Source organism: Brienomyrus brachyistius, chromosome 19, assembly GCF_023856365.1.
Source record: "Brienomyrus brachyistius isolate T26 chromosome 19, BBRACH_0.4, whole genome shotgun sequence".
NCBI lineage: Eukaryota > Metazoa > Chordata > Actinopteri > Osteoglossiformes > Mormyridae > Brienomyrus > Brienomyrus brachyistius.
The window spans coordinates 16,476,489-16,745,451 of record NC_064551.1 but is presented as its reverse complement, the minus strand read 5'-3'; the positions used below and the strand labels follow the sequence as shown (position 1 = coordinate 16,745,451).

Genomic DNA, 268,963 nt, shown 5'->3' with positions numbered 1-268,963 from the left:
TCACCTGCCAGCACTGTCCCGTTAAGCGGAGATTAGCTCACCAGCTGGATCAGGTATCTCTGATTTTTCACTCCATACTTGTCTAAGCATTTGAGCAAAACTAAATCAGCCACAAAAAGTGATAAAAACAATTGACTCAAATTACATCGCACACTTTTTAATTAGTACGTTTTGTCCTGAAAGAGTTTTAAAACCCCATACGGAAAAAAAATCATACTACAGTGTTGCAAGATAAAATATTTTCTTACCATCAATGGGAAAACATAAGCAGACTGGTTTGTTTTCTACTTAAACATTGGATCTTAAATCACAATGGAATCCAACATCTGACACAGAAACACACAGCCTACAACAGTTTATGTCCATTTCATCTTTCAAATGTTTAAATGATGAAACCAAATTTAAAAAATGGATGCTTTCCAACACTTGAATGAGATATACAGGCTGTTTGAAAAAACACTGGCAATAAAATAAATGTGTTATTTCTGAAATAGCTTACAGTACTTTGAAACACACACAAAGGCAGCAGATGAGACCACTTGCCGTCACACTAAAAAGTTTTTTGTTTTTAACAGATATTAATATTTAAAAATAAAAGTGTAAAACTCCTAAAATTATAATCAACCTAAAGTCTGACATTATTCTCACTTTATATTTATAAAGTTGTCTTGAGCCATTAATGGCACCTTTATCATAATATTATAATGTGCTATTTTTCCCGATAAAAATAGGAAATACTGCTTTATGTGCCATTTCAGCATGAACACTGCTTTATGTAACATTTCAGCATGAACACTGTTTTATGTGCCATTTCAGCATGAACACTGCTTTATGTGCCATTTTAGCATGAACACTGCTTTATGTAACATTTCAGCATTAACACTGCTTTATGTGCCATTTCAGCATGAACACTGCTTTATGTGCCATTTCAGCATGAACACTGTTTTATGTGCCATTTCAGCATGAACACTGCTTTATGTGCCATTTCAGCATGAACACTGCTTTATGTAACATTTCAGCATTAACACTGCTTTATGTGCCATTTCAGCATGAACACTGCTTTATGTGCCATTTCAGCATGAACACTGCTTTATGTGCCATTTCAGCATGAACACTGCTTTATGTGCCATTTCAGCATGAACACTGCTTTATGTGCCATTTCAGCATGAACACTGCTTTATGTGCCATTTCAGCATGAACACTGCTTTATGTAACTTTTCAGTATGAACACTGCAGTATGTAACATTAAAGCATGAACACTTGTGGTTTTGTAATATTTCAGTATGAAGATTTTTGAGCCCTTCCAAACTCCTGAAAGCGTCTTTATAATGCTATTATTTACTCCATTCTCCTGCCTTCTCTTAATACTCGTCCTGTGTGTGAGGCTTGTGAGCACTAAGAGGTCCCTACCTCGTGTCTTTTTCCATGTGCACGACTATGTTAAAGTTGACTTCGCAACTGTTATCTCAGGCTGTCAGGTAAACATCCCCTCTTCTCGGAGCGCAGATGGGGGATGAGCTTCCGTGTGTATTTAGACTTCTCCGCAAAGAGAAGACGAAACACAGACCAAGGTGTCAGCCACCGTTCCTCCTCCGTGACCCGTGATACAGACTCACTTCCCCTTTCCTACGATCAGAAACTTCGGAAACTTCGATCAGCTCTCCCCGGTTATGCTCAGCAGCAGTGTGCTTGAGTGGGAGGCCGGCGAGGTGTGGGCGTCCCCCGTCAGAGGGAACAGGGGCCCCAAAGTGGCATCTTGAGTGGAATCCCCAGAAACAGCAAAGTCACCCCTGGCTCTACCCACCTAAGCAAAAAAAATGTGTAGTTAGAAAACGCATGTCTGGAGGGAGGCCTTGCTCTAAATGTAGCCCAAGGGTTTTTGGAAAATTTACCATATTTCATTTAAAAAGCCCACACTAGCAGCAGAAATTACACAACAAAGACTTTTTTTAAGAAGCCTTGTCCCTATTTTATGTTCTAATTACAAGTAATAAAGTTTTGTTTTTTTTTTTTTTTTTTCGCTCGGTTGAGCTCCCCTGTCCTGTTTGTGCGCATATTGTATAAGCAACTATGCATAATAAATTAGCGTCTAGAGTAAGAGAGTGGAAGAAATTGAATAATTAATAGGATGTAGCTGGCATGTCGATGCATAAAGGTGAACTGAAAGGGATCTGGAAAACGGCGGAACAAAACGCCAGCACCATGTTAATTAAAGTGGAAGTGAAACCTGTGCAAAATCAGGAAGGCCGCGTTCCCTGGTCCTCCGAGCCCATGGCGTCGCTAAGACGCTTGAGGAGGCTGGCTGAGACGCCATATTCATGGAGAAGCAAGGCCCTGTCTCTTCATCGGTTCAGTATGGCAATTTGTAGTTAATTTCCCCTAAGACACCATCAGACAGATGGGGGGGGGGTATCCACCGCTGGGCACCATGAGGATCACGTCTCCCATCTCCCCCCTTGACCAGGCCTGCATGCTGGTTACCAGTGGCTACAACACCTCCAATGACCAGCTGGAATCCGTGGGCGGAGGGAGGGGGGGCAGGTATTTTCCTAGCCTATTTGATCCCAGGCAGACAGGGACAGAAACAAGTCAACAGTTTTATTTGTCTCCTGCACACAAAGTATAAGCAATTAAATGCAGCAAGTATATGTATGCTTTATGCTGGCTTATTCTAATGTGTAAATGTAATGTATGTGACCTGTATGGAAAAAAATTTAAATAAAGAACCCAGAATGTTGACTAATTCCTTTTTAGCTGCATTAACTAACCATACTCAGTTATTTAATATAAAGCAGTATTTAGCAATAAAATGTAACGTGCTGTTGACAGGACAGACACGCAAAATGCTGGGCTGGCGCCCATGTGCTGGATTCCGTTCGGATTCATTTCGGATCCTTAATTCGGACAGTGTCTGTGGAGTTGCGCAACCAGTGTTCCAGCAGCCAACTCAACAAACACGTACAGCTTACATGTGGGAATACTTATTCTAAAGACTTATTGCACGACCACCTGTCAATATACTGCCAATTGCGCAATATGGATATTTATAATTATTGTTTAATGTCTTGTGTCGTTATACTTAAGTCTCCCGTCATCGCAATATTTCATTTATGCACCACGTGTTGTGCTGAGTTTAACTGTGTACGTGACAAATAAAACTTCGACTTGATGTCTTTTTCTCGCTCTTTTAAACCCAATCCGGTACCTAAATACAGATGCCGTCCATAGTCTGTGTAAGGGGAGGATATGTCAGTGGCACGGACACAATTAGCCACATAATCGCAGTGATAAAGTGACGGGGAATGAAGAAGTCGCAGGACATCGCTGGCATATCCTCATTAGGCTCCTGTTTACACTGATCGTACGGAGGGAAAGCAATTAGGGGCTGGCAGCACATCCTCGGACGAAAATACACTCCTTACCGATAATATCTGCAGCAAATCCAGCAGGGCTCCATTAGTCCGCCCCGCACGGTGTCGATCCCGGCTTCTTTAGCGGCAGGGATTTTCTGGAGAGCCGTGCGCGATCTTCCCTGCAAATTAGCCAGTGCTGTCGGGAAAGCTCGCCCCCCACGGTCCGGCGATAAGACTATTAATAAGCTTATTGTTACGGTAAGCAAAGCAAACACGCGTCGAGGACATGAGAACTTTCAGCCCTTGAGAATTATAACCCCCTCACATGCACCGCTATCAGAATTAAAGAATGATTCAGCAAAACTACATATATAACAAAAAGTCCAAAAACAGGCGACTTTACGATGGGAAAATGAAGCATGTTCATGTACATCAGCAAATCTGATTTTTTATAAATTTATTATCTTTAATTGACTGACATGTACTGCATGTCATTGAAGGGTCCAGGTAATCGTTTTAGTTTTGTATATAAATTTTGGTAAATGTTCATTTGCAGTAAAGAACCCCAGTTTGACCTTTTTTGTTAAGTTATTTCCAACGAGGTCCATTTCTGCCTTGTCAGAGTGAGGTCAAAGGTCACCGTTAAAATCTCTATTAGCTGCCCTTGTTGAGGTGTGAGCGAGAATGGCAATTAGGCCCTCGGTTAAGTGTAAAGAACATCACTGCGTTGTAAACATTTGCGGAATCCAGTATATTATGCGGATGGACGTGGAAATGCAGCTTCTTCTTAAATAGCTTTTGATGGCACACTCATTTGCACGCCAAAAATGTCCACATGCTTATCTGGAAAACAAAGCAGATATTTGTTCCGTCTAAGGAGCGTCCTTAACGTTACTTGCTCCTCACCGTTCGGTTCAGTGCCGTTCACGTTTACTTATCGGCACGGCCAGATGCGAGAGGCTCTTCTCCCCCAGCTGGCAGGGATCAGAGGTCAGCTTTGCCCCCAGATATCGCTATTTCTTTGATCATCGGGGGAAAACTGGCTACCGCTTATATAAGGAGCCGTGGAAACCCAGCGGTTTCTCATAAAAGGAAAACGCCCCTAGAAATTGCTTACTGAAGAGACTCGTAAAACCCAGGAAAGCCGTCTTTACGCCGCTTAAAAATGTTTGTAGCGATTGTGAGCAAGTCAGCGACAATGTAGAACAGCACGTTAACTGTGAAGAATGTGGACTTGAAAATGGAGGATACATATTTTGGTGAGTAATTCATGTCGCTCCCCCTCCCCTGTCAATGAAATAAATAAAGGCAAATATATCCTCTAAGTCTGCCAGGCTCAAACTGTAAATGTCTGACTGACTGACAGACAGACAGACAGACTTGACCATGGAGGAAACTACAGGTTCACAGCTGCACGACACACTCATTTAAACAGTAATAAATGGTACCAATAAATAAGACGCGTCTAGATCTATTCAGACAGTTGGTCATCCCCGTTTTACGAATCGCTCTGAGAGCCGGCAGTGAGCTCGTCCTACTCCAGGAGCCTCTCCCCCACCCTCCCACGTTCTGCCCCATACACTCCATTTACCCTCAGCAGCATCTTCGCCTGACTCATGGTGACACTGCTGAGCTCAGAGGATTGTTAAAAATGCTACCGCAGTTAGCGCTGTCTGCTGTTATTCGGTCATTAAAGATTATAAAAATCAAATCAGATCAAAGATTTATCTTATGCACAGTTTCAGTCAGTATAGTGTGTAGTGTGATGCTTGGTTGCCTAACTCTTTGGTAACAGGTGGGATAAGTCTAATGAGGCAAAACATTAAATGACATTAATCATAAATAACCATAAATAGCGCGTACTTGGCAGTAAAGAAAAAAAAACTCTAATTGGTGCTTTGGAGAATGCGGGTATTGATCCCACTACCTCTTGCATGCAAAATAATCGCTGCAGCATTTGAGCTGTCTGGTTGAAAATGCTAATCACTGCTAAATTAACCTGAATGAATGTTTCATATATGAATGAATATTTAATACAAATCAAATGTTTCTTTTTTTTGCTATACACTTTAACGGGTGATATAAAACGCGGCGAATCGTTGGCGCATTGAGCGCGAAATGACGCGGTGAAATGCAAGCATGAATACGGTCACCTGTGAAATTCCCGCAGACAATCCATCAAGCTCTGTGCAAACAGGTACGGTTCTGAAAGGTAATTATTAATGAGCCATGGCAGGAAATGGAGCCCTCTTCAAATTGATTAAAGCTGAATTATTCAGCCTGGGAGATGATTCTGGTCAAATGTTTTCTTTGCCTATTTGATTACGTTGGATTCATTCATTAAATCCTGCGTGCACGCTGACAGGCTCAGCTCTTTCATCCAGGCCTTCGAATGGCTTTTTAAACTCGGAGACCTGGGTTCTGTGTGATTCGATTTGACTAAAATGGATTTTGGACGGGCATCATTTTCCCATCAAGGTCAATGCGTACATTAGCAAGAGAGAGAGAGAGAAAAGCGCTGATCTGAAGCCGCAACCTTCAGGAAGCTTTGATTTCTCGGGCTGGAGGAGCAGACGCTATTCAGTAGATCTAAATTTACCCTCAGCGTCCAGCTCTATAAGGCTTATAGCCCAGAGAAAACATTCATACCACTTAGATGTCTTTAAATGTTGTGCCCTGTGCAGCATTACTGAATATGATTGCATTCTCCCGGACTGTATGGCAGTTCGGTGGGTAGCATTGTAGCCTCACACCTTTGAGGTTTGCATCCTTCCTTTTCTGTGTGTCTGTAGGACATACTTTCCCCATAGAACTTCAGTTTCCACCCAAAAACATGCGTTTAGGTGATCTGGAGTCTCTGGTTTGGAGACCAGATTGGGGTAAGTGAAAATGGAATTATTATCATTAAAAGTTGCCCATCATGTGTAATTATGTATTATTATTGTTACTGATTGCAAATTATAATTTTTTATTACTGTAGCCCAAATTTAAAGTGGTATAATTATTGATCCGAGGTGCGGAGGACACATTAACATGCAGGGAGATGGTGGGTATGTACAAATAAGCGGGGGGGGGGGGGGGTATTTCAATATTTAAGGGTGGCGGGGGGGTTCCTCCCTTACGGATTACTCCGTTATGGACGATTCCCTTATTTTCTGGCAGCAAGCAGCTGTCGGTTCTGCCGGTGAAACTCATTTCGATTTTGGACACAAAAACTCTGAGATCTAGCAGAACGTGGGAGGAGTCTGTAGTCTGGCAACTTTACCAGCGCATTCTGCCCTGTGACGGGCCCCCCTCCCACTACCGACAGCAGATTATCCCTACAGATGTCCGCAGCTCGTCTCTCATCTACTAGATCCTACACATTTGCCCCCTTCTGCTTCGTGCTTGGCATTGCCTCTCGCGAATTATGTCCGTCACCCCAAGACGATTCCCTGCCCAGAAGATTTCTGGGATGCTTGTTAATCATGGCCAAATAGCTCACTTCTCTCCTGTTTCCCGTGAAAGAACAAGCCACTTATTTCCTTTGATTACTACAGACAATGACTGGACAGCTTGCTTTGGTCGATTATAATGCATTAAACAATTATCGTGATTGAAGGGAGCCGCTTCAGTTTGATCAGAAATTCGGCAACATGACAGCTGACCATTTACAGAACCGATGGCCTGAGTCTTAAATGAGAAGGATGCAATAAATTGCTGCTTTGGTCATAGCGCAGGGCTTGGATTTATTTCTGTTTTGTTTAAATGGATGAATTTCACTCTTCTTTAACCAAGAGGGAAACAATCAAGATGGCGCCATATGAGTGTGAAACAGCTCCTAGCTCTCATTCTAGCTTCATTGTGTATTTAGTATATAATGATAATGAAGATTCTATTCTATCGATGGAGCCTCTATGTCAAACCATGTGCTTAACTGTTGCAGTGATCAATTTGGTTAATTGCCACTGATCCTTTGAGAGAGAGAGAGCGATATACAGTTAGATAGATAGATACTTTATTAATCCCTTAGTTAATTGATTGTGTTGAAATCTTTTCCCCCCCAAGTACATATACATTGTTTTGTCTATCTGAAATATCTGAGTTCATTTTCATAAAATTTATTTTTATTTTCATATTCTGTTATGCCAGGACAGATCATTGTGTTGCTCTGCAGTTTGCAAGAATGTTAATTTACATTTGATGTAAATATATTTTATCATTTGCTACCTGTTACTAAAGATCGGCAATAACCTGATTATTTATGAAAGGCAATGCACTCACATTAATATAAAAAAAAAACATCCCTGCACGGGTGCCTTAAATCAGCAGTGCAGCTTGTCTTTCTTGATGGATTTATGGTTAACAAAAATACACAGGCATTAGTAATGTGATAAACGTGTATAAACTGTGCACATTTAGAGTAAAAAATAGCATATACGTCTTTCCATTGTTTGTCCATTATTGTGTTTAAATAGTGTTATACCAAATAAAACATCTTGTACGGATTTATTGATAAGCCACTTTGACAGAATGACATCCATTCTGATACATCAGCAGTCAGCCTCGAATAGTTTTACTCTGCATCAGAAGCCTTGGGGTTAACAGCATTGCTCTCTCCTATCCCTCAAATCATATGATATGAGCAGAATTTCAGGACTGCCTGCTAAAGCATCACCCACGAGTGACTTCAGTCATGCGTGCAGAAACAGCCCCTAATTTTAGGCAGTACGAGTTGAGCTCACAGCTGTGCAGATGTTCCAGGACTGACCGCCTAATGAGGATGACTCACACCGAACGAGACCCTCTGGACGGCAGAACTAAACAGTGATTCACGGCTCTGGAGCCCAGTGTGCAGTCGGCGGAGGCTGAGGGCAAGCCTTTAAGATCAGGGTGGTGTTTTACTCAGAGTTATTATCCATATTACTATTCCCAGATATACTTATTTCTGGGTGAATTGGCATCCATAATGTCATTACAAAAGACTGCCTGTCCTCAAGAGATGGACACGCATGAGATCAACGGAAGTGATATATGACCACACGTCCCGTCGGCTCCCTGCTCCTCACTTTGTTGATCTTGCCATTAAGCAAAGAGGAGGGCTTCCCAAGAACTGTGAGCGAGATATTACACTAACAAAGGCATGGTCAGACGAAGACATGCGACGAAGACATGCGACGAGCTGCGTGGGAATACAGGAGTGAAAGAACACAGCACCTGATTTTCTCATAATTGATAATGGAGCAGTTTTGTTATAGAATAGTTCACTCTAAGCCCTAGGTGAGAGTAATAAAAAACAAAACAGGAAACACTAAGAGAATATGATCTGCAATATTAAGAGGTGGTGATGGGTACTGCAGGCGGAAATGTGCCCCCTGCTGACACACACACTGTCTGCCCGTTCTGCTGGTTCTCCTTGGTTTACATGAGTGTAACGTAACGTGATGTGGTATGAATGGGGCATGTCACTGGCTCTCCCACCTTAATAATCACTTCTCAGTGCTGACCCCAGAAGCTTGGAAGATTTGATTTATATTGCTCTGGATGTAATTTAGTCACTAACCAGATGCTGTGTTGCATTTTAAAGCTCGCTGCTCTTTGTGAAGGCCAAAGAGCACAGAATATAAAATTACCAGAACAATGTATTGCCATTCTTCCTCCCTTACTGTACAATCCCTGCTCCACCCCTGTTTCCTGGGAATGATTCCAGATTCACCATGGCCCTGCACTGGAGCAACAGTTAAAAAAGATGGATGGATGGATGGACGGATGGCTGGACTGACAGTTTTTAGTAGGGATGAGGGAAACGCGTGTGAAGGTGTTCCAGAACTTAAAACTTAAAGAACAATGTTTATCTTATAAGGAATGTTCAATTGCTGTTCGGTCTCGTAATATCTGGCCCTAATTTGAATGATAAGATATCGGACGATGTCAGTGCAGATAATGCTCAGGTATGTGTCGGTTTGAAAAACACTAACACAAGATGACCACTTGACATGACTTTAAAGCCTAACTGCAGGTCACACGGAGAAGTAGTCGTGATAATCTGAGGGCAAGGCAACTTGCAGGTGCCGCGGTTGGAAGACAGAGGGCGCCACCCAATGCTGGTGCCAGGTTGGGAAAAGTTTTCATGAATGATCACAAACCGATACACCTGACGATTTTATGACCGGCCTGTGAAGAAACCTCCCGGTGACCACTCATGACTCGGACTTTATCAGCATATTATCTGTTTACAATGTGCAGGAGAACTATATCAGGAAGTGACCTTGAGTTTCTATGCTTGCTGTGTATTTAAACAGGAACTCACCTTGCAGCCGTCTCTTTACGCTGCTGATCGGTGACACTGGTTGAGTGCTCTCTCCAGTTAGGTAACCTGTTTCGTTTATCGCCCTTTTCGGAAGTGGGGGAAATTTGCCGGGAGTTTCCAATACGTGGAAAATCTCTATTATCTTCTTCATCTGCATGTTTATGTCACTCAGGGAGAACCGGTTCTCGTTAACCTTGCATATGTGAGGCAAACATTTCAAGGAGTCCAGAGTGTATTTGAAAATCAATGCACATCCAGGTATCAATGGGGATATGTATGTGTGTGTATGTGTCAATGACACTGTTGTTTAGTTGCAAAAGCAGAGAGGTCATGTTTTAAATAAAGAATCTCTGGGATGGCGATTGAGTTTATATCTCAGAGCCAAACCCGAATCGGAGTATTTGGACTAGAGGAAGGAAGTTTTAACTAACTATACTGCTCCCAGAGTTGGGTAATTAAGGTCCAGACTGTGTAAGTACAGAATAAGATTTTGTTTCAACCGACCAGTTGAGCATAAAGAGTCACAGAGTACTCAACTGGTCTGGACTTTTACTCTCTGGACTTGAATTACCCAACTCTGACTGCTCCTCATGACCCTCTGTTATCACCACTCACGCCGCACATTTGCGTAAGAGATGCTGAATCAGCATGTTCTGCTAACCTGCTTGCTAACTATAATTTCTGACTCCACCCATTAGCTATTTATTTATCTTTTGAACATCCAATGACTTTTTCATTGGGGCCCTAGAAACGACAAACCCGCCCCTGGTGATCATCCATGGGTTTGAAAGCCATACACCAGTCATCCTGTCTGCATGTTATCATTCCATTTGAATAGGCACCTTCACTGCGTTTCATCTGCTGGAGACAAACTGTCTATAAGTGGCAGAGACCTTCTCCAGATCCAGATCCTCCAGACACTGAGCTCTGTCTTAAGTCAAGGATGTAGGCTTTTTCTTTATGACAGGGTGCTCAAGTGTCCCGGAGAAGAGAAAGGAAAGGTTAGCGTGGTATCCGGAGTAACGATTTCCACCTCCACCTTCTGTCGCTCAATGGAGTCCTTCCCAGAAGTCTTCCTGTGCGCGACGTGTGGATGGTTGTGTCGGGAAAGCCCCCCCGCCCAACCCCGGTGATTTATGTGCGAATGCAGGTCTTCCAGAGGCCTTCGCTGCAGAGGTGTAGCTTCCTCAAAGCCACAGGCACTTGGAGAGAGCATATTTCAGCTGTTTCTGGCTCATTCGTGTGCGGCGATTTCAATCACACCCTCCAGCCAAAAGCGACTATGTCAGCTTTGAGTTTGCAATTTACCAAAATACCACTGAGCTCCACACTTTACCCATGATTGTCTCCTCATATAAATATTTTGGATTGAAAAGACCTCAATGGCATGAAAGTCAATGTTAGAGGTCAAATGAAGGTCGTAAGATGTTATTTCTCATAGCTGTAAACTATAGATTAGCACTTGATAGATAATCATTTAGACTGCAGTATAGATTAGCTAATCATGTTAGTTAAGAATACATTTAATTACAAAGACTTTTTTTTTTAAATGGCAGAAATTATTTATAATAATGTATAAAAAATTATACATGGAGACTGGGAGAGCTCAGGATATGCAAACAGATGGATGGAAGGAGAGATGGATGATACATGCACTGTGACAAACTATGAACAATGGGTTCAGTAGTTTTCCAGCAAATATTTTGTCTAGCAAACATGTTCCCGTAAAATAAACTTGGCAAATAAGCACAGGGTCATATGCATAATGTTACTCGAAGTAGCAAAAAATTACGATTGTGTCTAGATTTTCCTGTTTAGTCTGTTATTTATCAAAGGTTTTTAAGGGAGCATAATATACTGTCATGTGAAAAAGAAAGTACACCCTCGTTCGGTTCTATGGTTTTACGTATCAGGACATAAAAAAATCATCTGGTCCTTACCAGGTTCTAGTATTGCTTAAGTCTAACATCAGGTGTAGTACAACACATAGCAGATTCCACCATGTCATTGTTTAACAAACATTAAATAAAAATGGAGAAGCCATGTGCAAAAAATACTAAATACAGCTCATAATTCCATAGCTCGTAGAACCACCTGTAGCAGCAATAACGTGACGTAATCGTTGTCTCTATAAGTTTATCAGTCTCTCACATCATTGTGAGGGAATTTTGGCCCACTCTTCTTTATAACGTTGCTTCTGTTCATTGAAGTTGGCAGGCATTCGTTTAGGCACAGCTCTCTTAAGGTCATTTCAATCGGGTAGAGGTCTACACTTTGGGCCATTGTAACCTCGATTCTTTTCTTTTTCAGTCATTCTGTTGTATACTTGCTGGTGTCTTGGGGCCTGTCCAGTTTGAGATGTAACTCTTTATCAAGGTGGTCGCACTTGCTGATGATCAATTAATCAGGTGCATTTGATTAGCTACACCTGGCTGCTGCTTGCCCTCTTAATTCCTGTGGAAGCATAGGGGAGTACTTAATTTTGCACACACTTCTTGTGTGTTTTGGCTTAGCTTTGTTAAATTAATAATGACGCAATGTAATATGTCATGCGTTGTTGTTCATCTGAGGTCACCCAATTTTAAGGTCTGCTAAGGACCAGATCATTTTTGTCCTGATACATAAAACCTTGTAATTGAAAGAGGGTGTACTTTCTTTTTCACATGACTGTAAGGAAAATGCATTCATGCCACATTAAAAATTTTACTGGTGTGTGTAGCTCAACAAGGCTCCGGAACCCACACGAACCTGAATAGGACAAGCTGTTACCGGAGATGGATGGATGGATGTAGCCCAACATTCACCTCCGGTATTTTTGTCTGCTCTTATAATGGATAATGGACCTTCATAGTGCACAATAGTTATCAGCTCTTGCTCTCCTCTTCGGTTCACAATCCCTTGCCGTGTTTCAGGTGCGTGGTGTGATTCACTAACCGGCTCACAGAACATCCAATAGTTCTTGAAAGCATGGTTGTCAATAGGAGCAGAGGTGTCTGTTCCCAGAGCTACACAGCTGTGATGAAGACATATGAACGTCTAGCATACTGACCCGAAACCAGCTGTGGCAGCCTGGAGTCAGCGTTCCGGCCGCCTGCAGCTGACAGTCATGTTAAGCTATTGTTTACATCACTCTATTAACTGAGTCTGCCGGCATCTGTTTAAAAATAAACAGTAGCAATAAAAATATCAATATCACAAATAACCAATGTTTATTTATGTACATGGGGTCTGTTATGTCTGTAAAAATGAATTCATGTGGCATCTCTTTCCCTGATACACAGAGCTGGAGTAATTCAAAATGCATTCAGACATATCATTGTTCTTTAAGTTGTTGCACATATATAGTAGGAATTAAGGTAAAATGCACTCAGTGGTATATCAGATGCTTCTCAGTATGGGTTATATTCACAAATTTAATTTGATCAAAGCCGCTTGCATTAAAGGGTTGGCGACCAGAATGCGTTTAACGGCAGGTGACAGGGATTTAAGTACCTTTTATGGTCTCATAAAAATTTGGCTAAAAATCGTTTCCTTGGCAACGACGGAGTGACTTTTATATGTTGTCACAAAACAACCAATCATTAATGAGTGATGTGCCTGTTTTTTTTTTTTTTTATTATTGTTCATTTACGTGACTTTTTTCATCCAAAGCAACACTACCTGTGCATACAAGTAGAGTCAGTGGACCTAATACTACATGTGCAGCATATCTGCAAGCCCAGTGAAGCTGTGTACTGGCTTCCTTCCAAACATCGAAACTTTATATGTCCTCAGGGCGTTTGGAAATCTGCAGAAACGCGAACGTCTGCATACTGCCTGTGTTCAGGTAGCAGCAACTGAGTCGGGGAGATGTGGGTTTTTCAGTCATTTTCCAGAAGGGCAGGAGAATGGAAGGCAGAGGCTAACATGATGATATCTGGCCTGGGGGGGCGAGGTGGAAACGAGACATCCTCATGTTGCCCACTGCATTGACTTTAGGACGCTGATGAAGTTCCCGTAGAAGGAAGACGGCTCCGTTGTATGTGCAAGGCTTCATGGAAATACCAAGGTGAATTATGCAAGCCTGACATTAGTAATGATGCAGAAAGTGAAAGATGGCGGCATTCTGCATGAGAGGCAGCGGCCTGATGTAGCAGATGCTGAGCACAGCCTGATCAGCTCATGCTACAATCAATATACCTCTTTACTCAACCCATAACCCATATTACTCAACCCATACCCCTCACTACTCAACCCACAGGCTACATTAATCAACACAGCTGTCGTCTTTTTTTCCCATAATTAGTGAAGTACGTTCATTTTGAGTTTGACTGTACTCGACATTGCAAAGGTGCCTCTTGTCAGTTTGTTTCAGGAACACACCATGTTTGCGATGTAAATATATTAAAATGTATGTAAACTACATGCAAAATAGTGTCTGGGCCCCCTGCAGCCACCTGTTACTGCTCAGCGTCAGTGCGCGTGAGATGCTGAGGGACAGCCAGCGTCCTTTAAGGGCAAATTGCACATTTTTAAGGCGTCTAGTCTTCGTTGTGGACCAGTGAGCACTTCCAAACACTTTCCCGGCTCCCAAGTGGTTCAGCCTGGGGAAGGAGTCCACGCGAAGGGCAGGGGAGAATCGATCAAGAGACGGGCTGGGAGCCACCTCCGTTGGCTGGATGATCTCCACAAATGCCCTTCACTGGGACATGCCTGTCATTGGGAGACTCCAGGCGGACATGATGAAAGCATCATGACTTTGCCAGTCATGTGGAGATGAATAAAGTGGCAGAGCTACAAGCCTGGTTTAAGGAATGGCCTGTTTGAGGTATATAGCATTAACAGCTGAATGTCTAATAGTTCTTTCAGAGCTACTTATGAGTTTCCTCTTCTCAGCAGATGCTTCTCTCCAAAAGAACAGACATTTTTCAGAAGGCTGGGTCAGAGCAACTGGGGGTTAAGAGCCTTGCTCAGGGGCACAACAGTGAAATTACTCTGTCAGTTCTGCGGTTTGAACCAGTGACCTTCCAATCACAGACACAGCATCCAAACCCACTCAACCACATTCACCAATTTCTGATCCCTGATTATGAGTATAATTAAGAAGGAAAGAGGCTTTTGTGTAGAATACCGAATGTGAACAAGCAAGAAATGAGCTTTCTTGACATGTGGAAATTGTTGCAGTTAAAAGGAATTTCGCCGAATAGCTTCAGACAACATTAGAATGCACTTAAAGTATCGATGTGTATCAAGCACTTCATGGAACAGCACTTCCCGAAGCTCTCCTCGGGTTTCTCAGATGATCCGATATGTTTTTCTTCTCATTAAGAAGCTTGATAAAGTTCATCTTTAGTCCCATATTTAGCTGTATTTAGTCTCCTAAAGGTGAGATATGACAATTAGCGGCTGTGGGTATTCAAGGAAACATGTTGGAAGCACATTAACTAATGAAGCTGAGGATTGCTGCAGAGTGAAGGTTAACGGCCTGGATTACATTTGTAGGCTCTCAGGAGCCCCGTTTCACAGCAGGGGGTGTGATATTAGTGTGTAGCATGCGGTGCTGTTTCCTGGGCAGGGTCTCACTGAATTAGCTTTAATTTAAGGGAAAAACGCATGACAGGGGTAGAGAAAATGGATACATTCATTAATTCTGCCATGGGATTTGGTGCAAAATGTCAGTAGTGCCTAACACATCTACATGCATATGAGGACTGACTCATGAGAGTGGCGCTGAGAGGAATGGCGGAGTGGGCGGGGGCATTTTCCCCTCCTGAAGTTGAGATGGTGTTAAATTACACGCATGTCATGGGACCCGGTGTAAGCGGCGGTGATTCTCACTACAATATATAAGCATGAAATTCGCATCCTTGGGAATCCCTGAGGCTGACTGTAACAAAGACGTGGAGAGTTTCTGTTCGGCGGCAGCGATTGTCTACGGAAAGGGCCGCCTCACGCAAACCAGAAGGACCGTCACATGAAAACCGTGACTGTTTCCTGAAGATCAGCTTCACTGTCTTCTGAAGGCTCGAAGAAGAAAGTGCTGGTATCTGAAGCTGAGAAAAGCAAATAGAAGGAAAAGTAGCCATAGTAACCATGAGTGCAGGTTATCACTAATCACGGCGCTACATGCTAAACTCATGTACTAAACATATGTGTCTTAATTGCGTCAAATGTTATACATGGTGAGTGCAGGCTAGGCTATCAGCATCCACGGCTACATGCTAAACATACAAGCTAATCGCTAAGATATATGTCTTAATAGCGTTCAATGTTGTGCAAGGTCAGTGCAGGCTAGGCTATCAGCATTCATGGCGCTACATGCTAAACACACATGCTAATCACTAACATATGCGTCTTAATAGTGTCCAACGGCGCTACAAGCTAAATACACATTCTAACTGCTAATATACGTAGTAGCTGGAGACCAGAGCAGACACCACACAGTGGACTAATGCGCCGAGTTTTAGGAAAGGTGAGGTTGAGCCCCCTGTGTCTCCGAGCAACAGCAGAGAACATTTTCTCCCAGAACAGCAGATGGCTGCAGAGTTCGTGAAGGTCACACCAGAGGGAGGCATATTGTATTATTTGAAAATAACAGCTCAGGTACTGTGGCGTTTTTTTCAAAACATAACGACGAGGCTAATTTAAGAGTGGACAGAAAAAGCATGTCCATGAAGTGGATTATCAACCCCAAAGTTAGATACAAAGGAAGCTCTTCACAGATCCTGCTTGACATCTTGACGTATCACTTCCTGTTCCTAAGACGACAGCTGATATTGAGCTGGGTATATCAATTTAAAACAAAAAGTAAAGAAACTACGGTAACTGTCAAAATATGCCTTGGCTCCATCATGGGAGGTGTGTCAAGCTCGGCAAGGAGACGTAGTGGAATCAGACACTGTAAATGTCATTAAAAGCGGGTTGGGTTTGGTTAGTCAAGCTCGGCATGAAGACGTGGTGGAATCAGACACTGTAAATGTCATTAAAAGCGGGTTGGGTTTGATTAGTCTGTGTGACACCGTGTCATGTTGAGGTTGCGATGAGGTTTAAGAGGGTAAGTGGGTACAAGTGGCTTTATTAGGTGTGAGGAAGAAGCAGAGGTAACCCCAGAATAATAACACCATGTTAGAATCAGAACCAGAATCAGCTGAGCCTGGACTGCTCTCCACAGGGTGGTGTTGTATCAGCAGGACATAAGGACATTTAATTTATGCTGACAGCAATGGGGGAAATGTTGTGGTTTTTTCCTTCCCCGCCAAACGAGAAGTCAGAAGCCGCTTGTGTAGATCCAAATTCAGTCTTTATTGCAACAATGAAGTTACAACCAAGGCCGGACACTTAAAGTGTGTCCAGTACTGTTTTACACCAATTTTTATATAAGTACTTATCATTTACCAATATCTCGTCACTTCAGCGTCATCATTCCTTCAGCCATTCACAATCATTGCTTTTTCCCTTAATCCGTACCCCTAGGTGATAAGTTTGTCCATCATTTCTTTTACCGTTTGGTCCCTCGGCCGAACATAATGGTGGCGCGACCATCTCCACTTGGTTTTTTAAAAATGCTCATCCGTGAACTTCTGGTGAACTCAGGTGAATCCTTCCCTTCAGCAGCAAACCTTGGCAGCTTCAGCCCGTTGCACGCTGTCTAACTAGAGGGTTCATAATATATTTGCCCTTCAATGTAGTGATAAGGTGGATATTCATACAATCAGGGCTAACATAAAGTAGCTAACAGAAACTCTGAGGCCAACATAAGGTGTAGATACATACTAGGTTGATTACATTATGTTGATTATATTATGTTTATTACATTGTAATGATTACGTCATGGGTATTTGGCATGCTTTTTAATAATACCATAATGACTATATTCTACGTTGTATAGTGCTAAATAATATTCCATAGAAACACTGATCTAAAATTGAAGAGGGGCAGGGAGAAAATAAACCGCACACCATATAGCAAGGTGGGGATGTTATTATTCCTGGGCGGCAGAGGTGTAATCAAACAAAGGGAGATGTCACTGTCAGTAAGGCGAACAAAATGGGGACGCCGGCCCTTTAAGTCGAGAAAGTAACACTAAGTAAGGAAATGCAGAAACAGAACATACTGCCCAGGACGGCAGCACGCTTCTTCCATTTACTCCAGTGCCTCTTCCCCCGCCCTCTCAGCTGACCCTGATTACACCCTAAAAAGTGATTGGTGCAATTAGGGCCAGCTGGCTCTCATTACCTGAGACATTTGTCATGGAGACACAAGAGATCATCTAACCCCACCCGTTACCACTGTCCTGCCCCCCTCAGGCCCGCACTTGACGACTGGGAGTCGGCCGGACATGTTGGGAATGTGTTATTATGGTCTGTGAGCACTGATGACAAATATCCCTGCGCATACAATGTCTGTGTTTATCAGCAATCACAATGATATAGCTAGTGATCTTTAGGCATTATGATCTTCAAAGACCTAAAGCTGCTAGGCTAATGTCAGTAATAACTTAGGCTAATGTCAATAAGAAACAAAGATATGGTATATAAAATATGTGATGTGTAGATGTGTGCGCAGCCTCCAGGTGTAGTGCAGTCAGAATATTGGGCCGATTCATCGCCAGATAAACAGTTCCTCTTGGCATCAGGTTGCCATATAAATATCGCCTGAGATGGGGGGTGGGGGTTGGGGGGGGGCGCTGATAAACACATGTGAGTATTTCCCAGCATCTCCACATTCTGGTAATGAGCCTTGCTGGGGGCTGAGAACAGAGAGCAGGATCGTGGTCATGGGGGTGGTGTGGGAGGGGCAGATGACATTCGACATGCCAGCCACATCAGAGTGGGGGGGGGGTCGTTGGCAACCTTCCTGCCTCACTTTCACAGATCTCCCATGCAATGTGGGGCAGGAGGATCCGTCTCGGGGAACAGGCCTACCTCGCGACCGGCCCTCCGGTGCTGCCCCTGCTCCGCTTGCAGGGAACCTTCTGGAACAAACCCTGCGGCGATTAGCCAACGGGAAGCACAGCATCCTCAGACAGGAAAGAGGCTCGGGGGTGCGGTGCGGCTGAAGCATCACTGACGCGCCGCAGGTACGCCGCCTTTATCCCACAGCATGAAGTGACTTTCCAAAGCATCTTCAGATACCGAGACGAATGATATCTTTCTTGTAATTGATACACCGGGGATGTCACACCCCACCCAAGCTCTGGTATGAGATAAAATCCCAGCATGCCTGCGTTCGTACCGTTTATTATCTTTGCTGAGCGCTGTTTCTCCACAACCCAGGAACATTTCTTTCTTATTTCAAAGATGCAAGCACTCAACAAATGTTTTGGAGACCACAGAGGAATTTCCCATGCTGAATCCCTAATAACCAGCCCATCCATCTTCCAGCTGCTTATCGCAGTGGCCTGTCCTTGTCCCTCGTTGAACTGAAGTATGAATTTGGGTTATAATTATCCCTGCCTATTATTTCCGGCGTCAAATAAGTGCGGGTTGATCCATGTTCTCTTAAACCATACAGACATCAGTACCCCATCTGGGCTACCGCCGTAGCTGAAATGCTTACACTCATATTTCTTCCAATAAACCTGACTAATGCCCACACAGCACAATTTTATCAGTATTGATCTCCACGGTGCCGATTTGTGTAACCCTTCCAGAAAACTTCAGCAGAAAACGGGAAATTTCAGCCGCCATAGCTATCCACATATTCCTGCTGCAGCCCATAATACTCACCTCAGATACTAGTTCTTCCTGAGAAAAAAAAAACAACTATCATGTTTACTTGTGTATTTGTTTTTCTTCTTGTTCTTCCAAAGAAAGACATTTGAAAATTACAGCATCTCATTTACCACAGAGACAGACTTATCTGGACCCTAGATTGACACTCCCACATGGTTTTAAAAAGGTAAATTAGATTAAAAAAACTCACTGATGTTCCAGTAACCATAGTAACAAAGAGAGATCAGTCAAAGCACATGGTCTGTGTTTATTTATCTGCTTCAAGACTATTTAAAATTACTGATCACAAGAGTAAAACACATGACTTCATGTAAAATGGTAATGCTACTTTAATACAACCCAAGATGTAAAGGATGATTATTGTTCTGTACCTGCATATGTGTCCTAATTATAGAAAATGTCAAAGATCCATTTGCACAGACACCTGGTTCCATAAAAGGCTCGTAGGTCCCAAAGGCGATCGATATGCTGCTCTGTTTTCAGAGGAAGTGCTCCAGGGTGATATCAGCGGAAACCTCCAGCTGGTTCGCTACTGAGCCCTGCTCTTTTTCCTATCGTCTGCGTGAGGAATTAGCTGGTGCCCCCCCCCCCCGCGCCCTTGGCCGCCGGCCCAGCATCTGGCACCGCACCCCGTCTCTTTCCTGGTCAGGGGGCCTGGAATCCGTCCGGTCAGAACCTATCTGCAGATTACTGCCACGTTAATTCTTCCGTGCCGTCCACACTGCCTCTGGTACTCGGCCGGCACCAAATGACAAGCCTATGTCATTTAGGCTAAGGAGCATTGAGGAGATAAATACAGGTCAACAGGCAGTAATGTTTCTCTGCGCTTCTCACATGACTTTCATCAGATGTAATTGCCCTGTTCACTTCTGCTACATAATCATTAGCATATTGCTAACGGTTCTGTCAAAACATTACTTCTTTATACCATCATATGGTCATAAGAGTGTGATTATTAAACACTTTGTTCTCGACTGCCTGCTGGGTCTGTCCTGCAGAGGACCATCGGTTCTACAATTTGAACGTGCTGTGATGGAGCTTCCTTTCAGCTTTGGGTTATCTTTGCATCCAGAGCCGACCACGTGCCTAGCTAAGCACCCAAGGCGAGTGTAAGGGGAATTAGGGAATAGTGTGTGTGCTGCAGTTAAACTGCAAGGCCGGAAACTGTGTGTGTGGGGGGGGGGGGGGGGGCATGGAAACAGCAGACTAGGTCTGCACTATCACACAACCACATTCAGGCACAACTGTGCTGCTGTTTTTAACAAGATTTCATTGTTGTCAAATGAAGCTCTAAACGGCTCCTTCCATGTGACTGCAGAATCTGTGCCAGAGGTTTCTGAGCCAAATAACATAATACCATGGACACCTCATGTATGTTTATCCCAATTAGTGTATTTTTCTGTAAGATATGATGGTTACATATTTGGTAGCAAATAAAATATGACAAACAGAATTGCATTGCTTAAGTAATCACAATTTAGATTATCTCCAATGAAAAGATTAACAAATAACTAAATAACACCAACAAGATTTATCCCATACCATGGTGAATGACACTAGCTAAATTATTCATTTTGTATAAGTTTGTAATTTTTTTAAGGTATTGTTGACGAATTTAGCACAGTGAACTGATATTGCGATAAACCTTTAGACTTTTTGTATTTTAAAAAGTTTTTATGCTATATATGTATACAGGGTGGTTTTAAAGGGGAATTTACAGAATTCAGAAGTTAATCTCTTAAATTCTCATCCTGTCTTGAAGTCATGAGGGACATTCCTTGCAATCTTCTTTTGAAATACAATAGCGAGAGGCTGAGAAGTCTCTTTCAAGTTTCCCCAGACAGTCAGGCAGAGGAAGCGTGGTTCCCATGACATCGATGTTGGCGTGGGAACGCCATTCAGCCCACCGATGGGTCTTCCTTTACCTGAAGGCATACTGTGTTCTCATTTTTTCTCCAGATACACCTGTTGCGGGGTTTTCAGTCCTGTGAAAGAAAAGGATTAATATTATTTAGCAGACCCATCTATCCAAAGCAGCCATTGTGAAAGATGGGTCAGCCAGCGAGTGAGGTTATAGGGTTAGCTCAAGAGAGATATCGCTATACTGACCACGGCATTTGGAACGGCGACCATCAGATCGCAGGCAAACCCCGCAGAGCCGCACCCAGAGTCACGCCCTGAGATACAGCAGATATCTTATCCTGACAGGTGGTGGGAATCTGCTGTGAAAATTATACAAGGAAAAATGGGTAACACGTTACTTAAAGCTCATCATAATGTATTATAATCAGGGACTTACATAACTGGTACGCAAATGTGCAGTCACCTCTAAAATGATACGTGCGGCAATCGATTCATGTAACAGCGCAAATACCTGCGTATTTTATATATGGCAAGACATGACAAGAAATTACCGCGCATTTGAACCTCTATAACGCAAATGAAGCACGAATTAGCATATAAAGGTTAAAATGCACGATAATTTCTTGTCATATCGTCGCAAATGCGCATAAAATACGTACGTATTTGCGCTGTTACATTAATCGATTTCCGCACGTGTCATTTTAGAGGTGACTGCACACTTGCGTACCAGTTATGTCAATCCCTGATTATAAATACCGTCATAAAGCACTATAATGCATTCATTAAGTATTATAAACAGGGCTATAACTATTCACGAAAAGCCATAACACATGATAACCATGCTTATTATGCATTATGAATGATCTATTGCATTACAATTTTAAATATTTGGACAATGCTCTTAAAGTTGAAAACAAGCCAGCAACAGATATTTGCATGTGACCTCCTCCCATGTGAACATTTCATGTCGTAAAACTGGGTGTTTTCATGGCTGGTTACTGGATGCCTATTGCTGGAAAACAGAACATGTTACTGTATAAAACCAAATGACTGATCTGTCATGACTCGATGCCTGCAGGGCACTTAGCACTATGTCCATTTCAGGATACTTGTTACTGGATGACTCCTACTAAATGACTATTACCAGGTGACTATTCCTGGATGACTGGTATAAACAGATCTCTTTTTAGGAGTTAATAAGAAGGCGTTTCCAGATTAGACTCAAGTTTGCCCTGAACTGTTTTTCTCTTCACCTCCCAGGTGCCGCTGCTCGGTGTCAGTTGGGGATTCTGGTATTACACAACGCTCATGTCAAGCCTTGTCACATGAGCTCAATGGAGCAAATCACAAAGGTTTGGGCGGATCACCTCCTGCACCGTATCTCTCTGCCAATCACGTTACGCAATCGCTTGAGCAATATGCTGTCATCTAATGATGGGACAAACAAATCGTTAGATGGTACGGCTGGTTAGATCGGCTTTTTAATTGTCAATCACTGCCTAATTTAACCCAGTGGGAACCGACAGAGTAGATCATTTGTTGAATTGTTGGCATATTCAGTTGGTGACTGGCAATGTGATAATCACAAACTCTTTGGGTATGAACCTTGACTTTTCCCCACTGCACTAGTAGCAGAAATAGAATGTTCTAGGTTAGCGGCCCCAGACAGTGGCAGCAGTGGGGGTCTGGTGATCCAGTGTTGCTTAGCTTTCCATACATTCAGAACTGGGAATCTGCACAACAGTGAATTAACGTTGTAGAATTCCTGGCGTTCTCCAGCAAATACCTCAAATCCAAGCATTGGGATCAAAGTTATTCAAGCCGCAAAAGGTGGGGTTGATTTATTCACATTTTTTAATGAAATTCTTACAAAAAAATATAATGAAAGCTCTTCGAACCCCAAATCTTCTGCAGGCGATTAAGTTACCGAGCATTAAAATCTTTTCTTAAATTGGATTGCATGACTGCCTTTGTTTTTCAGTCACTTCGGCTGCTTAAAACACACATCTATAATTCAAAGGCTGCAGTCATGTGAAAATGAAACTCATGGCAAAGAAATCTAAAATTAAAAATGTTTTTTATTCCCCTCTGGGAAGCCTTGGTGCATGCTATAATTATGAATTTAAGTGTATATTTATGGTCAAAAAGTTGTGCTTTATAAACAGTTCTTGTGGCAGTGAGGGATCCTTGTCCTCCGACGTTTCTGTGTGAAGGACAGATCTTTGTCACGGTCCCTTTGTATTAATGACCTTTGCTTTTTGGATGTGGCTGTTCTTCATTGTGGATTGGTAAACGATCAATACATCAATCCACCCATCTGTCCATCCATCTTCTAAAACCACTGATCCAGGTCAGGGTACTGGCAAGCCGGGAGCCTAATTGATGTTTACTAAATAAAGTTATTCAATATGAAAAAGTATACCCTTGCATTATCTGCTGTTGTGATGTTTTAGTGGGTGGCACACTTTCCTTATACCACCAGTATTGTGGGTCCAGTCGCTGCCCTTGCTTTGTGTGTGATGTTTGTCTCTCTGTCTGATTCCTCCACTTCTATGGGGATGCAGGACCACGCAAAGACATGGGCTGAGCACCTGAAAAATTCTGTCGATTGGGTGTCTCTCTTCTCCAAGAATCTGGGTCCCGGAAAGTCTTCCCCTTTCTCGTGTGTACGTGTGTGTAGGTGTGTGTGGGTGTGTGTAGGTGTGTGTAGGTGTGTGTAGGTGTGTGTAGGTGTGTGTGGTCCAGGCATGCCTTACCTTGGGGGGGGCCCAAAGGTTTCCCCATATGGGAAAACTATATTTTATAAAAATCCGTGACTGCAATGGAAAAACTGAAAGTGCAAAAACTCTTGTATTTTGCCTGGTTACTTATGGTTATGGGTAGGGCTGGGTGGGGGTTAGGGTTGTCATAGTTAGCGTTAGCATTTTTCCCATAGAAAGGAATGAGCGGTCCCCATAAAGATATGATTACACGACTGTGTGTGTGTGTGTGCCTGTGTGTGTGTGTGTGTGTGTGTGTGCGCGTGTGTGCGCCCTGTGAGGCATGGGCATCATGTGCAGCCTGGGGTTTGCTTGTGGCTCATTGAGACAGTATGCTGCATAACCTGTATAGTTACTGTTTCAAGATTAAATTAATAGTGAGAATTGTACTCAGGGCTGTTTACTGGCTTAATAATTCTGAATGAATTTAGCAGAACTCCTGGTTCTCCATAGTTACATTAGCCCAGTTCTTATACAAACCATGGGCATCTATTTTGTTATGGGGCTTGAACCTCCAGGTTCTATGGGGTTTCTCAATCGGTTCGAATGTCAAGTGTGAATTCTTACAGTATCGACAGCTTGATGAACAGATCGCTAACACTGTAAAATGAATATCGCTTCATAAATATTCCATGATGATACATTATTACCAGTTAAATTATGGCTGAGAACCAGCGGCATTCTTAATTACACATACATAATGAAGTCAACCGCACTGTTAACTGGCAAATGTGTGCTTGTTGTCATTTATTGGAAAAAGGCTTGAGGCTTTTAGGGTTAAGGATGGCGTAATTAGGAATAATAAAGCAATGTAAGTTTGCTCTTCATCGGCTGCGACACCATTAAACAGCATCCCGTTTGTTATGAGTCAGAGGGCCACTGCACCAATGGGAGTACGGCAGACATGATGGGACAAACAGAGCAAAACCTGCAGCAGGCCCTTCACATTCAGTCCCACTTCGCCTAAATGGAGTGCATCTTGTTGGACTACTCAGTCCAATAAACAATTTGGGGTTTTTAGTGATGAGTCTATACTGTCTATCCAGCCTCTCTGGGTGAGTAGATGAAACAGAGACACATTACAGAGATGCCATATCAGAGAGTGTGGATGTTTTGGGTAATATTGGTGGAAGCCTCTGTAGCTCTTTGTATGTTATGACTCGGTCTATAAATATCACGCCTCAAGCAGCCAAGAAAAGGCACCGCGGGCGGGCTAATGAAGTGAGTATTTTTATTTTCTGTCAAGACCTGAGCTCCAGGACACATGGGAGGAATTTAAAGTGAATCGACATGGAGGTGTTTATGAAGCATAACAGGAAAACTGGAGTCACGACACTCAGATGACAGTAGGAGTCTTCGGTACAGGGGAGCAGCGCGATCAAACGGGGACAGAGCTGAACGTGCCTTCGATTCCACCACGGTCAGATGTCACAGAGAATTCTGTCATGGTATTCGAAGCGACGGCCATAGACTCGCATTTCCCTCGTACAGAACACCTACCAGCAACAGTGTGATGGGAGTCAGATGTGCTCACAACAGGAAACGAGGCCCCAGGCACCTATAATATTCAAACAAGTGTCACGGACGGGAATCTTCAGTGGAAAGATGGTGGGCTGATTCACGTCACCCTACAAGGCTTCTGCACAGCCTCGAAAGGCGGGTCGCTCTGCTCTGCGTGAGTCGTGGGACTGAACCCAAGCCTTCCGCTGGAATTGTATCGATAACCGCTAATTTTAAGTTATTTTTTTCCCACAGTGCTAAGCTGTATGGGGTCATGATTAATAACATGCCAGTTTTTCCGGTGTCTTAAATTGCATCATTACCAAAGAGAAACACCTCTTATTTTTCTTGTGAAAAAAGAAAAAAAATCTACAGTATGTTCTATTGGAAGCAGGGGCAGGTTGCCATGGCAGCACTGCTGTAAAATAGAGAGTGCTGCTTTTCTTTAGGTGGGACCGTGTGAAAGGGGACTGTGACCACATGCGACGCGGTTTCCCTCCTCGCCTCCCACAAAATGTGGGTCGCGGGAGACGTGTAGTGTCTCCGCCGCATCCCCTGAAATCGGACGCATTGGTGCTGCCCTGTAGATGTCTGTGGAAACAGGCGAAATGCAGGAAATGGAAAACAACATGAAACACAATGGGGAAAACAGGAATTAGCGAATCAGCCCAGCACTGGTAATCAGTGTCATTTGTTTAAATTTACATTCAGGGGTGGGTTCGTTATTTTCGCGGCTCCACTCAAAAACACATTTTAAAAAAATGAAATAAATACCTAGCAAGCGTATAAGAAGGCTGTAACTCGCTAGCTGGTTAGCAGAACAGGTTGCTTCAGCGTCTCCTAAATAAGAAACGTGTTTATTTAATACTTACTGTAGTGACTATTTGTGGCCAACAGGGGGCCGAACCTCCAGCGGCGAGCCGTCCAGCAAAACGTCCCTGTGTCCATCCATCCACGGCAGGGATCACATCCTTTCCATCACCCAACGGATGGTGGTAGACACTGACCCACGGCGCGTGAGGAGCATCACCTCGGCACTCGGTTGATGCAGCTCCCATGACGTGGAGGGGGGGGGGGGGGGGGGGGCAGGATGGCTAATCCATTAGCAAACCTTCATATCGATTTTCCCATAACTGGACCTGGCACACGAAGACCGGATTATCATATTCCCATAAAACCCTGAATACCATGAGAGTATTAAGGGTTGATCCATTGATTCCCAGTCAAGGCAAAACCAGCACAGTTCCAAGTGGATCAGCGGCTGAACCACCAGGCAAACTGTCCTCTCCGGCACTCTGAGGTGACCTTACGTTTCTGTCAGATGAGGTCTTATGTTCCCCCAGTGCCAGCATCTGACCTGTCTTGCTGTTTCTCCCTTGTCATTCTGGTTTTGTAGGTTGGCTGGCCCAGCAGACAGCTCCGCACGGCCATTTTCCGACATAAGCTGTCCTGCTGGCCCAGCTTCCCCATATCTGGAGGAATGTTCTTCACCTGATTGTGCTCCATGAAGGTCATTTTGCGGGCATCTGTAATTTCACCTTGATGTATTCTCCAGGTGAGATCCTTAGAGTCTGCGGGACTTAAATTATACATTACTACACATTTCCTGCTACTTTGAATGATCAGTAATTACACACATGTACTTAAATAGTTTATCGTCCAAGTTATGTGAACCCTACACCAAGGCGAATGCCATATAAGTGCAAGATCACATGGCCAACGACGCTCATTCTGCTTCTGATATGATGCAATGAAAAACTGCGTGTAAAACATGACGACATACAGCTACGCTTTAGCGTATTAATGGAAGGTGAGCACGGGATATCAATTATGGCCCTTTTCATTAGAATTTCGGTAAACAGCTGGATACCATTCAGTCAGTGCAACAAACTAAAATGTAGGTGTTTTGTGTCAAATCAGAAAGCTACTCGAGTCTATAAACACAGAAGAACACAATAAGTACTAGCGATATACTCAACAGCTGTAATCCGAAATTCCTCCGGGCCGAAGGCTGTGTCTATTAGTGTCCATTAAAAGATGCCTTCGTAACGACGGTTCCTCGTATCATCTATCCAACCCCACGATAAACAGAAGGACCCGTTTGTTAAGCTGCTTGCACGACGTGTGATATATGATGGTCGGGTGTGTCATTTCACAATGTCAGACTCGGGGGCACTGTCTGTTTACACGCTCACATCCACTCTCTGAGTTGTTTTCCTCTCACACTGTCGCAGTGGTGTTTTGCAAAGGCATTTCAAACTCCAATTCCAATATCATTTCCAAAGTATTTCCGTGATTCAGACATTATCGCTATGATCAAATTGCCCATTTCACAGTCTCTGCGCATGTTTGTATCATTAGCAAGCGTACATTGATGGATTATTGTTTTAACTGAAATATTGCTAACAGCCTTCCAGTAAGAATGCTGTATTGGTCGTGACTGTAGACCAGCAAATTACAGCCCGCAGCCCAGCTCCGGCCGAGAAAAATATCCACCCCTCTGAAAGGGTTTTACCTTTTTAGTTTTCATTTTAAAAATGCAAGACATCATCTTATGAAAGTTATCTGATGTATGGAACTATTTATTCATATTATCTATTTTAAAATAAGTCGTTGTTAAAATGGTGAATGTTCAAGCAAATCGTATTTACAACATGCAGCTGTAATTTCGCGCATCTGTAAAACTGTAATTGTTGTAACCTGGACTATACGGCGTTTATTATAGTTGTGTTTAAAAGAAAATGAAAGGGAAAATGGCACTCAAATGACCAACAGTGACTTCTTCCTTGCACCTATCATTTATTAAATATGTCTGGGAGTTAAATCTTTCACATGGCAGTTAATTCTAACCATGCATAACAAACAGAGGAAAGATTGCTTTTGTCCTCAAAAGCCTGGAGCTGAAAACCACACTTACAAACGTTTATTTGCACAGTTCTTCAGTTTCTGACTCTTTCTTCTAATGGGTGATGACTCACAAGCAGACTGCGGTCGGACAGGAATCTGACTAAGCGCCGGATTCCCCTGCTCGGCGACCGGGTCTGACCTCCGCGTCGCTGCTGCCCTGCTCCGCACTTACCTGCACCCTGGAAAATACATTAACCCACGCAATTATATATTCATTACTTAATATTCTTTGCCTTGATATCTGTCCACAACGCATTTATTTCCGTTCAGAAAATATCCGACGGATGCAAGTGAAAAAGAGGTGCAACCAGATATTAATACAACTTTAACATGAATCACCCTACAGCTCTCTGCCACACTCCAGACATCTTTATAACGCTGACGATACAGATTCTAGTTTTATTTGTTTGTTTGGAAAGAAACAGAAAGAGGCTTATTCGACATCTGTGGGGCTCGTCGTCGGGCTTTTAAACTTTATTTTACATTCCTCCGGTCTCTGCGCATTTTTATAATTGCTGGGCGACTCCTACAGAGACCGCGCTTGGAAAATCCGCAGTAGCCGTGATTTTCGCGTACTGTCTATCTGTTTTGGTAGGTTTAACCAAATGAGAGACGACCAAGTGACGGGAAGCGGGATAAATCCCACCGGGATCATGCCCACGAAACCCACGGCAGGCTTGCGAGTCTCATCCCTGCCGCCCGCCCGCTTCAGTGTGCTGAGCAGAGCAGGACAATTGCTCTCCGTCTACGCGCTGTGTCACTGCTGATGAATGGCGGATTCAGTACAGACTGACTCAGCTTTAATTATCAATAAACACGTTTACATCAGGATTACGATCAGAGTTATTATCGCAGTATATATTCGTGCACGAGAAATTTGGCATCCTATGTCAGTGCAGTTGCAAAAAAAAAAAAAAAAACAACACTAAACTAACGTCCGATAACGATTCTAGATACAATGATAGACAATAGAATCGTCCAGTAAATTGGGTGATAAAGATAGCACGTTGCAAAGGACCAAAACTAGACAAGACAGTAGAGAATGCATAGTAACATGGTCTCAAAAAATGTATATATAAATAAACAAAATTTACACCGGTAGAATTAGCGTGGGTCCTATGGATGTCTGAACCATGTTAATGAGCTTGCCTGGTTAAGAAACCTTTCTGCTGACGTGAGGTACTGGTCTCTTGATGGGCTGCATTTTTTTTTTTGATGAAAGGGAGTCTTTGGGGGGGGGGGGGGATCAGCCATTATCATATCAGAATTGCCAACTCTCACGCTCATGCAAGAAATCTTATGGCAAATCTATATTATCGCATTATAACAACGAAAGTGAGCTACATCCAAAGTGTTGGGGGAAGTTTGCAAACCCTACGGACTATTTACGAGGAAATAAAAATCTCACATACGTGTGGAAGCATGTGCAGACTTGTGGGATTGAATATCTCACACCAGCCAGCTGACCAGAGCTGCCAGTTCTGCTATGGGCTCTTCATGGTGTGAAACTGAAGCAGCTTCTGCAGGGGAGGTAGATCATGTGCACCACGGCGAAGCGAAATCCAAACAGCATAATAAAAAAGGATTTTTGCTAATTAAAATCCAAGGAAGACACTATTAGTTTTCTGTATTATGATACCTGACTCATAATTATAATTGATATCCTTTGATATTTAATGATCATATATAAAATTAAAATATAAACTTAAAACATTTATTTCCAGAGGATCCGTTTTGAATTCACAAAGGATGTCAAGTGTACTGCGGTATAGTGATATCAGCAGTGTTAATTTTTACACAGGATAATGGTGACTCAGTAAATTCAATACCAACACTTCACTGATTAATGACTATTTGAAGTACATTATCGTTTTTTAAATATGTGTCACGCTGTGTTCCGTTCTACAGGAAAGACACCAGAACATAAATGCACGCAATCCGATTTTCCGCTGACTTTAAAGGAAATACTTTTCCCAACTGTTTCCCTTAAATGACTCACTGTTGAATAACATCAATTCAGATACTTGGGAGCAAGTAATGTGTAACTAAAGGGAATTAATGTGTCAGAAATCCATCTATCTGTCCATCCAGACCTCTTCTGCTGCTAAGAATCAAGTTTACGCGTCAGCAATGTCAGTTAAAATCACGACATACACTGAGACCAAAAACGCGAAGTCTGCTGTCTTTTATTCAGCAAATCTGCAGGCAAATGTTTTATTTTATGTTTGTATTTATAAATAAAAACATAATAATTGGCCTGTTAAGTCTGTGTTCATGGTTCTGTGATATTTGAACAGCAGAGAAAGTTGCATTGTAATATATTATCATTGATTGCTTTCAAAATAAGCATTTAAAATATAAATGTATTCTTGTTTTCCCCGCTTTCGTATTGTTCTTCTATATATAAATAAAAGACATTCTTGAATTTATATGTTATCAAGACTGACAGGTTATGATTAAACAAATCTTGCTACCTTGATTGACAACGACAGGTAAAACTGAATTAACGAAAATCAAAGGTTACTTGCTGTATGACATTTCAAAGTGGCATTTTGCATTTGTAGTAATTTTATAAGCCTTTTTACGAATTTTTAAAACTAAAACGCGTGTAGAGCGACATACAGGTGTCGTTCAGGGCGTTAACTAACTGCTGAACTTGACTTAGCAAATAACAAGGCGTGTCCGTGTATTTTTACCGTCACGTTCAGTAAGTTGATGGAATACATCACTCATACCATTATTTTTACTCAGAGGTGACGTCGGGGAACTTCCCAATGAGTCATGCAATAATGCCCCCGAATATGTTTCAGGGAAAACGTGGGTAAAACAAGCTCCCAGGTATGTAATGTGTTTCACAGGAAATGCAGTGTGTGCATAGCATGCAGAAGTGTACATCCGCTTCACGCGATCCAAATTAATTCTTCAGAAGATAGTTCCTGATACTCCAGACACATATGGCAATATATTACACAGTAAAAAATTCTTTTCATGCACATCATTTTTACATCTTGGCTAATGTCATGTAAATGTAGTGAAAGTGCATTTGTATTTGCAGATTTGACCTTACATTGACTGTGACTCAGTGTTCAACACTGTTGTCCTGCACCTCCAGGGGTTGGCAGTCTGAATTCCAGCCCTGTTCTGTGTGCTTGTACGTTCCCGTGCAGATTTCCTCCAGGGATGTTTAACAATATGTCTGCTTGGCTGTTGTGTTCTTGCATACCTGTTTGACATCATCTTCTATTCCCAAAGTACAGTTCTAATACTCAAGAACAAGAGGAAGGTAAATATCCCCGGATGTCGTCCTTGCCTCACCCCAGATATCAAGGAGGCATCCTTGTTAGAGAACAATCCCATGATTCATCGGGTCCCAAGTTTATTCATGGGAGGCAAGTCTGCAAGTACGTTCTTTGCGTTCTTGCTATTGAGAAATACCCCTGGTGTTGGTGGCGGAATAAAGCTGACAACTGGGCCCAAGTTTTTAGGGGGAGGTGCCAGAAATGTTGACCTGGGGGGGGGGGCAACAGTAAAGGTTGCCGACAGGGTGGGGGGAGGCAGGGTGACAGTAGCGCAGGGGAAACTCGTTGGATGGGCAGCCATTCCTCTGGCAAACAGGCTAACCTTCCTAGCATCTTTGGGTAATCATTTTTTTGTGGGGGGGGGGGGGGGGGGGGGAGGGCTACGCTTCCCCAGTTTCCCCAGTGGCACCGACACTGGCTACTCCAGTCCTAAGACAGACACTTAGGTCTCTCCAAATTGCTCAATGGTTTTTGACTTGCCCCGAGTTAGACACGCCCTCTTGCTTTGTATGCGTGTATGATGCATGTACAAGCTAAGTGGTTAGAAGGTGGATCGGTAATAGCCTTGTATAATCAGAAACTGTGCGTACTGTATAAACAGGTTGACCGGGGCTGACTGGCTCTGCAGTTGGTTCATGGTTAGTGGAACAGCCTGAACTGGCAGCGTGCAATGTTAAGATCCCACTCCTGTTAAGACACAAAAGACACAAAAATGTGTTGCATTTTTAACTGGCACGGTGTCCACGTGTTTTGAGGGACGCTTGCTGTGACAACAGGCTGGACATTTAGTTCCAGCACAAGCCCTTTGCCAGGAAACTCGATGAGGAGAAATATAAACAAAGCCCAGTTTGCTGAAGAACAGCTTGCGGGCTGTTCTGTGTCACTGTCCTAACCCGACACGTCCTTTTGAATGTGACTGGCCGAGAAGCATCACAAACCACACGGAAGCTGCTTTCCAAAGGGCCTCCTTTCAAATGCACTTTTAATTGCTTGTAGGATTCACTTTTATTGCTTTGGGGGGCGGTAGGGTCAATGTGTTGTTTGCAACTTCCTCGAAAATAGACTCCCCAGAACAATGTACTTGTATTTTTAACCAACCATTATATGATAGTCAAGGCTGAATGAAATGAGAATGGACTACAGCTTCTGTGTTTTAGGGGCGTTTTGTTAAACAATCAAGCCAACAAATATGAAAGATAGCAGTTCATTTCAAGCACAGGTAATCAATCTACAGCACATATCAGCTGACATTATCTAGAGCAGGAATATCCTGGGTCCCACCTATGTTAAGGACATGTTCTCAAAGCATGTCGTTAATAAGTCACAGACATGTGGCTTGTGTCAATAATAATAATAGAAAATGTGCTTGTAGACACCCCTAAACAGAGGAGCCAACTGCAATAACACAAAAAGGTGTCTGCAGAAGAGTACATATTAACCACTAGTTTGTTTTAGAAGAGGAACTTTGATCCTATTATTCTCCCAACACGTCCAGCCTTTCAGGGAAAGAAGAGCGTGGAAAGATGAGTGTTTATTATATTTATAATGGATTATAAATACGTACTTTAGGCGACAAAGAAACACTAGGAATCGCTAACCACAGAACATAGTTAAGTGGATGCAGTTTTACTGCGGAAAACACAATAACTCAATAATCATCAACGGTATTTATTGTGCGCGATGAATGAAATAACACTTGCCAGGGTATATTTATTTATGGAAAGATATAAACAGCAATTTCATAACAACAGCTAAATAATGCATTTGTAAAAAAAAATCAAGTTTAGTGATTAATACAAGATTTGAAGGATTTTAATTCATGTATACAGAGGGGATGAGGTGTGAAGACTGGCGAAGTAAATCTGAGTGACAGCTGCAAATACATATAATTCAAGGCCAAAGGGGTGAAATCGGTATAAATCATTTATTTATACAAACATAGAGCCTCGTCAGAAATGCACCTGGTGTCACATTCGTTCTGGGAAATGATGTGCAGGTCTATGCAAGTCTGTCTTTGGCCGAGGCTGAAAGATCAGAGACAAGCCGAGAAATTACTCTTAAGCCAGGAATGGGGAGAAAGATGCTGAAGTACATGGTTACACCATGTTCCTTTGGCGGTCTAATATCCTGCCTGATTCCTCATGTAGAAAACTGAGTTCTTCCTAAAATTGATCCATTCTAGAATTTACCTGCCTGTGGGCTCTTAATTAATAAACTTTGTGTAAAATAATACTGACATTTTTATTAGGAAAAGCAGCAGGATACTAGAGTAACCATATTAATAAACAAATGTATTAAGAATGGCACAGTGACCTCTGACCTTCAGGATCAAGGGTCATAATCATGCCTGTGCTTTGGTGTGCACAGTGTGTATGGTCTCTCCATGTCATCCTGGTGCCTCCCACAATTCAGGGAGATGCACTGAAGTTGGTATCTCTCAAATGCATGTAGTGTCTGTAACTGTCCTATGATTACTTGGTATCGCATGCAGGACGTACACCTACCTTGTGCCCTGAAGCAGGCTTCAGACTCCCCTCTACTACATAAAATGATGAAATGATCACATTTGCAGTTAACACAGGCCCACTCGTTTCCCAATAAGAAAAAAACGTTACGATTATTTAACTTGCGTATTTTCATGTGGCTTATGCCGAAGCACATTAAAGTGAGTGATTTTCTAAGAATTTAATTCTTTAGCCTACATTTTTACACAAACCTAAGTATTTCCTCAGTACACCCCTTACATCCTTACAACTTAAATATGCTTCCTACGGACAGTCTCCGATGTTCTGACGAGTTGAGCTACTTTGTCGAATTATGTAAGTCGCCCTGCTAAGGGTGTCTGCCAAATACTGTAAATGTAAATGTAGGCTACTGTAGTGATATTCGATCGCCCTAACCCTAACCCCTAAAACCTAACCCTAACCCCAAGACGATGGAACTGCACGTGCGCAGAATGGCTCATAGCACGTCTCCATAAGTCCTCCATAAGGTGGATAGAACACCGGCACACACAACTAAACCGTATTAAACTACAATTCCCTGGGAGCAACTCCAATCCCCAAGCAGTAACATATCCTAGGGGATGGCAGTAAAATGTAGTCCGCTACACTCTACCGTACATTAGACGCCTTCAATCTGCGGAAAAAATATATTTGCGCGGGTAACTCATATATCCCCCCAGTTATTTTTCATTGAGCTGTACTTTAGTTAGGTTTTCCTCATGCTCTGCAACCGCTCGGCTCCGCTGACGTGCAAGGGGCGGGTCCGATGCACGCTCGCAGCGCTGCGCGGGGACGCGCTCGCTATAGTCGCTCGGCACCGGAGTGCGCGACGTGCGTGTGCGTGTCTGGCTGATCCGTGAATGGGGCGCTGCTTTTGGCTCTAGGTCTTGGTTTGGCAGTGACACCGCTGGGGGACGATGCCTTGCTGAAAAGGGGGGGACAGGCCCCGGGGAGATAACGGCCATCCCTTTGCACCTAAGCGCAGCTCTGAAACTTTGGACAAAAATAACGTGGATCTAAGGACTTCTTACACGCAATTTACATTCAGCTTTTTTTTTTTTTTTGCTTTTTTTCCCCTCAAGAAGCGAAACGGTGACTTAATATAGCCGCTGACCTCCATGATTGCTTGCCGAGTCTGCTAGCGAGATACATGGATATAAATTGTGGGAGGCGCCTGAGAGCGACCCGAGCACACAATGCAGGACATCTGATGGAAACGGACGTGTAGTTTTCGCCTTATTTGCTTTTGCACGGGAAGCCGCAAAGCCGGCGCCCGTTTCGGACCTGTGCTCGCCTTCCGTGCGCGTTTTGCGGCTCATCTGTAACTTGCGGCTCATCTGTAACTTGCGGCTTCTGTTTATTATTCGGCGTGATCGGAATCAATGAAGGCTGGCACTGGTTCAGCTGGGAAGCTACCTCGCTAGTTTTGTTAACTAATTAGTATCCTTTTTTCTTGTCTTTTGAAATATGTGCCGTTGGGAGACTTTACTGTATCTCTAAAATAGCCCGCTATTGCTTTGTTTCACAGAACTAGATAGCGAAGTACAGGTATACAATTTTGAGAGCTGCATTTTATAAAAAGCCATTTGCTTAGTGAAAATAGACTTTAGGGTTAATAGTTTCCGATACAAAACAGGCGTTCATTTTAGTGTTCAAGTCACTGTTTTGAACAAGAACATTTTTTGTGTTTACCTTAGGCTGCCTCTTTGGGGTTTTGCAGGGAGTATTAAACGAAAAGAAAGTTTTGCAAGGTTTGATGATTGAACAACTACGAGCGAATCTTCATAACGATTTTCCCCCCAGTTGTTATTGACATTTTAAGGTTAACTGGAACCCGGCTTTTACTCGAAGGCCAGTTTCTTTGTGGAGTAAAATATTGAATACCCATGAACATACGGAGGTCAAACCCCATAAATATAACGCGTTATGGGAGAACGAGGCATAAATCTCACGACTTTGACGATTTGTCTTCTCTGAGGGCTACAGAATCGGTGCAAAGTTTCAGCCCCAATTTAGGATCCCCAACTCCTCCAGAGACACCCAGTACTTCTCACTGCATTTCTTCCATTGGAAAATACTTATTGTTGGAGCCGCTCGAGGGGGACCACATTTTTAGAGCTGCCTATATACACAGCGGAGAAGAGCTCATTTGTAAGGTAAGTCGGCAAGTTTTTTTTTTTGTTTCATATGCACCATAGTATCACCTTTACAGTCAAGGTTAATCGATGCACAGGTGCAATTTCTGCTAAACGCCGCAGTGTTTTCGGACGGATAGCGTTCACGTTTTTAAGTTTTTTTGTGGGTGAAGTATGGCCATTTAACTCCGAACGCAGCTCTGCTGGATGTACGCCGCAATCTTATGAATGGAGTTGGCTGTCTCCCCCCCCCCCGAAAGGGACGCTGTATATTACACGTCCGAGGCGGAGGGCAGCTTTCTAGAGCGTAAATCCTGCGGGAAACGGCGGCTGCGCGCGTGCGGATGGCGCCGGCCACGTGTCCCCGCCGCATCTGTAGCCCTCGCGGGGCGTCTTTGTTCTCCGTCACAATGTAACCGAGTGCGACCCCTAAACACTGCGACCCCCCCTCCCTCCAATGAAAAATGCGCTCCCGTACATTACTGCCCAGCTAGGCTCACTTTACCCATGCACACGCGCTTCACAAAGTTATTTGCGGCTTAATTTTTAGGATCAGAATCTTTTTATTTGCCAAGTACACAAAAGTACAAGGAACTTGGTTTGATTCAGCTGGTGATCTGGTATATACAATCAAATCATATATCTAAACATAAAATCAGGACAAAAATAAGTAAAAAAAAAAAGTAAGTAAAATATAGGTAGATAAATGTTTTTGCATGTATTTGTTTTTAATATACATGAACACAATAAAAGTGGAACATCCAAATGTAGGGTACATAAAGCATTTGGGGTATGTGCAAATACTCTAATGAAGTCAATATGAAACCCCTGATTAGATATGAAACCACGTGCTTCTTATGGATCCTTATTTAGTTTTATTCATATTTGGTATCTTGTGCCGCTTACTGGCAAAACCGACTTTCTCCTACATTTTTATTACAAATATAAACGCCGTATCTATGATGCGTTTCTGAATGAGTAAAATCGTTTGTATAACTTCTGTCTGCATTGTTACAAGTCAAGTTCATTGTGTGAACTGTGCACCGGGACGCGGCGGCTTGTTCACGTTCAGCAGGCCTGAGACAGACATCTGGAAGCTGTGCATCAGCAGCAGGAAAAGAGAAAATGTTAACATTACGCATTTACGTGTACAGTTACGATCATTTTTTTTCTTGCGTTTCAAAATATTTCAAAGCATATAAAATGTAACATTCCAGAGTTGCATATATATATATTTTTTTTCTTAATGGTGTGTCTTTCATGTAGCGCTTTAAAAGAAAAGCACGTAAAACGGATAGAGAATACAAACGATATGGGCGATACATGGACTCGCGTCACGAAAGGCGGATCAGCAATACAATTGCAATGGAATCATGCAAATCGTAATTACGGAAACACTAATGTAGATAAAGCAATTATTCAAGCACTCATCGCGTATATTTACGTTAGTTTTGGCAGAGTAATAGCTAATGTATCACTGAAGGAAATAAGATTTCAGTCAAATGTGTGCCGTAATGTATGTGTAGTTTGTAATTAGTTTTGCCAGCAATTTAAATAGTTTAGTCTTTTACAGAATTCAGATGTATTGATGATGGGAGTAATAGGTGACTTTTAAATGAATTATTTTAATTGGATTTCTTGCAATTGATTACGAAGAACTTAGACTTTTAGCGAAGGCCAAATCGTTCAGGACAACGATATTGGAGAGCTTTAAATATAATTAAACTACCAAATGGAACCTCAAATCAAATGTTCTGTTAACTGTAATTACCTGTCAATGGGAAAATAACCGCGTTTTGTATTTGTATAGTTATATTGGTTATGTTTGCTAAATGTTGAGGCTTATAAACGCCGCTGGAGAATAAAAATGTCATCAATCGTTTAACTAAAAAACAAATCACGTTCAGCACCCCGGACAGCTACAGTTTTAATTACTGTAATATTTGTTCTGGCGAACTTAATTACTGTAAAACCATCGTGCGTCAGGTAATTAATTGCCTCTGCCCACCATAGTCACGCAACTGAAGACGTTAATGCAACGCGCTACTGTAGTTTAATAATTTAGAAAGGCCACTTTTTATATAAAAAGAAATTAATCGTGATTATTAAATGTGAGAATAACGTCCTGGACTTCACATGAAACCTTGGGTGGCTCTTATGAGCGTTTATAATGAAGAGTGTTGCGCACCATTTACGTTTTATGCGAATACACCGACTAGGTACACCTACATATTCCAGTCTGCCCAGTGAAATATTGTTGTAGATCGTTTTGCTTATTTTGCAAAGTATGCATATTTTGGGGATGGCCCAGCCTCAAGAAGATCTGCTCCTTGCCTCCAGGTGTTTGATATCACGCGCTATCAGGAGTCGCTGGCGGCCTACTTCTGCCTGTCCGCACACGAGAACATCGACCAGATCGTGGAGATCCTCTTGGGCGAGTCCCGGGCCTATGTGTTCTTCAGGAAGAGTCATGGGGACATGCACTCCTTCGTCCGTACGTGCCGAAGGCTGCAGGAGACCGAGGCTTCCCGACTCTTCTATCAGATAGCCTCAGCCGTTGCCCATTGCCATGACAACGGACTCGTGCTTCGAGACCTGAAGCTGAGGAAATTCATCTTCCCGAGTGAGGACAGGTAATGGACCCCGGATGCGTGCCGTACTGGTGTGCCGGGTGCCGTACTGGTGTGCCGGGTGCCGTACTGGTGTGCCGGGTGCCGTACTGGTGTGCCGTGCTTGTCAATGACGAAATTGAAATAATATAGAAGTGCTACTTTTGGGAGATTTGAGCTGATCCCTTTCATTTAAAGCACTGGTTACTTACTACTGGTCAGAGGAAATTTTACATTTTACTTTTATTTAGCAGAAGCTTTTGTCCAAAGTGGCAAAAAATTGAGGCAAATGGAACATTACAAACATACAGCTGTAAGGGACGCGGCATAAGTGCAGCTAGGCTGAGCTTCCAGTGAAGGCCCAGGTAACAGTGTCAGCAGTACAGGAGCAAGAGCTACACAACATCTTCCAAACAAAGCAGGAAGCTAACAGGAGGAATATTCAGTGAGCAGAGACAGCAGCATTCGGGGAACATGGACTAGTGTAAAGCAGGACATGCTAAATGTCCGGGGCAGTATTGGAGCTATTTGTAATATTCAGAACTTGATATAATTTCTGGAAATTATCGATATATTGATTATTAATTAATTGATCTCTTTTCCAAAGTTTAATTTTCTGAAAGTTGTATCTGGGACAGAACTGACTAAGACATACCTTTAAAAAAATCAATAAATTAAAAAATAAAGCTTTCACATTTAGAATATGATCCCACAGAAAGTGGGTTCCATTTTGTTTTTCTTTCAGTGAGTCACAAAAGTATAAATAATATTTTCCAACCCTTCATTTGGAGAGAAGACGCTCATTATCTACATTTTTCCACACGATTCGTTCTCGCTGCTCTGCAGTGAGACCACCTCACGAGCCTGGTTCCTCACCCACTACATCTCCAGGTTGGCAGCGCGAAGGTGGCTAAAGACCACCAATGGTGTCCGTGATCTTATCCAGCTTTCGGCGTCTCGTGTGAGAAGCAATTTCGGTGTCATTGAGGCTACAGCACAGCGGTTTGCAGTTCGGACATTTGCCCATGGCTCACTGTATGTTCTTGCCTTGCAGGAATCTCATCAAACTGGAGAGCTTGGAGGACGCCTACATCTTGCAGGGAGAGGATGACTCGCTGTCAGATAAGCACGGCTGCCCGGCCTACGTCAGCCCGGAGATCCTCAACACCATGGGCAGCTACTCCGGCAAGGCGGCTGATGTGTGGAGTTTGGGAGTCATGCTCTATACCATCTTGGTGGGCCGCTACCCCTTCCATGATGTGGAGCCCAGCTCGCTCTTCAGCAAGATCCGGCGCGGGCAGTTCAGCATTCCGGAAAACCTCACACCCAAGGCCCGGTGCCTGATTCGGAGCATTCTGCGCAGGGATCCTGCTGAGAGGCTCACGTCCAGGGAAATCCTCGACCACCCTTGGTTCTCCTCCAGCATCCGTTCCACAGTCTTGGGACAAGGCAAGCATGACAAGGAGACGTCTGATCAGGTCGTCCCCGATGTCAGTATGGAGGAGGATTTGGACAAATTCTTTATCTGAGCGGTCAGAAATGGGATCTGCTCTTAAAATGTGCAAAAACACAGGTGTCCCAAACCCGGACATAGACTGGCCTGCGGTCAGGGTCCAGCAGAGTTGGCCAGTCTCTGTACACCCCAGAAGCCCCCTATGTGCGAAATGCCCTCACAGTGTAGCAGATGCTCAGAAGTGGTGCTCTCTGGTTTGGTCGATGCCCCATTAAAGAATCAGTTTCCGGTTGAAGGACACGATTGCAATTCAGTTAGTGCTGGGTACACCCCCCCCAGAATTAATGACCCCCCCCCCCCTCAACTGCTGTAATTTTTGGTTGTTAGGTGATTCCCATCTTTTATACACTTGGACATGGTACAATGTGGATGAGAAAACAACAACTTTTTCTTAATATCCTAGATAATATATTTAACTTTTTATCCCTTTTATTTAATCTCTCTTCCCCCCCCCCCCCCCCAAAAAGACAATTAAGCACCTCTTATTTGTTCGGTTAAGCTAATAGCCAAGCTGTTCCACTCCCCTTATCTGTTCCAGTTTATTTAAAATTCGCTTCCAGGTCAGGTTATTGTGCAGTATTTGTTATGAGGTCCCTATGTGTAAATGTATTCCATGTTCAGTCCGTAGCAAACACAGGAAGCACTCATGCCTAACTCCTAGTTTATTGGCACCAAGCCTCCTCCCCCAATTTTTCCATTTAAGTGCTTTATTTAATAAATTTCAGTGTTTTGTTTTCAGAGAGTCACTTTGTTTAATATATATATATATCTGTTACGTACATGTTGTATGCAATCCGTGGACACAGGGCAGGTCTAACAGCGAGACCTGTCTTACGTTTAGAATAATCAATTTGACTCGCACCAGTGTTTGCATCACCATTGCTTTAAAACGACGTGGAAAGTCATCACAATTTCTAAATCCTTGTAGAAGATGCTACTATGACTCGTTTCCATCACGTAGTTTGCTAAGCCTGAAAAGGCTGTGCATTGCCTGTGTTCTGGATGCATAGAATTGGATATTTCGTGCTATTTAAACTTTACTTGAATATGTGTTTTATAGTTTGTGGCATATGCCCCATGGAAGCTACCGCCAGCTAGAGGCTGAGTGTGTCGGTCAGTTGCTTGTAGGAGTTTTACTTGGGCAAAAATGTTCTGATGGCAATAGGAGAAATGATTGGTCGAGAGAGAACCAATCAGATTGTAGAGAAGGTGGGTCTAAGTAAATAGCGGAGGTGAGACCAACCAGTCAGACGTCATGGCCCCACCTCCTCTACAATCTGATTGGTATCTCTGTGAACCAGTAACGTTTCCTTTTGCCTTCAGAACATTTTTGTGTAAGCAAAACTCCCACAAGCTGCTTGGTCGCTCAGTCTGTCTGTCCATCAGTCTTTTCCACTTCCTGTATTATTTCTGTTTTAAATTGAATTTGTTTTTACTCTTAAGTTGGTGCTGATTTGGTGCTAATGTCTAAGGAGCCTTTCTCCTTTTTCTCCGGGGAGGGCTTCCTGAATTAAGTGCATGATGTGTTCTCATTGCCTCTGCCGTCGATTTTTGTCATGTATCTGGTTCGATGTCTTGTCTAAATTTACTCCATAAATAAACCTTTAACTCCATATTTGGTGAGTCCTTTTCACATCCCCAGAAAAACCTTGCTGAGCCGATTGGTGCAGCCTTTTACCACAAGATCTGCTACTTCATGGATTATCCATTTAGGGTTAATGATTTGTTCAATGTTATATAATATAACTCGCATCTGACACTACTTTCACTGTTCAGATACATTAATGGATTATATAAATATTTAAACCTGTCTGACCTGTTTAAGCTGAAAAATTAGGACACTATTTTTGAGTTGGTGATATTAACTGTTTTAGGTCTTGGTGTATATCTTGTGATGTTTTTGAAAACTGAAATTTTCCCATCTGAAAAAGAAACATGCAATATTTTTTTTTGAGAAATTGACAGTAAAAGTATGGTAGAAAACATCTGAAAATATGGCAGAAAGGAGATGGAGTGGTGGGTCATTGTTTTATTTTCTGGCGGGTGGAGCAATGTTGTCTTTTGATTGCGTTTTCTCAGCTACATGATATAACCACACACACACACACACACACACACACAGCTGTGATGCATCTTGAGGTGCATGAACCGTCTGTGGGATATGTGACTGGTCTGCTGCTCTTAGCCTTATGCATTAACGTCAAAAATAATAAATAAAAGGTGTGCGAAGAGCTACGGGATCCCGTCAGTAGCGCCTGGTGCTCTGCGCTCCCGTCCAGTCAGTGTAACACGTAACTGAGAATGTGTGACTGACGCCTCTCAACTTGTGAACACCTGTTATAAAAACATTGCAAAACCTTAACGGTGTTTATTTTTGCACCTTTAACGTTCATCCCTTTCCACTGATCGAAGTTATGTTGTTTCCTGTGGTTACAGTAGCAAAAAAATAAAAAGATTCTTAGTCTTCCGGGGTTTGCTTCCTGAAATGGGGGTCATGCTAATTATTTGCTTGGCGCCCCCCTTGTCTGTGTTTCTGTTCATTATTATAGTTAATATATTACATATATTATATATGGGACCCATTAATAGCATTAATGGGAGGGTTTGGGATGGAGTGCTATCTTTTAATGTAAACATATAAGTATTTAAATGCTGTTGAATGTTCTGATAATAGATAATTAAGGACATTTTAGTTATTGAGATTAAAGGGTTTGGATTATGCATTCGTTTTTACGTATCTTATCAGGCATCGTATAAATCCGTAGCTTTGCCTGTGACCTTTTGTGCAGTACCGCCCACTTTTTTGAGGCCCCTCCCATATATCCATATTTATGTCTAGGCCAGGCTCCCTAATTGGCCATTTTAGGGTTTGGCTCCAAAAAAAGAAAATTTCGCTTCACATTTAAGGCCCTCGTGGGGATGTAGGCAGGGCATCTTGTTTGTGATTTGAAGGGTTAGGGGGCGTTTATAATTCCAGCGTAATGATGACAAGTTATCAGATATGCCATGACCCGGGGGACGTTGGCCCCCGATGTCTTACCGTCCCGAGGAATACACATGCCTACTGGCCGCTGCAGGGTCGCAGGGGCTCCAGAGCAGTTTGACAACTCCGATGACACATGGAGAGCAAACTGCCAGCTCCACACGCATAGAGCCTTGAAGGTGAGTGAGCGAAACGTGAAAGATGCAGCACTGACCTCAGATCAGCACTTACAGACACCCTCTCAGGCACCCAGGATGTCACTTGGTCTGTTTTGGCGGGAATCCCGCTCTTTTTTTTAAGAGAAGTCTGACACATACAGCCCATGCAGAATGTGTCAGACTCCGTTCAGTAAATACACTCTCCTCTCAGAATGTGCTGATTTAGGTGTTGTTAGAGCTGATAAATATTCAAATATTCACATTTAATTACATAGGAATTTAAAATACGCCACTCTGCAGTATTGGGTAATTTTTCATGGGCTAAGCTGAATAAATTGAAGGTTTATTGATTTGCTGCAGTCTGTTTGACCTCTAAATGTGTACATTTCGACAGACCTGGACCTCCTGACTGGGAACCCCTTGGTGTTCACCTATGCAGTCATGGCCTGCACCTCTGAGGGTCCGCGGCTTCCAAAAAAAAAAGAAAACCGAATAGAACAAAAACAATGTGATGTATTTATTCCTATTAGATGACATCTGCACTAAGCGTTAATTAAAATACACTGCTAGTTTTCTCTCTTTCAGGCGTACCTAGCCACTATCCGGTAAGAGTCACTTTTGCCTCCAGAATTGCTTCAAGAGTTGATGACCTGTGTGTTCAGAGAAAGAATTCTGCTCTCCGCTGTTATACTGCGCTGTTATCTGTGCACTGGAGGCCTTTCTATTAGCTTTACCAGTCTGGCCATTCTTCTCTGACCTCTCTCATAAACAAACTGTTTATCAGCTCCAGAAATGCCACAGATTGAATGTTTTCTGGTTTATACTTTAAAGGGGTGAAAATCTTAAAAGAGGGGCTGTTTCTGGGATGCTGGAATCACCATGTATGGCACCAACAATCGTGCCACTTTCAAAATCGCTTAGATCCACCATCTTAACCGTTCCAGTTCCTGGTTGGACAAACTGATCTCCTTACCTGTCTGCGTGCTGAATGTGTTGAGGTTCAGCTACATCATTCACTGATTGGAGGAACGTTAGCAAGTCAGTGCACCTAATGACTACCACTGAGTGTTTGCAGTTGGTAATAAAAAATCCTATATCAGTTTATTACAGGTTATTAATTGAAAGTTTTATGAGACATTACTGCTTGACACCTAAGTAAATTATAATTGAATAGAATAAATTATGAATTCCAGATGACCTTTGCTGAATGAAACTAACTGAACTATTCTGTTCTGGTTGAAATGGGTACCAGTGGTTAAGACAGGTCACTTTTCTTCCCATCCATCCATCCATCCATTTTCCAAACCGCTTATCCTACTGGGTCATGGGGGGTCCGGAGCCTATTCCGGAAGCCATGGGCACGAGGCAGGGAACAACCCAGGATGGGGGGCCAGCCCATCGCAGGGCACACTCACACACCATTCACTCTCACACGCACACCTACGGGCAATTTAGCAAGTCCAATTAGCCTCAGCATGTTTTTGGACTGTGGGGGGAAACCGGAGTACCCGAAGGAAACCCCACGATGACATGGGGAGAACATGCAAACTCCACACACATATGACCCAGGCGGAGACTCGAACCCGGGTCCCAGAGGTTCTCATTATGAATAATAATGAAGGTAAAAATACCACCTGAAAATTGACCAGCTTTTGCAGTCATGCATGCATGTGCAATGCATGCAATTTTACTCAGATTTGGATGTCGAAATGTTAATCTCGAGGGACTGCAATCAGATTTAAACCATATTCATACATTACAAACCGCAAATCTTGCTGCCGTCTCTGTTTGATTTGGAAGCGACATTATCACTGCCTGGCGAGTGATTAACATAATAAGTTAGCGAAATTGCAGTGTGATGTTTTTCCAACAACTTTACACAGTCCATTTGCAATGTAAATGCATTTTTAGCATAGGATTTTGTAGCAAGCAAAATCCAATCCCTTAAAAAGACTGGAGCCGCTTGCTCAAACATCCTCATCTCACTGATTCCAAGCTTACGAAAATATTCTTTATGAAGGCCTGTAACATGAGACAATAACCTTCCCACATGTCTTGCAACAGGAAGCTGCAGATGAGAGGAGCAGCCGCTCTGGGAGTTATCGCCGACAGTGTGAACCACCTACATGGCTCACGGTAAAGTATTTATGTTCAGTCACCAAATATCTAATTAACATAATCTACCAAACTTTTCCAGAAATGGCCAATTGTTTAACATAGAAGCAGTGGCAGCCCTGTAGGGGGCGCCTTGCATCGCAGGAAGGAGATCCACATGACTTTGCTGACTGAACGAAGTATTTATTATGCCACAAGGATTAATTTTACATTTATTTTAATGAGCAGACATTTTTGCCCAATGCAATGTATAAATAAATGCGAACAGCACCTTACAAACAGATGACTGTCAAGGACACTAATACGCTCAAGTGCTACTAGACTGAGCTGACTGCCCGGGTACTAGCGTTACAGAATTGGAGAAGGGGTCGCAGTGCATCTTCCATACAAAGCAAGAACCTAATAAGACTGCTATTCAAATCAGCAGAAAGCGCAGCATTAAGAGTATTCAGGGAATATGGAGTGGTGAAGGCCAGCGGGGGTGTTCCTGCTACAGATGTTTCTTGAGGCGTTTCTTGCGTTTCTTGCAGGTGGAGAGGGAATCTGAGGGAATTTCAAGCCATGAAATGCTTGCTGTATTTGTCATGTGGCTGAGGTGCCGCTAGAAATGTTTCCAAAGTGCTTAACCACAACTACCCGTTAATGGAAGATGTTTTAAGAAAAGTTAAATTCCAGTTATTTAACTCCGTCTTTCATAATTAACTGGACGCCTTTCATGTACGAATTTTATCTACAACACAGCGATTGAACCAAAAGCTCTTGTTGGTGGTCTGCCGCTTCATAACTATATACGAAAGCAAAATCGATGCTGTTTACGAGATAATGCTGCCACCTACTGGAAGTGAGAGAACAACAAACGTGTGTTTGTGTTGTACAGTGCACCGTATATTCATACATACATATACACGGATACTGGGTTCCTGTGTACATTTTGTTGTAATAATTAACCCATATGAATTTTCACAAAGATATACAGACACATTCATTCAACATAATGCAGTATGAAACTACTCTGACAAACCCAATGCTTTATGTTTTCGTTATTTGTAAATTCAGTTTAATATTATACGTAAAAAAAATACAAAACAGAAATTAATATATTCGACATTAAGCCAAAATATATTTTTGTTAATTATTCTTATCCATTAATCCTGTTGGCGTTTTATAAGCACAACTAAACACACACGTGCAAACTTCATTGTAGACGTAAAACATTCTTCAATGGATAAAAATTACAAAAATAAAATTATGATCATATTTCAGAAAATTTCAGAGAATGATATACAGATAGGCCTACGTGCGTACACAGACACTCACCAAATTGACTCACGATGTCTGTTATATGCCTTGCTGCATGTCCGTTTTGTTAAGGATTCAAAAATTACGTGGTCGGCAAACAGTGTAATCAGGACTTCAAGCTGCCAAAGTAAACTGGTTGGAAGATGTTACAACATCTTTTCATTTTCTTTACTTTTGGCAATACCCAATTATCCTCGTTTAGCCCTGCCGGTTGATTGCTAGAATGAAAATAGTTTGTAGAGTACAATGTCTTTTAATTGCAGATGATGTTGCATTGAAGGATGAAGTGTATATATTAGTAGAACATTAAAAGCAATCCATGTAAATCATGACGAATAATAAGCTTTGTATACAAAACTCTAGTTACATAATGTGTAATTTTATCAGCAATCATTCACCGAGGTCCTTTATTTACACATGGGCGCTGATTTAAGTTGTTTAAGGACATTAATTTCACTTTTAAACAACTAGACTTCACTTACACCTTCCCGTCTTTAGTGACGACTACCGACCGGAAAGTGTCATTGTTTTCTGCCGACTTAGAAACCCCTTCAGAGTATCTTTGCCACAGATATTTCGGGTGGCTGAAATATTCAGCCCTGAATGGTTATGGATCCCGATGCTTAATAAAAAATGGTCACTGCTGTCTAAGTTAGGTCATCTGGCCGAGCACAGCGTGTTAAGGCAATGATTGCCTCCCGGTTAGGATAAGGAGCAGTGGGGACGTTGACAGCTTAATAGCCGTGTGGATGTCAGAGCGGCGCAAGGAAAAGCCGCAGATGCACCGGCGATGGTAAATCACGCCGCCTGGGTTTGCCCGCTGCGGGATGGTGCGTGATGTCCACGGCGCTCCTGCTCACCACCAGCGGACTAGCGACTAATGACCCAGGCAGATATGGGTCAGTATCATTTGTAACCTGGAAAAAGGGACTTTCTTAACATACCGACTACCGCAAACCACCGTCCTACTGTAAACTGGGTGTGATATTAATATTCTTCATGGAAACAAACACATAAACAGCAAATAGAAAAGGCTGTTTAAAAATCACGTCGTCTGTTGTTTTTTTATGCACTAATTTAATCTTTTAGTTATTTCTGCCAAACAAAGAAATGATGACGATGTTGAATTAATTACCTGGGATGGCTGCTGCTGACCCGTCAATCTCGCAGAACCTTTCAGGATGCAAACTGACACCAACAGCAATAGGGTCTGAGCTGCAAAGATGGGGAACAAAGAAAGCGTGTTCACACGATATTAACTTTACAGCTCTTTATGTGTGCACTTTATAGGCCTATAGTAAAAATAATTATTGTATCTCTGTAATGGACATATAGGCACAGACTTTAGAGTGAACTCCCAGCTGCATTAAAAGACGTGTATATATATATATATATATATATATATATATATATATATATATATATATATATATATATATATATATATATATATATATATATATATAAATGCATTTCTAAGGCAACTGCAAGTGGGCTACATAACGTTTTTTTTCTGCTTTGTTATTTGTCCTTTTTTTGCACTTTGTAATTACCTCGCAAGTGGCGTGTTTGTCATCCTCTTCACATATCCCTAAATTCATGTTTATGTCAGAAAAGTTAAACAGCAGCGTATGGCCGCGTTGCGGCGGGGAGGGGGATTTAACCTGAGCCGTGTTTGCGAAAACAAGCGCCATCTGTTCACCGGCGGCGGCGGCCGCATTGCGAGCTCAGCGCCACCGTTTCGGGCTGCCGGCGGCCTGGCGCCGCCTCCCTCCTATACACCTTCAATGTGGCAGCTGACAGTTTGCCGACATTTCTAAAGGTAAAATTAAACAATGAAACAAAAAAACTACCGGCATCCGAGTTATATTCTAACCTATAGTTAGAATCCGTGCCTGCATTTAATGGGGTGTTGGGTTACTGGGTTTTAACAACAGACTTTTAACTGGCATTATGAAAATTAAATAATTTGTACTGTATCTATATTCATTTAGTTGACTGACACGTCAGAGTTTATTCTGCAGATATTTACTATATAAAACAAAACAATGTACAGCACACCGTTTTCTTAGGCCTATGTAGTTGTAAGATAAAAAAAATACTGAAATTTTATAGAAAAAAACCCTCAGGAGCCAAAAGAGATGTCTGATAACTGTTGGCGTTAAATAAAATGTTTTACCTCGCTCGCTCACTGTAGGAATCTTTGAGTCAGTTCTCTAATTAACCTCTCCAGCTCCACCAGCTCTGAGATGGGGTTTCCTGCCACTTATACTAAACCTGGCTATTGTATCACAATTTATCCACAAATGACTCTGATATTAAACGTTAAATCTTGGCTAAAGTTAAATAAAAATGTTTTTTAAAAAAAAAGTGAATTTATAATAATAAATATAATATAATAGTATAATAATTGTGGGAAAGCCCCCGTCAGGCTGAGCCCGAGTCGCTTGCGGCCTTGGGATCCACTCCCAGCGCTGGGCTCTGTGGATTCCCATCATTCTCCATTGTTCCCGCCTGCTGTCTGCCTCACATCTCATTCTTTCTTGCCATCTGTGATTGTGACAGCGGATGTGCTTCTTGGACTTGCTTCTCTTTCCTCTTTAAACGCACCCATCAAGCGTAAAGTGGGTGTTTTTTTTTTTTGTTGTTCTTCCACAGTAGCAGAGCAGGAAATCTTTCATTGTTATTTATCTTTGTCTGTTCACTTACGCATCCATTTTTTTCTCTCTGATACCTGTGTTTTCCTGCCTGTGTGCAAAGCCAAAGATCCCCGTGGGATGAGATACACCGCATCTGTCCCCTCTACATCACCTGTGAGCGCTTTATAATAACTAAAAACAGAAGAAAAACGATGATTTGGTTCATTAGCATATGCTTATCCACATACTTACATAAACTTGCTGGATCTGTTTCTCCTGACAAGAATGTTCCAGAAACCGTTTATGGAAAAGATGCAATCTTTATAGAGCTCTTCTCGTAGGCACGGTATTAGTCTAAACAGGAGCTTACAAGAAAAATCTCTGCTGAATGGAGGTCAGGTGTAAAAGGTAGCGTGTGGGGCTTTGATTAAAGTCTGGCCTGTAATATTTACGTACGTCTTAGGGCCTCCAGGCCTGAGGCAAGAGTGTTGTTAAAGTCTCCAGAATGGACTGGGGGACAATTATACTCTGCAACTGTTACGTGCCTAAACTTCAAATTACACCAACAAACAAGCATATTTAATGGTGCCAATGCAATATTAGATTTTTTTTTGTGGACAAATACACAAAAATATAGGTATGTGTGTGGTGAATATATGAACATATACATGTGTATAATAATGAAAGACCTGATGATGTTTTGGGAAGCTAATTGTCCTTCCAGTCAAACTCTCAGCTTTCCCATAGTCAATTTATCTTCCCACGAGCATCACCGTGCCAACGCCCTTCCAGAAACACAGCTGAAGCCAGCGGTGGTCAGGGGGTGCAGATAAGGATATTTCATCCACTGGGGGTTAAGCTCTTAAGGGGTCCGGGATCAGAGCCCCGCCTGTCTATCGGATCTCACGGAGTGTCGCTGTTGATTTGGTGACCAACTCAAAAATCCAAGATCTTGCATAGATTCTGAGGTTAAGGCTTTCAAAAAATATACTAGGTTAGAACTTTCTAATTAGTTTATATACAATATAAATGTATACTTAATGCAATATTTGGTGTTAAAGCATGTTATTGAGGTGAATTTTATATTATCGTTACATTGCACTAGTTACAGTGTAGGTCACGTGGAATCTACGATTCATGTACCAAGCACGTGAAGCTAAAAGGGGGGCAAGAAACCGAATACTGGGTCGGTCATTCGAATCACTGAGTATTAACATTAATATAATGAATTATTTCAAACTGTTAAGTAATATATATGTTACGGGGATATATCAGCATAGTTAGATTTATTTAATTCAATAGCACTGGTTAGATTTTCCCGTTGATGTTGTTATTCGGATAATAACTATTTAAGCAGATACATGGTAAGAGCTGAAGCAAACCAATGAAAACTAAAATTAAAAATGTGGAGGACATCCACTGATGCTCAGATGAGGAAGCATGGAACATTTCGTTGAGTCTGAATTTCACTTAGTGCAGTCTCCATTGTTACGGTTCCCTGGGGTTTAAAAGGTACAAGGCGAGGCGACCCCCCACCCCCGAAGAAAAAAACATGTAAAATAAATTTTAAAGAAAGAATGTAAGATGCAGTTCATCGGTGAGGCCGAAGGGGGAGCCCTAGGGCCCTGCACAAAGCCGGCCGTGAAAGGGGAGGAGCAGATGGCGAATAAAGTAGCCGCGCGCTGTACCTCGCGAGCCAGTCGCCCGCATTTAAGTATCGAGGCTGTTCGGGCCGCGGGATCAGATCAGGAGCAGCCGCGGCGGGGTCTCCAACTCCGGCATACTCGGTGGACGGTCAGTCGCTGCAATGGAGTAGACAGTGCAGATGGGCGACGGTGCGCGATAGGTAAAGGGACGAGAAGAGACCATACGCTACTTTTTATTTTCCTTCAGTAGAATGAACGAGCGGCGCTTGCTGGGTTAAAGAGACCCTTGCTGACTGAGCTCCACAGCGAAAAGCAACGGCGAACAAGCCCTCTCACGACCAGCGAGGTAAGGGGCAATGCTTAAAACATGTGCGGTGCCGTTTGCATGCAGGAGCGGGCGGAACAGGAGGTGCGCTGTCTCTATTAACGAGGTGCCATGAGGTACGTGTTTCTACGCCCCCTTGTAGAGCATCGTAATACTGTTCTATGGGGCGTGCAAGTCCCTCGTTGTGCGCAAGCGCCCCGACGTGGGAGAAAAACTTCCTGCTTGTCACCGCCTGTCACAGTGACATTGTCACCAGATAACGGGGATAGAGATGTGGCCACGTCCAACGGGTATCACCGGCACCAAAAAAAGAGGTGGCTTGGCCCTCTCATACTCGCTGGGATGTGACTCGGGATGGGCATGAACTGTCGGGTTTTGCGGAACACACTGTGTTTTGGTCGTGACATATAATAAATCCGTGGAAAAGTACGAAAAGCTCCAGAGAAACTGGCTAATTTATGTTTAGCTTTCAGTCGCAAATCTATTTATGAACATTTTGTAAAATAGCTTATATAAATCACTCTTGTTTACAACTAAGGTATTTTTGTAATATAACCAACACGGTGAACCTTTTGGATTTTTACAATTTTGTTTCTTTTCTGAATGTGCTAAGGAGACATCTTAAGCTTAATTTCGCATATTGTATTTTTTTTCAGTTTTGTGTTGTTTTTTTCTTAACCAGTCAGTTCATTTGTGTAATCCTGCTTATTATAACAAAATGCTGGGGCCTTGGGGACTCATAGGTTGCGATTAAAGTTGGGGCTTGATGTACCTGTCACTACTCAGGCTGTTCCAAAGGTCCAAATATTGGTGAAAAACACAGACACGAATAGTGAAAGAACTTGATTTTAATGGTTCTCAGCCAGCTGCGCGTGGAAAGGAAGAGAGAATGATGCTTTAACATCTCCCAGAAAGGACACTGTACTTTGTAAATTGGAATAAAATGCATTTTGAGAAGGTCAGAGAAAGCAGCGTTGAAGATGTTGAACAGTAACATGCGTTCGCCTTGCGTTTATGTCCTGGGCTTGTGCGATGGTCAGTATGTAGAATCAAATAAAATATACTTTCCCTAGGAGACTGACAAAGAATGAAAAAGACTTAAGATGGGACAACACACAGCTCTCATTCATTCTTCTTTCTTAAAGTTACTGCTTTTCTAGCAGCTGGTATGTTTACGTGTGTGAACGCCGAATCCTCAGAGCCAATGCTGAGTGACGATCGTGGAAAAGAGAGGTTAACCGTTGGCTGCTGTGGAACCAAAAGAAATTCTTGTTAGCTATATTTAACGGGGGGTTTCATACAGCTAGAACGTTGGCGTTCCAGTCCAAGCCCGAAGTGCGGCTCCTGTGACACTGTAGCTACAAACTGCTCCGGGTTCTGCGGGTGACGGCAGCGTCACGGCTTCCCGTACAATGTGAGTGTGTCTGATTGTGCTAAAACACACCTGACCATTCGGGATAGAAAGGGCCCCGATGTTTGTTTAAGTTTAAACCGCAGAGACTGCTGGGAGATGAGTCTGAGATTTGCATTTTAACGTCTCTTATTAATAGCTGTTGAGCATGTGGGGCTCTTGGTGTGTTTAAAGGTTTAGGTAAAAGGTGTCTTCTTACATCTTTGATCTCTATAGAAAAATATAGCATTTGACAGCATGTTAAATGGTGAAATGATATAAATGTGTAATAGTTCGCATATTCACACATTTTCTTAGCAATTCTGATCCCAGAACTGTAAATTGCAAATGGCCTCCAAACTAAATAACAACTTGAAAGTCGACATGATACAATATTATACTATATGAACTAATTAGCACTATTGCATAGAGTATCTTCTTTTAAGGGCAGCTATTCCGGTAAACCATGTACAGTTTTCAGTTATATAGTAGGGCCTATATCTTTGGAAAATAAAAGAATAATAAAAATTATTAGCACAAACACAATGTCTTTGTGTCCTTTTGTTTTTCTCATTATACAATGTTTTGAAACTCACCTGTTAGTAAAAAGATCTTACTAGTGAAATAGTAATGAAAAAATGACACTTTACTATTAATTATATTAATATTTAAAAATTAATTTTCATATACTCAAATGTAATCATACACACACCTTCTCCAGATGTTGTGCTTATGTTTCTAAGTTGAAGAGTGTGACACTTTCAACAGTGCATTTTAAACATAATGTTCATAACATGAACTATACTGTGAGTAAAGATGGCCGACTTGAGCTGCACACTGCCTAGTGTTCGTCATTTCGCCAATCCTCGGTAATAATACGCGTGACCAGTGAAGGTGCCCGTTCGTACCGTTCATTATTACGAAGTTAATAATTTGCTTTAGATAAATGTAATTTATTTGTAGCATTTAATTGTAATTTGTTTCGTTGTTTACAAAGGTCAAAAAACAATTTCTCTGAACCACTTTCTATAAACAAAGACAAATCAAGTTCTCCATCTCTCAAGAAAGTCATGAAATATTTATTTGTTTCGATTTGAGTCTTATTTTATATGCACGTGTTTTCCAGCACATCTACGCACTACCATAATGGAGTTTTAAAGGGTTTATATATATGAATGTGTGTGTGTGTGTGTGTTTTGGAAATTGTGCAAAAATCCCAAAGGCCAAAACATAATTAATTACATTATAAACTGGCGTTTCATAGATATCGCATGTCGCCTGTCTTATGAATTTAGTAGTGGACGAAATGTTCCATTTATATTTTACAACTGTATAAAATTAAATTCACGTACTATAAGAAGTGCCCCTTTTTGCAATCGATTTCCGTAAAATGCACAAAAATATTTTTAAGCCCCCTTAGAACATTTTAAATTCAGACTGTATTTACGTGGTTTACAAGAGAAATCGGTAAAATGTGTAAAATTTCTAATTCAGGGAGAGAAAGAATACATCGTAGGTGTCAAGTTCAGGACATTGTGCGTAAAATGTGCGATATGCCCATGTGATGCGTTTCTCTGTAATAGCGTACAATAGGAACGGAAAATCACAATGCTGCGTGCAGTCTACCGACGGGAGAACTGCGTTTCTTTGTTAAACAGAATTAACACTAAAACCTGTCTACTTTTATACCTTGTAATGATCAAATCATTTTTTTTCTGGAAGACTGATTCATAGCCCCTCGATTCTCCATATCCTGCTGTATTTTCTTAATTGATGTTTCTGAGACATAGTCCAGCAGGTGAATCTATTTTGCAAACGCCTTGATTTGGGCTGTATTGCTGACTTTGCCAGATGGTTTGGTTGACACTTTTCCATTCAGATTGTCTGTGAAATCAGGTGGACCATTTCTGCTTTGCTGCGGATTCTCGTCCTGGAATTCCATAATGGGAAACACATGTCTAGCTATGCACAAACACTGGATTGGATCCATAAATAATAGTGGCTGCCATATTCATTCTTAAAAACCCTCCATCCAAAAGTCTTAGAATTATCATGGATTGCGCTGTTACGGGTATTTATCGAGATACTGTCTGTATTGTTTGGAATGATAGTAACATGCAAACACTCCAAACGCACGTCCCCACAAAAGAAAGGCAGAATTCCCTGATTTTCAATTGATGAGTAACAGATATATTATCACACATTGTAACAATGATGGTATGTAAGCCTGCAGGATCTTATTAAATCCAGTCTTTTTTTTTCCAAATCGGAGATGCATTTTGTGCTCTTATTAATTGTTCTTAAATATTAAATCAGATTTAATTTCCAAACTAACTGTGAGGCTTTGCTTCATGTGCCTGTACTGTTACACTAAACACAACAAACACACAGGGCAGGATTCGAGAGCTAGGCAGAGGTTCAGTTAATTATGGAACTATATTTTTACCCCTTATGCTGTGTATCTTAAATACATTTAGGGACTTTTTGAATGTTGGGGCAACCTGAATATACCTTCAGACCAAATGTATTGGCGATAAGCCGCTGGAATCATTGTCCAGAAGTAATTGGGGTCTGTATGTCTTTGTCTGCATCCATGTATGGATAAAACCAAGTGTTTGTCCTAATTACATTTGTACTGAAAGAATTCCGGAAGAATTACAGATCACTGTTTTCTAAGTAGATTTAGAGGCCCCAGCTGGACAGGAAACATCCGGAAGAATATTGCAGGGTTGCTTTAACGTTCTGCTTATGCACTTTGTCCCCGATGGCCCTCGATGGCGCTTTGTTAAAATACAGTTTAATAACGGGGGAGTTCTGCCTATGTCGTCTATAAGGAAGACCGGCTCTGTGACCGAGGATGGTCATATGCTAATCCGGCATTGAACAGGGGAAAATAGGATTTTCTGTGGTTTCACAATCTTAGAAGGACTGTTATCAATTAAATGCTCTGTTGTAAATTAAATCAATTAAAGGCTCGTTATCAGTTAAACATGTGTTTACCACTGGCATGCAATGCATCACACATGCACGTGATTCAGAGGCGGTCTGATGCGGTGGGATGAAGCTTTGCTACATTCAGTGTAACAATTGGGAGAGATGCTACTTTTGGCCATTTTAATATTTATATGAAGGACCAGGTATGGGATGAGCGTTCGGCCCAGATGTGGAATCAAGGTCTCGTCCCTTGGTTTGTGCTGCATGTCCAGAGCTTCCCGATGAACTTTTGTCTGAAGGGTTTTTGGGATGAATCGGCTGCCAAATTGGCTGCTAATTGGCTACAGTAAATTATAGGATGTTGGCGGGAAGCCATAGTCAGTCTGAAATGTTATTTATCGATATCTGTATTGGTTGTAATGGGAAAAAAAATTATTGTTTTGAAATACCCTGCATACAACCCCACGTTTACAGGTATTAGAAGAGGCTCGGATCTTCTCCTGCCTTTATCTGCCTGCATTTGTCTGCCTGCCCTGTGGTCTATGAACAGGGCAGGTTGGGTCTGTGCCTTAACTAATCCGTGTCATTCGAAGAAGAAATGTAGTCAGTGATCCTTCACCAGACAGTCGAAAAAACCAACTGAGGGGACAAACACCGGGTGTGTCTATCAAGTAACAGTCGCCACGCGTGGTGACACATTCCCGACTGTCAGGTCACGCATGGGGATGCTGGCTGTGGCTGGAAGGCAGGTCTCAGTGGTGGGGACGGGTTACGGAGGTGATCTACCCGCATTTGTCCAGAGGCCAGTGGCTCTGCTGTGAAGAGGTTTAATCTCAGGTGGTGTTGTTCTTAATGCCCCCCCCCCCTTTCATTACTGTTCTTTCAAGCCCCTCCCTTATTCTTTTACATGTAATTATGTGCTGGTTTTATTTACTATTTTAAATGACCACTCCATCATTTCTGAAGCTACTGTCTTTTCCATATCAAGACAAAATGTGGGTTAGAGGACTACAAGGCGCATGAAGAAATTATTTAGGTGCGATGTAATAATTTTTCGTGGCTGCGACAAACTCGAAGTGATTATTACTCAGTCTCACGGATAAATGGTTCTCTTTGCAGCTCTGTCCGGTTTTCTGGCTTGAATCAGTTGTCTGTATCTTCCTCCCTGCTGGGCTCCCCGCCGACCTCTCTGTCTAGAAGAGGGCATTTATCATTTTATGATTTTTTTTTTCTCTACATCCTGCCAGGTAGTTGTCATCTGGGAAGCCGCCGTTTTTTAGCCAGGGTGGGCATTAGGCACCACTGTGGTGATTTGGAGGTGTTGCGCCCCGTGTGGTGAGGGCGAGGGAGGGGGGGGGTTTGCTGGCAGTGTCATGATGCACAAAAAATGTACCTTATTTTCTGAAGCACGTTTCTGGATTGGCTGCCGGTAATTAACATGTAAAATCTAGGGCCACCAAGTGCGTGAAAGATGTACCTAACTCACCACCTAATCAACACAAATGTGGGCAATAAAATAATAAAGCGTTAAATAATGTAACGGAATTAAAGGAGTACTGCTGTTTTATTGAAAGGGTTTCATAAAAATGAATTACAGAAAGTGATATTTATTTTAATATGTAATTCCAGTTATGTTTTATAAACTTGGGCAGAGTAATTAAATTAAATATCATATTAATTAACGAAATGAAATTTCGGTGCCAGTTTATCGGAAATTGATCGTATATCTTCTCGATTAAAGCCACAGATAAAGCTCGGTCTGTCACGATGGATGTCGCTAATTAAACCGGTTTTTGGTTTCTTTGCTCATCCTCCGTTACACGATACTCTATGTCCACCTACAATCTGGAGCGTGCACATTGTGTATGTTATCGGCTTTTTTTCAGAAAAATTTCCGATCTGACAATTACGCAGGATTTTTGGCTGGATAATTCGCCGCTGCGAAGGTGCGCACGGATCCTGGCGCAGAACGAGGAGCGGAGTGCAGGGGAGCTGTAGACACTCAGCGCGCATCCACCTTCCATGCTCGCTCCGCAATAAATAAACGTACTCATTTTAAGCATAACTTTAGCAGTGTACCTGTACGATACTGTCCAAATTCACGAGCACTGAAGTCCCAAAAAAAAGCAGTTTTGTCGTGAAACTGTACCAACTTCCCATGGCATATTAGATAGGCTACATACTACACATACCTCTAAAATACACGTATAATCATACATGTACAACAGAAAACAAATGATAATGGCTTTTTAAACTGAGTGATATGTCCTGATAATTTAAAGCTTTTTCCAGAGCGCAGAGGAGCAGGATAGCACAATAACTATACAAGGATACTATTCTTTAAAGCATGCATGCATCTATTCTACTGTGAATACGGTATTTACATTATTGCAATATTGAAGTCCTCGTAGCATTCATAAGACACTCTTACATCAGCAAACCCCAGCCTTGATGTAGAAGGCATTCAACTGTAAAGGTAGCAAAATAAATTATGCATTAAAGGGGAGGTCCATTAAATCTGATATCTTGAAGGGGTTCTGGAAACCTGACACTTTCCTAGCTGGTGAACAGACCATCTTTGTAGTGAGCCGGGTCATTAAAATCTTTTGAATGCCACCCTTTTGGGACGGTAAAGAATATATATATATATATATATTTAATTTTGTGATTCTTCGTGATCAGCTGAATGTTAAACCCAACCTGTCAGTATAGTTCCATAGACTATAATTGCATTGATCGTATGTGAATACCGTTCTTTCTTCTGGAAAGGATCTCCATCTTACATGTGCATTTGCTTGACATGGTCACTGCTGTTTTTGTGATTTGTGTCAATATAAAAATGCTGCCATGTTCAGGTTTTACTGTGTTTCTGTCCGGGTTTGCTTCCCGTCTGCTAAACATGATTTCTTTGACAACACGGACATTTTGGTAGAATGATTGCTCAACCTAACTTAACTTACTGTCAAAGTCATATTCCAATGATACATTAGATATAAAAGCTCAATAAAGATTTTAATTATTTTAAGTTTTAATAAAATATAGGCCAAAAAATATTTCTAAAGCCCATTATCTACAGAGCCCCCGAAGGCACCTGTGCAAAAAAATTAAAATGATGTTACTTTCGCGTACGCACGAGACAGTTTCGCATGCGCACGTGAAAGTAAGATCATTTTATTTTTTGCACCGGTGCCTTCAGGGGCTCCGTAATTATCAATTTTGATATGGGAATATTTATAACAGTGGATAAATAGTTTTAAAATACGGTAAATATGTACAGCATGCGAAGCATAAATTGATCTATTTAAAATTCTTGTCTGTACAAGGTAAGTTATGTTGAACAGATAGTGAAGATGTAGTACTTCAAATACAGCAATAACAGTGTTTGCAAACAAAGGAGCCATTCAAGTACCAAAAACAACGAAAATAGCACAGTATTCTGTAAACAAAAGTAGCCATTCACTAAACATAAGCGAAAACAGGATAGTATTCATAAACCAAAGCTAACCATTCAGGATATTGTATTTATAAATCAAAGATGAAAACAAATAGCTAACCCTTTAAAAACTAGTTACATTGTAGTTGGTAATAGATTACAATTATATTGATAAACTTGTTGAATTTCATGTCGCCAGATTCCAGCCCCGCTACGAGCGTTTCCGTGGCGCTATCAGTCTCACGTTTTTTTAAGGGTAACAGGCAGAGCTTTCGCCTGCCATGTCAGGAATGTGGCTTTGAAGGTGATAGAGGCTGGAGCCAGATCCAGGAGGATTAAAATGATAAACGATTAGCGTGCTCTGGTTTGGATCTATGATATTGCTGTTCTTGGAGAAAAAGTATTATCGGAAAGACCTGACTTGTTTTGAAACAAGATCACATCTGACCCGAAATGATTTAAAAAAATTGCTTTTGAGAGATGGTTGAAGACAGCAGTTCTCAGTGGTGGAGGAATGAGTGAGGCTGGGATGAAGGGGCGAATGTGTCGGTTATCTGGAGAGGGGAAAGGAAAGCAGACCCTGTAAAAATGCCAGATCAGTTAAGTGAGGCGAGCTTGGGTTTCGGGGGCACAGAAAATGTGGCGAGGGCAGAGAGATCACCATCTGATGTCTCCATGTGTTGTGAGGTCAGTCCAGGCTTTGAGGGATGTGGACAAATGGAGAGCTGACAGAGAGATAGCCATGTATGATGTTCTTCGCTTTAGGGGACCAGGTAGGAAATTTCAAAAGTGTCACTATGTCTGGTGATCTGAAACTCAGAGGAGATTGATGGGGGTCCATGTGACTGTATTTCCGATGGGGGAGCTGACCTTCTGAATCTGAGATTGTCACGTATGCTGCGGTAGGAATCTATACCAAATCGGTGCAAAAAAATAAGATGAGCATTATTGTGTTTCTGTGTGTCCTGCAGCGTGGATAGCAGTCAGTTGTCCCATCTAGATAATGCTGGTTCTTATAGCATCGAGGATTAACGGGAAAAGGGAGATTAGAAATGCCAGAGGGGTGAGAATCACATTGGACATGCAGGGCGTGTTGATGTAGCAATTCGAAAGACGACCATAATATGTAAAACGCAAATTCCGTGCATACGGATCATAACAAAAATATCTCTGATCTCAGAGGGGCACAATTCTTTGGAAAACAAAGAAATTCTCAGTTTATGGTGCATACTGTTTATCTTTCGTTTTTCCCGGAGATGTTTTAAATCGCCAGGTGATGGACAAAATGAATTTCATTATTGATGTTTTTAGCTGGAATTCCCAATAAAGAGAATTCTGTAATAATCTCGAGCCACGTAAGTCATCCGTTCTACAAACCCGTACGTAAGTCAAATTTCGTATGTCGGATTTATCTCTCCATAGCCTTCAAGACACCTTACAACAAAAACACGTAATACAAACTGTACTAAAGAACACGTGGTAGAATTAGTGGCCGTGTGGCTGGTACTGCCAGACTGGGGTGAATGGAAATGGTGGCCCCATGAAGGGTTGGTGGCCCCTTCTCAGTGGAGATTCCGGTGGCTATTGATCAATTAGTTTGAATCACTGACGCATGTTATGAATGGTAACCAAATGTTATATATACCCTTTACCTGGCTTGCAAATCAGTCTCGCTCAAAGTGTGCAACTTTTTTTTTATGACTAGGCTACAAACATTTATAACGTATACCTTAAGGATATTTCACAAAGATAAATGGTATATTTGTAACATGTTATCATTAAGAATCAGAGCCTTTGTTGGTTATATCTTGCATGTGTAATTTTGGCTCCATACAAAACCTTTTAAAATATTTCCGTTTTTTTCCGCATAACTTAAGCAATATGACATGATTATTAATTTACTACAGTGTCAACGCAGTGGACCCAAAGACAGACGCAAAAATTAAAACCCAGTTTAGAAAATAATTTTTTTTAATCAAAACCACAAACATTTGACGAGGCACCACTTGATGACAGGGATACATTGTATCTTAAGGCGATTTCACCACTGTGTGAACATCACGTACTTACACAAACCGAGATGGATTTAGCCTTCTATACAGCTAGGGTATACTGTTTGACGTAAATAACGATAAAAAGTACAGTTTAGTAAATACATAAACCATAATGGGAACGTTTATAAAGTGCGGGATACTTGTGCCGCTATAGTAGCTAGTTATAAGTCTGCTTTGATGTTTTCTGAGTGCCTGATTGTGTTAAATGCAAGTAAGAATTCCTATGTGCTGATATACAAAAGGTAAATAAAGGATCTTGAATCTGTATCTTGTATAGAGGTCTGAGAGCAGCAGGCCGTGAGGAGGCCTGATGGGACGGGCAGGATGAGGAGAACGGGGGCATGGAGCTGGAAAGGGGAAAGGGCTTGATACCGGTGCTTTGAGCTGAAAGGACTGCAGAGATTGCGAGGGGAGGGGGACGCAGCGCTGGCCAGGCGGCTGGAGGAGGGCGACTGCGGCTGGCTGGCAGGAACGTGAGCCCGCAAGAGCCAGTTAATTTCCTGACAGGCATTAAAAAGTCTCGTGACGTGGTGGAGCAATAAGAACGGAAAGTGAAAAGCATGCAGAAGTTACAGTCGGCTTTTTTTTCATCAAAATACTAGCGTTCTGCCTTCTACTTTGTCTTTGTAAAATAACAAGTTAAAGTGGTTTTGGATTTCAGGAGAATATCGATTTATGAATTCTGGTTTATTTTAAGGTTGGTATGAAAATTCTCCGGGAAAACAACTCTACTAAGAAGGACCAAAGCTGGATGGGTTATGTACAAGGTGAGGAGGACAAACCCGAAATCTCTCATACGAGCCGACGGTCACATCTCAGGAATCGGGAGGGGGGGGCATCTTTGTAATGGGCACAACACAATTAGCTGATGGTTCTGTAGCCCATTGTACATCACCAATCCATGTGTAACACCTGATTGGCTTGAACAAGCCTAATATTTAATGTCTTACTGCCTTGGTGGGTCTATTCAGATTGACTTGGCAGATAAATTGCTATTGACTTAAAGCCAACAGCAGCGGTGTGAGATTTAGCTGCAACAATACTTTCGGTCGATAGCGAGCAAACGACACATTGTCCAGCTGCATTTTATTGTATGAATAATGGCACAGAAAAGTAGCAGAAACTTTTCAACCAAAATGATGTTTTGTTGTTGTTATTGTAGTAACTGCCGTACAATTATAATAAAGTTTGCTCTGTCCATTCATCTTCTAGCCACTTATTCAGTACAGGACTGCGCTGACAAAGGATAATTGTGAAGCATAACAAACCTTTACTGCTACCCAATCGAAATGCAAATATAATGTATTATTATGGAACGACTGACCGGAAAAAAGTCCTACTTATTTCAATAGTCTGGTTGTTAGGTACTAGAACTGTTAAAATCTAAAACACGTGTCTACATATATTTTTTTTTATTATTATTATTTTTAAGAACTTAAAATTCGTTGTGAGGACAGAATCGACATCCAAATGAAAAGGTCGAAACTAAACCCTTTAAAGTTCATCCTGCAACGTGCAACATGGGCCAGTGAACCTAAAAAGATTCATAATGACTGTTCACGCTTCACATTTTAGCAAAAGATCTGCGGCTGCATAAATGAAGCCTTCTGTGTAACGCGACACCACATAAAAATAAAGATTAATGTCGGACTAGTGACAGGTACTTAGACAGTAATGCTCAGTGCATAACATACCATCTGATACATACATATATAATACAGATCTTAGAAAATATCTGTCTTCCAAAAGCACATCACTTGTAACCTTAATAAATTTCGCTATGCCGAAGTGTCAGGTATCAGACACCACCCCCCCCCCCCCAGTCACAGCTTAAAAAATACACAGGATGCCAGAGGAGTCCTTACTGCAAGTTTTTGCGCGGTGCACAGACGTTTTAAATTCCTCCTTTGTGTCACTCGCCGATCTCCTCACTCTTGTCGAAGTCTCCGGGGTCTCTGACCCTGCCTGTATGTTGAGAAATGACGTGTTAATATACCAAACAGTTCCCAGATGCTTCTCAGGAAACAGTTTTGGCCTGTTAGGAATACAGCTATTTAATAAGGATGAATGCATTGCATTAATCTGCCTGTAGCTGACACAGCGATGACATTCGTTTGAAAGCGGTAGGGAGTCATCGCCTTATTTCAGGCTTTTTGTCATTCGGGTGCTCCTGAGGCCATGGCAGTGGAGAATCCGGGGGGGGGGGGGGGGGGCAACAGTAAAATGGGGGAGGCATTTATAGGCGAAACATGAAGACTGTCACCGACTTCTTTTTACTGAGTGCACAAGATTTTTTTTTTTAAATGACACGACAATTATGGCCGTGATTTACTCTGGAAACTAGTAGAAGCAATCAAGTTACATAGTGTAAAAGTGTTCCGCTATCTATGACTGACATCACTCAGAGCCAATGAAAATGCCCCACCCCCCACTACGGTAAGATGAACGGAAGTGAATGCACAATATCCCAAAGATCCCTAGAAAGCATCTAAGGTGGAAAAAAAGCTATTGGCTCATAACCCTGTTGTATAGCCAAGGTGGAAATGCTTTCCCTGCTTTTTAAACTTGACCTGAATTTACTTAATATTTTGATTTATAGGGCAGAGTGATACAGTACCTGTATGAAGGATCACTATTTTAGCTTTACAACATAGCTTTACTATTTCCAGATGGAAGATATATTGTTAATGTAATATATGCATTTTCAAAAAGCCTATTAACATCGGTATTGTGAATTTACTTTTAATTCAATTAAGGTTTTTGTACATGTACTGCAATAAAACTGTGACAGGAAATTAATACATCAGAGACAAAGCAATAGTTAACAGGGTGGAAAGCTTCACGCTGCACATTTTGCAACTTTCTGCTTTTTGAACTAATATGAATGAAGGTTTTCTCAGCCACCCACCCCCCCTCCTAGGACTGTCCAGTAGGTAGAGGCTGCAGATTTAGCATTAAAATATTAATCAATTCGCGGTGTTCGACAAATACAAGCGACGCGAAGGGATGTTAAATTACAGTCCCGACGCTTCGGTGTTGTTCATGCGTTTCACCTTCACATGAGCGCCTTTGCAGTCCATGAAAAGCAGCCCGTGAAAGTGTCTTACACTTTAAAGTGTTAGGAAAAAAACTGGAAATCGCCTTCGCTGTTGGTTAGATTAATCATTTTATTCTTCCATCGGAGTTCGTCATGTTTCGTTACCGATGGGCTGAAAGGGACGCTGACAAGCGCGGTACTTAGAAGGCTAATCCCGCATCTGTCCGCTGAGTCCGGAGCTCCTTATGAACAGCAGTTCTCATGCGTAATTGTGAAGTTTTGGGAAAACAGCAGATTGCTGACATCGCACGGAAGCCCTCGGCCGTAGAGGTTAAACTCGCCGTTCGGCTGCGGACGCGCGTCTTTCCCCACAGTCCAGGGGTACCGTTATTTCGGTGAATATGTTGCATTGTGTACTTAGAAAATCGCATCCAAATTTAATAAATATTTTACGCTATCACGCATCTTCACACCGTATCCAGGAGTCCCGCGTCCCGCCTTACGATCTCCCCTCTCACGGGCCCTAAAAGCACTAAGCTGATACGAGCTTAAACATATGACAGGTTAAATAAACAACACGAGAAGCAGGATTTTTAATATTTTGAAATAATTGAATAACTTTCCTCACCAATCATAATTAGGCTTCATTATTATAATTTTTTTTTGCTTAAGTCATACATGACAAATCGTCAGTTTATCTTGACGAAGGAACTTGCACTTTAATCTGCACTTTAATTTGACAGGCTTTTATATGTATTTTTTTACTTGTCGGTATTTATTGAAATTGTTTTAGATTGTCAGTATATTGTCAGTTGTATAGTGTGTGTGTGTGTGTGTGAGGATGAAATATATGTGCATTTTATTGCTTACATGTTTGCCTTTAATTGCTCTGGAGACAAATAAAGTATTTTGAACTGAATTAAATGGAACAACATTAGACAGATAATCTTTTTGGCTTTTTGTGTTCATTAACAAATTATAATAATCATTTCTAAATTCGCCTATTTTTAGTAATTGCCATTTGTGTTAGTTTACATCAATAATGTTTTTGACAGGCATTTCAAGGTAATAAAAATTATACTGGAAAGAGAACTGGAATCTTGTGGTGAAATAAATATGATGAGGAGAGAAAAAAATACAGACAGGTTAAAATATGGAATTCAAAAAAGAGACGATGTCATTTGGCCTCAGCCTCTGATGACAAGGTCATGTGACTGAGAAAGAGCCATGGGCCATGGTATAAAGGAGAACAGGATCTGTGATGTCACAGAGCTAACAACCCCCCCCCCCCCACACTGGGCACCACTTGCTTTGTCACTGATTCCTGATTTATTGTCTTTGCAACCTCCATAAAGAACTAACATTGAACTTATTGAATTAATTTATGATTTATTGACAATTTCCATTAGAATAACAATGGCTGTGTTTACATGTTGTTTATTGTTATTATTAGATGTTCATTTATATTTGGTAGTTGTACTGAACATGATATATGATTATCATTTTCTTCCTTTGAAAATTGATGCGATTTCGTCTCATTAAAATGATACAGTTTTAAGATGATTAGTGTATGTGGTGTTCAGTGAATGTGTTTGTTTGTCCTCGAGCTGGCTAGAGGCCTGTTCCGTTCAGGGCAGAGGGAGAGAAATCGGACTGCACACGTTCCTGCTAATGTGCTAATGTGTGACCCTAATACTCGTCATTCATTTACACCAAAATCTCACACTGTGCGACACCGTGCAAATTAGTGGCAGCTGCATGTGGAAAATTCCTATAGAAAATGTCTTAGACATACTTCATTTTTTTTCCTTTATTTGTCAAAAAAAAGGGGTGGCATGGTGGTGCAGTGGTTAGCACTGTTGCCTCACACCTCTGGGACCCGGGTTCGAGTCTCCACCTGGGTCACATGTGTGCGGAGTTTGCATGTTCTCCCCATGTCGTCGTGGGGTTTCCTCCGGGTACTCCGGTTTCCCCCCACAGTCCAAAAACATGCTGAGGCTAATTGGAGTTGCTAAATTGCCCATAGGTGTGCACGTGTGAATGAATGGTGTGTGAGTGTGCCCTGCGATGGGCTGGTCCCCCATCCTGGGTTGTTCCCTGCCTCATGCCCATTGCTTCTGGGATAGGCTCCGGACCCCCCGCGACCCAGTAGGATAAGCGGTTTGGAAAATGGGTGGATGGATGGATGTCAAAAAAAAAAGATACAAAAAATTTACAGTTGCATGATTGACACCGAAAATCCCCTATATTGAGTTTACCAAGAATTCTTTTGTCTTTCAGAACAGCCCAACAGGACGAGAGAGACTCTAGCAAATTGTGATGAGCATCTCTGTCCGGCTGGCATTTTCTACAGTAAGTTATGAACCCACAGCTATGTCCGATGACACTTGTCTGGTATATTTAAATAATTGTCCAAATACGAATGGCAGCAACCTGAAAAATGCTTCAACGTCACAGGCAGAATTACACGGGACTGAGCAAAATGGTCCTTGGATTTTCTTCGATTAGGGGACTTTATTTTTTGTGTAATTGCTGTGACGGCGTCTGTCTGCATGTGCACGACCTCTAAGCGCCCTGCACGCTGTTCCACGCCGTCTGTTCCTGATTCCATTGGAGCAGGATGTTGATTTTCGTCATGGTTAGACAGGGAACGCCATGAAGGTACTTGACTTGCAGATTTCGCGAGGTGTGGCTGAATTCCGCGAGAAATAATTGAAATTACTGTTGGACTCTGATAGAAACTCATTCTCCCTCTCTCTCTCTCCCTGTTTCTCTTCAACGCTTAACCTGACAGCGAGTCACGGACTGGGCTACTTAAGTCCGGTTAATGCTGCAGGCTTTCGAGGAGGACGCCGATTTAATCAGAGGTTAAATTAGCCTAGCTGAGGTAGGGACAGTGACGGCGGCGGCAGCAGCGGCGGTGAGATAAGCCGTCCGGTATGCTGTCTTATTCAGAGCTCCGCGACTCCTGCTCAGTATGTTAATGCCATGCGGTGTTTTCGGCACCAGGCCGCCCAAACACGCAGTAAGAGAGGCGCCAGCTTTCATTATTTATATATCATGCTTCTGATTAGTCTGCATCTGGATGTGCACTGCAGGGCCGTCTGTCCGTATGCCTACACGCCGTCTCCATTTCAGCCGCCGTTCGCTCTTTCATCCAGCCGCTGGCTGACCGTGTTTGGGACCTCGGGGTGGGGGGGGGGGGGCAGGAGTATAGTTTGTTTATGTCATGGCAGCTTGGCTGTCGGGAGAGCAGAGGTGCCCGAGACCTCAAGAGGCTGGAGAATCTTTCCCAAAAATTGCGATAAACTCCTGTTTTTTAAAATATTCCTAATACTTCTTCTTTTTTTTTTTAAATTCAAGGTAGATCTACAGCGATTTGGGTTAAATACATAAAAACTTCACTCAATGGTCTAACAGGAGAGCCCATTCCAGATCTGGGGCCAGTGTCTCTCAGATTATATGTCTAATCTATATGTCCTTAACTATTTTTCCACCTGCTGCCCGGAGAGTTAATTTATAAAGAGAGAAATGGGAAGCATGTGGGGTGGTATGTTTGTATGACAGCTTTCAGCCCATGTGCAGGACAGAGACACCCGGGGGGGGGTGTAGGGGTAGAGACCATGGGTCTCCCAATCGCGGCCTCCCTGTTATTCGCACCCCCCCAGCATCCTGGCAGGTCACAATTAAGACATCCGGGGTGAAGAGGGAAAAGAGAGGCAACCCCCCCTCCCCCCCCCCACCCCCCACACCCCCCCACACCACCTCCACAGGGGGGCCAGCACACAGCAGGGGGGATCACAACATGACATCTCACCCCTGCTATTGAGTTTAATATCTGTGAACCAGCCAAGTCCGCCATGTTGTGTGGCTGCAGCCAGTGGCTCTGGTTAAGTCCCACTAGGGCCCACAGACGCACAGAGAGACACGCAAGGTGGGTTAGTTGTTTCAGGTGCCGCACTGAAAAAGATGCTTGGTAAGCTAAATAAACAGCCGGTGAGTGGAGTCAGAAGGTCATAGCTGTCTAGCTGGTGCATCAGAAATTCCTAAACAGGAATGTATTTATGTGATATTTATTGTAGTGACTGTTTGTGGCCAACAGGGGGCCAAACCTTGGGGCCTCATAAATGTGTGGTTTGAGTGGATGTAAACACTGCCGCTGCAGACATGGCTGCCGGTAATATACTGGGAGAGCACTGCATGGGTTCAACTGTAAAGCAGGATGATCTGGGTGGACACAGAACGGTCCAGAAGATAAGGGGGCTGAGCTGGGATCTCTGAGGAAATGTTGATTAAAAAAAGATCTAAAAAAAAAATGCATTTTTAAAACACCCATCTGTCAGAAATGCTCCCAGAGGGTGTCTGAAGATATATGTCGAATACATTTTTCTTTTTAAATCGCAGCATATTAATTACATTAATAATTACTGTACGAAAGAAAGGTCTGAATTACCAGATTGTGATAAACGGGCCTTTCATTTTTCACTGTCAATCACAAATGTATCTTTTTTTTAAACAGTAATGTGTAATACCAGTGTTAGCAGAGCGAAGGTGGGGGTCCCGAATACCTTGGATTACTGGTGGTTTAATTAGGGATGGAGAAGCATAAAGCAGATGAAACGTACTGCATCCACCCGTCTTCCATACTGCTTACCTGGCACAGGGTTGCGGTGATCCTGGAGAGCGTACCAGCAAGCACAGGGGACATCCAGGGAGAAGGTCCTGGTTGGGATCCCAGTCCTTGACACCAGATCACGTAAACCATATGATTTTGTTCAGAGAACACGGGGGTAACATGGAAACTCAGAGAGGAGGGTGTGGTTGGAAGCTGTGACTCTGGATTGCAGCACTGACTCCCCTCTGACGCCGACTTCAGTCGGTCCGTTTGCACTGCAGGATTGTGGGAAGTTGGCCATCTGCAAGCAGAGAGTGTTTGCCTGGAAAACCTCAGGGCAGGAGAACAAGGCCGGCCTACAAATGCTGCTTTCAAATGCTTTTGCTGCGCAACATCCAGCTCTTTCATTAATAGTTTATCATTCATTACAGGCGTATGTTTGGGAAAAAAGCAACAAAACTAATGTAATTATCTGCGACACTTAAGTGTACATCCAGTGAGAGTTTCACATGTTGAATGTGTGAGTACATAGATAGATAGATAGATAGATAGATAGATAGAGTTCCTGTCAGCCTGTAATCCTATTCATATCATCAGTCTATTCTCTGCATCCCTGATGCTGATGAACGCCTTGTTAGCTTGGTTGATTCTTCAAGCGTAGTATTCTAGATTTCATGGATTTGCCATAACATTTATTTCATGTAATGCTTTCATATAGTGGGCTGTGGCCCACTAGGGGGCCTCAGCGAGGAGCGGGGAGGGCTGCACAATTTATTTAAAAGTAAAAGTGTTGGGGGAAAAAAAAAATTCAGCGCTAAAGCAGAAGGCTGGGCGGAGGCCAATATAGATTTTTTACATTGTAGCGATATTTTTCTCAAAAAGAGATATAGGATGACACATTACCATTAATATCGATGTACTTTAATTGTGCTTTAAAATTAGGGCTTTATTGAAACAATAGTATTTCTTCCTGGTTGTAAACAGCACGACAGCTTCGGCTGTGATGAAACACGGATTCCCCGCTAAAATCAAACTATTCAGTTAAGCGACTTCTCACAGGGAAGAAGATGGAGGGCAAAGGTTAGGAATCATTGTGATTTGGTTCATTCATTTAATTGTTAATTATGTTGTTGTTTACAATATTTATTTTGTTGAAGGCTAATACCTTAACACGAGGGTCTTTTCAGTTATTAAGTGCATGTTTAATGGTTGTCAAGCTTCTGATTTTGGAGACATTTGATTTTGTTTTTTGTTTTGAGAACAGTATCATAGTGGAGTGAAACCTCGTTTGAGTCATGTTTAAAAGAAATTGCATGTTTTGGCTGTGTGACCAAATTAAAATATCTGTATATTAATACATAATGGCAGTTTTTGTCAGCGTTGCAGAATACATGCAAAAGAAATTATATCAAAAGTCGTGGGGGGGGGGGGGGGGGACATTGGGGGTGCTTGGATAAAAAAAGGCTGAGAACCATTGATTTAAAGGACACTTTTATCCAATGGCACTTACATATTTTTGAGGAAGCAGCGAGCAATTTGGGGTTAAGGGTCCTACTTAAGGGCGCAGGAGTAAAAGCACAATGGGATTTAATAACAAAAAAACATCTCGACTGCTTTCGTTGTCCAGCAAAGCCCAAATGTTCCAGAAGCGTCACATCTACGTGATTCTCGTGATTGACGAAAGCGCCTGTAAGCCAGCAGCCGCGCGTGAAATTCGACTGGTCCGCTCATCATATAGGGGAGAGTGTGTCTGCGGATGTACTGAGGTAGGCACATTCCTCGCATGTATGGGATTTCATTCAACCTACATTTTTTTTCCGCTGGCTTTGAAACGAAAATTTAAAGCTATGGAAGCAGGTTCTGTTTTAACCCTTTCCTGTTCACAAGCTCTGTAAGAACTGCCCACTGTGAAGTGTGAATGATAGTAATAATAATAATTTCACACAATTACTAGTCATTAAAAAGACTAAATTCTGAAGGCTAAATACATATTTATCAATCTTTTTGTACTTTTAATGCTGTGAAATTGGATGAAATGGAAAGAAATGCATACAAATCAATTACTGATCAAACTTGTTTTTTGCAGTGTGAATATGTAGTGAAGGAAGATCAATGTAATCCCAATTATTTGTTGGGATTTAATTGTTGCCAGGTAAAAGTCCTAATTATGGATGGTTTTAGGTAGAGCACAGTTGGTATATATAACAGTTTTGGACTGGCCAGCTACCTAGGCTAGAGGAGGACTGCAGACATCGCTAGTATCTCCGACTCTCCTTCGCATTTGTAAGGTTGTTTTTTCCTGTAGTGTTTGGGGCTTGATTAAATATATTAATGTTTGTTATCTAATGTTTGAAAATGTGCAGAGACAGAAATCTAGGTCTGTTTACCGGCTTCAGTATAAAATCAGTCAGACACTTTCATCTTAAAACTCTAGTATACTCATGATTCTACGGTGCCGACAAAGATAAGCGAGAAGCATGGATGTTTCTGGAAATAATGGATCTTTTGGGTGCACCCAACAGCAAGAGTTTGGTGTCTTGGCACACTGTGATGTTATTGGTTACAATACCTGATATATTGTTTTCTGTGAAGCTTTGGGTGGAATTAGCCTTGTAGTAAATACTTTAGGTGTGTTACGATACTTACCATTATCCTGTTCTCTCAATCCTTCCATCTTGTGTTAGGATTTTGAAAAATATCCTTCCCCAAACCATGAATACAATGATTCCGCTTTCATTCACTCACCTATTGATGTCAAAGCTTCCTTTTATAACAGGGGTAAACAAACTAAATTTGCTGTTAAATTATTTCTTTATATTTGCCGGTTGCTCATGAATTTCTTGCAAACATGAATGATCATCAGTATTTTGAATTTCAGGTCCAGAAGCTACAAATCCAGACCAAGATTTTGTTTCTACCAACCAGTTGAGTCCTCTGTGACTGTGACTCTTTATGCACAGCTGGTTGGTAGAAACCAGTGTTCATTTTGACAGTTTTTTTTTTTTACTTAGTTTTAGTCTTAGTCCTTTGACGAAAATGCAACTTAGTTTTAATCATATTTTAGTCATCTGATTTTTTTTTTGTTTTAGTCTAGTTTTAGTTGATGAAAATTAGAGGATATTTCGCTGACTGAAGCTAAAGTAGATTGAGTCGAGTAAATTTGCAGTGCATGCAGTCAGTGAAACTAACAGGTTTAGTCATAGTCTAACACATGCATGCAGACACACACTTGCACATGCGCAGGTCAGCCTCTTTCCACTCCTGAAGGAAGCACCCGTAATGCTGTCATTATAGCATGTCATTCGGTTTGAGCTTACAGTCTTTAAGGACATAGACTTAACTGTTGTAATGCAGAACATTGTGATTTTTAAATGGCTTGATATGAACTTTAAATATCATTAAATAAAATGTATATAGCCAAAATTTAGTCTCAAACTAAATAGTTGGGTATTAACATGTATTCATTTGTATTATAACAAAAAATAAATAAAACTCAAGTGTCCTCTCAGAAACGTTGTCAAGTATGAGACTGTCACGTAACAAGGGACGTAGGACACGGGAGCAGGAGAAGGACAAACAAATGGGGTTTCATACATCTGATAGACCAAGACCGAAAGGAACTGGATCACGGCAGGGGTGCCAACTTTGATCAGCTGGCTGGTGTGAGACATGCATTTACATGCATGTAAGAGTTTTATTAGCTTGTAAATATGTTGTTGGGTTTGCAAACTACCCCAATGCTTTTGATGTAGCTAATTTTAGGTTTATAATGGAATAATACAGATTTGCCGTAATATTTCTTGCGTGAGCGTCAAAACGTGTGAGTCTCATGACCAGGCGCATGCGAGTTGGCTGACCTACTGTAGATCGTGGGGGTATCAAAAGTGGAATAACGGAACCCTACAAATGGGACGGGTCACGAGCAGGATCGACATTAATGCCAGGACTGGGGAGCACTTAACCTTGCTATCGTGTTCCGGTCGGCACTGACTCGTTTGTAAGTTAACAATGCATAAAAGCACCACATAAATTTGTGTACTGAATCAAGACTTTTTGACTTTGTCAGGAACCTTTATTTAAACAAAATTTTAAAAAAATCACTAAATTATAAATGCTCTGATTAAGATTATAACAGCTCTGGGGTTGGGGTCGGCACCGACCCCTTTGTAAGTTTAAAATGCATAAAAGCACCACATTGATTTGTGTACTACGTCAAGGCTTTTTGACTTTGTCAGGAACCTCTATTTAAACAAAAAAAAAAAAAAAAAAAAAAATACTAGGCAAGGAATGCCCAGACATGCAAGGCAAGATAAGACCAATTCAGTTTATTTATATACTGTAATTCTCTTGAGGTTTATTTTACCATTGTTTTTTTAAAAAAAATAAAACGGGAGGTATGCCGTCAAAAGAAAGGTTCAGAAAGCCACACCAAAAATATTAAAACCAGTCTTTTTATGGATAAGGGAGCCTAACAAGGTAACCAAGAGGTAAGAAACAAACTGGATGATAACATACAGTATGACAATGGATGTATGGGATTTCATTCCACCTACATTTTGCACACACTTTCAAGTCAAATCAAGTAAAGCTTTATTGTCGTCTCGGCCATGTACAATACACTGTGAAACAATGAACAGGTGTACTACATAAACCGGGAAACCCCATTGGGTGCTGTCTGAATCAGCATTGTATTCATAGCATAGCATTCCCCAGAAAGCCCTGTCATTTGGTCTGGCCATCTAAACCATAGTCGTCTCATACACACTGACTTGTACATTAACTAGAATGACTAGAAAGGTGGATCAAGCTCCATTCTCACTATTGGCTGCCCTCTGCTGCCGCAGTTCCAGTTTTGGATTTGGGGGTAGATTTTCATCCGTTTCATGTTTTGATGAAGCGGTAATACGATCCGTCAAAGATCAAATAGGGTAAAGAAAGCACATGACACACAAGGATAAACCTCTAATTGTCTCATTCTCTTTGCTGTCACTAAATGCCATTGCTTCAGTTTTGGCGCAATTTGTCTCAAATTTTGGCGCAATTTGTCTCAAAAAGTGAGGACACCCATATCTCCACACATACAATGTGCAAAGTTTGGAAAAGATAGGTCCGATAATTTTTGAGTTATGCTGGCAAGATCCAATGTCTGAGCTGGCCTCTTTGCGATCACTATGCGGCATTGCTTCAGTTTTGCTGTGATTTCTCTCTAAGTTTGATCAGATCCAGATCTTCAACCTTACATGATAAATGGTTTATTTGCTATTCGCACAAGTACAGGAACCTTGGAGGTCTTGTCCTTGCCAACCTCATCGTGCTATCTGTAGCTTGAGGGTCAGAGGGCAGGGTCAGCCAACCTGTCCCCCAGATGCTAGGGGTTAAGGGTCTTGCGATCATGGGCACAGAGATCCACTGAGCCACTCACCTGCCACTTGCTGTGCACTCCACTATTGTGCAGGTTGAAAGAAATCTGCACAATATTTTTGAGTAATGGCGCTAATGGAAGAAAATATACAAATATCAGCAGTACTACTGAAGAAAATCAGACATCAGACCGTGGATGTGCATATTATTATTACTATTATTATTATTATTATTATTATTTTGTTCGGTAATTTCCCCTAAAGATACGCTGGAAACCAACCAGTCTCTGAACACAAAACAACACGGACAGCTGAAATGATCTGTATATTTCTCTAACAGTTATCTCTTTGTGACAGTTATAACTACTTGTTTTTAGCGGTTGCTGAATTAGGTTCACAGCAGTTTAACAGTTTCCAGTGTTTCACTCAACAATGTAACAACAGCCTAACTGCACTGCACACAGCCTAACTGTGTATGTGACTCAGTTGAACTTAAAGGGTTTGTTGTGGGAGGTGAATAACTGATATCAATGTAGTGAATAAAGTGGGACAACCCCCCCCCCCCACCCCACTTCTTTAAGTAATCTGCTATGGTTTTGCATTCCACTGGAGTCATTTCAGAAAGTTGTCACTAATGTTACCAGGTCACCATGGGATAGATTAGGCTGTAGACTTTACAATTATGCACCCATTCGTACTGACACTATAATGGTAAAATAGAAATAAATACGCGGATGTCAGGTAAGTGTGAAAGGGGTGTAAGACAGCAGGGAGAGAGATGTTATCGCCACCCACTTAACTAAATGTCTGATCTGTTTACCTACCTCATCTGTTTTTCTTTTCCTTGGAAAATACCTAAGTAAACTCATTTTATTAGAGCCTTATAAGAGCGTCTTATACAATGTAATATAGTCTGTTAGTGTCGTTAACCAGCTGAATTCCGTAATGCTTCACTGCTTGAGTTTTGGGGCGATCTGTCTCAAAATTTAATCAGTTCCATTCCGCCCTCCTACAATGCCTCTGCAAAGTTTGAAAAAGATCCATCAAACAGTTATTGAGTTATCGTCTTAACAGGATCAAGTGTCAAATCTGTCCTTTTTTTGCTATCACTATGCGGTGCTTCTTCACTTTTGGGACGATCTGTTGCAAAATTTAATCAGTTTTAGTTCCTTACCTATACAAAGCCTGTGCAAAGCTTGAAAAAGATCCGCCGAAGGTTTCAGTTCTTGGCTCACATATCAAAGTGTCTTGCAGTGGAGGTGAAGATGGCGGCGGACCAATGCTGAAACCATACATGTTCCCTGAAGGCCAGAGAGTATCATTAATGCATGGAAGTACTGCCTATGCTTAAAGGGGCAGTGCAGCATGTGTAAACAGTACACAGATGTAAACAGAATTTTTCAGTCGTTCATGCAACCGGTGGTGCATTCTCTAGATAAAGCACTGTTTTCTGTGCAAATTCTTGCAAAGAGTTGGTATGCTCCTCTTGTACATTAGCTGCCACTGGTGGCCGTGTACATTGCTGAGACCACATGTTAATCGTCTATTACATATACAGAAGATGCAGTCAAATGACATCACTTATTCGAAATTATTGTCGGTGTAAATTACTAATCTGAAAATTATTCAATTATCTTGTTTCGTACCTGCGCGCCGAACAATATAATTAAAATTTACTATGATGTTGCTGCAAAAGAGCAATTATTTTCTGATTATTTTGCATTGTGCAACGTTGCCTCGTAAATATTAAATTAATTACTAGGGACGGACGGTTTTTGGTGGTGCTGATGTGGAGTCTCACGGGTGTTTGCCCACCATTAAAATACGGTGGCTTCCCGCTCTGCTGAAAAGAACAAACACAGCATAGACCAGCATGATTTCCATGCTGGTCTAGGCTGACTAGTGCTGGTCTGTTGCTGGTGTTGCTAGTGCACCAGCATTGCTGTGCTAGTCTACCTGCACATGAAGTTGGTCCACCAGCAATGTTTCATTAATGATGATGGTCCACCAGCACCAACACACAAAATATGCTGGTATAACCAACATGCTTTGTTCTGGTCATGCTGGTAACCAGCTCTGCTGGTCTATGCTGTTTGTTTTTCGACAGGGGTGGTGATACTTAGCAGAGGATTTAAAAGTAAAAAGTCCCTATAATTCTGTATGTGTAAACAGTCACGTCGCCCCATGGATGGCATTAAGCAGAATATATCTTCTGTTAATTTATATGAGCACCCGATTTAAGAAAAAGAAAAATATGATTGTGTCACATTATTTTAAGATGCATGCACCTTTTGTTAGTTTCCATCTAAATAATTTGCACTTCTTACTGACAGAGTGTATCGCCGCAGGCAAGAATGAATGTTCGTTTGTCTTAGATGTTGTGTTGTTGATTCTTGAATACAGGTCAGAAAACAGGGTCTGTGTGCATTTCTGTGACATTATAATGGCTGCAAACTGAATTTCCATGCATGTGCATATCAGCACGTCTTCACACTACGTGTCCCACAGAGACCTTGCTGGGAAATCCCTATAACATGCGATCCCTCTTTTGTTAATCTACCTTGCTATGTTTTTGAGTTTTGTCAGGGAATTACGTGATTCACTGTCGGAATAAAAGGGTGCAGCCCTGCTGCGGTTTTGTTCCCGAAGGTATAAACAACATTAATGTACCTCCAATGGTACAAAAATGTTCCTCAGAGTCCATTTCTGAAGCTTAAAAGGTACATTTACCTACAGCTAAGGTACTATTGGGAGACAACTCCAGTAACAAGTAATTGAACCCTCAAAGGTACAGATTGGTCTTTTTTTCTGACAGCGTGTATTAGAGTGAAGGGGCGAATGTAAACTGCTGTGTGTCTGTGCGTTGTTGGTGTTTTAGGTAATGCCTTTCATGTCACACAGCTAGCGCTTCCGTGCCCCTGGATAGCGCGCTGGTGTTGTCTTTATGCTAGTTCTGTCTAGCAGAGGGGTCAGGGCTGTTTCTACACATGGCAGCTTTGTAAAAGAAGGCCTGGGGCAGTGTTTTTTCGGGAGGTTTTCCAGCCTGTAGGTTTAATAGCACATAAGAGAACTCCATGTACAGCATGCCGATGCAGGAAATCGTACTCCTTAATAACACACTCTCTGGAACATCGGTGCAGCTGTAGAGCAACTGGAAAAACTATTAGGTTGTTTTGCAAGTTGATGTTCTGGCTAAAGCCCCGCAGAAATCTAAGGGATCGTTGCATTTAAGATGGTATTATCTGACGGCATTGCTGTAAATGAGACATTTCCCCGTAAAAGACGTCACTTAGGACTGGCCTGTATAGAAACCTTAGAAGCCTACCATTCACAAATCATAATGTCCTGCTGCCATAGCAGATTTTATTCCCCCCCCCCAAACTATTCTAAATATTAACGCTAAACTACTGGAGATGCTGTTTGTGTCCGGGACACCGGAGAAAGGGCCTTTTAATTTTCCCGTAGCCTTTTATCCCATTTGTTGTTTTGGGCCTTTATATTCAAGACGATTTTCACAAGCAAGTTAACAGATTTTCCTGCTGATGGCCAAGTCACATTCCTCATTTTAAAAGCCACATTGGCCCGATGAAAAATATTTCAGTACCAAACTGGTTTTACACCAGTTATTGTAGGTTTTGTCCCAGTTTCACATTTAAATGTTTTATTCAAAAATCCAAATATATTTTTAATGTTGCCAACATTCCGATAAAAAGATTTTACTATTCAATTCTCTCTCTCTTTCTCTCTCTCTCTCTCTCTCTCTCTCTCTCTCTCACACACACACACACACACACACACACACACACACACACACACACACACACACACACACACACAGGTTTGTAATTATATCTTTGCGGGGACTCTCCATTAATTTCTAAGGGGAAAACAAACAAAATATGAGACTTTTGTCATTTTTATTTTTTTAATTTCATTCAGAGATCTTTGTGGGGACATGAAAAACGGTCCCCACAAAGTTAAAATAGCAGGTTTTTATCACATTGTGGTCTCCAGAATGTAACATTGTAATATATGTGTGTGTGTGTTTGTATACATATACACATACATATTTTTTTTTCACGTTTTCCATCCTGAAAGTGAAATATCTGTAGTGTCTATTTATTAATGTTATTAAGGTCTGAGTTGAACCAACACATAAATGTTGTGTAAATAATCCTGTGCAACTGCCGTACGATCCCGGGGGGGGGGGGGGATGTGTACTCACCAATATTGAATTTGGCTACATCCTCCCTAAAAAAAACATCTTTACATTTAAATAATTAAATTGTGCAACCTCACTCATATCTCTGTTATGCCATTGACCACGATTGTGTATTTGTACTAAAAGCAGAATGCATAGAGTGTCAGGCTACAGGACAAGGTAGCACATTATGTCCCTTATCTGTCCAGCAAATGAGCTGCTTGACTTGTGACAGGAACGTTAAAGGTTGTGGGCACGATGCTTAACAGCGGCGTAACCCTGCTTCGTAAGCCAGACTGGGTTAAATGGTTGATAAACCAGCGAAAGGTAATGAAGATAGCTGAAGATCGCTGGAAACGCATGATTACAATACAGGAGCCCAGTCTGTAAAAAGGCTTGTGTAAGTTGTACGATTACGTGGATTATCTCTGTACTCGTAGTGCCGCATGAGACTAATTATTGTGTGATTTGGGATTTCCAGTATATTTACAGTGTGGTTTTATAAGATGGTGTTACATATTAAAATGACCTTTTATACACAAACACGCATCTGGTCTATTGTTCCATGGCACAATCGCAGTAAAACTATGAAGGGATTTAAATAAGGATTTAAGGAGACTTTTTCCATCTCTCTTGACGTAAAATACTCGAAATCTAGTTCCAGGCATGACAGTGATGGCGAGAGATGTATAGATAACGGTATTGACTGAAAATGCAATATGGATGCTATGGAGAATTGCTCATATCACCAAGAAAAGATAGAAAATAACACTGTATACTTAGGAGGCTTCCTAATCCAATCAGAACTTAGGAGGCTTCCTAATCCAATCAGAAACAGCCACGTACGATACATTTTGCCATTGTTGGTATTCCTGTCGTGTACCAGTGAACTGGGGCTGTATTAACAGGTCTTGTAATACATGGTGCTCTATACTTAATAATAAAAAGCTTTATTTCAGGTTAAGTCAGGCCGCAAGCTACTACGAACAGAGAATTTTCTTTTAATTAATGACATCATGCCCTTAGTTATGTCGTCTTTTCTAAAAAAACAGTTTGGGGATTGTTGTGAAGATTTGTCAAAACAGAGCACATTTTAGGCTGTGCATCATGGTGTGATTATACTAAATAGATTTAATACAGACTTAATGCTACTATTGTTTTGTTCACACCTATGTCACTTTATCACAATGGAGGAGTGTAAAAATGCATCCTGGTGAGTCAGTGTCGTGCAGGGAGTGAAAATCTTTCCTTTCACTGTTGTCAACTCAATGCCTTGGAGAGATCTTGCCGCGGTACCTTAGAGCGTTCTGGGTACAGTGAGCTAAGCAACAGATTGTTGTTGTTATTATAGGTATAACTGTTGTTGTTTTTAATGTTTTCGAGGTTGAGGTTTCACAGCACATGAAGGCATAGTGACTATATATCTGTACATGAATCCGTATATTTATCTGCCCCTTCTGGAAAAACATTTCAAATGTGGCATTTAGGTGCCTGGTCGATCTTTTCCATAGGATTTGTTCTGTGATGATGTGTAAATGCCTTTCGGGATGAAGCTGTTCTGAAGACCTTAACAGCCTTTAAGCTGTCCCGCAGATCTTGGAGCAAAGACGACCTGGAAGATCACCTTTCGCCCATTCCTTGCATTACTCTCTTACAGAGTGCAAAACAGACGCAAGAAGGCTTCCATTGTACTCCTTACTGGTTGTCAGACTCAGGCCTTTGACGACGATTGCAGGTTCATGTTAGAAAATGTTCTGTATGGCCCTCTGGAGGCTGTGGGGAATTTGTCTTGGGGATTAAATTTAGCACGCAGCTGGTCTTAATACCCAGATAGGGCTCAGCTGGACTGTCTGCAGCAATCAGGACCAAATCCACGGGAAGGCTTGTCATTGTGCATACTGTAAGCACCAGTCTTTGCATTAATACTGTACTGTGAACACAAAGTGTTAGACTCGAAAGGTTTTTAATGTGTTTTAAAATAACGCTTTCAAAATTAATGGTCTGTCGTACCAGCTTCTCAATTTTATTGCGATATTTGTTTAAGGGGTGAGGGGCTCACGGGTTAGGCGACTGATCAATCATCTTGTATACAGAGGATGGGGACTAATAGCTATCGACTGTATCAGTTGGACTGCAGCCTGGCGAGGTCTGATCGCGGCAGATAGATGTGAAGGTAGACTCTCAAACTGGAGCTGTTATTCACGTTTGCTGGGGAGGGGGGGGCAGGGGGGGCGCTGATGTGAGAGCTATTTGTGTCACTTTACCTATTGACCATTTTGATGAAGGATGCCCAGTAATATCGAGCTTGCAGGAAAATCCATGCTCACGCTTAAGCATTGGAAACAAGCCGGCTTCTGTTAATGACACTCATTTGAACTTATGGAATATGAGCACGGACTTTCAAGGAATTGCGGGAATGCTTGTGGGGGGTGTGACTCTGGTATTTTCAGGCACCGCTGAAGGTGTCACATCATGCGCATTTATTTTTAAATAGACGATGCCAGTTCTTTTATACGTTTGACTTAAGGAGCATGCGGGCCCAAGGAAACCCTGTGATACACAGACATGCAAATGGGAAGCAGCGCTTTCAGCCTCACCTTGCAGATCTGGCGAGGTACGATTTCTGGGCTGCCGCCGTGCCTTTCTAACGCTTAGAAATCTAACGATAGCGTCGGCTTTAATTTATGTAATTTTTGGCCTCTTTCCAACACATCTGTAATTACCCAGCCCAGCTCACTTGCATTGTCATACTCAGTCACATCTGTGTTCAGCTGAAGCAGGTGCCAGATACGTTTTAAGGCTCTTTATCAGACTGAAATACAAGCCAAGTAACTTGTATCTTTTTTTTTTTTTTGGCTGTTGAAACAGACTTTTTATCATTATGGGCTGGGGAGGTTTTCCCGGTGAAGTACATGTTTATTTTATAGCCGTTGATTAATTTTAATGTGCTTTTAAAACGCTAATGGCTCTTTATAACTTTACTATTTTGTCAACTAATCGATTTTACCCCTGGGGTCTATATTCTTGCCGGTAGTTGCCTGGGTAGCTGCCAGTTGGTTACATGCTGGCCAACTCACAGAATGTGTCCTTATCAGCAGACGACGGTGAAGGCGACGTATCAAAGACACGGGAAGACATCGTGCCTTACGAAACGTCTTGTTTTAAGTATAGAATAATAGGCTGTACTGCAAAAAGGACACTGATATTCCCGTGGTAAGGTTACGTGTCGCGTAACATTGGAAAAATACTGTTTTCTCCACGGTTAGAAAAAAAAGTACATTTCTTATTATACGACATAAAATGTTTAAACCACAATTTAATACCAATGTGTCCCTGTTTATTTTCTGCTGGAAATACTTTTTAATGCTTTAATGTTAGCTTACTGTGTCTTATAGCAAACTGATTAGAGTATAGCGTGTTGCAGTGGTTCGCACTGTTGCCATGTACCCCTGGAACCTGGGTTTGAGTCTCTGCCATGGCTCCATCTATGTGGAGTTTTCATGTTCTCTTCGTGTCTTCGTGGGGTTTCCTCTGGGTTGCTGCCCCATCCTGGGCTGGTGCCCCATCCTGGGTTGTTCCCTGCCTCCTGCCTGTAGCCTCCAGGACAGGTTCCAGATCCCGTGCAACCCTGAATAGGGTCAGTGGTTACAGAAAATGGATGAATTACAGTATACCACTGTCTAACCCTCCACAGCTGTGTTATGGACCTACCTTAAATATTGGGCATTTATAAATGTTATGGGCCTACCAAAAATATTTAGTATTTGATGGGTGTTTGGTTTAAATTTAAACTCCCGATGAATTGTGAAGTTTTATTTAATGAATGGTTGGTTTGTTTTCTATTAATTAATGCATTCCACTTTTTTTTCTTATGATATTTTTGACATCAAAATTTATAGCTGGCACCAATAAAGTGTGAATGCCTTTCCATATTTATATAACTTATCAAATGTGGGAAAGTGTAAAATATGGATTACTTCGCATGTCAACAGGAAAATGGCAGCTGGCAGAAGTAGCTATTGTACATTTTTGTGCTCACTGCTTCTGTATAATTCAGCTTTTCATGGATTTTTGTTCAATTATAGCGCGCTGAAGTGTACTTCATGGTCAGTGTTGCTCTTCATCCTTGCGCAGATCCACTCTTTATCTCTCTGTTATTTGCTAATCTTTCCTTTTTTATGGACACCGGTAGCGTTTACACCCCCAGGATATTTGAGGAGCCTCCTTTGTCATAAGGTGCATCTGAAATTGCATACTTATTTGCTAGATAGTAGGCGAAATATAGTATGAGACATGAGCAGTGTTTCTCAGTCCTCAGTGTGGGTGAGACAGTGGGTGAATGGTACCCAGACGGTTTTACTACGTTCTGTGAAATTCCAAAGTGAGCGACCCACTGTCCACTGGAGCTGTAATCAGAGTCAAAGAATGCTGCTTGCACGTATATTTCTGTCAAGACGGTGGATGCAGTGCAGTCTCTGTACAAATTTAAGTAGGAAACAAAACCCAGTTACGTAAGGTGACTGAAATATGTCTTGTTTTTGTTTTATTGGTAAACATCCAGGTCAGGTAATATGCAAGATAGCAACTGCAGCGTGTCCAAATGCGTGCATACTGTTCCACTGTCTACGTACAATATAACAGCTAAGTAGCAGACTTCTGAGAAAAATCACGTAAAAAAGTACATGATTTCGGACGCACCTATGGTGTGCAGTAGCCCTGTATTCAGACGACACTGGAGGACGGCTCATGGGAGTTTTACTTACACAAAGGGCAGAAGGGAAAAGAGAACCAATTAGATGACTTAGATCCTCTAGTTGCTTGGATCCACCTCCTCTACAATCCTGATTGGTTATCTCTCTGAACCAGTGATTTTTCATTCTGCCCTCAGAACTTTTTTGTGTAAGTAAAACTCCCATGAGCTGGAAGACAGTTTATAATCCGGAGAGAACTTTCACATACCCGACCAGCCAAACGTATTCCTTTTAACCAGGCTCTCCATACCCAGCTGATTGCTATAGTAGTCATTTTCTTCAGACTTATAGCGCTGCCAAAGCCAATGCTGACTCAGCTCTTTGTGACCGCTTATGGAGTGAAAGGCACATTTGCTGTGAATGTGGCTATAATCCAGTGCTTGACACTTTCTACATTTTCCCCTGAAGCAGCAGACGCCCGAAAGCCATGTGCAAACACTGCGGGCTGGCACTCTCTTGTTTATGCTCTCTTCAGTGGTTATTCCTACGTCGCCCTGACCCTGTGGATACTCCATTGGCTTGCCAATGCATTCAACGCTTTCAACTTTAATTCTGTTCAGTCCAGTCCAGTCCAGTCCAGTATAAATAATAAATTCTGAACCAAGTAATTCGTAAACCTTTTTAAATGCTGCATATTCTCAACGCACAGAGGGAGAGTTGAATATTCAAATAATATCCTTATTAATAGTTTAAAAAGTGTTAGTAGTTTGAAATTATTAATAGTTTAAAAGCTTGGTGCTGCCCTAAAATGAGCATTTTCTATCTATCTGTCTGTCTGTCTGTCTGTCTGTCTGTCTGGAAGTGCTGTATAAATCCTCTTTTGATATTTGTCTTGAAATTAACATTTTCCCAAAATATTTTCATCATTTGTATATAATTACAGATTACAGAAACGCGGCATTGTGCAGTTAACTGGTGGTTCCATAAGTGCTTAGCCTCACCCCCATCAGAGTCCGTAGGACCTGAGTCTGTTCATGAAAGTTTGGTGCTCACATCTGAAATCCTGCTTGTAATCCATAGATGTTTGCTGGCCATTTCCACACAGAGAAGCTGCTGGTATTTCCTGATTCCTGAATGTACAGGCTGCTGTCCTCATTAGATGTGAAACGCAGAGAATTTAGGGGATATGTGTCACATCCAAGATTCAGTTCCAAGCAAAGTTCTTACGACAATTGGTTTTTAGTGAAGCTCTGGGTGCGGCCGTCCTGCAGCCTCTTCCCACGTTACAGCAGGGTGTTTGCATAACTCCGAATGCTGCGAAATGCTTATGTGTCACTAATAATTACATTTCTCTCCATCCATCCATCTGTTTTGTTTCACCAGTTATCCTGTATAGGGTCACAGCAGGAGGTGAAGTTTGTACTACGCATAGATGGGATGCCAGTCCATCACACACACACACACACACACACACACACACACACAATCCAATCTTTGTGGGGACTCTCCATTCATTTCTATGGGCAATAACCCTACCCAGCCCTAACCTTAACCACAAGTAGCCAAACAAAATTCAAGACTTCTGGCATTTGTAGCTTTTAAATTGCAGTCACAGATTTTTATAAACTTGAGTTTCCTTTTGTGGGGAGCAAAAAAAATGTCCCCACTACATCAAAATAATAGGATTTTATCACATTGTGGAGACCAAATGGCCCCACAATGTAATATATCCTTGACTACACACACACACACACACACACACACACACACACACAGTTGTGTAATTTTATCTTTATGGGGACCGCTCATTCATTTCTATGGGAAAAATGCTAACGCTAACTATGACAACCTTAACCCCCACCATAAGTAACTAAACAAAATACAAGAGTTTTTGCATTTTTAGTTTTTTTCATTGCAGTCACAGATTTTTATAAAATAGAGTTTTTCCATATGGAGACCAGAAAACTGTTTAAAATTTTTTTTTTTAAATCATCACGTATTCATTTGGTCCCCACAAGGTATTCACTTACATTTGGTCCCCACAAGGCAAGATATGTGGACCACACACACACACACACACACACACACAAACATTCACACAGTATGGGCAATTTAAATGTTTAATTAAAAAATAATGTATCTCATTCATTTAATCAATTTGTTTAATTGATTACCCTTTGATTAAAACAATATTCTAAACATTGCATTGCTGTAATAGATGACGTTTACATGCGTGCCTGCTTCAGCTTCCGTCTGCTTGATCGTATGGATCCACCCTCTTTAAATGAATAAGTTCTTCACACAGCCAATCTGATCTTTACTCTGCTGCGTCTCGGTTCGAAGGCTCTGACGATCCTTTAAGTCTTCAGCACCGAATCCAAATATCAGAGACTTTATTTGAGGTTACAGTCCGGAAACGAGACCTTTCACGACAGACACGTTATGGAAACATGGCCGTGCTCTCAGATGTTTCATGCATCCGTTCGTATTTTTTAAACGCAGCGCTGCTGCCAGGCTTTCTCCCGTTGGTGACTTTGACAGCGTGTCAGAGGAGGACGGTACAGTCCAGCGCCTTTCCTCTTTGCACCACCGGACCCAAAAATGGGCACCGACTGGTTTTTACCAGCAGTTGCATAGCAACCTAACTCCACTGTCCCATAATAGTTGTCTGTTTAGACAGGATGTTGACAATCTTGCAAAGTTTGTCCACCGTTGCCATCCTTATTATGCTCCCTGTTGCTTCTCAGTGAAAATATATTTACTCCTTTGTACCCGCGGAGACGTATTACCTCTGCGGCGATTCTTTGTAACATGCTAGCATTTTCCGTGACCTTTGCCACGGCAGTGTCACGTCTGCTTCTTTCTGGTACCTGCACTACCTCCAAATTCTTGTTAAATTGCAAGCTGTTGGTACAGACTCAGGATTTTGGTCTTTTATTCCTACTTTCGAGGCCGTACAGTCTGGTGTGTTTGTTTGCGTTCATTTCCTTCAAGGATATGTATTATGTGCAAGTGTCTGTTTCTAAGAGCTTTTTACATTTTTGCACGTAAATCATTTGCTGTACTGGCATCCCATCCAGGGTGTGCCCCAGCCTTGTGCATTATGCTGTCTGGGTCAGGCTCCAGCCCCCCATCTCCCTGATAAGGAGAGGCAGTAGGAAGATGGATGGATAGATCGTTGTATGGAAATCTTTCACAGCCTCCGGCTGTTGTACCTTGTCCTTTTACTTAAGCGCCGCTTTGTCCCTTATCCTGTCTGTCAGTATTTCTTGAGAAATTCTTACAAGCCGGCTTCAGAAAAACCTTATGTTAAGTGTCTTACCAGATGCATACTTCCGTATGTTTATCCATTGTTGTGCGGCGTAGTGCGATGCCATTTCTGATTGGACGTCCTTGTCAGACATCGTGACGGCCAATCGGGGGCTGCGATGCAGAATGGTATGTAACAAACTTAAACGACACCCCATTCACAGAGGTGGCGAAGGACCCGTCCTTTGCCTGCAGATTGATGGAATCACACTCTGCATGCAGACAGCCTCATGGCTGCTTGTTTCTCACGTACCATAGTTTTTACCCTCTGGATTCTTTAAGTGAGACAGCAATATTTACTTTTTGTCTCACATTAATGAGGCTCCCCGGAGACTGGTGAGGTTTTATCGAGCTGTGCTGTATGTTTCCCAGCGTGACAGATACCGCTGAGTTATTTGGCGATGGCACCGGGCCAATTAATGGTATATAGACAGATATCCAACGATCTGTCCCTTGGGCGGAAGAGTCGGGTTTCTGCCAAGGACAGTGTGCCTCCCGTGTGTTTTGACCTTGTAAAGAAGCAGATATCTGAAACTTCTTGAGTGTCTTGTCCTGTCCAGCGTACGCGGGGCACCTGAGCGTCCCGAGACGCCTGCAATCTAATCCAAAGCTGGCGAAACATTAAAAAAACCACATCGCAGCATACGGCGCTGCAATTGGCTCCATGCATTCTTCGCCGATTTGGGGTCTAACTGACCTTCTCTAATCGTCCTTACGTCCATCCTGCTGTAGGCAGGGACAGGTTGTCACCCCCCCCCCCCCCCCCCCCGGATATTTCAAAAACTAAATAAAAATATAGTGAGTAAAGTCAGAAGATGGTAGCTAGCTCGCTGGTTGGCAGAACACGCTGCTTCAGCATCCTAAATGAAGAACACGTTTATTAAATATTTAGTGTAGTGACTGTTTGTGGCCAACAGGGGGCCAAACCTCAGGAGCCCCATACAATGTGCCGCCTCTAACTGGAAGAGGCGTCAGAGAGTCAGCAAATGAAACACGCATTTATATATTTTTGTTGTCCTCCCCCATCCATTAGAAATGATTTCAGCCCAGTGTCATTTCCCACACTTGGCCTTGGGATGTGTTGATGCGACAGAGTGACCAGGGCATCCTGGTGGACAGAGTTAACCCCACGATGGAGAGCTGGCCTGCCAACCCAGCCTCGCCCTGAACTCTGTCCGACCCCCACGACAAGCTAAGAGAAGCACCCATCCATGCACAGACATGATTTTTTAATGAAATAGTCCAGACTTCAGGGACTCTTTTACATCTAAGCTCTTCCCCTGTTTTTTCATACATTTTTTTTTTTTTAGTTACTGTAGGGTGAATTTCTCTACCTAAAACACGCTGATGCCAAAAAGATTTTTTTTCAGGGGACGGGCTGGGGTGGTGACGGGGGCAGGACGTGAAATGTAATTTCACTTCACTGAACTGAAAAATGGGGGTGACACACGGGTGGCTTTGATTTCCTGCTCGCGTAATCTCTCCGCTCACATTGGGGCTCCGCTCACAGGTCTGGGGGGGCGGGGGGGTGGGGGGGGTCCTGCCCGGGTTCTCTGTGTCCGTCCGATCGGCCGTACGCTGAGTCGGTTAAATCCAGCTAATGAAAACACTTTCGACTGGAACTGAACCGAAGTCCTACCGGCATCCGTTGGCCAGACGTTGTTTTCCTCCACCGTACCACTCATGCAAACTCAGGGCCGTTCTGCCCTAGATGTGAATTTATACCCTGGGTGTGTAGGAGGACGGCGAGAAGAGAAAACGATAAGTAAGGGGAATGCGTAAATACAGACGGCTATTTTGGGCTGCTTTCCTCTGGAGTCTGTCGCATTTCAACAAAATTGTCTCCAGGGAAGATTGTTTTCTGGGGGGGGGGGGGGGGGAAATCACCTATTTAAAGCTGCCTCATCCTTGTAATTAAGTAAAATTACATTGTTAAAGGTTACAGACTATTTATATCAGATATGAAAGCACACCTTTGCGTGGTACGAGGTTATGTTTCCGCATTCGGTCCCCGGTGAAATGACTGACCTTTAATGTCATTTGACTTTGGTAGAATGAAAACATGCAACTCCTCTCTCTGTTTCGGTTTTTAGTGCAGTCGTCCCTCAGTATCCACGGGGGACTGGTTCCAGGACCCCCTGCGGATACCAGAATCTGCGGATGTTCAAGTCCCTTAAATAAAATGGCGTGATATTTGCATATAACCTGTGCACATCCTCCTGTATATTATAAATCTTCTCTAGATTACTTTAATACCTAATGCCATGTAAATGCTATGTAAATCTTTGTTATATTGTACTTTTTAAGGAGTAATGACATGAGAAAAAGTCTGTGCATATTCAGTAGAAATGCAACCATTGTAAGACTACATAGTACACGTCAGCAACAATGTAATTTTCTTTCTTTCAACACTTACAGATACACTTACAACACAAGTAGTGAATGAATGAGAGGCAAAACAAACAATGCTCTGATGAAGAGTACTGGAGGATGTGTGAAATGGCAGGAGGCTACAGCGGAGTATGCCTACACATCACTTCATTCTACATTTCATCACTACAGTGGGGTGTGCCTACACATCACTTCATTCTATACTTCATTACTCTAGCAGGGTATGCCTACACATCACTTCATTCTACACTTAATTCATCACTACAGCAGGGTGTGCCTACACATCACTTCATTCTATACTTCATTACTCTAGCAGGGTGTGCCTGCACATCACTTCATTCTACACTTCATTCATTACTATAGCAGAGTATGCCTACACATCACTTCATTCACTCGCATTCAGCATATTGCTAGGCTGTTACTTGTTGGAACTTTAAGAAAATCTTTAAAAATATATTTTCAACCAACCACTGATAGGGAGGACCAGCTGTACAGTGATGTGCTTTAATGAACTTCTCTTACTCCACCCCTGGCCCCACCCCTGAAGATGGAATATTTGGTGTTTGCAGGAATTGCAGTAACACTCATTTCCTGTCATTTCCCGGAGTTCTAAGTCTCACGTGCCAGGTTGAAGTCTTAAAAAAGATGGGAACCACTGACCAGAGCTCTTCTAGATGTGGTGGGGGGTTAAGAATGCTAAGATATTCTGCCACCTCTAGTAGCCCCGTGATGAGTGTGTTTTCTGGAACGTTCCTGAAGGGGCATTAACTGGAGAGAGTACCCACAGAAATGCCCTTCTACTGAAACATCACGTACCTGAGTATCCAGCAATCAGCAGCTTATCAGGTGAATGTTGGGCTCCTCTTACCCCAGAGCTGCGTTACGAAACACGGTACTGAATTTGTCAGGCGCGTCTCGGAGTTACGATTCTGGGGATGGCGGGGGCTTCCTGGCTGGTGTCTGCGATCGAGTGCTAACATCATCAGTGGCAGGCCATCCCTGGCATGCTGTCAGAGAGAGCTGAAATGAAGCAGTAGATCTGGTTCCGGAAGGGGGGGGGGGTATGGGCTGGAAGATTCTAGATTCAAGGGTTTATTGTCATATGCAGAGTAAGCAGTCACACTATACAACGAAATACTTAGCTCAGCATGTCCTTCCGGCCAGGGTAAACACAAATAAAACACAAATACAAGTTATGCCAGGTCATACTGCATCAGACAGGGAGGTTTGTGCAAATAGGCCAGAGGACTGTGGTTCTCCTGCGGCGGCAGGGAGGAGGTGAATAGGTACGTGGAGGTAACCCGGACGAGGAGGCCTAGATATTCTGGGGGGAGAGAAGGTTCTTCTGTGATGTTTAACTGCCAGGGGAAATTGCTTTAGCATGTTGAGGTCACACATGGAGGTGGCAAGGAGGGCCAGGGTCAATCAGGGTGCAGTAGGAGCAGCCGCTCCCTGTTCAGGAAGGTTGTCAGCCCAATACGTTATAAACGCGGTGACTATTAGAAGATGAGGACCTGGGATAAACGGTAACGTTCCTTCACTCTTGGACATCATAGGGACCTCCCAAAGAGTTTTGGCAGTAAAATGCGTTTGTAAAAGATTTTTGTTTGGAAGTTTTAAGTCACATTGTCTGAGTCTGAGTGGGAGACTGAGCGTGTGGCTTCTTGCAGCTCGCAGTTAATTGGCACGTGGGGGTTCAGCCAGGGAGATGTGGGGTGCGGGTTCAGGCAGAAGGCAAGCTTTGCATTTATGTTTCCTGACAGGGAGGGGGTTGAGCTGGGGGGGACAGCGTTACTCTCCTTCTCATAGTGAGTTTCTGGTGAGTGGGAGAAGGAAGCTTGTTCACTGCTTTGGGTGACTGTCAGCATGATGGCTTGGTAACTGCGTCACCCCAAAGACCGACAGACAGACACACGCACCTCCTCCGAAAATATACACAGACACACACACATCTCCCGAAAATATAGACAGACAGACACACAGACACACACACATCTCCCGAAAATATACGCAGACACACACACATCTCCCGAAAATATAGACAGACAGACAGACACACACACACACAACTCCCGAAAATATACACAGACACACACACACATCTCCCGAAAATATAGACAGACAGACACACACACACACACACCTCCCGAAAATATACACAGACACACACACATCTCCCGAAAATATACGCAGACACACACACATCTCCCGAAAATATACGCAGACACACACCTCCCAAAAATATACACAGACAAACACACATCTCCTGAAAATATACACAGACACACACACATCTCCTGAAAATATACAAAGACACACACATAAGAGATGTCTAAATTTATAAAATAAACATACGCATCTCCCAGAAATATACACAGACACCCACGTCTCCCAAAAATATAGGCAGACACACACACACACAACTCCTGAAAATATACACACACATACACACACACACTCACACCTTCCAAAATTTACACAAACACACACACATCTCCAAAAAATATACACAGACACGCACACATCTCCCGAAAGGGACAGTACTTTAAAAGAGGACTTTAAAGAACTGAGCTTTTCATGACAGACATTTCAATTGTGATACTCTTGTCTGGAACATAAACAGTAGTTATATAGTATAGTCAGCATGTTTAAATGTACATCGAACCTAATTTGACAAAATGTAAAGGTCATTGACTGTGGACTCTGTTACACCCACCACTGCCGAAGACCTGGATTGTGCATAGGAGCATCTGCTCAATGAATTAATGTAATAAACATAAACAGGACTTTACATATGGCATTAAATAAGACCATCGCGGCATTAATTAGTGTCAAGCCCTTTTCTTGCTTACTGTACGAGGTATGAAATTGGAGGAAAAACTCCATGATGTTCCAGTGGCCAAAACATCAAAAAGAAAAATGTTTCTTTTTTTGTGTGTGCCGGAGGACAGCTCTCTATGTGCCCTGGTGTACCTCTCTTGGGGGGGGGGGGGGGTACCTCTAGTAGCCCCCACCTCCATGTAATATATGGGAATCTGGGCTACGAAGGGGGTAGCTGGTGCCAAAAGTGCATCGATAACAAATATATTTCTACAGCTATATGCATATTTCCCAGAACAGATATAACAATTTATATGCGGCTGTATAAATGTGTGGACAGAACGATTTTCTCCACACATGGGGGGGGGGGCAGCTCAGCAAACAGAAGGTTGTCAGTTCGGATCCCCTGCTCAGCAGAATGGCCATACTTCTGTTCAGTCTTTCAGCAAAGCCCTTAACAGGGTTGGGGGATAAGATAAATGGCTTTTACTCTGACCCCAAGCATCGCTCTCACTTCTACTGCGTGTTTCTGACAAATAAGGGCAAGAAGACGGGATTTGTGGAAATTAACACGTCCCAATGCACAGACAACAGATAAAGCTTCCTTTCACACTGACTTATTTGAGGAAATACACAGTAGAAGCTGTGTGTAGTATTATAATATTTCACCTTATTCTATGTATAATGTGGAATGTAGGTCTCATAACCCTTATTTTGTTTCTGCCACTACAAAAAAAAAAGAAAGTCTGTTTCGCTTTTGTTTTGACCATGTGGCGCGCTGCCTGACTGCCAGTCTTCCTGCACATCCCATAGATCGTTTCTTCCTCACCTGTGATTTGCCTTATTCATAGCACCAGTGATTCATGGTGGACTGAGGAGTTGGCATCGGGGAAGGGGAGGGGCTGTCATTCAATGCAAAGGGTGTGATTTCTGGGTACTATTTTGAATTAAGGTAAATATATCTAGCGCAGATCAGGCCGGCAGTGTCTTCTGGTGACACCAGACTGTGGAAGCTTCTAAGGCAGAAGAGGTGACAGGCACCTCGTCCTCCTACACTAACCGCTCTTATCCATAAAGAGCTGAGCTCACTCCTTCTGGAAGGGAACTCTTGTCTTGGCTGCTCCTTGCTATGCTGTTACTGCCTTATTTTTATCATACGGACTTTGCTTTCCCTCTGTTTTCTGGGAATGTGGGAAACATTAATTTTGGAACCTCTCTTTTGTGTTTCAGTGGTGGTTAGTTATGCTTTGGGGAATGTCCTGATTTGGAGGGGGGGTGGGATTAAAGCGGAACTTTTACTTTAATGTATCTAACCCCTCTTCTCTCTCTCTTTTTTACACAGTCTTATTTATTTATGTAAAGCAATATCTGTGACTTTCAGTGAATTGTGGACACTGCGTGAGTATAGAATATAGGTTGATTGACTGAATTGTACGAATGGGAGGTGGGTACTGAGAGAGATAAGTTGTGGAAAACCTGCTGAAGTGAAGAAATGATGCTTTTTCATACTACTGCACAAGTACATTGGAATACTCTAGTTTTCCAATATCCCATCTTGCTGTCCATTAAGGGGCCTGGTGTTATCTGACACCCCTGAAGCATTTTTTTGGGGGGGGGGGGGGGGGGGGTTAGGATCTCGCTCAAGGGCCCAAAGACGTGACTATTCTCTTGAGGAGTGGATTTGAACCATCAACCTTCAGATCAGCAGCATAGAGGCCTAACCTGCTGAGTCACACAGCGCCCCCTGGTGTTACACGGTGTGAGATGGCTGCACATTGTCATTTGCAGCCCTATACAACTCACTGGGTAACTATACTCTTTTTTTGTGTCTTGTTTGTTAATATCGCTGTCTTCTTTGTAAGTATAATTTTGCAAGTGGTTTCTGACTTAGGGTCTCTGTTTTGCTGTTAAGATAAAGTCCTTTTTTTAAAGCCCATCTTAAACGGCAGATCGATAAACCGAGTGGTTTGAGACGTGTCCAAAATGAAAAGGCAGCTATGGGGGAGATGTCATTCGTAAAATCAAAGTGTTCTTTAGGCTGTGCACAGAGACACAGTGCTTCCTGGTTCTGGTCCCGTACCTTCTTCAAATCCTCGTTTCGAATGAATCCCTGAATAGTATGTAACACGGCAGGTGTGACATGTAGTTGCACACACGGTGTGCACAGAACACATCAAATGTAACTATGCAGAATTACCATCTTCCGCCTTTATCCTGCAGACTTGTAAAAGAGGAGCCCTTTTGTTCATATTGATGTTATTCGCTCTGAGTCAGAGGACTAATCTCTGATGTGAGGCCCAAGGTATCTGAATGCTAATTGGATTGATTTTATATTCAGGTCATGGCATATTGAAAAGGAGAGTTTCTTTCTTACCACTTGGCTAATTTCACATTTTGTTTATGGACTTTGATCATAGAGATGTCAATTACGCCTAGCTGGGACTGAAAGATGACCACAAAGCAGATCAGGCATGCATGCATTAATTTCTCCATGTTATTATTTATTTTCATATTTACGTTTTCATACTGGGGCGGTTAGTGTCTCAGCGGGCTTAAGCCTCTGAGCCCCTTATCGGCAGGTTGCCAGTTTAAGTCCCGGCTCCATCAGAAGAGTCACACATCCATGGGCCCTTGAGCAAGGCCTTTAACCCCAAGCTCTGCGGGCTCTGCATTGACTGACCCTGCACTGTGACCCCCAAGCTATGGAGAGGAAGGTGGGGTAGGCAGATGGAAGCATTCAAATGTACCCGCACTTATGCAAATGACAAGTGAAGGATTTATCATTTACGAGTTGATTTGACTGAAATCTGTGTCAGTATTTACTGAAGATATATTCTGTAAATACATTCATGTGATTATTTAACATTATAATACACTCATTGTACAGACACAGATAAAATAAAATGAATCGTGATTCCCTCAGTGTTTGGCTACTGAGGGAATTTGAGGTTGGTGAGGTCACGTATGAAGGGTTTGTAAACCCTCATAAAGCCTTTAGCTACCCTGATTTTAACGTGATTCAACTCCAAGTGCCAGCATACAGCTTTTAAACCTCCTCACCCTGGTACCACTGTCAAAATTTAGAGAGTCAGAGGCGTGATTCAACATAAATGGGCAATGCTCCCAAAATCGGCCAAATTTCGCTTAGTGGGTGATAACAGCTCATGACGGAAAACTCGGGAGAGATCCAGATGCCGAGCAAAGCACGTAGTTTTATTAGAACCAGGGCAAACAGAAGCAGAATGGAGAGGCAGAGATGTGGCCGGGCTCATGGAATAGAAGGTCAAATAACCTGGGGAAGTCAGTCGTACACCGGAGATGCTGAATGGGAGTGGATAGTACACAGGGATCCGGGGGAAACGGGAGCGGACAGGAAGACGGCAGGAAGGTTAGGTCAGGGTTACATGGGAGACAAGCAAGAAACACTCGGTACATCACCACATGGAGGAACAATCCCTCGCACTGACCATGCGCTGGGCCAAGCACCAGGTATGGTTAATTCACTGAGGGAGGCGGAGCTCACAAGGGGACCATGACAGCGCAACAGCCCGAAAGTTACAGCTTTCTGTAGCACAAGATTTCAATTAATCAGCGGTGTTAATGGTATCTAAATTCCCCAACACATTTTTTTTTTTTGATAACCATGCTTTGGTTCCATTTCACCTGTGACATCTTACACCTTAAATCACATTTTGTTGTTTGTGCTTTTCTGCGCTGCGTTATAATACTAATGTATATAAGTATTTATGGAATTTTTGAAGGAGTATGGAAATATTGAGCACGAGGACGCAGCAGGACCTAGATCTCCGTTTGGCACAGACGAGGTTCGGTGTGAACGGGACAAACGGCGCAGAAAAGCTTTCGTTTTGGTGCGGAATGGAAAAGAAAAGAGAGCAGAATCAGCACAGCCTTGCTGGGGTCAGAGAAACAGAAATGGTGGTTACTGGGGGGCAGAAAAACAATCACATGACTATAAACTAAAGGTTTTCATCCTTGGGGGGTCCATAGAGAAGTTGTAGGGGGTCCTCAGAGATGAAACAGAAACTGACAGAGTGAAACATCTTCAAGGCCCCTCCCCCCTCCTTAGTCTTTGGTTGCTCATGTGATGATGCACTCGTGGTCGGGGGTCCCTATGCTTCTTTGCTTTCTTCGAGGGGATCCGGCTTTAAATCCATCCCAGCGTTGAGGGCCAGTAATCGGGACACCAACCGTGGGCACCTGCCTTCCCTCTCCGTGACCCTTCCCATGATGTGTAAATAAGCACATTCATCTTCCATTTCTGAAAATGATTTCATCATATTTTACATTGCTACTTTTATCAAATATTGTAAAAGGGGTGCGTGATGCCTTGCTGGTTGGCACAATAGGGTCACACTTCCAGGGTTGTTGGTTCAAATCCCACGTCCTTTCTGTGTGTGTAGTTTGCATGTGCTCCCCGTGTCACATGTGTTTGCCCTGAGTCCTCCTCTGTGAGTGTGTGTATGAATGTGGGCCCTGTGATGGTCTGGCATCCCATCCAGTGTATCCCCTGCCCTGTGCCCTGTGCCCTGTGATGGCCTGGCATCCCGTCCAGTGTGTCCCCTGCCCTGTGCCCTGTGCCCTGTGATGGCCTGGCATCCCGTCCAGTGTATCCCCTGCCCTGTGCCCTGTGCCCTGTGATGGCCTGGCATCCCGTCCAGTGTGTCCCCTGCCCTGTGCCCTGTGCCCTGTGATGGCCTGGCATCCCGTCCAGTGTGTCCCCTGCCCTGTGCCCTTTCGCTGCCTGGGATGGGCTGCTTATGGAGGTGCATGTATGTAAGGGTAAAATTAAAGGTGGTTTAGTCATCGAACAAAGCAGAGAACCCGCACTGCTAAGCTAATTGGAATTAAATGTAGCGTAGCTTCCCCAATCCAGTCTGTAGGTAGTTCCTTTATTTCACTGGATCTGCTCTCCCATGGATTTCCATTAAGTAACAGGAAATATATACAGTTTCATCGTATTTCTGCCAGCTGGACAAAGCAGGTAAGAGCTACAATAAGGTGAAGATGAAGAGGGCTGGGTAGCAGCATTCAACGTTATTAAAAGAAATTTAAAAACTCCTACTGTTCATAAGTAGAGCATTAAGGTTTATTTGGTTGAATGTTTTTATATGACAAACTAGTTTTGATACACACACACATTTATATTAACGTGGGATAGGGAGATTTGTCCAGACATAGAAAAAGAGATAATTAAGATGGTTTTAGTTTTCTTTCTGCTAATATAACAAAATGAACGTAAGAGTGAGACGTACACCCGAATCACTCTTGCGGATGAATGGGGTACTTCAAGGTGAAGCAGAGGGCAGAGTCCTGGTGAACAGGTGTGCATCTCACGTTTCTCCTGTCTGTGCCGAGCCGTCGCACAGCATCATGAAACGTGAGCGAGTGCCAGCTGGAGAGCCGTCCTCCCCTGCGCCGTTCCTGCAAAGATGATGTAAAAAGAAGCATTTCTGTCCTCCGGGGAGTGACACAAAAACATGCGATTTTTTTTTTTTTTTTTTACCTGCGTAATGGTATTTTCTCCATGCCGCGGTGTTGCTCTTTTCAGAGAGGGACAGGTCATTACCGCCGTGATACTCTGAGTGCCCGTAAAGCCAGACTATTTGCTCTTCACCATGTGATTGCGAGGCAGCATCCGGTGGATTTCTGAGTCTCTGCATCGTGCCTCCTGCCGCCCAGGAAGCTTAGCGATGTCTGATGCCTTCCCGCCATCCATGCGACGCAGTTCAAAGCGTAGCAGCCTGTAATTTTCGACATTCGCCACATGTGCCTGTATTATCTTCCCCCACTCCAGTAACACCCCAACCATACAGATTACTCAGCCCAACCATGCTGTTTCTTCTGCTTGACATGCGTAGATTTAGAGTTGCGTAATCTGCATTACGTCCCACAAGCTACTGTTTGAGCTGCTGTGTAGCACGTGATCTTTCTTATATCTGTGGCAGCCTATCGCCAGCCTTATAGTCCTGATTGGCTTCATTAAGATATAAATAGGGTCAGCAAACTGTGGTACTCTCCGTGTGGGTTCTGCATAGGGACACGGGTAAATGTGTATGTCCTGGGTCTTTCCTCAGACCCCTGCGCCATAAACCTTTGAATCTGTCAACAATATTTCAGTACTTGCATCTGTGATAAACTGTGATACACTTTGTAATGTAACACTGTGTCACTTAAGCATAATTTATCAGTCTGCGTGTTACATATAAAAAGAGTGTGCAGTGCTCAGCTAGTGAAGGAAATGCAGAGATATCTGGAGGCCGCCTAGTGTGAGGTGAGAAGGTCCAGGCTTGTGATGGAGAACATTGCAAGCCGTGAGCTTCACTTTGACAGCCTGTGCTGTGAAACACAGCAGCTCGTTGCCGCTCTGTGACATCAGTGATGGTACCTCGCGTCAACGGTCCACCTCCCCAGCCCCCCCCCCCCCCTTCGCCCCTTTACATATCAATGGCATCCCTCCTGCCATCTCTGGGCTAGGGTAATCTCTTTGGCAACCTGCTCCATCTGCGCTGAGCTACATACAAATGCGTTTATTCAACAGAAATGTGACCGTGAATGTGAGCGTGTCAGCTACGTGAGGGGTAGGTCTCTGGATTTTCGCCACCCCCTCCCTCCTTCCAAAGGACGGAAAGAAGGAGGGGGGGGGGGGGTCACTAATAGAGTGACATGTCAGGTTTGCAGATTTCAAGCGATTCCAGCTGTGCCCAGCAGGGTTTCCGTAAGGCGGATTATCCCGTGAATTGGCACGAAGAAGCCATCTGAAAGCGTCGCTGTAAGGTGATCTGGGGAGTGGCAGGCTGTGGGCACTTTCGGCTTTACAGATATTTATCCCGACAGCCTTGTGTTTACACTTCAGCACTAAATTATACACCGTAACCCTGGCAGGGTTTCAGAAAGAGCCATTAAACTACCTTCACTCCACATGCTGCTTTTCATTTTTCTTTAAATTTATTTTGAGAGCGTTGACGTTAATTATAATACTTCATTGTAGTATATTTTCACAAAGGGACCTCAGGTGCCTTTTCTGCTCCGAAAGAATTTAAAGGTCGATCTCATTTATAATACCACGCAGTAAGGCTGTTTCACTTTGTTTACGCAGAAGGTATGTACTTCTTTAGCAACAAATGTGGTTTTCTAAAAAAAATCACAACAAAAAAGCACTTTAGGTCACAGTAACTGTTACAGAAGTAGGGAGTGTTTTTCACTTGCTGATTAATAAGTGTTTAGTCTTCTGTCTTTGCTTGTGCCTGGATCCAGAAGGGAGAAATCAAGTTTACACTGGGATGTTCTTGATTTTTGGGTGGCCACAGTCCCCCAATACGCTTCACTGACCTAAAAGCCGGCAGAGATGTGTGTATTATTCTGAAAAGCAATGGAATGACGATCCACTGACTAGTGAGGAGACTCTTAAGTGCACTTTGTAATCTTTTGGCCTAAAAAGCATTTTTGCATTGTGGGGAAAAAATACCTTTTTTAATTTCTTTTTTTCAGCTCCACATGGTTAAGCTAAAATATATTTTTGTCGTGTGTATAATTGATTCCATTATAGCTTCAACATCGCGTTGTCTTGTGAGAAAATTAATTGCCACACTGTCTAATTATCGCTGAGACAAAAATGCTCCCTTTTTGATTCAATCCTGCTACTTATGGCTTTAATTTTTATATTTTTTGATGTGTTTGTACCCAGTCTGATCAGCGCAGCCCAGGTCCTTACAGGGATCTGCTGGGTAATTACTGTCCATCACAACTGGTTTTGCTGCAAGAATTATTTTTCCTAATTGGCCTTAAAAATAATATTCATACCCATAGTATCACTTTTCGATAGTCTCTGTTAATGCCGCCTGTCTAACCCTACACTGTGCACAATCGAAGATGCATATTTCTTACAGATTTTCTGGGATTTTTTCCATCCTTCCTCCATTTCTGTTGGAACCCCTCAGCAGAGTAATTGCCAGGATATTATCATAATGTTTGTCTGATTATTCTCCTGTTTTATTTGGATCTACACACATTTGGATCACATGCATAATGTACCCAGGAAGCACAGGCCACATAAAAATCAAATATATTCCTGTGTTATACTGTACCATGTTATGTATGTGTCTGTATAATGCTCTTAAATTTTATCATAACTATATATATATATATATATATATATATATTGACATGCATATACAGTAACAGGCAGAATGTCAGGCAGAGATATTTGCCAGAGGGCTTGGAGGAGGCAGTGGAGATAGGTTCAGTAAGATGGTACGGAGGAATGAAAAGCAAAGGCAGCCATCTTGGCGTTAGCAAAAGAAAAGAGAAAATTTGAGAAATGGCTCCAGCAGGGTGTGGGATCAAGGATCAGCGTTTTGGCTGAGGGAACAGCAGAGCCTCATCCTGTATGGATTAAAACGAGGTACATGTCTAACAAAAGAGAGGGATCGTCACCTGGCTTCACACTGCATTCTCTCTTATCCTTCTCCTCTTTCATTTATTCATTTAGCGGATGCCTTTATCCAGAGGTATACGACCGAGAAAAAGCAGGATTAGTGAGTCCCTGGAATAAGTCTGGGCCCAACAGTGAAATCGCTCTGCCCACCATGGGATTTGAACCAACGGCCTTCCGATCACAGACACAGTGACCTAACCTGCTGAGTCGCACACTGTCCCCGTTCTCGCTAACATCTAATCACACACAGGCATTCCTGATGTGTGTGGGAGTAGCACGGGTGGTCGCCATGTAATCTGATTTGAGTCCAGCAGTTCTTTTAATAAGAAAAAGGGCTAATTAATTAAGAGCTCAGCTGGGCTGAAAACACACACTGCGCTGCCAGCACTGAGGTCAGAGTAGCACAGAGGTGATCGATTTAAATAAGTGACCTGGCATTTGGTGACTGCGGGGATCGACGAATCCCTCGCAATGATGATGCGTGACACGGGCGTGACTGCTGTCCCCTGTTCACAGCCCTCAAGCCCCACATTTGCGTGGGAACCACGAGGTTTCTCTCTCCCCCCCCCACTCCTGCTGGCCACAAACAGCCACTACACTGAATATTAATTAAATAGAGCAGCATATGCCACCTTCCTATACAGTGCCCCCCCTCTCCCAGCCACAACAGGTCAAGAAGCATCCCACCGTTGTTGTACTGCAATTCCTATGTGATCTATTTGCAAGTTTACCTCACCATACACTCTTAAATATATACATTCTTTTTCAGGATATTCTGTTTGTGCACCTTAATGTCTGCACTGTATGTACTGTCTTTGCACTTTGTCTTGTTTTACATTAAATGTTTGTTTGCTCTGCACCTTAAATACCTGCTGTATGCATAAGAATCTCCCGCTGGGATCAGTGAAGTTCATCATTTAGTGTTTTTTCACTGCAACAGGTACCAAACTTTCGGTACTTCACAACAATATTTGTGGTAGTACCTGTGTTTGTTATCTACTGGTGTGTAGAATGACATAATGACAACATGAGGCAGGGTGTTTTGTGCTGAATTAAAAAATGGCTGTTATAGTTTATTATAGGACGGGGCAATGTATGATATTATGCAATATTAATATCGACATTTCATGTTATGCACATGCAATTCTCACATCTCAAGCATCGCCATAGACAGTTCTGTTGAGATCCGGGTTTCTCATGCCTCCGTACTGTCTGGATATTATACTGTGGTGCAGAGAATTTTCAAAAACAACATTTAAGTGGTTAAGTTGTGGTAGAACATTTTTACTTTGTTATAGGAAACAAAACTTAGCAAGCTTTGCAATATTAGTGATTGCTTTCACTTTGACGGTGATTATCTGGTATATGTTAAAAAAATTATTTTAAGTTTACCACTGCTGATTTTGAATGAGTTCTGTATGAGTATCCCAGCTCGTTTGGTACTTTGGTACTAGGACTGCACTGGAAATCAATGGAAAAAGTACAGATTTTTTAGTACTGATTACTACTGATTAGTACCTAAAGTTGAGTACTTGGTGCAGTGGAAAAGTGCCTTTTATCCTAACCCATCTCATTGAGACAGTTTGGTGAGACACAGAGGTGTTTCCCTGACACAGAATGCTGTGCTTGCGACCTTCAATGGAAGCAGAAGAGAGAGCCGGGATTAATTTATTTAATTGGATAACATCGACACTTCTTAAAGAAAGACTGATGACTGCAGCATTACTGTTCCCTGTGTTGCTGCTCCAACACATACCTCTGTGTGACATACATTCCACGTCATAACCAAGACTTAACACTTAATTGTGATCTAATTTAGCTAATTAGGCCCATACGGCATACCCATTCTGTTTGATCATGCCACTTAATTAGTCATGAGCATCATCCTAATTGCTCCAGTTTTCTTAGGTAACAGAGTAAAACGCTGGAGAGATCGAAAACGTCACATAGAGGTATGGCACTTATACATAAATTGTAAAATTCCAGTAGATATGAAAGATGAAAGCGTGATCTTCCGTTTAGCTTATAGCATTTTGTGTCAAACAGTGATCAAGCTACCTTTTGTGTGGTAATTTCTGCAATTCCAGCTTTATCTCTCAAACTATCTCAATGTCTTATAGTTCAGTTGCTATTTGTGTTTCGGAAATGAGGAACCTTCAAAATTCCTCACTCACACCTTTCAGAATTCTCAGTGTTACGTAGCAGCATTAGCTACATCAGCCGCTCTTAGCGGTCGTGTTTCTTTCAGCTAGGAGAGCTTGTCTGAATCAGAGCTGGAATCTTTATTTTTGAGGCCAGCCCACATCTACCCACACACATGTATGCATGACCCCTACAGATTCCATTATGGAGTCATGTCTTTCACGTACAGCCTTGATTGGAGTTAAATTAATGCAGGCTGGTGTACCACCAGGCAGGAGCTGAAAAAAAATTTGATTAAATAAAATCTATTGGCCATGCTGGAAGCCGATTGGCTGGGAGAGGCGAGGTGGCCTGCAGCCATGTGGAGCTCATTGTCTGCAGACGGTCAATCACTCTGATGCTGGAGCTGATTCAGCCTTCAGCTAATAAGCTAATACAGCATCCACAAATAAACCAGTAAGAAGGCGGTTAAGTTCTTCACCTATTGTCATGTTTTCTTTGGAAGTTCAGGAACACCCTCGGTGTGTAGCTCATTAGCGTAGGTCTCTCCGTCTGTGTTTGGGTCAAATCCCATGGTCAGCTGAGTGACTTCACGGTTGAGCCCTTGAGCGAGGCTCTGAGCCCTCAATTACTCCAAGGACGAGCTTACACTGCTTCCTTACAAAAAAATGTATATCACTTTCAGAGTAAGGGTCCAATAAACATAAATAAACAAAACATTAAGGGGGGGGGGGCATGTAGGTGCTGGAAAGGCCACAGGCAAAGGGGAATCAGCTGAGAATATGAACCGGTGAATGTTAGCAACACTGTCCAACATAAAAAATCTAGCGTTTTGCAGCTGGAGTCTACGCCACACCAGCTCCTGGAATGTCTCCTGAGGCTGGTTAGGCTCCGCTTCACTGTTCCAATTCTGTCCAGAGCAACACACACGGCATGGCAGCGCCAATTATGGGCTCTCTGCAGCACCGGGGGGCCCCCGTCTGCCATCAGATTCCGATTTTCTGCAGAGACTCCGTTTGAAGACGTTCATAATTGTCATAATTGCGGTGCCAGTCACCAGCCATAAGTTCCAGTTCCCTAACTCTGATGAAAAATCTTTTATGCACTCGGTGGGGTTGGGGGGGGGGGGGGCAGGGAGAGGAGGGGGGGGACTGTGGTGGGGGACAATGGAAAAATTGTTCTGGACACAAATCCTCAAGGTTGGACAGTCATGCATGTATGCTGGTTTGTAAATCTTAAGCATGAGACATATTTATGGATACTTATCTTTTATAATATGACATCCAGTGAATTTGATGCTGTTTTGTCATAATCAAGCAGGTTATTTATTCATGAATGCATACAGTCAGCTTTCACAGTTTTCACGGTGTCTGGCCTGTTTGTATGTGAACCCCTGATAGCCGCATTGCTCTGTTCCTTACAGGCATTTGCGTTTCAGATCCTGGTGTTGGCCTTTTATGAGGTCATCTCTTGTGTGGCAGACTTGGGCGACAAAGGTGACACTTATTAACACCTTCACTCATCACTGAATTCATGGGGGGGGGGGGGGGGTTCACATTCTAACAGAGCAGGTTACACGTCAGTACATGAATGATCACCTTTGCCTGTCAGATTCCTGTGGCATACTGCACAGAACCTGCATAAAACGTTTAATTACAAACACAAAGCTTTGTATCAAGCACAGCAGTGCTTTCAGGCGCTTCTGAAATGATGCCAGTAATCCGTTCCACAAACTCTTATGTGAGCTGGATTTATCTTTCTGTACGACTCAAAGAGACCACTTAGCAAATACTAATAATTAGTAATTACGTACTAAAGAACACATATCAAAAAAACGAAAAGATAAGGTGTTTAATTCACATACCTGTGAACTAAGTATCTCGGATGGTTTTGCGTAAATACGGATTTACTGAAATTAATTTTATGTAATTCATTTTAAAATTGTAAAGCTGTTAAATGCAATTATGAAAAGATTGAAAATCCCAACGGGCAGTCACTTCACATAATGCTGGTTTGGATCTAAACTTTCCAGGTGGATGACAGAGGATAGACCTGTGAGCTCAGAGCTCAGCCTTGTGAAGCGCTCACAGCTTGGTCTGTGTAACAGCAATAGCAGCAGGTCGTCAGCAGCCTCTGTGGCTCCCATGAGCTCTGGCTCCAGTGTTGCCCCGTCAACACGCTCCTAAAGGGCTTTTCACTTTCTCCCTTCTTCCCAGGCCGACTTGAGTTCACTCTGAGGCAGAGCGCACCCCGGCGGAGATGTCCCGACACCACAACCGCTTCGAGCGGGATTACCGCGGTGCTTGGGAACGGCGGGATCGAGGGGTGGCCCTTAACAATGGCCACAACGGCAACTGCAACAGCGGCAGCTGCGCGGGGACAGGCGGCAACAACCGGCCGGGACTGCTGCCCCTGCCCGTCATCCCCTCATTGCTTCCCAGCCCTGCAACGGTCGCCGTGACGACCACCAGCAACGAGCTGGCATGTAAACGCATCGGCTCCAGTTCCAGCACCGCCACCTCCAAGGTAAGCCAGTGGGGGGGGGGCGCGCTCTCACCTCATGGGATTTGCTCAAATCACAGAGCTTGTCCTGTTTTCACTTCCTGTGTTCATCTGTGATTGTTTCAAGTCAAGTCAAGTGGACTTTACTGTCATACAGGTATACAGTGGCTCTTGGGAGTTTCACTCGCACAAAAATGTTCTGAGGGCAGAACAGAAAATGATTGATTCAGCAAGATAAGCAATCACATTGTAGAAGAGGTGGGTGCAAACAACTAGAGGAGATGGGACCAAGACATCTAATTGGCTGGCCCCGCCTCCTGTCGTTGCTTGGACCCACCACTCTACAATCTGATTGGTTATTTCTGTGAATTCTGCCCTCAGAACATAAACTCCCATGAGCGATACAGAGGCACGAGGTAACGTCCACCCAGGATGATAGTGCGACATACAGACAGCAAGTGGTGATGATAGTAATGATAATGACAAAGGGAGGGTTGAATTTGGTCACTGCTCAGAACGTCCAGAAGAGAAAGTCCTGTAGGAATCTGAGCAGTATTTATGTTTTTTCACACCTCATTTTATTTATTAGTTTTCTGGATTTATATCTTATACTTTCAGGGGAAGGTGCAAAGAAAGATACCAGGTTTTCGTTTAATCATATTTTCTGTTTTTTTTTTTTTACTCTGGGCATTTGTTTCCAGTTACACTACAGAGCAAGATGCTTTACTTATTTCTGTGCAAGAATGTGTGTGTGCATAAATGAAGCCTTTATTAATTCATGTCATGTGCACAAACTTCTGTATATGACCATGATATTTTGCTGTTGTTGTCCTGTCCCCGTGAAAGATTAGCAGAGCTGTTTATTTCAGTCATGACGGAGAAATTTGCTTTTTAGCGACACTTGAGGCTAAATGTATTTATATTCATTCTAAATGGATATTAAGGTTGGCATAGGCATTAGTATTTAAAACGTGTCGTTAAGCTCAGTGTTATCATGTTCCTTTCAAATTTAGTTGATAATTGTGCAGGAAAAAATAGTTTTAGTGAAAGCCCCCTCTCCCATACACACACACACACACACACACACACACACACACACACACTCCACAAGGAATAGAGTTGCATTAATCGCTAGCATTCGATATCGCAAGCTATACTTCTCTGTCATCTGCCATGAAAGCCCCAAGTTGCCATCCCCTGCGTGGATTGATGTTATTTTCCGTAGCCTATCGTCATGACTCATCTCCTGCACAGAGCAGACAGGCTGATTATCGATCGGCCCTCGGCTAAAGTCACCCCAGGCAGGGCCCCTGGATCTCAGGGCAGGGGCAGGGGTGCTTAGAGACTCCTCCCTGTCAGAAGTAAACACGTGATTTTACGCATTCAGAAAAATGAGTAAGGTTAGCAATGTTATGTGACAAGCTATGAAGAGTCGAATCTTGTCCTTGCAGGATTTTTAAGCAACATTCAGATGGCGACTATACCATCTGCTACTGCTGCCTGCAGGAATAAACTGAATCAAGCGCAAAGGAAAACACCAGCAAACTGCCGTCCGGTTCAGACTGGCGGGGGGTAATTTCGCCGTCCGTGGCGAGTGACGTGCACAAGCACATGTTTCTAGTGGCTCTGTTAAAAGATAAATGTCCGCCCTCGCTTCTGAAGGTGCTGTTTACACCCTGCTGATTAATAACATTAAAGCCACTTGTATGAGAGTTTTCCCGGGAGCAAATCGCCTTGGAGAATGGGGCGATCAGAATTATTTAGACCAGCAGCAGTTAGAAACCGTCCATTTGCATACATTTGTCACGTAATTTCATGGAAATTGAAAGTTGTTTTTTTTTTTTCTTTTTACCTGTGGCATTTGCAGTGAAATAATAATGCTCCTTGCATTTTTCCTGTGACGTGGTGTGGGACTCCGTGGGTTACAATGCTGTGCGTGTGATTGAAAGGTCACTGGCTCAAATTCTAGGGTTGACTGAGTGATTTCACCGTTGGGCCCTCGAGCAAGGCCTGTAACCTCAAATTGCACCAGCAACTGGCTGACCCAACTTCAGATTGTACATCACCCTAGGTAGAAGAGTGCGCAAAATAAATAAAAATGTAAATGTGTTTGAAGAAACTTGATGAATACGTGCTCCAAGCAATTTCCTAACCACCCTTATCTGGCAAGAGGTGGAGCCATCTCATCTCAGACAGCAACCTGGATAAGATAGCAGTCCATCCTGTACAAAAGCAAACATATTCATTTGGTAATTTGGATCCTGACTGTAGGATACAAGGAGGACATAAAAACTTCACGCAGAGAGCAGACGTGGTTTTTGAACTCCTAAGCCCAGAAGTATAAATCCACAGTGCTGCCCACTGAGCCACCATCCTGTTCATATGTGCAGAATTATTAATATGAAGCCTTATGAAATATGACCCATTTTACATAGTGGTGAAAACAGGAAGTGCTAATCCGGTCTAAGTATTACTTTTACATGAAATCCATTTCTGTAACACGGGTTAATTGTTACTCATAATCCTACATTCACCTAAACATTGAAATTTCCTCCAAGTATGGAATGGCCAGTTAATCCCGCTTCTATTGGTCTAATCTTCCACGGAGGGCAAATGGAAACGTAACGCGTATGTACAATCTCAAATAGTGGGAAGTGAAATCCTGTTCATTGAAAGCAGGTCCGTTCGTTGTCGTGTTCTTTTCACGTCTTGCTGGTCTGCGTTTTCAGTGTGAAATGACGCTAATCCAGGTACCGTTTCCCTCGTTGCGAATGCTATCAGAAGACGGCTTTAAAAAGCAATTAAAACGAGTAGGACCGATGTACGAAATGCTGATAAGGATGTTTCTCATTACTAGTTATTAATGAACTGAAGCAAACCCACTCTACTAACATACTTAATTAAAAAAAAAATCTTAATCGGAACCATTTTAAATAGGCGCCACTCTGGAAAGATAATGATGCTTATTTAGGAGCCGAAAAGTTTCTTGGAAAGAGTCTTGGAAAAAAAAGACAATGAATCTGCCTGGAAATGGGGATGAAAAGGGGCCTCCGTCACAGCGTGGATTCGGTGTGCAGGGCTGCAGCGTTTTGTACACGGTTCAGTGTCTCTCACAGCCAGTTTAATGCGTTGCTATGTGCAGCAACCGAAGCCTCAGTCTCCGCTGGCTGCCTGGCTGTGAGGCGCCGTGCCTTCATTTGCACATCTGGCTTTGGAAACAGCAGCAGCCACTGCGCTACCGTGTTATTTTTTCCCTACCTACACGTTGAAAATAAGTCGTGTTACGTTAGAAGTGTGGATCTCTTTGAACAAACTGCTGTAGATGAACAGGGCTGCTGGCAAATTAATTTTCATGGGGACAGGGTTGACGGTGGGGGGGGGGGGGCTGGATGCTTATTCATTTCCTCATCCCAGCGTTGATCGAGAAACATTTGAATGGAATTAAAGGCTGCGGTTTTATTTCTGTAACGTGTGAATTGTGAGGGGGGGGGGGGGGGGGGTTAAGATGGACAGGGCAGGCGTTGAAATCTCTGGCATGCTACAAAGACACAGGAAGAGGAGCTATTTTAACTTCAATAACTCAAAGAATCCCATGCTTTGTATACGTACTGTAGCTGTTCCTGCGAATACTCCCCCCCCCAACCCTTCACACTGTTCTGTGTTTTGTGCTTCACCTCTGTGTTGTACACTGGTCTCAGGGGGGTGTCATATCTCATGCCACCGTATACCTGTATATGGCCGGTATGACAGTAAAGCCCAGTTCACTTGAGTACCACGTTTACAGTTTATTGCTCAGACAAAGTCTTTTGTTTAAAAAATATAGTTCTAGGTGATAGTTGCTGGCATAGCAGTTTTGCTGTTTTAATTTAAGCGTATAACTTTACAATCGGCTGGCTACTGTAATGTATGCTTACATGCTCTTTTGACCTTATTTATCCAACAATACTGCTTGCTAAGTTACTGAAGCAGTTTACATGAAGTACTTTCCTGAAAGTATGACAGCAGGTTCCCCTGGGACTCATAATGAGTAACCTATGAGTCTGCGTTCCTAACCACTATGCCCCCAGCTGCCTGAAAGTGGCGATGGGAAAAGTTTCCTTTATGGTCAGATAACTTCATTTTTTTCTTAAATTACTTTGTTAAATTGAACACTACAAAGATCTTGTAAACTAGATACCGCATCTATGTGTAGAATCCAGTCAATTTCTAAGCTCGCTAATTGTCGTGCCCCCTACCCTTGGCAGAAGAGTTTTATATGTGGCTCAAACGTAACCACACATTTATGTTTTGAATTCTTGGTTTTATTAGCTTTGAAATGTACAATAAATGCTGCTCCCAAGCTGATTCAATGCAGAGAAGCTGCGTTCTATTCTGCCGGGTGCAGAAGTGCATGAAATGTGTTGCTGCATTAGCAAACCTTGCAGACTAATAGCACTGAACTGTTTCACCTGTTACGGGTTTTTAAAAATAGGGTACTTTAAATCAAATGACAGTCAGAGATCAAACGGTCTGTCCCCAACATGCCAGGGGATATTAATGGATGCTGAAGCCATCTTGCTTGACTCCACGGAACAGTCTGCTGCTTAAGAAATCGCTGGTCTTCCGCACGTACAGCGACACAGAAGAATATGTAATATTTCTGAGTGTTCATGTTGTCTGGCTTAATATCTTACATCGCCGTGCCTCTGGGAATGTTCGTCACTGAGGATATCAGCGTCTGCTCAGTTAATAATATGTATGGTTATCGTTCAGTTATACAAAAATATTCCTGAGTAATGCAAGAATCTGCATCTCACTGGCAGCGCTGTCGGCTTACATCCCCAGTATTGGGGGTTGAATCGCACCTCCGCCGCATGTGGAGTCTGCATGGGTCTCTGCGGAGTGCTCTGCTTTACTCCAAAAATGCAGTCAGGCATATTTAGGTGTCTTAATTGCCCGTGGTGTGTGTTTTCAGAGCCTGTGATGCACTGGCATTCTATCCAAGGTGTCCCCTGCCTGACACCCTCTGCTGCCTGGGAAGGGCTCCATCCAGCTAGAGAAGAAAGGATGGATCATATGAAACGGTTGAGCGGCTAATGGCGACACAACAAAGGAATAGGCGCCATGCATGCAGTACGTAATGCGTTTGATGTCTGATTGTGCTTCAGGCTCGCGCTCATGCGTCTTGCGTGGCTGCAGTCGCTTTTACGTGCCGTGTTCTCGGACAGCTGTCGGGGAGGTCAGGGATCTCGGCGATACCGCGGTGTCACTCTTCAATGCTCGGCTGAATCCGTTTTAGCAGAGAAGGTGACTGTGCCGGAGATCGCAGGGGATCCTTTTCTTGCGGAGTGGAGGTGGAGTTAAGCTGACAACATGACAAGGTGCACAAGGTTCCAGGTGTATTGGGAAAGCGTGTAATGCTATGTGAAATATGTGAACTGAGTATGACATCTCAGAAGAAACTCTTTCATGAGATCCTTGATCTATGTAAATATTGTGATGATGTAAAATGCTGTATTATCATGTACTTCATGTTTGGCACTGGGCCACAAAATATTCTGGTATGTCTGTACATCCTGGCATTAATGTGAGCTCTGATTCTGATCTAAATGCATGTGGGGTTAGGGTTAGTCCAGCTGATGGCATTATGGCCCGTCAACTCCACGGTTTGGTATTTGATTCCTGCCCTCATCTCTGTGGGCACAGAATTTGCATTTCCATGTTTGGGCAGGTTTCCTACGTGCACCAGAACTCCTCCCCCAGTTAAAGAAGAAACTCTTGGGTGAACTGATGTCACTACATCATCCTTAATGGGTGACTGCATGTGTGAGACCTCTGATTGGCTGGTTCCCATCCATTGAATGCTTCCTAAAATCAGCTCCAGTCTCATGGCGACCTTGTACTGGATCAGCAGTTAAGGAAGATGGATGGATGTGTGTTTGTGTAATAAATAGGCCACTGCGGTCATGCCCTGCTCGTCTGATCCTCCCATGTGCCACGCCCCCCTCGCTACCTCGTGTGGAATCCTCGTGTTACCAGTTGTCATATGTCATATGACATCGGTTTATGTAGAGTGGTGTGTTTTCCCAATGAAATCCCATATTCTCCTGATTCCTTGACTCTTGTTAATGCTTCCCCTGTCCCAGGTCCGTGCCCCGGTGTGCATGACAACTGTATTTTGTCTAAATTGTCTGGTTGGGACCAGGACCCTAAAGGGTTAAAAATGGTTTATCGTGCATTAAATGTTCAGACTTTCGTCTGGATGAAAGGATGTAAATAAATACAGTACTGAGCGGTAGTTACAGTTATTACTGCAAACTGTTCCAGAATAATCTTACCCGAGTAAAGCAGATTACCGCTATATGGCCACTGTAATCTAATTCAAGTTGAACTTGGTACAGGTTTAAATAGAAAACCCCTCAAGTCTATCATTTCCTCTGCTGTTCCTCGTATTTACTGCTGAAGGAAGCCACACAAACGAACACGCGTTCTCCAAAGAAACAGTACTTCTAGGCAGGCAGCTCGTAATCTCATATGGAGCTTCTGTTTTTTTTAAACAGTTCACGTCCCTAACAGAGACAGTTGCTTTAAGAAGTTGCCCGTGCTGATTAATACCAGCAGCAAACTTTCGTTTACTTGGCAGACAGTAAAATGAGAGGTTTCACCGTTCGAAATTGGATTTGTCTCTCCGAGGCGACTTACGGTGCATATGATTGCTCTGTTAAGCCGAGGACAGAGACCCCGAGCGCATGGATGTAATCAGGAGGGACGATCAGTTTGCCTTGCAGCAGTGCAGCCTGTGTCTCACTTGATTAATACAGTCCTATTTTCAGAAGAAATACTGATGACCCCGCAGCATAATTTCTAGTGTCCATGGGCTTCCGGAAGGCCTAAATCCCGGAATGGAGCTGTACCTCAGAGAATTAGGACCCTGTGCCAGTGATTAGAAGGTCGTGGGTTCAGATCCCAAGTTTTGCAGAGCAGTTTCACCATTGGGCCCCTGAGCGAGGCCCTTAACACCTAGTTGCTTCAGAGACCGACTGGACTTGCCCTCTAAAAAATGTACATCCCTTTGCATAAAAATGTCCGGTAAATAAGTGAAATACTGAATGCAATCAGTAACCTGAAGTTACCCAGGTCCTGCATAGCAAACATCAATGTTGCCCCCAAAATCTTACAAGGACCCAAAGAATGATGCCTTATAGAAAAACACAGATAGTCCTGTTTTAGCACCTAGACTTTTAATTTTCAACTCAGGTGTCCATTCCTCATAAAATACCGACATGACATTTTCAGCTGATCTTTTGGCATGTTAATGCTGAATCAGCTGTGGGTCGGAACACTCAGCTGTGTGCATTTACACAAAGATTTTTAGCTGCTAAGGGAATTGATTTGAAGAAAGAGTTAGAAAATAATGCTTAGTGAACCAAAGTTGTCTGGACTGCATTTCTGGGCTGTTCTTCTGGGTGAAGTCAGCTGTATCAGAAGAAGAAATGATGCATCCTTGAATTTCCTACAATAATTATATGACAAAGATGGTTTTCTCAGCTTTGAATAATGGTATGTATTTGCTGACAGAGCTATACTTGTATAGTCATATAGCTATAATTCAGAGAAGGTCTGATCCACATGCATTTTTCTCTCCTCAGTTAACATAACAGCCAGAAGGTTCTCCTGATGTGGGCCGAACTCCATTTGCGTTGGCGAATGCAGCGTTTGGCGTTCCGGGCCGAGGTGCTGCTTCCTTTATTTCCGAGGCCCCGGCAATCTTGATTACATTCATCTGCCCTGAGAATTAATTGCCTGAAGATTGTGCCGTGGTTCACCCAGCATCGCCGCTGAGGCCGGGTGATAACCGGTAACGTAGCTGTCAGCCGTAGATACAATCCATGAAGCTCGCCTGGTTTCTTCGTCCAGACAGAGGGGAGGAGGAAAAGCGCATAACCACAGGGCCTTCCTCTGTTTACCGTGTTTATATTTTCCGTAGCGTACATCTCTCTGTAATGTAATGTATATATTCGTGCCTTTAATACCTGATCTCTTCTGTTCTCGTGCTTTTCAAAGGCACTCCGCGAGCTGTGGATGTCAGAGAGCGCATTGTACATTCAGCCCCTGAGCCAGAGAAAATTCGCGGCATATAGCGACTTTCTCTATTGACAGTAAAAGCTTTGTCCTTTGAGGTTCTTTTGTCCTAAATTCAAACGGCCGCTCTGCCTGGCTGAGGTGGGCAACCTTTTCTGGATGCCCGTTTCAGACGTTCGTTCCGTTTCACAGAGAGTTTTTGTCTCGCTCGTTTTCGTGGGCAGATTTTCTCCGACGTGTGTCCCGCGTCGTCTTGCTGACATCGCCGTTCCCTCTTCTGTGCCACAATCCTGTCATTAGTCCTCTTTTTTAAAACTTTTTTTTTTAATTCTGCGACTCTGCATCCAGAGGAAACGTGCTGCGTTTGTTTAGCCTTCTTGTTAAATCTCATGTTTTATTCATCGTAATTCTAATCAAGCCCCTTTGAGCTTGAACCATTCATCCAGCAGGTTACGCTTTACCTTGCGGTGAACTCGGCTGAAATCGGTTTAAACATTTAATTTAAGCTATCCGTTACGTCGGTGCGCTTGTGGCGAGAGCGGCCTTGGTGCTCGGTGTCAGGCGTACATCCGGGGCGTTAGCGGGGACACCTGCCAGATACGGGGGTGTCTAACAGCTTTACTTGCGTTTTTATGACCTTTTTATTGGGGGGGGGGGGGGGGGGGAAGAAACCAATTTTTGTTAAAGATCAGAGGGCGAGGTGACACCTGGCTGGCCGTTTCTGTGGTGAGGGTGGGGGCACGAATGCGGCGCGATCGCCCCCTCGAGCAGAACCACAGCTCCAGCTGTACCTGTCACCCTGCTGTGATGTGCGTTTGGTGTCTGTGTTCCCAGAATTAAGTCCACGTGACTCAAACGTCAACTGTGTCAAGATTTAGACTCAACCTGCATAATAATAAATCACACGTGTATTGACGATAAAATGAAAGGCTCAAAGAGCCAGATCATTGGTTTAATTTGGTGGAAATCGGTCCCATTGTGATGCTGTCCGACTGCGCTTCTGCGCAGCCATGGATGCGCAGTCTCACACGTGTTCATGCCGCATCCCAAACGCACAGCAAGTCACCGTCATTCGCTGCTCGTTAATCATCTCCCATCGACACGAAAGGCCCACGTCCGAGCTGGCAGACGGGTTCCTCACTGACGGCCTTTTTTGCCCTGTCTTCTGCGATTATGGGATGGCCAGCGGTATGAACAATGGCAGCAGATGTGGCCTTCGTTTGCTGAACACGGCCTGCAGTAAACAGATTTGGTTTGCCCAGTGATGCCATTGTGTCTGAACATGCATCAATCCTTCCATCCATGTTTTAACTGCTTAACCTGGTCAGGGTCACCGGGGGCTTGGAGCCTATTTCAGGCAGCACAGGACACAGATCTGAGTACACCCTGGATGGGAGGATGTTGGGATATGTGATGGTTAATCCTCTGCCAATCAGAGACATGTAGTAGGTTATTTTGAAATTGAGATTCGTTCACTGGCATCCAAAGGCTTTGCTGAACTTAATGTTTTTCCAGTTGATGGAGGGCAGAGATGTGGGCACTGGGGAATTTGTTACACTGGGACCATAGCAGGAGGCACCAGCCGTCCTCACGGAAACCTCGACACTCTCCCGCACGGCACGGCGCTCTCCCGGCCCGAGCCCGTGGGTCCCCGTTGTTTAAGGAGCTGTGTTTCTCATAGTTACAGGTGACCTTTATTCGAGTACGGAGGGCAGCTTCACACCTCCTAATGAATCACTTTCACTGGCGTGTCAGCGGGCCAGCGGCACCCGCCGAATTACACCTGAGCGTGTTAAAACCGGCAGCTGTCGCTACTGGCACACGCACGGTCACGCGGTGCCGATCCGCCGACCCGTTCTGCCGTCGCCCTTGTGTGAGAGCGGTACCAGACAGCGGCATAGAGTGCCGTTCCAGCTTTGCAGCGAAACATTAACGCACACAAGAGAAACTCAGTCATTTTTTTACAACATTGTTTTGTTGCTTATCTATCAATACTTCCAAGTTTTCTCATATACATAAAACATACTCTGTGTGTGGTGAGTTTAGTATCCTAAATTAAATAAGGGTAGTGTTAATACTATTAAAATATTTCTGGCAGCACAGTGAATGGATATTTAATGTAATTCTTCTTTATGATCTCGACTGTTGTGTTTCCCCGAGTCTTTTTTGATCATGACTGATAATGATTTATCTGTGGTAAAGATGACACTGGGTTTGCCGATGGATAACGCACATCCTGTTTTCAGGCTGGTCATAAAGTTTCTACCACGATTACCTTCCATCGTCCCCCCGGCCCCCCACACGCAGAAGGGGATACTTCTAAAGGGGGACCCGTATTTCCTGTCCAATGCCATTACAGTCGAAATCAAGAACAAACTCTTTGTCATTAATTTATTTGCAGTATTAGGTGACTAAATGAACTCTTGCATCTCTTCAGAGAACCCCGTCAGTCGCCATTATTATGATGGCTACTTCAATTAATCGCAAGATATTTATGCATGTAATTTTGAAATGATTATTCATTTTGCAGTGTCTAATGAGGCAGCTCGGTTTTCGGCCTTTTTGTGTATGTTTCACGAAGGACGTGTGGCTGCGCTCAGCATCCTCCTCAGCATTTACCTTCATCCATTAGTTGCTGATTAATTGCTGACCCATGAGATGTGGACTTGTTAATAACAGCCCTCCTGTGTAAGATGCATCTTTTAATTTGCAGAATTGAATTGAATTTCTCACGGTGATGTTCTGAAATTAATAAATAGTATGAAAACTGTTAACGCAAGGCGGGTTTGTTGCACGTCTTCAGCAAAAGGAATGAGTAATTACTGCGAGTTTTTGCTTGTGTATGATGCTGTACATTTTGTCTGCTTTATTGGATAGTAGTTAATGTAGTTAAAATGATCTGGGCATCCTTGGGGCAAATACTTCCGGTGCTGTTATAGTCTAAAAACACTCTGTTAGGATTATTGATGTCATTGAATTGCCCGTAGTGGATGTGTGGTGCCATGCGATGGACTGGCGTGTTGTCCAGGTCGTCCCCTATCTGATGCCATGCGATGGACTGGCGTGCTGTCCAGGGCATCCCCTGTCTGGTGCCATGCGATGGACTGGCGTGCTGTCCAGGGGGTCCCCTGTCTGGTGCCATGCGATGCACTGGCGTGCTGTCCAGGTCGTCCCCTGTCTGGTGCCATGCGATGGACTGGCGTGCTGTCCAGGTCGTCCCCTGTCTGGTGCCATGCGATGGACTGGCGTGCTGTCCAGGGCGTCCCCTGTCTCGTGCCATACGATGGACTGGCGTGCTGTCCAGGGCGTCCCCTGTCTCGTGCCATACGATGGACTGGCATGCTGTCCAGGGCATCCCCTGTTCGCTGCCCTGTGCTTCCTTGCTGAAATATGCACCAGGCTCACTGGAGATGGATGAATGCTTATGGAAAATGGATGAATGAACAGATAGTATTTAATGATCTTTATTATTTCTCTTCCACATTGCACTGACTTTAACATTCTTGTCCAACAGGACTATCTGTCTTTTTTATTTCCTGTAGAAGTTCCTGATTGTAGTGGGTCCCTCTGAATAAAGATCTTCTTCATCGATTATGTACCTTGAGCAGGAAAGTACAGTGTACAGGGGCTTTACGGGAGCAGTAGGGCTGCTTCACCCTCATGACAGGAAATCAATCAGCACTGTCCGCAGTTCAAGACTGACAGCTCAATAAGGTTGAATGTTAGCTTGGTAGTTGATAATATTGCATTTGTATCTGTTCAGTTGTATCCCCACGGTTTGTGGGTGGGTGTGAAGCTTACAGATACAAATGAGCTATTCTATCGACATCTTCTCAAGAAGCTTTTCCTCGCGTGTTGAGAGGCGCCATATTCTTCACTTCCATAATAGCAAGATGATTAGCTATCAGCGGAAATCCACCCCAAGCCTGTTTATCTACGCTGAGGGGAAAAGTTTAAAAAGCATTAATGAATTAGGACATTTTTGTAACGACACTGGGTGGCCGCGATCACCCTGAAGGACAGGGGCACGTCTTGCAGATATTTGACCAGCTAGATATATATCAAAATAAAAGAAGAATGATTAATTTCCCAGTGTGGTCTATGGAAAATAATGAATGATGCATGAAAGGCATCGCCTGCCACCTCATCTACAGCAGCATAAAAATGCATTGAATAAATCATTTAATTCACTTACGTTAGCATACTTCTATAGCATACTTCTATAGCATGCTTTCCAGCACTGTTGTGCCACAGCTTAATGGTAACACCAGCATGGAAAGACACCATCATGGGAAGGCAATAAAACAGCCAGAAACATCTGGAAGGTAACAGGAGATAAAAACAAGAACTCCTGTAGTGGGGGGGTCTCTGGGGTCCGAGACCAGGTCTGCAGCCCAAAATCCCCCCAGGCGTCCTACCCTTCTTTGGGTCAGAAATGAGGGTGTTCATTGGCTGGAGGGGAATGGCCAACTTAGCCCCCGGGAGAGCTGGTGACGCTCTGCAGGTGAGCCAATGGCGTCTCCTTGGCTGGGGCGGAGTCAAGGCTCTGCACCTGGCTCAGTTAGCCCATTGGCTGAGCACAGAGGCACCAACCAATGGGAGAGAAGACACAGAAGCAATGTGTCAGTTCTAATAATAAATAGAATCACGTCTAATAAACAATAATAAATAATAAGATTAAAAAAATTAACGAAGAATAGCCTGGATAATTAACTTGCATGTCAGTAAATATGCTTATCTCAAATCGGATTTGAAAGGTCTGAAAAAATGTCTTTTGTTTTGTGCTTTTGTTAAATATTTTTGTTGTTTTTTCACTTGAGTTCAGGCAATTTGGGTTTTGTCATACTAATAGATGTTATTTTTCAAAGGAAGATGTGTGAAAAATGGACGATAGTGGCTTCCAGTGAGATGGCATTTTATTTAATGCACTCTAAGTTGTGTATTTTGTAATGGATTTGAAATTAAACCGAAAAAGGTCTGCGCACTTGCGCATGTATATTTTATCAATAAGATAAATGACAGTTATTTTTTCTTTGATCGTTTGAAGCAATAGCAGTCTTCTTAGAAATATGGCAGTACTTTAACAACACCACACAACGTTATCCTGGGGCCTGCACTGTTAATTATGTTAATTCTAACTAAAAGAAATCTCCACTGCGGTTTCACTGGCATGCAGTTTGCACTGGGCTCCTGTTTGCTATATTCCACTAAAAACAGGTACCGGTTTCTTCTGTACGTTCTCGACAATGGCAGTATGAATGACTAGGACTGGCGAGCTCACAGACAAGGTTTATTTAAACCAGGGGTCTCCAACTCCGGTCCTGGAGAGCTGCTCTCCAGCAGGTTTCCTATCCTACCTGGCCTCTGATGTGCCACACCTGTTCCTGGTATTTACCCAGATCTCAGCTGTCAAAAGTAATCTGTTCACAAACCCTTACTTAAGTCAGATTTACCTTCCTGTATTGTTCTAGACAGCTTAAACTAAAAAACACGTAAGCCAGAAATATGCATTTAATATGTACTAAAGAATGCATATGAAATTAATGAAAAGATGATGCTTAAATTTACTTAAAGGCACATGTGTTGCGTTTGCATTTTTGTAAACATGGGAAATGTATGTCGTATATATTTTGCGTAAGTTCATTTCAGATGTCAGTTTTACGTAAGTCTATGCAATTCAGGGTAAACTGAAGGCAAAGCATTTTTCAACAATGCGGCACAGTTGAGGGAACTCGAAGACGTGTGTTGCTGAGATATATCAGAACAGCTTTAAGAGAGGTAGCTTCTCAGCTTGGGAAATATTACGGTAATGAAAATACCATGGTATTTTCAAATGTGGGCAACAAAATTCAGCAAATCTCAACCTACTACGGTACTATAGTAGTATACTACGGTACTACCCCACCCTACTGCACAGGGATGGTGCTGCAGTCCCCTTTTGTCATGTGACCATGTTCTTTTTTTAAGGGTGGGCACAGCTGATGGTTGTTGTATTATAACATTTCTCAAATGTACAGTCCCAGGAGATGTTGAGTACGGTTAAATTGCAGGGATTTTGGCCAGCGCCACTGCTGTGCTCCTCTTGCTAGACTGAGATCGCCCACGTTTCTGCGGTGTTGTCTGGGCTGCCGATTGCTGTTTTTTTCTTTATCTAAGCTTTTCACCTTTAAAAACAAAACAAAAAAAAAAAACATGAGGACTGTTTTTCCAAGGAGGCACAGTCTGGTCCTTTGAAAAGGCAAAGGAAGAAACAGGAAATAACAAAAAACAGAGACCTGAACAGTTATAACGAACGTGAAGAGGTACTTAGCACGGTGCTCTGGCTAAGACCTTGCTCTTACGTTCTTGCTCTTAAAAATCGGTATGTTCTATTTTCCAGACCAGGCCCTTTTCATTGGGCAGCATTCCAGTCAGCTTTTCTAAACGGTAATTTCACTTTAAATTAAGTGCAATTTATGCCCTGGTGGAGGTTGCCACAGTCTGGAGACCTGGCATGACGGGAGAATCAGCAGCATGTGGATGGTCACACCGAGGCCGGAGTGTTTGCGGGGCAGGGGACCGTGTTTCTGCCAAATCGGGAACTTCGGTTCAGCTTTAGTGCGGAGCCCGAAATTTTATCTGGCTGGCAAAGATAATTCTCATTTTCTGGTGTATGACGTGTTAGTGTTTACTAAACATACTGAACATGGAACGTTTATAACTAGATATCATCATTATTGTGTGGAAAATAATTATGCAGTATTCCAAATGAAACTTTTTACTCTATAGTGAGTTTCGGATGCAAAAATAAGAAGCATTTTATTTCTGCTGCAGCTGCACATTGTGCTGATGGTAAAATCCAGGTATGCGGAATGCTGTGCTGTAAGTTAAATGTGTACACGGAACATCTGAAAGTGTTCGGTCTGTTCATTTATTGAACTCGTGGCTTAGGGAAAAAAAGGGAAAATGTGTTATATTCAACACCGAGAGATAATGCGCTGATATTTCTGCTCATGATGATTATAATCCAAATGCAAAACAAATTCACACCATATTCTGGCTTCATATCAATTTTTAAATTTATTTGGCAGACAACTTGAAAGGTTTTTTTTTTTTGTCAAAATAAATAAATAAATAGATAAATAAATAAATAAAATGAAAAAGCAGATATGCTAGTTCACGAATCAGGTCGAATGGCTTTAGTTATCCTTCCTACTGACCTGAAAGCAGTCAGCCTGTCAGCTTAAGAAGCTTAACGTGTCATGTCGGAGTAAGCGATATAATTGATAGAAAGACTGTAGCTATCTTTCCTCTAAATAAGCCTCACAATGACCTGGGCGGCTGCACAATTATCACTAAAACGAGTTTCCCCTCCTGCTGTTCCTGGGTCTTCCTCATCGGCACCGCGCTGCTTCGGCGTAAAGGATAAACGGAATGAAACGATAAGCTCCGCAGCTAAACGCCGTGGAGAGTTTTTCAAGCGGTAGCATCGACACTTCCCCTTTGCTGGGCTCCACTCTCTCTCGCTGCACACAGCCGCAGACGGGGGTAAGTAATGCTCCTCGGCACGAAGGTGTCACCGTGAAGGTGTCCTCCTGGGGAAGGCTTGAGCTCTATCGACTGCTGGCAAAACCTCATCAACTGCATATTTGTCACCCAGAGTCGCTGCCCTCTTTCCACGCCTCGCTCACCACAAGAAGGCAAAACTGTACAGGAAGTGCCATGCTAGGTGTGAAGCATGCTGCATGTGTTTTGCACATGTGGCTTTGGCGTGCATATGAGCTCATTACAGAAAGTATTGTGGAAAGGGTCCTGTTTAATTTCCTATATGACCACCAGGGCGGTGAGCTTTCCTTTACTGGTCGTGAAAGCAAATTGTCAAATGGGTTGGTTGCCCTCCGCATGAAAGATTAGTGCCACGTCAAAGAACGTTTTCATCCTGGGACTTTCCACTCCTCATTCCGCTTCATGGAAGCTTTTTATTCGATTAGCCTGAGCATTATGGCTGTGAATATCAAATGGATTTCACCCACTGGGATGGCCGCGGCTCACCTCTAGACCTTATAAGATTGTAAGGATGTGTGTGATTTCTCTGCGGGGTCGAGTCCTGGCGGGGAGGGGAGGGGAGGGGAGGGGAGGGGAGGGGAGGGTGGGGGGGACTGTTCCCTGCCTCTCGTTTGGATGGTTATCTGGTGTCAGGAAACAGGATCTCGGGAGTGAGGAACCGCAAAAGTCTAGGTCACACTGGTGCCGGCGTTTTTAGTGAAACGCGGGTCGTGCCGGAGCTATCCGGTGTGGTGAGTCAGAGCAGCCCGATTCACGTTTATATTTCACCTTCTCTCACCGCTGCCGCCTCCACCCTCTCCCCGTTTTGACATTAGATGAGATAATCCTCCACAGAACTACGTTAGTAATGTAAGTTAGTCATGCTGGCTGGTTTATAGAATCGTGCAGATTCTATAACATACATGCTGTTATCCAAAGTGAGAAAGCAGAATCAATTGGGGATCAAGGGCTTTGCCCACCCTTGTATTTGAACTGATGCCCTTCTGATCACTGGTACAGGGCCCTGAACCACGTCCTCTGCAGAACCATGCATGTCAAAAGCAAACCTGACAGAAATGCAGCCCACTTCTCATGTTGTATTGTTATAAAAATTCATATTTTTAAACAAATGAGCAATTAATGGTGTAGTAAAGCCTGATAAAGCAGGACACTTACAAAGGGTCTAGTTAGCCTTTGCATATACCATGCTACTGTATTTAAAGACAATAATTAGTTACTGAAGTCAGTGAAGAAAAGTAATAATTCATGAGAAGGACACTTCAGGTGTAGTCCGCTCTGGCTTAGGTGTTCACATGATTGGAGGATATCTTTGGGTGTAGGTAATTCTGGATTAAGGTCATGGTGTTCAAAGGACTAAGACCTCTTGCAAAAAGCCCAAACAATCTGTATTCTCACCTGCAGTTTTCAAATAAGCCTTTTGATTAGTAAGTATTTTTTTTTTAAAAGATTTTCATTATGTTTCAGCATGTTTAGCACAAAGGTTTAAAACGTTAAAAATGTTCGTCAGGTAACACAGTCTGTCAAACAATTAGACAGTTAACGTCTTGGCTGGGGCTTGTTAAGGAGGCGAAAGGCGGTTATTCTTACTGGTCGGGTCATGAGGAACAGGAATGGCTTCAGAGATTTAGAGAAAATGAGCGATTTCCAGAGCTGGTCGAGATTGTCACCGTACGTCAAAACGGCCTGAACGGCAACTCAAACCGGGGGTATTTTTAGTACGGTAAGTGAAAGGACTGAAGGGATTTCAGCAGCCAAGCCCAGCCTTTTGATTGCAGGCATACTGCTGCAAATCGCCCGAATGCTGAGAAACAAAGCAGCATATCAGGGTGAAGTACAACAACAGCTGCATGATAGTTGCGGGGTGCATCAGGGCTCACAAGCGCGGCGTGCTGGCCGGCTGATGGGTAAGGAGGAAGCGGCCCGGCTTTTCTTCCCGCCGCCTCTGACAGTCTGAGGCAGCGGCGCTGTCTTCTTGAGCTGCAGCCCCAACTTTGCTTTCCCTCCACACGACGGCCGGGGTTGCTATCAAATAGTTATATAAATGGACTGCTGCGGCTATTTTTCTAGACAGGAAACGGATTCCTGAACTCGCTTAACAGCGCTACGGGATGCAATTTGCTGCCAGCTTCGTGGTCGCGCTTATTTGCATGCATCTGTCAGCTTCTTCGCTGGTTTTATTCCCTCTCAGTGGACACTTGGTGTCACTCACCAAGACGCCCTTATGCCATCTACCCTGCTGAACAGCTATTAAGGGATCCAGTGGTGCGTTTAAAAGGCACCCCCCCAGTGCCCCCCCTTCCTAAGCTCACATTCCTATTTACATAAAGAGATGTGTGAAGCTGGTAATATACCCCCAGCCTGCCTTTTAAGTCTTACAATCCCAAGACGGGATCCTAGTGGATAGACATGACAAGGCCGTATTTTTATACTCTCTTGTTTATTTCATCGTGTTATTTGAATCCCAGCACGATTAGATTATGGTTATGGGCTGATGCAGGACACGTTTACTGCACCACGAAAATGTTTTTCCATCCAGCTCGCCCCGTCTGCTCGCAAAACGCATTTTTAATGAGATGTGGTAGCACTTAAATGCAAGAATCAGGGATATCCATCCATCCATCCATCCATCCATCGGTATCCCAATCACCTCCAGTACAGGGGTAGGAGTGTCCCAGATCCTGTTCCAGGAAACACGCTGAACAGGACAGCAAGAAAGCTGTAAATTTGATGAAAGGCTATAATGCAGGTAAATAATAAGATAGAGTGTGTATGAGATGGTCATGTTATTGTTGAGAGTTTGGCATGACGGTGTCCTCAGAATGTATTAAATGCTGCAATAATTGGTCTGAACAGATACGGCTGGATTCGGTGTGGTTTGAAAGCGCTCGGCAGATAACAGCACTCTATATATAGTAACAGAATAGTCCTGTGTTATTCCACTGTACGTTTTTAGCCCCACAAAACCCATTATCATAATTCAGAGAGAGTTAGACTCTGGCTGATGAAGTTGCGATGTCCTGCTTCTGCGGTCAGCAATATTTGATTCCAGGTGCATTGTAGATTTGGGGCATGAATGTAGCTACAGAGGGAGGATTTATCCTCAGCATGACTGCAGTCTTAACCTTTAAAGAAAGAAAGAAAAAAAAGCTTTGGGCAGGTGACCAAGGAGTGTTTTACCGCAGTGACAACAGGAGGGATGTTTAGGGCTTTGTGTGGGAAATGGTCTTAAAATGTATGATGAAATGCAGACATTAAAGAAAAAACAGACTGATATCTCCATGATCTCACTAAAGACATACTGATATCACCACAATCTCCCTGAAAATACACTGATATCTTCATGACCTACCTGAAACACACTGACATCTTCACATTCCCTTAAAAACACACTGATATCTCCATGATCTCCCTGAAAATGCACTGACATCTTCATGAACCACCTAAAACACACTGATATCTCCACAATCTCCTTAAAACACATTGATATCTCCACAATCTCCTTAAAACACATCGATATCTCTACGATCTTCTTAAAAACAAACTGGTATCTCCATAAGCTCCTTAAAACACACTGATATCTTCATGATCTCCCTAAAAACACACTGATATCTCCACGTTCTTCTGATAACCACACCGATATGCAGTCCAAAAACCTGCAGTTAGGAGTCATGGCGATTTGATGTTTCTGAAATGCTTATTGCGTGTTAGTGCATGTTCCCTGTGACAGACCGGTGTCCTGTCCAGGGTCTGCTCCTCCACTCTCCCACCCCCTCCACTAGATAAGCAGCTGGAAGATGGAGAGCTTTCACTTCACCTCTGCTCTGAGCTGCTCGGTATTAAGTTATCATCCGCAGGTAATGCGCTGCATCGGATGTACATGTGACAGTAGCTAACTGCAGACTGATAGGACAGCAGTCCATAAGGCTGGGATCTCTCCAGCTGGGGTTAGGACCAGGTCAGAACAATCCCAAAAATGATGGCTTCAGTTTTACCCTCCATGTTGTCTGTGTACTGACCTTGCAGGCGTAACATCATAGGTGTTAATTATTGTATTTAATGTATCTGCCCTGCTTTCGCGGAGATTCAAATGTGAGGAGTTGGCGTTAACGATAAAAAAAGCCTTTTAAGGACGTTGCTCAAACCAAGCTTATTTCATACTACATGAAATCGGTGTAGTTAACTGTTAACGATGCACGGCAGTATCGATTATGATTTCTCATAAGCGAGCACCACTTTCACGGAGCTGTAATTATTCATCTTACCGCGTGTTACGGTGTAGTGCCATTATTATTCTGCTGGCTGGAGTGCTGCCCCACCCATTCTCCCATCAGCTACTGGGTTCAGGGCCTGACAGCAGCACCAAGCCTTACCGTCTGAGCGGCGGAGGGAACTGAATGCCATTTGAAAAGGGCCCTTTTCTATTTTGAGCTTCTTAATAACAGAGAAATACAGCAGAAATGATACATTTTCTGATTAAATATGGAAGACCTACATTTCTCTTTGCTCGAGGGCCGCGGCTGAATTTCCGCAGATCAGACTGCCAGATCACATTTGCGTATTATGTTTGCAGAAACGTGATTTTCTTAAGCGCCAGGCGACTTCCTCGGTCAAGCGTGCGGGAATGTCGAAATTGGGCCTAAGAAGCCCACAGGTGAGTTCCAGCGGAGCGGGGCGGCGATTTCCGGCAACCGGGTGGCCCGACGGCTGTGATTTTGACCCGCGGCACTTCTGGTGCTTCTCCGTGTCCTCCCTGCAGCGAAAGCCACCGGGAGACCTTGTGCCAGTCTCCAGGGAGACGGCGCGATGAGGCCGAGTCGGGACAGCGGCCCGCGGAGTTAATATGGAAACACCCTTAGCTATTATTCGAACCGAACAGCAGAGCACAGCTCATCATGAGCAGCGCTTGAAGATTTATGATTCGCTGCCGGCTCTCTCTTCATTCTAGACGTGTCATAGGAAAGCCGTCTGCCTCAAAGTAATAATTGGTCACCTGGGAAAAGAGATTCACACGCTGGGGGTAAATGTTAGACCACGAGAAGAAAAATGATCCACTGCACACAAGGCTTCTGCAACGTGACGTCTGGATATTAGCGCTACTGTTTTTTGTTCTTTCCTGATGTCATCACTTAGTCATTAGCCAGGCCTTTCTCTGGCCCACCGCTGGACTCGCTGTGTGACCAGACAAGTGAAATAATGTTTTCAGTAAACAGACATGGAAAAGTACCTCTTACTGGGGGCTCACATTTCATCAGTCAGGCACCTTAAAATATGCGTGTTTATAATTAAGGGAAAAAAAACAGCGAAGAAGTAGTAATTTAGTGGTAGTGGGGGAAAAAGTAATAGATGAGGTGCGAGCGAAGTAAACTGATGCTGCTTAATGAGGCTCGAATCGTAGGGGAAATTTCAAGGCGATAAAATGATGAGATCATTTCTATCTGCAGGATGTGCGTTTGTGGCAGGTGACATCCGATCTTTAGGTGGGTTATCTGGTTACGGGTGACAGGGAGTCGGGCAACTAAGCCTGGTTAAGTCCTCCTTTGTGGGGCCTGGTTTACCTGTGCCAGTTGGACCTGGGCCGTGGATTGTCGCGTCGAAGGAAATGGGAGTAATGGCGTAATGGGAGACGACTGAGAGGGCTGAAGGGCGACGGCATGAGATTCCACGGCTGTCTGCCCGCCATCGGCGGCAAACGCCGGCGCCTCCCATAGGGCGAAGTAGGCGGAGCTCTGTGCTGTGTTCCAAGGCCAGTTTGTACGCTTGCGTTATCTTGCATTATCCTGCATTATTCTGCATTACTCAGCTCGCTGACACCCCCCACACCTCCCCGCAATTAGCCCAGCGTAACGTCTCACAGGAAAGTTTAGTTAGTTTCCTTTTCGGACGTGTTTCTTCTCCAGCGGATCCGATTGTAAATGTTCTCCCGAGTAAATAGGCTGTGCCCACTGATTAGGCTTAATTAGCACAAAAAAGGCAAGTACGTACTGTATGTATTTCATTTTATTTATCTATTTGATTATTAATAATCTTTTTTTCCACCCCAGTTTTGTGTTGGTTGACCTTGGATTCCTCTAAGCTTTTGACTACTTTAATCTTCAGGAGGCGAGTAATTAAAAGCAAAATTGGACAGAATATTAACAAAGGACAATGACGTACAACATCTGGCCAGTGAAGGAATTATTTATAAAGGGAGTAATTAAGAGTGTGTGGGTGTTAATTCTCTCGGATGCATTTTCGCTTCTTTCTAGGTGTCTGGACTGTCACCGGTGGAGAACCACACCCAAGGCCAGATCCTGGCCCCGGGGGTCCGATGGGGGCAGACACCCATCAATCAGTCGACACCATGGGAGACGGACGAGCCCCCGTCGAAGCAGCTGCGGGATAGCGAGGCCAACGGTAACTGCCCCTCCCCCCGCCTTTTATTTAACTGTCTCGCATGCCGCCCATGTTTAGAAAGTCACGCAGATGCTTTTAATTGTAATTATAGGTAGGTAATTACTATAATTAATGTAGTTAATTTGTGTGAATTTAAATCTCAGCCGAGTCGTGAATGATTTGACGGCAGTGCAAATATTTATTATGTGGTCACTTGCAATAATGTGGAGACTGATGAGCTGTTAACAGATGAGCTGTTAACAGATAACGCGGCTGTGGAAGCTCAGTCCTCGGAGAGTGTGAACCTGTATTTTATCTGGATCCTTACGCAGTGTGTCACAGGGCATGTGGTCGTTATGACTGCGGCCACACGGATGGAGGGTGTAATGCAGTATCACAGCCATTTTTTTCCTATATAATCTGGAGGTAAAAATCTGGAGAATCATCTAAAGGTCAAGCAATAACTTTCAAGCTACTTCCCTTGTATGTAATATACAGCCTTGGAATTAGTTGCCCCGAGCGATTACTCCTGCCTGCCACCCCGCTGTGAAGAGCTGTGCTCTTCAGTAAGTAGCAAATGAAGTTGTGGACCGTCGTAGTACTTAAATGAGATGTCAGGTGAGGAAAAGCGGCCAATAAATTATTCCGCGTTAACGCTAATAAAGGCTCCCTTCTCTGGGATAACTGTTTGGGAATTTTAGAGGTGGATGGAGTCAGGGAAGCGTGAGCAGGGTGTGGAGCTCCTGGGAGTCGCCGCTGCTGATGCGCTGCAGTTTCTAAACCGCATCGTTTTATTCGCGTGAAATGAAGCTTTGTTTGTCATTTGTAAGTGCAGGTACATTGGAATATGTCAGCTTTTGCATAGCTGATCTTGCTCTACTAATTAGGAGACACACATAGCTTATAGAGAAGCTTGGGATTCATGCACAGGGTCAGCCTTTCATTTATTTGGGGGGGAGGGGTGTACACTGCCAAGCATGGGATTTGAACCAGCGACCTTCTGGTCACAGGCACAGAGGTTGAGCCACACACCTCCCCCCCTTGTCTCTGTCCCTTGTCTGCCACGTGTGGGATGGGCTTTAAAAGTTATCTGCAAGATATATTTAAATGAACACTCCAGTTTGCAGGTATGGCTGCTCACTTTAAAGGATGCCAAAGTATTTCAATTGGCCCGGGTTTGGTGTGACATTGCATTGAATGCTGCGTTTACAGTCCTGTTCTGACAGTGGGACTTTCATTGTCTGTCCAAACATCACATGTCAGGTATCATAATACCAATTATGTCATGAAGTCCAGAACAGCAAAAAATGTTTATTCTAAGGATAATAATAAATTATGATTAATCCTTTTTATCTTTAAATGTTCTTAATTATTATTTAAATATGTTTTATAGAAGAAAGTATTTTATTTGTAGCTAATCTGAATGTAATATTAAGCGTTTGTTTAAAATTTTAAATACTTAATGTAGAGTGTTAAGTAAGACTCATGACTTCGACCCTCTTTAAATTATAGGAGCAAGAGAACAGTTTTTAATTTAACAAATTCAACAAATCCATAGCCTGAACTTAATTAGTTTTATTTTATTCATTTAGAAATTATTTGCATTTAATTTGCAATCAGGTGCCTAGAGAACAGAAAATGAAATTCTTGCTCTTATTTTATACATTTATTTATGTCATACGGTGTGATTGCTTGTTGCTTATTTTTAACAGCGTTCCCAAATTTTTGCGTTTGTTTTTTGCTGATTCCTTTGTCTGACAACCTGTCCCTTCCATGCCGAAATTGAAAACAACACCTTTAAATACGCAGATTTTTTTACTGACTGTTGCTTGACCCTGAATGCTTTCTGGTGTCCCGAGCAATTTTGTGTTCAACGGGAAGAAGGTGATAGACTCAATATGTCTGTGTATTCATGATGATAATCAGCTGGGCTTGGCTAGCCTCAGCTATGGATACTAATCCCCAGTGGACATGCAAGCTGCTTCTCGGCTGCTATTCATGCTTACCTTTCAAAAGTGAAATAAATCTCAAGCAAGATGAGATCTTTCAACTAAATTCCTCCTACTTCTTTTCCCTCTAGAAACTGTTGTTCATATTCATACCACACAACTCATAGACAGACCCACGGATTTCTGTAGGAGTGAAGTTGCATTTTTAGAAGTAAAGTTTCTTCTTCCATTCTGTCTTATTTTAGAAATTGCTGAAAAGTAGAGCTGTAGTCTCGCAAACTCTCTGTCGGCTGTGTGTGTGTGTGTGTGGCGTACGTGTGTTTTCTCTACATCCTCTCTGGTTTTCTATGCATGCTCAGAGTTCCTGCAGTTTGAAACCTGTGTGCCCGCAATGGATTGGCATCACGTTGACGGTGTCTCCCATCTTGCACACGCACACTGTTATCCTGTGCTGCCTATACATCAAAAATGTAGATGGGAGATGGATGTGTGTAATACATATTTGGTGTGCGGCATGTAACTGTTTTAGGCACAGTGTTAATTTGTCTGGGTATTATTTTGGGAGCGGGGATGGGGGTAGAAGCTATACTGGTATGCATGTAATATTTAAAATGGAAGTAGCCTAACAATAACTTGGATATTATTTTGACAATTTCCAACGAATACCAAGAAGCACAGGAATCACTGGCGACAGTGACCCCCGAAAGATGCAGAGATACCTGGAAGGAAACAATGCAACCGAAATGTGTGATAAGAGAGCGAATCGCGGGCAAGTCGGCTATTCTGACTTCAGGATCTGCAGGATTTAAGTACATTAAAAGCAGATGAGCTGGAATTGTAACGCTCGCTGTCGCCCCTTGTCTGCAGCTCCGCCGTGGGTCCCGCCGGTGCAGAGCGCGAGTAACCCGGCTCTTCTGGCCCACACGTACGGGATGCCCCAGCCTGCTGCCTACAGCCCGGCCGTGACGGTGCAGTCACCCCTCGTAGGAGTGACTCCTGCCCTGCAGGCCGCGGTGCCCCGGCATCACCCGCACATAGCTGCTCACTTCCAACTGGCGGCGCCCTCGTCCCAGCCTCTCGCCGGCATGGTGATGAACATGGCCACCCACCCCCCGTACTCCACCACCGCATCCCCCATGCCTGCCGTCTGTCAGGTGACCCAACCCGTGCACGGCGTCATGGGCAACGGTCACATGTCCCATCCCATGATGCAGGCGCCCCCTCTGTCCTCTGCCGCCCTGCCGGTCGGGGCGCCTCCGCTGGCCAATGGGCAAGTGGTTCCCCAAGCCCCACCCACCATTCCGTCCAATCAGGAGAGTCCCAACGGGCCACAGATGCTGAGGACGGTCGGCATGGGGAAGTACGAGTTCACTGACCCCTGGCACCCGAAAGGTAAGCAAGTCACGTCATTAATTACGACAAACATGATGACAAAAAAAAATTAAAATAAATAAATCAGGCAGCCCTTCAGTAGTGTGTGAGGGAAGGAGATTAAATCAGCCACAGTAAAACCCATGCATGTGCTTTGACAGGTATTAGGTGGTATGTGTTTTTAAATTCCTGTCTGAGGGAGTTCACTATCGCCTCGCCTCGTCTCGTCCTTGCCTTTCATCTCTTCCTAGACCTTTTTACAGAACAAAGTCAATCTGTTCTGGCTTCAGTGCTTGTCGCTCCTGTTTGGTTTTCTTACTTGAGGTGGGAGAGATGCTGTAATGGCCTGGGGACGAACATTATTAATATACAGCATCTTTTACACGTTGGACTGTGTAGATGTGATATATTCTGTCCTTTTGAACTTAAAAAGCCATTAAATGTATTTCAAATTCAGAATTTATACACATATAAAGCATATGCAGATTTTTTTCTCTCTTTTGACCGCATGCATATATAAATGTTCTGTATATGTGTAGGCAGAGGTGAGTTTGTGGTTTTTGTTTTTTTTCCCACTTGTGAAGGACTTTCATCTGAGATTAAAGTGTTTGCTTTTGATATGTGTGTTTGTGCATGCGAGTGTGTGTGTGTGTGTGTGTGTGTGTGTGTGTGTGTGTGTGTGTGTGTGTGTGTGGGTGGTCATGTATATATTACATTGTGGGGACACTGTGATAAAACCTGTTACTTTGACATTGTCTGGACCATCTTTTTAATTCCCACAAGAGGAAACTCAATCTGATAAAAATCTGTGTCTGTTATCAACAAACTCAAAATGGCAAAGGTCCTATTCTGTTTGGTTACGTATGGTAAGGGATAGGGCTGGGTTGGGGTTAAGGGTGTTATTGTTGGAATTAGGCTTTTGCCCATGGAAATTGATGGATATGAATACAAGTGTGTGTTTGCAGCCTTCCCTATACCCATCCATTATCGTAACTGCTTTATCTGCACTGGGGTTGTGGGGGGGCCTGGATCCTATCCTGGGAGCATTGCATGCAGGTGGGAACCAACACACTTTTTGCTGTGAGGCAGCAGTGCTAACCACTGCGTCACCATGCCGCCCCCCTTCCCTACATGTGTGTAAAAAATAAAGTGAGGTACCAGATCAGGTGATACTGTACCCCTCACCCAAAACCCTCCAGCCTGGGAACAGGGAGCGTCCTCGCCGAGCCCCAGAGCTCAAATCACAGGGAGCGTCCTCACCGAGCCCCAGAGCTCAAATCACAGGGAGCGTCCTCACCGAGCCCCAGAGCTCAAATCACAGGGAGCGTCCTCACCGAGCCCCAGAGCTCAAATCACAGGGAGCGTCCTCACCGAGCCCCAGAGCTCAAATCACAGGGAGCGTCCTCACCGAGCCCCAGAGCTCAAATCACAGGGAGCATCATCGCCGAGCCCCAGAGCTCAAATCACAGGGAGCGTCCTCGCCGAGCCCCATAGCTCAAATCACAGGGAGCGTCCTCACCGAGCCCCAGAGCTCAAATCACAGGGAGCGTCCTCACCGAGCCCCAGAGCTCAAATCACAGGGAGCGTCCTCGCCGAGCCCCAGAGCTCAAATCACAGGGAGCGTCCTCGCCGAGCCCCAGAGCTCAAATCACAGGGAGCGTCCTCGCCGAGCCCCAGAGCTCAAATCACAGGGAGCGTCCTCACCGAGCCCCAGAGCTCAAATCACAGGGAGCGTCCTCACCGAGCCCCAGAGCTCAAATCACAGGGCCTGCGCTCACTGAGCCCCAAAGCATAGATCACCGGGTACCTGCTCGCCCCAAACTTTCTAAATGAACGTGCTTGAGAATCATAAAATGAATTTCTCAGAATTATGCATGAAATCTCTGGTAAAGATTCAGTCGCAGCTTTAACTGTCAGCCCAGAAGACCCTCGGGTCTCTTATCACCAACGATGGAATTGATCCTCTTGTGTTGACGACATTAAAAGATTAAAAATACTTTACTGAAGACTTACCTCCTATAAAACAAGCTTCTTTAAATACGTTGTCCTGCACACATTTTGGGTAACTGCAAACCCTGCCATTTTTTTAAAAGGCCTTCTGCCCAGATCAGACCCACATTAATGAGGGTGATCACAGACCCCACCGTCTGCGAGTCTCGTGGCACGGTACAGATACGAAACAGTGGACTGTGGAAGGTCCGAGAGCAGAAAGACAATGCAACTTGGAAGATCACATCATAAAGGGCCCTGAGTAAGGGGGGAGGGGGGTGATGCACACACATTATGTTCTCCTGGGGCATTTTTTTAGTAGCATTGCACAAGGTTCTACTTAGTTTTCTGACACTTTAGTAAAACTGGACTCTCACCCCTGACCACAAGCTGAGCTGTAACCCTTTCCATGACCCTTTTTTCACCCCCTGCCACACACACACACGCACACGCACACACATGCAGACCTATACTCATATGTTTGTGGGGACTCTCCATTCATTTCTATGGGCAAAACCCTAATCCCTAATCCTAATCCCGACAATGACAACCTTAACCCCTACCCAGCCCTGACCTTAGCCATAAGTAACTAAACAAAATACAAGTCTTTTGGCATTTGGTCCCCACAATGTAATGTATACCTGGACCACACACACACACACACACACACACCCTGCTGGGACCAGCTTTTGCGTTTGTTTCTTCCCACAGTTGAGTTGAGCTTGTCCCGCTCCCCCCAACCCAGAATAAACTCCTTCACTGCTTTACCCTGTCCTTCTCGCATAACTGTTTGCTGTCTCCCCCCGGACCCACTCTTGTACCCTCTCAGTTATCCGTGTACCCAGGCATGTAACCAGGTAGGAAAGTTACTAAATTAATTCCAGCCCCCACCCCTCCAGCTGGCAAAATTCACCAAGGGGGACCCCGGTCTCTCCCCCCCTAGGGGGGAAATGTATTGGTAGGATTGCTACACCTCCCATGAAATTTATAGCTGGCTAGGGGGTTGCCCTCCCCCAGCCAGTGAGTAATGTCTCATATAGGTGATGTGTCACCTGACGGGGGCAGACCTCAGTCATGTGACCTGAGTACCAAGCCTGGAGCTGCCCGGGTCCGTGGAGAGGTCACGGAGTGAATTCTGCTGAGCAATCAACCATTTCGCTCTTCTGTAAATGAAGGTAGAGTCACACTGTGAAAACAGCCCTTTGGTCTTCAGTTATTCTGTTTACATGCAGACAGGTTTTTATTCTCTGCCACTTGAATTCGGGAAGGTTTTGGAGCTGATACCCGTCGGAAATGCTGTTAACGGAAGGCGAGCGTCCGGGGGGGCACTGCAGATGAAGGACGTTTCGGTGATTTTTATGGCAGCACAGGGAGTATTAATCAAGGTTGTGAGTGGTGGTGTTGAGTCACATGACCAACCTTGTGACGATAATGAGAGGCGCAGGGGTGGGTCAACTATCGTTAACCTGTGTAAGAAATATATACTGCTACAATTTTGAGTATAAAGGACTAACATCCAGTTTAGCATATAGCTCCTATTAGTTCCACAGAATAGACATCTAAATAATCATATGTCATCCAGTCAGGGGTGGGATTGTTGTTACTGAGGCCTCACTAAAAATGTAACTTCGGGGCCCCTGTCAGATGTTTTAAAAGCTAAATAAATAGCTAGCGAATCCAGTCAAAAGATCGTAGCTAGCTAATGGTATCGGATAATTGCTATCGGAGTATGGATGGATGGTTGGATCATATGACAGGGTAGGATAAGTGATGTGTTTTAGATCAGGATGTATCTAATGAATTTATGCTTAAATTCTATTTAAAGAGTCAACGGAGGCTAAAGACAGATGAGACACTGATGCGGTGTTTCGTTCCGTAAATGTCCAGATTTGAAATGAAGGGATAATTACTTAAGCTGTATGTATGAGGTTGGGATGCCTGTCCATTTGTCACCCTGAGGCTACTGTTTGTTTATGATGATTATGGATTTTGAAGCCTGGCCTCCTCTCTCCAGCCACATCGCCCCTTACCCCAGGAGGGGGGAAGGTCACCCTTTTTGTCCACTGCTCCATTTTGGGGTAGAGGTCACTCAGAGAGCAGTGCAGGCATAGCCAGACGGTTGGGGCCTTTGGAAGGACCCTGACAGGTGCTCAGTGACGTTGCTGCCAGCCTGGATGCCCCGGAAACTTGATCTATTGTGACCATGACGACCACAAGCAGCCAATCGCAGTTTCAGTGTGTAATTATGTTCAGCGGATGCCATATTTAAGACCGCTGAGGAAGGTGACAAGGAGCACAATCTTTTTGTTGATGATTGGCCGTTTAATTGGGTGTATTACTGGACCAGAGCAGAACACGCAAATATATCACAGAGCTGAAAATGAGGGTTATACTTGTTTATGCAAACGAAGGCCCCGGCTCTCTCTGGCGATCGTGGACGGCGTCGGTCGCAGTGAGCGTGAGAGTGTTTGGTTTGGCACCAGAAGCGCGGTGACAGCTTCACTTGTTATCATATTTTAGCGCACAAAAAACTTTTCATCTGTGCCATTATTGTTACTCCCCCCGTTGTTAATATAAACTGGAGAGCTCATTAAGATTGATGGTTAGCGGTCCGCCCCCTGTGTGCCGGAGCCGGCGCACCATCATCAATCACCCGCCGCTCCACGACACGTCCCGTGAAGAGCGCCGATGGCGGCTCAGCCGCAGGGAAAGCCGGCCCTCTGCGCCCGGCCCCACTGCGCCTTCCTGACACCTCGTCTCCAAGCAGTACTGTAAGTCAGCCCTTTAATGACCCATTTTCAGCTCGGAACATGACGTTTAGGAGGCTGACGGCGGAAACCTGAAGAATGGATTTAAGGGGCAGGAGAGACGAAAGATGTAATTAGGCATTCCTGCGCAGCGGCCCGGCTGACGGGGACTCGCGTTCTGGCTGCCTGCCACCCCCTCTGGTGCCCTAAAACTGTGGCGCGCTTATCGATCGGGCAGAACTGCTGGTCAGTGGAGGACTGAAGAGCAGCCCACAGATGGATAACGGGAGAGTTGCCCAGGCGCGGCGTGATAGGAGACAGTTCAGAAACAAGCTCCATTTCCTGGCTGGTTTACTCTTAGCATGTATTGTGGAGGTGGGGCGGCAGGTTGACCTTTGACCCCAGAGGCTTTTTCTTCCTATAAAACCATTTTCGGACTCTTACCCATAATGCTTTTAGACTTTTGTTACCCAATCTACGGTGTCTTAATAAATGCTGTTGTTGTTTCCCAACTGCGTTAAGCGCTTTGGCCTAACACCCATGGGAAAGACGCTATATATAAAAATAAATTGAATTGAATTACTTCCTGCCTACCTTCCTGAAAGCCGTTTTCCAGAATTGCCACCGCTTTTACTGGTCTTAATACTTAAATTAGTATTTGTCCCATTGTTTTAGGACCTTATTTCCCTGAACACCAAAGCCATGTGTGACTGCGTAATGGCTTATGCCCTCTGGGTTTGACAGACTTTCTTACCTGGAACGGGTTCAGTCCAAACTCCATTAAACGAAGGCAGCTCAGAGGCAGCAGCACTCACTGGTGCTGAGGCACAGCAACATCATAAGGGGCCCGTTTGTTTATTTTTTTAATCAATAAAGAACAAGTTATAATGAAATCAAACAATGTAATTACGGCAAAATGGGTAATCTGCCTTTTCTGTCACAGTTCATTTCACTGCTTGCTTACTCAGCTGCTGGAACTTGGTCAGTTATTAAATACTAATTAGCTAATATTAGATTCTGTAACATTTCTCTGGGTCATTTTATCAAGTTGCCACCCAACTGTTTGCATAGCAGAGTAGAGATGGGACACTTCCAGAGAAATTATATATAGGCATGACAGTGAATATCATTTTTAACAAGCTAATAATATCATGGATATATGGCTTCAGTTAAGATACTAGTTGAAACAACTTATAAATTGGGCGAAGAGAATGCATTTTAATGCATAGTCTGTCGCATTTGGAAAGTGTCACGTAAGAGGACATTGTGTAACACACTTAATCACCGCATTGTCAACCTGTTTTTCTTTTGCCGGAAAATTAATTGTCTTCCAATGACATTTATTGAGCTGATTGTTTGTGTCTTTCTGTAATGGTCGACCAACCGAGATAAAAGATAATTTGGCACCGTCAGCTAAGAATGGAGGATGTGTGCGAAGGTGTATGATTCCGGGACGGGATAATAAATTATAATTTATTTTAGAGCCTACTTCTAAAATGACTAAAGCATGAGGCTGTTACATTATTGCCTGCGAGATGAGAAATTGGGGCATTATCATTAGCGGTGCTGACATGTGACCCGACTGGATAAGTTACTAGAGCGTAGATTGCTGACTGAGCTCGGAAGGAAGTAACGCGTGAAACACAGGAGCTCTCCGGCGGCCTGTTGAAGAGCCTCTGTGCTTGTTCTCCTGTCTGCTCCCCCTCGTTGCTCCTCTTTGCTTTAACAGCACCTGAGAGCCTGCCTTCCTGGTGACCTGGCTTCTGAAATTGAGTACAGTCTCCCACATGGATGAATACTCAATACCGATGCTTTATGTTACTGATATTATAAAACGTTGTTTTTAACCAGATAACATAGTTGGGAACAAATTAATGTAGAAGGTATCTGTTCAGAGGGTGACTAGAATTTGTTGCTTTTGCTAATTAATTTGATTAGAAGTTGATAGTTATTAAGCAATGTACCTTGTTAGTACTTTTGGGACAGATTTCTACCAAGTTTTTTTTTCTGATTTACTATTGTGGGAGCACTGTCACAGGTGAAAAGAAGCAGACTGCTGCACATGTCTCTATGAAATCTCACTCGCTGCCCCCTGCAGGCTTGGAGGTCCTTCCTCTGGGAGATTCAGAGACGAGATGTCAGAACAGGAGAGGCAGTAAAATGGTGTCTGGCTTTGGCAAAAAATATCAGTTTGTTGAATATGCTATGGCAAATCCTTGAATAAAAAGCAGCATCCACACTTTACAATTTAATTTATATTGTGATATCACCATAGTAATATATTCAAATATCTCTCTTTAGAATTTCAGATGTGTCAGCTGTTTTAGCAATCAGAAGTCTGGCAAGGGAACGGTTTTAGGCAAGGATCCTTACTAGTGACCACAATCAAAGAAACTTAGCCTGTTCTACAGTTGTTTCATGTTTTGTTTTATTTATTTGTCATCTAACAAAATTCTTCCATGTTTTTCATCGATCAAATTAGCATTGCTCTACTTTGTCACTGTGTTCTTCAAAAACAATTATTACGGAGTAGCATTTTCACGGTCTTTAAATACTGGAATGTCTGCAGCTTGTTCCCTGCAACTTCCAACCTGCATGGCTTTACATAACACTTTTAAAATACAAAATTTCTGTGGCCATTTCAGTCTTTCCACGTGATGCGATTCCCTCCGGTCTCCTCTGAAGCTTGTGTTGTATGGATTGTTTTCCTGAAGTGACGTGTCGTATGTATTCATAATATAAATTAATACTCCAATTTTATTTGTGTAAATTAAAGCAGATGCGGGTTAAAGCAGAATGTCAAGATTTTTTATTTTTTTATTTGATGGAATTAATTGCTAGGAGTCGGATGTCGATGCTTTATATCGCTCATCAGGCATGAAATGGGCAGTAATGTATAATCTATGAAGCCGACTGTAAAAATACCAGATGCTGCTGGGCAGGAAGTCGATAGTTGATGTTTTTCAGCTAATGAGATTCTGAGTAATTAAACCCGAAAAAGCTCATTTTCGTGAGCAGCGGACGATGTGCTGGGAACGGCAGCTGAACACCGGAGAGCTGTGTCCAGCACACTGTGTGGCGTTCCCCAGCCATTTTCTGGTAGCAGCGGGAACAAAGTTACGTAAGAAACTAATGGACGTTCGGAATTGTGATTGCTTGGCACTTTGCATGGATGCCTTGCATGTGGTAGAAAGTCTTGTGAAAAGTTCCAGAGTAGATTTAAATGCTGATACTTTGTCACATGGGCAGTTTGGTTCTGGCTGGACCACCCATACTTAATTTACCTTTTCACTAAACAAGTTTAGATGACAGATTAAGGGATTAAGCGATATTGGTCTCTCCATATTTAGTTATGGAGTGTAATGAGCTTCAGGTTAGTTACATGCACAAACGTACAGAGTGGATGCATGCAGTGAAATGCTTTTTCCACCTGCTTGATGGACTGTGCTCAGTGGTAAACACCTATATATAAGCACCTTTGTATGCATAAGGCAGTGCATATCAGAGAGTTATAAGTTATAAACTGAAGATTGCCCAAACAGCGTGGTGAAAAAATAAATTGCGTAAAATGCGTAACATAAAAAGTGTTCATTTTTCCAGGAAGACCTGGCCTAAATGCAGCAGATAAGCCTGAATATATGAGCCAGGCCTGGCTGTCTGCCCTGGGACATCAAACCAAAGCCTTACCTCCTTGTAGCATCCATGTGTACCGTGTGTCCCGGCGAGCTTTGATAGATGCCGACGGTGGGTATCTGACAGCAGAGCTGACCAAACCTGCCGCGCACAACTGTGGGCTTCTCACGTCAGGGTCTTCAGGGAGTCCCAGTGCTCTCGTGTTTGTGGATGCCGGGGACTGTACATCAGCGGGAGCCCCTTAAAAGATTCCTTTAGACTCCCTCTACAGCTCAGCAAGGATAGATATCTTTCACCCGCCATCTTATATCTAAATTTCAATGAATGCATTTTTTTTCCTTCTGAAATGTTTGCTTTACATGTATGTGTTGCTGCAGTTTTTATTTTTTAAAAGTTGCTACTTCTTCTTCTTATTATTATTATTATTATTATTATTATTATTATTATTGTTATTATGCAAAAAAGATGATGTCATCACTGTCTCATCCCGAAGAGTGGTGGAACATGAGTACGATATGAGTGTGACAGTTCAGCATTAGCACACTCATGGTTAAATTTGCTAGCTAAGTGATACATCCATCTATTCTCTACAGTTGCTTATTTAGTTAGGGTTGGGCTGATCAGCATTGTGTCTTGAGGTACGTGGGGCGCCTAGCCGGAGAACCCCAGGGTGTATACCAATCAGCCCATCGCATGGGCTTCCAGTTTGCACACACAGCGTGTTTCTGCCAAGCTATGGATGCCCACACCGTGTGCTGCTCTTGGGGTAGATGTCACACTCCGTTTTTTGTTCCTATGGAGATAGTGGCTATTGCCATCCACCGTGCTTTGCATGAGCTGTCCAAACGTTATTTATTTATGTGCGATTTATTTTTCCGCTATGGTAACATACAATGATAACACACTTAATATTTCAGTGTCTTGAGGTCTAGCGTGTAAATGAAAATGGGACTATTTCTTCTCTGTGCCCAGAGATACTGCCAGCGAGTTTCCTGAAGCTGCCTTGTACAATTACGACGCATTAGCTACTCTGTCAATCAGCACGGCTGCCTACTCTGCTTACGTTTTCCGATGCATTGTTTTTTTTCCCCTCCTCCGTATGAATATGTTCTTTCACCAGACTGAGATTGAGGCCCAAATTAATTTGTTAAATGATTCCCTTTGTCAGCCAGAGTGCCAGCTGTACCCAGCACCCAACACACGGAATTGTGTATCCACACTTGCTTGCAGGACCCACTAATTGCCTCATCCATAGTCCACCGGTTTGCGTGTCTTCTCGCATTCCGCCAGCGACTTCCTTCACAGGGATGACTGCACTGTTCTCGTATCGGGCATGCAGAATTGCTGCGTTAGATAATTTGCAAAAAATTCACGCGGGTTACTCTTTGGAAACCTTTCCTGTTGTGTGACTCAATTAAAAATGAAATCTTTGAACTTTGTTTGACACCATCCTAAAGTAACTTGGGCCTTGGAAGTCGAAGTTACTGGCTGTCATTTTGAGAGAATTAAAAGTACCTAGAACTCATTCTCTTTGGACTTCTGGGACCATCCATTGTTAGACTTATAACGATGATGACAGCTTAAAAATGGCACTCTGGAGATCAGTAGACTGTAGACTGCAAATAAATCTCTTACTTCCTCTTTTACCCGGTGGGCCTTAAAACCCTGCAAAGTCACCTCCGACCCCTTGGTGATAATTATGGCTTTCCGGCTGTGGGCTTCAGGTTAAACTTGGCTGGGGCTCCTCATGGCTCCTGTAGACGAATCCCGGGTCTGAGTAGCACTGAAACCGCTGAAGCTGCTTCATACACTGATGCTCCAAATAGGCAGACGGACCACAAAATCCAGACCAGGTTTTGTTTCAGCCAAACAGTTGAGTATAAAGAGTCACATAGTACTCAATAGGTTGGTTGAAACAAAAACTTGGTCTGGATTTGTACTTTTTGGAACTGAACTTGCGACTTACAAAGTTCTGCATTACTGTAATCCCACTAATTTTGGTGATAACAAGTAATGTAACTACTTTTCGACAGTAAATAATAATTGTCTTGCATAAAAATAATGGACAAATGCAGCTTATTGCACTAGTAATCTGTGCATGATCTAACTTCACCCAGCCTTGTGACGACACAATGAAGGGGTGAAATTAGGGACAGTGATAGATAAAATTCGAAGGTTGTATTTTCTGTTACTGTCACAGCGGCAACACTAAAATAATATAACTACCCAAACAGTACGTGTGCAGTGCTACGATGCTTTGCTGATGAATTTTAAATCATGGCGGAGACGTCTCTGTGTCTCAGAGACATCGCTACTGAATATCGATCCAACATCGGCCTGATGTCTGTGCAGTGTATTTGAACAGCAACATGATGATAATACTACAGTAGCACTATGTGAAGTTTTATCTTATCGTTCTTTTCCCGATTGGGGTGTATAACCCACAATAAGTATATACTGGTATATACCGTAGGGGACATTTGTTCTGTTTAACCTGCATATAGGTACACTGTTTAAAACCATATACCTTGCAAACAATTTAACTAACTAAAGTACATTTATTATTTTAAATATTGACAATATGACAGAATCAGTAACAATGAGACCAACAGTTTTGCTGATCTGATTTAAGCAAAATTACTGAAAAATTTGTGCTTGCTGAAACCAGCTTATGTAATAATTAAAATATTGTCAATAAGACTAAATGGAACGCAATGCTTTGGTTTACGACTGGAACGTCATTATTGTCCCTGCAACGTATCTGTGCTGTCTGTGTATGTATGCATTAATAAGAGAATTGAAGTAATGCAAAAGTTACTTTCCCTAGTTAACCAATTACATTTGTATGCATTAATTGGTAAAGTAATTGTTTTTAACTAAGTAACTAATAGCTGTAACTCATCACAAATTTTTCGGTAACTAGCACAACACTGAATAGTACTGACATCCTTCTAAATACTCTTTGGTTCTGTTGCCACATATCCAACCCTTTCATAACATTCATAACATAGATTGTGATTTATAAGTTAAGTATATTTTCCACCAGTCATCGGTCCAGAGATGGGCGACCATCGCTGCTCAGTGTCTGGTATGTTAATAGGCCGGCCTGTGCTTAGCCAAGGCGTGCTCAGCATGAGAACCAAGAGTGAGTCCGGTCGGATCTGGCCAAGGGCTGCAGATTACAGTCCCTGCGTCGGTCTCCACAGACGGTGGTCCTGTTTGACAGCTCCCAGACAACTAGTATCTGAACAGCTGCTTCCCACGATCTACCCAGCACCTGCAGACTCGCGTTGTATCTGCACCTCCATCACCCCCCCCCCCCCCCAGCCCCCTGCTAAAACCCCCCTCCCAAGTTCAAAGCAGCAAAGCCCAGAAACTTCTGCCACTGAAGCCTTTCAAAGAAGCCCTTTTTCAGCTCAGTTCAAGAAGGTTTTGGCTCTGATTGGAACCCACACCTTTCTCGTTCAATGTGCTGATGTCTCATCTCAGTTCCAGAGGCGTTTGAAAGGCCAAGCTGAAAGCCACACGCCATTTTCTGGAAAGACAAAGGATGGAGGAACCGCAGGATTCTTCCGCCGTAGGCGGCATTGAGGGATCCTCATCAGACTGAAGGGAGAAAAAAGTGGAACCTTGTTGCAAGGGTGCTGAAAAATTAGAGGTATATGAAGCAGGCTGCTGATAAATACAGGTATCACTAATCACCTGGAACAAACACCTGGGAGAATCAAAATCAGTTGTGCTTGTATTCCAATAGTCTTTTTTTTATAGGTAGGTTATTTACTGTAACTGTTACTCATCTAACGTCCAGAATATTTAATGTCCTATGTTACATCTTACAAACATTATGCAGACAGCACTTAAATCTTACATCGTTCCTTCTAAACTGAAAACAAATACCTGGTTGAAATTTAGTACAGCGAGTGCTTTCTCTCCCTCTCTCGCCTCCGAAACGTCCGAAAAGCAGTGTACCAAATGCTTACATAGCTCAATTTCATTCTTCCCCGCTTGTGTCATCAAGCTGGCAGTTCGGCGTTGTCTGTTCTCTAAGTCGTCCCATCAGCGAGCTCCGCAGACATTATTCAGACACAGCCCTTTCACCGTGTTAGCGTTATGAGATGGCTGAGCGCAGATGGCTTCTACTGTCCTACTTCTCCCTGTGCCGGATTGAAAGGTCTGCCTTCGGATCGTCATGCGTCACTCCCGCTGGAGATGAAATGGCTGGTCCATCTGCACTCCCTGCGGTATTTTCGTGGAGCATTGAAAACAGACATAGTGGATCTCCGCTTCGAATGGCAGGTCTACGGACACACGTTAAGAAGCAGATAGTCGTTTTTTTTGTTTGAGATGTTCCTGCTTGGGCTCTTCGCCTGTTATTCATTCACTTGGATTTGGTTCCATTTACCGTGGCCAAAAACTTAAAAAAACTCTATCCCTTATAATAGAGCTTTGTGCTCTTCGAAGGTCTTTGTGTGAATTTCTTCTGACCTTACACAATTCCTACAAGCGTGCTGTTGAGAACCAGGTTCAGATCGGTGCAGGTATTGTTATCGATTCATTGCGCTTTTGCGCTGCAGAAAAGCATCTGCTTTTCATTCTGTCAGGGTAACACATGGTTTTCAGTTTTCCAAAAGTGTCATTTATGGACTGTCTGCTACCGAATGCTAATGGTCATTGTCTGTATTGCGTAAATTTATTCAGTATTAACAGGTCAGTTTGTCATTCGTGGAAAGTACTTGTTACATGATAATATTTCTGTGCTGTTTAAATGAAAGCACCCCTTTAAGGGCGACTCAATAGTTACACGATTTTCTTGCTGTCCTGCTGCCGTATAATGGTGTATCCCCGATGCTCCTAAATGTGGCTCAGCACCAACAGTCACGATCTAACTTGGGAGCAACTATGAGCCTCGTGACCCCAACGACATTCGGAACCACACATCTCAAACAAATCGTCTTTGAAAAAGGTGGAGATGTTGAGATCATCACTCTGCCACAATCTATGATTACTTTCCTGTCTTCTTCCTCAGAGATTTATTAGCAGAGACTGTAGGCATTTGTTAAAAGGCATCTGTCTTAATTCACGACCTACCACTTTAGAAGGTATTACTAATAAAATGCTAACGATTTATTTCTTGTTCCCCACTTACGTCACTCTTTTCCAATGATTTATTTTTATATATTTTTTTACACACTTGTGAAAATGTGACATTACTGTGCAGTGTCAGCATTAACAGTGAACAGCATAAAAACACAAATGTCCCCATAACAATGGAGTTTTCATGAAAAAACGTAACATGGTGACCTTCCACTGACATCATTTCTTTAGATAATAAAAATGCACAAATCTAAATATGGTAAGTGTTGATAAAAATACAATTGCTTCAGGGTTGTTCCTGACACACACTAAACGTTCAAAATGCAGAAGAAATTGAGATGTATTTTAAGTAACGTGCCTGCATTTTGTATGAGCGTGAAGCTTGAGTTATCCCGTAAGAATTATGAGATCTGCACTGGTATTGTACATGGACCTAAAATATGAACCATAAGCTGGGCTTTCATGTTACTAAAAATGACCACCTCTCGTCTAAAGGCTTGACTTTTAGAAGGAACATTTGCTTCTTGAACTTGACCTGAGGTTAATATTTTATGCTCCTGAAATGTTAGATTGTAGACCTCCATCTCTGTGGTGCAAATTTCACTGGTAAGGCAGCATATCTGTGGAATTAATTCGTGCACCTATTTTTATATTTTTTAGCTAATTTATTTTCTTTTTTGTTACAAAATGAACTAATGGCTGTTATTATTTGGGTCCTTTAAAGAAAAACCTAAAATGTGGATATAACTAAGAAAAGAATTTCTTATGAATGACATTTCACAGAAGATTAGCTGTAATAATACATGCCAAGATTTTATTCTGTTCTGTTTTTTTTTTTACTTGCTTTTTATGCTTAGAATGGTGCATAGAAAAAAAATCTTAATGGCAAAGATAATTCTGTTAAGCAGGCAAAATTTAAAAATATCATCTGAAATGGTGAGATCCCAGTGCAGCGAATATGAGAAATAGAGGAAAATGCTTTGTCATGACGGGTGTTGATGGTGAAAGTCATGCAGCATAAAGCAGAGGGTCTCGGTGTAAAGGCGTGGCAGGCGTAGCGTCGTGAGCAGACCTCCTGTGTGAGAGAGGCTGTCCTGAAGGACGGGAAGGGAGCCTGGTGGGGTCAGATTTGACCCCCAGGAGAACGAGGCTAAGAGATGAGGCTGCTTATCCGATCCTCCTGCCTTTTGTCCTGTCTTCTCCACAGCTGAATTAACACCTCAGCACCAGCAAGCCTTTTTTCTTTTGAACTGGGGCTCTGTATCAACAGCGTTCTGTTGTACCAGGTGACATGACATTTCTGTGACAGCGAACAATAGATCTTCGATCCTTCAAAGAACACAAAATATCATGCAGGGTCTGGTCTAGATCTGACGACGTGGTATAATTATGGTATAATATATTTTTACCCCATTGATTAAAGGTGTGCGTGTCTAATTTTATTTGTCAATCTAAAAACAATATGAGTAATTAAAATGCATGATGAATCAAAGTGTTTCCCAATCAAAATATACACATAACTTCCAGATCAGCCTAATGTTTCCCCAGTGAGTGTTGTCTACACGGGGAGGAAAACCATGTAAAACAAACTGAGATGGTGCTTCTGTTCCGGCGTGTTTTATATCCAGTGATCTGTTTATCTCATTTTGGTTTAACTCACAAAAGAAAGAGTAACTGCAAGTGTTTTTTGCCTTTCTAGCTGGGTGACAGTGGGGTGATTCAGCTGAGGACATTGCATTTGTAAATCAGGAAGTGCGCTGCCTGCGCTCCAGAAGAAGAACGTATCAAACAGCGTGGGGGCAGACTACGCGTTTAGAGGCGTTTATAAAGACACCATCGGGAAAATGGGCAGTTACCAAAGAATAAAATTCTCAGTGACGCACTGCTTACCAGACTTTTCTCTACTATATTTTGCAGCTAAATGGATCTGTATTTCTCTTTCTTTCTTTATTATTATTAATAATAATAATAATAATCATAATTAACGACGATCTTATTTTAGGGCTTAAGGTTACGGCTGAGGTATAGCAGCGTATTCTGCCTCATTCTGGGACTCAAACACATTAATCACACCCGTGTCCTTGTGCACGCTGAGCCCTGATGGTGTAGTGCTTTGTTTACAGATGAGCGTTTGTTCGGCCACGAGAGCATCGAGAGCGATAGAGCAGCAGCTCGATGCGTCTCACTTCTCTTTATACAAGCGGATAAGTGTGCATGATTACGTCAGGTTGGGGAACAGAGAGACTGCAAACAGTTGAGGGCGATACACTGCCTCCTGCTACATGATCAAGAAGAAACGTGGGTTCGTTCAAATAATTACGTGTGTGGGGCTTGTATTGTGCCGAAGGGGGTCTGAATAGCACGTTCAGTACTCTGGAGCGCATGAGTGCTGCTGTCGCCACAACAGCAATAACAAAAATGCCTCCTTTTGCATGAATAAGTGAATCATTTTTCCAAGCCTTGAGTTGACAGTTCCCACCAAACCGTGTGACAAATTCTAAAGCGAGATCCTTTCACAGTCACTGTTAATGCATGAAACGACATCACCTTTGGATTTCACATGGAAATCACGTAGCTGAGGATTTACCAGAAATGTGAGGCTTTTAAATGCAATTGTGTTTGCCTGCTGAACATCTCTGACTCCCTCCTGAAAGATGATGTCCCCAGATTGGCCCGTGTGCCTCAGTAACCAAATAAATGAAAAATCTATCGTGCAAATATATTATGCGGTGTGATTAATATACTGTATGATGCTTTTTAAGGAGAGGACATTGAATGTCACAATTGTAATTTATTTGTAATTGTAATTGAGTCTCTATTTCTTTCGGATTTCATTCATTCATAAAGCAATTCAGGTTACAGATTTTGGTAGCTATTTAAAATTAATTTTTAATCATTTTTGAAAAAAAAAACAAGTATACTTTCTTCACTATAACACTATACTTTCTTATTATTGTTATTGTACATTTTTTCCTTATTTTTTAACACTAGCATTATGCCATTACCATTAAGTTTGTTAAGAAATAATTAACTGGCAGACAGAGAAGCTTTGGTACAGTAAATACAGATAGTTGTAATGACTTTCAGTTCCAGTTAATCATGACTGTACTCACACTGTTAATGACAGTAATACTGGAACATCAAAACCAAAGAATTATATTCAAATTATATTCAAATTATGCTTTGAATATTATGTACTAATATATTAGAACAATGGGTATTTAATTGAGGGTTAATATACAGGTTTATGTAACTTTGTATAAATTATTTTTTTAAATCTAAAATAACTGTTCAAACCATAGAGATACTTGGGAAATGATTTATAACTTGTTTTTGCCAGCAAATAAATTCTAAAAATTTATACAGAAGTACAGTAAATATAAAAGTAAATCCAGAAATTCAATATGTAATATATTTTATTTGTTTCAGTGTGTATTTATTAATTATTAATATTATCTAATATTATTATATTTCTCTTCGGACGTTTCGGTCTCATATCCTAGAGGGCAGACACTGGCTCAATTGATCTATGGAGAAAAAAAAATTTCATACGATCGATCTTGATGTCTGAGGAGAGCAGAAGTCCGCTCATGTGAGCATCTCGTGTCCGAGTGTCTGATGCAAGGCACTGGCCTGTCATTACTCTGAGGAAGACCCTGGATGATAAGGGAAAAAACCACACTTACCTCCATATCACATCATGATTTTCTTGTTTCCTTTGTGTCTTTTGAATTCGCCTCTTTCCCTGGAGCATTTATTTATTTTTGTTACTACTGAAACTTTGACAGTACGTGTAGCTAGTGTGTCGTAAGTTGAAGTAAGCTGAACATTTAAATATGAATTTTTTTCAATTGATTTTTTCTTTTTTCCTCATCAGTGATGTGAAATAAAATCACTTATACAGTGACCCCAATGGTAGCTGTTATTCATTACATCCCTTTTGTTCTGCCCCTGAATCATAAGGTCTTGCCTCTGCAGTGAATATCTTCGTTGAGTGTGAACAGGCCTATAACTCTCTTTCATGATGGCACGGAGAAACACGTTCACCGGACTTGCCTTTCTGTTAAGAGTGGTAAATGCGGCAGCGAGTGTTTACAGATGCACATTAGCAGTTAGCAGACGTTTCAGCCATGTCGCTTTAACGAAATTAATTTAACGTGCTACCATCAGCAATGTCTGCTGAAGGTGCTGGTGTTTCAGTGTGACGTCAGTCCAGAGCTTCACCAGTAAGTCATGAAACGCATTTCTGCAGCACAACGCAGCACTTATAACAGAGGTGCATTTCCTTTTTAAAACATTCCAGTCGACTGCATTTCGCTCGCTAGATTGCAGTCTCACACTCCCTAGTTCTGTATAAACTTACTTCATTTAAGTACAATTTTAATCTAAAAGAAAACTATTTCAAATACTCCAGAATTTCTCATCGACCACATTCTTCATTGTGTGCTTCTTTGATGACATTAATCAATTATCTATATATATTTTTTTATGAATCCAGCGATGTTTTTGACTTTTTTTGTTATATATTATACCTGGGCTTATTATTTAGGTTATATATTTTGAAATTTTGTTTTCATTTTATTTATAAGCCCAAAAGCATGACTTTGTTTTATTTTTGCATGTTTCAAAGATTGATTTAAATGAAGTATGAAGTGCTTTCAAGATGAATTCTTGTTGCCATTTAACTTTACTCAGACTCAAGGCTATGAATGCTTTTTTTCTTGCTTATTTAAACATAAAAATATGATATTTATTCTTCTATTTACTTTTGCTTTTCTGTCTAGAGTCTGAACCACTCTGGTCAGGTTCATAATTCTGTTGTTTATCATCGGGAAATAGACAGTCACACTGGAGAATACAGCTATTGACCGTGTTGAGAGTCTCTTCAATTCAAGGATATTTTTTGTTTTTTTAATTCTACTGTACAAAGTGGATATTTTTCTTTTATTATATGTTTTTTTATGTACAGAATCTTAACACTGGGGGAATATTAGAGGAAGGAATGTAGAGGAAGGTTTTCATAAAGGTAGATGTATGAGTAACACACAAATGATAATAATAGTGGATATACATAAGGCTAAGCCCATAAGCACGTACTGTAGATTTTCTTGTTGGTGAGAGTTTGACTCTGGTGTATGTATCTGTGCAGTATCTGTGGGGTCCTTGTAGGACCCCCCCCTCCCGCAGCCTGGTGAAAAAGTGCCTCGTGCTGTTTCACGGCCTGCCCTAATGACGCGTTGTTCTCAGGAGAGAATTGGCCCATTTATAATACAGAGTAATTATCTTTCTGGGCCTATTCAGGTGTGGCCGTCACTTGTACGGCAGGCTCCATTGTTTGCCAGATTCGTCTCCCGCACTCGCCACGGTACACTTGGAATATCCCGCGTGACCCCGAGGCGACGTCAGAATCGGAGGTGAAAGCCGTGTCATCTGCCGGAGACGTACATTGTGGCCGCACGTTCATAACACATTCAGTTACACCAACCGCCACTGTATGGATAACGGGGAATCCAGCTGCCAAATGAGAGCAGAACAGAGTAATAGATCTGGGTCACAACAACAGACGAGGGGAAGGAAGATGTCCGTTCAGTACCGGAATAAGCCGGAGCCCTGAGCGGGAACACTGCCGTCTGCTAAATTCGGCAGCTCCATAAACACATGCTTTAGCATTCACGTGACGCGATTGGACATCCTTTCTGACGACGTTTGTCAAGTGAATGTCAAAGCATATTCACATGAAGTCTCTTCTCCGCTAGCCGTCAGGCAGTCGTTACTCCAAAGACAATTTCCCAAAAAGATGTTGGTTAAGGACGTAGATATGTATCTACGTTTGATATCGAAATTTCACAGATGGTGGGGGGTGGGGTGGTGGTCCTGGTGGTAAAACTTGTCAATCCCCCGAACCCCCAGCCTTGAATGAATAAATAAGCAGCTAAGAGCCTCATGCTGTAGGCGAACGCAGGCCTGAGTCACCGTTATGATAAATTGAATTTGAAGTTTAATGTAGAGTCACGTAGGAAACAAAGAGACTATTATGACCTGCTCTGTCTTCATCTGCCATGCCTTGGCTGGTCTCCTGTGTATCCTCGATGCTCTTGTATTTTTTGCACTTGACTTTGTCTTTGATTTGAATGCCTTTCTTGTCAGGTTCTTGTCACGTTTTCATAACATGTTTCGTAGCTTTTGCTCTGATCTTCACTCCCGGTTACTGGGCATTCACTGGAAGCTTAGCTTTGCTGCTCTCTTGCCTGTTTAGCTTGTTGACGGCTGAATGCCCATACAGTAATATCTGACATTGGATAAATAAATATAAATGTAAAAAAAAAAAGAATCTGGAGTTAAATCTGGCAGCTTATCATGCTGTAGGGACCCTCCATAAATCAGACTAGCCAACCCGCAACAAGATTCGGAGATGAGCTTATCAATAGACAGTGCTACATACTGCGTTACCGTTTTATGGTTCCTTAGGCATAAACTGTGAGGGAACAATTACTCCAAATACTGATCTTAATTCAGAAAGCTACCTGTCCTTTTCAGTCAACAGCCAGACTCACATTTCATAGAGTTCAGTAAATGTGCATTATTAATAATAGAGAATATTGAATAATCACCATATTATTTAAGCCATAGGTTGCCCCAAAGCCAAATCTATGATATAACTGCTAACCCAGTGATACAGCACTTTAGGGGCAACATTTATTCACTTTATTTCAAGCTCTTCTGAACAAGGCTGGGTTCTGTCTTCGCTTTGCTTGTGATCCGTCGATGAACGGCGATTCGCATGCATCTCCTTACTTTTCTGCTCTGCTACTTTTCAGCTAGGCATGCAGTCTGCTTCCACAAACATTCGTGAGAGAATGGGTCCCTCTCGGGAGCTCCGCGAATTCAAATGTTAGTGGTATAATTACAAAGTGGAAGAAACTGGGAACAACAGCAACTCAGCCATGAAGTGGCGGGCCATGTAGAATCACAGAGCGGGGACAACGCAGAATTCACCAACTGTCTGCAGAGTCAAGAGCTACAGACCTCCAAACTTCATGTGGCCTTCAGATTAGCTCAAGAATAGTGCATAGAGAACTTCATGGAATGGGTTTCCATGGCTGAGCAGCTGCATCCAAGCCTTACATCACTAAGTGCGATGCAAAGTGTCGGATGCAGTGGTGTACAGTAAAGCACACTGCCACTGGACTCTACAGCAGTGGAAAAGTGTCCTCTGGAGTGACGAATCAGGCTTCTCTGTCTGGCAATCTGATGGACGAGTCTGGGTTTGGCAGTTGTCAGGATAACGGTACTTGCCTGACTGCATTGTGCCAAGTGTAAAGTTTGGTGGAGGGGGGATTATGGTGTGGGGGTGATTTTCAGGGGTTGGGCTTGGGCCCTTAGTTCCAGTGAAAGGAACTCTTAATGCTGCAGCATTTAAAACCATTTTGGACGATTTCATGCTCCCAACTTTGTGGGAACAGTTTGGGGATGGCTTCTTCCTGTTCCAGCATGACTGCGCACCAGTGCACAAAACAAGGTCCATAAGGACATGGGTGAGCAAGTCTGTTGTGGAGGAACTTGCAGAGAACCCGGACTTCAACCCAACAGAACACCTTTGGGATGAATTAGAGCAGAGACTGTGAGCCAGGCCTTCTCATCCAACATCAGTGCCTGACCTCACAAATGCTCTCCTGGAAGGTTGGTCAAAAATTCCCATAAACACACTCCTAAACCTTGTGGACAGCCTTCCCAGAAAACTTGAAGCTGTTATAACTGCAAAGGGTGGGCCAACTCCATATTAAAGCCTATGTATTAAGAATGAGATGTCATTAAAGTTCATGTGTGTGTAAAAGCAGGTGTCCCAATGCCTGTTGGAACTCTGTCAGTGTTTGAGGTGAAATCTATGTCTCTGAGATTTAATAGAAATGAACTTTACAAGTGCCTTTATCTTCAGCATACCTAAAAAAAATATATAACCACTAGTTCAAGAAATCTGAATAGTCGTTTAAGCTTAAAACATTTTACAAGGATAGAAGACAAAACCAGCAGAAGAAAACTGAAAATCACACAGTGAATAAAAATATAATTAAATTTTATAGTTCCATTTATGTGGCTTCGTATTTATATATATATATATATATATATACTCTGCTGACAACGTCAACAAATGCCACTGACTTGTAAGTAAAGCACCAAAACGTACAGCAATTGAGCTAAAATAAAGTTAATGAGAATGTATAAAGACTAATAGAAAATAAAAACGCATGGTGATGAGGAGTAAACAACAGAGAACGCAAACCCCCCCCAGCCGAGCTGAGGGCCCATGGCCTGTAATTAAATATGCATCTGACACAGTTGTGGTATTATTATTTGAAAAAGCTCAAAAGTTTGCTCATTTAACAGACACGCAAGAGCATTGACCATTTCCCAACATTGCTGAACACACTGAGATAAATTTACGGTGACAGCTATGATGTTTCACCTACAGTGATAATTCACAGGAGGCTTTGTTAGAAATTATTACACATGACGTTTGGTTGCCGCGTGTTTGGCAGTTTGGGGATTAAGAGCATTGACCTGCATGCTGAAGTTCCAGGAGTGATTTCTCTATTGCATCATCAGGTACCTTATCTGAATTGCTCTGGTGTAATATTTAACTGTATATGAAAGAATTCAGTTCAATTCAAATCATTTTATTTATTCTCAAGAGGCAATTAAAAAGGCACGTGGAGTAGAACAGCAACCTTTCGCACATAATAAATTTAGAATTAGTGGACATGCACACATAAAGGGCATTAATGCTGTGTGTTCTGACAGTTTCAATGAAAAAGTTTAATTGAAAGTTCTAATAGTTGCCGAATCTCCGATGTTGAGGGTTGAAGAGCTGGACACCCCTTGGGCACAAAGGTCGCTCTTCTCTGTGTCCTGCTACCTGGACAGCGACGCCTGCACCTTGAAGGGAGCCACTCTGACACGGGGAACAGGACGCGTGAGGGATCCTGTAATAGAGATTAAGTCTCTTTTGAAACTCACAGGTTCCCAGGTTGAAGAACAGTGCCCTGTTTCACTTGGTTAACCTCTCTTCATTGGACAGCACTTATTCACATATGCTGCACACAGATTTTTGTTTGTCGTTATTGTTTTGAGTAATCTGCTAAGAACATGAGTCTGACTTGTTCATTAGTTACCCTTCACTGGCCCCATAATAGCTGACTAAAATAACAGCAGGAAAAACAGGACTGAAAGCATGGAACAGTTGTTTTTTGATGTTACTCCAAAGGCCCATTACTATTGTGCATGGAGAGAGAGACTGTCAAGAGAGCAGCTTTCCTGTTCATGGGAGCAGTGGCAGGTTACTGGAGTCCCACTCAGTACACTATTTTGGGCCCCCTCTAGTGTAGTGACTGTGTGTGGCCAACAGGGGGGCTCCAAACTCGGGCCCCCTCCCAAATATGTGGTTTGAGTAGTGGTTAACATCACTACTGCATGGGAGTAAGGTTGTGCATGTTATGGAGGCATACATAAGTCTTTGTGTGTGTGTGTTCTGGAGAGAGGGAGGGGGAGTGGGAGAGAGAGAGGGGGGAGAGAGAGAGAGAGGGAGAGAGAGAGAGGGAGAGAGATAGTTCTTTTGTCTCTTTTGTGCTTTGCTTTTCATCCTTCTCCAGAAATAACCTCAGAACAGTATTATACAGGACCCAAAAAAGGGAAATGAGGGCTGTTTTTATCTAGATGTCCTTGAATGCATTGGACCAAAATTCCAAACCCAGGGAAAAAAAAGTTTTTAAGTGGATAAAAGTCATGGAAATTCCAAGATTGGAAGTACGGGAGTTTTGGGGTTTTTTTTTTTTTTGGTTTTGGTCAATGATTTGGATTAAGATGTGAATGTTAACTTCAATTAATCATGTTTTCCTGTCATCTCTTAATTAACAAAATAGGTCAATCACACATGTGTGGACATCAGACACAAAATATGGCCGATAATCCAAATGAGGTTCAGTCTCAATCACCAACATTGATCTGCATGCTTTATGTGCTGCTAATGATGACATGACTTCCCAAATTTACTGATACTAGTTGCAATATATAATTACAATTGCTTACTTTATATTGTTCTAATTGTTGGGTTTGTTGGCTTTGCAGTCTATAATTCCATATTAATGGACATCTGAAACACTGAACTGAATGTGCCTGTGTGCATGTTGTTTAAGGACGTGGGTACGGATACATTTTTCCCATTTCCTCCTGTGTACACGCTGATGTCCACTGTAATCTCTAATGTCTGTGTTACGAATCTTCAAAAGCAGAAATATAGCAATGTCTGTTTCTTTTGTTTCTTTGTTCTACAGAGATGTTGAAGGAATTGAACCAGCAGCGCAGAGCGAAAGAGTTTACAGACCTGAAAATTATTGTTGAAGGCAAAGAGTTTGAAGTCCACCAAAATGTTCTAGCTTCCTGCAGCTTGTATTTCAAGGACCTGGTTAAAAGGTTTGCTTTCCTCCAGCTGTCGATCGGCTCTGTTTTTTTGTAGGGTCCATTTGTGTCGCTTTTCTCCCTCCCCTCTCTTGCAGGTGTGTGAAGACTGAGGTTCCTGTCACAGGGCCAGTAGCCATTCCTTCGACCTTTTGAAATGAATGTATCTCAGTGTGGAAGGTCAACCTGTGTCGCACCTTCTCCTCCCAGTAGAGTGAATGATCAAATATGCATTTTAATGGGCTGGGAAAACGCTTCTGCTGCCGGCTGTGCTTTCGCAAGACGTGGGAACTTTCTGGAAGTTCCACCATAAATTGACACGTCAGGCTAATTGAGGATGGCGTTTCCTCTCCAAAAGTCATCCGGCTGCGGTTTTCCTCTAGACCGTCGGGTTGCGGTACCCAGAGGCCGAGCCGTTGATGTAATTTCAGAGAAAACACGACAGCGAGGCCGTACTGGTGTTTACAGCCTTGTGAAGCACTAGACGTAGTTGCCCTTGTGGGAGTATTATGCATGCACACACACCACTGATGACGGGTCAAAGTCATCAGCATCCAAAGTAACTTTCCGTTGGTGATATCCAGTGCCAAACCTTTATTGTACATTTCTTCTCAGATGGGTTTTTAGTGAGGTCATTCTGAGCCGGGCACCATTTTACCCAGTGCCCCCTAACACTGGAATCCTGAGCACCTCGTTAACAAGCCTTTATTAAACAAGCTTGTGATATGTAATTACACTGGGCTTGATGGTAACTTGTACTGTCAGCAGCTGCATGCTTTGTAATAATATGCTCCTTTTTAAAGTGCCAGGTTCACATTTCTAAACCCTTATTCTTTGTGCTCAGTTTTTAACACTGGTAGATGTTTTCATTTTCTACGCACGGATCTTACCGTGTAGCTCACCTACCATATACAGCTGTAGGCCCCAACACCCCATTGGGATACATCCCCCACATAATTAAGACCTCTTTATATCTCCTTTCTTTTAAAGATAACTAGGACTGAGCTTATTTTTTTGCTGTTTGGATTTATTAAAGTCCAGATCTTACAGTTTGTGTTTCAGGGAAATCTGTATCTTCCAGTTTTTTCAGATTTTGCTTCTGATATTCTGACATTTCTCTCTGGATTCTCTATTTTAATTTTGTTAGCTAAACATTCCAGTCTGAGGACTGAATTTTAAATCTTTTGACGAGGGGACCACTTACATTAGCTGAGTTATTATGTTGCGTAAAAGTTTTATAAAAGGCAGCTGTGGAGAAGCAGGGAGATTTTCAGTAAATTTCCTTCTCAGTTGCTGTTTTGAAACAATCCAAAGATTGGCTGCTGGTCACCCAGCAATCAGTGTGACTGGTGCTGCAGTCAGCAGAGAAGATGAAGCCCATGGCTACTTCACAGCTCCAGCGTTGAAATGACACTTCAGTTTGTACGTTAGAATATTTTATTCAGATTCCATCATACTCTCTAAGGAGCCTAGAGTCAGCTGATTATCCAGCACCTCTGGGGGGGAATATGACTATTGTGGTCATCATGGGATTCAAACCAACAACATTCCAATCCCCAACACAGAGGCCTAACCCACTGTCATGTCAGTTTTGATATGAATTGTAGATGAATGAATTAATGTAGAACCTTCTCACAGGTGCCAAAAACATGACCTGCTCCTCTTTTACTGTGTGGCTTGTGAACCGATAAAATTTCCAGTATTTTTCTGTAAAGTATAATTAGTGTTATACACCTTGAATTTAACATACCGATTTGCCCATTTAATTTTGGTGACGAAGGCGAAGGTGTATTATTTACCAAGTCAGGGTAAATTTCTGGCCTTGGAAATCGCTGTGTGTTTTTATCGGTATGGATTTTACATTCAGGACACTTTCGTCTTTAAGTCCTGGGCTGGATCATCAAGCTTTCCTGGCCAAGTTACCTTAACATGTACGTTTTAATCTTCATAATAAGTGAATGGAAGACTGAGTCCACATTTCACAGCGCCACATCAATCACAGTTTGATAACTTTTAACAATATCGCTGTACTCTCTCCACTGAGAAAGCAAATTAGCTTTTAACAGGACAGCGATCACTTTCTCCACGCTGTTAATTTCTAATTAATTATTTTGCTACAGCAGAACCACATATAAGACACTTCGAAGGAGATTATACATAATTCTGATTTTCTTTATTAAGGTACAAAAGTCTTATTTGGGTCATCTTTGAACATCTTATATTATAAGTAAATTGCAGCATATCTGCAGTTGACTTGTATAGAGAATTTATTCAGTGTAAATTACAGTGGTTCCTCATATCTGTCGCCCAAAACAGATACTTGTGTTACATGTACTTGGAAATATGAATTTGTTGAAATGTCCTGAGGTAATCCTACATTCATTACCAAATGAATTTACTGTGTCCTGAGCACCGCCAACAAGATTAATTGCTAGCTGTTTAAACCACTGTCGGTATCTTTACTGTCTAATTACTTTGTGTGAAACCTGGCAAGCAGCACGAAGACCCAGAATCACCGTTAAAAGCGTGTACACAACCGAAGTCCCCTTAGTTATTGTGTTGTGTTTATAATTACCTAACACATTTTCAGTAGCAGGAAACAGTAATAATGTACAGTATAGATGAGGCCGTATTCACCTGTAAACATATCAGGCGCTGAATTTTTAACAGTTAATTATTCCCAATTCCATGGGTTTGTTCACCAGTTAATGATCCCCTGTAATTTATTCAGTGACAAGTCAGTGACAGTGATTATGGGTCATATAAGGAAGAATCACTGAATGGCGTTAATGCCAAGCATCAGGACAGATACTGTCATGTTCAGCGGATCGACAATTAAATAAGCTTGAAAAAGTAGGGAAAAAAAACATGCCACTTTAAAAAAAAAAAGAGTGAAAATCCCAGTTATTGCAGCATCTTGAGAAGTGCCTTCAACAGCCGGCAGCAGCATTACACTGAAAGGCGGTAATTTGTATGAGTAATGAAATGTCGGCTCGTTCGCAAATATACGGATATGTAACTGTGCCGAAACGGGTCATGTACTTTAAGTGCATCGATACAATTTCAGCGTAATTATATAGAATCATGCTTCTACTGTAATTAAAGTGCATATTGCGAAGCCGTTAGCACAACAGCACTTCAGATCAAATTTTTCCGTTTATTAATGATGAGTAATTCAATCAGCCAGCTAATCAATGTCAGTAGTGGCACTGCGTTCTGCTAGAGCTGTCTTTATTGCCAAAATATATAAATATTAAATATGAATTTCAAAGATGAACAGTAGGCCTATTGGTGGACCATCCCAAGAGATTAAATTGGCAATGCAACTCTTAAACGGCATAATGTAGCTGTCGTACCACGGCACTTCTGAGTAGGCAAGGTTTTCTTAGTTTTTCACGAGAAAATAATGGATACTTAAGGCAGCTTTCTTTGTCTTAGAGCAAGAGAGATGTGTGATATAGATAGGTATAACAAGGTTACGTAAGCATGTATACCCAGATTTTACCTGGCTAAGTGAATCTGGAAGGCAGCATAATTGGATGCTGCTGCTACTGATTGAAGGAAATGGTTTATCTTGATGGCATGCAGTCAGATATTGAAGAAGTCACACATTTTTGGCCAGTCATTATGCGTAAGGCTGACCTTTGTCAGCCTGGCGGTGGACAGGTTAGCTGCACTGGGCCGAGTGATTTCATTTTCTGTGTGTGCACCGATTTAATTTATGGATGTGGTGCTTCTGTGCCGAAGTGGAATGATAAAAATAAGGGGAAACCATCATAAACGCCCTGGCCTTTCATCACAAAAGGCCATTGTTACATTTGAAGAAGGCATCTCTCAGATGTGTGCTGAGTAGGTGTGCATAGTTATAGAGTTCAGTACAATTACCCCGCATCTGCCGTGTAAAAAGAAATTACGGATGCAGGGCGAGATTTGTGCTTAAGTACTCAGACAATCCGGTCAGGTATTAAATAATTACATTTTGCAATGCTTGTCTGGTGCGTGAAAGCCAATGGATTTGCTGTAGCTATTGTTAGACTTTGCAATATCGCCATGCTATTCCCACGATGCCTGGCATCCTAGGTGCGCATCTCTCTCGTGCAGTCCCCCCCCCCCCCCCCCCCCCCCCGCAGCGCACCCAGCGCACAGATGGTGCCGATGCCGCACTAGTTTATCACGGAGGGGGTTCCCACACGCGCCACCTCCCAGTCCGAAGCTCAGAAACGAGTTTACGAGGATCCAGGGTGCCAGGATTTTCATTTACAACTGATGTTAATGTGCAAATTCTGCAGAGGTTTATGTAGAAAGTGCTTTATATATATATATATATATATATATAAATATATACATATATATTATATATATATATATATATAAACAAAGTTAACAGAAATTACTTAAATGGTTGCTTTAAAAATGTACATAAATTTTGAATATAATGTGAAACCACTGATTTCTGTGGATTAAAAAAAAACACATTTTGATAAATGGAGATTTTCTTTCCTTGTTTCAATAGCAACTCTGCAATCAGATGCAGAGCACATGTGCACCTATCTGGAAGGCAGTGAACCATTTCCATAACAAAAGTGATTTGCACATAGCAAGCGGCCCCTGAAAGCTGCCTCAGACTGCGCTAATCTACGTACTGACGGGCATGTACTTCTTTTTCAGTTTCTTACGTTTGCATTTAGATCCCCCTTTTCTCTCGTCCATGTCCTACATTACTTAACGCCGGCTTGCCTCTTTCTGTAGTAGTACCATTCTAGGCATTATACGTTAATGTAATAACGCACCTTGGCTTTGCTTTTCAGGAGTGACGCTCTACTTTCCAGCCAATCCCAGAGGCACCGAGCCACACTCTACCTTTTCCGTTCAGTCCTGTATGACTAATATTTCAGTTCATACACAGGCAATGCTGATTTTTGGCAGCGTGGCCAGATGCTTGTCTAAGTGAAACTCCTGTTCAAAAGACCAGACCCAGGTTCAAAATTATGGACACCCCCTCCCCCCGTCTCCACTTCCTCCCCCACACCCTCCCCCTCCCACCAGAAGGATGGCTGCTGGCTACCTGTGGCAGAACTGACTCTCTCCCCCACCCCCCTCCGCTCTAACCATACTGTCTGTCCGTCCTGTCTGTCCTCTTTAAAATGGTGTCTTTCACGTCTTCATTATGGGTGTGAAACAAAGGCAGGGAAGCACAGGAGACATAGAGACAGATTCAGATAGGCAGAGACAATAGATGGATCATTAAAGAATCAGTAGATGGATAGATGGAGAGAGAGAACAATAATATACAGATGGATGAGTGCATAGTGCATTAAATGTGCATGTACATCCCCGCTGATAAACATTAGAGAACCAGGCTCATTTTAACTCGGAGGAGACGGTGTGTCATTTGGGACATTATTTGCTCTAGGTCCACATTACATAAGGCTGAAAGCCTAGGGGAGTTTTTCAGGCAAAGCTGCATGATTTTGGATGACATCACAGCACGACGGCCCCCCCTTCTCTATGGATAGCAGGGTGGCGTAGTGGTTAAGGATTTCACCTCGGAACCTGAAGGTTGCTGGGTCAAGTCCTAGATGTGGTGCCCTTGAGCATCCAGTGAAATACATAGCTGTATAACAGGAATTACATGACACTTTTGCAGAAGAATCAGCCACTGTGTGATTCTGGCCTTATTTGGCAGGCGATGGAACCATGAATCAGGCATGTGGCCTAAAATACTTTAGGCTGGAGAGGATTCAATCAACCTTAACCATCCATCTAGGAAGCTTGATGGTAGTCTTCTGTTCAGGAAGTGTCCATTACCGTCCATACCGTCACATGTGCATATGTAAAGTCAGTCATGTAAACAGCATCCTCACGTGATATTAACGTGTTTCGTTTCTCACCTGTGCTGCCATGACAGCCGTAGACATCAGTGGATCCCCCCCCCCCACCCCCAAGCATGACCTTAGAGCACGTTCTCTTTCAGATGCCGTCTAGATACATTAGACCTAGCCTGCTTATGCATTTCTTTTTATTATGTTTTAATTGTCTGCCCTCCCCCAACTCCTCCCCAGCCCATTGTGCCCCTAATGATTCCGGCCGGCTCCGCGAAGCCCTCACCTGACTCCGCCCCTCCGCTGTTGCCAGGTCAACGGGAGAGAAGCAGAACGGTGAGAAGCTGGAGCTGTCCATGAGCGGCGTGGCTGCCGACGTGTTGGAGCTGCTGCTGGAGTTCGTCTACACGGGCTCGCTCGTCATCAACGCTGCCAACGCCAAGACCCTCCTGGAGGCCGCCAACAAGTTCCAGTTCAACACCTTCTGCAAAGTCTGTGTTTCCTTCTTGGGTAGGTGTGCCGCATAAGCCCCTCCCCCTTACTTTTTTTTTATATTGAGACGCCGCGTCTGAATTTTTGAAGGTCAGGGAGGCGGGCGGTGTGGAAAAGCAGCCACTTCGTATCGATCGGTATCCGGCAGTCTCCTGTAATAAGCCGTAAACGCTGCAGAGCGGAGCCGCGAGAGAAAATCACGGCGGAGGTCAAAACCTGGGGCCTAGATCCTCTGACAACCTGGTCGCTAGGATTCCGGCGGTACCTTTTGGCCCGATCGCCTGACCATGAAGATGGGTTCTCATTATACCACATCAAGAAAGACACTAAACAATATGCTTGTGAGATATATGTATCTTAGGCCGGGGGGGGGGGGGAATCTTATCGGCAAACGACCGGTGTAGGATTTTGGGATAATCCAAGTTTGAGGACTCAGCCAATCAGTCCTCTAATTAGTAATTTAATTAGGGAGTTGCAGCGAAAACCTACATACACAGGGGCCCTTTCTGGATAAGATTGACCACCTCTGTCTTAAAAAGGAAAGCTAAAAGCTCAGAATAAAAAAACAAACATTAGCATTAGAACATTTCTTCTGTTCTTCAGAAAACTTACTGATGTCTTGTTGGATGGCTAGATGAACACGGCTTCTGCTCCCAAACTCCTCTCCTCATTGGCACCACAGCCATTCCATGTATCCGTTAAATTTCACTCAATCACTCAATTAATTTGTTTAATTAGTTTAAAAAAAAAGTCAACGAGGTATTGATTAGTCATATGAGATGTGCTAGTGGATGAGTCAAAAAATTACATGGGTGTATTGGATGGTTGCTGCAAATACTGGGGTGACTTTAGCAGACGTATTCAAAAGGCTAAGCTAACAAACTTTGACAGGCATAATAGCATAGATTTACATCAGCATAAAGGTCATTTAAACATCATTTTCCTTGGCTGCCTAAGACCTTTACACAGAACTGTGTGTGTTAGGGTTATCATACACGTGTATGTATATATGTATATATACTGTATATAATACACACACCCGCGACCCAGTAGGATAAGCGGTTTGGAAAATGGATGGACGGATAATACACACACACACATACATGCATATATACTGTATACATATATATTGAGATATTATATATATATATATATATATTTCTCTCTCTTTTTTGATAGCATGCCATGTATTTTACAGTGAAGTTAAAGCTTAAGTTTAATAGAAAGTAAGTTTTTAGCGTTTTATACAGATGGACATGTCCAGCTAAGCACCTCGTACAACATCAGCAACCCCACCAGCAGCTCCATGTCCTACCTGCTGTCGTTATTATATGCAAACTGCAGTCTTCAGGTGAGAAATCCCAATTTTCCTTGTTGGATTTGGGCTTTCCTGTCGCCTGCGTGAGGGTCCCCGTTTCCGTCACGAATCGCAAAATTGCACCAGAACTGGGTTGCGGGGCCGGGTGTCTGCATGCGAAATCGCATTTCATGCAGATTAAGGAAGCAGAGACAGAAAGATACAAACATGCCAGGAGGGGTCCGCCTTCGCCTTGTCAAATTTGTGAATGCGGTGGGGGGGGCAGGGGAGGGGATGTGCTTAGGCTTCTCAGTATGATTAATGTTGTGTAGGAAAAACCAAATAATACAGAGTTCTTCCCCATTCGTCTCTGCTCGACTTGTTCAGCCTGGACATGGCTGCAGGCGTGTGGGGTGACTGGAAACGCAGCGCTGGCCCTTTATAATATTGCTGTTTCATTGCTATTTTTAACAATCTCCTTAGTAATGCTAAGTTCCATTATAAAAGTCCTTCGTTATAGTTAACTGTGCTCAACACTTATGGCTTGCTTATGTTTCAGACATTTACATTAAATAGATGTTTTTATCTAAAGCAGCACGCAACTGTAGAAGTGGGGTCTGACAGTTCCTAGAGCATTAGGAGTTAAGGGCTTTGTTCAAGGATGTAGTGGTGAACTTGGGATTTGAACTGACAACCTTCTGATCACATTCACTACATCCTAACCTGCTGAGCTGCACACGTCCCGCCAAACATTATGTTTTTAACTTTGCTCTGTCACCACAGTAATAAGCTGGCAAACCTTATGTGTTTCGTCATGCATATTATTGCTATACATATTACAGAACATGCCACAGAATGCATTGTGCTGCTTTACATACCATGAAATCTAACATGAAGTCACCCAGTAGGCGCCGATTAGAACTTCTCCACTGGGCAGGACTTTCTCGGCCTTTACACATTTACGTTTACATCGATTCATTCAGCAGGTACTCTCGTCTTGTTCATACAGGCAAAGAAGAGGGAACACTGCAGGCGTACGGCTGTCAAAGAGTCGATTGGCCTTAAGTGTAGCTAGGCTGAGCCTCCGGTGAATGCTCAGGTAGAAGTGCAACCAGTATTGCAGCAGGAGCAAAACAACAGGTTACAGAAAACATGGCAAGAGCCTAAGAAGAGAAGCTCTTCAAATCTAAGACAAGTACAAAGATACTAGAGCATTCAAGACACTTGAGAGATCAGCGCAGACAGCAGGACAGTGGTTGGATGACCTAGTTGAGGTGATTCCAGGTGGGTCTTGAGACATTTCTGTAGGTAGAGAAGGGTCTTGACCCTTAGCGGCCCCCTGTCAGTTTCCTGAATTGATTCTTCTCCTCGTTTACCCCTCACGGGATCTGAATGATGACCTTGCTCTGCTCACAGCAGGCAGACATGACCCCCCTCCTCCGACACTCACACACCCGCCTCCCGTGTCCCCCGCAGAGAAGCAGCTGACGGCGGCTAACTGCCTGGGCGTGCTGGCCATGGCCGAGGCGATGTGCTGCACGGAGCTGCACAGCATGGCCAAAGCCTTCGCCCTGCAGAACTTCCCTGAGGTGGCTGCCCAGGAGGAGATCCTCAACATCTCTAAGGAGGACTTCGTCAACTACCTATCCAACGACAGCCTGAACACCAAAGCCGAGGAGGTGGTTTACGAGACCGTCATCAAGTGGATCAAGAAGGACCCCATCTGCAGGGTGCAGGTAAACGGCCCTTTATCAGAATGTTTCAAATTAACCCAAATATATTTACATTTATGTTAAACATAGACCATTAGGGCATAATATAATCCATTTTGAATGAAAAATGCAGCAAAGCTCCTTCAGTTCTAGTGGACTTTCCTCTCATTGTGATTCCGCTACTGTTCTGAGTTCAGGAATTTTGCTCCAGTGGAATCGATATTCAGCGATCGTGGTTTCCCAGCGTTTTGCGTCGTTCGGTCTCTCTCCTCCCCTTGCTTTCTCCTCCGTTGGCGAGGCAGGTAATTAAATGAGCCCTACAGAGAGAAGAGGCTCTCATTAAAAGGTATTGTTTTATGGTATTCAAATCATTTCTACCTTGACTTTTGGCACAATTTTTGATCAAAGTCAAATTAGTCTTTTCCTGAATGAGTGCACATACTAAAACTAAAGATAACTATATTCTTCCTAATTACTTATTGCATAGTCACGGTTGCTCAAGCTTAATAACTAATTTAACTGGAACACGCACTTGTTACACTAATTTTACCTTCTTGGCTGAGTTATGGGATTGCTACACTTGTTCCTGGGTAGATAACATGGTTTGCAGTTTATATAATGTGCAGACACTGCTTTTTAAAGAAAATTCCATGAGCAATTGGGAGTTTGGGGTCCTGCTCAGGGAACCAACAATGAAATCAATATACCAATTTCTGGGATTTGAACCAGCAACCATCTGACCACAGGCATAGCATCCTAACCCCTAAATGTATGCCTCTTTCCACCTGGTTTTGACCTGGATGCTTTACAGGTGTCAGGCAAACATCTTCACCACTAAACTATGGGAACTAAAGTCTTTGTGAGAATTAAGTTGTTGCGCCCATGGCTAAATTACCTCGGCTACCATCAGCTGACCTTGTGACCTCTCCCTGATCCGGAAGTATTTGGTGTAGGAGCTCTGCAATGAAGAGCCTCGACCCAGACTCAGTCCTGTAAAACACCATGTAAGAGTGTATTCAGTGCATGTATGGGTCCAAATCTCAGCTGAGCGGACATGACAGGGAGCATATTATAAGCTCTGCTCCTTTGAAGGTGGGAGATGTCAGCAAGGTGTGACGGTCAGAATCCTGGGTGGCCTGGAGAACAAATTGTGGGAGGGAGATGAGGGAGCCAGTGCACTGAGGTTTACAGCCAGTGGGAGGGGTGGTAGCTTAGCAGGCGGCACCATGACGTTACACTCCAGTAGGTTGTGGGTTCAGTTTTGCATGGAGTTTGCCTCTCCACCCTGTGCTTGTGAACCACAATCCATAGATATGTGGTTCAGATAAATTGGTGTCTCGAAATAACCCTGGATGACTTTCTTTCGGGGGATGGATTCCAGGCTTGGAGCCCGTCTGCGATGGAGGTCAGTATGGAAAATGGATGGAAGGATGATGAGATAAAATTGGTGTAATAACTATTCATTTTGGTGGTGTTTTACGGGTTGAGTTTTGTTTGGGATGATATTATCAATTTGACAATCATCCACCCGATCTTCTGTCCTGTAACTGTTCATTCGGGTCAGGAAACCTTCATATATATATATATATAAACTAATAAACACACACACACACACACACACATATATATATATATATATATATATATATGTGTGTGTGTGCGCTTATGTGTGTGTGTGTATATGTACATTTACTAGTTTATTAGTTCTGCAATATCCAAAAATAAGTTCAATATGCTAAAATATGGTAAAATAAAACTTAATAAAACAAAAAATAATCTGCATACTCTTACTGCACAAATGAGCATAAAGGACGCTTTGATAATTGAATTTTGTGTTGTGGTTGTGAGGTTTATTAATTCCTTTATTGTTCTTCCTTGTTTCAGTGGGTGTATCTCCTTATACATTAATGCTTGGCAATAAAAATGCTTGGTTCAGACCCTAAACACGTTAGAAACTGTATGGCATTTTCTGATATTAAAACCCGCCAAATATTAATGTGCAGACAGTATAGATTTGAATTCTGTTTCACTGTTAAGCCAGTGATCTGGTGATCCGGAAGATACCATCTGATTTACACAGAGAAAACGTGGCATTTAATGGGAGAACTGGATCTAATCTAAACGCAGAGGAAGATGGAGCATCTTCTGTGTGGGTGGAAGATAAACAGGGAGAGTAATGTTACCTCACAACAATAAAAGGAGTTTTTTTTTCCATAGTATATGTACTTAGATTTTTGGGTAATTTTCATTAATGTGTCCATCATGTTTATATGTGGTTCTGCTGTATCAAAATATTTAATTAGAAATTAACAGCGTGGAAAAGGTGATCGCTGTCCTGTTAAAAGCTAATTTGCTTTCTCAGTGGAGAGAGCAGAACGATATTGTTAAAACTTATCAAACTGTGATTGATGTGGCGCTGTGAAATGTGGACTCAGTCTTCCATTCACTTATTATGAAGATTAAAACGTACATGTTAAGGTAACTTGGCCAGGAAAGCTTGATGATCCAGCCCAGGACTTAAAGACGAAAGTGTCCTGAATGTAAAATCCGTACCGATAAAAACACACAGCGATTTCCATGCCCACAAATTTACCCTGACTTGGTAAATAATACACCTTCGCCTTTGTCACCAAAATTAAATGGGCAAATCAGTACATCAAGGTGCGTCACACTTATTATACTTTAAAGACAAATACTAGATATTTCTAATTTCAACTAAAACAATGTCGCTGCTTGATTTTATGCTCCAAGTTAATCAGACAAAAAAGCCTGAATCGCTGAAGACCCTGAGTTAATCTGAATCACAGCACAATAATACAAAATATTTCCATTTTGAAAGGTGATATTGTCAGACCATAGGCCAGGCAAACTGAAAGAGAATCACATCTGTGGAAAGGTTCAGCATTAATTCATTAATATGACAACTCACAGCCTCTTGGAGCAAATTTCTCACGCAGAGGTGAAGTTTGGCTCAGTGGGTTAGGCCTCTGTATCAAGGATCAGAAGATCGTTGGTTTGAAACCCTCAACAACAGAGGTGCTGGATAATCAGCTGACTCTATGCTCCTTAAAGGAGAGTATGATGGAACTTGAATAAAATATTCTAACGTACAAACTGAAGTGTCATTTCAGCGCTGGCGTTGGAGCTGTAAAGTAGCCATGGGCTTCATCTTCTCTGCTGACTGCAGCACCAGTCACACTGATTGCTGGGTGACCAGAATCCTGATATTCAGAGTTACTCAGGGTTTTAAAGACAGAAAGCAATGCTTTAACTCAGGGCTGCACAAAAATAGCAGGACCTGAATCCAGGCCTCTTCTGTTTCACAACAGCAACTGAGAAGGAAATTTACTGAAAATCTCCCTGCTTCTCCACAGCTGCCTTTTATAAAACTTTTACGCAACATAATAACTCGGCTAATGTAAGTGGTCCCCTCGTTAAAAGATTTAAAATTCAGTCCTCAGACTGGAATGTTAAGCTAACAAAATTAATATAGAGAATCCAGAGGGAAAACAAGTGAAACATCAGAAAAATGGAAGTTGCAGAGCTTCGCTGAAACATAAACTGTATGGTTCAGACTTTAATGAGCCATGATGAAAACGTGAGCTTAGTCCCAAGTAGCTGAGGAGGAGGGGATGAGAGCAGATCTGTGCAATAAAAGCAGATAACGTGCATATTAGCAGCATGACAAGTATACAAACAGTTTGACACTGGATATCATCAGTGGAATATACTGAGAAGTTACTTTGGATGCTGATGACTTTGACCCGTCATCAGTGGTGTGTGTGCATACATAACACTCCCACAAGGGCAACTACGTCTAGTGCTTCACAAGGCTGTAAACACTAGTACGGCCTCGCTGTCGTGTTTTCTCTGAAATTACATCAACGGCTCGGCCTCTGGGTACTGCAACCCGACGGTCTAGAGGAAAACCGCAGCCGGATGACTTTTGGAGAGGAAACGCCATCCTCAATTAGCCTGACGTGTCAATTTATGGTGGAACTTCCAGAAAGTTCCCACGTCTTGCGAAAGCACAGCCGGCAGCAGAAGCGTTTTCCCAGCCCATTAAAATGCATATTTGATCATTCACTCTACTGGGAGGAGAAGGTGCGACACAGGTTGACCTTCCACACTGAGATACATTCATTTCAAAAGGTCGAAGGAATGGCTACTGGCCCTGTGACAGGAACCTCAGTCTTCACACACCTGCAAGAGAGGGGAGGGAGAAAAGCGACACAAATGGACCCTACAAAAAAACAGAGCCGATCGACAGCTGGAGGAAAGCAAACCTTTTAACCAGGTCCTTGAAATACAAGCTGCAGGAAGCTAGAACATTTTGGTGGACTTCAAACTCTTTGCCTTCAACAATAACTTTCAGGTCTGCAAACTCTTTCACTCTGCGCTGCTGGTTCAATTCCTTATAGAACAAAGAAACAACTACTATGTTTCTGCTTTTGAAGATTCACATGACACCCGTAAGCAGAATGACTGGGGTGACGATGGCGTCTTACGGTTGAATGACAAATAAGATCCTCATAAAATAACGAGAAATATCAGATGGTGCAGCCAAAAAATATTTTACAGTATGTTTTTTCAAATCAAAACCTCCATAATTTAACCATTTAAGTGTCTACAATGCATCAGATTTTAACTCTCATTTGTTTTTCATATTTATTAGCAGTCATATTAATTGCGCCACGTGCAATCAAGCTCATTTCAAATTAAATAGACAATGGGTTGGACGCCTGAGCAAACAGTTGTGTTTGACCTGCAAACTGTGGAAGTCTAACTATGAGTGAAAATGGTCTTTTTTTTAATCAATATTTGAGTTAGATCTGCTAACTTTTTTAATGGGCGATGAAGGTCACTTGGGGTCTTCTTTATGATGTGAAATCCGATCTACTGTTTTCTAAAATGTCTTTTAAATAAACCCCCCCCTTCTTCCGAATATTCCACTTGACATTTGAGTCAATAGGTTAGGTAAATAGGCAGACAGATGTTTTTCAGTTATTTGTATGGTTTTAAAACCGTAGTATTTTGTAACTTTTTAAATGAGCCTAAAGGTTTCAAACGTACAATTATGCCTATTTTTAATAGCTTAAATACCAGTTTTAAGAGATTTCTTACTCTGCTCATTTATTCAAATGGTTGCACCACTCGACATCAATAGACTTTGAGACGCAAAAATGTAAGTGTATGTTATTTGAATGTATTGAAAATATATTCACATTAATGAGACTTTCATACAGTAATATTAGGCATGGTACATATTTATTAAAGATAAAGATTCTTTTTTTTAATAGTGAAATCGCACACAATATGTGTGCCATATCATTAACCCTTTCTGTCTTGCGAGTGTTAGCAGGTGTTAATTTATAAAAGATACATCTGGTCCTGGTTGCTGATAAATGTAATCGCATTCAATGATGCTCTTTATTCTTTGATTGGGTGATGTTTGTTATCCGGACACTCAAACTGCAAGGTGAGAGTGACATTCTCATTGGTCCAGAGAGAGAAGCATGGTATCTCGTATTTGGAAGGGAAAACAGTGTGAAAAAAACGGGAAAATATGGGATGTTTTTTCAGTGGATTTATAATTCATAGGAATTTTAATGTTTTAAAATATTAGGTATCGTTAGCATTGAAGAGATAGCTGAGTGTTGTTCTGTGTTTTATGCATCTAGATGGAGTGTGCTCCCTCGGAGAAAAATGAACTCTGTTTATAGAACATATTATTCATAGCTAAATAAAACTCACATTACACTATGCTTCCAAATCCTGTGTCTTATCAGCACTGCCATATTATTCAAAACAATAAAATAGGCCATGATAATTGAATGAACGTTTTGTTTATGGTTGTTTAGTTGTCGTGTTTGTCGTCCATTTTTTCAGAGGCTTTTTCTGTTATAATAAACCATGCTGCACAGTGCATGCAAACGTGGTCCTGCTCCAGTTAATTTCGCGGAGGCAGTTTATAACCCCGCTCATGAAAAAAAGATAAGTGTTTCTAAACTCCTCGTGTTCCTTCGTGAAGACAAACTAAATTCTACATGACACGTTTGATTATCGCAGGCTGGTCAAGTATTAACGGCAGACAGCGGCTCTCTGTGCACCGTCGGGCGGACCCTGACGCGCCTAATGTGTCGTGTAAAGCTGTTTATTTTCCGATCTGCTGTACGTGGAAATCACACTCGGGCACTTTGGGAAAGTGGCCGGAGCCAGTCACGGGGCCTATTTGGGCTGCAGGAGGCCTTGCAAGATTAGCTTCAATGAACCAGAAAGGGAGCGACAGAGATTGATGTAGTGACCTTATGTTTATTTAGCTGAATGCCGACTTCATCGGGAGAGTGAACTGAGAGGAAATCAATATGAATCCGACGGAAATGAGCTCTGCTGCCGTTTGATGGCCTTCCCTTGTGTTTTGGCCGGCAAATTGTAGCGGAGCTGGGCATCCCATTCTTACATCTTGTTTTCGTGTGCCTGGGGTTCACGTCAAGCACAGCAGGCTGTATGTAGACTTGGATACGGAGGCTCACGAGCATCAGATGGGTGGTGTCCTCTTGGGGAAGATCATTTGGCTGGTTCGCATGCTTGATAAGAGTAAATCTGATATTTTTTGCAATTATACACGACTTATGTTTAGGGTGAGCGCTAAGATCTGTTGAGGATCACTGAATTGGATCTCCTGGCGAATAAAAGAAAGTAATGAATAATTAAATAACGCAACAATACGACACCTGTATATCTAGAAGTACTGGGCATTGCAGAAGAGCTGCTAGTCAAGTATTCTGACTGAAACACAAAGAAAAGCATGTTTTCTATATGTCTTCGATATGTTTTACCACACACCACGATCACAAGTAACTCCAGGGTGAGCTAGCAGTAAAACAGCAAATAGAACCCTGCTGAGTAACAAAAGATGTGAGCTACATAACGTACAATAATTATGCGAAGCATACAGTTCACTTCCCTTGCTAACTCTCTGACCAAACACAGTCCAAAGGCACAAAGTTTGTACCAGATCTGTACCAAGATTGTATCACGATCAAAACCAAAGTTCACTGAATACGGCTCTTCAAATCTGGCCCTCGATTCCAAATCCAGGCCACGTGTTCAGTAATTAGTTTAATAATTACTGATTCTGATTGGCCACAGAGGCTTCACACCTGGCTCCCAGGTAAAGGAAAGCTGGGAAATCAGCAGGGCTCGGATGTTGAGGACCGTGACTTGAGTTGCCCTATCATACAACAATCTGTGAAAAAAGTAAGAAAATACAGGCAGGTTCCCCCACAACATCTAAAATCCAAAAGCTCTCCTCTTTTCTATATTCCTGATACTATTTTTTATTTAGGAAATGTCCATACTTTTCTTGAGGGAGGGGGGACTCCCCCCTTCCTGAGAAGCACCACATTCATTGCGATACATGCAGTTATGGAAAACAGCTGGATTGATAAAAGTGCTGGTTGTTTTGGTAAATAGCTGGTGTAATTGCAGTTTTGCGTTGTAATAACATAATTGGAACAATAGCTCTAGTGTTAGCAATGACACAACCAGCACGGATGTTTAAAAAACAATGCTTGCTAATTAGCATGGAAGGATTTAACAATTGAACCTAGTGCATTCACATGAGCATGTTATTCCATATTTACGTATAGTAAAGCGTTAATTTACGCAATTTTTCCTGCCTTAACTTGTGCATAAGGTAAAGACATCGAAGTACAGAGTGATCGTCGATCTGCATGAATGTCCACACAGCCATTGGACGCGGCTCCTTCACCATTTGCTGCTCACCGTTGATAAACACATTTTCTGACTGCGAAGCATCTGGAACAGGAGACACGTTAGTGTAATATTGGAATAATGTGTTGCTAGGAGGTCAGGCAGGCACCAGTGTGACACGTAGGCGTCATGGCAACAGAGCGGCTGACCCCCCCCCCCAGCCCCACTGATGCCATGGGGGGAGAAACCTCTTAATGGACACATGCGACCTTCGACCTTTCAGCTTGTCTATGTGACCAGTCAGTCAAATATGATTTATCCCCAGCTACATGCACGCTTGCAGATGTTTATGGCTGATTTATGCTGGTGTAGCTAGCAAGGAGGAGATCCTGCAGCCTTTTGTAATGTTTGTTGTGTTACCAGGTGCTTATGTGTGCATGTTTCTCTCGGTAATTTTAATGCGTAATTGACCTCTGTACTGATTATGGTGATAATGGAGGGGTTTCATGCAACATAGCTTGGCCTCTTTGACTCTTAGCTTGCAGTGGGAAAAATTAAGTTATTTTATTATTTATGATGTAATCTTGGGTGGCAGTGCTTCCCTTTTTAGCCCTAATAAAATAAGAGCGTCACCCCAGGACAGGCAGAATGATGCCGATGGTCGGTACTGTGCTATGATTTCTCTTGACTGCAGTCTGTATGTTGTAGCTAGAGGAACTATATTCAGAGATGACTATTGGACGAGTTCATTTGAATTCATTGGTTCATTAGTTTAACCTGAACTGTCTTATGTCTTCCAGAATGATACACCGTCGATTCAGAACCACCCCGTCATAGTTCTGTGTGGTATTTCTTATATTCCTCTATTTAGATGTATCTCCTGACATTTTATGCTGCTGTTTTTATACTGTGATATGTATGATGTAATGTTATCTAAGGTGATCCAGCATCCCCTGAAGTCACAGTGATAGATTTGGTGAGAATTAAGAGTGAATACCCTGGTTTTTGTCATATGGCAATTTAGACATATATAGGACATGTTATACCAGATATATCTGGTCTTTTAAGGCTAAAAACATGCATTTGGCTTCTGTATATTATGTTGACTACAAGCCTGTACTGGAAAAGTCATTGCAGATGAATGATTGGATGGATGGATGGATGGATGGATGGATGGAAGGGTATTGCATAATGGTTAAGCTAAGGTAACAATATCAAACTAAAGTAACCAAATTCAATCACAAAAGCTGAATTTTCCTATGAAATGTGTGCAGTTGTATGTTTTTATAGTAGCGACTGTTCGCACCCTTTTCTGTTTAATTGGACTTGCACTGCTTACGCTCCTTATTCTGTGCACAGTGTGTGATGAACTGCAAACCCAGGTGTTTAGTGGGAAAGGCACCTCTTTGGGGACCGCTTAGGAAATGTCAGCCTGATCCCCGGAGCAGCCAAAGAGTGCATAAATTACAGCCAGCGAACGTGAGCGGTAAATACGACACAGCGGTCGCATTTACAGCCCCGAGAGCTGACAAACGTGCATCTAGCGGTTATAAAAAGATAAGCATTGCGGTTGCGTCACGCGCGCGTCCTCCTTGACATGCCGTGAGCCGGACGCCTGGCAGACGACGCGGCCCGAGCGAGCCGTGAGTCAGCAGCGGAGCCCATCACCATAGCAACCGTCTCCCTCCAGCGGGGCAGAGCGGCGTTCAGAACTGCTTACCTGTTAAGCGAGCCGTCTCCTAGTTACCACCGTCCCACCCGCCGAAGAGATAAAGGTCTGGCAGCTAGCGTATAATTACCCTGTAATTGAACTCGGAGTTTATTACGTAAGTTTAACAACCGCGCTAAATTGGAGGCGGTACGTTAAAGTCGCCTCACACCTTTTCAGACCGAACTGACAAGTGGCGTTCGGTCGTTTTCGTGAGTCCAAGTCCGGGTCACGTCAATAAGGGATAACGACTTGATTTTATTTATGGGTTTATCTCTTGGGGCCACCTACCAGTGAAGTCAGTGAAGTTTTCATCTCATGTGGCTGACTGTCAAGAGTAAGTGACCTTTGTGAGAGAGACCTGTGAAACGAGTACCCCTAGAGGGCGCCAATCCGAGCTACAGCTTACCTGCCCCCCCCCCCCCCCCCCCCCCCTTCATTTTCTTGTTCTCAGCATGTGTCCGAGTTGTTGGCTGTGGTCCGGTTGCCCTTCATCCACCCCAGCTACCTGCTGAATGTCGTCGACAACGAGGAGCTCATCAAGTCCTCGGAGGCCTGCCGGGACCTGGTCAATGAAGCGAAGCGCTATCACATGCTGCCCCACGCACGGCAGGAGATGCAGACGCCCCGCACCCGGCCCAGGCTGTCCGCAGGTACGCCACGCTGCGTTTGCGCCGCTCCCTCGCCGGCCACCCTCCATAGAAGCGGCCTTGGGCTCCACGCCAAATTGGTCAGGTCATTAAAAGCCACCCTACCAAATTAACGCAGTGCTACTCCTGGTGGCGTTAACCATGCCCTGCCCATGATACCAAATGCAGCTACCGTAGCTTGGAGGAAACTCATGTTCCTATTTGACCCATCAGGGTCCACCGGAATCTTCCATGTTTACTACAAATGTTTATACTGCTGTTGTACCACCTGCACTGTACCTACCTGTACACTTATTATTTATCTGTTTGTTTATTTATTTCTGTTTTTATTCGGGGAGGGGTGTCGTGGAGTTTGTGTCAGGAGTTATTTCTGTAATGCATATGGGCAGTGGAAATGTTCCCTCCAGGAGATGAGTGAAATTTTATTTCACCTTTTATTATCTTGTACTTTTCGCCGTTCTGCAGCGTTAGTCACTCCTGATTACATAGCAGTAGCCGCATTAGACGAGGAACAATTTTGTATTAATGTAGAAATTGGAATGTCTCCTGTTGTGCTAATGTAATTCATGTTAACTGCATTGATTCATTTAGTTTGGGTTTTTTTTTGCACCAAATTCATTTAGATATCTGGAAATATTAAAATCCATTTCCAGTTTGCATGACAGGATGCTTAAAATTCATGTAGAATCACAAACCCTTTTGGCAGAAGTCTTCTGTTTCAATATGACATTACTATGTGTAAAACAATACATGTCTATAATTCAATAATGTCACGCAACAGTTGATGAAAGGCTATAGATGGCTGTGTTGTTTTCATTGTCTATTCGCCCCTGTGCACCTTCTTCTGTGGCCTTCTGAAGATCAGCCGACGTTATCTGCTTAAGCCTGAACCGCTCACCTATCTCTGTCCAGCTGTCAGTCGCGACCCCAAATTCAGCAGATAGTAGCCTGATACACGCAGGTGTATGACAAATACTTAAATAACTTCAATAAAATAAATAAATATATATATAAATAAATAAATATAGTGAGCGGGTGTCATGACAACCTCCCAATAAATAGCTATTGTTGCTGTTTTTGTACATATTTCAGAGGATGGCTAGATACGCCATTATAAATGCAGTATTACAAAAATTATATTTGTAAATGTCTGGAGGTTATTTTTGAGGATTTCTGCCATTCTGTTCGTTCTTCAACATCATCTGACATTTATTAGACAAAACAAGCCTTTTATAAATGGTAAACCGATATCTGAATATAATTTCCTTCTATCTGCCAAGCCTCAGGACTCAATAAAATGTTTAATTATTGACTATAAAATATATTACAAGCACCGGGCGCCATTTCGGAGGATCTGTTGCTCCTGTGGGTGTCAGGAAGGACTTCATGGAACGTATTTACATATTTAGCAGACACTTATATCCAAAGCGACGTACATTTTTGAAAAAGCAGGGTTGGCCCGTCCTTGCAGCAATAGGAGGCTAAGGGCCTAACTGTGAAATCACTCGGCCGACTCTGGGATTTGAACCTGTGACATTCTGATGAGAGTTACACCCTATTTGATTGATTGACTGTTGTTTAGGACACATGCATTATTGTTATATAAAAATGGTTTTGTGTAGTATGTGTAATGCTACACATCTGCCTGTCCTGCCTCCGGTAGTTTTTCTTTTATTACTGTGCAGCTCTGATCTGTAAAGTGTTAAATTTTTATTATGTTTTCTGCGTAGCTGCATAGATCCTTGGAGATGGTCACTCCTGTAGCAGCGACTGTCCCCTCACGCTTTGATGCTGCGCCGCTCCGAACACCGAACACACAAGCTCTAGCCGTTAGGCCATCTGGCCGACTGTCATCTGTGGCCTCGTCTCACACGCACAAGGCCACCGCGGGGGGGGGGGGGGGTGTCGATCCGGGTTGGGGGGGGAGGAATGTCAGCCGTGAGTTTCCCGTGCTCCTCGAAAGTCACTGACGCTTGTTTAAGCTTTAGCCGCTGGCATTCAGAGACTAACCCCAACTTGTGTGGAGGGGTAAACGTGGCCGGCACGCACAGAAGAGAGCCCCCCTGCGCCACCAGATAAGGTCTCTCGAGCGGAAAAATGGATGAGAAGTGGGGCGGGTGGGGGTTACACAGGCCGTGAGAGCCGCGGTACCACTGTGCCAGCTCAGCGCGGGGTTGAGGCATGTGGGGCTGATCCCGCCGGGGGGGTAGGGACTTCACCCCCATCTTAATGGTGCATGGGGGCTGTTAAGAGCAGCTGCAGGAGGGGGGGGGGGTCACTGGCTGTCAGGACCCTCACACATCAGGTGGGGATACCAGAAAACCATGTGACTGTGGCGGATAGTGCACAGGGACACGTCCCTAGCCAGAGGTAAATTATTATTTTATTGTGTCTCCATCTTGTGGAATTAATATATCCATCTGAAGGGAGCCGACATAAAAGAACCTGCAGCCTCCATATACAAAGAGCAAAGGTGGGATTTGAACCCCAAACCCTGTGGTGAGACTATTGTACCCACTGAGATGCTGGGCTGCCCTCTACCATGTATGTTTGGCATGAAATTGGTGGATTATATAACGCCACTAGTCAATGCAAAACTCATGCTTCCATTAGCTGGGCAATTTCCTATTTTATTTGGCTTATTGGCTTTTTGTACGTCAGGCTGGAAATGCTCAGGATTTGTTTATAGTGTAAAATGTATTTTTTGTTTACTTTGATTTACACTGATCCGTTAAAAATTAGCAGCATACTGTGGATTTCATGCCTTTTGCTTCATTCAGCTGCTTCAACTGCTGCCTGGTTTCCTTCTTATTTCGTGTCTCGTAACATTCAGGGATTTCGAGGAAGTTTGCTGAGGAGGCATTGCAGAGACAAAGCATATTTCAAATCCCTGCTTTCTGTAATGGATTAACAACCTGGACCCCCTGTTGTACGCTGAGTGTCTTATCACTTTTACCCACATGAGTCGAGGTTAGCGATGAGAACTGCGCCGCATCTGTGCTTTTTATCATGAAGATAAAACAGGGCTATAAATAGCGAAATGCTAATCACGTTAGCATGACAATTGGTAATCGTTTGGCAGGTATGATGTTTCTGTGTGGTAGCATGTGTGCTCAGATTACCCAGCGTCCCCTGCGAGCGTGTCCACGGCTGTCACCCATCACGCTTACGGCCAGCCCCTAAATGCTAATTCCTTGTCTGGCTGTGGCTGTCATACAGAGTTGCCCCAATGGCTGACGCCCCCTCCCAGCGGGGTATTAGACCTCCTGTTAGGCGTGCAAACCCGGTTTCCCCGATTCTCGTCACGATGCATTAACACGGTTGGAGCTGATCCCCGGGGGGGGGGGATAGTGGTGTTTCTGGCTAAGAGAATGCACGGCATTACGTGTGCACCAGAGAACTATGACTCTGTAAAATAAACACCAGCAATAATACTTCTGTTATTGCCGATAAGAACTTCTGAGTGACAGCTGATACCCTAATGAGTTTCTGACGCGGGACGGTTTCCCGACGACGGCACCACCCAAGACACGGCCGGGGAGCGGCCTTCAGCTGCCTACTGTGCCGGAACATCCTATTTGCTTAGAGAGAAGTGGGCTGTCGGGTGTGTGACCATGCCAGCGGCTGACTGACAGGCGGACCCTTGGCGGAGCTCGGCGATCAGCGGCTGGCCGCCTTGGGGCCGCGATTCCGCTTCTCCGTCTCACTGCACCCGCGGCGGGCGTGGCGGACGCGGGGGCCCACGGACCCAAGGCGGAGCTGGGTGGGAGCCCCAGCGGGGCGATGAGCCGTGAGCACTTGGAGACGGGGTCGTTTCCGCGGCGGCGGTCCGCGGATTGATGCCCCGACCGCTGTCGCCACGGCATTTACCTCCAGAAAGAGCCAGTATATTTCATGTAAATAAAGCTGCCAGTTTTAATGGCCGGGCAGCAGCTGGCCGCTATTTATTTATTACCATGAAAGTGTGTAGTAGCATGTGACTGACCCTTATCCCTGATCCTGAGATGCTCAGTACTGAGTCTCAGTATAGCATAATCCCAACCTCCTATCCAGGGCTTCCTGGGATAGACTCCAGGCTGCCTCCTCCGTGATCCTGACCAGGATATTGTGCTAGAAGATGGTATAGTGTAACCTTCTGTGTGTAGTTCAGTTGAAAGCTATTAAAAGCACCTTTGAATCGGCAAGCAGCCACTGTACCGGCAGTGAATTCAGTTTGTCAGTGACAAAAAGGAGTGTCTGCTCTTCAGCACGTCTGTTTGTGGTGATTTGGCACCAATCGGACAGTGTTGCGAGCGCATTATAGCGGTATAATCTGCTGCTAAATGGATGCTGACTATAGGGGGCCTTTGGAGGTGCTGATCCTCATCATGGCCGCTTCACATTCAGCTGCAAATCACCCCAGTTCATGCTGTCATCTCAGGACCCCCTGAGGGACACGTTCATTCACCTTTTCCAAGTCCACAAAACACTTGTAGACTGGTTGGACAAACTCCCACGAATCCTCTAGTTTCCTTGTGAGGGTGAAGATCTGGTTCGATGTTCCGTGGCCAAAGAATCCGCATTGGTTCTCCTTGAGCTGAGGTTTGACCAAGTACCTCTCTAGTAGCCCTTCCCAGGGAGGCTGAGGAGTGTGATCCCCCTGAAGTTGGAACACATCCTTCAGTCTCCTTTCTTAAAGATTTGGACCACAGCCCCAGTCTGCCAGTCCAAAGGTACTACCACCTCAGTGCAATATTGAACAGGTTTTTCAGCCAAGACAGCCCCACAACATCAATCTCATCCACTGCCGGAGCCTTACCACTGAAGAGTTTTTTGACTTCTGTGACCTCATCCGTCATGATGGGTACGTCCTCCTCCGAGTCTTCCAGCTCTACTTCCTCAAAAGGAGGTGTATCAGTGGGATTCAGGAGCTCCTTCAAATACTCCTTCTTCTGCTTGACTATATCCCCATTTTAGGCTGACAGTTCTCCATCCCTTGCTTCCCCCTCCTGAGTCACCTGACAGTTTGCCAGAATCTTTTCGAGGCCGACCAAAAGTCCTTCCTCATGGCCTCACCGAACTCCTCCCACGCCTGAGTTCTTGATTCAGTAACTGCCAAAGCCAAATCGCGCTTGGCCTGCCAGTACTTGTCAGCTGCTTCAGGAGTCCCACAAGCTAACCAAGCTCAGAAGGCCCTACTTCTTCAGCCTGACAGCTCCCTTTACTGCTGGTGTCCACCACCAAGTTCAGAGATTGCCACCGGTCACAGCTCTGCACAGCCGCTTCGGCAATGGAGTCGTAGAACGTTGTCCATTCAGGCTTAATGTCTCCTGACTCCGTTAGGATGCAGGAGAAGTTCTGCCGAAGGCGTGAGTTAAAGTTCTCCCAGACAGGTCTTCCCAGTCTGGGCCTTGTCATGTTGTTCTCTGTTGTACTCATCATGGGGGTCTATGTGAATAGGCCCCCCAACCTAGGACCAGTTTGCCTTGGGAGTTCCCCCCAACAACATAGGTCCTAGGATCAGACAGAGGCACACAAACTGCTCCACCACGGTCGGGTGCCATTTATGTATATCTAAGTTGAACTAGTAATAATTATTTTGACATGTACTATGAAAATATTCACTGGCTGCATTTTATTGTAGTATCCGTTCCATTAATGTTGTTTTTGTGAGTGTATGAATGGAGGTGCTGGAGGCCGTCTGAAAATTGAAGACTCAGGTATTAATTAACACAAACACTGACTGGCCTTTCTGGTGCTCGCCGGTGTGCAGTTATGTCACAACTTGTCTCTCTCTTTGTCCTCTGGCTGAGGAAAAAACAAAGGAAAAGCTAGCAGCCAGGCAGTATTTATTTTGTTCTATTTCTTGCGTTATTCCTCCTGCGCTTTATTCCAACCACTTGCCCCTAAAGCCCAGGCAGAGGGACGGGAATTCAGGCTGCTGCCGGGGGGGGCTCAGGCTTATTGATTGTGAGCGTTGAGCTGCCGCTTAAGGGAAGATACGCAGCTCCCTTACCGTTGCTCCAAGCCTGAATAACCGTGTGTGTGTGTGTGTGTGTGTGTGTGTGTGTGTATGTTAAATGGCGAGGTTATTTTTATACAAGCCACGGATATAAAGTGTTATAGTGGCTGCCGTCTCCTTTTGCTGTTTTTTGGACGCTGACACGGAAAAGCTGCATCAAACTGGCCTGTGATTGATATTCCAGGCTGATGAAGGTGCCCATATAATGTCTGATTAATGATTGAAGACCTCAGTGGGACAGACGGTAATTAATGAAGATGATTCAGTCCAGGCACACACTCTGCCCAGGGTAAAATCTTGCTTTCTCACTGCGGGTGATTAAATGCTGCATTAACGCTCCGACTCACCGGGTGCGTATTCCGGGAGCCACAGTGCATGTCTCTCCAGCTCTGGATCTCTCTCTCTCCCCCTCCCAGGAGTGGCCGAGGTGATTGTGCTGGTGGGTGGCCGTCAGGCCATTGGGATGAACCAGCGCTCCCTGACAGCCGTCACCTGCTTCAATCCGCAGAGCAACAAGTGGTACCCGCTGGCCAGCCTGCCTTTCTACGACCGCGAGTTCTTCAGCGTCATCTCGGCGGGGGACAACATCTACCTGTCAGGTAAACACTCCTCCACCAGCATGTCCCACCTGGGCATCGGCACCCATTTCCCCAGAGAAGGATATGCTATCAAACAGGAGGAAGTGACTTTAAGGGCCCTATTTTACCAATCTAAAGCGCACGGTCTAAAGTTCAAGAAAATCATAGCCAACCCATTTTACCAAGTTTAACGGCAGAAAAATAGTATATAATTAGTCATGAGTGTGTGGGGGTATCATGGTTTAAAATCTACCACGGATCGTTGACGCCGTGCGCGAATACCAATCCATCACAGGGCACACTCACCCACTACTCACTCACATGCATACCTACGTTTGCTTTCCTCCCTTCAGTTAATTAAGTTACTAGCCGCAGCATCTCAGGATGATCAGCGCTATCTTGCGTGCTGATGGCCTTTCCTGACCTGGCCTCTCACTCGTGCGGGTGATGGCTGTTCAGCGCCTCTTTACCCCTAATTTCAGCTGGCGCGCCTCTCCGAACTGCCCTTTAAACTAATTCCTGTCCATTGTGTTATCAGTTATGGTTCAATTGGCATGAATGGCCTTTAATAATGTTATGTTCACAATGAATTACCAGCTCTTATTTCAAGCTTGTTAGGAGATGCATTATTAGATTATCTGTATTGACACTGTAAGGATCGTTTTTTTGGTTGTCAAAGTCAATAGGGTTGTGATTCATTCTAGCTTTCGAAACATGGCTCTGAATTGTGGTGTCATTTTTCTAAATTCTCTTTAAAGCAGTTGCGCCTGATTTGCCATAAAATTGTGCCATTTTCCCTATGATATAAACGCATTGTTCTAACTTGAAGATCAATTGTGTTCTGAGACTTAGGTTCATAGTAACTGGCAATTGCGTTAATATAGCATTACGCTCATCCTTTAAGCAGAATTATTTTTATATTTGTTATTAGTTCTGTTCTCTGAAAGTGGGTCAGCGCCGGGCCCGTCTGTTGCAGGGAAAGGCCGTCCTGTCTTGTGAGTCTTCATCTCGCGGGGAGGTGGGGGGGGTGGAGTGTAACTGGGCCTCAGAGCCACGCTGCGTGTAAATTGGGGACGTGGGTGTAAATGGAGACTCGGGCAATCGTGAGTATTTGTGTTCGCGCCCTTCCCAGGTGGCGTGGAGTCGGGAGTGTCGGTGGCTGACGTGTGGTGCTACATGTCCCTGCTTGATAATTGGAACCTGGTGTCCCGCATGACGGTCCCCCGCTGTCGGCACAACAGCCTGGTGTATGATGGGAAGCTGTACACCATCGGGGGACTTGGCGTGGCGGGGAACCTCGACAACGTGGAGAGGTAAAGCGCGACACGCTCCCGGGCGTCGGACGTACACAGCAGGCCGCGCCGCCTCCCCCTTGTGTACTTTATTTGCACGAGAACTTGATGGAAAACACGGCGGCCATTACAAACTGAGCTAGCCTCAGAGTTAATAGTAACGCATGATTGGTGGGAGTACAGCCAATCAAAACTTGACACACAGCTATCAGGGCTAATTATTAACTGTTAGGTTCCACCAGGTGAATGTCCCTTACTGATGACCATACAGATGATGTTCCTCCTGAATTTTCTGCCTTCGCTCCAGGTTTTCAGGCTGACATATTCTGAGGCTAATCACAGAATTTCCCTCTCTCACAAATTGTTGCCACAAATGAACACCAATAAATTGATTTTTAAGAGATCAGACACAAGCTCCTTTATCCACATTCTGTGGGTATATATCAGCGTTCGCAGCCGTGGAGTTAACGTCATGTTACATGTCGGACTGTTGTTGCACCGCTCTGAACGAACAGCCTGCGATTAATACAAATGAATCACGCTTGAAATGCAATTGGCATAATCAAGCTGGTACTTCCTAATGTAAATCAATTGGAGAAGGTATTAACACATTGAAGTGTTTTCACTGAAATATGGCATTTAAATGAGGGCTGTCAGGTTCAGTCCCTGATGGACCCTCCCAGCCGCAGGTCTTCATTCTTACCAACTTTATTTGCACCACTAGTGGTTGTTTTATACTCCCCAAAGACGTATGTACAAATCAAAAAAGGGGGGCTGATTTCAGACCATGTCGGGAATAATGGCTGCAGTTATGAAATGTCAAAGAGAAGGAAGATAATTACTTAATTAGTTTCCATTAAGGGGGATCTGCATGGACCAGCCAGAGTGTTTGACACAAAATGTCTTTCAGTGCATTAAATGAAGGCTTTATCCATCAAAAGAGCCCAATCTCGTAAATATGCTTGAAACTGTACTGCATCGCTACCTTGATGGGCTTGACCTGACACCACTGAATATCCATTGTTGTTTAATGATTGTTCTTCAAATGCAAAAGGTGTCTGTGCAGGATATTTGCATCGGAAGCATCATGCTCCTTCGGGCTTCTCCGTTCACACCACCACGCGGTCCACTGCCGGACGCGGCCTGGAAGTTAATCGATGCTGTTTGGTCCAGTGAACGTGATGCTGGGGTGTAAAAGCTCTCTGGGCAGCTTTAAGGGGTCGTTTGTCATGCACCAGATATTTTTATATTCCGCACCATAAATCTGTTTGCCGTATGGAAGTTCAGCTCTGCGTTGCAGTGTTAATGACCTTCTGTTGGCTCCTGTGCTGTATTTACATTTCCTCTGTGTTTATCTCAATACTGCTGGCCTGTTATTCCCCAGTGTGTCATTGTTCCAAAGCTGGGGCTTCTTGATTTGCTTGAGTCTGAGGTTGATTGACGTCACCAAGTAAAATCCATTGTTTACGGAGCCGCAGTCCCTCTCCGAGTCAAGGTTACACCCGGAGCCGGCGGCCCAAACCTTTATCCCCAACTCCTAATTTGTGGAGCGCCATCCATCTTTCTGTGGGTTTCACGCTCCTAACCATGAAATCGTCTACAGGCAGAATTACGTCCTCAATCAGGTCCTTTCTGAAGGCCAGGCGTGTTTGTACTGCATGCTCATTTGAGCCAACATCCCAACAAGGGGTCTGTGTGCCAGACCAACGAACGATCATCCGTTTTCTTATTTCGGGAATTTTGGCAGATTTTTTTGTTTTTTATGTCCATTGTTTTTTCAAGTTGGGTTTTCTTCTTTTCTACACTGTGTTTGTCTCTGACTGCAGAATTAAGCTGGGAATTAGCAGCAACTTTTGAAAGTCAACTGCGGTCGATGTAGAGTTAGCGTTTGTGTTTTTTGTCTCTCATTGTGGGTGCTTCTCTGTTGAAGCTATTTGGTCTTTAATCGGCTTGGATAATTTGGCTTTTTAAAAATTCAGAGATTACGATGGTTTGTGGGGGTCACTCTTCACTCGGGATGGGCCACAGTTATCCGGAATCATCCTCCGAGGCAGCCCGCTTTCCTGCTTCTGTTCTTTGGTCAAGGCTGGGGCCCGTTCCAGTACAGCCAGTGATCCCAACACTGCACCCAGTATCAAACTTACACAGAAAACATTCTGAAAAGAACTTACTTGTAGTGTCTTAATTGTCTGTTGTCATTAAACATGTCAGAATTGTTCGACAAAGGTCTGATAATTAAGTAGTTGCCTCAAATTTAATTGTTAATTTTAAATGATTGTATTTTATATTCATACGTACACTGGTAGAATTCTGTAAAAACATAAATAGCAATGTAATTACCGATGTCAAGACATTTGATTTAATTATTTGCAGTAATTAGATATCATATTTAGTTAGCTGCTAGTTTCTCCTACTTGGTCATTAATTCATCATACTGATTAGCTGCATCTGTGTTATTTTAACTATTTAACAGAAATATCAAATGATCTTCTTTGCATCTTGGTAGCCCTGGCTGACACCAGGAGTAAGTGCTTTCATTTACAAAATAATTGCGCTTCATTTCTTAGCGAAGCACGTTAAATCGCTGCATTCTGTCGTGCAGTTTTGCCTGTCGTGCAGATGCAGGCCAGTGGCAGCTGGATCCATTATGAGGACGATCGCGAGCGCTGGACTGACTCCAGAAACACAGCCCAGTCTTCCTGTTCTTCTCCACATGGGGCCTGGTACTTAAAGACCATGTCAGGCTGTTCCTCATCTGCGAGGCAGCTTGTACTGTAGTGGGTTAGACACGTTATTTGATTTTGGAGAGGGGGCACCCCTGCAAGACCCTTAAGCGAGGCACTTAACCCGGGAATTCTCCGCTAAAACTTCCATCTGTCTGAGTTGAAGTCTCTTTGGACACCAAAAAAACCAAAAAGCACCAGGCAGGCGACTAAGTTTAATTTGGAAAAAGGGTGACCTGTGAGTAAATAGAAGGAGAGTGGATTCAGCAGCTCGCATCAGAACCAGACGTGGCCATTAAGCGGGAGGGGACAAGATTTAATGGAGCAAAATAAGGAAGGCAGCTAAGCGGGAGTGACTCGCACAGGCCGGTTTGCTGGGGTCAGGCTTTCAGCTGTGGGTAATTGTGGAGTTTTGGTGCCAGCAGTAGCGCATAATGCTTAGCGACACCCAGAAGAGCAGGAGAGCAGCTTGGTTAGGCCCAGAAACCTGTGTTTGCTGTTGCTATTTGTCCGATAAGAGTGTTTAGTAGCTGCCACCGGCGGATGAATGGAAAACTCCGGAAATTCAATTATCGTCTTTGACGTGTGCGGAACCGCTCGAGAATGTGTGGTGCATGCTCTAATTAGACAATGGGAATATGAATTTTTTTTATGCCTCTGAGTTTATGGCATTCATTAATTCTCTGTACGTAAGTGCTTGCAAGAGTTATTGCAGTTAAACATCAGTGACGTGTCCAAGACTATGAAGAAAACCGCCTTTTTGTGTACAAGCTTCCTGTCTTGCTAAGACGCTTTGCCTTGTTCCCCCAATGGCATTTACATGACACACCGCAACAGCAGATAAGCTTTGTATGCAGTTTTATAGGTAAATGGTTGTAAATTTATGTAAAGTCCTTTAATTGTTGACATTCTGCACATCTCAACAGAAGCATGAGGTTTATACTGCCAGTGCCCGGGTTAAGGGCATCTCGTACTTACGAACTGCAATGAATCCCCAGTGACCGACATGTATGTATTTATAATATCATTATCATATCATATCGAACATTTGAGTTAAACACAATGATTTGTGATGACAAACACATGGGTTACTTTGTAATGCTCATGAAAACATTGCACAGCTTCAGCAGCTCATTGGCTCAACATACAGTTCAGTACCTTATGTCTTTACTTGTATTACTACTGTGTGATAATTAATATGTACTGTATCATTTTTTTTCCAACTTGCCTAAAAGTTCAACTTAAAGACAGACTTGGGGAATGGATCTCAGTCGTAGCCTGGGGACTGTCTGTACAGCCAGTACATGGAGTGCCGTGATCGATCCTGAGGGATATCGATGTTTCTGTAACGTCGATAGGCTGCACTCACACCTCCAGGGCTGGTGGTGGTCCAGCATGTACTCCAGCTTTCTGCCCAAGCTCCAGAACACCCCCCCCCCCGATGACCTGGTTCGAAGATGGATGTCACTAACATTTATATATATAAAACTACACCACAAAAATGAACCCTAGTGACTTGCGTGCAAATATTTATCATACCGTTAATTTTTATTAGCGACTGATGAGGCACAAGAGGTTCCAGATATGGCAGAGGCCATGTCATCCTACAGCCGGGAACAGGAGCTCGCTCTGAACGCCGCTGCAGTCAGAATAACAACGATGCTGCCGTAATTACAGATTAATGATAAGGGAAACTAATTAACCAAAGGAGGTTTCGGCATGTGAACTGGAGGAATAGCTTGGCTGCCTTTGCCGTCTGCAGTTATTTAGATGAGCCTGTTCGAGTGGATCTTAGGAGTAGCATCGGTGACCGGAATTAAGCGAGATGCAGGAATGGCGAGCATGCAGGGGGGGGATGAGTCTAGATAGATCAGGAAGTGACACCGTGGGTCCCTCTCACAATTCCGGAATGCATTTATCAATCCCAATCCAAATCAGGAATTGGAGCTGGAGCTGGGATGGGAAAAAAAAACTATGGGGAACAGAACTGGAAATGAATTCAAATTTCAGGGAGATTTAAATTCCAACTGCAGTTCTATTTCCTGATTTGGACTGGAATTGATGAATGCATTCTGGAATGACCCCAACCCTGATAAATATGTTATACGTCATTATATATATATGTGTGTGTGTATATATATATATATATATATATATATATATATATATATATATATACTGCCTTGTGCCCACCCATTGCTTCCGAGATAGGCTCTGGCCCCCCGCGACCCAGTAGGATAAGAGGTTTGGAAAATGGATGGATAGATGGATGGATATATATATATATATAAGTATTTTAAATGTTATGTCATTTGTTAAGTTATTACTGCATCCCTTTACTTGATGTATGTGTGTAAACATTCACAGTATCTTTACATGGATGTTGACAAACAGGTTACAGCTCAATCTGAATTTCTAAAATAAAATTAATTGGTTTTGCAGACCCTCTGCAATCACAACGTACCCAGATTACTTTAGGCGGCTCTGCTGAAGAAATCGCCCTGACGGCTCCAAGCAGTGCTGATTTGGATAAGAGCCCCCCCCCACCCCCAGGCTTTGCAGGGGGTGTGCAGGGCTGTAACTAATGTCTGCCCCCCGCCCCTCGCCGCTGACGCCAACACCCTTGGCGCATAAAGGTGTCCTTGACAGTAATCTTGCTCATTGTTTGACAGTAGAAGAAGCTGTCAGGACCCTCAATGCCCCCCGCAAAATTGCACCCGACAACAGCGCCTCCCGCAGACCTTTCAGTGCCTCAACACCTCCTGGGGAGGTTGGTAGGGGGCTCAGAATCTGGGACTGAGGGCTTTCGTCTCTCCTAATTAGCCATGCAGACGAACCGCACGACTCCGTCCTGGGGGAGCCGGTCTGTGGCGATCCTGTAGCTGGGAGACGCCTGCCGCTCCTACGGGGGGGGTATCTGCCCCAAGGCTCCCTCCACCCCGTGGTACTAATCTGACACTCTGTGGGATTAAGCACATTTAAAACCCAGATACCTGCTGCTCTTTCATGACACCACTCACATTTCTTCATTCTATATATATATATTTTTTTTTTCAACAGTCTTTTTTAAAGTCTTGTGTGCAGGATCTTATTCTAATGAGTTTCTTTTTATCGACAAACTGACCTATTGAAATGTCGGCGAATTTTTAAATATCTTCTGCGGTGAGAGTGAATTGTACCTTCTAAAAGTGCCTTTACACTGCAGCTCTCTTGAGATCTGTGCTGTACACCAAGTTTATGATAAATACGTAAAAACAACGAGAAATTGCAGCGCAAAAATGGGGTGATTCACAGTTATCTTCATCCCTCTCCTCAAACGGTTTAAGTTTTCCATTTTTTAATCTACATACCTGTACCTTGCAGAAAAAAATGAGTCACAAAAACAGTATCGGCTGATTTAACTGTCATACCTTGATGACGACAGGAGAAATCATCAATATTCCCTTTAGAAATCGCGTTGGGCAGTCTTAGCTGTTAATAAAGGATTTACTTATTTGCCCGGTACTTTAGACAGAGCTGGTTTTTCCTTCTTAACAAGAAAGTCATGGACTCAAACCTGCTTCCTTGCGGTTTTATATCCCGGGAGGGAGAACGCAGTAATTAGTTTCTGCAGTAAAACACCCAACTGTAGAAAAGCAGTATAAAATGAATGAAATGTATAACTACGAGATAAAAGTAAAAATTACTTTCTTAGCATGTCCTTTTTGATATTATTCTGCATATTACATTTAACCAGCCTACACAGCCAGTTGTGTATTTTGTTCTCTTTGATAATGTTTTAGGTTAGTGTAGGCCATGACATGACCAGTAAAGACAGTTTCCCATTCCTGATATTGTGTACAACTCCTTTTTATTCTAGAGAAGTCAGAACTGATGACTCTTGGCGTCATAATAGAGTTTGAAAGGTTTAAGCAGCTAGATCTTAGAGTGAGGGGAGCAGTGGCAGGATGACAGGCAGATCACGGTCGTCTTGTCGGGTCTGAAACACCACACTGAGGATTTTTAGGCACATAGTCGCTTGTCGTATTTCCCTGTCGGCTCTCAAGCATTGGCAGATGGTCCCGGGTTCAGGTGGTCAGCAGGCTGCACCATTCCTCCTGTGAGCTTTTGTGTGTGTGTGTGTGTGTGTGTGTGTGTGTTTCTGAGAAACCAGGCCACTGTCACACGCAGATCCATGACCAAGTCCCCCTGCGAGAGCATTAATGTCCCATGTCCGTTTGCACTACCGAGCCAGGCGGGGGCCACATCTCCAGTGCATCAGGCTCACCATGGGTGATGTGGTCAGATGGATGTGAGCACCGCCCCACTGGAGGGGCAGATGTGTGACTGGAGTGATTGAGCGAGCTGCAGTGCGCATCAGCGGTCATGAATAACCTGTGCCCCTCCCCACATGTACACACTCCCGAGTTACTCCGTTCCAGTGCACCACAAGACCCATCCTCCATCTTCTGAAATATTCAAGCGATGGGAAAGATGGGACTGAGCAGCTCCTGGCAGAAGGAGGTAACAGGACAGGAAGCTGTGCGTTTTTTTTATTAACCTCACATGTGCAGCTGACTGGCTTCTCAGGAGATGGACATAGCGATGGGGAGACTGGTTCAATCAAAGGTGTTCCTTCTGCCGGAGCGATCCGGAAAGACGTTTGCTCCGCCATCTGCGTTATGCTTTCACAGCCATACTGATGAAACGTAAGCGTGATTTTAAAAAGCTTCGTTTTAATGGACCCAAGCATTCCGGCGCTATCCATCCTTATCCTACTGGGTCGCGGGGGGTCCGGAGCCTATCCCGGAATCAATGGGCACCAGGCAGGGAACAACCCAGGATGGGGGGCCAGCCCATCGCAGGGCACACTCACACACCATTCACTCACACACACCTATGGGGAATTTAGCAACTCCAATTAGCCTCAGCATGTTTTTGGACTGTGGGGGGAAACCGGAGTACCCGGGGGAAACCCCACGATGACATGGGGAGAACATGCAAACTCCACACACGTGACCCAGGCGGAGACTCGAACCCGGGTCCCAGAGGTGTGAGGCAACAGTGCTAACCACTGCACTACCATGCCGCCCCTCATTCGGGTGTTAATTCACAGGAAATTTAACATCCATAAATCCAGCTCAAGAAAAATTCACTGCGACCCTTTTCTGGCGTGTGTGTGTTTGTAATACGGATTCTGCGTTCCTCGATTAATGGCGATATCCTGAACGGCAATCTTCCCTCATCTAACAGGTCATTTGACCAGCTCTCCATAGCGCCTCGCCGATTAAATTCCCTCTGACTGTGGATCCTGAATCTGGGTCAAACAGACCTTAATCGCATACAGGGTTAGACAATCGTTTCAGCCCTGACCTGCAGGCGGGCAGACTGTGCAGGAGATAAGCATGTTTCACTCTGCCCAGGGGTCTGTTTCAGCTTTTCTTGCTGTTTGAATCAGATGATAATGGCATTCATTTGAGAAATGCCTCTGTGGACCCCCCCTGCTGCTGCTGTACAGACCTCCAGCTGGTCATGGAACCCCCACTGCTACTCAACAGACTTCTAGGTGGACGTGGAGCCCCCACCACCCCTACTCTACAACAGCCCCCAGGTTGAATATCTAGGCAATGCAGTTTGAAGACTGAGCACTTGAATAAAAATAATTCATCAGAAGGGTGTCACACGGTCCAGGTGACAGACTGAAGGGTATCACTGGAACGCAGATGGAATGCGGAGCGCAGTGGTGGTGAGAAGGTGAGGTGACTCCTCTCTGGCTCCTGCTGGCCTGATAGCCAGGCATCCCGTCAGTCAGAACCACCTCCTGCGGGACCTCTCCTCATCGCTTCTCTCTCAGATACTCAGGCAGTCCTCTGGTTCCTGGAACTTTGCTCGGGACCAACCGTGGGCAAGCTGTGCTTTTCGGAAGCCCCTGAATCCCATCCAGATCTGCATAGCTCCAAGCAGCTCTAGGGGGCCCCACTGAGCTCATTAACTATGTAAGGGCCATTATAGCAACTGTTCGCGCTTGTTTAAACTTTATAAGTAGACAAGCAGGAATGAATGTGTGAGAATGCGTTGGTACTCCGTACTGGGGCATCCACCTCATTGCCAGGGATCTCCTTTACACTTCTGGCACATTTTGACAGGACTGAATGATCTTCTAGGAACTGCTTCATAAAATCGGTGTTTCTCATTCAGCAACACAGTACAGCTCTCCATCAGCTACATAACCCCTGCAACCATGACCTGGATAAGCAGGTAGAACAGTGGTTCTCAAAGTCGGTCCTCGGGCCCCACTGCCCTGCTTGTTTTCCAGCTATCCATGCCCCACACACAAGTACCAGCTGTCTTTCAGCTTCTGATTGACTGAACACACCTGATCCAGGTAATCAGCAGTGTGTGGGGCAGGGATAGCTGGAAAACAAGCAGGGCAGTGGGTCCCGAGGACCGACTTTGAGAACCACTGAGTTAGAAGGTGGGTGGACGGATGGATGGATGGTGAATACTGGTGTAATAATCCCATACCCAACAGTGATCTTTGTGCAGTGGTAAGAAGTCTTACTGCTTGTGGATAAAAGCTTCTCCGGAAGCATTCAGTTTGGTGTTTGAGGTCACAGAGGCGTCTCCCTGACCTCAGCAGCCTGAACAGTTTGTGTACGGGGTGGGTGGAGTTACAGGTGACCCTGAAGGCTCAGGTTGTGCACCTCGTGGAGTAAATGTCCTGCAGGACTAGTAAGGGGCTCCCGATGGTGCGCTCCACCCTCTGCTGGACCAGCTACTTCTACTACATCTCTCCTGATGTCCTTCACATTTCAGGATCTGCACAGCTACAGTAGAAAGTTTTCAAACTGCTTTTCTGTCTGTTATCAGATTTTTACACTAGACTTGTTACAGAGCACGGTACAGATGTTTTTCAGAAGACAGTGAAAACAGTGGAACAACCGGTATCTAATGCAGGAAAGACACATGAATTATTACCTGCCGCTTTGCCGGGAGCCATCTGTCACTTTTGGCAAAAACGTGTACAGTGCATTCAGACACAAATTTGTGATTCTTAAAGCCAAACGATCGCTTGCCCCTCCCACAGCTGGAGACATACGGTCAAAATGCATCCGCAGTGTCAGCAGTTGAGTTAGGTACATGTCTGGTGGGACTGGGGGGGGGAGGGTAACATACCCCTCCAACAACAATACTCGTGTGACACCTGTTTATCAGTGCAAATAACCCCACAGTGCAGGCCTGAAGCTGCATTAACTGAAGTGGACAGTGATCGCTCACGGCAGTGATTTAGACACGCCAGTGCCGCAGTGCACTGTGACATGCCGGAACTGTGTTCAAAGCAGCCTTTGGGAAATATAGATTCACGGCAGTGTATGTAAGGTAAGACAATGACAAGGAGTAGCTTTTGGCATCAACGAGTAAATCCATTCTACACGATCCATAACTCACATCTAGTTTCTCTCTCACGCTCCAGAGTGACTTGCAGTTTGTACCTCTTTATATAGATGGATGCATCAGTTCAGCTTAAGCACCTTGTTCAAAGGTTTTATCCCTGCGACATGAACCAGCGACATTTGGATCACGGCGCATATCCATTATCCATAGCACTTTATCCCCAATGTGTTAAAGTGGGCATAGCAGAGCATTATGGGTATTCTGTAAACTTGAATTCCACAGACATCCCCAGGTGTTTGGGATGGAGGTATTGCCAAGATGCTCTGTGGTATATTTAAAAGTAAGATACTGATCTCACTCTTTCTAGGGGACAAGCAGCGATTGATTATTAGCGATCGCTTGAGCTTAAATGGTAGCATTTGATTACTTTCATGTCTGTTTTGGGCAAATACAGCCCTTGTACCGCTGTGATCCACTGTCTTCCCAGGTGACCAGGCTTTGGAAGAGCAAAAGGCTACTCAGTTTATTGGCTTAAAGATAAGGAGGATGATTAAGAGTACAGGTTCTTAGCTCCTTTAAATACGGCCTGTCCCAAAAAAGAGGATTTCAGTAGGCACCCTTTATATATACAAAATTTCTCTCTATCTCTGATGGGTCTTTATGTAATGGTGACTTTTCTGTGTTTGACAGGTATGACACCATCACAAACCAGTGGGAGACGGTGTCCCCGCTTCCCAAGCCGGTGCACTCGGCCGCGGCCACCGTGTGTGGAGGGAAGGTCTACGTGTTCGGTGGGGTGAACGAGGCGGGCCGCTCGGCGGGCGTGCTGCAGTCCTACGTACCACAGACCGACAGCTGGAGCTTCATCGAGTCGCCGATGATCGGTAAGGCTGGATGCCTTTATTCCAATACACTTAAACGAAAACATAAAATACCAACTTACTGTGAAACATAGTTTTAATTTTTAAAGTTTCTCTAATGCTAAGTAACTAAACTCACATCATAAAGTCGTTAATAATTAAGAACTAAAAGACGGACACTTATTCGATATCATGATCATTAAACGTGGCCAGTTAGTACAAGTAATGTGAAGCATTTATACGTGAACTTTTGAAATCACAAACATCAAATCCTCGGCATTATATTATGCTGATCTTCGAAACAGACGAAGGTTCTCGGTGGCACTTTAATTTGTTCTGGGTTTCAGTTTACATGCGCTTTCCGCTTGAGTCTCTCCATATTTATTCCGCCGATCGCGCTCCGAGGCGCTGTGGGGGTTTGCGTTCCGCACCGCCGTCATCCGCTCCTCACTGCCATCTGCGGCGGTTTAGGGCTCTAGGCTCACCGGCGCCGGAGCCCAACCCGAACACACGGGCAGACATTAACGTGCCGGCGGTTCCTCGCCCTGACGGACGGGTTGTCTCTGCCGCGCACCCGGGGGGATCCGGACGCCCGCATCGGCGGCGCATCGTGATTGAAAACAATTACACATGCAGTTTATGTAGTGCGCCGATACTGAGCGTGGAGTCAGGCGTGAAACCGATTTCACGCTACTTTCGTCAAACTCGAGTAAATCGTCTAGTGGTTGACAGGCACTCGTGCGCGTGGAGCTCTGTTTAAGGCACGAAGGCAGTCTGGTCCGCTGTGAGCACGCCAGTATAATAATAACAATACAGACAATACAGTCTCCGGGTTAAGAACCTCCGACTTACGGACAACACGTACTTACGACCGGACGGCGATAAAGCCGCTTATATCAAAAATCGCATTATATACAATAATTTGTAATACCGAACGCACCCACTACATACTGACGCTTATGAAAACATTGCGTGGCTTCAGCGTAGTGGTTTGTCGACTCGCGGTACAGTGCAGTATGTAGTTACTTTTATTATTATTGCGTAATAATAATTATTATTATGTACTGCATTATTATTTTTCCGACTTACCTACAAATTCGACTTAAAGACAGATATAGGGGACGGAACCTGTTCGTAACCTTGGGACTGCCTGTAGTAATAATAATAATAATACAAATATTCAGTGTCGGGCCAGTTTCATAACATCCATCCATCCATTTTCCAAACCGCTTATCTTACTGGGTCGTGGGGGGTCCGGAGCCTATCCCGGAAGCAATGGGCATGAGGCAGGGAACAACCCAGGATTGGGGGCACATTCATGCACCATTCACTCACACATGCACACCTATGGGCAATTTAGTAACTCCAATTAGCCTCAGCATGTTTGTAGACTGTGGGGGGGAACCGTAGTACCCGGAGGAAACCCCACGACGACATGGGGAGAATATGCAAACTCCACACACGTGTGACCCAGGCGGAGACTCGAACCCGGGTCCCAGAGGTGTGAGGCAAGAGTGCTAACCACTGCACCACCATGCCGCCCCCATAACAGCATCAATAATAATAAACATCATCGTGCTCGATATATACTGGCCCAGTCTAATGAGAGCTCCGTCTCTTGGGGCTGCCACTTGCTCCAGCCAGCACGCATCGGTTATCATGAAAGGTACACTTTCATCCAGCTCCAATGTGGACAGCTGCAAATGACTTTCTCGGGCTCAGGAATGTTTCACATGTTTTTGTGTTTGAAGAGAAAATTCTTAAGGGTGACATCAAGAAAGTATTTCTTCACACCTGTCACTTTGACCAGAAAATATGTTATTGTAATATTGTAAGTTATTACAGATGTAATATAACAAAAAGTTTGTTGGATAGCGCATGTGGCATGTAAGTGCCCCGCCCCCCAACACAGAGATGAACACCCCCCCCCCATACTGCTGCCTGTACTGCTGTCTTACTCATATGTAGTGAAACGGAGCAATTCTCTCTCTTTGCAGATCCCTTATCTGTTACACAAATCTAATTATGAATGTGTGTTTGTGTACTTAGACACATGACTGCCCCAAAGTACTTATTAAAGAGTGTGTATAAACACTACACCAGTCACTGAAAGGTAGAGTAGTTTGAGAAGGACAGAAGAGAGTGCAGGTTGGTATCAGGTGAGGAAACCTTCGGCTCTCCAGGGTTCAGCCTTTTCAGGCACGTCGACTCTGAACAGGTCAGAAACCACCAAGTACGGCTGGCGATGTGGCCCCGCTTTCGGACCTCTGCTGGGATAGCCGGTCATGTTCGGCGCATCAGACTTGGAGTCGCCGTTCTTGTAAGTGTGAGTGACGGGGTTACTGGCCTTTCTGCTGTGGACGCGGTCCGCATGCGGGGGAAAACTCAGAAAAACACAGAGCACTGATGCTCACAACGGCACTGATGGTGAGAAAAAATGCCCGACAGGCAGAACGCGATGGGGGCATTTTCTGCTTACAGTTGCACTTCCCGGTGCTGGGTAAAGCGGGGGTGTGCCATTTTTACTCGCTGAGAGTAAGGTAGTGCAGGAGTCTAGTCCCTTACCGACAAATACATCTGTATCCTGTCTTAGTTTCGCAGTATTTCTGTGCTGTGGGAAGCGTATCTTGGATGAGGAGTGAATGCCAGTTGTAATGGACCGGTCTATGTTAAAAGCAATTCCCAGCTTTCAGGCTGACGGGGAAAACAAAAGCCCCCTGAGTGAATTAAGGGAGTTAATTTTATATTTAAAGATGATATTTCCAAGCAGTGGTCTATCCAGAGAGAGCGAGAACTACCCCAACACGGGATGCCATGTTTGCCCAACGACACCAGCACTTACTGCATTTCAGAATATAATGAAAACATTTATCTAAATACATAAGATGCAAACCCAGCTGAGAACAGGAGCAAACAGACCTGCATGAGTCTCTGTATCTAATGGAAGCTGGTGGTCAAGAGTGCCTAGAGATATATAGTGGTTTCGAATGCCAGCTAGTGTGAAAAATAGCCTATACCGCAGCTTCTTCATGGAAATATATCTGGAAGTACTCGGATCTCTTAATGCTGCCAACACGGAAAAGAGTTTCTTTTGGAAAACTGGAACAGCAGGGATGACCTGGAGTTCCTGAAGTTCTAAGATGATGTGTTTTTTTTCCCTTTGGGGTTTTGAAAATGGTTTCTCCTTATTGGGAGATCTTCTGTTGAGCTGGTACCTGTAGCTTCTGGCTATTGAGTGTCGATGCTTAATAATTAAACTGAAAGATGGATTATTTTGGGGAGGGATTTTTTTCTATCATCATGGCACATTTTGGATGTATTATTCAGCCCTGGGAAACACTAGACTGATTTCATTAATTCAGTTGGCTTAGAAAGTAATTAAAAATGAACTGCAATCTGGATAGTACGTTATACTTAAGGCTCATATATACCAGTAATGTCAGTAAAGTGAATGAGATGTGTTACCCTTCTTGTTGTGTGCAGATAATAAGTACGCCCCAGCTGTTACCCTCAACGGCTTCATCTTCATTCTGGGTGGAGCCTATGCAAGGGCTACCACCATCTATGACCCAGACAAGGGCAACATCAAGGCTGGACCCAGCATGAACCATTCCAGGCAGTTCTGCAGGTAGGTGCACATGCTGTTACCACTCACAAACCAGGTCATCCTGCAGCGTCAAACAGGCGTGACGTTTTGTAGGGATGCGGAATAAAAACCCCGTCTTACTGCTGGAACACTCAAGTCAGTCTCTATCCCGCTGACAATAAAAAACAAATAAATAAACCCAGAGGAAATGACTGTAATTCATGATTAAGCACTTGAAGAAAGCCGTTTCATTATACAGCTTCAGCAGGGAAATTTTCACTGTTTGCTAATTACTTCACATAATAGCTTTAAAAATTCCATGTTGACAGAATACTCAACTGGCTCAGAAAAGATGAAGGCGATTTACAGTAGGTATTATCTGTATGATGTCACATGGTGGATGACTGAATCTCCACTGGGATCGCAGCGGAAGTCTACGTGCTGTTGGGAATAGAAGCTTTGTACATGCTCATCACAGACGCACAGAGTGAGTCCCCACGCCCAGAAGAGTTTTCAGGAAGAACTGAAGTTCTCCAAGACTCATCTTTGTAGAGTTTCTCTGTAGAGGAGCCTGGGATTCGGCTCCCGTAGTCTTGGTGCTCCGAGACGTGGGCACGTCTGTTCTGGGTTCAAGTGTGTCTGTAGCGTAGCGCCTGAGTAATATTAAGACACGTTTCCCATATGCATCTTAAGAGGACAGGAACAGGAGAGGAAGTAGGCTCAGCTGGGATCACCGGTGACTAGATGAGTGATAACAGCCTTTCATAAGACTAATTAGGAGGAAAGTGTTAGGTTCCATACTTTTCTGGATCAGGTGTAATCAGATGCTGGGTTCGTTTTCATTGAACTTCCACTCCAGTTTTCATATTTCTATTTGCTTGAAATTGAAACTATTGTATGAAAACTATATACGAATGTTTTTAATGACAACCTACATACACACATAGGTTCTAGTGAACTAGTAGTTCTTTGGCTTCAACTTACAGTTGGCAGGCAGGGAAATTACCTGGGAAGGTATTACCTGGTACCTTGGGTGTCATAAGCGGGGAGGAGTACCCCTTATTCTGATTGGTCAAGGGGTTATGTCTCTATATGGTATCATACATGCTTATGCCACGTGTTGCCGAAAGGGGCCATATGGCTTGGGAGATAAGGGCTGCCGTTAAACTTTAATAAAATAAAAATACATCACATGTATTTATGTGTTACTTTTAATTACGTTAAGGAAAAATGAAACATATAGCGGGATGAATGCAAGCTAGCGCACAAACATCCAGCGGGTGTCCGTCCGACCGTAGCCACGACTTGTTAGGACTCGGCATAAGCGCCACGGCGTATTTTAAAAGAAGAAAGCACCAAAATGTTTTAAAGAACAAAACCTTTAGCGTTATTTTTTTTAAAAAAAGAAAAAAAAGCAGGCGAAATTTAAACAAGTACAAACATGCCCGAACGAAGCAGAAGAGCAGATGCTGAGTTTAAACAAGCCCAAGTGAAACCAATTAACATACAGCACGTCGTTTTAAAAGGAGAAAGCACTTAAACTCATTATATTTAGCCAACGTGTTAAAAGAAGAAAAACACTGGTAAATTCCGCTAAAGGTTATTTCGTTGTTAGGTTGAAGAAAGCATCTAACCAGCAAGTTTTTAGGAGGAATAACCTTTAAGTCCGACGGTAGGTAAAAGGCGAAATGAGCAAGTCCCGGAGCTCGGACACATGCGGCTGGTCTGTTTGAACAACGCGGTCAAAATGATAGTCCGAGACGCCCCGGTTTTGTGCATGCGCGCTCACGCAGATATCCCATTTCAAAATGGCGGCACCAACGGGGATACATGTTGCCCTTTTATTTCAAATAAGACCCTTTAACCATGACGTTTTTTAAGTAATGAAGCACTTTGTGTTATTTAAAATAAAACACCCTAAGCATTTCGACAAGAATCAAGGAATAACACAGGCAATCCCTGTTAAATGACTCGCTCTCTCTATGTCACGCTTGTGCGTAGAGCCACAATCCCCACACACCACTGTCTTTTATTGAAAACAGCTGAGCCAAGTAGTTTTCTGAATTCTAAAGTGAGTATAAAATAAGTAAACGTGTGTAAAATAAGTATAAAATGTCTTATAAAGCATATAGCAAATAATAATTAATGAAGAATTTAAGCATGACATCCCATACATACCTAGTCTATAGTTGGTAGAAATGGCGCTATCCTGCGGCCTACAAGATAAAAGCGTATGACACCAAACTGGAATCAGTAGTCTTTAAAAGAATAAAATACATTACATTAATTTATTAAATGTGATATTTTAAATATGTTTTAAGGCATAATAACACTTTTAATAATTTTAACAAGGTCACCGGACGCATCGAGATTCTCTAACTAGAGAGGAAAGAGGTTCTGTTGTTAAAGAATTATTCTTTAAACAAAATGCGCTATTTTATATCGGTAAAACACAGCCATCCTGTTTTTAGGGGGGATTTATGCGTATTGCATGTCTAGACAGGTCGGTCAGCTAATGTCCGCGGCAGAGGGCTTTTGGAGTCGTGAGCGATAAGCCCATGAGAAAGAAGCGTCAATGAAACAAAATGGCTGCCGGTTGACAAATTGTTTCACGGTGCCTGCAGAGTGACTGTAACATCTCGTTTAACCGCTGGTCCTGAGTGTGAGAAGCACACAGCCAGCAGCCCCATCCTGGCAGAAAGCACATTACCTCTATTTGTTAATCTGTCTTATTTGTAAATAGTAAAAAATAATATATTTCTAATTTAAATACAAGTCGATCTCTAACACCACAGCTCTGGGGCTCTAGCATAGGCCCGGACGTCCCGCTGCGGGCCTGGAGGTTGGACGAAGTATCTAACTACAATTGTTTAATCAGTGGAATAAAGTGCCGTAACTTAAATGGTTGTATGAGAAATTAGTATAAAATGTAAAATCAATAAGATTTAAGTAGTGTCTGTTATTGTGTCACAACACACTGAGTGACCGTGCTTGTGATGCAGGAGGTCCCCGGTTCAAGCCTCAGCAGAGTAGTGTATTTTATTTGCCGTCACCCGGCAGATCATTATCTTGAAGCCTTAAGGGTAGGTTAGTTGGTCAGAGGATGGAGGTTGGCGCGACACACTAAGCAACTGTGGCTGCGATGCAGGCGGTCCCTGGTTCGAGCCCCGGGCAGGGCAGTAGCTGTTTTTGCGTCACATCACCCGGCAGATCATCATCTTGAACCCTTTTCACTGTTTCTGTGTTCTGTCGTTATCTCTGTTAAGGATGTTCCACAACACACTCCTGTAAAGCGCATTCGGGCAACTTTGTAGTGAAAAGCACAATTTATAAAAATAAATTGAATTGAATTGAGGGCGGTAGATCGGAGGATGGATGGTGGCGCGACGCGCTGAGTGACCGTGCCTGCGGTCGAGGAGGTCCTTGGTTCAAGCCTCAGGCAGAGTAGTGTCTGTTATTCAGCCTTGGCAGAATAGTCACAGCGCAGACCCTAAAGCAACAACCTTAACACTAACACACAGAGACAGGTGGTACGTGTGCGAGTCCTTTATTTGGCAAGATAGGGAAAAAAAACATATATACGATAAACAACGAGCAGCAAGTGGCACTGCAGGCTAAGCCTTTGTATCTATGATCAGAAGGTTGCTGGTTCAAGCCCAGCCTTGGCAGAAGCGATAGGTGATGCATGTGTGAGAATTCTTTATTTGGCAAGATACGGAAAAAAAACATATATATGAAAAAGAGCATACAAGTAGGGGTGGCGAGTGGCGCTGCAGGCTAAGCCTCTGTATCTATGATCCAAAGGTTGCTGGTTCAAGCCCAGTCGTGGCAGAAGTGATAGGTGATACATGTGTGTGAATCCTTTATTTGGCAAGATAGGGGAAAAAAAGACATATATACGAAAAACAGCGTACAAGCAGGGGTGGCGAGTGGCGCTGCAGGCTAAGCCTCTGTATCTATGATCCAAAGGTTGCTGGTTCAAGCCCAGTCGTGGCAGAAGTGATAGGTGATACACATGTGTGAATCCTTTATTTGGCAAGATAGGGGAAAAAAAGACATATATACGAAAAACAGCGTACAAGCAGGGGTGGCGAGTGGCGCTGCAGGCTAAGCCTCTGTATCTATGATCCGAAGGTTGCTGGTTCAAGCCCAGTCATGGCAGAAGTGATAGGTGATACACGTGTGTGAATCCTTTATTTGGCAAGATAGGGGAAAAAAAGACATATATACGGAAAACAGCATACATCACAGGGCATTTTTGTTTTTGCCAAAAAAAAATTTTTGAAAAATGGACTGATGTGTGGCTAATCCTCTGTGCTTGTGATCAAGTCAGTGTGCTCGAGCCTGCCCTCAGCAGAATAGTTACAGGGTAGGCCCTCAAGCACACTGACTGATCCTGCAGTGTGATCTCTCTCACACACACACACACACCACAGGGCCAGTCAGTGCATTCAAGGGTCTGCCCAGCAACCACCCTGCTGAGGGCGGGCTCGAACCGCCAACCTCAACTTTCCAATCACAAGCACAGCGACTTAGCCCAGTGAGCCACTCACCAGTCCGACTCAGCCCAGCTCTGAATTTAACATTTGACTCTTAAACACGTACGGGTCAGAGCATATCCAGTTTACGGATCTGTGGCGATTTCTGAACAACTTTTTATCCGGATCCGGTTCAGACTCAACTTGCTATGTGGCCCCTCAGAATTGGGACACCTGCCTTTACACACAAATGAACTTTAATGACATCCCATTCTTAATACATAGGCTTTAATATGGAGTTGGCAAGATAGGGGAAAAAAAGACATATATACGAAAAACAGCATACAAGCAGGGGTGGCGAGTGGCGCTGCAGGCTAAGCCTCTGTATCTATGATCCAAAGGTTGCTGGTTCAAGCCCAGTTGTGGCAGAAGTGATAGGTGATACACGTGTGTGAATCCTTTATTTGTCAAGATAGGGGAAAAAAAGACATATATACGAAAAACAGCATACAAGCAGGGGTGGCGAGTGGCGCTGCAGGCTAAGCCTCTGTATTTATGATCCGAAGGTTGCTGGTTCAAGCCCAGTCGTGGCAGAAGTGATAGGTGATACACGTGTGTGAATCCTTTATTTGGCAAGATAGGGGAAAAAAAAGACATATATACGAAAAACAGCATACAAGCAGGGGTGGCGAGTGGCGCTGCAGGCTAAGCCTCTGTATCTATGATCAGAAGGTTGCTGGTTCAAGCCCAGTCGTGGCAGAAGTGATAGGTGATACACGTGTGTGAATCCTTTATTTGGCAAGATAGGGGAAAAAAAGACATATATACGGAAAACAGCATACAAGCAGGGGTGGCGAGTGGCGCTGCAGGCTCAGCCTCTGTATCTATGATCCAAAGGTTGCTGGTTCAAGCCCAGTCGTGGCAGAAGTGATAGGTGATACACGTGTGTGAATCCTTTATTTGGCAAGATAGGGGAAAAAAAGACATATATACGAAAAACAGCATACAAGCAGGGGTGGCGAGTGGCGCTGCAGGCTAAGCCTCTGTATCTATGACCCGAAGGTTGCTGGTTCAAGCCCAGTCGTGGCAGAAGTGATAAGTGATACACGTGTGTGAATCCTTTATTTGGCAAGATAGGGGGAAAAAAAAGACATATATACGAAAAACAGCATACAAGCAGGGGTGGCGAGTGGCGCTGCAGGCTAAGCCTCTGTATCTATGATCAGAAGGTTGCTGGTTCAAGCCCAGCTTTGGCCAGATAGTCACAGGGCATTTTTGTTTTTGCCAAAAAATTTTTTTTGAAAAATGGACTGATGTGTGGCTAATCCTCTGTGCTTGTGATCAAGTCAGTGTGCTCGAGCCTGCCCTCAGCAGAATAGTTACAGGGCAGGCCCTCGAGCACACTGACTGATCCTGCAGTGTGATCTCTCTCTCTCACACACACACACCACACTCCACACACACCACACCACACACTCCTCCACACACCACACCTCCACACCACAGGGCCAGTCAGTGCATTCAAGGGTCTGCCCAGCAACCACCCTGCTGAGGGCAGGCTCGAACCGCCAACCTCAACTTTCCAATCACAAGCACAGCGACTTAGCCCAGTGAGCCACTCACCAGTCCGACTCAGCCCAGCTCTGAATTTAACATTTGACTCTTAAACACGTACGGGTCAGAGCATATCCAGTTTACGGATCTGTGGCGATTTCTGAACAACTTTTTATCCGGATCCGGTTCAGACTCAACTTGCTATGTGGCCCCTCAGAATTGGGACACCTGCCTTTACACACAAATGAACTTTAATGACATCCCATTCTTAATACATAGGCTTTAATATGGAGTTGGCAAGATAGGGGAAAAAAAGACATATATACGAAAAACAGCATACAAGCAGGGGTGGCGAGTGGCGCTGCAGGCTAAGCCTCTGTATCTATGATCCAAAGGTTGCTGGTTCAAGCCCAGTTGTGGCAGAAGTGATAGGTGATACACGTGTGTGAATCCTTTATTTGTCAAGATAGGGGAAAAAAAGACATATATACGAAAAACAGCATGCAAGCAGGGGTGGCGAGTGGCGCTGCAGGCTAAGCCTCTGTATTTATGATCCGAAGGTTGCTGGTTCAAGCCCAGTCGTGGCAGAAGTGATAGGTGATACACGTGTGTGAATCCTTTATTTGGCAAGATAGGGGAAAAAAAAGACATATATACGAAAAACAGCATACAAGCAGGGGTGGCGAGTGGCGCTGCAGGCTAAGCCTCTGTATCTATGATCAGAAGGTTGCTGGTTCAAGCCCAGTCGTGGCAGAAGTGATAGGTGATACACGTGTGTGAATCCTTTATTTGGCAAGATAGGGGAAAAAAAGACATATATACGGAAAACAGCATACAAGCAGGGGTGGCGAGTGGCGCTGCAGGCTCAGCCTCTGTATCTATGATCCAAAGGTTGCTGGTTCAAGCCCAGTCGTGGCAGAAGTGATAGGTGATACACGTGTGTGAATCCTTTATTTGGCAAGATAGGGGAAAAAAAGACATATATACGAAAAACAGCATACAAGCAGGGGTGGCGAGTGGCGCTGCAGGCTAAGCCTCTGTATCTATGACCCGAAGGTTGCTGGTTCAAGCCCAGTCGTGGCAGAAGTGATAAGTGATACACGTGTGTGAATCCTTTATTTGGCAAGATAGGGGGAAAAAAAAGACATATATACGAAAAACAGCATACAAGCAGGGGTGGCGAGTGGCGCTGCAGGCTAAGCCTCTGTATCTATGATCAGAAGGTTGCTGGTTCAAGCCCAGCTTTGGCCAGATAGTCACAGGGCATTTTTGTTTTTGCCAAAAAATTTTTTTTGAAAAATGGACTGATGTGTGGCTAATCCTCTGTGCTTGTGATCAAGTCAGTGTGCTCGAGCCTGCCCTCAGCAGAATAGTTACAGGGCAGGCCCTCGAGCACACTGACTGATCCTGCAGTGTGATCTCTCTCTCTCACACACACACACCACACTCCACACACACCACACCACACACTCCTCCACACACCACACCTCCACACCACAGGGCCAGTCAGTGCATTCAAGGGTCTGCCCAGCAACCACCCTGCTGAGGGCAGGCTCGAACCGCCAACCTCAACTTTCCGATCACAAGCACAGCGACTTAGCCCAGTGAGCCACTCACCAGTCCAACTCAGCCCAGCTCTGAATTTAACATTTGACTCTTAAACACGTACGGGTCAGAGCATATCCAGTTTACGGATCTGTGGCGATTTCTGAACAACTTTTTATCCGGATCCGGTTCAGACTCAACTTGCTATGTGGCCCCTCAGAATTGGGACACCTGCCTTTACACACAAATGAACTTTAATGACATCCCATTCTTAATACATAGGCTTTAATATGGAGTTGGCAAGATAGGGGAAAAAAAGACATATATACGAAAAACAGCGTACAAGCAGGGGTGGCGAGTGGCGCTGCAGGCTAAGCCTCCGTATCTATGATCCGAAGGTTGCTGGTTCAAGCCCAGTTGTGGCAGAAGTGATAGGTGATACACGTGTGTGAATCCTTTATTTGTCAAGATAGGGGAAAAAAAGACATATATACGAAAAACAGCATACAAGCAGGGGTGGCGAGTGGCGCTGCAGGCTAAGCCTCTGTATCTATGATCCGAAGGTTGCTGGCCCTAGTCGTGATAGGTGATACATGTGTGTGAATCCTTTATTTGGCAAGATAGGGGAAAAAAAGACATATATACGAAAAACAGCATACAAGCAGGGGTGGCGAGTGGCGCTGCAGGCTAAGCCTCTGTATCTATGATCAGAAGGTTGCTGGCCCTAGTCGTGATAGGTGATACATGTGTGTGAATCCTTTATTTGGCAAGATAGGGGAAAAAAAGACATATATACGAAAAACAGCATACAAGCAGGGGTGGCGAGTGGCGCTGCAGGCTAAGCCTCTGTATCTATGATCAGAAGGTTGCTGGTTCAAGCCCAGTCATGGCAGAAGTGATAGGTGATACATGTGTGTGAATCCTTTATTTGGCAAGATAGGGGAAAAAAAGACATATATACGAAAAACAGCATACAAGCAGGGGTGGCGAGTGGCGCTGCAGGCTAAGCCTTTGTATCTATGATCCGAAGGTTGCTGGTTCAAGCCCAGCTTTGGCCAGATAGTCACAGGGCATTTTTGTTTTTGCCAAAAAAATTTTTTTGAAAAATGGACTGATGTGTGGCTAATCCTCTGTGCTTGTGATCAAGTCAGTGTGCTCGAGCCTGCCCTCAGCAGAATAGTTACAGGGCAGGCCCTCAAGCACACTGACTGATCCTGCAGTGTGATCTCTCTCTCTCACACACACACACACACACACACACACACACCACACTCCACACCACACACTCCTCCACACACCACACCTCCACACCACAGGGCCAGTCAGTGCCTTCAAGGGTCTGCCCAGCAACCACCCTGCTGAGGGCGGGCTCGATCCACCAACCTCAACTTTCCGATCACAAGCACAGCGACTTAGCCCAGTGAGCCACTCACCAGTCCGACTCAGTCCAGCTCTGAATTTAACATTTGACTCTTAAACACGTACGGGTCAGAGCATATCCAGTTTACGGATCTGTGGCGATTTCTGAACAACTTTTTATCCGGATCCGGTTCAGACTCAACTTGCTATGTGGCCCCTCAGAATTGGGACACCTGCCTTTACACACAAATGAACTTTAATGACATCCCATTCTTAATACATAGGCTTTAATATGGAGTTGGCAAGATAGGGGAAAAAAAGACATATATACGAAAAACAGCGTACAAGCAGGGGTGGCGAGTGGCGCTGCAGGCTAAGCCTCCGTATCTATGATCCGAAGGTTGCTGGTTCAAGCCCAGTTGTGGCAGAAGTGATAGGTGATACACGTGTGTGAATCCTTTATTTGGCAAGATAGGGGAAAAAAAGACATATATACGAAAAACAGCATACAAGCAGGGGTGGCGAGTGGCGCTGCAGGCTAAGCCTCTGTATCTATGATCCGAAGGTTGCTGGCCCTAGTCGTGATAGGTGATACATGTGTGTGAATCCTTTAATTGGCAAGATAGGGGAAAAAAAGACATATATACGAAAAACAGTGTACAAGCAGGGGTGGCGAGTGGCGCTGCAGGCTAAGCCTCTGTATCTATGATCAGAAGGTTGCTGGTTCAAACCCAGTCATGGCAGAAGTGATAGGTGATACATGTGTGTGAATCCTTTATTTGGCAAGATAGGGGAAAAAAAGACATATATACGGAAAACAGCATACAAGCAGGGGTGGCGAGTGGCGCTGCAGGCTAAGCCTCTGTATCTATGATCCAAAGGTTGCTGGTTCAAGCCCAGTCGTGGCAGAAGTGATAGGTGATACACGTGTGTGAATCCTTTATTTGGCAAGATAGGGGAAAAAAAGACATATATACGAAAAACAGCGTACAAGCAGGGGTGGCGAGTGGCGCTGCAGGCTAAGCCTCTGTATCTATGACCCGAAGGTTGCTGGTTCAAGCCCAGTCGTGGCAGAAGTGATAAGTGATACACGTGTGTGAATCCTTTATTTGGCAAGATAGGGGAAAAAAAAGACATATATACGAAAAACAGCATACAAGCAGGGGTGGCGAGTGGCGCTGCAGGCTAAGCCTCTGTATCTATGATCAGAAGGTTGCTGGTTCAAGCCCGGCTTTGGCCAGATAGTCACAGGGCATTTTTGTTTTTGCCAAAAAAAATTTTTTGAAAAATGGACTGATGTGTGGCTAATCCTCTGTGCTTGTGATCAAGTCAGTGTGCTCGAGCCTGCCCTCAGCAGAATAGTTACAGGGCAGGCCCTCGAGCACACTGACTGATCCTGCAGTGTGATCTCTCTCTCTCACACACACACACCACACTCCACACACCACACACTCCTCCACACACCACACCTCCACACCTCCACACCACAGGGCCAGTCAGTGCATTCAAGGGTCTGCCCAGCAACCACCCTGCTGAGGGCGGGCTCGAACCGCCAACCTCAACTTTCCGATCACAAGCACAGCGACTTAGCCCAGTGAGCCACTCACCAGTCCGACTCAGCCCAGCTCTGAATTTAACATTTGACTCTTAAACACGTACGGGTCAGAGCATATCCAGTTTACGGATCTGTGGCGATTTCTGAACAACTTTTTATCCGGATCCGGTTCAGACTCAACTTGCTATGTGGCCCCTCAGAATTGGGACACCTGCCTTTACACACAAATGAACTTTAATGACATCCCATTCTTAATACATAGGCTTTAATATGGAGTTGGCCCACCCTTTGCAGATATAACATCTTCAACTCTTCTGGGAAGGCTGTTCACAAGGCGTGTTTATGGGAATTATTGACCATTCTTCCAGAAGAGCATTTGTGAGGTCAGGCACTGATTTTGGACAAGAAGGCCTGGCTCACAGTCTCCGCTCTAATTCATCCCAAAGGTGTTTTGTCTGATTGAGGTCAGGGCTCTGTGCAGGCCAGGCAAGATCCTCCACACCAGACTCGCTCCATGTCCTTATGGACCTTGCTTTGTGCAATGTTGGATTAGGAAGGGGCCATCCCCAAACTGTTCTCACAATGTTGGGAGCATGAAATTGTCCAGAATTTTGGGATGGGGTCGGCGCCCTGTCCTGGGTAGCTCCCTGCCTTGCACCTGTAGCCTCCAGGATAGGCTCTGGACCCCCCTGTGACCCTGAATAGGACAAGCGGTTTCACTCGATATTTTAAGCCTTTAAACAGTGTTCTTTAACGAAACACATTTTGTTGAAATGCCTTCTCTTAATGTAGCACTTGTTTTTAGTTTGCTCGTCATATTTTTACCCAGAAATCAATATCGGCTGCAGTTTAATAGGGCCACTGGTTAGTCCGCTTCTATTTTAAAGGTATATTCACATTGTAACTGGCCCATTTTGTCTGCTCACAAAAAACATTGTTATAGATGGATTAAAATAGATTATCATCACAAAGTTTAAGGCAATGCCACAGACATCTGTACTCCTGCTGTTTTGAGTTGTATGGAGAAAATAGATTTTTAGTTATATAATTCAGTTCTGTTCCAGTATGCCTGTGTTCCTCTTCATTTTTGCATTTTAACATAATGTGACCTCGGGTGATATTCGTTTACTGATCAAAATGGTCGGTAGGATTTTCCCCCTGACACATTTAAATGAGGACTGCAATTTCCATGCGAATTCCCGTCTGAAATGTCTTTTTTTATTCTAAAATCCTGAATCGGAGTTTGTCCTGGAGCATCACACACATCCGATTGTCTCCTTCTCCTGCCTCTGAGTTTATCTGCACATAATAATCAGCCTGGATACATCGTGTATGTGCTGCATTCCTCTGGTATCAGGGCACTTCATGTAAATGGTATCAGTCAAATCCCAAAGGTGCTACAAAACACTAATCTCCTTACAACTGGAAGTTTTAATCCTCTCCGTGAAAAACTGTTGTTTCCGTCTGCAGGGAAACAGTCTATTTATAGGGATAAAATTTGCTGAGATTTGCAGTTGCGTTGTTGGATTTCTAACTTGTGCAACGATGTGCAAAATCGCTGCTCAGAAAATGTTTGGCCAAACAACTAATTTGGCACATTAAGAAACATGTCTCCATGAGAGATACTATTAGAAGCTTAAAACAAGGACTTGTGTCTCTGTATATTACACAGTTCATTACTGGTATCCAGTTCCTGGTTGCTTTACACGATTAGTTATATACATGCAGAACTTCAAGGCAAACAAATCCTACTTATGTTTCAAGTTAGAATAACCATTAGAAGACTAAACTTAAATATCATTACTGCATTAATGCAGGAAAAGCTGTCAAATCATTATTCAGGGTGGCCTGATTATTTATTGAAGACATTATAAATTTGGGGGGCGGGTAATGCAGTTGTAGGGGTTAAGACAAAAAATAATGACTAATTGTGCTGATTGGTGGCATGGTCTGCTACAAAATAACATATTTAGCAGGCAACAAGGCAGGCGTGACAGCAGACAGATGTACTACATATTAAGGTAAATTTCAAGGAGGAGGCTTGCAGACCAATGGGGAAAGGGAACCAGGTAAAGTGAGAGAAGGGGGCCAGAAGGAGATGGAGGAGGGATGAAAGAAAGGAGCCTTGGAGGTAAACATGCATTCAGAGCTGAATCCAGACCTGTCCGTGGTGTCTCTTCCCCCAGTGCCGCAATCCTGGATGGTAAGATCTATGCCACAGGCGGCATCGTCAGCAGTGAGGGTCCAGCTTTGGGCAACATGGAGGCCTACGACCCCTGCAGCAGCACCTGGACACTCCTGCAAAACCTGCCCTGTCCACTCTTCAGGCACGGCTGCGTGGTCATCAAGAAGTACATCCAGAGCGGCTGAGGCGGCAGAAATAGCAGAGACTCTTACCCAGAAATCCTGGGGCGAGCAGCGATGCCACAGGCCCCGCCCTGCCGTCGGTAAACCCCTCCCACCTTCGATCTGTACCGAATGTAAATGACATTCTTCACCATTTCGGTGAAATCGAGGCCCAGAGCCTCAGCTATGTAACATAGTCTAACTTATCCCACCGCCTGGTGGTTTCACTAGATGTTTGTACTGGTTTCAGCGTTAGCTTGTCAGTTTAATTAAAATGTGGTAGCTATCATTTTCCCATCTGTGATCAGTTTTATTAGGGTTGTTGCCCCTCCTATTACTATAGGATCATGTGCACTCCATGGGCACCATCTGGTTTATATCTGCGATAACTTAACAAATTATTGGAAAATAACGATAGATAGGGCTCTTCAAATCTGGCCCTCGATTCCAAATCCAGGCCCTGTTTTCAGTTCACCCAGATAGTTAGTTTAATTACTGATTCTGATTGGTCAGAGGCTTCACACCTGGCTCACAGGTAAAGGAAGGCTGGAAAACTAGCAGTGCTCGGACCTGGAGGACCGCGATTTGAATAACCCTGGACTATAGGATCAGTCTGCCGCTCGCCAGGTGTTCACTCGCTGCATTAACGGCCTCCTTGCTAACGGGCTCCTGTTTAAACGAGGTTATCACCAAACGGATCCGAGATTCATACTGTGAGAACAGCAGCACAGGGGAGAGGACCTGAGAGGTGGACGTCGTCCCGGGGAGCACTTGAGTCGGGGAGCACTCGGGGAGCTTGCAGCAGAGGCAGGCAGCTTCAGAGACTGGGGGGGGGGGGGCGGTACGGCCCATGGTTGGGAGATAAGAGCTGAAATCTAAAGGGCTGGAAACAGACTATTAAACCATCACAGAGCCATTTCTCTGCACTCGGCCAAAGCACAAATAATCAGAGGCTGAGGTTTACCACACTCAGTATCAGTGCATTCCTCCATTGTTTGTCCTTCCATTTTTTTTTTTTTTTACATTTCATAAGGTTTGTTGGGGAAATGTTAAAAATGATTGCAAGGGTGGGGGACAGACAGTGCTGTAAATTAGGAAAGGAAAAATGTTTATTTTAAAAATGACTCGATTCTGTAAATGTTTTTAGAAAGCTGGGTAGATGGACGTCTGTAAATCTGTACGAAACTGAAAAAAAAAAATAAAGTATGACAGAAAATGACTACTGGGTCATTAGTTATATGCATGCAGTTGGATCTTGTAAAAAGGCTTCACTGTCAGGGTAGGTTGCATACAGTATCACCTCTGTGACAAGTTTATTAATAATCTGTCGTATTGCATAGTTAATTTTCCATCACTATGTGCTACGTTATATGTTTGACATTTCCTGAAGTTGGCTAAAACTTACATGTCATTAACTGGGAAATTTTGTGTTATTGATGTTACCAAATGTAAGAGCAACACCAGGGAGAATCAGTAGGACACTAGTACAATTTGCACCTTTATTCAAGTATGTCACAGCAGTTTTTAAAAATTTCTTTCAGAAATTACAGTAATGCTTCAGTTCAAATATAACTTACACTAAAGTAACACAAAGATCAAAAAGGGTGTTAAATACACGATATAACAAAGGTAGAGCAAAGAACAGAACAGCAAAAGCTATAAAACCTAAACAGTTATAAAAAAAAAGATAACATATTTTAAAAACTTTATGAAGCTGTAATGCAAGGAGCCTGGATTCAGGATCTCACATCACCAACAGAAAGTGAAAGTAAAGGGGGGGGGGGTTGTTTAACCACAGACAAAATCATGGTAAGATAATCCAGATATTGTGCTTTGGGGCAAACGATGGCATTCTGACGGCTGACATTTTAAGGGTGCTGTGAATACTGCGGGAGATCGTGGCCGGTGGGTCGCACCATATTCTGCATGCTCCGGGAAAACAAAGTGGATGTGTGACTAATACAAATGCAGTGATGGAGGGAAGGTTTAAAGGAACATGAAACATTCGGAGATGTGATAATCTAGCAAGCTGACGCGGGACTCATCCATCAAGCTGTTTTTTTTTTTTTTGAGGTTTGATAAAGTTTCTGCACAATGAAAGGGGAAAAATAAAAGACACGTAAAACAATGCAGTGATGGAGAGCAATGGTGGTGGATTGTACAGGTTTCAAGTGCAAACCTACGATCTCCTGTCCCAACAGACAGGAATTCTGGATCAGCAGTCTATCACGACAGCTACTGAATATTACTGAGCACTGAAAGGAGAGGGAATAAAAATGAAGCACTTTTCACAAATCCTGCATACCTGACCAGAAAATCCCTTAGGCACCATCCAGTATATCACAGTCTCACCACTAAAAATCCAACAGTGGGGAGGGGGATGAAACCAGTTTCACAAGTGGAACACATACAAACTGAAAGATTAATACATGAAGAACCTGAGAACCTGTAAACCCCCTTTTCCACACAAACCTTGCTACACGCTATTATGCTACACTGCGATCGGCAAAAATGTAAAAACTCGAGTAACAACTTTTCCAATTTCAATTCATATACAAGACTCTTCAATGAATATCACACCGCAGAGTTCATGTTCAATAATTACATTAATAAATAAGAAATATACACCCATGGGAAATAAAATCCCGAAAGTCCACCAGCAAGGCATAACCAAAGAGGGGAATATGGACAGAAACACAAGCCGTATGCAAGTATAGCGCTATCAAACAACAGAAGCAATTGAGGGGCATCCATCCGAAAACACTAACAAACAGTAAACGACGTTTCAATTTAAAGTTGCGATTCTTCAACTTGGCTCAAACGCAAAATAAAAACAAAGGAAAGAAAAACCGCTGATAACTGCAGCGGCCACAGGGTTGCATCTACTGATCCAGTACCTTAACGTTTGGGTCTGCAGGTGTCGCTATGAAATTCTAATCCTAACAAACACTGTTTGTACCCCATGGACGACTTGTCCTTTATCAACGTTAAATAAATTAAGCTGAGGTAGCTGCGTTTTCACGTTAATCCCTCTGTCGTCCAAACCATCGTCTTGAAATGCTTCTATTGCATATGTCTGAAAAGCTTCACACCTATATCGACCCGAAAGGGGTCTGGCATGGCACTGGTCCTGGGAGATTTCAGCTATTACCAGCACTTATACGAACGGGCTAATTAACAGTGGACATTCCACAGCTAAGCTTCCAGAAGCGAGACCTGAAGCGGCCCGACAAAATTCAGCACCCTAAGAATTTTTTTTCTCTGTTTTGTAAACAAAAATATATTTATCCATATCATGTGAACATCAGCAGTAATTTGAGCCCAACATCCAAAACTCCCTATTTTCAGGATTGGAGGAATAAAGTTCAACATAAAATGAACAAAACAATGTTCTTTATCTGAAAAGCAATCAGCACTGCCTGGAATGACCTTGTTCTTTGTTTGGGAAATGAAAGATGTTAAAACGAATGTACAAAAAATTGCAAATAAAAAGTGTACATGGGGAAATGAAAAGAATCAATGTGGTATAGAACTCCAGATATTTCCTGCAAGGTGACGAGAACGACACTTCTGAAAGGGACACTGACAATTCAAAGAAAACCCACGAAAGATTGGCACAGACCCTTTCATATACAACTATGTAACATGCGGACGGACAGAAATAATGCTGAAGTTGCTGTGAACGCCTACATCCTGTATTGCTTTCAAATAAAACGGGTGAGATGTATAATGTAATTTTTATCCTTTTATTTTTTTGTTTAATAGTGTGGATGCAAGACTCATACATAAACCCCTATACAATACATTGTCACCGAACATCTTAATATGATTGGGTATATAAGGCACATGCTAGGCAGTGCTAACGAGACATTAAATTGAAGTGAATCCGGTTATTCCAGCTAAGAGTGAGAAGAGAATATTACGAGCACGTGCGACATTTACTAAAGGTAGAGTCACACAGCGAACTCAGGGAGGAGGCTTCTGACCAGCCAATGTTACGACTGCAAATGCTAGCAAACTCCTCCAGCTCCATGTAATTTATTGATGCCAGATTATTTTTGGTTTGTGAGTATTAAGACACAAGATGTATATTAGAATTAGTATAAACTAGCAGACGTTTAGCAAGTGCCTTTTCGACTTTCTAAACTTAGAATTTCAACACGGACGGTGTGAAGTTTCAGGTGTTTTTGGAGGGAGGAACGTGGGTAAAATGCTCACCCAGTGAGGGTGGTGGCAAAATCAAAAAAAGGAAAGAAAAATCAAAAGCCATCCACGTGCTAATTAGGTTGAACAAATTTTGTTTTGGCAACAGTTGTCAGAGTACTTGAGAAAACATATTTAGCGATTCCAGTTGAAGTGTGTTTGAGGAAAGAGAGAGTCGTGGCTTTGAGGACAGTCAAAATCTCAGTCACACTGCAAGGTTACTGCTGGTGTGATACCGGGGGCTCTGAAGACCCCCCACCCCCAATTAAAGCCCCATTACTGTTACAAAAAAATAAAATAAATCACCCCATTTGTCTAAAGAAAACCAAGCAGCAAATGGATATGATAGCACCAGGCACAGACAGCATTGGTGTGTGCATCTCATTGACATAAAGAAAACCTTAATGAGTTTGTGTTTGGTTCTGTAGACTGGTCCTGTCCAGGTACCTGAGATGATAGCACCAAAGTCACCGATACAAGTGTCCCTTTTTTCCTCCTTTTTTTCCATTAAGACCAAGACCACAAACTTGCTTGGCTTTGAAGAGAAGGAAAATGGCTCAAAAAAGGCTGGTGTCCCTCAGAGGAATGTTTGGAAATGTTCAACCCTCCTCTCCATCTCCTAAAAGATAGACAGACAGATGTCATCATTACATTATTCAAACATGAGAGCTGAATGAGGGGGGGACAAGCAAAGAGGTATTTTTTGATGAACTTCACATACGGACTCAGCCCACTGCAGAGGTGTGACATTCTGTGGTTTTTCAATCACTCGCTTACTTCTCTCTCTTTCTGCATTTATTTGGATAGATGGCAGAAGCAGAACATGCAAACCCCCACTGTCTGGAGTCACTGCAGGATGCGGTGCTTACATGCACCCCATTATAACGGGGGAGGGATGCACAGATTTCCACCAGAAGTTACCAGATGTCTTAAACCTCCGGCATTGATTACCAATTGGCAGATCTGCAGCCCTGTTAACCACCCCGTAAATTCAAAAAATGGTCTCCCGTCTGTCACTACTGTCATTAGGGCTGTACGCAGGATGACACCGACCCCCACCTCACTCTCTGACCCATGGTTGCTGCCTCCTCCCCCTGGACATTCTCACACACCACATCTGCATCTGTTATGAGCATAATTATACACAGGAAACTCTCAAGCACTGCTGAGCTGCTTTTGAAGTTCCACTGTAAAAGTTTTTGACAAACGCCTACTACAGACTAAGACTACAATTTGACTGACTGGCCAGCTGACTAGTCGGCTGTTTGACTGAGCTGATGATTGGTCAATTAGTTATTTGACACACCATCGTACATTTGTTGACCTATCCTTGCAGGAACTAAATTAAACGGAACTTGCTGGATCAGTTTACGATTTCTTCGAAAAACATCCCCAAAAGGCTAAGAAAACTCATTCCGGCACACAGACACATGCACACATGACCAGACATGCACATAGACCCCGAGGAGCTGCTCCCGGGGCAGTCGCTGCATGTCGCCCTGACGACACCACCAAAACAAAGATCACTGGTGGGTCAGGCGCAGCCGGCCTGGGGCACTTAACCCCATCAGGAAGGACGTTTCAGCTGCATCATCATGCCCCATGAGAGAGGTAGGAGGCACTAAGACATTTCAACAAACTGGGTCCAGAAAAGGAGGGATGCAGTCACTGATGTTCAGGGCGATTGTGTGTGTCTGTGTATATAAGCATTTGCTCCCATGAGAGGGGCTAATGGCCGAGACCAAATACACCGGTCTTGAAAAGCGCAGTATGATCTGCATTGTGTTTAAAAGGTATAAGGTGTGTCAAACGAGAAGCGTGTCTGCAGGCGGCATTCAATGGCAGTGTTCTCCAACAAACTCCGGCGGGCACTGCAAACACACACTATTATTGGCAAAAGCTTATTTTCTAAACTCCAAAATGGACACGGCGCCATCGTGGGGCTGTAGGGATTCATGAATTAAAAGCCACACATGACATTTGACAGCGTCCTCCTGGAAGAAGCCTGTTGGGATCTACAGGTGACTAAACCAGAAGCAGAACCCAAGGAGATTTGGCCCAGAAAACATTATAGAGCGTTGATATAATCTTACCTGATCTATTGAGCTGAAACTTAAAGCTACAACACCTTGCCCTCCAACAGAAGACACCAAGACTCAAGCTGCGTACGGTCATGTTTTCTACGGGCCAGTGAATCGGGGGACACACTCCCCCCATAACAGAGGCCAGAAGGGGTACAACCACGTGACTGCGGGTCTGATCCTGGATAAAACTATTCACAATTACAGACGGGATACCACCAAAGACTGAAGAGGGATCAGCGGGGATCCATCTGCCGGGCAGGAGAGCAGCATGTGAACATAGGCGTTGTGACCAAAGAAAGGAAAATGCTGAAACCCTCATTATATGCAGTGACCGTCCAAAAGAGCTGCAAGGTGGGGAATCCTTGCCGAGGTGGGCTGAGCAGTCTACCAGTGAAGCTAAACCAAATAATGATTAAAAAATGACGTTCACCTGGTTGACAATGATACATAATTAAATGGATAGTCCTGGCCGGACTGCGCTCTATACAGTGACCACTTTTACTTGCAGTGCACTTCCAAAGCGCAGAAGCAGCACAGTTAAGTGACCCAATTCCAAATGTCTCTGCTGTTCAGGTCTCTCCAGCATCTCGAGGTCCAACACAAGCACACATTTCTCCTGACATCTTTAACTCGCCTGCCTACTTCATAAGAATTTACACACTCGAATGTGCTCTACACACTGTCCTATAACCAGTGTCTAAAATGGCAGGTTAGAGCGTGTTTGACGTCTGCACAGTGGCAGCAGAGCACAGTTATGAGTTCTGTCACGTCTTCATCCTGTGACAGTTTGGCTTTAGGGAGCTTAGTTCCATTTTTTTTGGAGGAGGAAGAAAATGATCCCCGGTTATGCCGAGAGCGTGTGGTCCGGATACACTGGGCTGCTTGACATTCTGCCCGGCTCGCCCCTTCCAGGCAGTAGCTAACAGCTTTCAGCCAGACGGGCTCGACGTGCAGGCAGGGGACAGGGAAACACTCTGGGGGTTCGGACTGCTTTATCAAAGGGGCTGCGTGTCACCAGAGATCACCAGAAAGTGAAAACACACAATTCTAGCAACTGTCAGTAACCTGCAAGTATTATTCATGATGATTCAATACAGGACATCATTTCAAGATAGCTGTCATATTGTGTTTTACAGTCGGTTGTCCTACTGGGAATTAAAGAACTAACAGTTTTCCACGGGGGAAGGGGTGGATATGAAATAATAAGTAACGGTGTCTATAAATATATAAATGTCTTGCATCAGTAATACAACTGTAGTAGAGATGAGGGTCTTGGTCAGAACTGATAGTGATAACAGCCTTGATGGTCCATCTGACCGGTTGTCAACAGGCAGAGTTGTGATAGGCCTAAACTTGATGCCTGATAAGATTCCTGAAGCAAATAATCACAGCCTGGATAAGTATAGCTGATCACTTTTCAGAGGTGACCAAGTGAGAATTTATTTTCCTTAAGGCAGTCAATGATGCAGCAATTCATTGATGCAGGCGCACGAACAGACAAACTAAGTGTGGCCTTTCACAAGGTCCTTTTAAAGTCTGCTAAACAAGTGCATTCAGTCAACCTCCATCAACAACCATTCAACAGCTTCCGTGATATTTATCCGGAGAAGCTCATTCCAACCTGAATAACTATACATGATTTCCACATGAACAGTAAATATGAACAAACCATAATTACGGCAGAAGCAGCACCCTAGTGATAGAGCAGGAGTTCCCTGTATAAGTGAACCTGAAGCCTGCGGTGTCCCTTCTCACATCACCTCCGTAGTCAAGAACTGTGGGAAGCACACATCTGTTTGGGAAAACACAGCTAGTACGGTTGAACTACAGCCCTATCAGTCTGCATCTTCCTTCAGTATCGCAGATTACCTCCTACACGCCAACCTCCAGCAGATCGCTGAAGAATACACTCATACCGAGGTAAATCTGACATTAAAGGAGACCATCCAGCCACAGGACAGGCCAGGTCAAATATTGCATGAATGCTCTTCGCTTAATTATGCACATAAGAGAAAAATTGAAGCATAATTCTCGTTTGCAAACACTTTTGAAGTAATCTCTCTTTAAGCAGCAGCTCTGGGCAGGTCGAGAAGTGCAGGGGGTATACTCTGGGACTGACACACATTGCGAGGCTGTGCTTCACTTAATATTTCATTCATGTTTTATAGCCAGACACACTAGGCGACGCCTTTAAGGGTAAGATCAGCTTTTATGTACACAGGGCTGGCTTAAGAACACCTCCCCTAGTGAGTGGGGCATGGAGTCAGCCAGCTAATCCCTTAGCAAGACAAGCAAGAAAAACAAGCAGGGCGACCACCACAGTAAGATGATGCGTGCAGCTAGCAAGGGTGTCATGACAGCGGCTGATGCACAATCAAAAATTCAGGGCTCTTATCGGTAATCTGGTCTCGCCCTGAGAAACCAGCAGCTCCAGCAGAACTGCGCTGTCGGGCAGAGCAAATATGCAGACAGGCTCTAAGCTCTGCCTTGGGCTGGGGCACTCAGGCCTTGTTCTTTTTGCTGAGGCAGATGAATGAGGTAAAACCATGTGAGCCTTGGGAACACATCAGGGGAAGCGGAAGGTTCCCGCGGTCAGCAGCTGCCAGGGATCCGGCTTGGAGAGCGAGTCGACTTACCTCCGTCAACAGGGTCTTGTCATAGTCTCCACGATGCTGGTAGATGCACTGGCTGAGCACGGAGTACAGCCTCTCCAGCTGGTCCACCGTGTACCCCTCAGACTTTTGGATCACCTTTTCCAGAAGGTTCTGAAATGGCAAGAGATTGTCAGCCAGACGTGGATGAGGACAAGAACTACAGCTCATCACGACCCTCCGTTACGATTACCGTTATCACAAAGCACTCTCAGCAAAGATGGGAAATTGCTCAAGACTTTGCAATCTCCCCAAAAGCTTCTGAGAACTCGTAGCTAAATCCTTTGTGTGGGAGATGGGAGGGTTAGAGTTTATGGGGCGCTGGAAGACCTCCTAGAACAGATGGGAGCAGTTCAAGCCGGATGGTTATCTGAACCAGAGGGACACCAGTGTGCTTCAGGGAGGCAAATGCTTCGTTTATTTAAACTAGGGCCAGAGGGCGCTGGGGAATTGGGCCGACCAGATTGGGGAGGGTACAAAAGCTGAGGGTCATTTCAAAAGCAGAGCCGCGAGTCCGGAGCCCCTCAGAGATGTAGCTAAATGACAGAAGCGCTTGACTGAAAGGCAAAAAGTATCGAGGCCATCACGTTGAGAGGCAAGCGTGACTTTGTCAGAATAACAAAGACACGGCTGGGAAGCAGAGAGGAGAACAAGTATAACATTAATAGATGCTCTTTTTTATAAGAGCAGCATCATACACCAGGGGATGGGACTGGAGTCCAGCTAAATATAACTCCCAGGCCAGGGGAGCGAGCCGTGTGGAGGCCGTGCGGCTCAGGTCTGAGAATGAGCACGGCCTCTATGGCAGCAGGACCACTCCATATGCTATCAGATTCAGATGTCAGCTGCAGCCATGGGTTATGCAACCTGATGCAGCAGTAATTGGCGAATTTCCATTTTTGGTTGGTGGACCGGGGATAGGATGTGTAAGAGAGACTTGATTGAACCGGACAAAGATGTAATCTTTGAAGTGTTATAGCAGAGATATTAATTCATCAGGCCGGTTGTCGTGCATAGCCTGGGACACAGTAGGAAACATTGAGGTTATGAGATACCATCTCTGGGAGCTACACCACGGTCAGCGGTATTTCAAACATATACTCAGGGCTTTAAAGAAATGCATCACGGGACCAGATCAATGAGGTCAACTAAAACTGCTAAACAGGAGAGGTGGAGGCGGTGGAAAGGAGGGAGTACTCAAGTCAATACAAGAGACTGAAAACATCTCTGCCAATACAGTAGATGGCTGGAAGAAGGTATAAAGAAGAGACCACAAAAGCTACGGGAGGACAAGCAAACAGATCAGCGTAACGACACTCAAACGTTCCTTCCAGTACAACGCCACCAACAGGTGGCAAAAGGTAGAAGTTGCTTGGGTGCAGGAAGAAAAAAGGTAGCATGTACATGACAGGAAAACAACTTGGTGTTTCACACAGCAGTTTAATCAAGAGGAAGCAAGAATATCACATATACCACACCTGAATTACAATTCTATACCAAATATACTCAGTATCGAATTATTACGACAAAGGGACAGTATTAAAGCTGCTGGGGATATTTTCTTCACAAATTCACAGTGAATAAGCCCAATCGACCAACTAATCTTACTCTTATTATGTAAGAGTATGACGGTAAAATGGTTATGAAGGCTATTTAGTCTAGGGTAGGAGAAAACATATGAAGAGGCAGTCCGCATGGATATAAGAATGGCACAATTTAGCTACTGAGTTTAAAGAAAGCAGAGAGGCCGACATTATGAAACCATGTATTATTTAAAGTCTATTGAAATTCTTAACACGACATGGAGCTGGAAACTGTAATGCACATTCAGAAGCAACACCTACGTACGTAAGAGGCAGAACCAAGCAGGTAGATGGCAGGAGAGCAGAATCTGGTATTTCACACAGCAGTTTAATCAAGAGGAAACCAAAATACCACATACTCCATACCGAATTGTAATTTTATACCAGATACACACTATACCTAATTATTACAATAAAAGGATAGTATTAAAGCTGATAGAGGCTCTGCCACTTGCCACTGTTTTTGCCCCCTTGTTTTCATACATGTTCCTTCATTTTCATGCGTAGGTGTTGCCTCTGAATGTGCATTACACTGCCAGGCTTGTTCACCCCCCACTGTGAATTTGTGAAGAAAAATAACTGGTGTACCACAAGGTTCTGTCTTGGAGCCATCATTCATTCCAATCCACATTAATTAAAATCCCACACAAGACAGACACTGGCATATTTAATAAACTGGTTAAATTTGCAGATGGCACAGAATCAGGCCACACAGCTGAAGAGCCGCCAGAACCTAGACGTGATTATGCAGTGGAGAGACATTTAGCAGATAACTAGCATTGATCGTCACTGTAGTGTAACTCATCGGGGAAGTACGGGGAATATACAAGACAGACACTATTTGGGGGATAGGAGGGTGACAGCAGCCGCTGTTCATAAAGACTCAGGTGTTTACAAAGAAGCCTCCCAATCTGCATTGAATCCCCATGCAAAATAAAAATGCTTGTACAGCGCAGTATAATCAGCACATTGCGCTAGCTGTGCCGTGTACAGCTCTGATGGCAGCAATGAAGATGCTTTACAGCTTTAGAGCGTGTTCAGCAAAGTGTAATGAAAATCATTCCTGGCCTTAAACTGTTACTAATCTTGATCAAAAGTGACTGGGGGGGGGGGGGAGGGGGGCACAATCCGAGCATACAAAATTTTGAATTGGACAGACAAGGCCAGACCTGCTAATGACAGTAATCACAGATAAATGAGGCCACGACCGGGGGGAAATGGCCGGGCCCTGTTCTAAATCAGGAGGTTATTTTACACCCAGGCTCCGCATAGTTGAAGCACAATCCTTTCCCTCCGTTAAGAAATAGATCAGATTTGTTCATTTTAGCTAAACTACCTGCAATCTTTTGTGTTCTGTTGAATGTGAACTGAAAAGTGGTACCACTACATCTATCCAGAAGAACCAGCGTGTTCCACGGTGCAGGTCTTCATCGTATTAAACAAAAACAAAAAAGAAAAAAACATACATGATATTAATTGCTATTATGGTGCGATCTGTGACAGAAATGTCGTTAGCAGAATGACGTCCCCTTTGCTGCTCGCTCATTCACGCCATCCGCAGACACCCAATGGCCAGTTTCCCCTTTTTCGGTCAGATTACGACCAATGCTTTCTTTTTTACTTAATAGAAAAGTCTCCTTTTCCATACCGTGACGACCTTTCATTGGTTAATTAAGGCAGGCTGATTGTTTATTCATCATAGTTTGGCAGGTGGGAGCACATTCAAATTTTAAAGGGTGTTAAATTAAGCCAAAGGAACCGTGAACTTGACAATTTAATGACAGCAGCAGCACAAACTATATAATTAAATTATTAATTCATAAGAGACCCAGTTCACACTGGAATAGAAAAAGCTTAACATTTCAAAATGTTCGAGTTTCTCACTTCCATCTCACAAACATTTAAATTGAATTTGTTTGTCCAGAGCTACTAATTTAAAAACTCTACTTTATGGTATAGCAACCATCTGTCAATATTTCATCCCTTAATCTGATGCAATGGCCTCCACAAATAACGGGCACAGCACAGCCCCCTCCGGGGACTCACGGACACGGGGGGTGGCTGATGTAACCGCTACCTGCCAGCCGTCCAGACTGCGGACTGATCAACACGCGCAACAGCACTCTGCCAGAAACAGGCACTTAATAACCACATCCATCGGCATGGCTACCAGGAGCGGATGGGGCTGTTTCGGGGCACTGGATCCTACCCCCCCCCCCCCGTCGCTAGCCTGCAAGGGAGAGCGGGGGTGGGGCGGCATGTCGTGTCACCCTGATCCTTTTATAGATAGGGGCTTTGGCCATAAGGAGCTGGGTGCTGTATCCGGCCACGCAGCTCAGGTGAGCCAGACACAGCAACCTGAGATGTGCAGCCTTGTTAAAATTTCCCGTTTCTGCAATGAAAGAAAAAAATAAACCAAAATAATTGGATGCAATGAGAGGACGAAGAAAATCGTACAGCTGATCCTAAATAAGGTTCACTTCATTGCTGACAGGTGTGTGACAATGCAGCTGTAATGCGATTTTTCCCTTTTCCCCCAAAAAGTTTTTTTTTTCTATCCCCTGGAATCTTGTTGCTTGCAATATTATAGGTTGAAAAATATCTGCTATGATTTATCTTGGTTTCATTTTTCACATCATGAAAACCTGCAATTTTATGGTTTCATGCACACTAAGCCAGTGGCAAAAAATGAGAAGCAACCAAGGCCGACGAGAAACCACTCTTCTATCAGCTGGGTTTGGCTCCTGTCCATTGTGAAAATTTGTACTGGAACAAACCAGCACTACAAGTAATGGCTGACATACAGCCCAATCAGAAAACTCAGTTTCGCCAACTAGCTTCGACGCAGATGCTCAATATGCTCAATTGGCCAAAACAGCGGCAACAGGCACCATGTCCGGCTGCCACACACACACCAGCCCAACAGACAGTCGCCGACTGCCACCGGCAGCTTCCGAAAACCTGGAACACACCTAGCTGGTTTAACAGGGGTGTGAAGACTTTATATCCACTGTTAAAGAACAAGCACAAAAAGGAAAACAGATGAGAATCACTCAAGGCCCCTTTGGCTTGTTTGTTCAAAGCATAATTTTCAGTTCTGGTGCACATTTCCATGTTTATACTACAACACAACAAATAACAGCTGTAACATAACATCCTTTCCTTGTCGAAAAGCTCATTTTACTGGCACGGCCAGCAGTACAGGAGTACAGCACTACTGTGTGCGCGCATTGAGAGTGGGAGTGAATCCCGTCACTGCCTGTTTAGGAGGCCCAGCCGAGGGATCCTCGAATCAGTGCGATATCCACAGGGTTCGGCTCTGCGGGACCTTGCGCTTGATCATCTCTCAGAAAATATGCATCTACTCTGCCTGCACGCCAACGCGATGACTGGATCCGGTCTCGTCCAGGGAAAATAAGCGCACACACTGGATTTCTGGCAGGGTCCCATTATGCAGACTTAATACAAACATGACTACAGACATCCATGGTATTTCAAACGAGCGTGCGTGCAGATAGTCAGCACCGGTCCGCTTGCGACGTGACACGCTAGTCACCCGCTGACGAGTGCTCCTGTGCATCACATCCCTGCCAATCCACATCCTCCGTCTCCCCAGAATCGCATGGCGCTCAGTGCCATCGCCAGCAACAAGCAGCTCACAGAAATCTGACAGCTATATATACACATTTTTATGTGATCATTGCAAAAACAGGGAAGCATGTTTTGCCCAATAATCCAGAAAAAATGGGATATTTTTGTTAAAATAAAAAGAAACACTAAACCTGGAAAATTACTTTGTAATAGTGTTACAAAATACGCAACAACTTGTAGTGTGACATATGACCTTTAAAAAGCAAAACGATACAAGTATATAATTACTGAAGTTTCGTCAAGTTACTGTGCAATTAAGAAAATACACACTGCTGAAATATGCAAATTAATTAAGCTTTAATGTGTAAATTGAAGTATTTACAGTGCAACACTATCCTAAAATTAGCAAACTAATTTCAAGATAAACCATTCAACTGCAGTTCATTGCCAAAGTGCTTTATATTAAAACATTATCACTGAAAGCAACATAATGACAGACTATTAAACATTTTAAAAAACCTTTAAGTGTCCTTTAGATGCTTTGAAAAACTAATCAACAATAATATGCTTTTACAGCACATTCCAAGTAGGATAAAACTGAATGAGGCATTCCAGTGTAAGAAGGAAAGTTCTCATACCGAAGTGCACTGTACAGTTATGCTGCCTTCGGAAAGTCTTGGCTTGGAAATGACATAATTGCTGTTGATGGAAAGAGCAGCGTCACATAATTAACTTCTCCACTGAGACTGCTGGGTCTAACATACACCAGACAATCATGGCCAAACAAGGGGACGTAGACAATGGCAATGATTAGCACAGGATGATGGTGACCACAGCACACACAACTTCCATGCCGTGATGCTGTATTTGCAGTTACTACCGGATGTGTACATTGATTCCAGACGTAGGTACAGCCTCCCTTTAGAAAAGCTTACCCCCACTCCCCACCCACAATTAAAATTCTACATAGTTCAAACTGTACATTTCAAAAGCAAACAGGTCAGCGTGGGCTTCACAATCAATGCTTAAGACAGGTAGTCATAACTGCACCTCTTCAGGCTGAGAGCATCAAAGCATGGTTTCGAAGGGAGATAGCCATGTGTATCCACCAGCAAGTTGGTTCCAATCATTTTTGTCCCTGGTTTCACGAAAGTGATGCAGTGCTTTCTGGGAGAAATATTGTGTTCCAATACACATCCAGTATGCTACATATGGAGCCAAAGAAAATGGGAATCACTCCATTGTGGGTTATAGCTTTTTAAATATGCATCGACTGAACTTAGGAAGGTGCAGGTGTTTGTTTGGGGACATGGTAAATGTCACAGACCCAAACAAATACCTCACTGAGATGTTGCTGTACCATACAGCACCCCCCCCCCCCAATCCCAACAGGAGGCTTGGAAAAACCTTCCCAGACCTCTAGCTTCAGTATCACGCAGTGTCACCCCTGACAGCGAGTGCAGAGTGTTGAGCCACACCTGGGGAAATGCCCTCCATCCCAGGTTCTTGTTCCACACATGACTCAACTGTTGTGATGACTCTCTCGCAGCTTGAAAAGCAAGACTGTGCTGCTGGGGGGGGGGGGCTTGTTTTGGTCTGAGGAAGCAACAACTAACAATGGACAGTGAGAACACCACCAGTGGGATCACAAAATGTGTGTCTGTGTGGACACAATGTTCAAGCCAAGCAGCCTTACCACATCTGACATGTCATTACAATCAAGACACTGCATCTCCATGCACAACGAACGCAACCGGGCTGGAATGATCAGTGGGATTTGCAGTTTCTCTCTTGCCACATTGTCCCTGCCAGAAGCCAGGCGGGTGTGAAGCTGAGGACAGTTTAAAGACGGGTCTGATATAGACGCCTCGTGCTCCTCTCTCTCCACTCACTTTCCACAAGGAGGAATCCTGCCAACAGGAGACCAGGCCAGAATAAGCTCTCCTCTCCACACTGTAGGATTTCTTGTGGCCTTTCACCCCCCCACCCTCCCTCCCCATGGACCCACTTCAGAAAAACACTTTGCACTCTTAGTTAGTTATTGTAGATGGAAAATCAGAATACCATGTAGTGAAACTTGAAGCTGTAAGTTTAAAAAGCAGGCATTGTTAGAGCATATCCCAAATGAGGGAGTGTGCACTACACATCATGGAGATATTTATGTACAGAGAGGTAACCATCTCGGCCTTGATCTCATTATCATTCAACCATCTTCTCACCATCTTCAAACCCAAACCCTTGCGGCGAGAGACAACAGCACTGTCCACTGTCAACCAACTTCCGAAAACCATTACAGTGTAGACCAGGCGTCTCCAGTCTTGGGGAAATTGAAGCCCTGCACATTTTTGGGTTTCCCCTCATTTAACACACCTGATTCAACTCCTTATGCTAATTACCACACAGCTCTTGAGCTGAATCATTTGTGATGGAACAGGGAAAGAACTAAGCTACACAGGACTCCGGCCCCCCAGGACTAGAGTTTGAGACCCGTGGTGTAGACTTTCCCGCCACAAGAACATGTCAGGTACACATATAAATATAATGTTCCAGTACATATCCAAAAACTGCCTAAAAGATTCTTATATCTAAATATTTTATCAGTTCAGTTCCTTTGACAAAAAAGGTACATTTAGCTCTAATAGGTCTTTAAACAAACATGTAGCAGTTTTAACTGACAAGAGCTGATTATATGAGACCAGAAGAGCAGCAGGAAGCACAAAATTTGGGCCACAGAGGACGACGAACCAGCAACTAAAATCCTAAGAGTAAACAGATGCAATTGAAAGGGACACAAAGCAGTAGACAGCCATGCACAGCACCGCCTAGCAGGCCTGTAGAGGGGACCCGCTATGTGGGAGTCATTCTTCTTTCCTCGGTCTGGGCTCCCATGATGTATCGCTGTATATTTGCGCGGGGTCGCTTTAAATACTGACATCACCAAGCTGGAGCCATTTAGCCCAGAGACACCTGACCTTTTCACAAGCTCCACAGCAGGTCCCCGACTTAAAAATGCATCCAGACTCTCTTTTCATAAGCCTTCGTCGCTGGTCTGAGTGCTGATGATGCGTACAGAAAAGACTAGCTTGATAAATAAAGAATGTCCACAAACAAGTCTGCTCTGTGCCGGAGGAGCTGAAACAGTCTTAAGAAGCAAATTTCAATGGAATCACCGGGAAAAAAAATAAATAAATCAACCCGTAGGATCCTATATATACACACTAAGATTTGCAGGGAACAGAAGTATGTTTATCAAAAGACATCTTCTAAAGAGTAATAAGCGAGTTTGCATTAGTGCTGCGTGTTCAACAAGCAGGCTTTTTAAGCAGCCTCTAATCTGCAGAGCCCACCGCCTGCGGCCGGTTCCGGCAGAGAGCAAAGTCAACAGCGGCCCGATTGGTCTCGGATACGGAGGAGCGGGAGCCGCCTGTCAAGGCCGCCACACAGAGATAATGGTGTGATATTAGGTGCTGCTGAAAGATAAGGGGCAGATCAGCGCGGTTTAGGGGGGTGATTTTACACCAATTACACTCGTCCGCTCACTCTGGTCCGGCCGCCAGTCGTGGAATTACTTCAAGGAGCGCCGATCCAATTTGCACTCGGATATTAGGTGAAGCTCGGCACGACTGCGGCGGTGTTTGTAGGGCCGGGACTGTTTCTGAGAGATACGTGTCCGCCTGTAAGCATGCCTGAATTTTTGGAAAAACAGCCCGGCATGCAGCAGCATGTACAGGCCACGGGATTTTTAAGACAGAGGCACGAGAGCTACGGTGGCTCGGTCGGCAATTAAAACACGGATATTCAACAGAAATCCATTTGCACGTTACTTGGCGCGGCATCATCATCACAATGCGCAGCGGTCCTTAGAGCTCACAAACAAACCTTTAATATCATGCCATTTCCTTCTGGAATTAGCTTTAAAACCACACTTGTATTTTAAAAAATACTGTGAAAATTAAAAACACTTAGAGGAGGAAAAACTGGGGAGGAAATGGAAAGGCTGATCCACCACCTCCTGGAGGATGCCATTGGACGCTATTCAGTACCCGGCTGGTACACAGAGCACATGCAGGACGCTGACCGGAGAACAGTCAACATGCAGGGATCAGCCAGGGTAACAAGCTCCAGGGGTCTCTCTTATTCATCACCAACAGCCTGCATGTGTTCCTGGCATTTCAGAATCAGTGACGAATTGATACAGCAGAACCTCAAGCATCCCCCATATAGCTGAGGAACAGCACTGCTTCACAAACACTACTCCACAGCGCCACCTATGGGCTTCACTTTGGACTCACAGGTAACTGATTAATTTGCTGATCTCTGCTGTGGACATGGGCGCTCTAGAGGCACACTGAACATTTAATAAAGATATACACTAACGGTCGAGTTTTTACACACCACAGATTTTTACCACTTTTCGATTTATTTCATAAAATGCAGCTTTTTTTTTTAATTCTTGTTAAGCATGGGAAAGTTGAGTGAACAACTATAAATGAAAGTTGAAATAAAACAAGTTTCCATTATAACATGGAAAGAGTATCCAACAGCGCATACAAGATCCTGTTAATTGGTTGTTCGGTGAGTGTACAGCCATATCGTATGCAGGCTGTCTTTTAACTTTTAAAAAAACTAGTTAATGGTTTCACCCCATGATCAGTAGTTAATGTCCATTGCAGGAAGAAGGCCTCAAAATGCTGTTATATCTGCTAGAGGTTGTTACTTTGATGAATCAAAGATATGACATTTTCCTGCTAATAATGGGACTCAAATGGTCAGAGATGTTCACAAGTCACAAAATTAGAGTCCGAGTCAAGTCTCAAGTCTCCAGCGTGATTCCAGTTTGACATCGCTATTTATCAGAAAGGTAACCATCCGATTGTTTTTCTTCCATTAGTGCCTGATGTGACTAGATGGGAATCACCACTTGAACACTTCAAAAACTGCTTGTTTCATGGTTCCTTAGGCTTTCTGTAAGAACCGTTTCTAATGTACATTTTAAAACTAATACTTCATCAAAAATAAACATGTACACACACACAAACACACCCATACTTGTATCTTTGAGGGTACTGTCCATTCATTTCTATGGGCAAAACCCTAATCCCAGCAATGACAACCTTAACCCCTACCCAGCCCTAACCTTAACTATAAGTAGCCAAACAAAATACAAGTCTTTTGGAATGTAATTGATTGCAGTCACAGATTTTTATAAAATTCAATTTCCCCTTCGGTGGGGACCGAAAAAAATGGTCCTTAGAACATCGAAATAAGTTTTTGTGACATTGTGGGGACAATGTAATGTATACCTGGACTGCAAAAGCACACACGCGCACACACACCTGAATCCTTTTCTGATATGATTAACAAAAAAGAAGCTTCTTGTGTATGAGACAATCAGACCAAACTGCCCCCAGCTACGTTAAAGTGATGTGATTGGCTAATGATGATCTGCTAACGTCAGATTTATAGCAATCTACTTCGATCTGTGTCACTATATAAAAACACGATGTGGGCTATATATAATTTACGACACAGGTTACGCAACATCTATTTCCAAGTCGTACAATCTAACATAAAACACTCGGAATATCCAGAGCTTTGTCATATTGGGTCTGCAATTTGAACCAGTAGCAAAACAAAAAGCGCTTCTCCAGCTCCTATGCTCTATGCACAGCCGCACATCGTGGTGTGTTTAACGCCTTTACGGTTTGGGGGGTGTTGTACACTCAGTGCTTCGCATGTGTAGAAATTTCATCAGAGCCTCAAAGACTCCTACTGTTCACGAGTCGCTATCAACGCGTCGAAGTCGAGTTCCCTGCAAATGGCGAACATACTGTAAATTCGTCAGCAAAGAATACCGAGTGTATTTTTAGTGCATGTTCAGTAACATGCAAATGCAGAAAATCTCAGCGGGTGCAAAGACTTGATTGGTAGTGTAAGTTACACATTCCTCCATTTACTATGACGCCCAACATGACATTGGGCGAGGGAGCCGCAGAAGCCGGTACCCTCTCGCCATACACCATGATTTAATCACTGCCACTGCTCACAAAGCACGGACAGGAAACCCCCTGCTGTGCATAGCACGTCTCCAACCCTAGGAAGACCACCTCCAACTCAGCCCTGTACTGAAGTCCATACTTCACTTTTAATTTACATGCTATTCCGGGTAATAAACAACTTCAAGAACAGCAAGCAAGAAAAATGAAACCACTCCCAACTACAATCATAGGAAAGGTACTTGGGTACTTTTACCCTTATAGCTTCTTTCTCAGGGAAAACAAGTCAATTTATAAGGTAATGCTACAAGTTAATTATGGACATTGCTCTTGCTTGAAGTGCTGTATTTAAATGACTCCTTTTTAGTCCGTCTCTGGACCGATGCCCACACTTCAAAAGCGTTCTACACTCACAGCTAAATGTTATTGAAAGGCATTGCTCCATGCATGGAGGGAGCTTGGCGATGAGCGTTACAGATGGCGTCGCCAGTGATGTGTTCCTCATGTGCTTTGCTCGTCATTGACAGAGTCACTTTGTCTTTTCTCCAATAATTGGACCACAGAGCAGTACACTCTTAGACACGATGACAGCACAAAAGTAGACTGTTAACCGCACTCGTAGACCTGCTTCAACGCCAGCCGTGTCCGGAGCTGCACCCCTGGGTTTCGGCACGCTCCCCATTCCCCGTCAAGCTCCGGCCCCAAACCTCACAATGTGTGACATGCTTTTGTCCGCATACCCCCAGCGAGTGTGACTTGGGTCCTTAACAGGTTTAAAAACCCCACGGGCCCTTACCGCCAACCGCTGGTGATCGACCACTAGGGGGGGTGGTGGTGGAGGAGAATCCTCCGGCGTCTCCTCCACTTGTGCAGCCTTCTGCTGCTCCAGAGAGGTTCTTTTACATTTCTTTGCTGTGGACGCACCTGGTACATAAAGAAGCAAGCACATTAGACAATGTCATGCAGAGGGTATGATTCACACAAATGTACAACTATAAATACAACTATAAAGAACAAAGTATAAATAAAGTGAATTATAAGTAACAGCATAGGCATGTTGACAACCCATGTTTCCCAGACCCCCTATAGAATTGTGTCATTTATCATGATGACAAGGGTACGGACTCTGTTCACTCTCAATCTGAACAGATATAGTAAGGGCCGTTCCCATTCATCTGGACACGGGCCAGACGGCTGTGGTCTGAGGGGGCAGAGGAGGGCAGCAGTGCAAATCGATAAGTTCTGACCGGAGCACAGGTCTGCGTTTGGGGCAAGACACCCTTGCCCTACGCTACCTTCCTTGCTGAGGTCACCCTAGTTGGCGGTCTATTTTACCTTCCTTGTCGAGATCACCGTCACTGGCTTCCTGTGCTGAGCTCTTGGGCTCCCCGGCACTTTCGCCATCCTCAGCTGCCTCCTCCCCACCTCCCTCGGAGCTCCTCTTGTTGGCCTCGCTGTCCAAGCTGTCCAGTGACTCGTCCCCGTTCATGCACTCCTGAGGCCTGCCAGGCAGAGATGCTTGCTCTGCTTCAGACTGGGGGCCCAGGAGACCCACGGGTGGCTCGTTAGAGCTCTCCTCTTCAGTTGACAGTGCATACCCATTGGGCTGAGGCCCGCCTTGTGTGGCGTCCGTCGTATCGCATGAATCTTCGTCCTGGGTCAGACAGGAATCGCTTGGTCCGGCTGTGTTCGACTCATCGGGCACATCATCGGCCTCCAGTCCACCACCAGACTCAAGCCCTTCCTCGGGCTCCTCCCCTTCGACCTCCTCCTTTTTCAGGTAGGTCCTCTTCTTGCGGATGATTCCCCTCCCCCACGAGGGCCTCCTCTTCGCCTTGCGCTTGATCTGATCTGTGATCAGAACATTAAGCATGGTTCTCAACCCTTCGCAAAGAACCACATTAAGCATTTTTCAGTACAATGAAATGCTAGAAATGAGTCCATTCTATAAACAATTAGTAAATGGAAAATCCTAATGCACAAAAGCTACTTGCTTAATTTCTTTTAAATGAGCCTGAAATGCATTAATTGAAAGTAACAGCAACCAAATATTCAGAATAAATGAATAAAATTCCCTGTTTTGCTATTTCCCAGCATTGGTCCTACTAGATTAGGCGCCAAAGCTACTGAATGAAAAAAAAAAAGATGTACTCATAATTACCGTGAAGGCAATTAAATCTACCTCCCCGCGCCCACCACCCCTCGACCCACCCACCTTGCAGACAATTGCTTTTTGTCAGTGAAATCGATTGTATTGAACTAGAAGCCCTTCAGATATAATCTAACACCGACCATGTGCTGAACAGACAGACGAGAGGCAGGGCAGAAAACAAGCTGGAAGCTGGGATGGGGACAGGAAACAAGCCCGGTGACACCAACCATAAAGGTAAATCCATGGCTGGCACATTAGTTTGGTTTTATGCTCTGCCATAAAGATAAAATAATTATGAGGAAGCAATTAGAAACAGGACCAATGCTGGGGGAGCACTTCAACTTCATCGCACCTTGCTGGTGACATCATCCGAGAAACACTGGTTAATCAATCCTCTCTTAATATTCACAGCAAATGAGCACAGTCAGACAATTATGACTGAAAAATCCAATATTGGTAAATGTTTTAGTGACTGGTAGACAAAATTAGAGTTCATGCTCAAGCACTGAATCAGCGGTAGGGGGGAGAAATGCCTGTCTGGAAAAGATTCCACTCCTCAAAAACATTTCACCATGGGCTTCAGCAGACGCATATATATATATATATATATATATATATATATATATATATATATATATATATATTATTATTTTTTTTTTTTTCTTTTCTTTCCCTCACTCACTTGCACATAGCTTGAGGAGCATATTTTAATGTGAGTGCTTTTAACGCTGATGCTGTAGGATAGGCTGAAGTTCAAGGACTCCTAGCTGCCAAAGGCCAAAGGTTCCACATTTTCCTCAAGCCATTAAAATGAAGGCTTCGTTCTAATGCACAACAATGACCAGGCACTGGTTTGCCCAGGACAGAACACATTTACCTGCTGCCATTTGGCTGAAACAAGATACCATAATACAAAGTATCAAAACTTCACCCTTAAAACTATCATCTGTTTTATTTTTCATGTTACTGTAACGGGGCACTTTCTACCGTGGAATGTTCTGTTTGCACGTTTATAAAGATACAGATTTTGATATGCCAAAAAGAAGGGACACTAATCGGTTCTTGCTCATGTCGATACGAATGTTTCTTAATTCCCAAAAAGCTGTAAACAATCACATCTGCCCACTGCCCCAAATGAGTCTTTTCTCATGCTGCGTTCCATTTGAACTCGGAAACTTCCAACTGGAACGCTCCCCTGAAGTCGGAATTCCAACTCAGGAACTCGGAGGAATTGACACAACCCCGAGCTCAGAATCCAAGATGGCGGCACCCTTTATCAATAGAAGTGAAAGCTGTAGTTTTACACTGTTTAATACCATTAATCGAGGTACCTTAAATCTGAGAAGTTGTCCAGCTAAGCAAGAAATCTTGCCTTTTGAAAAAGGTCCCTGGAATTGTTAAATGGCTTTTCAAACTTGTTGTACTAGAACACATTTACCTTGTGTGTGTGACGTAATTCCCAGTTCCGAGTTCTAACCTCAGGTAAAAGTAACGCAGCATTATAAATGCTTTCAGTTGCATGACTCATTGTCATGTATGCTTCTCTCTGTATTTTATATTTAAAACCACACACACACACACACACACACACACACACACACACACACACGTAAAATGTGCTCAGTAACCAAATTAAACCACTATGGATTCATAACATGACAATCCATGAAAACAGTGAGGGGATCTTGTCCTAGATGCACTACTGTGACCCTTCACTGGTCACCCCCAAACACACCTCAGGAATTAAACCTCATTCACAGGCCTGCCATTTCCCTCTGAAAACAGCGCAGCACAGCCAGAAAAGAACAGCTACATTCTCAGATACGCTCAAGTAAAGAGCAAAGTAATTTGCTCAATTACAGATTTACATTTGATAAATTATATGATAAATTATTCTTTGTTAGTGTAAATATGGTAAATGAATCATTCACGATGTTGCCATTTTCAGCATACAGCATTCTAGTGCTTTATCTTCAGCAGGCTTCAACAGTCCTACTCCTGATGTGACTTGGGTAGATGGTATGCACATGATGTCACAGTAGAGGGAAGTCATGGCGGTTACACCCACTGAGTGGCAAAAATTTTTTTAAAATGAGTGGCAGCGTTAGCGTTCAGCCTATATGCCAGAAAAAACACATGTGCAAGAGCCGTTGTACGACTGATTCTCTGTAACTTAAGGTCTTGTCAGCATTTATTAAAAATCCATGATGAACATGTTCCACAAACAATTTTCCTTACACGGGGCTGCATGTCAGAGCAAATTTAGAGAGTTAGCCAGGTTACTTTCTACAAGATATGGTGTCAGGAAATCAAACTCCTGGACATATATGAATGTCCATGGTCCACTGGTCCTACGGTAAGGTGTCCGAATTCCTTTAAATTTAAGTAAATAATCCTTTGTTTTGCAGTTTCCCTGAATAAAATCAGCCATATTGCACAATGTTTTGCCTCGCAGTCTGTCTAAGGGGGCGTGTTCCGGGGGAAAAGGACATCAATGCATACACTCTAAAAATGAGCAACGGACTCCTACCCTCTCTTGCATGTCCCCCATTTTCACCAAATCAAAAGTCCTGTCAGGAGATGGGATGTGTGAAGCCAGCAGTGCCCCCGAGGCAAACTTCACTTTGGGATCATGACCCCCTATGCCCTGCAGTATAGATCTGCCCGCTCCTGGTGCCCTTCACACATGGGTTGGGAAGGGTGTAGCATCCAAACTGGACAAATAATGGCAGATCTATGGGGTCATGGGGCAGATGCCACATTATGAGGGAGGCTCTGTGATACGACGCCAAGAAATCCAGACGTGGCACATTCTTCATTAAGGAGTGTTTCATCTTTAACTTTCCAATGTAACCACTGTGATCTATTCAGTCATCAGCGTTTACCGAGACCTCATCTTAAAACCTTTCAAAATCAGATTATCCACAGACTGGGTGTACAGATGTACAAAACAAAGGCCTTAATGCTGGAAATGAAAAACTGCAGCCTGATGAGCATGTCTACACCGTCTCGAGTACAAGCCACGCGCATCACGTTAAGGACGAGATCGCGGTTCTCACCGCCTCGAGTACAAGCCACGCGCATCACGTTATAAGGACGAGATCGCGGCTCTCACCGCCTCGAGTACAAGCCACGCTATCACGTTATAAGGACGAGATCCCGGCTCTCACCGTCTCGAGTACAAGCCACGCGCATCACGTTATAAGGACGAGATCCCGGCTCTCGCCGCCTCGAGTACAAGCCACGCGCATCACGTTATAAGGACGAGATCCCGGCTCTCACCGCCTCGAGTACAAGCCACACGCATCACGTTATAAGGACGAGATCGCGGTTCTCACCGCCTCGAGTACAAGCCACACGCATCACGTTATAAGGACGAGACCCCGGCTCTCACCGTCTCGAGTACAAGCCACACGCATCACGTTATAAGGACGATATCGCGGCTCTCACCGTCTCGAGTACAAGACACACGCATCACGTTATAAGGACGATATCGCGGCTCTCACCGTCTCGAGTACAAGCCACACGCATCACGTTATAAGGACGAGATCACGGCTCTCGCCGTCTCGAGTACAAGCCACACGCATCACGTTATAAGGACGATATCGCGGCTCTCACCGTCTCTAGCATCAAGTTAAAAGGATGGGTTGACAGCTCTCACCGTTGCCAGTACGAGCTGCACACACATCACATTATAAGGACGGGATCACAGCTATCACAGTCTGAAGTGTTATAAGGATGAGTTCACAGCTGTTATGCTCAAGGTTTTAATGCACATTACAATCCAGTCTGATTTATTACAAAGACCCCATGATTAAGTATCAGCCGAAATGACATTATCCTGGCTAAGTTAACTGAAGAAGGGAGCAGTACTACTCCAGATGAGGGGAAGGAGGGCCAACACGCTACTTGTTCCCGGCAAGTGGTCATGGCCAACATGCACAACAGGCATGTTATGTTGCAGTCCGCCGAGGAGTCGATTCAGTACACAGGGAGGCTCTGTGTGGATTACAAAGTCACCAGACAGACAGAAAACTCAAATCGAGCTAGTGAGGTCATAGTGCAAGCCAGCAACACGACAGGAAGTCATCTTGTTGTATCATGAAAAACCAGTTTCACAAGGGGAGATGAGTACGAACAATGCAGGCTAACAGGAGTTAAATACCCAAACACCCAGGCAGGATACTACTAATATTAGCCTTAGTATTGTAAAATGGTTGCTAAGAGACCTGGGGTTCTGACAAAGCCTATGGGATACATACCTGACCATCGATCTACACAGAGCCATCTCACAGGAGGAGGCTGAGCATGGTGGCATGCAGAAATGGGGAAAAATGATTTGGAGCACGAGTTGCGATAGAAAAGCTCCAAATCTGAGAAAATTTGTCGACTTTCTGAAGAATGCATGGATTCCTTACAAAAGATGGGACAGAAAGATAAGCCCATGATAACAGATGATATTACTTGAGGTCATGGTCCACAAACTATATGGCAGGGGCAGATGTCCCTCAGACCAGAGTTTGACTGCACTCACACTTCTGAGATATCAGGCCTCAAATCGAGTGATTCAGCGATGTGCTCAAGAGACCCCAATAGCTATAACCTCAGCTACTGATAGCGGTGTAAAATGACTGACCTTTATGACTGGCGCGTATTGCATTGTACAGGAGAACCTCAATGTCGACCCTGAGGTCTTCTGAATCATTTTTTTTTAAGTTTAATTTTTGCATGGGAAAGCAGTCATGATGCGAGCAGATCCTAAACCTCACTCGGCTCGACACACCAGGGACAGATATATCATCATCTAATTCTAAACACCCAAAAATATCAGGAGATTCCCATTAAGGAATCTGGAAATTGAAAAATGGCCGGTTCTCAGTAAGGCCTTTAGAAGGGTCAGCAAACTTAGATTCACTCATGTCGTAAACCCGCTGGAAAGGTGATTTGCACATGACATGCATGTAATTGCTGTTTAAAAACAAAAAATAGTGGGTATTCATTTTTTGAATACATTTGGTCCCCACACGGTAAGGTATATCTGGAACACACAAACACACACACCTTCGAAGAGGGCAGGGGATAACTTAAAAAAAAATAATAATAAAAAAAAAATTTGAATAGGACGCATTTTAAAAAAGGGCTGGATGCTTCACTGCAAATTAACCTGCCCATCTCACGGGGAAAGACACGGTCCGTTTCAGGCCAGGCTGGCCTCAGGGAATAATGGGTAATGAGAGGGGGTCTCTCTGATGGAGCTCCGGCAGCACAACCATAAGACGAGGAGGTGTTTCTGGATGCTGTACAGAATTAATGTGTTCAGGCTTTAAGTATTAAAAAATAAATAAATGCCACTCTGGTCTCTCGCCCATGCTGGGAATGTTATTAGATGATTTTGGCTGGGAGGGGATGTCCGCACAACATGGACTGTGTTTTTCAATGACCCAAATGAGCTCGATGGGGAACAGTGCTCCCGGTCCCATGGCACACCAAGCCAGCAGTGAGCCCCCTACCTTACACATCTAGCCCTCGTCCAGCACACCTGCCTAAGAGGGGCGAGCTGTGTTTGGCTTGCGCATTGGCGTGTTGTAAGAGGCACTTTCACACTCAGCCACAGAGGACAAAGACACAGAAGGGGAGGTACAGCTCATGCTGGGGGGAGGGGGGGTTGGAGTGTTTACGTCCCAGGTCCTGAATCGCTAAAAAAACCGCCAGCCGGACGATGCAGTCTCAGCTCTGCCCACACAGGGCACCTCACCTTACTATCCTCCCTACCCTAAAACTTTTCCCTGCTAGAACCACAGCAGGGAAAGTTTATTTATATAATTAATAATAATGATGATCATAAAAAACTGCACCTTGTAATTTGCAACGATAATGAAATATTGACTGGATGAAGCTGCTGGTGAGAGCTCATGCGGTTGCATGCAGAAGCCTGTCGATAGAAATACGAGCTGGGTGAAAGTTCAGGGTGATATCTGAAAACAGTAGAGTGTCATCCGAGTCATAATAAGATGTGATGCTGGTTTTGAGTCCCCAGAACGAAGCGATGAGATCTACTGCTGCCGAAGGCTCTGTCCGTCTCTAGAAATCACCACCAGTGGCTCTCTTATGCACAAATGCCCCCTGGGCCATCTGGGCATCGAGCAGAGCAGTCTGACGGCTTCACCAGTAACCTCCACATCAAGGCCAGTGTCCCTTTACTGGGACATCAGTCACCTGACCCGACAAATCTCTTTGGGCCACCAGTGGGGAAGAGAGCATTTTCAGCAATATCCAAGAGGGAGAACCAGCCAGAATTCCCGTCCAAATATGTTTGCAGATAATGAGTCCTGACTCCTGGGTTATTACGTTACAGGAGGTTAATGGATACATTGGATTCCCTTAAAACTGGAGGAAAATCTTGGCTCTGCCCGCCCCGTCCTCGGCGTGCAGCGGGGGCACCCGGCGACTCGGCTGGAATAACAATGGCCTCATTTGGAGAATAAGTCACAGCAGTCAGCTCGGCTCTAGAGTGGCACTGCTGAAGGGATCAAGGTGATAATGCAAATTAACCTGCCAGAAACGGTCCCATCCCCATCCAGCCGACATCCCGCGCCTGCTTTCGGAAATTGGAGCCACTTGCCCTTTTTTTGGCTGCCGCCAGCCCTGGAAGGGTTACGTGAAAATTAAGGGCCAATGGACCAAGAGTTGGCAGGGTGGACTAAATGGGTGGACATGTAGGAAGGAATCAGCGAGAGGTTACACTGGACAGGAAGCGGATCCCCAGCTTGCTGGTGAGACCAGACAGACGGCCATACACTGAAGAGAAAGATACAGACAGAAAGAGACTCCTTGAATTAAGTCTGCTTATCTAGAGAGTCACAGACAACAGACTCTCCCTGACGAGGGTCTGCTATAACTACAGTAAAACAGACAGACACTCTCCCAAAATAAGGTCTACCTGTGCTGGGATGGTGTGGGGCACAGAGAGTTTGGATGCTGTGCCAGTGAATTGAACGTTGCTGGTTCAAACTCCAGGGTTTGCAAAGTGAGTTCATCTTTGGGCTCCTGAGCAAAGCCCTTAACTCCCCAGTTGCTCCATGGACTGACCGATTTTGCTTTCTCAAAATGTACATCCCTTTGAATAAAAGTGTCTAGTAAATAAATGTAATTATACTACTACTACTACTACTACTACTACTACTAATAATAATAATTGTAATGGAGAGAAGTGAGACCGTATCAGAAGACAGAGAACGTACCACGCGCAGAACACAAGTCCATTATGAACTGAGCTCCTACTAACAGGACAGCATCTCAGGCCCCCCAGGGACACGAGTGCCTTGCGGACTCCAGGTATTGGCGCACAGCTGATCCTGCACGGCATGGGTAAAAGTCAGGACCCTCAGGACGACCACAGCTGTCCTTGATCGAAAGGTCATTTCTGCCCCCAGAACCGTAAGCCCAGTTAGAGACTCCAGAGTCATATGGGACCCAGTCTGCAGACACAACACGGCAGAACGGCAGGCACCCAAACGTCCTACAGACAGCCAGCTTAGCGGCACGGGCAGCCTGCTATTCGGCTGGGGATACGATGCCTACGGGCCAGGCCAATTAGCACTGCAGCCAGCCGACGTCCCAGGAGCACGCGCCGAGAAACGTAGGGCAAGCCCGATTCTAATGAATGCAGTCAGGAAAGCGGTTGGGTGGACTGAACACGAAATACACGTCCCTCCAATCTGCTATCAAGGACAGCATCAGTGAGGACGAGCGGTAGGAGCCGGAAGTGCACACAGCGGCATGGATCACGTCACTGAATAGTAGCGTGGAAGACGGAGGGCGGGGCCAAGGTGGTTGAATCACTGAGCTCTACCCTCTTTGAAACATTCAGGGTATAATCCAGGTCAAAAAGTGTGGTGACCACAAGACTGCGCCCCCCTTAGGCCCACCCCCGCAGCAGCACCAAGCTCCCACTATCACTGAACATCACCTTTCAGTGAGGGCCTTCGCTGTGAGACTGACAGTAGTGTACAGAAAGACAGCACCATAATAGCCATTTTTATCACAACGTAAAGATATGTCTTCCTACCAGGCAATGCAGTCAATCACTACTTATAAACTAAATAAGAAATTATCATTTAAAAAGTCAACCACTTTAAACTCTGTCTGTGTGTCTGTGTGTGTGTGTGTGTGTGTGTGTGTGTGTGTGTGTGTGTGTGTGTGTGTGTGTGTGTGTGTGTGTGTGTGTGTGTGTGTGTCTTAACCAGTTACCAGTCAACAGCGTATGTCAAACTAGGTCCTACGGGAGACTGCCTGATAAAGACTCCTTACACAGCTCACGCCAAGGTGCAGCGACAAACTACAGAGTGCGACCACCCCGGCGAGAGCAACGCAGAGCCAGTATGCAGAAAAATCCATATGGCACTCGTTTAGAAGCAGGGGTGCTCCACCACTCTCCAGATCTTAGGTGACCGGCTCATTACCGAGGAGCTCTACTGGGGCATCTGTCTGGAAACTCGCGATCAGAGTGATTAAAGCACCGTGACGCGCCGCTCTATGAAACTAGTGGTCCCCAACCTGCCAGAACTGCTTACGGATCATTCGTCAGAATATTTCTGAATATTACCATGAGATTAATCAAACGCAGGCAGGAAGCAGTGGTCCCCGCAAACCACTGCCCAGACCTCTTAGTAATAAAAAAATCCTTTATGGAATGTGTGGGTAATGCCAGCAAGTTAACAACTGTCCACATGCAGTATTTTCAGAAACTGCTCTGAACAGCAGGTAGCACAACCTCCCCCCACCACTCATGACCCCCCGCCTCCACCTCCTGCCACATACCTCCAGCTCTCACTGCTGACCCCTACTGGGCCAGAGAGCAGATTCAGATAATTAAACAGCTATAATAAAGCAAGCTTGACTGCACATATTACACCCGTGTCACTGTTGCGTCCCCCTCCTGCCCAACTACACACCCCCCCACCCCATTATTAACGCGTCTTGTGGGTCTCGTTGGGTAAACATCCCAAGTAAATGGGTCGTCAGTGCATGTGGATAACGAGCCGCCAGACTGATTAGCACTTATATTACAATCTCTATCGACACCGACACAATAGGAATCCCAACCTGAACACGTTCCTCCAGTCAGGCTTGTCTCTATGGTCGTGAAAAGGTACCCGACCTTGTTTGGCATGAGCAGTGCTGTACACGGTAACCGCAGTAACCACAGCCTCTTTATTCCCCCTTGTGCAACAGATTGTGACAAAAGTAGACATGCGGTGCCTTTCTGGGAAATTCAGGGAAATTTACCCTCAGGTGCTGATCTGTGACGGTAACCTGGATGGTTACAGTGTAGCCCAGCGGGCAGGTGCTGGATTGGGGCCGGAGGGAGGAAGCTGATGGGATTAAGGCCTGATGTCAGATGCTAGTCACAATAGTAGCCTCTCTCGACAGCTCACAGATACAGCTCTCAATGCGCCTCACAGATGCACTTGAACACAGGTGAAGTCAGAAAATCAAAGTGGCTCTACTTTGATGGCTCACTGATGAGGCTCTTCCAGTCCAGCTCTCGAACGGCTCACAGATGTGACTCACCAACGTAGTTTCCTCAACAGCTCAGATGTGGCTTCCTCGACGGCTCACAGAAGCGGCTCACTGACATGGATTTCTTAACAGCTCACAGACGCAGCAATCTTGGCAACACAACAATGGAGCAATCATAATATCGCTCTCTACGTGCTCGCCCCCCCCTCCCTCCCCTCCCTTAAGGTGCTCATTCTCCTGGGGGGCCGCGCTCCAAGGCGACGCCGCCTCAACCCGATAAGATTCATGTCGTCTGGACACATTTGAAGAATTTATGCAAAGATTTGGCGGTGGTAGAGTGAACAGATGCCGCTATCAAGCCAACATTGTTTTATCGTTGTTGATGCAGTGATACAAGGTCTAATTTGATCTAATCTATCCCCAGAAAGCCAAAATCTGAGTAAAAGGACAACTGGAGGGGCGGCGAGTGGAATTAACAGGCCCCTCTTAATCATCACAGTCTATAAAGGATTATTATGGCTTTTTTCCCCAAAGTTCCACAGGAAATCCTTGAGGAAATAAGTTAGTGCCATTACGGAGTCACTGTGTTCTCTTTACCTTGTTCTGTGTTTGAGTTTTAAGTTCACTTTTTAATAAATGACACAAACCTGGGATATTTACCCAGGGGAAAAGCATTTCATATTTCTACCTTATTTCTACCTTGAGTTCATTCCAGCCCCGTGAGGAAGAAAACGAACAAACAAACACACCAATAAAGGAATTGAGAGCTTGAACATCTGGCAGGGGAGGGTGCAACCTCGACAAGCTCCTTCCAGCGTCAGATACGAAGCTGATCAAATTTACAAGTGAAACCCAGGATACAAAGCCTGACAATGAACAGCAGACCTATCGTAAGGTCTTTCAGAAGACAGGAGCACCATAAATGATGAGATTTCCCCAAGCCACAAAACATCACTTTGATGGATCCCCCTTATTCAGGTCTTTGTTACCCAGAGAGTGGTGTAATGACAACGCTTGAAAAATGTTTATTCTCTCTGAAGCACCTGCTTGTAGAACCCCTGAGTGTGGTACAGTAACAGGACCCTCTCTGACCTGTTCCATGGACCAGCGATGTCAGGATGCTGACATGTTGACATACGGGATATTTAATGTTCTACTTTCCACCAAATCACCGAAGGGCACAAGACAGGCATACACGCCGGTCTGTCTGAGCTGTCAGACACACATCCGGGGCCAAGAGTCACTCGCTCCTGTCCAATCACGGTCCTGCTATTTCCCAGATAAGGGTGAGGAACCCGGCAGCCTCATCTTAGATCACAGGGCTCACAGGGACCGAACTGCAACCTCCGCCAATGTAGTTTGCTACCAACCAATCAGGATTCAGAGCAACATTTCACTGGCAACACACTAGGCGGTCATAAAGCGTCACATCAGGGCTAAACCAGACTCCAAGCACAGGAGTAGAGATCCCACAGGGTGGTGGCATTGCATGATGAGCACCCTAACTGTAGGGTCCAAGTCCAAATTGACAGATAAAACACAAAGTGGCTGCAGAGCTTGAAAGTGGAACAATGTTTTGGAGCTTCCGGGAAAATCCCAAAACGGCCACTGGTGAATTTATGCAAATCCCAAAGAATCTGACTTATTGGCTGGACATTAAACGCCACAATCAGCTGCTGGGATCAGACCAGAATGATAACAGCCGACAAGAGTATACAGTTTGCCATCTGATAATCTGCCATCAGCCTGTCTCAGAACATGCACAGCCATGTTTAAGAGGTACCTGTGGCTTATTAGAGCACCACTCATCTGGAAGATAGTGTCTGCTGCAAACACCACTGCCTTCCATAGAGAACCCTATGGATGGTGAAGACAGGATGCAGATGCAAATAGAGCAAACAGCTGGACTCCAGGGTGTCTGCAGGAAAGCACTCTAGCTGTAAGGCCTGGGCAATATCTAGAGCTTAAGGCTAGGAATGATGACCGGGCCTCAAATCTCAAACCAAACACCTGCTGCAAGATGTAGAAAGCCTTATTTGGAAATTACACTGCACACAGTGACTTCTCATTTACTTCACATGCAGCCTTATACACCAGCTGTGTGGGCACAGGATCGACGACGTCTTCGAAAAAGGCTGCCTCTCACCTTCAGCCCCAACACCGAGCCTTGGGAAACAGAGGCAAGTAAACAGAGAGGCTCCTCACACCTGTCGTCTTTCACATGTAGAAGTCACACTGCTTAGAAAATAAGCACCTTGAGGTCATCCCTTGATGGGTCTGCTGTCTTGAAGAGACACATTATGAGAATTGAAAGGACAACACACTACACACATCTCCATCTGCTTTTGAAAAGGCCTCAATGATTTCCTTTCTTGGCTTCCAGTGTTTATGAATTAGCAGTGACTGATACTTTCATCTCCCTAGAAAAGCAAAAAAACAACAAAACTGCAATTTCAAGCCAAATGCAGGTAAACTTTTGGAGTCAGCTGAGGAACCCATCGCAGATTTCGCTCATTATGACACGCTACCGTCAGATGGACTAGTTAGAGAATCACATCCCACAATCCACTGGGCGAGCGAGCGTCACTCTAGCACCAACAGCATAGCGTAGCGGTGACAACACGCACTGCCACCCGCACCCCCCCACACTGCCAGTTTGCAACTGGCTGCTTGAATGACAGCAAATCGCAGCTACTCTGGCGGCAGAATGTGACTTTTCCCCAATTCGTCAACAAGCCATACTCAATGACAAAAACAAAAAACAAAAACACTGGATCCAGAAAATCTAACATTGCTCCTAACAGCCAAGTCAGACACGGGCCAGGAGCAGCGAGAGCTTTTAGCTGGCCAATCCTACCCTCAAATCCACAACCTGCTTTTCTCTCCAGTGTCTCCCATTTACTCATCTTTAATGGAATATGCTTTGTCATTTACACAAGTATGAGTACAGGTATATTGCAATGCCTCTTATCACATGCAGTCTTCTCTCCGGTGAGAAAGGGTCAGCCATTCGTCAGGCACCCCTGGAGTCCTTGCTCAAGCTCCCAACAGACTATGACTATTCTGCCGAGGACAGGATTCGAACTGACAACCTTCTGATCACAGCCACAGAGCGCTAACCCACCGAGTCACACATTAAACACGCACTAAAGCACTCTCCACTCTTGTACCCAAATGAAGTCCCCATCCGCTTGTCACACGGATCTTCTATCCGATCCACACAAGTCTTATGACAAAAACCGACACAGATCCTACCACCGGTGAGAGATTATAACCAAACGGTTTAGCATGCAGCTGCACCCGGGATGATCATTTACAGCTTAAGCATCATGACGGCCCTGGTTCCGCCTTGGGGCGCAGTGTCAGCAGAACAAGCATGCCTAGGCCAGCGGCAGAGCTCTTAAGCCAGGACTTACACTCTCACCGAAGCCCCTAACGACTGCTCCCACTCATTAGAGGGCTCTCTCATATTAAACGCCCCCTTTTCAGCATCGATCTCACCCCTCCGTCCGCAGTAATACATGTCTCATGAGCACTACACCATCTTGTGGTGTGAAACGGCATTGCAGGAAATCTGCCTGCTCTGAATTATGAGAAAGCATTAAAAAGTGAAAGTACTAGGAGGGTTCAGCATTACACTCAATATATGCACGTTCAGTCGGTTATGTGTGGTTCTGGCACACGTCCACGAACCAGGCTCAACTGGTTCATCTCCCGCAGTGCGGTGCCAACGTCCAGATCTCACATGCCAGCAGCGGCTTCCAAATCCAGGACAAGGGGGCATCGGGTCGGGGGCCCAGATGTTTCAGAGTGTCTCTCCACAGACCACCAGCTGGGCTGGCTTGCCCAATCTGACGGCCGGAACACAGACTCTGGCCCACGACTGTGCGGATTGAGGTCACAGAGGGCCAGACTGGACGGGACATGCAGACAGACAGCCAGCCTGCCTGCCTGCAGGAGCCAGTGCTGCAACATTCTCAACCCCATTAAACCTTTTAAAAACACTCACAGAACATAAGGTGCAGATCTGATTAGCGCTGCATGCCGTGTACCCTCATAAGCATCCGCTACTCTCGATTCCTGTGGTTTCACGGTCACTGGGAGTCCTGTCCCATCGCAAGCCTCAAATATTTACAGGACACTCCACTAACTGTTGAATGAGAAACACTAACCATATCAAATCGTGCAGAGACTAATAAGGTGCAAGCAATTATATGCACTGAAAAACCTCTAAAAGCGGCTAACCTGTACGATTCCTAGCAAATTTCTCTTAACTCATGTCACACTTTGAGAAACATAGTTAAGCAGACCGATGTCTAAAACAAAAACACTTAAAACAGAAGAGTTAGTAAGACTAGCTAGAAAGAATGTCCTGGTGCCACACCACAAAACATGTACTGTTATTATAAAACAAGTGCAACCGAATGAGTTACGGAAAAACAATGACAACTGGGTCAACATGCCAACATAAAATCCCCTCGATGTCATCAAACGGTCACCTGGACTCAGAGGTGAAATTGCATGAGCTGGTTAAATAACAGCTGTTCTGAGACCACTGAAGCGGATCAGGGAGAATAACCAGGAATATCAGTGTTTTATGATACAAGGGCACGCCGAAATCATTCCCCACAGACAGCATAAATGTACTCATTGTTTACACACTCTAGTGTAAGGCCACTTAACCATTAACCCAAACCATTTCTCACACAGTCCTGAACTGGGTGTTCTAGAAGTTGGATGACAGCGATCCAAAAATTATACTTAATATTAAAAAACCTCCAGCAGTTACTCATAATACACCAGAGGTCACTGCTGTCATAGTCACCCATTTTGACCAAGTTGAATGTGGTTCTCATAGTTTGCCGAGTCCAGTTACAGGTAGGTTTACTACACTCCACCAGCACCATAAAGAAACATACCGACCAACGTACAGATTATAAATGCCGCGGGAGGCTGCTTGCGGCAGCCACATGGCTGTCTGCTTGGCATGCGGCACAAACATGCATTAAAGTATCACTTAAGAGTCTGAACGCGCCAGTGCTGAGCATATCGGCGGCGGTTTAACACAGAGCCACTGGATCCCTTTAGGGCTCTGAAGGGATCTCCGGCTCCAGGCATCACCTCCATTTCCACGCGATCTGGCCAGATGATGCCTCATGAGCCGCCAAGGCGCCCAGGTCCCATGCAGGGTCTCCATTTGTTTTAAAACGGGCCTGAGGAGACTAACAGGCTTGGGGCGCCTGGCCTGCGTCTTTTGGCTCCCTCCTCTCCGGATCAGCCACCCGGTCCTTAATTACATAAGGAGCTCACACTCAACCTGAGCAGGAAAACGCACAGGAAGCTCCCCCAAATTTTGGAGCACACTGGGTCCCCAGAAGGGGAGGCCGGCTGTCGCTGTGGCCTGCGGATTCGGGGTTACTCACTGATGCACCTGGCGGGGGTGTTCTCTGCTGTTTCGGCCTGGGCCGTAGTCCCAGTGGGCTCCTCTCCTCCGGCTGTCGTCTTTGTCGCCTGGGCCAGCAGAGGGACAGGCTGCTGCAGCTCGGACAGAGAGCCTGCATGGGGGGGGGAGAAAAGCCTTACAGCTCAAAGGGGGTGGGGGGGGGCGGGGGCGGGACAGAGGAACACACGGATAGGAGGAGCCTAGGCCCTGGATGGATGGACTCATGGCAGGAGTATGTTTGTTTTAACAGGGAAAAAAAAAAATCCAATAGCATGACGTGAAAAATAGCAATCAAAATTAAAAGGAGTTTCACCAAGTGATAGAGAGTCTTGTCCCCCATTGCAGAAAAACAGCCACATCAGTCTATCACCAACACGCCCCCGAGTCACAAGGCGGCGGGCGGGAGAATCTCTGGCAGGAAAGACTGGCAGGAAACATGCAATGAATGTTTATGCCGACAGATAAACGTTTCGTCAAGTGCTGGAACTGCAGTCTCAGATTCCCAAGACAAAGCAAAATACCTCAGGAAGAAAACATGTGGGAGGGTTAGAACAATGACTTGGTACAGAAATGCCCTTAAGACGACACCAGTGTGCAGGGATGTTAATGCAATCTATAGGGTTGGAGTTTAAATGCTTTTTTTCTCCATTGTCACCTATGGTAGTGCTGGGTGGTATTCCGGTTCATCCAGTATATCAATTTTAATTTCCCGTATGGAATGTATTTTTCACATACTGGCACACCATAGCCGTAATGCTTCAATAGGCAGCAAATTATGTAATATTGTTCACTGCTAGAAGTGCTTCGGATCTGTGCAGAGTGTACTGATAGGGGACCCCTGCCAACTGCATGTACCCTTCTACCAGTTATAACTTTATAACACAATTCTCCATATACAACTCTCATTCATTTAAGTACACGTTATAATTAATAAGAAGTCTATCAAACTGAATATACATTAATAATCTAATTTTAAAAAATCATTTACATTTAGCATAATTAATAAAAGCACATCTTTTTAAAAACATTAGCAAACGTATTTTATTGACGTAAATGCTTGCTGGTGCGGTAAGGGGCAAAAAAAATTAATAATCAGAAATTGATACTGATGCAAATCTGAGTCATGCCACCCGGCACAGACTGATATGATGGAATCATTTTAAAAATGCACACACACAAGCTTCCAGTGTCATGCCTCTGACACAGCCAACACTCTAAAAAGCCCTAGAATGCCACACATATGAACATACCAACATCCCGGCACCACTGCGTCAATGTATGTGAATAAGCGAGCAGGCAACACTGTCAACATCCAGGTTTATCCTGCTAAGCAAATGGCACAACCAGGGGAGCCCACTGGAGGACCATGGGAGTCACTGGCGCTTCAAACCAGTGGCACACTGGTGAGGGGCCTGGAGATGGGGAGTGACATAACGGGGATGCGAGGTATCTGCGTAAATATGCTGTGCGTGTGCTTGAGAGAAGGTCACCCGGCAAACATGTGCACACTCTCAAAGAAAACGGCAAGCGGAGTGGAACACCACGACTTGTTTTCAATCCTGCACTGCACTGTGTATTCAGGATTAAGAGGGGGCCTCAAACGGAGTGGACACTGTCACAGCACCATGGGGGGGCTGGGGCACTCTCCTACCTCGGGTGACTGGGGGGGGGGTGGGCAGAAGCCGGCAGATAGAAATTAAAGGTGGTGAACCAGAGATTAGGAAACCGCATGACAAATGCCCTTTGTGTCCCCCCCAAAAAATATGAGAAACAGCTCCACCCAAAACCACGGCAGTGTTAAGCTCTCTGGAGGACCGGAATAAAAACATCCTCTCATTTGGGGTGGATGTCGTTGATGATGGAACGTTCCGGGAACAGAAGTTGGCACTCTGAGGGTGTGCGGATGAGGCCGTCCCCCTGCGTATCCGGGCACAGGTGGCCCCTCTGCAGACAGACACCGTCACGTCACCCGGCTGGAAACTCACCCCTCTTTTTCCTTGACTCCTTGATCTCCTCACACATTCGGTTGAATTCGGGGTCCAGCTCTGAGGCGAAGATGGCATGTGCCGTGTCCTTCAGACTACAGGCCCGGTGCCGGATGATTTTATCTGGGGGGAAGAGACGGCTGTCAAGTGGCCCGTCACAAATTAATACCAGTGCCCTCTATTGCCCCTGGTTTCAATAAAAGGAAAGGGAGGTTCGTGATAGCAAACAAGCAAAACGAGGATTACTTTATCCTCAAATGCTGTAGGAAACCGTACGCGACGGCTAAGTATACTGCCACTGAGGCCTTTAGATGAAAATAACCCGGGCAAGTCTGAATGTTTACCTCCAGGATCCTTATCTGGGTTGTACTCCAGGGCATTGCTGCAGATGAGGTCGATGTCAGTGAGGAAATCCTTCACTGTGAGATAGCGGTGTGTGTCTATTTTGGTCATGATGGTCGACAGATCCATGGGTTGTGTGATGACCTCCAGGTAGTCAGACACCTGATGAGAGGAACACGGGGGGGACATCCATCCTGAGGTCTTCATATAAATCCTGACCCTACTGCCAAATTTGCTCTGTACTCTGGTTGCCCTTTACACTGGTCACTTCAGGTCATTTTTTTTAGGTATATACATATTCCTGATCAAGGCGACCAACATGCAAATACCTTTAAAATGTTAAAAACATTTCTGTGCCTGACTATGGAATGCGACATAGAAGAGGGTGGGCTGATGTACACATCAGTGTGTTCTGTCACCTGGCTTGTACAATTCCGCCCCCCTCCCACCACCAGGGCGCCCCCTAGAGGCTCACCTCCTCGATGTCCACAGGCTTACTGAAGATGCTGAAGCGCTTGTCGGTAGCCAGGCGCTTGGTGACGTCCCTGAGAAACAGCCGCAGCTCCCGCAGAGTGTTTTCCTCCTGCTCCGCCAGGCGGCGCTGCTCCTCCGGAGAGAGCTGCCTAGGGCCCTGGTCCTCGACCGGCGGCAGGATCTCCAGGGCGCGGTGGACTGGGGAAGGTGATCAGTTACGCCGCCGCTAGAGTGAAACCGGCCAGCTACATTAAGATAGCCAAATTCGCTAGAATATGCATTTCAGATTCCGCATTCTTGTGGTGATGATTCAACCCCCACATCCCGGCGAATAGAGCGACATTGTTGAGGCGTGTTCGGGAGTCTCAGTCAGTGATTAAAGGTTTCGGCGAGGAGCCAAGCCAAGCGATCACTACCATCAGCGCTATCGGGGAAGGCGGGCATCACGAGAACTACGGAACGACGGGAGGGGGCTGCATAACCCGCTTCTTCAGACCCTGATAGAAGTGGGTCTGCTATATTATTCAGCGGCCCCCCCGCAGAGCACAGGCAGGTGCCCCCCACTGTGCCTTCAGAGGGGAATCTGCGGCGCATTTGCATTTGAAAGCTCTCCACTGTCGAGTCCCGTTCACTCGCCCCCGGCAGGATTAATTGAATCGGACCCCGCCCTGGGAGCTTTCGGCGCACGGGCATCGAGGCACGCGGGCTCCCACCCGACATCCTGCGGGCAGAGCGAAGACGAGAGCCGATGGAGCCACAGGCTTTCACGCAAGACGGTGAAAACACACGGGCAGAACACATCAGATCCTTCAAAAAAAAAACCAGGAGTTTCCCTGAACGTCGAAAGTAAGAGATCACTGCGAGCTACTTATGCTTGAGCACATTTGGTCTTCCGGCTGTGGGTTTCACAGATGGAACAATAAATAAAATCGAAATAGTTCCCCTTCCAGGAAGGAACCGCAGAAGAGACGCGAGACCCAGGACAGCGTCGACGCTGCCCGCTACACCAATTGGAAAATGTGAAGCATTTATGGAGCACACTCACTGCTGTGCTCTCTGCACACACAGACCACCTGCGCCTTTAGAAGATTAAAAAACCTTGTACTTTAAAGAAACTTCTCATAGTGCAGTCCATCACCTTAAAAAAAAAAAAAAATTATAAAAAAATGTATGACTAAAATCACGCATGGCCTTATTTTTTGGTGAACAGAGCCGTTCTGCAAGGGAGGAACATGCCCCCCTGCTTCATGTACGAGCGAGGGGGTGGGATAGCCACTTAAAGCAGGTCAAAACGAAGCAGCCCAGGGTGATGCTGCTTCGTCCGAAGTCAGAGGAGCTTTACAGGCAGCAGCCAGTTTCCTGTTTAATGTCTCGGCATCAGAAATCCACTTGTTTCTGATCAGCGTGCTCTCGGTTTCAGACCCCAGCTGTGCTCTCAAGCGCTTCGAGCCCCCCTCGCTTTGTGGACGCTGCCCGGAGCCGTCAGAGAGAGAGAGGCCATCTCGAGGAGAGCAGAACCCTTTCAAACACCAGTCAGCCAGGCGGCAAATTCAATTTGCGCGAAGGGAGGCACTCAAGCTGCCGCTTACATCATCGCCGTCGACAGCGGCGACTTCAGACGCTCCTCTTCCGAGACAATAACTCTGTGTTGGAGTGTGATGTGCCCAGAGTTGGGGAACGAGCGGCACGGGGGCGGAACCGGAGACGGCGGGCCGCAGCAGAACTGCGCCGACGTGACAAACGTTTTTAATTCCACGTTTTGACTATGACGGAGCTGCCGGGGTCGGCTGGGGACGCTGGCGAGTATTAAAGGCATTAAAACACTCTGACAGAGCTCTTCAGTGGGACGGTAAATCAGAGCGTGAGCGGGGATGGGGGGCGTACCCGCTCTTCTGTTGCAGCTCGGCGCCTGAGCCGCCTGGACCAGGATCAGGTCTTGGAAGAACATCCTGCGGTCGTCCTCGGTCGGCCGGCGCAGGTGTACCACCTCCCCGTACTGCATGGTGAAGAGGCGCTTCAACTGCACAGACACATGGACATGCAGGGAATGAGGTGCTGAGGTGAAAGGTCAGCCAGCCACACACACACACACACACACACACAGCAAGGGATAAAGCATGATGGATGATGCTAGATGGCTAATCGGGTCCAAAAAAAAGGATATTTTTTGTAACCAGTCCCCACCCCCCAGCCACCACAAAACTTTAACCATAAAATTTGACAAAGGCTTGTGGAACTTAACCACTCCTCCACAGGGCTAGGGGGCGCTGGCCCTATCCACCACACCCAGCCCACTGAATGGGCCATTTACTATCAACTGCCTCCACCTCAAACTTCAATGATTATATTAACTTTGTTCAAAGAGCAGATACCTTGTCAGGTTTGTGGGGTCACTCAAAATCAGTTCCCCCCCCAGGGCAGAGAAAAGAACCTAACTATCCCAACCCAGGCGTGAAGGACGGACCACAGAAAAGGCAAAATCAGCTTGTGTTTACAAGCAGCAGCTACATACGCTCTGAATCGCCCAATTACTCAAAACAACTCCTATAACAGATCAGACCTTAGACACCTGAAACCCAGACAGGGGCCCAGGCAGGCCACGAGCTAAACAGGACAGAAATAAAACACCAGGGTCTGGCCGACGGGATCCTCAGTCTACATGCTGAGCTCCACACAAGGGAATATCAGCAGAGAAGCTGTGCTCCAGCTTCTACCAACTCCCTTCTCCCATGAGAAGATGTTTTTAAAGTTGAAATTCTTAATTTTGCTCCAAGATACAAATATACCGTCTTAAAAATTAGACTATAAAAAAAGCCTAGAACCTTGGGCTGACCGTAAAAGCAGTAAAGCATTCGACCCTTTGTCTTTGTGCGCTCCACAAAGACAGACGCTGAGCCCAGAACAGACACCTGGTAATTATCTTAATTCAAGCGGATGAAGAAGGCGCTGAACTGGGAACCGGCTTATTGGCTGCGCATCAACGGACCACAGAATGAAGATCCGAGACGGAGCCAAGGTGAAAGTCAGACACACGCAGCCTCAAGGGCGGCAAGTAGAGCGGCAAACTTCCCTGGCAGAGCAGCTCTTCTGACACACAGACGGGGCGGAACTGTGCATTTGCGCTTAATCCGTTCACTTAAACCCATTTTATCGATTGAAAATTCAACAGACGAAGAGTCCTCACAAGCGAATCCTGTTTCGGAGTGAAATCCCCAAGCTGGGATTCACATTTATGACCCCGCAGACCTTTTGTTTTTTTAGTAAAAAATAAATAAGTAGTGCCACACAGCCCTTTGTGATGGCGTGCACGTGCATTGCTTCCAGCGTGCTCATTTACCCCAGGTGTGAGCCGTGCTCACGCTCCTATCAAGCATGGCCAAGCGGCAGGGATGCAGCGCACGAGCTGCCCTCCCCGTTCCCGTGGTAACACACCCCTGATTAACAAGGCCCCTCAGCAAGGCATCCTGCCAGTGGGACGCAGGTGTGTAAAAGCCTGACAAGCCTCCTCATGTCGGGGTGAGTGACAGTCCCCTCCCCGGGGGCCCCAGCCTGACCCACTGAGCATACAACCGTCACTCCAACATCTCTGACGCTCCTGAAGTAGCCTGCCACCACCTCACCCCCGGTCATGTCCAGAAGCACACTGAGAACCTAGCAGCCGGCCTCGCCTCAAAGCCTGTGACCATAAACGACACATTAAACTCAACTGCCACTGCTACTGGTCATTCTGATATGAATGTATCAGGGACGTGGCGATGACTGGAGCATTTCACTGCAATCCCTGTGTTTGAGGGCCCATGAGGAAGCAGAAACAGGTGACAAGGAGTAACACAGCGAGCCCTGTAGGCTTAACTACGCACTGGGGTCTTGCACCTCCCCTCTACCAGAGCTCAAAACGGGGCGAGAAAAATGAGAAGTACCAATGCAATCAGGGCTGGGTCAGGACCCCGATTCCTCATTTACCCGCTTTAATGGCAGCTCCACTTACTCCCCTCCCCGGTGATGAGGGGGGAGGTTTGAGGAGGAGCCGCTAAAATCCGGTCATGCCAACGCGACTGCGCCGTCTGTCAGCAACCCGCCCCCATCGACTCCCCTACCGCTCACTCCTGCCAATTCAACGGGCCACTGGACCACCATCACTGTAAATCGCCACGGCGAGAAGACCCTGCCAAGAGCTCCCACAGCCAATTAACAGAACGGCTTTTGGAATGTCTGCATGTGACGGCTTGCGGATTTGTTACTGGTCACTCATCGGGAGCTCAGCCTGGTCGCACTCGTACCCAAGTCGGCTCTTGGTCAGCTGTATGTTTGTGATGCATCATCTGTCTCACTTGTATCTGCTTTGGTGGAATAAATATACCCCAAATCCAATCAGCAGGAACCAAGCAACCCTTGCACACTGTAGCTGTGGGTCGAGACCTCATTGCTCAGGGGCGACCGCTAGCAACCGAACCTCCACACACCTGGCTGGAGCAAGCAGGTGGCCTAAACTTCCCCATAAGTGGGACAGGACCCAATGTCCTGCACTTCAAATGTGGCTTTTAACCAGCTTCCTGCCCTCCATGTCCAGGCCTACAGGTAATAAAATGGCCAGCAGCCGGGAACAATTCACAGCTGCCGGGGGAGAACATTTTAGCACCTCACCCCCCCACCCCGAAGAAACACTGGCTGCAACTCAATCTCCTTTAGCTGGAAGCCGAAGTCAAAAATTTTAAACTGCTATTACTTTTCATTCATGTCTGACAAAAAGCAACCTTTCACTTAACACTGTAAGAGAGTGCACCTGTCCTACATTGGGGGGAGGAGTGGGGGTGATCAAGCAGTCCACTAGCAACAAAGCCCCCTGCAGTGCACCATGGGTAAAGCCAGTCTGCAGGTTAGGATGCAGGGAACTTTTGATCACACTTCTGGGGGCTAGATCACATGCTGTGAACCCCAAAATAAGAATTATAGCACCGACTGAAGGGGTTTATCACATATGTTTTTATTTTTTTTTAAATAATTGAAATGCACGGGAGTCTGTTTAATCATTCAAGAGATCCTGAAAGTGAACAGCAAAGCCCCCTGCTGTTCATAACAGGAAATAAGGAACGACGGGCATAGGGAGGAGGGGGAGAATCAGTAAAAGTTAACGCAGCAGAAGAACGCGACCTGAGGGTCAGAGAGGCGGCCAGGCTCACCTCGTCCGGAAGGTGCTGGAAGGCCGTCTCAGCGGTAGCCAGCACGAGAAGGGGGCAGAACGACGGCACGTCCCGCAGCAGGCTGAGGAAGGTGCTCCTCACCGTGTCTCCTATGGCATCCCACCACTCACTTATGTGGGGGATGTAGACCACGCTGGGGAGACAGCGACGAGCCTCCCGGAACACCTGCGGGGAGGCAGGGGACTGTGCTCACTTATTGGCTGGGGAGAGGATTGCCTGGGGAATGTCATACGGACTATGATAGGCAGGGGGTGCCCTCATCAGCCCAGCAGACCACACCTGTGTGCAGCACTCCTCAGGGCTCCTGACGCTGACGGAGTACATAGTGGACAGGTCGAGCCGCTGCACCGAAAACCGCTCTAGGTGGTGCAGGACAGCGGGGGCGAGGTGCGTGGTCTGTCCCGAGCCCCGATCCCCCGCCAGGAGCAAGCGAGGCCGGCATGACAGTGGCTGCTGATAGGCTAACCTATGGAAGGTGAAAACAGGAAGACAGCCTGAGCCTCCCACACAAAGGCTGCGGTTAAGGCCAGACCTCAGAAGTTTGCTGCATCAGGACTATATCCAGATACAAATGCCAGTGACAGCAGTTTGTTTACATGCTATTGCCACAAAAAGTAGTGACACATTAACATCACACAATTGGTATTTTCGAATAGAAGACAAATGCATTCAGAAATAAAAAAAAGCTGCAGGAGTTGTTATTCCCAGACAATCCATCAGGTGGCAGCAGGACCACACTACAAGACAACATCGCTTAACAGAAACGCTAATTAAAATGTTGCTGCGAGAAAGATTAAGTAAAATAATGTTCCCTCTCTAGTTCGGTGTATACCCTGAGGTAAGGCTGCCAGAATTAAGTCAGACGTAACAAAGATTCTCAAACATTAATCCGGTGTATTTTGTATGTAAAGTCCAGTGAGCAGAGGATGAGACCGGTTTCTTTAAAGACGCCTTCAAAATGGCTGAACAGAGTAACGCTGCACAGCCGGACTCACTCAGTAAAACGCAGGAACGGTCTGTGCGCAGCTTGAGGCGCTTGTTTCTTTGGAGATCCTGAATGAACATCGAAAATCGAAGGAGCACCATCGTCGAGGTCATCATAGTCACCGTAAGAGTCCTCCTCTAGCAGCTGATTGTCACCGTCTGTTCAGGGAAACCAGCAGGCCTTTGGGGTGAGGGGGTGAATGCCAGCAGACCACATTCTGCATCCGCAAACCGAGCCGCTTACAGAAACACCTGGAAACTGCGCCTTCAGGCAGCAAATAGGCTTCTGATTGCAGTAACTCAGAACATAGAGCACCTTTCATTTTCAGAACCAGCCATATACCGACCATTTCTCCTGCAGCCAAAACCGCAGAAAATGGCGGTATTAACTATATTTCTTCATAATGTCAGACAGCAGAAGCATAAAAATGTGTGAATGAGCTGATCGGGGCTGCTAAACAGCAATGGATATTAGGGTCTCACCGCCTATGTCGTCCCTGAGGGAGGTTTCTGCGTGGGGGAAGACTCTAAGCAAGCAGGCCAGCACCTCCGACAACGTGCTCTGCAGCAGGGGGCGCACCACGCCGGGGAGCGCCCGCCCAGGGCTCAGCAGGGCACGCTGGGAAGCCGGCACGATGCTGCGCATGGCGCACTGAAAGTCCTGCGGGCCCAGGACGATGGAGTCCACGTTCAACTGGAACTTCTGGCTGCTGCTGTAGATCTGAGGGTAACGGCGTCGGAGCGCAACCAGCGCTGCTTCTGTGCAAAGTGCTTTGATGTCGGCCCCACAGTAGCCTGCGGTGGTGTGGCACGGGGGTGTCAGTAGGGGGCGTCGTCGACGGGCAAGCAGCTTGTTACTTTTACATTACCCGACACACATCATTTCTATAGAGATTCTATAGAAAGCATTAGCCAGGCTGACTGGGTAAGGGTGCATTGAAGAGGTCACACGTATTTACTCATGTTTCCCTTAGGGAAGCCAGCAGCATGCAGCAGGGTCTTTAGGTTAAGAAGGTACAGCGGAGGCAGAGAGGGGACATGGATATGGACATGGACATCCACACACATGCGCAGATGGAGGGGTTTAAAGCAGAGGAGAGGCCGCTAAACCTGTGAGCGCTAGACGGCGCTGCTGCTTACCGACACATTTCTCGGCCAGCTCCTCAACAAAAGATCCCGCCAGCCGAGGATTCCAGTCCCGCGTGTGAATGTCCAGAATGTGCTTCCGAGCCTGTGGACAGAAGGTGGCATGTTATCTACAGGTGATCAGCCCTTTAACCCTCTGTGTAACACATTCCAATATCCCGGTTCACGTACTTACATGTGGCGAATGTGTTACAACCTCCTCCCCCCCCCAGGACCATTATACTGCCGAAGAGAGAAATTCTCCAACAAAACTGTGCTACAAGCTATTTCTGGAGGGCAGAAGCCCGTTGTAACCACACCACAAAAACAGCAGGGTTTGGAGCTGATCATAGGATGCGGTGGACAGCAAAGAGCCAAAAAGCCAAATGGAGACCGGCCCGGACGACCTACAAAGTGCCAGAATCTCACCTTTTTATCAGGCAGGCTGAAAAGAAATTCCCGGTCGAAGCGACCAGGTCTCCTGAGTGCAGGGTCAATAGAGTCAATTCTGTTAGTAGCACCGATGACCACTATCTCCCCCCGGTTGTCCAGGCCATCCATCAAGGCCAAAAGAGTGGACACTATAGAGCTGTGGGAACAGGACAGGGCAGGGGATGTTCTCAGTTAAACCGCTCATGGATACATCAAAGACCTGGCTGGCATATGACAGGTCAGCACAAGCAGCTTCCTCTTGCAGAAAAGGAGAGTGAACATCCAACCACTGAGCTGCTGCTTAAACACACAGTCGTTCAATGATACAGTCATTGAAGTGCTTGCTTTGATGCTGATTACAGCACAGCTGTTATACAGATTGAAACAGGTAAAAAAAAAATTTAAGGAGGACTTTATTGGACATTCTTAAAAACATCCAGACACCTCATGGGATTTCCTGAACTCTCAGTCTTCAGAGAGATTCTATACGATTGGCCATCGTGCGGTAACCGTGGCGAATGCAGCCCACAGGCCGCCAAACGTATAGTTACACAGTAGCGCCTCTCAACAAAATGGGTATAGATCCCATCACATCAAGCGACAGTGCCGGCAAGATACCTGTGGATCTGATCCTGTCTGCTGGAGCGGACGGGAGCCAGGCCATCGATCTCATCGAAGAAAATGATGGAGGGTCTCATCAGATATGCCTACGGAAAGCAGAGACACCTACCACGTTACTGGCTGATGCCATCTTGCGGACAAGGCCTTCATGGTCGTGTAATCAACAGCCATTTCCATTAAAGCTTTGAGAAAATAAAGGAATTTTCTATGTCCAGAAAACAACTGCAAATAGGATTTGTTTCAATTAATAGATCTCATGTAAATATTTGCCTTTTCTCATCCCACGATACAGATCCATGTGTTGTACATTAACACTTTTTCCAGTTATCTTCAAAATGCACAAAATCTAGACCAATGGAAATGCCACTAATGATGTCATCCACTTCACTCAGGCCGATCACGTGATCTGTGTGTCCACTCGCCTGGTCGAACAGGAGGCGGAGCTGGCGCTCCGACTCGCCCACCCACTTGCTGAGACAGTCCGCTCCCTTCCTCATGAAGAAGGCCACCTTGCGGTCGCCTTGGCTACACTCGTTGGCCAGAGCCCGGGCCACCAGCGTCTTCCCTGTGCCCGGCGGCCCATAGAACAAGCAACCTCTGCAAGGAGGAACAAGGAACTAGTGAAGGCAGAAGCTCTAGAGGGTGACAAACTAGCATGATAAAGGCACACTTGAAATAGCTAATCTTAACTACTTTTATCAGCCACTTTAAGTCAACTGCGTCAGCGATTGACCTCTCAGGGGTCTCACCTGGGTGGTTGGATTTTGAACTTCTCAAAGACTTCCGGATAAAGCAAAGGGAAGACCACCATCTCTTTGAGGGCCTGAAGGTGATTCCTGAGGCCGCCGATGCTGTCGAACCGCACCTTGAGCACAAGGGGACCGTGTTGGAGTCACTGTGAGCTAGACACTCGAATGGTCATTAGACAAGTCTTGCCATTCATTATCACAGCAATGTCTATGGTCATGTATGAACCTTCTCTGTCCTCCCACCCAGAATGGAGCTATTTCATATGAATCCTCAGTCATTGATATATCTTCATCCTTATCAAAAATGTGACTAAAACCAGTATCTGAATATTTACTGGTACTATTTACTACCAGTACAAGATCTCTCTTTCAGGAGTACCTCCTTGGTCTTCACTGCTTTGTCAGGACATTTCCTTAACCACCCAGCTACCTGCTAGCCTGACAGGAATGTGGAGGACTTACAGAGGTGTCCAGATTCATGGGGTCTATGTCTGCCAGACTGGCACCGACTTTGACCCGATCTCGAAGCAAGCCACCCGCCAGGTCCTCGGCCCGCAGGTTCATGGGGAGGCATCTGTTTGAGATAGCAGCATAGCCTGAGACTGCCCACCACATGTCTGAAGCCAGCAGAGGCCAACACCATCAAAGCTCTTTCTCCCCCTACCTGTTACGTGCTCTCGTCATGCTCTTGCTTTTCCGGCGCTCAAAGCGTTCCTCATCGGATGACGACGTCGTATCGCTGCTATGGATGGCGTGCTTCTTCACTCTGGTGGTGAGGAAGAGAACAGGCCTTCATCATCAAAATAAGTAGCCTGAATATGCTAACAAACTGCAGAAGCCCTAGGATAAGTTATACATCACAAAAGTAGCATATTCATAATTCACCTTCCTCTCAAAGTCTTGCCACTATCAGTGCTTGACCCAACACACATAACCAACTAATATTAAACCACTTCCAAAGGTACCTTATATGGCTTCTGCGTGCTGGAGATCTATGCGTATCAAACAATGCATTGTTGCTCGGTTTCCGATTCACAGGTTCTGTAAAAAGTTAAAATAATCATCATAATCCCAGAAGTTAAGCATCAACACTTCTCTTGATCTTGGGATGCTTCTGAGAAGGCCCCACAGGATAATGAGATATGACCAGACACTTCGGTGAAGTCAGGTGGAGGGGCGGGGTCTACCTATAGGAGGTGCTTCATATCGCTGCACAGTTTTCCGTTGCCTCAGGTTGTAGCGCCTGTCATTCTCTTCTCCGGCCTCCTCTGCCTCATCCCCTTCATCGTCGTCGTCATCATCTTCTACATCTTCGTCGTCCTCCTCACCCTCCTCATGCGACTCTGTCAATGGGGGTGAGAAACTTTCAACAATGCAACTGCAATTTCCATATTGAATAACAGGCCTCGGACAGAACCTGCACTCCCAGGGACAGGATAGAATAAAACAAAATTCAAATGGGGAAAATCAGACAATTTCCACAGATTCCAACCAGGTTTGAGACGGCCACCCATGAATGTACAGCTGACAGCATCTTTCGGGGTCACAGAGCTGTGTAGCAGTTGGGGATAAGGATTGTGCCCAATGTCCCAATTGTGATATTATTCTGGCAGCTACAGGACCTAAACCCACAAGCTTCTGGATATGGTCACAAGCCCCTAACCTACACAGGCTGTCATTCTCTTCTCCGGCCTCCTCTGCCTCATCCCCTTCATCGTCAAGTAAGCTACAATCATAGAGCTTCTCACAAGCTTCATCTCAAGAGCCCGTCACCTTGATTTTATGACAGAGGAACGTTTCACTTTGATACGGGGCAGCATGGTGGAGCAGTGGTTAGCACTGTTGCCTCACACCTCTGGGACCGGGGTTCGAATGTCCGCCTGGGTCACATGTGTGAGGAGTTTGCATGTTCTCCCCATGTTGTCGTGGTGTTTCCTCTGGGTACTCCGGTTCCCCCCCCCACAGTCCAAAAACATGCTGAGGCTAATTGGACTTGCTAAATTGCCCATAGGATTCAATTCAATTTTATTCATATAGCGCTTTTAACAACAGTCATTGTCACAAAGCACTTCACATTTAACCGGCCAGAACCCCACCAAGCAAGCCTGAGGCGACAGTGGCAAGGAAAAACTCCCTCTAGCAGGAAGAAACCATGAGAGGAACCTAGACTCGGAAGGGGACCCCATCCTCCTCTGGGGGATCGGGCAGCATGAAACTGCATTTATACTGAGATTCATTAGAGTTCATATAAAGTCCCAGTTGGTTTCATGTTGTTATCTCCAGGAGTCCAGGTGCGTGTTCACACGGTGTAGAGTCGGCTCGGTATCAGCTCGGAAAAGAGAAGATGGAGAAGAGTTGCCCTACACCTAACCTAACCTCCGGCAGGACTAGAGTAACTATGACAGCCTGGCTAAAAGAGAGACCTGGAAGGAAGCACAGACATGAGGGTTTCCAGGGGTTTTGACGTCAAGCCAACCCACTGTCCACAGCTTAAGTGATCGGCGAGAGTGGCAGGACGACAGCACCAATCCCCCCTGTCACCTTTAAGGAGTGCATGTGTGAGTGTGGCCTGTGATGGGCTGGCCCCCCATCCTGGGGTGTTCCCTGCCTCGTGCCCATTGCTTCCGGGATAGGCTCCGGACCCCCCGCAACCCAGTAGGATAAGCGGTTTGGGAAATGGATGGATGGGTGTTTCCTCATCTCCTCCCAAAACAAAACAGCCACTGAATTGATGCGAGGAATGGGATGTAGCAAGCAGCGATGGATCATGAGTAATACGCTTAACCTTCTACACAACATGTCACTATGAAACGCATCAGCTAAGACGTTAATGCCACTCGTCAGTGTTAAATATTTCTTAATATGATGAATTATGAAATTATGAATGCACATGCTGTGATGAGGAGAGAGCATGTACACTCATCAGGACATTTACTGTATATACACATTCAGTACATTTACATAGACAGTAAAGTAGAGCTACCGTTAAACAGCAAGGATGAAAATGTCTGAATGCATGTAGCGCTCATGAGAAAGCAGCATAGGTAAACTTTAAACATATTAGATAATCTTGAAAAGGAATCATTAAAAATTGCAAAAACTTGCCATGACATGTTTTGTCGAGACAAACTCCCTGTGCTATAATATCAGTACCAAATTGAAGGTAAGAAAATGACTGATCTTGTACTGCGTTCCATTCACCTAGGAGGTCAGAACTTGGATCAGGGAATGACATCACATACACGAGTTACAGCGTTCCAGTACATAAAGTCAGAAAGCCATTTAGCAGTGCCAGGGACCCGTTTCAAAAAGCAAGATTTCTTGCTTACCTCGACAACTTGCCAGAATTAATTTCCCGGAGTTTATCTTCATTCACTTACAATTAGCCCAAATTACCTTAACTCCACAAAGTTGTCCGCTTAAGCAAGAAATACTGCTTAAAGAAATGGGTCCCAGTTCTAGCGCAGTTAATTGGCCATTGTTAGCAATATCAGTAGATAACACGTTACGCATTTTTTTGTGTAGCAAAATGTCCACAGACAGCAGTTGGACACCACTGTGTGTACAACCGACTTAATGAGCCAAAAATAAGATGCAAGTGCTAATAAACAATATAAAAGTACAGCTATAACTTCTGTTGGTAAAGGGCGCAGTCATCTTGAATTATGAGCTCGGGGTTGTGTTCGATTTCTCCAAGTTCAAAAGTTAGAATTTGGACTTGGAGACATTCCGTTTGAAATTTCCGACTAGGAAGTCGGAATTTACAAGTTCAAATGGAATGCAGCAATAATCTAGCTGACTAGTGATACAAGATTTGTATATGCATAACATGCGATGTTGATATAAATATTGAACTACAACCAATCCTACTACAGCCATTTTTTGAATTCATTACAAAATACACCGCTTTGCGTTGTGATGTCTTTTGACGCTGGTACGCCAGTGGAAAACCAACACCTTGATACCTTCTTGAAGTACCAAAAGCAAGGTACCTGGTGTGATGGGAAAGTGCCCTTTAGTTGAGCGGTGAATTGGACAGTTTTACAGCGCAGTGCATTTCGCAAACAAGATACATGCTATTCCTAATGACTGTGGTGCATCTGAAGGCAGATGACACTGCCCATATGCTGTTAAAGTGCATCAACAACGCAACCTCTGCTATGCTCCAAGCATCTTCGGTATAGTGGCTTCTTCTGTTACTTCTGGGTCAATGCCTGGGGGGAGAAACTGGGGAGCATGCGCAGAGCACCTAGGCCACCGAGTCCGATTGAATGCATTTATGCAAAAGTATATCACCTCCCAATCGCAATATCTGGGTGTCTTAATCTGACCGAGAAATTCGATCTAGTACGATTTCAGTCGGACTAAGATGATTACATGTACTTTAAAAGTCTGGTCTTAGTCAGACTAACAATAATTCAATTTTCTTAGTGTGCATGTAAACATGCCGACTGTTTGTCACCTTGGCAAAACTACCACCTTGCCCTCACTCCATCACGGTGGGAGATCTGCATTGTAAACAAACACCAAACAGGACACTGGGGTTCTCATCTAATCCAAATACTCATTCCCCTGAAGGTAAAACAGAATCTGAGACCCAAGTTTAAAAAAAAAGTGAATTCTGGTCCATTCAGCGCGAGCTCCCAACACCCCCTCGTTGTCATGATACGCACCTTCCGTCACTTCCTCCTCCTCAGCCTCTGCCTCGCTCATCACTTTGGGATGCGTCTGGATCGAGTAGGAGTTCCTCCTAAGAGGTTTCCGCCGCCTCTTCACCCGCGAGTACATGTCCATGTTCTCCTTTAGACCGCAGATGGATAGAAAGGGTTAAGTGCATCACTTGAGGCACAGCCCCACCTTGGGCTTGAACCAGCAACCCTTGAGTTATGGGTCCATTTTCTTACCCACCGCACTGACCCTCCACCGCTTGTATTCCAACAATTTCTGTCACCTTCCCAAAAGGTAGCAGCTGCACACTCACAAACTCTGTGTCCGTCCACATGCGGAGACGCTCCACTTCCCGGTTCTGCCGGATGCTACTGATGTTGTCCATTTCCTGCAGGACTGCCTCGGCCGTACTGCAAACAGGGAGAGAAGCTCACAAACAAGCCGCTTTGCCACCCCCTTCAATCTGAAACATCTCACAGGTCTTCAGACCAGGCCTGACAAACTGCAGTTGGTGACTACAGATGAGTCAAGGTGAACTGTCTATGACAGGACCACCTGCCATCCACCAAATACCCACGGCTCTCCTGCCTGGACTGGATCGCCTCAACTAGAATAGCATATTCACACCAAGACTGAAGAGGACAGCAGAAATATAACGGAGACTATTAGCTGGTATTAACCATGGGTTTTCTATTATCCTCACATACAGGGGCACCAACCACATCATTGTTCCCATAATGCACCATTTACTTTGCATCAGCTGGTGTAACATCCATAACAACCCCTGCTGGACATAAGCATACATCTACATTGTATGTTCTACTATAACACCAGTAACAATTAAATTTCAGCAGCGAAAATGCCCAATGAAATCCCCTTCCCTGTGAAAGCACCCTTATGGTGCCATCTCAGCCAAGCCCTCCCCGTTACCTGTTGACAAGCTGATCGAAGAGCAGGCTTTGATTGACATGCTCGAATCGGCCCTTGCGGGAGCGACAGCTCCTCTTCAGCTCCACGTGCCCGTTCATGTGGGCATGGTCGCCGGCATCTGCATCCTCGCTCCTCAGGTTCATACGGGCTAGAATTCAACATGGCAAGGTGGACTGGGCATTATAAATGAACTGCTGTGCCCTCAGACAGCAAACAGTCTTTCTCCATACAGAACAGGCTGCAAAAAAAAAAAAAACACTTCACCCAATGACCTGTTTTTCCACTATTATTTCTTGAAGAAACCTGAGAACATAATTTCATCCATATCATTTGGGAGTTCTGGAGACAAACAGCCTTAAAGCTCAACTGGAAAGAGAAACATTAAAATGTCTATATATAGCAATTCAATTTAATCTTGAGAAACTGCTATATGACATGAACTCAAACTTTAAGCAGCAATTAAGGGCAGACAAAACTGCCAGAGGTGTTTTTATACACAGTGATTAAACCATGTGATCTGTTAACAGTGCGACTGAAGACAAGATGGGAGAGAAAAAACAGCTAGAGAGACACTCCGCTTAAAACCACAACAAAAACCACAATGCCAAACACTGTCACTTCCTCTCACAGAACACGTGGTGCAATCTACGGAGTGACTTCTAATTTCATTGCAACTCGTGATTCATGGTATTTTGTTTCTTTGATTTTTCACTGTAATGTTATTTAACAATGCCACCTTTTCAATGCAACAGCACAAAACAAAAAATTACATACTATACTCAATCTGCAGTTCTCAGGGGAAGAAGTAATAAAATTCTTCAAAGAAAAAAATCTGCACCAGATACTATGTAACAGTACATTTAAAAAATGCTAAACTCTCAACAATCAGGGGAAAAAACTATGCCACAGACAAGGAAGATAACTCACAGCCCAACCACAAATGCAAAACAATAGACAACGCTGTTAATATACAATGACTGAATTCCTGCTAAATTAGGACCTAAACACTCCCACATATGGTCACTGTGGATTGAGATGTAAGCACTGACTGCCGGTACAGTGAAGGTATTCAAGATGCAGCAGACTAGTAAAACCTCAGTACCGGCTTTGCTCTGCATGCATGGGACAATTACAAGCTTTGCTAAAAGTGAACTAAACTCCCAAGGTAAGTAATGATGCCTTTTAAGTAGGTAAAGTCGTATTTTGGGTGAAATGCTTGAAAAGACAGTCCGGTGAAAGGTTGACCCAAAGTGAGATGAACACTCACAGATGTTCCCGTGTCCATTCTGCAGAGCTACAGACAGCCTAAAAAAAATGATTTGCATAATCAATAAAGCAGAATTCAAACAAGCTTTAAAAAATTACTCTGAAGCTGATATATGTAAAATTCTTGATGCATACCTATTATACACAAATACATCTCATAAAAAGCATACACTAAGGGCCAAAAGTATGTGGACACCCATGTTAGAGCAACAGGAACTGGCTAATTAAGCCACACCCACTGCAGTTTCCATGAACACTGGTAATAGAATGACCAGTCATATGGAAGATGTTAGTGACATTCAACTTTACTTCTTTCCAACAAGACAGTTTGCCAAATTTCTCCCTAGGTCAACTGCAAGGGCAGTAATCGTGAAACGAAAACATCTGGGAATAAACTCTCCCAAACTCACAAAAAGGGACCTAATTAGCCAGCATCAACCTAAATGGTGGCAAATACAACCAGCATCATTCCAACAAGTGTGGACAAAACTGGAAAAAAAATTCAAATACTGCAATGTAATTTTTTTTCTGATGAATATTGCAAATTTTCAAAAGTCCAGACAGCAAAAAAATTTTAATTTGGTACTGCCCAAGTTCAATCTCAACCCATCTGACTATCAAGGTCCTTATGTGAGAATTGCACAGGCATAACATGCAAAGTGAAGGATGGACCAACTTCATATCAATATCCTTGATTTTCAAATTGGGTAGTGAACAAGCTGATATCCACATACTTTTCGCCATATAGCACATTCTTGACTGTCTTGTGAACAAACACCATTATTCATCCAATGTTATATCAGACAGACATCTACATGAACTTTGGGGAACAGTTTTGCACTTGACTATGGAGGGCTCTCACCTGGTACGTTGGGGTGGGATGTTCCATGAGACTCTCGGACCTTTGGCCTGAGGAACAGGAGAGGTATCACTGGAGCTGGGGGTGGTGTGCCTGCGGGTCCGTTTGGAAGGGGGCGAAAGGCGGACGCTACTGCAGCTGACATTGCTGCCTGGATCTCTCTGTTGGACATAACAGGTTTCATTTATTGAATCACAATGTCAGAAATTTCATAGACTTGACGCATAATTACTGATGAAATGAGCTTATAATGGCTGTACTCTTTCGCATAAATCATTTAAGCACCATACCAACCTATTAGTAAGGGTAGTAATGACTGGACCATAATAAGATTAACACAACTACACCACCTGCCTGAAGAGGACAGGGCCAAAGGTTAAGGACATCCTGGATGGAATGCCAGTTCATCACAGAGCACACAATTGCAAATATTCATACTCTACAGGCAATCTAGAGATACCAGTTAGCCTGACTGAATGTCTTTCGACCGTGGGGTAACCCAGAGTACCTAGAAGAAACCTGTACAACACTGGGGTGGGGGACATGCTGACTCTACAAACAGAACTGAGCAACTGTGAAGCAATAGTGCTACCCACCGAACCACACATACTCTAGGAGTCTATCCATCATGCCTTAAGTTCATACAAGTGAACTATTTAAACCACTGAGGCATTTGTGCCACCAGCTGGCTGGAGGAGCAGAAGAGAAAGCAATTTAACAGTATCAGTGCCAATACCATGCATCCATCAATCCATTTTGCAAACCGCTTATCCTACTGGGTTGCAGGGGGTCCGGAGCCTATCCCGGAAGCAATGGGCACGAGGTAGGGATCAGCCCAGGATGGGGGGCCAGCCCATCGCAGGGCACACTCACACACCATTCATTCACGCGTGCACTCCTACGGGCAATTTAGCAAGTCCAGTTAGCCTCAGAATGTTTTTGGACTGGGGGGGGGGGGACCAGAGTACCCGGAGGAAACCCCACAACGACATGGGGAGAACATGCAAACTCCACACACATGTAACCCTGTCGGAGACTCGAACCCGGGTCCCAGAGGTGTGAGGCAACAGTGCTAACCACTGCACCACCATGCCGCCCCAGTGCCAATACCTCTCAAGCTAATTCTGACATGTGGAAAAGGCACCCAGTAATACATAGTCATATTACTCTCTGCCACCTCTGCCTGTATCTTGCTTGTCAGCCTAACAGACCCCAGCCATGTTACAAGCAGAACTTAGCCTGCCTAAGCTAACCTTAAGAATCTAGAATCAGGTAAAAGACTATGCTGGGCTTGTGGGAATACAAGGGGAAATTACATTCCAACTTCAAAACAATGTACTCAAGCCTTGTTTATGTAAACTTGTTTTAATCAAGAGGGTCCAACATGAACTCATGAATGACTCAACACAACACAAAGCCCAAACATACCACTATCCAACAAGTGCTACAGGCTTCACCCCCTCCCACTCCAAGCTGATAAGGAGACCTCACAGCAGGCAGGAGCACCCACCCCAGCTCTTTGTCTGAAACTCTGAGACCCTGTTCACATACTTCGATTATTCGCCAGATCCTGTGTCATACCACAGCACAATAAATGTTTGTGACATACAATAAATATGGAAGTATCTCAATGAAATCATACTATAATGTATAAGTGCATACATGTGTGGGGATATATATACTGCATACTGAAACACACAAACAAAATGCATAGACCTTCGAAAATTCTGTCCAGAAAGTCGGTTAATTAAATAAAAAAAAAAAACTTACGAAAATACGGACTAATTTCGAGGGGTGCAGTGAGTGCAAGAGTAAGACTTTGTATGGAGCCTAGTTAGCAGGCTAACATAGCCGTTAGCCGCTCTTCCTTTCTTTGTATTTCTCAGCAAATCTTATGACATTAAACTGGCCGTCGAGGGAGACTCGGGCGCGGCGCTCGGGAGTCGCGTAGTCGGCCTTGGTAACGCGACACGTCGGGCTTCGGTTTCGTAGTCGAAAAATTAAATAAAGAATTAAAAGTTTTAGCAGCCAATTTGAAGTTTGGGAGCGGAATTAGCCGGCTAGCTAGGCTAGAGACAATGTCCGATTGCAGCCAGCAGGGGGGTCCCCCGGCTCCGCTGGTTACCCTTCCCCCCACCTCGGCCACTGCTTCCCTTTATTTCAACAAAAAAACAACAAAAAACGAAACAAACAAAAAGGTAGACGGTTCGCCCGGGTGGACCGAACCCGTCGATGTGCAGGGCCGGGGAACACCGGCGTGGACACGGACGTCATGAAGGAAGAGCGGCAAGAAGCGGCTCTTAGGCAGTTGGCTCCGCAGCCGGCGAGACGCCGGAGCCCAGCTCACGAGCCGGCCCAGCCCGCAAACCCTGGTTTCCACAAAGGGGGCTTAAAAAAACACGAGTGACTAGGAGTGACGAGTGCGGCGCTGAGCGGCGCGTCTTCCCCGAATGTCACACTGTCAGGGGAAAGGAGACCAAAACAAAGTCGACCAAAGGCAACTTAAGTTCTTTTGTGTTTGTGGACCTGTGTGTGTGCCGGGTGACAGAGGCCGCCCGTCCCGCCCGCCGCCCGCGAGCCCCCCAGACACCACCGGCGGACGCTAACAAAAGAGTCGGTGGCAGGCCAGACGGGGACACTTCGCCGCCGCTCGCTCGCTGGCTGGCGGAGGAGGGGGGGGGGGGTTAAAAATAAAATAAATAAGAGCGAACCCGGCTCCTTACATGGTGCTGCTCCTCCGGGTTCGGGTTGTTCTTGACGGACGACCTGGTCCTAGACGAGATGAAGGGGCTAGGCGGCTCGTGTTGGGAGCTCTTTCGGGTGTTCACCATGGTGTTTTTTTCGGCTCCTTCCCCCCTGCGGCTCGACTCTAGCAGATTCGGTCTCTCCGCCCGGCGCTGTCTCAGTGAGCGCAGTGCCGAGGCGCCATTTCTCTTTCTCTCGCTCCCCCTCCTCCTCCTCCTCCCGCCGTCAGCAGGCCGAACTCTTTTGTGCAGCACTTCCGCTTTGCCTCAGCCGACCGGCTTCAGAGTTCAATCGCTAGCCGAACCGCCCTAATACCCGACAGAATATAATCCGAAACGGAGACGACGTGCTGCTCTGCGCTAGAACAAGGCGAGAATGAGCGATCGGAGATGTCTCTGCGAACTGATGGAATGATTTCTTCACCAGACTACATAACGTTATCCTCTGCACTTTAACTGTAAAACTTTGACTTTAAAAGCGCCAGAAATTAACTTTAGAATTAAATGACCAGGTGGAAATGTTAAATGTGCATATTGGTATACCTATAGGTCAG

General features: G+C 44.2%; 3 protein-coding genes and 1 long non-coding RNA gene across 9 annotated transcripts; 3 read left to right on the top strand and 1 right to left on the bottom strand.

Annotated features, from left to right (window-relative positions):
• The first annotated feature begins 35,008 nt into the window (after window positions 1–35,008).
• On the top strand, window positions 35,009–42,057 carry trib2 (tribbles pseudokinase 2). The gene is made up of 3 exons (XM_048985321.1): window positions 35,009–36,343; window positions 38,663–38,955; window positions 39,986–42,057. Exons 1-3 carry the CDS (start codon window positions 36,074–36,076, stop codon window positions 40,458–40,460), a joined length of 1,038 nt encoding a protein of 345 aa, XP_048841278.1. The 5' UTR covers window positions 35,009–36,073; the 3' UTR covers window positions 40,461–42,057.
• A 9,239-nt stretch (window positions 42,058–51,296) lies between these two features.
• LOC125714579 (kelch-like protein 29) lies at window positions 51,297–210,276 on the top strand. Of its 2 annotated transcripts, XM_048985306.1 has the most exons (14): window positions 51,297–51,630; window positions 66,738–66,809; window positions 104,658–104,967; window positions 126,795–126,942; window positions 129,738–130,262; window positions 154,033–154,171; window positions 160,292–160,488; window positions 163,244–163,503; window positions 173,358–173,556; window positions 179,971–180,153; window positions 181,265–181,445; window positions 192,212–192,405; window positions 195,865–196,009; window positions 208,645–210,276. In XM_048985306.1, exons 3-14 carry the CDS (start codon window positions 104,701–104,703, stop codon window positions 208,826–208,828), a joined length of 2,622 nt encoding a protein of 873 aa, XP_048841263.1. In that variant the 5' UTR covers window positions 51,297–51,630; window positions 66,738–66,809; window positions 104,658–104,700; the 3' UTR covers window positions 208,829–210,276. The 2 variants fall into 2 exon arrangements, with proteins under 2 accessions (XP_048841263.1, XP_048841262.1); XM_048985305.1 differs by lacking the exons at window positions 66,738–66,809; window positions 208,645–210,276 and having other exon boundaries at window positions 195,865–196,186.
• Window positions 198,861–206,130, top strand: LOC125714589 (uncharacterized). Of its 5 annotated transcripts, none has more exons than XR_007383794.1 (5): window positions 198,861–200,101; window positions 201,508–202,431; window positions 202,928–204,107; window positions 205,304–205,656; window positions 205,822–206,130. It is a non-coding gene; the product is annotated as an uncharacterized LOC125714589 (long non-coding RNA). The 5 variants fall into 5 exon arrangements; XR_007383797.1 differs by lacking the exon at window positions 198,861–200,101 and adding an exon at window positions 200,159–200,883 and having other exon boundaries at window positions 201,380–202,431; window positions 205,304–205,468; window positions 205,950–206,130; XR_007383796.1 differs by lacking the exon at window positions 198,861–200,101 and adding an exon at window positions 200,159–200,883 and having other exon boundaries at window positions 201,380–202,431; window positions 205,304–205,468; window positions 205,785–206,130.
• Window positions 210,277–210,289: 13 nt separating the features above from the next.
• Window positions 210,290–268,726, bottom strand: atad2b (ATPase family AAA domain containing 2B). The gene is made up of 28 exons (XM_048985293.1): window positions 268,389–268,726; window positions 265,669–265,826; window positions 264,808–264,845; window positions 263,541–263,688; window positions 262,924–263,020; window positions 262,616–262,742; window positions 259,130–259,285; window positions 258,908–258,983; window positions 258,607–258,708; window positions 258,405–258,516; window positions 257,943–258,058; window positions 257,616–257,790; window positions 257,191–257,279; window positions 256,570–256,729; window positions 256,156–256,246; window positions 255,499–255,810; window positions 255,027–255,174; window positions 254,311–254,497; window positions 254,011–254,196; window positions 250,715–250,850; window positions 248,832–249,028; window positions 248,359–248,518; window positions 248,015–248,137; window positions 246,010–246,141; window positions 230,248–230,763; window positions 229,709–229,836; window positions 217,728–217,856; window positions 210,290–213,626 (listed from the first exon to the last, which is right to left on the bottom strand). Exons 1-28 carry the CDS (start codon window positions 268,494–268,496, stop codon window positions 213,585–213,587), a joined length of 4,149 nt encoding a protein of 1,382 aa, XP_048841250.1. The 5' UTR covers window positions 268,497–268,726; the 3' UTR covers window positions 210,290–213,584.
• Between the last annotated feature and the right edge of the window lie 237 nt (window positions 268,727–268,963).

Excerpts from the sequence above, each read along its gene's own strand:
- trib2 (XM_048985321.1), top strand. The coding sequence starts at position 36,074 with ATGAACATACGGAGGTCAAACCCCATAAATATAACGCGTTATGGGAGA. Across the intron at positions 36,344-38,662 it reads GAGAAGAGCTCATTTGTAAG|GTGTTTGATATCACGCGCTA; the intron begins GTAAGTCGGCAA and ends CCTTGCCTCCAG. Across the intron at positions 38,956-39,985 it reads ATCTTCCCGAGTGAGGACAG|GAATCTCATCAAACTGGAGA; the intron begins GTAATGGACCCC and ends CTTGCCTTGCAG.
- LOC125714579 (XM_048985306.1), top strand. The coding sequence starts at position 104,701 with ATGTCCCGACACCACAACCGCTTCGAGCGGGATTACCGCGGTGCTTGG. Across the intron at positions 180,154-181,264 it reads GGACAACATCTACCTGTCAG|GTGGCGTGGAGTCGGGAGTG; the intron begins GTAAACACTCCT and ends CGCCCTTCCCAG. Across the intron at positions 192,406-195,864 it reads CATCGAGTCGCCGATGATCG|ATAATAAGTACGCCCCAGCT; the intron begins GTAAGGCTGGAT and ends TGTTGTGTGCAG.
- atad2b (XM_048985293.1), bottom strand. The coding sequence starts at position 268,496 with ATGGTGAACACCCGAAAGAGCTCCCAACACGAGCCGCCTAGCCCCTTC. Across the intron at positions 259,286-262,615 it reads GGAGGAGGAAGTGACGGAAG|AGTCGCATGAGGAGGGTGAG; the intron begins GTGCGTATCATG and ends CCCCATTGACAG. Across the intron at positions 246,142-248,014 it reads GGAGTCAAGGAAAAAGAGGG|GCTCTCTGTCCGAGCTGCAG; the intron begins GTGAGTTTCCAG and ends CCCCCCATGCAG.